Source organism: Dipteris shenzhenensis, chromosome 23, assembly GCF_047967505.1.
Source record: "Dipteris shenzhenensis isolate YYH24624 ecotype China chromosome 23, Dip_SZ_1.0, whole genome shotgun sequence".
Taxonomy (NCBI): Eukaryota; Viridiplantae; Streptophyta; class Polypodiopsida; order Gleicheniales; family Dipteridaceae; genus Dipteris; species Dipteris shenzhenensis.
In genome coordinates, this window is record NC_141618.1 from 18,055,854 (window position 1) to 18,344,211 (window position 288,358).

The window sequence follows — 288,358 nt, forward strand, 5'->3', positions numbered from 1 at the left end:
TGCCGGCCTATATGATGCATGTTTCAATGCAATACAATCATCTTTTCTTGATCAGATTTTTTTGGTCTCTCTTTCTTCTGCCTTCTTTTCGTCTAGTATCTTCCTTGTAGATTTCATAATAGAACATGGTATTAGAGCCTGACGTACATGACAATCGAGTGATGCTCCAACTTGACAATGGTGGATGAGCATTGCATTTGAGAGCGTGGTTCTAGGAATGCCATAATGATTCCTTCCACGTCAAAATTATTGAGGAAGTCAATCAATTGAATGGCCTCTCCATCCACTGCCTTAGAATCCTGAAGGAATATCAATTCGTTGATCGATTTGATGGAACCAATTACCAACTATGGAAGCTGCACAATACAACGCTCCAAGCAAAAGGCTTATGGAAGACCATGTCGAGAGACAATGATAAGCCACCAAACATTAAGAAAGATTTGGGGTCTCAAAAGGACCTCATAAGGAATGGATTAAGAAATGGATTAAGTTAATTGGAATTGAACCCACGATGGTAACCCATGGTCTAAGGGTCCCATAGCATTGACTCAACTGACATGGGTACCTTTACTTTGAATTTGGAAAACCTTGGCCTTTGGATGGAGGTGGATGGTGGATTGATCAAAGGCCTACGATGCTCAAAATGGTGAGAGACTGAAGGGAGGAGGCACCTTTGGTGGGCTCCAAACTGGCAAACTTTCACAAATAGGTGAAGTATTAAAGAGGGAGAAGGCGCCTTTAGTTGTCGACCATTGAATCTTGAGTAGATCTATGGTGGAGATGGGTGAGACAAATGAAGGGTGGAGATGGAGACGCATTTTGGAGGATGGAGATGCATTTATGCAATTGGATGGCTAGGATTGAAGTGCATAATCAATGGCTCAGATTGGAGCACATTTTTGATGCATCTCTCTCCTTGGATCTCCTTCAAATCAAATGGATGGCCCGGATTGAAGTGCCTTTTTGATCCATCTCCTCCCTTGGATCTCTTTCAAATCAATGGCCCGGATTGAAGCACCTTTTGCTTTCATGTCCTCCCTTGGATCTTCTACAAATCAATGGCTAAGATTGTGGATCTTCCTTCTTTCATCTCATCCCTTGGATCCATTACTTGATCAAGGGCTTATATTTTATCCCTCTAATCCTTTAATAGTATCCCTTAGATCTACCCCTTGATCTAATGGCCAAGAGTGCTCTAGCACAAATTTGAATATGACCCTTGGATTATAGCACAAATTTGAATATGACCCTTGGATTAGAGATCAAATCAATGGCTAGGAATGAAGACCATGGGTCTAAACCATGGGTGAGATGTCTCGCTATCCATCAATGCTCTCAACCTGGCCTATTATACACCTCAACACACCATTGCCCCACAAAAAGGAGCACTCTCATTGGTACACCTCAAATCTCTCTAATTCTTTGAAATTAGGAAACACTAATTGGAGGCCCTTTTGAGACCCCATTTCTCCCCTAATGAGAAGAGGCAGACGAACTTGCAGTGTGGAAACATCAAGATGCAAAGGCCAAGCAAGAAATATTCTATCAATGGACAAATACCCAACTCTTGCATGTCAACAGCGCTAAATCTTCCAAGGAAGCACGGGACTTGATCGCAACCCTTTATAAAACAAAATCATTGGCAAAAAAGACTTAGCTAAGGCGCCAACTACTCAATCTCAGGATGGACGAAGAGGACTCAATTGCTACACACATATTGCATGACCTTCACAAAACAATTGGCGTCAATTAGAATGAAAATTGAGGAGTACGAGGAGTACATTATGTTTTTTAATTCATTGCCTAAATCCTACGATCATCTCAACATCATGCTATGTGCTATTACTGAAGAAATGAAGTTTAAAGAGCTGACCAGTATAATATTGCAAGAAGAGATCTTATAGAAGCAAAATAAAGCCAAAGACAAAGGCATTCAAATGGCCTTATTTGCAGGTGGAAGACAATACAAGAAGAAAGAAAGCACTAAAGTTACAAGCTCATGGAATGGAGCTGGCCAGGTTGACATGAGCAAGTGTGAATGCTTCTACTGTGGGAAGCTTAGACCCTTTGCTGAAGCCAATCCAATGACCGTGGAGAAAGAATCAGCTTTGAAGTTTTTCTAAAGCTAATTATTGTGATGAATGATAGATAGAATGTTAGATGGATAGATTGTAAGATAGAGGGTGATGATGTTTGACTTATGGGAGGGTGTTAGAACATCGTGACTCGTTAGATGTTGTTAAGTCAAACATCTACATTAGTGTATTATGTAATCAATGTTAGTGATTCTAATAAGATCTAAAAAGGCATGTTTGAATCGATTGATTTAGTTGTAACACCTAAACGCTGGAAGTTATGCCCGCCTATATGATGCACTTTTCAATGCAATACAATCATCTTTTCTTGATTGACTCTCTCTGGTCTCTCTTTATTCTGCCTTCATTTCATCTAGTATCTTCCTTTCAGAGTTCATAATTGAACACTATGATCACTAAGGATGTTATTCATTTGATTACATGGTTGATACTATCAACTAGCAGCCACGTGGCTCGATCAGCCCAATAGGCAACATATTTTCTGACATAGATTCAACTTGCTAGCCAATCATTAAGAGTTTGAGCATTATCTACACTCTGGAAAGTGAGGTTAATGAGAGAAAGAGAGAGAGAACCTGCAAAGTTACACCCAAGCTGCACTAAGGTTGTCTCGGTGGCAGTTATGCTTGAAACAGGAGGTTGCGCCATTACGACCCCTGCCCTTGAGGATGACTTTATACTCGAGGATACCTGAGAATCTGAAAAGTTTGCTGCCAACGTAGTATTGCCTTGCATCCTATTCACCTGGATAAGCTTCCATATCAAGGTTAAGGAAAGTGATGTTCAGAAAAGCACACCACGCTTCATTAAATCCAATGCAATGACATGAGGTTGGCCTACCTTCATTCTAAGCATCTCATTTTGTTGACAAATCAGACCCTCCTGAGAAGACAAGTCAAACGTTGTAAAAACGTTGACAACGCAACCACACAATCATCACCTTTCAAACACTCTAGTAAGGAAGCGTGTGACAGTTGTAATCATCCAAAAACATAACTAATTACGGACCTGTCTAATAAGATCTTGTAGTTCTTCCATCAGCAATTGAGTCTGCCCAGCAATTTCATGGAGTTTGAACATGATGATGACCAAATTAAGACTAGCAACGTTCTATAGAAAGTAAAGGATGGTGAAAGAATAATTTGATTTTAGCGCAAATAGAGACAAAGTCTATTAAAAATAGACTGCCAACCTTTCTTGCCCTCACTCGATCTGTGCCATATTCTAATTGTCTTTCTAGCTTTTGCAAATCCTTCAGTGATAATCCTGCCAAATTTTCGCCCATCATGTACCTGCAGTATTATCAAAAGGTTAGAAGGGTTAAGGTGCAATCCCGTTGCAATCTTTATAACTTGCATGAAGCGATCACTGGAACAATAGGAATATATTAAAGCCACGACGAAACCTTCAATGCATAAAAGCGTTGTGGCAATCATTACAAAACATAGGCCTCACCTTAGTTCCTTTTGCATGAAAGCCAAATGCTCCTTCAATTTGAATGCCTCGTGCTGCAGTATCATCTGAGGTAAGATATGGAACATCAACATTAAAATCCCCATAATTGCTGAATAATTTGTTTTGACATTGAAGCACTAGAGAGAGAATCATCACTAGAGATTATCCTTTTCTTAAGATTCACAAAGCCACAATTTATAGTCACACCTTCAATAAATATAACCACAAAATGATAGATATATATCAATGCAACATGTCTTTTGTTGGTTGCTTGATAGATAAGCGTATTTGAACATGCATATAGCATTAGCTCTCAAAACATCCCCTTCTTCCTTTTAGCTAATATATCACACAAATACTTCGATTCTGTATACTTATACTTCAGTTATAATAATAACATAATAATGTGATTCTGACTTTAAAATTTCATAATATTGCCAAATAAAATTCAGATTTATTAGTACATTCTTTTAATGTATTAAAATTCTAACCCAAACAAATGCAATCATCCTTAATGCAATATGGATCGGTCCCTTGTTTTTAATGGAACTAGCTTTCTTCCCAATGGCTATAATTGAAAAACCTTTTTAATGAAAAGGAGATGGCTTAGTGCAAAGAGACAATGTAATAGCAAATAAGATACACAAACATTATAACAACTTGATGGCTATACAAGGAATGATAATGTATTTGAAATATATCCTAGACGAATGATTATAGAGATTAATTTAAACATCTTGGAAAATGAAAGGCATTTGAAAATTTTATTACATTATTTAAATTTAATGGTAAGGCTTGCCCACTACTTTTCCAAATGTATGAATTAGAAAGATGATAGATAGAACAATTCAAACTCTTCTCGTAGATTGTGAAGTTAATCACAAGTTTAAATAAAAATTAGACAAATCAAGGAAATACTAGCACATTTTATTGCATTGTTTTTGCTTTTATCTATTTCTGCAATCTCTTTTATTTCTTAAGGAGAGGTTTGGGGGAGGACCATTGGGGTAATATGGACCGTTCAATCCAAAAGAATTGGGAGATTAAATTTTGTGCATTGATTTGGTAGTTGAGATTTCTATTAAGGAGAGGTTTCACTTACATGGGAAAGACGATTGGAGCAACTTTATTGTGCGGGACAGAGTTTCAACTTACAATAACCTCCATAGCCTTCCCTTTCTCCAACTCACTTCTACATGTGCCTGCTTGCTACTGATCGATGAAGAGCCCAAGGTTTCAGGTATAATGACATTGTGATATGTGACGAATCAAACTAGGACCATTTTTCTTAACCTTCTCCAAGATGCCTTGCGTTACAAGCCAAGTTGCTTGCTCTGCAAGCAATCTCCACTGACATCATTGATTGCTCAAGATTGCCTTTATGTACAACTTATTGTGACATCATCTGCGACATCACAAACGAACAGATTGCTGACTATACTGCCACTAAGGCTTGGCACTTAGTATATGACTAACCTCCTACTCATCAAAAGTTAATTTGGTGTTGGTAAAACCATAGTCTAGATAGCTAGAGAAATTTATGATAGAGTTATGATATAGTTTGGCACAACCATAGCCTAGATAGCTAGAGAAAATAATGATAGGATCATGATAGGGCATCTTGATTTGGACTCGCTTTTCTTGTCCAGAATCAACAAGCTCTATATAGACTTGGAGCCACTCAACATCAACACACGCTCGTAATTGATAAGGCAATGTCCTCTTCCTGTGAGCAACGATGAGTTGCTTCAATGCGGACTGTTCTGTGTAGTCTTCATCTCTCCTCACATCTTCCTGCATACATGCTTGTTTGTTCTGGAGGTATTTATTCCGAACTTCCACAAAACAAAACATACAGTTTTTTGGCGTTGGATCATGATTGTGAGCTTCCAAAGACGTTTGTTCTTGTCGATTGTACCTACGCAATGACAGAGTTTTGGAATCTTTTTGGATCCCTCTTAAGCAACTTTCAAGTGTTTGCTTGATTGATTACAATCGAAGGAGAATCTAAATGGTGCAGATCGATGCTACTTGATAGATTGGAAGCGTGCACTCTAAGATTAGAAGCGTACGAAACAACTTCCACAAAATTTGGGGCGTCGTATACTCCAAACACAAATTTTCGGGCTTGGTCGTAGGGGCTAGGCTAGGCGGATCATGTAGGTCGGCCATTAAACAAGACGCAAACCAAGAGAACAGCATACCCAATCGAGTCAAGCCTTTGTGGTGTGGGATCGGTGCTAAATTTGCTTGAGCATATGGTGCAAGTGCCTCTCGGATATTGTTTCTCTTGGGACGTGCTTAATGGGGATAATATTGAAAACAGAGTAGGAGTAGTATATATAGTAATTCAATGTATGTTTCATTGAATGAATCGTGCGTACAAATAGAGTTTGGGAGATAGAAACGAAGAGGTGTATGTGACAGTTAGTGGTCTTACGTTCCAGTACTCCCCCTTAAGATCATCTGAGTCGGGATTTATTCTCGGGATTTATCTGGGTCTTCATCTGAGTCGTCCTCATCTTCTTCGTAGAATTTGCCTTGATCATCTTGGTCATCTTGATCATCACTAGCTTGGTCTTGATCTTCGTGATCATGCGCCTCTCGTCTGGGTCATTTGTGTCGTCACGCTCTTCTTGATTGCCATCATCTTCTGGTTCTGGTTCGTCTTGGGCTACAGCTGCAATTCGATCGTAGTCTTGTGCATCAACAGGCGGACCATTGTATCCTGTTCTGCATGCAACGTAGCCTACCATTACAGATTTGTGCTGTTTAGTTTTGTAGTCATCCGACGGATCCGAATTGCCAGAGCGGAATTTCTTGAATTGCGATTCAGCTTTTTCACCCGGATGAAAGGATACGTCTATCTCGATGCACAGAAAAAGTGAATTCTTTTTCTTGACTTTTGGATCGACCCTTCGTTTTGCATAATTGACGATAACAGGATCATTCGTAGGGTTGTGGAAGTTAGCCTTTAGAATAGAGGCGTTGAATGACCCAAATTTACCATCAAACAGGCGTACAGTTTGCTGCAGGTCGATGCTTGCATTTGTTTTGGTTTTTGCGCCATTTCGATGCTCTTTCTCTTTCGAATCTTTGATTTGCCCTTCAATTCGTGACTTTTGTGCGTCTGCGCGGGTCTGTGTTTCCGCGTTGGACAGATTTGTGTCCATTTCGTCTCCTACTTGTGGCTGGAGGTGACCTTTGGTCGGCAGATTTGTGTGCTCTACCTTTCGATATTGCCCATCGGTGGGGCTCTTGTGTCCTTCGTTGAGGGTCTTTTCTTGGATGCAATTTGCATTGTTTCTAGGCTTTTGCGCCGTGTGCAGGTCTAAGTTAACTGCACATTGATTTTGCCCATTGATTGTGGGCTTTCGCAGGACTTTCTTCAACGAGATAATGCTTACGTTGCAATAGATAATGCTTGCCATGGCAATCAGGGTCCAAAGTTCAAAAAGCAAAGACAATCTGCTCTCAGAGTAGGTGATTACAAGAATGGATCCAGGTGTAGATGCAGCGAGAATGGCTACACAGAGGAGAAAGGCGAGGAGGCTGAGTTGCAGACTTTCTTTTATTGTGGTACATTGGGAGTGCCAATGCCTTTTGCATTACGAGAAAGAAAGTTAAACATTCGCTCATGGTTTTTAGCTGTGTATATTGCCTCTTATGTCGTCCCTATTCTTCGCTCTCTGTGGCTTGCCACGGGCTCCCCACTAGTCTCTATTATTGAGAGGTTTCAGTTTTGCCAGTTAGGATAAAATCTCCTATCATCGGATTAGATCGACCAAATATGTATGCATTTTGTACGCACGCTATCTCGTTCCCCACATTCATATCCAAACTTCCCAATCTCCTCAGCCCCAATCGTGTAATTCGTACACCCTGCACCATTTCTTGACTCCTTGCAAACTAGCTAGCTCTAGGCATCTCCTTTCTATGTTTGAAGCACGAACGTCCATATTATTCAAGCATCTACACACATACAAAGCAAACAACCGGTTTGGCTCCACGTGGTAAATTCTCCCTCCTCGGCTTTCTATATGATTTCTTGGATTCCTCGAAAGCCTCCAATATAGAACCTCGGTCGTGTGGTCATCTTTTTCTGCCACAACAAAGAGACGAGCAGAGCGATCTCCATCCCCCGAACACCATCCAAAATGACGATGGAGAGTATCTCCCACCAAAAAGAGGAAGTGACAAGGTCGAATTCAAGCTAATGAATGATGAAATCAACCTGCGAGCGGGTCAATTTATGATGCCAGCAAGAGCGGAAGAAAGCAAGGGCTCGAACCTTGAAGACCTCGGTGAAGACAAAGATCTAGCCCTAGAAAAAATCTGAAGAAACCGTTGGCAACCCCAACCCTTCAGTCAATGTCGCTCACGCTGGCCACAACTCGAAGGTTTCGTTGAGAAAATTTGTTCGAGACACCTTCAAAACCTTACATTGTTGGCCTATCTTATTCCTCTATGCATGCAGACCCTCTCGTTGATCCGAAGGTAAAGAAAACGACGTCTCTTTTTATGTGCATTACGATCGATACCCCTTTCCATCCTGGGGAGAAAGATTCTGGCCAAGACAAAGAGCATGCAACAGATGATGTCCATCAATCAATAGTAACATGCAGCATTAGAAAAGATCACCAGCAAATGAAGATTCAAAAGATGCCGTGATGCAAATTATCAAGATGAAGATCAAGATAAGGGGTCTGAATTAGATAAAGAAGACTATGTTGAAAACGAATTTGACGAAGACGATGATCTTGAGAATGAAGACATAACTCCTTTCTCTCGCTTGAGGGGAAAAAAAGGAGAACAACCTCAAGAAATCCTAATTGTTAAAGTACCATATGCAAGTTGAACAAAGATGAAGACCAAAATGATAATGTTGCTGCTGATAATCCAAACTGTATTAGATCCTGGTTGAATCGAATTATATTCATACACAATCATAATTGGCGACTCACCTCCAAATGGAAAACTGGTGAATCACACACAGAGTCACTTTCATACTCTATTACTCATAAGACTTTCGTCTTAAGGGGTAGTATAGAAAGTAAGACGTAAATCTTAGAAACATTCACACACACACACGGTGAAGAGGTGATATGAATCGACACGCCTCTAGATGAAACGACACCATCTACTACTATATCTCGATATATGCACGAATGTCAACCAATCAATATACACAATTGTATACAAACTCTGATTTCTATAGACAAGTGAGACTCAACAATTGATGAGAAGAATGCCAACAATCCGCTAACAAAGACAGCTTTTGTGGTGCCGAGTTGTGCAAAAATGGCTCATCTAATCACATCGAGCGGTGCCGAGACACGAAAGAGGTCAATAAAAATAAAACTTTCATGCAAGGCTAGTTCATTTAGAGTCCATGCATTTCTCAATGCCACGTAACCTTTGATTTAGAAACACATGGAGTGGTTCTTAAACAAGTTTCAAAAAAAGTTGGATAAGTGGAGAAGCTTTCAGGCAAATTTGGCAGGGAGGAGATTGGTGCTTAGCCACTGCCTTTACCCTATCTCTATTTTTTATCTATCTTGCGGGTCTCCCTCTAAAACTAGAAGAATCATGTGTAGATCCTTTTTGTGGGGGGAAAACAACAAAATTTCCAAGGTAAGATGAAGCTACTATATTAAACCTAGGGAAGAAAGGGGGTCTAGGTGTTATAGATATTTCACCTGTTGCCAAAAAACTCTCTACCACATGGGTAGTCAAAGCTCTACTAAATACAGAAGATGACTGGGCTCAGCTTCTATTGAGAAACATGAGGCACATCTGAGCCTACAGGGCTCCTAAATGGAGAAATCATCCTCTTACCTCAGCTATCTTCAACCCTAAACCCTGCAAAACCAAAGGAAGCACACTCTGGAAATCTATTTGGGGTGATTTTGAAGAGATAAAAACCTTTCTTCAATTCTTTCATAAAGATGATTTCATGGCCATGGACTTAGTATGGGTGTCAAAAGTTTTCAGAAACTATACACTGACACAGAAATAATTTAGCTTGGCATCTTCTCTATTTAAGAAGGGACTACAATCTTGGGGGCAGTTATGGAACAGCGAACTTTTCAGATAGAAGACATGGCAAGAAAATAAAAGGGAGCTTTCTCTCACCAACCAAAGCCAGAGACTTATCATGGATAGGTTGGAATTATGGAAGGAAGAAATTAGCTGGAAAGGTGGCTCTCTCCAGTGTATACATAAAGAGTTCAATTGGGTACAATGTTCTTCCATACTTCCAATACCAACTCCAACTGATGATATGGATGACCTTTCTAGAACCCTTAATGATAGATGCCAGGTTTGACAGAGTTTGGGCTAAAAAAGTTCCAAAGAAGATGTCTTGCCTTGCTTGGCTTATTCTCCACAAAAAGAACTTTAGATTAATGCTAGAGAGCTCAGAATAGGAAAGGGAGATGACAAATGTCAAAGATGTCTTGATTGCATGGAGGATATATTTCATCTTTTTGTTGCATGTCCCCATGCCAGAAGAGTTTGGCAATTCATTCAGATTGAGTGTGGAGAACCTGTTAACTCGAAAGCTATTTTGCTAAGAGATGCTTGGAAAATAAGGCATGAGCCTTAGTTCCAAATAAGGGCACATGCTCTATGGTTCATATGGATCTCTAGAAATAACTTTCAGTTTAACCTTAAAGATCTATGTACTGATGCCTTGTTTGCTTCATGGTGGGATGGGAAAAAGGATGCCTTGATTTCCAGATAAGTGCCTACAATTTGGAATACTCAAGATTGAATTCTGATATTTCAAGACACAAACGCTACTACTTTATTTCTATGGCCACTACAAGGGTTACACCTAGGCACTCCTCTAAATCAATCAAAGCATTCTTCAAGTTGTGGAACAACCCCCTTTTACAGTTTTGAAAGAAAAATCATATTCTTGTAAAAGTGCCAACCATTTGGCCAACTGGCCCATGGGATTTGGTGATTGAAGAACCTGCTTTGCAAAACCATTGCTAGAGATTATAATGAAGAACTTTCAGCCACATAATGCTTAAATTTCTCAATGCAGAACACCAAAGACAAGGCATGCTTGTCAACCTCAGAGTAGTGTCGTTAACATTTATATAGTCCACACATACTTCCGTATTGGTTCCATAGTGGAGATTGCTTGCTCCCCATTTATATTGGCTCACTTTCTGCATCATATGGATCACAAGTCCTTCTGCACAAGATTCTTCCTCATGTAACTTTGAATGACTTATTTCTTGTAGAGGTTTATAAGACCCTTTCAGTTAAATCGTGGCCTTTGACTTTTGAGGGAAAAAAGAAATCTCTTTCTTGAGTATAGGTTGATGATGCTAGATGCTCGTTGTCTATATTCTTTCCTTGTGTCATTCTCAACTAAGCACTTAGCTAAATAAGACCAAGGATTCTTGCTTGTTAAGCATTGAATAGATCTCTATTATTAGCACACATCTAGGATTCATATTATGCTAGGATCACACTCAATGCTCTAGGCTTTACAAATATCTCTAAATGTGGATAAAGCATTAATCAAAGTTTGATTTGGACTCAAGTTGAACCATAGGTTGAATTGGAATTTTCTTAGCACAATGGGACCACTCCTTAGGTGTAGGTAGTTTCAATCTTGTAAATGGAGATTTTTTTTTCATTTTTTCATTTACATACATAAAATGCATTCCATATCATGTTTGATGTATGCAAAAAAGTGTCATGGAATTTAGATCCTATGTAACTAAACATTAGAGTGAGGAGCTTCTAATGGAAATAGCTAAACATTAAAATGAGTAAGTCATGAGGAACACCTAACAGAATTAAGAGGAAGTAGCTAGGTAGGCAATACATAATATCAAGGGAATGTATTGTATAAATTTGTTCAACTTTTGAAAAATGCTACAATAGCATCATTATCTTATGTTTACACTATCTAAAATAAGATTTCCTTACATGTCCTATTACATGGATTCATTTTAAAGTAAATATAACAAATTTTCTTGATTCTTACCTCAACCTCGCGTGTTGCAGCATCATGGTATTGCATTCCAAGTCCATGCTTTTGATATCGTTCCAATATTTTTCCCATGCTATGAAAACAAAGATTGGAGCTTAGCTCTCTCTCTCTCTCTCTCTCTCTCTCTCTCTCTCTCACACACACACACACACACACACACACACACACATACACATTCCCATCCTATGAAAACGTACAATAGATCTCTCTCTCTCTCTCTCTCTCTCACACACACACACACACACACACACACACACACACACACGCATTCCCATCCTATGAAAATGAATAATAGAGCTCTCTCTCTCTATCTCTCTCTCTCATATTTTTCTAATTTAAATCTTCTATTTGGTACATTATAGATTTTGTAAGAACAATAAGATGGCCAGGGGAAGAGGCTACCCATATAAAATACCCCAATTGCATTGAAGCAACAAATAGTATAAAGGAAGGCAATTGCATTGAAGGAACACACGGTAAAAAGGAAGAAATGCCTTATAAAATTCCTCATGAAACTTGACATCCAAGAGGAAAAATCATAAGACCATGCAAGAAAGATTCCATGCATGAGAAAATTAAAAAATTGAAATAGGTGGTACCTTGAAATTTAAAAGATAGGTATCAAGGAGAATAATTACATAGTTGGACCCAACATTAAAGCACTAACTTCAAGATATTAAATTCATTAAGGTAAGGCAAGACAAGAGTCAAATAAAATTTAATACTAATTCAATAAATATTTCAAACCTTGTTCCCAAATGATAACTAGGCACAAGGCTTACCCGGACATTTGAGAATGTTTAAGAAGGAGATCTAGGAATAGAACGAGTCCTTCAATCTCAAAGAAATGTGGATAAAAGAGGGGGAGCTACCCCTACGAGACCTAGACATAGCCAAGCACACATGAAAAATAATTTTAAGATGGAGAATGTGCAAATTGAGAATGCCTAGATACTAGAAAGTATTAGCAAAAGAGAAATATTGATAATTGGATTCAAGGATGCAAAAGAAATACAAGGCAAGTTAGCAGTGTGGTCGCATTTGAAGGTAAGGCATACGAACCTCAAAGAGGACTCATGCACATGCAATTAAACTAGAACAAAGGTCTCGAGGTCAAGGAAGCTAGGATCAAGTGTAAGAAGATAAGAGAACTGAAATAGCCATCTCTATGTGGGTGATATGTGTACCTCATCTCTCTAGATTGATGTATATGAATCTCTTACTTAAATGGCCAAAGCAAGGATGAGCATGGTAAAAACATGTGAAGAGACCTATAAGGATGTATGTGTCACAACATACTCGTCTCCTCCACAAAACATCTAAATATGCTAGTACTATAAAGACAAGTCTACCTATTTTGGTAGTTATGTGAGGACATCTATAAATATAGAGGTCAGCCTACTTCTAAAGTACTATCCCGAGATGGGATATACATGCAAAGAATTCTAGACTTCAAGATGAATCCCTCTTGCTTACATAAGCAAACACTATAGTGGGGGAGGTTGCATGCACCTTAGAGGAAGCACATGGCAAATCCACAACCACATAGCCTACCTAAGAACAATCACTCCTCTTAATCTTACACCACCCCATCTCTTTACAATGAATAAATGTACATGTATACATGTGTATAGCTAGGGTTTCGGTGTGTCTTGGTGCAAAATACAAGATCTTTCTTGCATAAACTCCCTACATGGTTACCTTTTGAGGACCATAAATTTTGTCTGCTGTTGCCTTGGAGCTGCCAACACATTTTGAGTAATCATGGTGTAGATCCATAAATTTCCAAATCATGAAGGCAAAGAGTATTTGATTTGTGGCGACATAGCATTGAACAATGCTCTTGGATACCATTGCAAATGCCATGGTGATGCCAGATAATGGATCACCTACTGCAAACTTGCAAAGGGCCACAGCTATAAGATGTATCTGGTAATTGAGGTAAGTGCATGTAGATCTTGGACCTGTTACACAATTGTAAGTCAATCGCAAGGTGAAATGAAAATACCAAGTGGTGGATCATGACCCAATAAATAGAGATAAAGCTATGAGGATGTTGCTTTAGTAACAAGTGGGAGCAATGTTGATCCTGCCAAAGGTGAAAAGAGGAAAATCAAGCATTTATCTTAGAGTCCAGATTATATGGAATGAATTGTAGTAAAGCGCCAACAATGATGGAGACAATGCACTGAGGAATGGATAGATAACTAATGGGATCCACACGAAAAACTCCAAGGGGAATAAGTGTTGAATTGATCAGTAGCTAGTTGTATGGGAGCTATTGGTTGTTGATGATGTGTTGCAAACATAAGATCATCATTATCTTGCATTGGAAGTTATGGTGTTGAGTTGTTGTTAGTACAAAGTAACATCGACTGTGTCGTGAGTTGAAAGTTGTGTTCATGAGTGAGTGGAGATAGCTTAGATAGGTGTGTGGAGAGAAGCCAAAGGCATGGGTGTATTGTATACAACAATGGCTCATATATTCCATCTTGCAAACGAGGAAACACGAATAAATTTTCTTTTTAAGTTCATTCTAAGCCATTTGGCAATGTGTGCTCCAGGTACTTATGTATGGGTTTGCATTTCTCCTTTGTTTCATCTTTTATATCAATGAGCAATCTATATGAGCAACTGGAAAGCAATTGTGGGCATGAAATCCATCCTATGATGGACCATCACTTCTATTCTCCAATCTACAGTTAAGGATATTACCTTGCAGAGCCATAGAGTTATTGGCTTGATAATCGTTGACTATGTTCCCATGGTAGCCATAGAGTGGGAGGCACCCTCCATCTCCGATCATGAGATCCGCAAGTTCCATTCTTCGTGAGAGAGTTTTCAGAGAGAGTCAAAGACCTTGTTCTGTCAGGGACAAGCCTTCCTTCATGAGGCATCTTAAGTTCTTCTAGAGTTCATTTTCCCTAAGACTTCTAACCAGGATATATATAGTGCGAAGGAGAGCAAGAAACAATGGAAAACCAAATCTAGAAATAAAGATTAATGTTTGATAGTGATGAGAAAGTTACGCTTGTCCTAGATTCTCAGAATAAGGTGCAGCACTCTCCTCAGACAAAGGATAAGGATACTTAGGTGGACCCCAACAGAATGCATTTGTTGTTCTGCAAGATGTAGAGGTTGAGGAGGTAGAGATGAATGTTGAATTGCAGAGGGGCGACTCCAAAGCTGTACTAGAGAAAGAGAAGATCGCAAAAGGGTGGAGCTTAGAGTTCCAAATAGAACTGAATAATCCAAATGCCGAAGGTATTGATAATATCAATGATTATTCCTCAAAGGAGGAGATGGTGGATGAAGCTCAAGCTTTGGAGCTAGCCATTAAGAAAAAACATAATCATGGCTAAACCCATAACCAACAACTTTGCAGCAGTGCAATAGAAGATCGTAGCACAGATTGACAAAGAAATCCGAGTATCGACAACTAAGAAGCAATATATGAATTGATTAAGAGTATCGATAGTTTCACAGATAACGCTTTTTTGCAACAAGCATTCCTTCTCGACAGTCTGCTGAAGGTCTTGATACTGTAGTCGGGCTCACGTATTGCGGTACACAATTCAAAGCAATCTACATGGCTTTTTCTCAAAGAGACGTCGTCATCTACTCGTTGATTTTTTCGCCTGCAATTATATGATCTAAAAGACACTAGTGTTTCTTGGACGTTCTGCGTCTGTTTCTCGCTCATTTTTCTTCCAATTTTCATCTGTGATGAAGCAGTTACGAGACAGCTGCAACTCACTAGATCTAAAGCTTCTGGAGCAGTGTTATTGTTGGTCGCAGTACACTTACAAGACTCTGGCAAGTTTCTTTGCTAAATGTTCTGGCTTCTCCAACGTGGCTGGTTTATCCTCTTCATATATTTCTTTTGGGCAAGTCAACATATAAGCTCACTAGTTAAATTGAGGCCCCTTTGGGCTTATTGATTGATCAAAAAAGTTATTTGGTGCCGTTGTTCTTCTCTATTTCTCTACATTTTTTTCATTGAATCATTCCAAATTGTGTTTTGTATTTAAAATGTCTTCAAAAGACTTTCCCTTTGGAAACATCAAGCCATTTGAGGATTTTACACATGGCAAACACAAATCAAATACTTGTTGATATACAAAGGCAAGCAATGGCGTTTATAATCCTAAACTTGCACCCGAAGCTTATACACTTGGTGCCAAGGTCTATGTCTTCAAAACTGGCTTGGATCAAGTTGAAGTGTCTATATGGAGCAAGATCCAAGCACTCTCATATAGCTCTTATTAAGGTTGAGTTATTTCGCCTATGTTTTTTTAAAAGGAAAGAAATTAAGTGAGTTGATTAATGAACTTCTTAGCATTACAAATCAGTTGGCCCCCATCGATGCAAAGGTTGAAGAGGAGGATGTAATTGTGATGCTTTCCAAGAGCATACCTAAAACACATGAAAGCCTTATCATGACCTTGAATCATTTACCCAGTCCCACTTTGGAGAGCGTCATTAATTATTTGCTTGATGATGCTAGAAGCATCAAAGCGAAGAAAGGACCATGTCTACTTAAGAGCAATCCCTAGCAATAGGTCATGTTAAGAAAAAGATGTTTAAAAAAAAATTCAAGTATAACTATTGTAAGAAGAAGGATTGTGATGAAACCCCTTGGTTCTTAAATGATCCTTCACACAAGAAATGGCACAAACTTGTAGTGGAACCGGTCATCTTGCAAGGAATTTCAAGAAACCTTAAGAGCCGAGGAAGTTTGTAATCTTAACCAAGATGGAATTCTCTAATTTTAAGAGGAGCATGTATGTTTATAACATTGAAGTTCGAACAAATATATGGTGCACATGCCTTGTAATCATGTATACATTGAAGATGAGTGCAATGCTCATCTTGTGGTGATGAGCATGTGATGCCACATGTTGGCATTGAGAGGGGATTCTCTATGTAATATAAGCAAAAGGAGTACATGGGTGTGAGAGTGGTTAAGCATGTGAAGGATAAGCCAATGAGGAGTGGGGAAGTGGATTTGAGGGAATCCTCTTATTTTAAGTGGAGCATGTATGTTTGTAACATTGAAGTTTAAACATATGTATTGTACAGATGCCTTGTAATCATGTATACCTTGAAGATGACTACAATGCTCATCATCTGATGCCACATGCTCACATTGAGAGGGGGATTCTCTATGTAATGTAAGCAAGAGGAGTATCCAAGTCTCAACTCCTTACTCTCTCCATTTTCTTAGCTATGCAATGCTCATTTCTCTACATGGTCAAGAATCCACCATTGCCTTAGAAATTTTGGTATAATCTTAAATAGTCTAAACCACTTTAGAAAGCATTAGCATTCCAAGACTAAAGGACATTTGAAGAATGAGAATTTTGAAAAAGAGTATAGAGTTTTGGTGTGATATGGGGTGTGATGTAAAATGCACTGTTTTAGATTATCACTATCTTTACTAGGCTAGATTGCATGAATACATTAATTAACAGTACATAGAGACATAAGATGGAGGTCTCCCTCATCATCCATGCATGTTGCAACCACCAAATTTGTAGGGATCCCTCATCATGCATACACTTCATGGAGGTATCTCTCATCATGCATGCACCCTCTTGCAATCAATGAGATGAGAAATCTTGTGTGCATGGAATCATTCACATGGAATGTTCATTTATTAGCTTCCTCCATACTGATACCACCCCATTCTTATACGTAACACAAGAAAAGATCCATTTAAGTGATCAAAGATGCCCTTTAATATGTCATAGGTGTAAATCTAGTGGACATGGGCATCTCCAGCAAAGCCACATACCACCAAAGAATTTTCTTGACCTAACTTCATCCCACAAATTCCAAACTAGGATAAATTATAATATTATAGCCATGTGACACAAAGAATACCTGATGTGACAATTCACACATTATTCATGAAGTGCAATGAAGAAGCATGAGCTCATGACATTAAATACATACCTAGAAACATTTGTGTGTGTTTGCATCTTGTGTGCATGCATGTATATGTGCATATGTGCTTCCTTAGCCATTTCTTGGTAACAGTGATACTTCACAATCTGTCACTATCTCGGTCATAACTAAGGATCATAGACCCAACTACACCAAGCCCGTCTAATCACACTTTGTTCTCAATCTATAACTTAAGCTTTCCTCCCATCTTGGGCTCGCCCTCATGTTCTAATTGCATGAGTCTTGTCTCCTTGAATGAGCTTCCTAGGCTACAACTGTGCACGCCCTCTGCACGCCCCTACTCACACTACCATTTGGTTCCATATTACTATGCATCCCAATCTTGACATCCATTCTAGTACCTTAGCTTCCATGTCCTTTCTTAGGCTACTACTTAGCATTCAAGGGTCCTCTTGAGTGCATCTCCTATCAAATGGCTTCTAGTTACCATGCAAATAGTGCTTAGGCACAACACCTCAAACTGCTCCCAACGTCCATAATTTTGGTATCAAGACACGCTTGCACACCCTATGTGTGGAACCTTTGGTTTTTCTTCCTTACATATGGCAGCTCCCCTTTAGATATCTCACTAGGCAGTACCCTTGCACAACATCCCTAATCATGGGCATGCTGTCTGAGGTCATGGTATCAGTGCAACTTGGTCTCACATGTTAGTGGCATTGGCACAAGCTCGGTACTCTTGACCCCTCTGGCTCACTCCTAGATCGATCAAATGACTCACAAGGTTCACACCAATTTCTAGGACAAGTCCTTCCCATCCTCACTCTTGCACATGGGCCAACTTCCCTCTTTTTTCCCATTGCCATCATAACGCATTCACACAACTCTCAAATGACACACCCAGCACCAGTCCTCTATGTGCTTAGTCCTAATCCACCATTTACCTTCTTATGAGTGCATGTGCTCAAGGATAGCAAGGGGTCAAGGAGGAGTTTTAAAAAAAAGACACCTCAAGGGGGTCACTATGCATGAACCCTATATATCGTGTGCGTTCAAGGTCTATTTATAAAACCCCTTATCTATTTTTCATTAATAAAATGCACCCCTTTCCTATTTCATCTGTAAGTGTTTTTACAAAATGCTTTTTTTGGCACCCTTTTGTCTGTGAAAATGTGAGAAAAAATGAAATTAAATATTCCCTTATGTTGAACTCACATGATAGTCGCATAAATTATTGAGTGAACCCTCAGAGAATGACACTTAGATTACATATGAAGTTTACAAGCCGACTAGCTTAACATTCCCTTTTCAACACTAGCTCAGTAGTTTGCAAGCACATTGTAGAGGATAAGTTGGATATCCCATATACTCACCCCCCCTTGAGAGAATTGAGCTCTGTCTCAAATGTATGAGGTTTAGCCCAAAAGCCTAACCCCAAACAATATAGACTTCAATGAGTGGCCATGCACCCACCCACCTTGAATGAGTGGCCACACACTCGCTATTCTACTATACTTGACTTTAAAATTACACCATCTCATGATAGGGGGATAGTAATGAGAAAATGAACACATCATGTGGACAACCTTGTTACAAAAACAAAGTGGAAAATATTTACATAAACACATACAAGATCTTTCTTTTGAAGAACACATTTTGATATGTGTTTGAGCATAGAACTTGTTTTGAAAAGAAGCAAAGTTCATGCCGTTCGCATATCTGTCTTGGAAACATGCACTACTTGGACTCGGCCCGAGGGATTTTGAAATCATTACATAACTAGGAGAGTGTTTGCTAGACAAAACTTCCACCCCGTGCAAAGTGTATGGCTGGATGAACTATAGTGCCAGGCCAATATTTCCACCCCCCCTACAACATCAAATTGTAAGGGAGCCCCAATAGAAATATTTTTATTATTAAATCCCAAATCATGAAGTACAGCCCACCATGGCCAAGCCAATCCTTCCAATAGGTGAACAGTGTAACATTTGGTAGCCTAGCCCACCAGATCTTCGTTGATGTTTCATGTGTACCTAGCATTATACCATGCCAGTGCTTCCATCCCACCATTAAAATTATGTTGCAAGGTAGCTCTAGACAACTTGGATGTTGTCTTTAAGCACACAAGGCCATATATTTAAGAGGTGATGCTGCTCAGATTGTCATTTCAAACATACCTATTGTAGACACTACCAAAATCCTGTGTGTTCTAGACTTGCATACATCATCTCTTTTGTCTTGGTTGGTGTTACATCTGGCCAATATATCCAGCTAGTGTACATCATCAAGTCTCTTGGTAGCCCATTAGGATCGATTTGGATCTTATAACATATGTTTCACTTGGTCTCCCACCTAGATTGCATGCTTTATAGAACAATAATCCATCTTTCTCAAGTGTAACGATCCACCCAACAGTGCAATCTAGACTTCCCATCCAATCCATAGCATGAGGTTTTTGTGCCCTCTGAGTAGGATCATAATTTTTAAGCCCAGTTGTCCCTCTAATGTTGGCATTGGTAGGAAGTAGTTTAGAGGTTGGTATCCACCCACAAACACCCCAATACATGTTGCTCAGTTTTCTAAATAGCTCTCTGCATTGACTCATACTTTGTGGCATCCTGCACTGATGTTTTTGAATTTAATCCTTTTGTTTCCTCTTGCACCACCAGTGGTCACTAGTCGCAACTTTTTCACTTTCTTGAACCATAGCCCTAGATCCAAGTCTTGGATTTTCAATCCATCTCACTTTTTATGTCACTTCTAGGTCTATCTCTTTGCAGTCTATTCCATATCATTTAGCTTCATGGTAGCTCATCCTTTGCGGGCTTCTTTCCCTATGACACCATTTCCTACGTTGCACCGTTACATGCTCATCTCAGCTCCCCCAAGTTCGTGTCCCAACTCGTAGCATGTGTCATTGTTCATGACCAAAATGAACACATCCTCCTCATTGCATTGACCTTACTAAATATTTTTGTAGCTAGATTCATGTTTGCATCTTCTTTGAGCCATATCCTTTCACTTTGAGGCATGCTCCATTATGTGTTCATCTTCCCCATCGTCATTCCATGGTGTTGCATGGCAACCCTTGGCTCATACTAATAAATGATATCTACACTTTAAAACATCTTCCCTTGGGCTTGTCTCACCTGCCTATTCATTAGTCTGAGCTTGAGCAATTGGTCACCACTTGCCCACATGTTCATATGTTTGCTTTAGTTCTGTGTGGATCGCTCGCCACTTCGCTTCAGTTCCACACAACCTTACTTTGTTTTTATAGTCTGAAGGGGTGGGGTGGGACCCGAAACATAGTCATTGAGGATGCAAAACATCATCATTGATATGCACAAGGACACTTCCTATTTTTCCTCAACCCTTGGGTTGTTGATGTTGCACCTACATTGCTTGCCTAAAGCCAATAGTGGCTGTACATGTCTCCAAAGGACATATATGGTATCAATGTTGAGACAAGTCTTCCCCATATGACTTACAAAATATGAAGTTATTCCCATATGACTTGCAAAATATTAATTTATTAAAAGTTCACACATTTTTTTAAGTCAATACTTTGCTTGTATTATTGTTAACTTTCATGTTGTTGCTTCTCACATACTTCTTATAAAATCATAAATGCTCCAATCTTATTTCTTTTGGAGAAGTGTAAGAAGAACATTGCTTCCATGAAAATGGATCTACATTAGTCAAGGATGCATAAGAAAATGTGCAAATGATCTTAAAATGATGTAAAGTATCACTCAATAATAAGATATACAACCCTTTTCTTTCCATAGACCCTATGGCATGGCCATTAACTTGATGCAACTATTGCGTTCTATGGTAGAAAACATAAAGGTCATATCCTTCAAGCTTGGAAATTTTAAACTTCTCTCTTTGCTATATTGTTAATGATTTGGAGAATTGTTGCATGTACGATGATTTGATCCCCACATTTGTCAAACGTATGCCCTTACTTTAGAAAAAGAAACTAGCTACTTTTTCACATCCATCACTCCATAGATTGTACTTGTATAAGGAAGTATTTTCCTTCAAGTATTAATAAAAAAAGAGCATATTATCCATTGCAACTAGTAGCACTTGGCCAATTTAGATGCTGAGATGCAAGAATCTAGTGTAATAACCAATGACTCGTGCAATTTTAAGTGGTGTGAAAATAATATAAGACCTAATTTTCAACCTTTAGGTACAATATGTTGCTTGATCTTATCAAGTCTAGCCATCCTAATCTATTAAAAAGCCTTTATTAGGGTAGCAACTTGTTTGGAGAAGTAACTAAAGAAAAAATTAGAATTCAATGTATATGCCAACGTATAGTAATGTCTCTAAAACTTGTATCCTCAACATTTCTTGCAAAGGAAATAATGTATGCTATTTGATTGCTTCGTCAATGATTTAGGCATGGGTCATGATAAACCATGTCCATCTTGGACTTGTGCACAAACATGTGAAACAAAGACACTTAATTGAATGGGAAATAAAGACCTTAGGACTTCTTATGGTTGTTTTCAAACATTTCAAGCTCTAGTTCACTTATCTTTTATCTATAATTGGTGAATGTTGGTGATATAAGTGTCAAAAAAGAGACAAATCCAATGGAAGATCATGAATCTCAAGTACTTACACATGGAGCTAGTTAAAGATCAAAATATTATAGCTTTTTTTAAAGTCTAATTTGATTTACAAAGTAAGGAGATCAAAAGAGAGGCTCAACAGAGGTAGATAAGGGCTTCAAATACATACACTAAGTTTTCTATCCTTCAACAACTTGAGTAAAAATCATGACTGATCTAATAGCAGTGCATGAGCTCTAGGTCTTGTCTGCCTTATAGATCTCAATGGTTGAATGCTATCAAACAAATAGAAGAGATGTACATTGGCAAAGGTGCTACATGTTCTTACTTCAATGCTAAGACCCATGCTAGGATGAGCATTCGAGAAATGGAATAACTTATTGTGAGTCTTGAAAAATGTTTCGAACAGCCCTTTGGGCCAGTCTCTAAGCAAGGGTGTGTGAGGTCAACCTTGTCTGCATACATGCTACTGATGCTTTTGCTACTTTAAAGCATAAAAAACTATATCCTCAAGCCTCTTTGTTCATGAAGCCACATATTTATTCTTTTCAAGGAGGCTTAAAACCTATGAAGAGGGCAATTGAAGGAGGCATTAGATGGGGGCACAAGATGTTCTAGTTTATGGTTCCTAAATAAGACTTGACTAAGCTAAGACAAGAATAAAGATGTAGTGGCATCTCCTAGTTTTCACAAGGAGTAAATCCTTTCCTTGCCTTGGCATCCATGATTTGTATTGATGAGGTGTTTCTCAAGAATTGTCTAGTATGAGTGTCATTTCTAGTTGGGTAATACACTTAAAAAGCTAGTGAAAACGTCAAGAAAGGGTGCAAGTTCCAACTTTAGCAAACGTAGTAAAAGGAACTAAGTAATAATAAGATATTAGAAAGAGCATTGGGAAAGGTCTTGTCAAAGACATTAATGGGGCTCAAATTCCAAAAGATGGGTCTAAAGTACAAATGAAGAACTTTGTTGTCATTGTATTGAGAAAATTCATCTAGGACCAAAACACTATAGTTAGAGTATAGCCTAACTCTTGCTACATTGCCCCTTTTGTTTAGAAGTGTAAATAGAGGAAAAAAATTTTTGGTACGATAAAAGGAGGTAACAATGTCCATAGAACTGATGGTTAGTAGGTGGCCAAGGAAAAATCTGATCAAGGAAAGAAGGATAGAGACCATCCACAACAACATTAGAAGTTGATGGTTAGGACACACAAAAAGAGAGCAAAAAAACTTCCAATCCAATTGATTTAGAATAGTGAGAGCTTTCTTGAAATGAAGCAACATAATTAACATATTGTAAGGATGTTTTATTGGATCACCTTCTGTCCAACATATTTTGCTAATAAGTTTTAATCTAGTGTTCCTTTAAGGATTTGGTTTCTGCTATGAAGGGAAATTCTCAAATTCTCTATTTTTTTTTTCAAGGCCAGATTTTTCCCAAGATTTACACATATATTCTCTTGATCACTCAAGTTTATGCAAGTCTAAACTAGTGCTTGGATGAACTAGATTACCCTATGGAGCCCATGCAGTTTCATCCAAGTGCTCAATATTAGTCCGAATAATGATGAGCACACATGTTTTTGTTCATCATATCGAACAATGTTTATGAGTTTATGTAGGCTTTACATTGGTGCTTAAAAGAATCAGGTTTTCCTAAGTACTCGATACATACCTTGCATTATTTATTCATGTTGCTTTTGGTATTTTTTATTCTAACAAGTTTGGTTCAAGCTTTTCTTCAAGCAACTGGTCTATTCTATGGAAGAAAGCTATTCTATCCTTCTCACAACAATGAATTTATACTATTATGGTGTGTCCATAACCTATTCAAATACATTGTTATAGCGTTGCTATAACCTATGAGAATACATTGTCATGGCATGGCCATAATCTATGAAAGTGCATTGTTATTACATGGCTATAACCCGTGAAAGTACATTATGATAGCATGGCTATATACATCATTATGGCGTGTCCATAACCTATGAAAGTACATTGTTATAGTGTAGTGGCCACAATCCATGAAAGAGATGATCTCATTTGACAGTTGCCCATGCCTTGTTATTGATTGTTGCTCAGACAGTGGTATTCATCCATTCCTTTTTGATTGTCAGATATTGATATTTATCCATGCTTACTACTTATTGATTACCGGGCAGTGGTATTCATCTATGTCTTACTACTTATTGATTACTGGGTCAATGATATTTATATGCAATCTATTACTTATTGATGGGCAAAAAATGGTTTTCATACATGTCTTATTACTTATTGATTGCAAGACAGTGTTCATCTGTGCCCTACTACTTATTTATTACCAGATAGTGGTATTCATCCGTGCCTTATTACTTGCCAAATAGTGCTTCGTGCTTTAAATTTTTTTGTTACTATATGGATACGGTGGGTGAGTATTCAGCTACCTCCTTAATGCTAGTCATACATGTCAGTGGTTGGAAATATTTATCTGTGGATTTGGAGTAGGACGCTCACCATTACGTTCATCATGTAGGCAAGGAATGGTTCAATGATTGTTGAGGGACTTCTACCATCTTTGTACATATTTTACACACGTATGAAACATATGGTTTATGAGACGCATTGCATATATTATACATCACATAGCACATTTATCATATGGCCTATGGCCACCTTTGTACATATTCCACATAAATATATATAGTGGCTCGGGTTTTCCCCTTGTACTCTCTAAGGGTTTTTTTGTATGCAACCAAAGACCCTAGTTTGAATGGGGCTATTAGAACTATATAGCTTGCCCTAACTCAACCTAGCTATCAACTATATATACCTATGAGCTATTAATACAACTAGAGCAATGTTATTCCTTTACCTTATGGTGGAGAACTCATCTCCCTTATAGATCATGGAGATTAAGGGTTTAGGGGGGAGCATAGGAGTAGGAGAGGAAGAAGGTGTAAGAGCATGGGGGAAAGAAGAGAGAGGAGGGAGGAGGAGGAGGAGGACGAAGGAGGAGAGAGGAGGAGGAGGGAGGAGAAGGAGGAAGAGGGAGGAGGGAGGAGGAAGAGGGAGGAGGAGAATGGAGATCGAGGAGGAGGGAGAAGGAGAGGGAGAGGATGGGTTGCAAGGTTGGAGGAGAGGGGAGGAGGAGTTGCAAGGTTAGGACATGCTTTTGGACGTGGAATACAGGTTTTTGACCCCTCTTTTGCCCATCTCCCAATATTAGAAAGCCTTACTATTAGCTAGATTTCTAAGCATTTTTTTGCTTAGATGCTGGTTTGTTTAGAGCTAAACTGAAATCATATAGTCTTTACACTCAGCTGTAGCTTGAATAAAGAGAATGTGAACTACTTTTTTATTAGCCTTCTCCTTTAGTGCTAGCCTTTGTCACGATTGAGTTTGCCCTTCACCTCCAGAGTGTTGACAAAAACTCAATACGAAGACCTTTGTATAGATAGATGCTCAAGTATGTGTGCGTGTGTGGATTTGTATGTGTGAGAGCATATGTTTATACTATAGCCTACACTCATTGTTGGGCGTTGATGACGTGAGTGGGGATGTCAGAGTAGCTAGTCCCTACTAATGTTGATGGAGTTTATGGTTTTCAACCTTATGATGACTACCATGAGATTAAAATTGCACTATGTTTTGTGTTTTTAGAGGATGAGTTTGGGCATGTTCGTGAACTAGATATATATTGTATTCTTACAAAGGTATATATAGATATATATACTTACTGTGACTTGTAGGTCTGCATATCTTACCTCGGCAAGATCGTTTTTTGATCTTTCACTTGAATTCACAAAATTACCATTGTCATAACAATCATGATCTATATAGCCATCAAAAAAATGTGGTTCTATCTCAATTACTTCTTTTGTGACATGATGAATTGACAAGCTCATTAAATAGGAATGCATCCTGGCTTCTAGTGATAAACATGTGCCTAGTCATGGCAAAACCTTGATATTAATCTAGCATGGTATTCAATATTATGGGCACCAATGAAGCATTTGCCACAAACTCATTCATACTAGCTAATGGATCCTTAGGGTATTTCAGCTCAGTCAAGAACTCATCCACACTATTTCCCTCTTGCATCTTAAGATTATCAAATTACCATCTAAAAATTGCAATGCATAATTCATTGCAAACTTGATACAATCCTGCAAGTGTATCCCAAACCTCATTGGCTACCTTGCATAAATGAATAATATGTGGAATGATGGTTCATCATCATATGCACAATATGATTAATCAAGGCATGTGCATTGGAATATTTTACCATTCCATATATCTTCATATGCAATGTAGGTGGTGCATGAGAAATAGCACTCCCAATGTCGGAGATCTAAAGTAGGAGCTCCACCTCTTGAATCTGTGGTAGTAGGTAAAGTTGGTCTAGGTTCTAGTTCACTAACTGCACTCTAGACACCTTTTGCAACCAACGCATTATGCATGATATAAGGCCACAGGGTAATTGGTTCCATGAAGTTTGTCCTTAGTGGCAAACATCTACAATAAATCACTTCCTACCATTTTCAATGAGGGAAAATGTGCAATCCTAAAATTCACTTAATCAACCTGAAGGGCAACTTCTTGCACACCAATGGATTTCCAACATGTGCTTATGAAAGTCAAAGATGATTCTTTGCTTCTAAAGTAGAATGTCCAAGGAAGGAGGGACAAGTGCAAACAATGGAGTAAGGAGCCCAAAATTTACAAGGCAAAATGTACCAAAATTGAGTGAATTGAGGGACTATGTCTTTATCAAAAAATCATCCAATGAATGTGCAACCAAATCAATCAAAATCCCCATAAATGTATTGATCATTGCCTTTAGAAAGCCATATATTTTGACCGCCAATATTTCTATGTAGCAAGAACAATCTAATGTAGTTGATATCCAATAAACCTAATCATTGTTTTCGGTCAATGTTGAAATACAACCACAAAATTCTTAGCCAAATTGGACAGCCCACTCAGTTCAAGCAGAAATCTATGTGCTCAAGAATGGCCACATAATAGCTACACTAGGCCTACACCAAGTGGTCAACCAATGAAAATAAAGGTAGCATGGTTTATTCCAGGACAACCAAGAAAACAAAGATGAGACAAAGATTTCTTATTTCACTTGAAAAAGGGAAAAATTTCTATTCTATATGTAGAGGGCAACATGACACAAATGTGGGTAGGAGATAGCCTTTTTCAAGTGACAACAAAATCAAGGAAAAATAGGTTTTTGCAAGTGACCTATTAAAATGGCTTTTACAAGTGACCTATGAAAATGGTGTTGACCTAAAATGTGACGAAAAATCAAAATATAAGTTGTTTTATGAATACATCAACCTACAACAAAGAATCTAACCATCAACCAGATCTTGGATTAACAACATGGACGAAAAAAAAGAAATGAATGCTCTAAATCAGAGACGTCAATGAACATAAAGGGTAACAAAATTGAGATGGCTGCTCCCAAATGTCAATGTGGTCAATAGCTAAGGTTGTTACCTCTAGCCCTAGTGGTGATAGCAATAGCTAAAGAGTTGATAGCCTTTACAAAAATCTATTTCCAAATATTGAAATGTCAAGAAGGTAATGAGGAAGAAATGGAAATGATGTTCCAATCACCCTCGACAAAAATTGGCGAGCAAGATCTCAAAAACTAAGATTTGAGTTTTGATTCCTTCTCTTAGTGTCAAGCTCTACCACAATAGAGATAATGACCTGATCTTCTAGATGGGTAGAGGTCATGACCAAGTAGAAGCAGGTTCCTAGTCGAACCTCCAAATCTTCAAGGCTGGAATGAAGCTAAAAGGGACCGATACGTTGTTCTAATACCATTTATAAATGTTTGTTACAAGGACCAGACAAATATTTGTGAAGCCAAAAAATCAAAGCGTAAAAAATTATATTGACTAAAGTGGTCAAAATGTGTCACATTCACAAGGTCATAGTACAATTGCAAAACTGCTTGGGGAAACAAACATCCACTAGTTGGGAGTAAAAACTTGACTATGTTCACACACGATCACTTGATACTCCCATTATATGGATATTTACATAATACATAGTTAGGTGTGACATTCAAGTCTATATGGATGCTTTGTAGTTTCAAAATATACATATCAATAAAACAATTGTTGCTTTGGGTCAACAATGGCTTTATAATCTTAGACAGAACTTGTGGTAGAGTTCTTTAAATAACTCCATATTATACGAAAATCATGCTAGCATCTCCTAGATTAAAGCGGAACATGATTTACCTACTTCTCCACTTATTTGTTTTATGGAATTGGAATTAGTTTTGCACCAACAAGAATGCAAGGTATATATTTGCGAACTTAATTTTCTTGAAAAATTTATTTCTTATACATTTAGAAAATTTAAGCTTTTTCTTGAAATTTTTGAAAAGATGATAAAGCTTCTTTTAAAGATTTAATGGTTAAATTTACAATCCACTCCAAGCTACTCATTGTGAGAGCAATGCAAAGCACGAGCCATCCGCAAGTGTCACTCAAGCAACTCCCGGATTGTTGCAATGTGTTTTCGCAAGAGAAAGAGGGAAAGGGGATATGGGAGAAGAGAGGGAGAGGAGGAGGAGAAGAGGAGACTCAATGGGGATGGAGTGGCAAACACAAAGGCACTACAAAGGAAACAACAGAACACCAAAAGAAGAGGGAGCTATCAAAGAGATTAACTTGGGTAGTCCTAACGGCCTATCTTCATGGGTTTGGGAGGAACCAGAGAACTTGGAGACAGTGAAGACATTTTCACTGCCATTAAGGTGCCCTGACTCCCACTCACGTCTTGTTCCCCACCCTACTAGCCTACAAGGCTACCCTCCTCATCGCTCCTTGTAATCCTTCTCCTCATATTTCTACGCAGCCTTCCTCTGGAGCCTCCTCACTCATTTTCCCCCACCTCAACTCATGGGCTTCTTTCTCTATTTGGTGTTTCAATTTCATAAATATTCCTTTATCTCGATCCACAAACAGAACGTTCATAATCTCTAAAAAGTTCTAGAGCTAGATGGGATTTATTGCTTTTGCTTTGCTGTTCATCTGCTTGAGCGATATCTTTCCCTACTAACTCAAATCGTCACCTCCTCAATCTTCACTATTCTTTTTACTTGCATGATACTTACCCTGTAGTAGGGAAATAGATCATAAAATAGATATATATTTTCAATCTACCAATGTTTTAAGCCCTCTTTTGACTTAGTCAAGCAAAAGAATTTTAGGTAGAAAGGTAGCTAGATAAATATCTTAGAAAATATCAGATTCAACAAGTAGCTCACCTTGGTCTTCACTCGGTCTTCACTAGCATCACCTGCATAGATTACCGAGATCTAAACATAAATATCATATGCCTTGCATTGATGAGATCTTTGATCGATTGGAAGGGGATAAATGTTTTACTAAAATTGATTTAAGATCTAGATATTACCAAGTGCAAATTAGGAAAGCACATATACCTAAGACATTTCTTCATGCTACGTATGAGCATAATCAACTTAGAGTAAGGAAATTTGCAGTTTAACTAATGCTCTAGCAACATGTATGATACTTGTGAATAGTGTCTTCAGCCCATATCTAGGACAATGCATTATATTCTTTCTAGATGATATCCTTATCTATAGTAAAGCCAAAACATAGCATATCGGACATTTGGAAAAAGTGTTCCAACATCTTAGAAACAACTAAAGAACACAAGTGTGAATTTTTTGCAAAAGAGCTAAGGTACTTGAGACATATTATATCCCAATAATGAAGCATATGGATCATGAAAAAGTAAGTCCTAGAAATTTAAGACTTTAAAGAAAAAGAGAGAGTCTATCTTAGGGTGGCAAAATCTTCAGAATTCCTAAAGATGGTTAAATGACCAATGTTATCTCCTAGCTATCGTGGACGGTAGACCACTCCTAGTACATAAGAGAATTGGCGAACTTGCTTACAAATTAGCTTTACTAAAAAGATGTCGCGTAAATCTAAAATTTTAATGTTAGTAGAGTCAAAAGGAAATTTGAAGATGATGAATCAATATTAGAAATCAAATCTGGGTTGAACTCATAAGACTTGCATCTTTACTACACAACCCAAGAAAAAATTTAAGATTGACAAGAGAGTCATTTTTCAATATATCAAGCACGTCTCACTAAGTAGAAGGATAGATCCAAATAGAGTTTAATATTTGAAAGGGTAAGAAATCTCTAGAGAAGGTTTTCCAAATTTGTTTTGAAGGACATAAGCCATCCTTAAGGGGAAGCAAATGTTACGTCAACCATAAGCACATATTTTTTAAGGGGAAGGGGATGTTACATTAACTATAACCATATAATTCTATGGAATGGTTTTGGTATGGTTAGGAACCATAAGCGCCTCACCAGTGCTTACTTTACTTAGGGCTAGAGGGCTTGGGTGTACAGTCATTCATAGGCCTATGATATAGTCGTGAGGTGATAAACCCATGAGGGGGATTTAAAGAAAGGGCCCCATGTGGGATGCATGGCACCAAAGCAAATCGGCAAGTGGCAAGTTCCAGGCAAGGGGAGGGTCCTAGAGAGATGCAGCTCAACTTAGAAGGGGCTCTCATAAATGAGACCCCATACAAGAAAGAAGAAGAGGGAGTTGAGCAAGAAGTAGTGGGCTAGGTGGCCATCCAAGTGGTTTGAGATTCATGATAATCCAAGCTAAATTATTTAGCTTGGTATGAGAGATTAGTTTAGAATGAAATCTCAGCCCTTAATAACTACATCTCACTGCTGCTATAGATTCTCACTTCACTCCTATATTCAACCACCATGAGAGAATAAGTTGTCCTATAACCAAAAATTTATCTCTGAATAAACTAGCATTTATTTTATCCAACAGCTTCATGAGGACTCATTAAGGATGCATAGTCAGATACGGAACATTTGGAACTATCCAAGAATGAATGCAATATTATGTGTGATGTTGTCAATGTTGCCAATATACTTGCCACAGCCAGAGAGATGTTGAACTACGAGAGATGAGACAACACATGCTCCCAAGGAATGACTATATTTTATGTAGTAGATGCATATATATAGTTGAGGACAAGGGTTGAGTGTGGGCGAGCTATATATAGCTCTAACACCCCCGCTCAAACCAAGCCCTCTGGCTACGGTTGAAAAACCCCTTAGGGAGTTCAAGGGAAAACCTTGAGCCACTATATAAATGTCTAGGGAAAATAAAGGCTAGGCTTGTGCCAAAGTATTTAAAGCACAGACTATGAGTGCTTATCGTGATATAATATCAGAAGGGAGAAAATATACAAGGATGGCCTCAGGCTATAATATTGCAATCTGTGAGTGCTCATCATTATGCCTTATCAAAAGAAAGAAGATGCAATCTTTGCAATGCCAAGTCCATTGTAGAGAGTTGAGAACCGAGCTTGTGGTGGAGACTTTGTGAAAATATCTACAATCATCTTATATGTTGGGAAATACTCTATCTGAAAGATGTCGAACAAAATAATAGTGAACTGCTATGTGTTTTGTTTTGTTGTGATGGATGTAGTCTGTGTCTATATACATATTGCACTCTGATTATCGCATTATAGCCAAGATCAAAGAGAAGCTCCTATAACCAAATCAACTCTCATGTTGCAAATGATGCTGCCACATACTCTGCTTATGTGCTGGACACAACAACACAGTGTTGTTTCTTGCTAGTCCATGAGACCAAAGATTGGTTGAGGAAGAGACAATTGCAGCTAGTTGATTGCATTTGTGAGAATGGGCTGGCCCATTTTGTGTCAGAATAGCCAAGAAGGGAAAGAGTAGGAGGAGAATCCTATCTTCGATATACTAGACCGTGTTTCTTAGTGTCTTATAGATATTTTAGTACACACTTTGCCACTATCTAGTGACTTTGGTAGGGATTTGCAAGATGTTGTCCAAGCAAGTTCGTAGAATAAAGAATGTCAAGTCAAGTGTTTAAACCGACAAAATGGAGGAATCCAACAAGATTTTAAAAGGAATATGATCTTTGAGGAATGGATCAATCTAGTCAGAATGATTCTGGTTGGACACAGCAAAATGAGGGAGTGGATACCGGGTTTGCCTTTGCCATGGAAAATTTGTCTAAGATTTCCATAATGAATTTTGTCTAGTGAAGGAAGAGGATACCCGAGTCACGAAAATGCTAGACTTCAAAACTGAGGTAGATCTGGGAGGAATAGATACCTCCCAAATCTACCATCTTGAAGGTAGAAGATAGTAGAACCTGGGCACTTTTGAGAAAAGAAAGATCATTGGAAATCAAAATGATGTCATCCACATACAAAGCAATGATGATAATGGACTGCCGGTCCCGTTTCAAATAGATGTTTACATCTGAGGAGCATGAATGGAACTTGTTTGTCTAAAGGAAAGAATAATTCTTGAGATACCAAGCCCGAGATGCCTGCTTCAAACCATAAAGTGCATGATGTAATTGAAAAACCAAATGCTCTTTTCCTTTCACAATGAAGCATGGAGGCTGCTCCATGTAGATTTTTTCCTGTAAGTTGCCATTCAAAAAATAAATTTTGACATCCATCTGATGACTTGCAAATCAAACTGGGTGACAAAAGCCAATAGGATACAAATGGTGGCGATGCAAACAACATGAGAGAAGCTGTCATGGTAATCAACTAGTACCACCTAAGAAAAACCTTTAGCAACCAACCGTGCTTTACATTTATCAAAGGTACCATCAGCTTTGAGCTTGGTCTTATAGACCCACTTGCATTGAATAGAATGTCGTCCCTATGGGAGTTCTGTGAAAATCGAGGTTATAAAGCTACCTGCCATATGGCAAATGGGATTGATAACACTTGGCCATTTTGTAAAAGCTGTGAAATGTTTCATTCTCTTGCTCTCTCTTGGTATCCTATTTATTTGAGAAAATTTCCCATTAAGGTCTTTTTTGAATTTCTATAAGTTATTCTATGGGTCCACAACAAATATATTTGGGTATATTGCAAAACTACAAAGTATCATTAATCTTAGATGAATTTATCTTTGCTAGTATTATATCAAAGATCTTACCTAGGCAGGATATGTGTTATTTACTGGATGGTACACGAATAGATAGGATACCAAGCCCCTAAGGAGTACCTTCGAGAATTAATGTAGGATAGATTTTTGAATGTGTGATTTGGTGGACGGGGGATGCACCACCTTTTAATGAAAAGATATGAACGAGAAGCTTCTAGGAACTGTAAGGAAAGCATAGAAACATCCATTCAAACCTCATCACCTCGGAAAGACTAAAAAAGATGGGCCTGCTCGGAGGAAGGGTTGTGATTTTTGTTCGAATGTGGAGTTGGTAGTGTTGTGTAGATTATCAAATGTTCGAATCTAGAATTCCATCGCGCCAAGACAATCTAGGGCTGAACCCGTCCCAACAAGAAGGCCGCAAAAAGGGCCAAAATTCTCTTTTCTAAAAGTCATATCGTACCTCTCGAGATGCATGCCAATTAATTGATTTCCTACAATTGGGAAAGCTCATACAATGAAATAAATCCATCAGGTTCATGATAAGATTCTGCATCTTGGTACTAGACTGTACCACCGATCAAAGTCAAAGCGTGAATCATTGATAAGGAAAATTTAGTGGAGTAGAAGCTAGTACCATAAACGAGTGGCCAGAAAAAGGAAAGTCGATACCAATCGGAGAGATCAGTTAACTTTGTTAAAATAGTCGGGGTTGATGTGTCGCGATAAAGGACTGTATATTGCAGTTGATAAGGGAATTCAGAAATGTGAGCGAATGCCTGATCTATGTTAGTTCATATGTTTACGTCCATGAACCTTTCGAATTTGATCAATCGGAACTAGTTGACAGTCTTCCCAGCATTGTGAAATGATTCCAATTTCCGAGGGTCAATATTCACTGATACGCGGGAAAGAATCTCATCGAACTTTATTATGTCTTTCGCAGTTACTTCAGGCAATCCTATCGGCACGTACGCATACTACGTATTGAGGAGGAGAAGAGAAGAAATTTAATAGGTGAGACAAAGCAATTCGACGTCATTGGGTTTGATTCTTGACATCAACTCTTTATCAACCACACTAGTTCTTCCCATACATAACTTTAACACCTGGCGATATTTATTCTTGGAGTTTCCCACGGATCTGCAACTAGCTATCATCAATCATCTCTAATTCCCACGGATCTAATAAAGGTTGATGACTTGCATTAGATTTTGGCATCAGCTCCCTTTTCCTCCCAATCAACCTTTCATTCCACATTATGAGCTGAACCCACCACATGTACTAAAACTAGTTTAACGTACTCGAAAGCAACTATCAGCCAAAGCTCAATCATCATGAATGTATTGTAAAGTCATTTGAAGCTAATGAACTTGAAAAAAAACTAGTATCTTTGCATTACTTGATCCTTTCCGTCCTTGACTACTGCATCCTAGTATTGGTATAATATCCACTTGGACCCTATTGTTTGATGGGGCTTACAATGAATCCTATAAGTGCCAAAGTCATTTCATTTTTTCCTCTGAAGGAATTGCATTTAGCTACAGTGATCCTATAGAAGCTAGCATTAGGATTCAAGCCAAGTGTTATAAATTAACTATTGGTCTCCAATGGGCCCATGACAGTCAAATACTCCAGGCTTGATGTGTTTAATAGCTCTCAAATTGTGTGCCAACGAGTACATATCCATAGTAAGAATTAGTATCACGGCATTGACAGTCATACCAATTATGCCAAGGATTTAAAAATGTAGCAATTCCACATATTTTCCAAAGTTTGAAATAGAAGTTTCTTTAACAAAAGATGCTAACAACCCATGAATAGAATTGTAGCAAAGGTATTGGCTTGCATGCATGTCATCATGTGTAGAAAATGTGGTTATTGTCATCATAGGAAAACCTAATGCTTTTGTTTTGTTGAGGAAATGAAACGTCTTTTCCTGATCATTGAAATAGTCCTCAAATGGTTTGCCCAATAAAATCAAGATGCTCTATTGAAGGTTATTACAAGAGATCAAACATAGACTTGAGGAGTTTGATGAAGTAAAGGGAGGTACTCAAGGGTTATATCAGCTTGCTTTGGTTATGGATTTATTTTCTCCTCTCGTAAATAGTAATGTGCAAATAATGGCAAGATCCAAGTCAATAGAAAGACACTTTCCCTTGTCTTTTGGCTAGAATATCAAAAGTTTTTATGGGAGGAAAGATTATTTTTAAGTAGCACGATGTGTTCTTGAATTTTTCAGAGTGAGTATTATTGCTCATTGAGTGCCAAGATTTGGTATGAAAAACAAAACAATGTCGTGAAGAACCCTTTTAAGATGTTTGTTATTAGAGGAAAACCTCAATTTATCAGGGATGTTCTGGTTGTCTACTCGGAGTTTTAATTTTAATTTGCACTTGTAGGTGGATAAAGTGAGGCAAGGAGATGTAGAAAGGCCATGTCACATTTATATGTGATCATGCAACTGCAATCTTTGATGATCTAATAGCCACTCAGCAAAGCAATGAGGGATTTCTTACCATGATGACCCACTATTTACTGAACCTCACGATAATAGGATTTATGATTCACTCAAGCTTAAGATCAAGTAGAAGAATTCAGCTCCACCTCCAGTAATGGTTGTGTTAGCTACTTCTTGTTTTTCTAATACTTGTTCACTTGCTCTATTGATTTGTTGGCCACTACTCTTTTGTGATCTTTGTTGTTGTACTATGTTTTTCTTTGTTATTGCCCCTACTTTGATTGTTACAAGCTGTCAAAGTTATTTGTTACTGTGTGTTGTAAGTCAAATGTGGTTGTTACTCACAATATACTACCTAGCGAGTGCCTATTATTGCTATGTTACTCTATTTTGGATCTTATTGTGTGTGAGGATAGTGACAAGAAGAATGCAGTGTAACTAGAATTTTTGCTTATGTTATGCCCTATAGCATTGAAATATTGTAAGCGATGGAAGAAGGCTCAATCGACAAGAAAGGTGGCACAGACAGATAGAGTCAATCAAGGGTAGGAAACTGGCTAAAATGGTGACTATTCATAGATTAGCAATGTGGAATGAAGAGAGAGGAGGCTACAATCTATGGTTCTAGCCTAAGTAGTCTTTGATACCCTATAGAAAATCTAGGAATAGAGTAGCACAATGGGAAGCATTGTGAAGAGAAGAGCTTTAGCAAAGATCAAACAATACTACATCAACTTGCATGGGGGGAGAGAGAGAGGAGACATAAGACTATATATGATAGGCTTTGCATATACAAAGATTAAGTGACCTTGCATTTAGTCCATACACTCTTAGGCTCCTTCAAGTAGAAGCCAAGAGCTCTACCCATTTCAATTTCCAGCCACACACTTGGTTGCATTTATGTCCACACATTTGTTTACATCCAGGACCACAAGTATGTTGGGCATGCTCCATGTGATAAAGTCAATGATACCCATGTGTACATGTGCTTCTTTATGTGAGAACCATGTGTATACATTCACCCTTCACAATCAAGAGAGTGTTCAAATAACCATGATTCTCAATAGAGGTTGCTACTCAAAAAAAAAGAGCAAAATCATTCAATGGATATTCCTTCTAGAGATGAGAAGAGGCTAACTGAAAGTATTAATAAATGGTATCCTAAATTCATTTCTAAGATGCACCTTGCCAGGGTTTAGAGGGGAATGAGTGGAGGGAATGGTTAGATAGAAGCGCTATTAATCTATTTTGACACTTTCCCAAAGAGATAAAAGTTTCTAACCTTGCATCTAGGTTTTTAGATGCTACGAAATACTAGTTGGCAAACTAGTTTTCCTTATGAAGGTCATAAATGACTAAAATATGAATAAAACATCTAGTGGGGAAAATTAATGGATAACAAAGGTCAACCCATTCCTCAATGATAGCCCTAAGCCTAAAGAATTAAGGTCAACTCATTTCTCCATGAAGAAAACATCTAGTGAGGCAAAGCAATCGATAAGAAAGCTTAGCCCATTGCTCAATGATAGACCTAAGCCTAAAGGATTAAGGTCCTTACTTCTTCTTGGATATTTGGACCCTTTATGGAGCCAATTGGTTGGATTCAAAGGTGTTCATTATAGGGTTTAGGCCTCATGATCAAGTAAGATATGACTTTAATCCAAGATTATTTACTTCAATAGGTGATAGTATGCCTACTTACATGGTTGCATGCTTCGGTAAACCTATTAGAAGTTGGGCCAACCCCTATTAACAAGGTAAGAGAAACCCGCATTTATGGGTCCCTATTGAGATGAGAATCAATACTAGGTACAATACTAGGTAGATGAAACGTGGGTCCCTATTAACAAGTGAGAGCAACCCACATTTATGGGTCCCTATTGAGATGCAAACCAACACTATGTACAATACTAGGTGTATGACTCATGAGACATGATACAGATGAGGCTTTAAAGCCATTTCGCAAATGGGAGTAGTTTGTGGTTCCCAAAAGAGATAATTTCATTGATGATAAGAAAACTATTATATTAAAGTCTTGTGGTGTAGTCATAGATGATAATGAGACTATTATATTAAAGTCTTGTTTGGCAGGTCACTAACAGATTTATGTCCTAGTTGTCTCACGATGATTGGAGTTCCATTAGTAGGCTTCTTTATATATGGATCTATGGTTTAAGGTAATGGCCTTTTAAATTCCTAAGGCTCATCAAGCAAGTGCTCAAAGATGGCCTCCCTAGAGTTTCACCTACTTGACCTCAAAATTGTTTGGTAAGTAGTAAGTCCATCTCATATTGATGTACTAATTTTCTCTTAGCTTGATAGACCAATTGTGGTAGATATGATTCAAACATACGCTTAGTTTAGTAATCAAGCTACTTATCCCTATAGACCTTGCTCATCAAAGAGTAGCTATTTGGTTCATATTTGGGGCACTTGTTAGGTTAGTGCCTATAGGACATCATTTCAATGAAAATCACCCCTCCAATTTTTAGAGGGAAGGGGCTCTTTGAGGAAATCAAGGTCTCACTCCAAGCCCTACCTAAAGTACGGGTCAATATGTTTTGCTTCAATACTAGTAAAGGATACATCATACATTGGATGTGTTTAAAATCTATTGGAAAGACTTGCACTTAGTTTCCTTCCTCACTTATTAAGCCAATGCGCATTCCTTTACTTGACCTTTGGATTCCTTTCAAAACCTCGGGGGGGTCACTCATCATATGTAACCCTATCACGTGAGTTCAACAGAAGGATATTTTTTATTTCTAAAATTTACAGAAATAAATATACATAAGGGACTATTTAAAATAGTTTTGAAAAAAATTTACAGATTTGTATAGAAAAGGGTAAATTTGTATAGAAAAGGGGTTCAAAACCAAGTCAAAACCTCACACTCAATTTTCATCCTTGCTTATTTCCTATATTCAAGCATGTCATCTTAGCTTGTTATACGCTTATCTACCACAATTGCATTGATTCCACTAGTTTGGGTGGCTTCCCATGGTAAATAGAACATATGCTAGTGGTATTTCTTCATCAAACACTTCATATGATGTATTCTTGCAATATCATTGTATCCACCTAATCTAGTTATGTAAAGGATTACGCAACACTATCTAGTTCTAATTATGGCATTTACTGTATCTTTTCGTTACTTCTCTCCTTTAAAATTTGGTTCTCTTCCTCCTTGGTCCATACTTCTTGCTCTTTCTCACACTACAGGTATCACTTCCCTAACAAAGGCATCTACAATGGCTTCTAAAGAGAGATGTGTATGGTCATATAGCAAAAAACATTTTTCCAAGGTTTCCTACATTAATAATGGATTCCCCAACCCCATCTTCTAAATATAAAACCATGTTTTTATGTATTGTACCCTCCCTTAGATAGCTAGTTAAAATGTTTTTATGGGACTATTTAAAATGTGTAAAGTAAATGTGTTATGAGAAAAAGTAATTTAATTTTTGAAGATGAAATGTTCATTTTAATTGGCTAAATGTAATTCCTTAAAAATAAAAATAAAAAAACCACCGACTTATATTATAGGATGATCATTCTTGAAAAGACCTTTATTTACGAAAGAGGGACATAATATCTTGATTTAGAAAGAGGGACATTACATCGCATGAAGGTGTGCAAGCTTAGCTCAAAACCTTCATAAATGATATTCTTTTTGGAGAGCATTAGATATTGTAAATGATTTAATTTAAATTGGTTTCACTATGTACTAATAGTAAAAGAGACAGCCCAAGGAGTCCCGTTTTAATAAAATAAAAATAAAAAATATACTTTGGGTGATTTCCATGCACGCCAAACAACACAGCTCCGCCTCCTGGCTGTGAAGATGTTTTGGCATTGGCTTTGGGCGAAATCAATATCGACGTTGGGCGAAAAATCGTACGCAGTTTAATCCAAAGAACAGGCTGCGAGATGCTTTGACATACCTGGAGTTGGCATACTCGTGAAGTCTTCCAGTGCTCGAGAAGATGATCACAGCTACTTCAGCGTCGCATAACACGGACAGTTCGTCAGCTTTTTTCAGCAAGCCGCTCCGGCGCTTGCAAAAGGTGACTTGTCTACTGGGAATGTTGTCGATCCTTCTGATCTGTACTCTGCCACGAGGAGCAGAACAGCGCTTGTTCGGGAAGTCTCCCTCATTTGGGAGGAGGCGGCGAGCTGGTTCGGGAGGCAGCACGGGGGTCTGATGGTTGTCAGCAGGAGCTTGGAAGACTCCACGTCTGTTGGGCATGATTGGAGGGGGAATGAGGGCCTGAAGTGAGAGAGGCGGAGAGAAGAACGGGTGGGCAGTTGAGCTTGAGAAGGGTGGCTATGGCGCTGCTGTGAACTTTTAGCTTCTTGTTCAAAACGGGGTGCCCCCAGGACAAGTTTGTCTTGATTGGACATGGTAAAAACGTGCACGTCCCTTCCGTCCTTGGAGGGAGGTTCGGAGGTAGGCTTGGAGGGAGGTTCGGAGGGAGGCTCGGACGCGGGGAGAGAGGGGATGAGCGCACCAGTTGCCATGTGGACGAGAGGTTCGGAGGGAATTGAGGGCCCACTTGCCACATGTCGCATGCGGGGCAGCAGTCAGACTTGTAGTGGGGACAGACCATTACGTGTCGCAGGCTGAGCGCCACATCTGACGCAACGGGCTAGAGCGCGACGTGGCGCGAAGCAACGATTGGAGCACTAGGCAGACTGTGGACGGAGATGATTTTCGCACTAGGCAGATCGGACGGTGCACGTGTCACGTGCGCTGTCGGAGCAGCAGTACATTGATCAACGGCGCGGACTGCCACAAGGCGACACGCGGTGCGGCAATCAAGATGGCCGTACCTGCAGATGACACGCCGCGCGACAGGAAAAAACACAGAAGAGCACGAGAGGACAGAGGAGAGACAAAGCGAGAGGAGAAATGAGAGAGAGAGAGAGAGAAGGGGGGGGAAGAGAGAGGGAGAGAGACATAAATATATAATATGATATCTAATATTGTATATTTATTATAACATAATATATTGTATAATAGATTCTATTCTTAAATTATGTGTGTTTGCGCATGCGCACTATAGAGAGAGAGAGAGAGAGAGAGACGAGCTCGAGCATGAGAGACAAAAGAGAGAGAGCACAAGAGGTCAGAGGAGAGAAAATAGAGAGAGAAGAGAGAGAGAGGTCCGAACAGGAGAGAGGAGACAGAGTGAGAGGAGAGCGAGCGGCATGGGGGGGCAAGAGAGAGAGAGGTATATACATACATTATAAATCAAAAAATAAAAACTATATATAAATATATAAATAGTAAATACAAATAAGTGAATATATAAATTTATATATAATGCTAACACGTGGAGAGAGAGAGAGAGAGAGTAAATATTTTTTTTTAAATTAATTTCTGACTTAATTTAGAAAATAAACATATATAGGGAGAGGGAGTGAGAGGAGAGAGGGCAGTAGGGAGGGGAGAGAGAGAGGTGGGAGAGGAGAGAGACACAGAGAGAGAAAAGAGAGACAACTAGAGGAGAGAGGGCGATAAGAGAGAGAGAACGAGAATATATATTTGAGATATATTTTTTATATTCACTTTTTAAATTAATTTAAAAAGTAAATATTTATAGGGAGAGAGAGTGAGAGGAGAGAGGGGGGTGTGTATAATAGATTCTATTCTTAAATTATGTATGTGCGCACGCAAGAGAGAGAGAGAGAGAGGTGTGTGCATGCCTGCGTGTGTGTGTATAGCATTTGGAGAGAGAGAGAGATAGAGAGAGAGCATGAGAGACAGAGAGGCGGAAGAGAGAGAGCACCAGAGGGCAGAGAGAGAGAGAGAGCAGGAGAGAGAGAGGCAGAAGAGAGAGAGCACGGGAGGACAAAGGAGAGAAAAGAGAGAAAAGGGGGGGAGAGAGAGAGAGAGAGAGAGAGAGAGAGAGAGCATGAGAGACAGAGAGGCAGAAGAGAGAGCACGAGAGGACAGAGGAGAGAAAAGAGAGAGAAAGGGGGGAGAGAGAGAGCGGTCACAAGAGGAGAGAGGAGACGAAGCGATAGGAGAGCGAGCGATATGGAGAGAGAGAGAGAGAGAGAGAGAGAGAGAGAGAGAGAGAGAGAGAGATGTATATATATACATTATAAATAAATAAATATAGATTATATATAAATATATAAATACAAATATATATAAATATAAACATATATAGGGAGAGGGAGTGAGAGGAGAGAGTGCAATAGGGAGGGGAGAGAGAGAGGGGGAGAGGAGAGAGACAGAGAGAGACGACTAGAGGAGAGAGGGCAATAAGAGAGAGAGAGAACGAGAATATATATTTTTTATATTAACTTATAAATTGTTTCTAAATTAATTTAAAAAGTAAATACATATAGGGAGAGAGAGTGAGAGGAGAGAGGGGGAACTGTATAATAGATTCTATTCTTAAATTATGTACGCGCGCACGCAAGAGAGAGAGAGATGTGTGTGCGTGCCTGCGTGTGTGTGTATAACATTTGGAGAGAGAGAGAGACAGAGAGAGAGCATGAGAGACAGAGAGGCAGAAGAGAGAGAGCACGAGAGGACAAAGAGAGAGAGAGAGAGAGCGAGAGAGAGAGAGAGCATGAGAGACAGAGAGGTAGAAGAGAGAGAGCATGAGAGGACAGAGGAGAGAAAAGAGAGAGAAAGGGGAGAGAGAGAGAGAGAGAGAGAGAGAGAGAGAGCAGTCACAAGAGGAGAGAGGAGACGGAGCGATAGGAGAGCGAGCGAGAGAGACATAAATATATAATATAACATAATATATTATAAAATATATTGTATAATAGATTCTATTCTTAAATTGTGTGTGCGTGCACGCTCGTGAGAGTGAGTGAGTGATAGAGAGAGAGAGAAAGAGAGAGACAGAGAGAGAGAGAGAGAGAACATATAGATTTTATAATTATTTATAAATAATTTCTAAAATAATAATAATAATAATATATATATATACATATATAGATAGATAGATATCTTACTACTACTTGAAGGGAGAGTTGCCATAGAGAAATTCATGCTATAGGTAAACGAGGGCTCCATGTGTTGCTGTTAGGAATGGAGACATGCTGATCCTTGGAAGTTGGCACACTCGCGGACCTGCTCAGCGAATCGACAGTGGCAGAGAAACCACTAGGCTGCAACACATGGCCAAATACGCAGAGTTGCAAACTGAAGGCATGGGATTCGAGGACGTCGAGGAAGTAGGTAGGCTACAGTACCATGAGTCTCAAACTCCAAAGAATAGTCTGAAAAAATGATGTGGCAACAGAAGGGGTGGAGAGTTTGGTGGCACCACATAGAGGGTGGATTTAAAATTAAGGTACGGGGATCTCGATGGCACCATGCAAAGAAAGGTCCCAACGTTGAGACCCAGCGGAGCGGGTCGCTAACCCGTCATAGACGAGTCATGTTACTCATCCTCCATAATAGGCCTACAATGGTGGTCAATTAAGTTTTGATAATTAAGTCCTTCAAACTTGAAAATATTAAATCATTACTAAACTTCTACATTGCAAAAATTCATTTGGATTTTTAAACAAATGATTAAAACATAAAATACATATTCTACAACTTAAAACAAAATCAACATTTTCTCCTATTTGATTCATGCAACTACTTTATGCATACAAATGAGCCCTTATTCATACAAGTTAAGTGGAGCTATATAAACTATAGTAGAGCCCTATTGTAGAACTTTGTTAACTTCATTTCTGGCCTCCTAGATCTCTTCTTGATGTCACATGACATCGACTATATCTTTGTTAGATCTTGGACATTGTAATTGCAGTACTTACCAATACCCTAGGCACTAATTTAAACTCTCCCAAACCTTTGGAGTAGGATTGGAGCTAGTATTGATGATGTGTAATAGCCATGTACTGAACAATTTTTTTTAGTGATGATGATTATCACATTAGATCTCCCTAATTTTCAACCTACCTTGATATTTTATCAACTGCGAGAGTCCTAAAGTGTCTTCACACACCCACTATAAAGACACCATATCATCAACTATATATCCACATGCATATATCTATGATATATCCATATGCATACATCTATGCATCTACAATCTCCCCCTCAAGATCAACATGAGATTGTACATCACACAGACCCAAAGCATCTCTAAAAAGACAAAACTTATCTTTACCCAAAGACTTGGTAAACATATCCACAACTTGGGCATCTGTCCTCACATATCTCAAGTCAATTTCACCACTTATCACTTTCTCCCTAATACACTCATAGTGGACGCCTATGTGTTTTGTTCTTGCATGGTAAATTGGGATTCTTAGCTAGCAACCAGCAGCATCCTCAAGTGACGGGTAGTGCAAGGAGAGCAGAATGCATGAGGCACAAAAAGCATGCCAGTTTTTTTTGGCTCAAATCGAAGAGCCTAGAGGAGACACAAGTCTCAGGAATATGACCAAGTCGGTTCTTCTACAAATGCTCATCCCTTCTTAGAATTTCACATTTAACGACATTTCTTTGACTTCTCTTACTTGCTAGAAAATAGAAGGCGTCAGACCTTTCTCCATAGGTTGGATCAAAGGTATTGTAGGCATATTTCTTGCGAGCTATTCAAACTAAATCCTACAGCTGTCGTGATTACTGCACCAGTAGACGGGACTTATGCTATCCATCATGTTAATAGTGATCACGTAGCTCCAATATATGAGCTTCAAGTGATGCTCGAAGAGAGAGAGAGAGGTGTGAGTTGCTCCCTGCCGACTCCAAATCTTTCAACTCTTATGGTTTTACTGGTTCTCCTCGCTTCACTAGTCCATCCTTGCTCCCTCCATTCGAAACGTTCGAATTACTCTGGGAGAAGGTACGAATCACTATTACTTGACACTTGATTTACCACCATTTGGCACCCTTCTATCAGCACTCATACTAAGTTTTTCTGCCCATTCATATTCTTGGCCAATCAATTCTAGACTCCCTGTCAGGTCAGGGGATTTTTAGAAGACTCTAGACTCTCGGAGCCTAATTAGACAAGCGCTAGAGCTTGGGTACTCAACATTGGTGTTGCCTTCTCTTTTGACGCCTAAGCATGTTTTCAAGATCATTCTCTTCTACCTAGTGTGCAAACACAATAGTAGAGGGAATTAATAGAGGCCCAACAGTGTAAACGTTTGAACTAGTGATATTGAGAGCATTGTGTGGATTGAACCACACTCAGGACCTCTGCATTTTGTTATATAGCTCAGAGCACTGTGTTAATGTAGCCATGAGTTTATAACTGAAGGGAGCCATTCTCTTGCTCTTCAATGCCTTGTTAGCAGTTGATATACTCTGCTATTTTTGACCTGCTAGGACCTGCTTCTCGCTTCTTTGATTACAATCTCCAGGTTATAACTTGAATGTCCATGCTATAGCTCTGAGAAATTCTTGTTCACAACAATTTTATGACAATCAGATGGCTTTACTAACCCTTAGAAATATGGAGTGCAGTCTCTATGCTATGACTGCTTAATGAGAATTTCAAGAAAATATTCTATGACTAAATATCATTATATCGCTGGTAATACGCTCTATAGCAATACGTATGCGACAGAGTGAGCTTTGGGAATTTCTCTGGCTTCTACTACCAAAGTTGTTTCATAAGCCTCCACAAATGGTGTTAGAAGAATGATCTAAGAGAACGATATCAATGTAATAAGCTCTAGGAAGAAGATATGGTGTGAACACTATTTTTCATCCTTCTTCATGTTGGCTCAGCATGGAAATAGTTTTGGGATCATCTCTAGTAGTCGATGGTACTTACATGCAAGAATTTTTCACTCTGGTGCTCTAATGACACACAAATCGCAGTGTACTAGTTGGAAGTTTTGTTAGGGATAGTTTATGTTCCATTTGTTGAATATTTTCATTGTGATGTCCACATGTCTCATGTTACCTAAATTTAATTGGGATGTCCTCTTTTTCATGGTATAGTAAAAGTATTTGTTAAATTCAAAACAAAGGGATGGGGATTGAAAACTAAGGGTATAATGATTACACACGACTTTACAAAATGAGGGTTATTGTACCCTTTGGATGAGGTTGGATTATTTACCTTTTAAGTTGTTTTACATGGTATAATATTTCACACTTATAAGGTTTATGGTGACACTCCTTTTACATGGATGGCCTTGGCCTAGTAACCTTATGACCATTGGCTCTTGGAAACTCACCCCCGTAGTAATTGAGGGCCAAGGCTTAGTGGGCCTTGTTGAAGAAACAAAATTTGAAAGGTTCACATATGAAACCCCCCTAGTCTTTTGGAAATCATACGACTATGCCGACCTTGTTGAATTTGTATTGTTGGGGAGTTCTTTTTACATAGCTCCCTTATTTCAAAGTATTAACATGTAAAGGTAAAGAGCCCTCAAGATGATATATGGTGACTGTTTATGGATTGGACATTTAGCTAAGGACATTATATGCTAGTACAAAAGTTTTGCTTTCATTCATATTATAATTTCTTGATATAAGAGGAGATATTTTTTATCTTGTCCAAGTTTATGATTTCTTTGGAAGATAGTACTTCATGACTAATGCCAACCTTTGTGCTACAAGAATGCCAGATCTAAATAGAGTGACTTGGATAGCAACTGTGTGTTGGCATTGAAGCTTGGATTCCACAACTAAAATGGATTGTTGTAACTTTCTTTTGGTTGTGATGGTGCCAGGTGAGTTGGCATACCTCTCCATCGGATTTGCAATTTTAAAATATGTGGCATGTCTTGATGGACCTAAGATATGGCATTGGAAATTACGACAAGTACTCTCCAACGGAGTTTCTCCAGCTACTATATAACAAGATTGAATGGATTGTTGGAGAATAATATTGAATATCTTTGTGTAAGGTAGACACTTTATTAATATGATTGGGTATTTTCATGATGATTAGCACTTTGATGCTTTGTTTGACGGGGTTGAATAATAATGGATTACTCGAAAAGGGCAATGACATATGATTGCATTTGATGTGCTTCAACATTTGCCAATAGTGTAGTAGTTTAGATTTTTTGATAAGGAAAAACACACACTTATACCCATTGTAAGATAACAAAAATCTTGCGTCTAATGGCTATACCTAATTTGAATTGCTTAAGTTTCAAGCATGTTTATGGCACGGGATCCATAGGACTAGCTCTTTCTCTTGGTTGCTAGGTCACGATGCTTGGACCGATGCTTGGACCAACATCAACTTTTAAGAGAAAAACATTGCCCATGGTATGTAATTGAGAGGATCCATACCCTTTTTAGGTGTTTGTTATTAGAGGAAAACCTCAATTTATCAGGGATGTTCTGGTTGTCTACTCGGAGTTTTAATTTTAATTTAGATATCAAGAATGTTCTTTGGATACTTTGTACCGATATCCTCGGCCAACTGGTCAACATACTTTCACTTGATACACTTTACCGCCGATACCCCCGACCAACTGGTCTAAGGGCTTTTCCATGACTATGGATACTCGGCTTCCATCCACTAACTAGTGGGAGAGGGTTTATACTTTCACTACTTTTCACTTACTGGTTTCACTTACTGGCTAGAATCCACGACCAAGGATAATGGGTATTAAGACGACCCATAAGAAATGGCTATTTTACTTGCTTTGTGATTATGATTGATAATTTATCATTCCATTTTTTTTAAATGAATATTACTTAAACTAGGGCAATAGTCTGATCTTATCCATTGTGATGGGCGGACTGGTGCCCTCGGACTGGTGCCCTCACTTGGATTGTGTGTCAGACCTACAAGAATGCGGTTGGTGGGACACACACACACACACACACACACACACACATATCCATCCCCTTGGGGACCATTGCAAACCTTTGGATGTGCCTACAACTGGTATACCTCCATACTTAGTTACAAAATTGGGACCAAGGACCCCCTTGGATAACTTGGACATCCCTTGGTCACGATGTGATTATATGCATTTGGGTCCCGTCTCTAATACGATGATAATTTGGACTCTTCTACGAGTTTGGTGATGATTATTAGAGACATTAATATTTTTCTATCTTTTGGGATGCTTTTTGCTTGGATGACTAAGAAGAAAACATAACTAGGGAAGATAGATATTAGTCTTGCCAATGGTTTAATCATTGTGAATAGAAACACTACTACACAGAGAGCCTATTGCGATGCTTAAGTACCGACGTTTAGCATCTACAGGGCGCTAATTGTTAGTATTGGAAGAAGGCTTTGTTAAGGGTCGCTATATAGCGACCCTTATCAGATTGGTAATGGTTGTTATATAGCGACACTGAGACAGTTTCCTATAGCGACGTTTTACAGAGAGTTTTTTTTCAGATACCGACCTTAAAAGATAGTTTTTCCCAATGATAATTTTTTCTTCATTTTCATACATGTTTGATCCTTTGAGAGAATAAAAGTACAAGAGCATGTACATATAGAGAAACGATAGGGTTTGCAGTGGAGTGATAAAAAATAGTATACTCAGACACAACTAAAGAACGGAACTCAGAAAACATAATGCCTATCGGTAATGCCTATCGGTAATACGAAAAACTGAATACAAGAACCTCAAGCCGTCGTGTCTCAAGGACCGTGGCTGAGGTGAATCAGAAAGATGATTCCATGTACAGAAACTGTAGAAAAGATAGCAGTAGAGGGAGCGAAACGCAATCCTCCATGTAGCTCGATGATGATGAAGATGATGAAGGGCTGGAGCTGCCCTAGGTGGTGAGGAGCAGATCTGGAGTAGTAGAGCTGGAGGTCCAGGGCTAGATCTGGAGAAGAGGAATAGACGGGTAGAGGATGGAGCGGGCAGAACTGGAGCAGAGGAGCAGATCTGGAGCAGGAGGGGCTGCAGCAAAGGATGGTAGAGGTGAAGAGTAGCTGCAGGTCCTGTCTCAGAGAATGAGAGGGAGAGGTAGTCTTTTATAAGCTTGACCCAGATAGTCAGCCAGTTGGTCGGTGGGCTGGTCGGCGTTTTGGGTTGGCCAGACCAGCTGCTCGGCCTGATTCTGGCCGACAGCATGGCCCTACTGGCTGCTGGTTTGTTTGCCCCTAAATTGGGGATTGTAGTTGCTTAACACCCCCTCTCAATTGCCAATTTGGAGGAGCAGACATTGTGTGCTTGGAGCGTCGTGTAGAGATGTTGACGGTGGTGGTGGCAATCCCTAAGAAATGCCCAAGAGATGCAATGCAAAAAAAATGCAGAGAAGGTCACAAGAGCAATGCCCTTGCAAGGGAATTGTTCACTTCCTCAAGTGCCTGAGTTACATGTATGATCAGAAGAAATAAGAACGCTGTGAAGCTCGAGAAAATATGGCACCCCCTCTCACTGCCGAAAGGTGGAGGAAAAACAAAGGTAAAGAACAAATATTTCCAGCATCTCGATTCTTCCAAAGGAAGAGGTCGTAGCTGAACAGTGAGCCAGTGTGTGCCTGATCTTGGAATTCGCGAGAGAGGAGTCTATCCCCGCCTCCAGAATGTAGAAGATTTGAAACAACAGTCATCAAGACACATCTGAACAGAAAGGGTCCCTCCTAGGGAGAACTTGTAGATCCTAGAAGTCGATGCCAATGGAGATCCGGTAGAGGTGAAGGATCATGACCTCCTTGTTCGAAGGAATGGGGAGTGTCAAGCCTGAAACCGAAAAGGGAGGGAGGGATGGGAGTAGAAGATGGAGGTTAGAAAGGGAGGGATGGGAGTAGAAGATGAAGTTTAGAAAGGGAGGGAGGGATGGGAGTAGAAGATGGAGTTCTCTCCCGTAGTGCGCAGCGAAATGAAGAGAAAACTGATATGTTCATAGGAGTGATGCTCCCTGTACCTATGGCCTCCATGAAGAAGCAAGATCTTTAGATCACCAGAGATCTGGGGTCTTTAGATCACCATGGCTCTAATACCATATAGAGAAACGATAGGGTTTGCAGTGGAGCAATCAAAAATAGACGATACTCAAACACAACTGAAGAATGGAACTCAGAAAACATAGTGCCTATCGGTAATATGAAAAACTGAATACAAGAACCTCAAGCCGTCGTGTCTCAAGGACCGTGGCTGAGGTGAATCAGAAAGATGATTCCATGTAGAGAAACTGTAGAAAAGATAGCAGCAGAGGGAGCGAAACACAGTCCTCTATGTAGCTCGATGATGATGAAGATGATGAAGGATTGGAGCTGCCCTAGGTGGTGAGGAGCAGATCTGGAGCAGCAGCTGGAGGTCTAGGGCTAGATCTGGAGAAGAGGAATAGAGGGGCAGAGGATGGAGCAGGCAGAACTGGAGCAGAGGAGGAGATCTGGAGTAGGAGGGGCTGTAGCAAAGGATGGTAGAGGTGAAGAGCAGCTACAGGTCCTATCTCAGAGAATGAGGGGGAGAGGTAGTCTTTTATAGGCCTTGACCCAGGCAGTCAGCCAGCTGGTCGGTGGGCTAGTTGGCCAGTTTTGGGTCGGCAGACCAGCTGGTCGGCCTGATTCTGGCCGACAGCATGGCCCTACTAGTTGCTAGTTTGTTTGCCCCTAAATTGGGGATTGTAGTTGCTTAACAATACATCAAGCCTTTGAAGCTCATATATTCATGTCCAAGTTTGAGATGAAAAAATCAATGAAGAGCATTTACATCAACGGTTCATCCTGAGCCAAGTCTGATGCGCCAAACAAGTCTATCTCTAACTCTATATTGAGTTGATCTCCTATATCATCATCGTACTCTAGCATCGTACGTTCACCTAAGAGTACTTGATTATCTTCTTCAATAAAGTGTGGTGATTCTTGATCATCATCATCTCCTTCCTCAATATCGTGATCTCCATCTTCCTCCCGTACGATGTCTTTGGGGCCCTCTAAGGACTTCCCTTGAGAATATTCTCTCAAAAAAGGGGGCATGAATAATTTTTTGCAAATTAGCTCAAAACTTGTCAGACTTGGCAATTTTAGAACCTACTCTTTGCGGGCTTTCTTAGACATGGGAATGGAAAGGAATCTTCCCTGTATCTTTCCATTCCCATGTCCAAACCCCATCATGGTATATATAATTGGAAAGCCCTCAAAGAGAAGGTTCTAAAACTACCAAATGCCACAAGTTTTGAGCTAATTTGCAAAAAATTATCCATGCCCCACTTTTTTGAGAGAATATTCTCAAGGGAAGTCCTTAGAGGGCCCCAAAATGAGCTCCAAATTTCCCTAATGCACCGCGCTGGTTTCCCATAACAAATCCACACATCCTACAAATCCATTCATCTTGTAATAATAGAAGCAAAACACAGCACTGGTGGCTGTCAATATCCTAGTGCAAAGCAACCACCACGCTAGCGATAACTTATCCTACACTACTACCGTGCTATCCCTACACTACTACTGTGCTATTCTAAAATTTGTTGCACAGTGCTATACTAAAATAATGCCCTTTAGACTGTTTATCATTTCGTTAACCGTCACATTTCATCCCATGCTTGCTTTTAGTATATCCCAACAATCGTCGCGCTAGTTTCCCATAACGAATCCACACATCCGAGAAATCCATTCATCTTGTAATAATAGAAGCAAACCACCGCATTGGTGGCTATTCATATCCTAGTGCAACCAACCATTGCGCTAGTGGTGATAACTTATCCTACACTAATCATGCACTACTACTGTGCTGTCCCTACACTACTACCGTGCTATCCTAAAATTTGTTACATAGTGCTAGTGCTCTTTAGACTGGTTATCGTTAACCGTTAGAGTTCAATCACTGGGCTACTTAAAACATTTAAGTACTAACATGGAAGTAGGTTGATACAAAATCAGGTATTACGAGCACTACGAGAATATCCACAAGCTCAAGAAATGTCTGCAAGATTTTTATTATTTCAAAAGACAATGACATTTTACTTTTTGAAGGAAATTCCAGACTCCCAGCTATCTTATCAGCCTGTCTATGGCAAGCATCTCCCAGCTCTTGAGGCCAATTTGCTGCACAATGGCAAACCTCTTCACACACTCGGATTACACACTGCTTGCTTGACTTTGTCGACTTATACGCCCATAGTAACTCCTCCTTTCGCTGGGGGTCCTCTTCATCCTAGTCTTTGCGCTCTATACATCTTCGCGCCTTTATCGTGTCCTACCGAAAGAAACCTACATCATGATCTTGACAAGTACTTTAAAAGATAAGAAAAAACAATAGCCAGGGAAATTAATATTCATCGTCTGTGCCGATTCCAAGTAATATACCACCACTGAAGCATGTCCTCCTTGCAGATCTTTTTCTCCTCTTTTTCTCCTTCTTCTCTGGGTTTATTTCTATGAGGATGCCATCCAACATCGTTTTCTTATAGAACAAAAGCATTCCAAAGTCAAGTTATAACCTGGAGATTGTAATCCTAGAAGGAAAGCAGGTCAAAAAGAATCTTTCAACATCTATGAACATATTTTAGCTTCATAGCAGAATATATCAACTACTAGCAAGGCATTGAACTGCAAGAGAGTCGGATCCCTTTAGTTACAAATCCATGGCTGCATTAACACGGTGGTCCTAATTGTGGTTCGATTGACACAATGCTCTCAATATCACTAGTTCAAATGTTGACATTGTCCGGCCTCTATCAATACCCTCTACCATTCTATTTGGACACCAGGTAAAAGAGAATGATCTTGAAAACATGCTTAGACATCAAAAGAGACAGCAACACCAATGTTGAGTACCCATGCTCTAGCGCTTGGTTGATTAAGCTCCGAGAGTCTAGAGTCTTCTAAAAATCCCCCGACCTGCCGACTGGGAGTCTAGAGTTGATTGACCAAGAACATGAATGGGTAGAAAAACTTAGTATGAGCGCTGATAGAAGGTTGCCAAATGGTAAATCAAGTGTCAAGTAATATCTATTCATACCGTCTCTATGAGTAATTCTGATGTTTCAAATGGAGGGAGCAAGCATGGACTAGTGAAGCCATAAAAACTAGTGAAACCATAACAGCTAAAAGATTTCGAGTCAACAGGGAGTAGCTCACCTCTCTCTCTCTCTCTCTCTCTCTCTCTCTCTCTCTCTCTTGCTCACTCTCTCTCTGAGCATCATGGGAAGCCCGTCTATTGGATCTACTTGATCACTATTGTCATGGACAGAGAGCATAAAGCCCATCTGTTGGTGCAGTAATAATGATGGTCATAGGATTTAGTTTGAATAGCTCACAAGAAATGTGCCTACAATACCTTTCATCCAATCTATGGAGAATGGTCTGGCCCCTTCTATTTTCTAGCTAGTAAGAGCAGTCAGAGAAATGCCGTGAAAAGTGAAATGCTACGAAGGCCTTGAGCATTTGTAGAAGAACCGACTTGGTCATTCCCGAGACTTGTTTCTCCTCTAGGCTCTTCGATTTGAACCAGGAAAACTGGCATGCTTTTTGTGCCTCATGCAAGCTGCTCTCCTTGCACTATTACATAGTAACAAATGGAGGTGCTGCTGATGCTCAAGCTATGAAGATTGAGCACTTTGACTACGGTGTTTTCGCTCTAGGTAGTTGCCTGTCTCAAAGTCTGAGCTCAACTAGTGTTGAGGGCCAGTGAGTGGTAAGGGAAGTACTCCCTCAAAAATGGCAATGAAGTGTAAGGAAATGCATCTTCACATGCAATCAATGGACCGTTCCCAATGGGCACTAGGCCACCTCCTTCTCCATCTCCAGGTACCAATATTTTACACTCTCCATACAATCCACCCAAGCTTTTTCACTACTCATCTGTAATCCAAAAGTAATGCGAGTAGATGTCCTTCAAGTACTTCCATAAGTGCTCCATACTAGCCCTTTATAATTCTTCTACTTGGTCCATTCTCTCACCAAGTGGTATCTTAGTCTTCCCACAAGGTCATTACTGCAATCCAAGGGGCCCTTTGTCCACATCCTTTTTATAATCAACACCATTACCTTTTCTACTCACAATGATTAAACCATTGGCAAGACTAATATCCATCTTCCCTGATTATGTTGTCTTCTGAATCATCCAAGAAAAAAGTATCCCAAAAGATAGAAAACTATTAATGTCTCCAATAATCTTCACCAAACTAGTAAAAGAGTCCAAATCATCATCGTATTAGAGACAGGATCCAAATACAGGTTTACAATGGTCCCCAAGGGGATGGATGTGTGTGTGTGTGTGTGTGTGTGTGTGTGTGTGTGTACGTGTATGTGTGTGTGTCCGACCGACTGCATTCCCATAGGTTTGACACACAATCCAAGTGAGGGCAGTAGTCTGCCCATCACAATGGATTGGCTTGGACTACTTCCCTAGTTTAAGTAATATTCATTATGACAAAATGGAATGATAAATTATCAGTCACAATCATAAAGAAAGTATAATAGCTATTTCTTATGGGTCATCTTAATACCCATTATCCTAGGTAGTGGATTCTAGCCAATAATTCAAAAGTAATGAAAGTATCAACCCTCTCCCACTAGTCGGTGGAGGGAAGCCGAGTATCCATAGTCATGGAAAAGCCCTTAGACCAGTTGGTCAGGAGTATCAGCGGTAAAGTGTATCAAGTGAGTCTGTCGACCAGTTGGCCGAGGATATTGGTACAAAGTATCCAAAGAACATCCTTGATATCTGAATTAAAATTAAAACCCTGAGTATACAACTAGATCATCCCTGATAAATTGAGGTTTTTCTCTAATAACAAACATCTAAGAAGGGTATGGATCCTACCAATTACATACCATGGGCAATGTTTTTCTCCAGAAAGTTAATTCCGGTCTAAGCATCATGACCTAGCAACCAAGAGAAAGAGTTGGTCCTATGGATCCCGTGCCATAAACATGCCTAAAACTTAAACAATTCAAATCAAGTATAGCCATTAGACGCATTATTTTTGTTATCTTACAGTGGGTATACCAGTGTGTGTTTTTCCTATCAAAAAATCCAAACTACTACACTATTGGACCAGTTTCAAATTTTCAAGTATATCAAATGCAATCATATGTCATTGCCCTTTTCAAACAACAAATGGGCATAAATTATTCTTATTCAACCCCTTCAGATAGAGCATCAAAGTGCTAATCATCATGAAAATACCCAATCATATTAAGAAAGTGTCTTAATCACACAAAGATATTCAAGATTATTCTCCAACAATACATTCAATCTTGTTATACAATAGCTATAGAAAATCCATTGTAGAGAACTTGTCGTAATTGCCAATGCCATATCTTAAGTCCATCAAGACATGCCAAAGATTTAAAAATTGCAAATCTAATGCAGAGGTATGCATACTCACCTGGCACCATCACAACCAAAAGAAAGTTACAACAATCCATTTTAGTTGTGGAAGACAAGCTTCAATGCTGGCACATAGTTGTTATCCATGTCACTTTATCTAGATCCACATTAATAAAATCATGGCATTAATGTAGCACAAAGGTTGGCATTAGTCATGAAGTAGTATCTTCCAAAGAAATCATAAACTTGGACAAGATAAAAAATCTCTCCTCTTATATCAGGAAATCATAATATGAATGAAAGCAAATTTTTTGTACTAGGATATAATGTCCGTAGCTAAATGTCCAATCCATAAACAGTCACCATATATCATCTTGAGGGATCTTTACCTTTACATGTTAATACTTTAAAATAAGGGAGCTATGCAAAAAGGACTCCCCAACAATACAAATTCAACAAGGTCGGCATAGTCATCCATTTCCAAAAGACTGGGGGGGTTTTCATATGTTAACCTTTCAACATTTTTTTCTTCAACAAGGCCCACTAAAGGCTTGGCCCTCAATTACTACACGGGTGAGTTTCCGAGATCCAAAGATCAGAAGCTTAGTAGGCCCAGGGCCATCCATGCAAAAGGAGTGTCACCATAAACCTTATAAGTGTGAAATATTATACCATGTAAAACAACTTAAAAGGTAATAATCCACGATCGGTACAATAACCCTCGTTTTGTAAAGTTGTGTGTAATCATGATACCCTTAGTTTTGAATCCCCATCCTTTTTTTTAAAATTAAAAAAAAACTTTTACTATATCATGGAAAAGCGGACATCCCAATTAAATGTAGATAACATGAAACATGTGGACATCCCAATGAAAATAATCAAAAAATGGAATATAAACTATCCCCAACAAAACTTCCAACTAGTAAACTGGCGATTCATGTATTAGCAAAGCAGGAGAGTGAAAAATCCTTGCATGTAAGTGCCATCGGCTACTACACATAATGCCAGAACTATTTCCAAGTTGAGCGCTCATGAAGAAGGATGCAAAATAGAACTCACACCATATCTTCTTCCTAGAGCTTATTATAGTGAGTATTGTCCTCTTAGATCATTCTTCTAACACCATTTGGGGAGGCTTATGAAACAATTTTGGTAGAAGGAGAAGCTCGAAAACTTTCCAAGGCTCACTCTATCGCATACGTAATGCTATAGAGCGTATTACTAGTGATATCATGATATTCAATCATAGGATGTTTCGTTGAACTTCTCGTTAAGCAGTCATAGCTTAGAGTCTGCACTCCATATTATGTGCATCTTCCTCTTGGCTCATATTGTGATCTTCATCTTCTTCGCTAGATCCATCTAGATCAATTGGATCTGGCATTGGTAGTGGCATCTCCATATCCACATCTCTATCTTCAAAAATTTGCTTACTTCATGGTGCAACTTGGATCATGTACCACCATCTTGGATCAAAACGATCCGGATGCAAAACCACCTATATTGAAGATGGGTGCCAAATGCCATCAATTATATATATGAAATTATGCTTAAGTACATGTATCAATGGATCTTTAAAAACAAAAGCTTCAATTAATTAAATCATTAGTATGCACCTGCTCACAATGCTCGGGAAGAACAAAAGTATCACTTTCATCGGTCCAAAGTTTGGTGGAGTTTATTGCAAAGAAACCGCTACTGTCTTTTCTCACTGTCACATGGGGACCGTTGTAGATAGTTCTAAACCATTTTACATCAAGAATGAAAATACTAAATTGTTTGAAATCAATTACATAAATTTTGTGTATGGTTTCACAATAATCCAACTGTGAGGAGAGAAGATTGGTATCTGAAGCACTTGCTCGGCTATCTTGTGTGAAGTTAGCCATGACTCCACAATCATAGGTGACTCTCTTTGAATCGATGCATTCCACGTGAAAATGTTGTCCATGTGACCATAATGCATTGTACTTTTTGTACTGTAAAAGAGCATCATTAAAACAATGAAGATACATCTATTTTATATCATATATTCTCACAAATAATTACTTAATTATGTCGAGGTAAGAAACTTACATGCATCATACATCCAGATGATAACTCTTGCTCATGCTTGTTTATTATCTCTCCATCACATTTGGCTTTACGTAGAGCCAGTTGTAGCCAATCAAGTGACATGTGAGTGGGGGGAAGGGCAAGATCCCGTGGATATGGTTGCGATCACCTGTACATTACTCTGAATCTTGTCCTTGCATTTATTCTTTCTGCTTTGGCTGCTTCATATCTCTCAATCCACTTCTGCATCTCCTTGCTATTGAGGATACAAAACTTATTGAATTTCTCCATTTGCTCTTTGCTCATCTTTCTTTCAATCCCTTTTTCTTGGGGAACCTCGCCAACGATTGGATCGTTATCCTTGTTATGCCAAGCTTTCAGCATATCGGGATCTGTGGATGCAAGAAACTCTATGATGTATACTAATGAATCTTGCACAAGCCATCCCTCTGCCATGCTTGCTTCTGGTCTTTCTCTTTGTCTTACAAATCCCTTCAAAGTTTTCATAAACCGCTCGAGAAAAAACATCCACTGACTATGAACGGTATCTGCAATGGCCATCTTATCAACTATGTGCACAAGCAAGTGCACTTGAGTTGTCATAATGCTCGAGGGGAAGTGCTTCTCAAGCAAGCATACGGCTTTGATGGATTCGACCCTAGCCTTGTCGATGCTCAATATGGAGATCTCTTTTTGAGATATCCACCTATTTCACATGCCCATGTAAGATATATTCATAATCAGTGGGGAAAATTTTATTGTGAGCCTTTTAATGCGAGCTTTTTTGGAAATTTATCAAAGTTTGTGAGCTTTTTTAGAGTCCCATAAAAAAAGACCTACTAATCAAAAAATAACAAAGTAATTAGTTATCCTGTATCTATGGATTTATCCTAGGAAATACCAAAGCAATTAGCAATTCTATGGACTAAAAAAGACAAAGCTATTAATCCAAGTAATTTATATTGCAAGTCAGTAATAAATGATATCATATATAAAAATGAGCCATCACAATACCAGCAAATATGTATTATGCATTCAAGTCTATGGATTGTTGCTAAGGCAACAAAGGTTTAATGAAACTTCAAGTAACCATATGCCAATTTTCATGTAGTTCTATTATTTGAAAAGGCCAAAGCAATTAGTAAAATGTTCCACATTAAGAACATTGTGTTGACTCAACACAACAAATTTTGAGCAAAAAAAAGTGTCACATCAAAAAGTGGGCTATCATAACACCAACCAAGTTTATATTTTGCATTCAGGTCTATGGATCGACTAAGCACTGATGAAACATCCATAGTGGAAAGGGTTGGTTGATGAATAAGCATGTGTTGATTTGGATCCAATCCCAATACACGGATGAAGATGTAATAGATATGTTTGCATGCCAGGTAAGCTTTTTGACCCAACTCTCTTTTTTGAAAATCTGGACATGTACACATGGGTTCAGTCTTGATGTGCACATCATAAGACATCCGAGCCTTGTCAGACCCTGTTGTTCTCAAATGGAAAATACTATGATGAAGAAGCTCCACTGTCATTTCTCCCATGACAACAGCGTGCATAGATTGAGCACTAGCTATTCTTTTTGCAGCCTCCTTAGATATGCCATGCCTCCATTTTGTGGTTCTTACCAATGTGTGTTGAGCTAAATTCCTTGGTATGGATGCCGACCCTCCATGTGCATCACAAAAATTAGTTGGCATCGGTGCTGATCCTTGAGATACATTTGGTGTCCTCCAATTTACATGGGGTTGATCCACTATTTGCAGTCTAAAACCAGCCTTGATGAGATTGCCTATCTCCTCACTTGTGATGTTTGTTTCCACATCCACCTTCCACACAGATGGACGTTCAGGAACATGCATGATATTATGATCTAGGTGCCATGTATGAGTTATATCATCATTACAAAACCACATCCATTGTGCTTTTGGTCCTCCTACCCCTGGATGTCGCCGTTCAGAGTAGAAACAGGGTGCCACCACTCCTTGTGAACTGCTTTCTATATATCGATTACACTTAACCTTTCCATCTATGAATCCAAGACACTTCACTTTAGAGTTTTTGGAGGTCCTTCGAATTGCCCAAAAGGTACGGTGGATAGGCACCTCAACAATAGAGAGGCCACTAGGAAGGCCTCCTTGTCTCATAGGTGGAGCCGTTGGGGCTTGTTCTCTTGTGGGCATGGTCTCATTCTGAGCTCCTTCAGCTTCCCCTACATTGCCATGTTTTTCCCATGATGTTTTTGTAGACTCCCCTTGAACTCCACCTTGCTCCATTGTGGAAGCCTCAACATCCACTGGTTGGGTATTACCTTGCGGTTCTATTGAATGCCAATCTCCACCTTCTGTCTTGAACCTAATTTTTCTCGGCCGCCCTCTTTGCTTACGATCTCTGGTCTCCATCACATACCCTGGCTTGTGTGAAGTGTTTTCTAAATGTATACTTGATGACTTGCTTCTCTTTCTTTGGACTGTTACCTTATCCCCATGTAATGGTCTTGGTTCTTCATACATTGGTGTCCCTGCAACTATTTCATGCACCATTTGTGCAACTTGTGCTGGTGAAGGTGTACTCCTTGAGGCCACTCTTTGCATCAAGGCTTCCAAGTTAGGACCATCCCCAACATGCCTTCCAATCATATATGCATATTGTTTGGCACTTTGTAATAGGGCATTTGCCATGTCCGAGATGCAACAATCATATAATTGTATCTCTGTCTTAAACCCTTCTCCTGCTAGCCAACTACCATGCATGCTTTCATCTAGATTTGACCTTAGAGTGTGTGCCTCCTCCAAGGAACTCTTTGTTACCTGTGGTAAAAAGGGAGGTAATTAGATTGGCTTATTACATTTATTTAGCTTACTACATTTATCTACAAAATACATACCGCGCTCATGAGATTCCCCCAATGGGCGATCCACACATCCCACCAACTAAACCATATGTCCATTGAAGGAATGTCGGCCACACGGACGTGTCCTGCATGCCACCACTTCCGAATGAGCTTTGCTTCGTTGGTAGCTTCTTGCTTTGTCTTACATAATCTCCAATTCTCACACATGGTGATATGCTCGTTCCTCATATCCTCTTTGATGAATTTCCTTGTGTGCTTATGCAAGCTTTGTTCCCAATGGAAGAGACATGAGCGCTCTCTCCCAACAATTATGTTGTTTGGACCCCCATTGAAAATAGTTCTCACAGCTATCCAATTTGCTCCAGCTTCATCAGACATGAAACCATGAAAATCTGCAGGGGGATACCCACATTCTTTCATTGTGGCATTCACGCTACACTGATGATGCTTTGGAGACATCCTTGCTTGCGATGGTATCAAGGGATGAGCCACCGTTTTGTTTCATCATTGATAGCTTCAAGCCACACAGAGAACAAAGAAACTAATTGCATTGTCGAATGGGTCTCTCACCTAGGATGATAGTAATTTCCATAGATCAACTCCGCCATTTGGTTCTTGCTTTGCACTGATCTTCCCCTCTAACTTAAATAAAATATCCTGTTGAATACGGCCCGATTAACCGAGTCTATGATGAGTAGAAAATGTAGGTGATTGCGAACCAAGGTACCCAAATCAATTTAACGATGAAGGGCAATTCAGTGATACGATGAGTATAATACGCAAGCACCACGGGATAAGGTCGACCTCTCTCCTCCCTCCTTCATCCCCTCTCTCGGCTCTTTCCCTCCTTCCACTCTCCTCCCTCCTTCCACTCTCGGCTCTCTCCTCCCTCTTTCCACTCTCGGCTCTCTCCTATCTCCTTCCACCTATCCTCCTATCTCCTCCCTCTTTCCACTCTCCTCCCTCCTTCGTCCCCTATCTTGGCTCCCTCCTCCCTCCTTCGTCCCCCTATCTTGGCTCCCTCCTCCCTCCTCCCTCTTTCCACTCTCCTCCCTCCTTCGTCCCCTATCGAAGGGTCTCTACGGCATGTAGGAAGTGTTCGTCGAGATGCTAGTTCGTAGACGTAGAGGGAAATTGGAAACCGTCAGATCGTCGTTGCGTGATAGAGCGTTTTGTTAAATGTCTATATGATGTTTTCTGATGACACAGTGAGTGTGATTGTTCAAAAGCGAAAGGGTAATAGTTATCTGGAGACGCATCAGTGGTTGTAGTGAAGATTCGGAACGAGGCATCTTGAGAAGGGTACAATATTTGGTATTTTAGTCTGTAACTGCAATTTTATGTCCGCTTTTGTGCTGCAAAGAAATCTTTCGTTTTTCGAACTGTGAAGGTTTTAGAAGGGTGATAGGGGTGTAGCTGTTAGAATGTAGACAAACTTCTCAAAGCTTCCACCGTCTTCTGATCCAAGCGATGGGATGAAGACGGGCCTGTTGTTGTTTGCATTACAAACCGAAAAAAGGGGGGGCTCAGCAGCCCCCTACAGTCTGCGCTAGCACAGACTCTGGGGGGCTGTTGAGCCCCCCCCTTTTTTTCGGTTTCATAGAGCTTTCAGCCCCCTTTTTTCGGTTTCATAGAGCTTCTGGGCTCAGCAGGCCCCTAGAGTCTGCGCTCTGGGGGGCTGCTGAGCCCCCCCCTTTTTTATGATCTCATAGAGTTTGAAAGCCCATGAAATCGAAAAAAGGGGGGGGCTCAGCAGCCCCCCAGAGTCTGCGCTAGCGCAGACTCTGCTATGTTGTTATCAACCTGTAAAGTTTTCTCTTTTGCTAAAGTGAGATGAGAAGAGCTTGGGTTTGCTTGCTGTGCAGTTTTGGGCTTTGGTGCCTACCTTTGCAACCAGGCAAAGGGATGTTCCTTACCATGCTTTCAATTGGAGGATTTGTTTGTTGTCTTTTTCTCCTCATTTTGCAGGCTTCAACTTTAAAGTAAGTTTAAAACACCAAGTCTCCCATGGCTATGTGTAATCTCTCTGGGAGAGATGTGAAGTTTTAGAGGAAGGTAAGGAATGACATCGATGATCCGCACAAAACCCAGATATTTCATTCACTTCATACTGTTGCTGGAGCCGTAAAGAGAGGAGACAATTCTTAAAAACTACCATTCGTTGGAGGTTCGGAGATCATGTTTCTCAGGATCGTACTCAACTACCAGAGCACTTCCGTTTGGCTTAGAGTGAAAAGGGCATTGATATGAACTACAAAGCGATGGTAGGTACCGTGACAACCTTGAGATTTTGAGCACATTGGCTGCAAAGTAAAGTTCATCATTTACAGCATCGTTCTACGCTCATGAAATGAACAAAGCTAGAAGGAAGCCACATCTAAGTGTGGAAGAATGAAGCTTAGATGATTGGAAAAATGATATAGAAGGTGCTTTGCTAATCTGCGAGGAGGCAGCCAAGTGTGGAGTCGTGGAAACGGAAATAGAATGATGCGAAAGTTTGAGGGGAGCATCTAACATAGTGCTAGCCGCATATCCATTCGAATGCCTTCCTGAGGTCTCATTCTCACGCATTAGCACTTGCACTTTGTATGAAGGGATGGGAGTTTGTGAGAACCATTAACTTTAAGGGATCGAAATGAGCATCAAGTGAACATTGTATTCTGCAACTTTGTGTACGCAACAAAAGGAAATAGCAACTTTGTGTACACAACAGAAAGCTCTTAGCTCTAGGATGGCCCAGCCCCTGAAATCATATGTTAGAAGCAAGGAGAAAAGGTGGACATTGGATCAGTGCTGACCAAGTAATGTGGACACGAGGTGAATCAAGAATTCCGGGGAGTTGGAAAAATGTTCGCAATTCCTGTGGAGTCCCCAAAATCCAAAAACTCTAGCCCTATTCTTGGGCGAGGAGGTTCTTTCCGAGTTGCATCTTTGAATTCAGACCACGATCAGGAACCGCAGGGATGCCCCACCTTTGATTCTGCTCTTGGATCACAAAACAAGTACAATTTACAAAACTAGCTTAGAACTGCAGGGTGAAATGTATATTCCTCATGGAAAAATGATGTCGCAATAAAATTTTATGGGTAGACTCTTAGATCGTCACACTCGGCGTGTTGTGCTTTAGAAGTCTAGCCTAGCGCAGACTCTGGGGGGCTGCTGAGCCCCCCCCCTTTTTTCGGTTTCATAGAGCTTTCAGAAGCTCTATGAAACCGAAAAAAGGGGGCTGAAAGCTCTATGAAACCGAAAAAAGGGGGGGCTCAGCAGCCCCCCAGAGTCTGCGCTAGCGAAAAAAGGGGGGGCTCAGCAGCCCCCCGGAGTCTGCGCTAGCACAGACTCTGGGGGGCTGCTGAGCCCCCCCTTTTTTCTGATCTCATAGAGTTCTGAAAGCCCATGAAACCGAAAAAAGGGGGGGGCTGCTGAGCCCCCCCCTTTTTTTCGGTCTCATGGGCGAGTTTGGGGCTGCTGAAAGCCCATGAGACCGAAAAAAAGGGGGGGGCTCAGTAGTCCCCCAGAGTCTGCGCTTGCACACGTATATTAGGCCTTGAGGGAACTCACTCGAGAGTTGAGGATCATCCTCTAGGGAAGCTCACGCGAGTAGCAACGGTACTGTACTTCTACATTTTAATGATGTTATTTACTCATATTCTTTGGATATTGCTTTCTTTAAACTTTTGGGGTTGCTTAACTTTAGAGTTTCTATCTACTTAGAATTCTCTGGAAAATTGAAATATGAGGGGTATGAGGTTTGTTGCACTAGATGGGCCATACTTTCTGCAGCAGTGGTGACGATGCATGGAATCTAAGTCTCAAGATGAGCTCCCATTTGATAGACATGCCTGCTCAACAGCTGCAAAAAAGGGGGATCTTTGGGAGGAGGTTTATGTGCAGAAGCCCCAAGATTTTGTTGTTTCTGGACAAGCACAAGGTTTCCAAGCTCTTTGTTGGCTGGAGCAAGCACCTTGTGCAGGGTATTAGAAGATAAACCAGTTTTTCTTGTCCAAGGGCTTTGTGATAACTCCCATTGAGCCTAATTTGTATATTATGAAAAGGGGAAAGATTTGATTGTGCTATTTTATTATGCGGATGATATCATACGTACTAGGAGTAAGGAAAGATAATTTCGGATGAGAGATCATACTTGCGAGCGATAATGTAAATGATATCGTACTTACAAGCAAGAATATGAGGACTTAAGATGAACCTTCAAAAACACTGGACATGATTGTTTTGGCTTGTCAAACTCTCTCTTGGCATTGAATTTTGGCAAACATCACATATTGTTGCATGTAACAAACAAAGTATGCACATGGTTTTTTGCAAAAATTCATGATGTAGTTTAGCAAGCTGATAGCAGCTACTTCATGTCTACTAGGTACTCCTGTGAGATGCTTTTGTGAACGCCACACTAGCTTTTTACTATATAACACACACTCTTTGTATTTCTCTAGCTGGTGGATACAAGCTCCTTCCAGGTAATGGTGTTGAGGCGGCCAGACATGATTAGAAAGGAGTAGAAGGCAGAGTACTGGCTGTCCAGGACCACACGAGACAAAAGTGTGATAGCCATATCTTTTGAGGAGAGCTCTTTCCCAACGTGAAGTATATCTTGATGGAGGCCCTGCATTTTATTAATGTGTTCCTGCATAGATGACAAGGTAGCGGGATTGGAAAAATGGAGCTGGATCTTTACAGAAACACGCTTCATGGGCGTCACTCGGGGACAATGAGTTTAGTTGGAGCTTTTCCGCTTCCTATTATTGAATTAGGATTAGCATTCATTTAAAGATATTGGTATCGAGAACTTCTTTCAAGGAATTGATATGTATCTCAATTGTCTTAAGGGTTTGCATTGCAATGTATCAAGGGTTACAAATTTCACTATCTTAAGGATTTGAATCATTTGTATATGCTTATGCATTTTATATTCTACTATTTTAAGGATTTGAAACATTTTGTATATACAGGTTTCGTAGTAGTGAGCATTTTTATCCTGACAAGATGGCACCAAGGCGAAAGAAATCAACTACAAGAGGTAATTCTAAAACTTTTTGGTACTGATAACCTTGGCATATCTATGATGTACGTGAGCAATATATAACTCATCCTTGTTGGTTGTGATATGTATTCAAAGGAACTAAAACTTATGCATTGAGATCAAGACCATCAAGAAGATCTGTGAGTGAGGAGTGTACGTCTTGTACTTCACAAAATGATATAAATAACCCACACATGGAGACACTTGCAGAAACTGAGGCTACTATCACTCGAGAAGAGTCATCATCTCATCCCGTGATTAGTCTTGAGCAACAGGAGGTGCAAGAAGAGCCTCGAGGCCAAGGAGAGCAAGAGAGTGCAGAAAAGACAAAAGAAAAAGCTCCAACACATGTAAGAGTACTTGGGAAGGAGATTCAAATTGGACTTTTGCAAGATGTCCTTGATCAGTTTCGGATGCAAAGAAGAATTGAACCCCCTCTGATTCCTCTCTGTAGATTGGTTGTTAATGAGGCTATTCGAACATCAACGTCTAAGATTACTGTTTTGAGAGATAGTTTTGATTCTAGAGGCTATGCTATAAATAGTGCACCTTTTCTAGTATCCTTGCAACGGCCAGGAAGTGATCAATTTTTCTATGTTACGGCACTTGATCATCAAGAATGGGGACCTATTTGGAATCAAATAAGTGAGGACTTCGACAACCAGCTAAGTAATGAGTGGCAAGACTTGAAGGGGAAGAAGTTCCTTGTTTGGGATGGAAATCATAGGTTGAAGGCATGGTTTTCTCGGATCAAAGACGGTACTCTTTTGATAAATCTATCATGCATAAGGAAATGTTCTATTATAGTTTGCATTGCACATGATTATGTCATGCTAACTTGTGGAATTGATATGTTGTAGCTTATTCAATAATGCCAACTCGCCATATCCAAGTGAGATGCTAATTCATAGAGGTGCAGAAATCTCAAGAGGGAGAGCTACTTCTTGCCTTAAAATCAACCAATGAGTAAGATAACTTTTTATAATACTTTTATGTATAGCTAGTTTAACTTCTTCTCTTTAGAAACTAAGTCTATTGGTATTTATGTCTTTAACTTCTCCTCTTTAGAAAGTAATCCCCATGTGAATATATGTTGGTATTGCAGAATTGTTCGAGCGCATGTAGAGCATTCATATGGGCATGAGGTCTTCCTCTTTCAAAAATTTGGCATGGCAGATAAATCCTCACTTCTTGAGTTATTGAGTGAAGAGGATAAGAGATGGGTGGAAGTGGAGATGGCAATAGAAAGGAAGAATAGTAACCCATGGTACACAGCACCAGCTATTGTCTTGGCACAACTTGTTTGGAAGGTATCTGCGCGAACTATAAATATCCCTTTGCTCTATGAAAGGTGTCCCAAAAAGGATAATGTTTTGATTTCTTGTTTTCATGGAAGGTTGATTTTTCACGTGCAATCAAGAAAGCTACTCAAAATCTTAATCAATCGAAGATGGAGTTTGGAGGAGTATACTAATAAATTTATTAAGGCTATTAAGAATGTGGAAGTCATCTTTCATGATCGAGCATACAATGTTTTGATTTCTTGTTTTCATGGAAGGATGATTTTTCACGTGCGATCAAGAAAGCTACTCAAAATCTTGATCAATCGAAGATGAGTCTGGAGGAGTATACTAATAAATTTAGTAAGGCTATTAAGAATGTGGAAGTCATCTTTCATGATTGAGCATACAAGATGGTACCTGTTGCCAATCCCGCAAATGGTGATGGCTTCTTCGAGCTTCTATTTAGTTATGATTGGAATCAAAAGGGTGCCACGACTAAGGACAAAGTGCATATATTAGCCTCATCACGTTTCAATCCTAACAGGTAATGTCAATTAATGTTTTTGCACAATTACTCCATAGTGATGCTAATATTTTTTTCCTTTGCCATGATATTAATAGGAAAAAAGAGCTTCTACAACAATTGATGATGGCACGTGGAAATGATCCAGTTGCATCTGCTAAGTATGGGGATGCTCAAAAGTTTCGACTACATGTGAAAAAGGAAACATATTGGCAATACTTGTTTGAGCGAGGGATTTCCATCATCAACAATTTGCGAAGCCATGATTTGGAATTGCCCGATGGGTTTGAGACATTTGCTCGAGAGCAAAGACGACTTCACCTCCAAGAAGCCTTCCCTATGCTTTGGAAGGATATGAAGTCTACTCTTGAAGCAGATAAGCAGCCAGAAATGCAGGATTCATCCTTACGTTTGGTGCATAGGTGGTACAATAGCAACCCTCTCCTTTCTCTTACGATTAATAAACTGTTTTACTCATATGTCTACATTCTTTCATACATTATAGGTGGATACGGTCTTTGCATGATACCAATTCATCTGCAAGGATGCCATATGAGGTCATGGCATGGACAAACATGGAAAAAGAGGGAAGCATGTATCCCTTATCTTGGAAAGATAAGGGCATAACGATTTGGGAGATTAATGTGTGTCCTTGGTGGTTGGATTACCCACTGGGAAAAGTACATCCCACTCAGAAAAATAGACGTGAAGGTAATACTCCAAAGTTCCTATTCCATAGGCATCTAGACCAATGTCTATATATGCGGGTATCTTCCATATACTTAAGTTTGCAACATTTGCTGCTCAGTCTTTGAGAAGAACATGGAAGACAATATGGATGAGGATGAATTGGATGCAGAGAACCATTATGTGGATATCACATTACGACCTAGATCAACGGATGGAGAGTCAACTATCAAGAAAAGACCTGTGAGACCTCTACTCCTCATACTTATGTAATAGTTAACAACTAACACTAACGAAAATATAGTATAACCTAGAGTCTTGTCCTTTGTAATTCTTACAAGCAGGTTCTATCGGAGAATATAGAGTCCTCTAAGACTCGAGAGCTGAGAACAAAGCAACGACTCGATTTTCATGCTTCAAGAACCAGTTCCATTAATCAACAACCGAGTTTATCTAGTGAGTATCACTCCTCTCTTTCTTGGTTATGATTTTTTGATTTTGCAGCCAAACTGAAGCTTTCAAACTAGGATTTGATGCAGATGTAAAGTTGTTTGCATATATGGATGTAATTACAGAGGATATCATTCAGTTGTCGAATGCACCAAAGCTGTAAATGTTTCTTTTTTTAAGAAATGCGTACATTTAAGAATCTATTTTGGAATATAAGTCATTGATCTAGGGAGATTGAATTGTACATTGTAGGGTTGATGAATTTTTAAGAAAAGTGAAAGCACCAGGTCTGTCACACAATGGTAATTCTTGTGTCGAGGTGGTTCGCTTGGTATGGGCAGATTTTCCCACAAGTTTGGCAGTGGAACTCATAAGTAGTACTACATGCCCAGAGTGGAATAGATTCTCCCTCAAGCTCTCTGCAAGGGTGGCAAAGTTTGCCAATGACTTTGTAGCAGACCAGGGGTGGTACGTGACTTGCTCTCTCCCAGAACATTGGGGCTATATATTTGCACATGCGAAGAAGGCCGAGTTCGAGCTCCATCGATCATATACAGTGCTTCTTGACTTTGGTTATTTACGTGATGATGGAGAGGAGGTACATTAAATCACCTAAATGTTTGTTTATATTGGTCTAATAAGCATGATTTGCTTGTATCTAACTTGAGGTGCCATCATCCATTAGGTTCGCAATCTACAAATGGGTATCTTCTGGCATGGAAAATCTGACCTCCCACACATGGATCGACAAGCAGGTGCAAATGTCTCTAATAAGCTTTTTAAAGCAAAGACATCAGTGCTACACGAGTGTGACCGTAAAAATGTCGCAAAAAGGACACAAGTTGCATCAACTTACTTACGAGGAGGGGCAGAAAGATCAAATTACTTGCACGAGTAAGATCCTATACAAGCACAGATTGAATTTATGGGGTATAATTGAAGTTCTTTCAAGGAAAACAAATATGGATTGTCAAACATCCTCTGATCCCTTTTAGTGCTTCTTGTAGGTGGATACTCAGAACATTCACAGACCCTGGTGATTGCATCATCGATGTCTTTGCAGGTTGCTTTGGGATGGCAAGGCTTTGTGAAGAGTTAGGTCGCCATTGTCTTTCCATAGAGAATGACAATGTTGTTGCTGACATGTGTTTGCGATCAATCAGTACAGAATAGCATTTCCATAAACTATGTAGTATTGACAGTAATACTTGTGATCATCACTTTTGATGTTCTTGTTGAGGTTATCATGTAACACATACTATGTCCTTGCTCATGGTGGTTGTATGGCACAAGAGTGTCTTTATTGCTTTATGCTTTTTTCTCTTTTTTGGATCCATAGTCAGAGGTTACTGTGTGGGGAATGCCGATCCATAGTCAGAGGTTACTATGTGGGGAATGCCCTTGTCAATATGTATGCCCATTCCGTGAACCTAGATGATGCAAGGGCAGTGTTTGCAGAGATGCCACAATGGGTTCTGGTCTCCTAAGTGCGATGATTGCTGGTTGTGCTCAGAATGGGCATGGCAAGACATCCCTGCAACTGTTCAGGTGCACAGAGAATTTTATGAACTGACCTATTGGGATGTAGTGTCATGGGGTGCTTTGATTGCAGGATGCACTGAACATGTGCATGCTGTTCTTGCTCGAGCTTTTTGGGAAAATGCAACATAGTGGCACGAAGCTAGATTCTATTGTAGAGATTGTTTTTCCAAGTTTCGCATCCTTGAAACTTTTGCAGCCTTCCTATATGTCAAAACCTACCCTAACTTCATTTCAGCTTGAGTAAAAAGTCCATAACTTGGGTATAGACTATAGCTTTTACTTTCTGGACATGTCCACCCCCGACTGTATGTCAAAACCTCTTTTAATTTCATTTTAGCTTGAGTAAACAATCCATAACTTGGGTATAGACTCAATATATTTTTGAATCATTGTCTGGCTACTGAAAGCACTAATCATTGCTAGGGAGTGTTTAATCTCATTTCATGAATGTCCTGCCTATGAGTCTGTATTTGTTCCTGCTTTCATATCACACATTTTTTGGAAGGAATGTTGATTTTCCATTGTGGCAATGTAACGATTTACAGGTGCCACAACCAATGTTTCATTGTCCTGGCTATTGAAAGCACTGCAGCCTCAATATTGTTGAGGACTATTTAATCTCATTTCATTAATGTCTTGCATTTTAGATAAGCTTGGTTGAGCCATAGAACAATATGAAGCCTATGTGTTTAAATTAGATTTTTTGGCTTTTTTGGTAGCGTTGGCAGCGAGCAGCCGTTGCTGGTGTACATGTTTGTACCCTTTTTTTTTACCTGAAGTAGTTGCTCAGCATAACAGATGTAATTAACCATCAGGTTTTTTATTGGCAATCTATTTGCCCTAGTACTACGAAACCACAAGGGCATTAGGTTTTTCAGAGATTATGAGTACACATGCACTTGTACGGTTAATACTTTCAAGCAATTAGATTGGATTAAGTGTTTGTGGATGCTTATGCTTGTATGACATCCCTAGAAGAGGGTCGTGTGACCCATGCTACTATTGCTGGCAATGATGGGAGTCAAATGTTATTGTGGGGAATGCCCTTGTCCATATGTATTGCAAGTGCGAGAACCTAAATGATGCAAGGGCAGTGTTCACAGAGATGTCACAGTGGAATGTGGTCTCCTGGAGTGACATAAGTGTTGGTTGTGCTCAGAATGGGCATGGCAAGGCAGCCTTGCAACTGTTCAGTGGAATGCAGGTGAAAAAAAGTCCCTTGACCTCTTTATTTGTTGATAGTGCACTGTGTGGATGGGACTTCTCTTCATGTTGGTTTTCGATTTCTCCTCATCTCCTCCCAATCTAAGCCGTGATACCTTCATTTTGATTTCAAAGAAAGGTTTTTCCAAATTCCATGCACACATTATTGTACACACATAGTATTGCATGAGGATCCTTCCATTACTTCATAAGCCTTACTTTATGAAGTTGTCATGTCAGGTTCATTCATATCCATAAGCAAGGCCCTCTCTCTCTAGGTGACATCAGTAGATGTCAGCCTCTAACACCCCCTCTCAACTCCTGGATGGAATAGAGATGCTAGCAAGATGAGTGAATGAAAAGCTCACAATATTCATGAAAATTGAAAAAAAGCTCGTCACAAAAAGCTCACAAAAAAATCACACCCATAATCAGTCTATAGATTATTCAGCTTAAATTGAAGAAAATGCAATCAATGCGATTTGATAGTAAGCATACCTCACAATGCCACTGATCTTGAATATAGCATTTCTAACATCTTCTTGTAAGCACCCTTTTATTGTAATTGGGAGTAAGAACTATCAAAGCAACAAAGAAGTCATGTCAACAATATAACATAATCATAATTACACTGACACATCAGGATTATTGGTACCCTTATCCTACAGCTTAGAGTACCTGTAAGACCTTGTGCCAATCATGGGGCTTGAGCCCACTAAGCTTATTGTACTTTGAAAATGCTCCTTTCAAGCAATGCATGTACCCTGTGGGTGTTTGAAAAGAGGCAATGTCCACCTTGACCGTTGCCTCCTCTCTTGTAGAGAGGATCCATGTTGCTTTTGGGAGGATAACGTTTCCTGAAGCATGCACTTGGTGCTACAAACGAGACATCCTATTCATAGCTCGCAAGTCTTCTTGCACTCATCTCGAGTCTTTGGAACCAACCAAGTGTGCCCAAATAGTAGCCCCCACATTCTTGAAGATATGCATGGGGTCTAAGAGATGATTGATTTGTAACTGACCCCATTCTCTTTTTTTCTCTCTTTTATCCCCACTTTTTCTCTTTTCACTTTCTCTCTTTTTCTCTCTTATCTCCTCTCTTTTCTCCTTTTTCTCCTCTCTTTTCCTCTCTTTTCTCCTCTCTTTCCTCCTCTCTTTTCTCCCACATGAAGCTTCAATAGCCTACTATTGAGCAAACAGATACAAACTTTTCTCACTCTAATTCAAAGAATGTAGGAGTTGTAAATGTTTGCTCAATGTTAGGTTGTAGGATTCTAAGCTTGCTCAATGTCTTACAGGTATTCTAAGCTATAGGATTAGTGTATTGAATCATCATTATTCAAAGCCTATGTATGTTTAAATTGTGATAGGTTGCTCTATAAGATATTGCCTGCACCAAATACCATGCCCGCATCAAGAGATGAAGCGATTAAGATTCTAACAACGGTGGGTATGGATTATGATACCATCCATGCTTGCCATAATGACTATATTCTCTTTCGTCATGAGCATGGAGTGAGATTTGGCTAGTTGTCCGAAGTGTGGGGAACAACGATATAAAGATGACTTGCAAGGTGAGCAGATACCAGTAAAGGTCTTGAGACACTTTCCCATTATTGCAAGAATACAGCACATGTTTTGATGCAAATCCATAGCGGAGTTGATGACATGGCATGCATCTCATCGGTCCACTGATGACACATTGAGGATTTCCGCAGATTGTGCAGCTTGGAAGCACATAGACAATTAGTGGTTGGACTTTACAAGGGAGCCATGCAATGTACATCTTGGGCTCGTCATGGATGGTGTGAATCCTTTCGGGTTATGCTCGACATCTTGGTCGACATGGCCCATAGTCTTGGTGAATTACAATATCCCACCATGGCTAACAATAAAGAAGGGACACCTCATGCTTGTACTACTTGTGCCAGGGAAGTACAAGGCCAAAAATATGGACGTGTACATGGCACCTTTGATAAAGGAGTTATAGATCTTATGGAGAGGAGTGCGGCTCTTTGATATTTCCAGAGGTTGAGGCTCCAAACCAGACAAGAGGAGGAGCTCCTTGACTCAGAGTTTGCAGATAATGTGGCCTTGTATGTTGAGAGACATACCAATGATATTTTGGTCAAGGGTGTCTTGATGTGGACCATGCATGACTACCCAGGATCTGGAGAGTGTGCAAGTACGTGGTTGTGTCTTTACATGTATACTATAGGATTATGCTTTTATGACTCTCTTTCACACGCATGTCTTATACGAACACATTCATGCATGCGTGCGGGACTTGTTACAAGTGGGTACCATGCTTGTACTCCTATTTGTGGCCCGGGTTTGAAATCTCTTGCACGATACTCCAAACATATGAGGAAAAATGTTTATGAAGGTCATGCTCAATATCTTCTGTTGGACCATCTCACGTGTGGGGGTCAGCTTGATCCACCACCACCGTATTTGAAGGCAAGTGACTGGATTCAGGCTTGGAGGGCAAATGGAGAGGAACCTCCTCGTGGTATGAAGAGGCTATCGATCTTTCATGAGCTAACACCCCCCTCAATGTCCACCTGTAAGTGAACTTACTTTTTCGGCCCAATCGATGAAGATGCCTCTCCAGCAAGTCTCTTCCAAGAGCCTTCGTGAAGATGTCCACAGCATTCTCTGTAGTCAGACAGTACACCAAGTTGACCTCTTCATCCATGATGAGCTTGCGTACAAAGTGATATTGAATCTCAATGTGTTTTGTGCGAGCGTGGAACATCGGGTTCTTTGCAATCGCCATGCAACTCTGATTTTCACATCATAATTGCGTAGGCTTGTTCTGCACTGCACCCATGTCCCCCAAAAGCCTCCTCAACCACACTACCTCGCAAGAAGCAAAGCATGCAGATTTGTACTCGGCCTCGGTAGAAAAAATGATGTGGCAACAGAAGGGGTGGAGAGTTTGGTGGCACCACATAGAGGGTGGATTTAAAATTAAGGTACGGGGATCTCGATGACACCATGCAAAGAAAGGTCCCAACCTTGAGACCCAGCGGAGCGGGTCGCTAACCCGTCATAGATGGGTCATGTTACTCATCCTCCATAATAGGCCTACAATGGTGGTCAATTAAGTTTTGATAATTAAATCCTTCAAACTTGAAAATATTAAATCATTACTAAACTTGTACATTGCCAAAATTCATTTGGATTTTTAAACAAATGATTAAAACATAAAATACATATTCTACAATTTAAAACAAAATCAACATTTTCTCCTATTTGATTCATGCAACTACTTTATGCATACAAATGAGCCCTTATTCATACAAATTAAGTGGAGCTATATAAACTATAGTAGAGCCCTATTGTAGAACTTTGTTAATTTCATTTTCGGCTTACTAGATCTCTTCTTGATGTCGCATGACATCGACTATATCTTTGTTAGATCTTGGACATTGTAATTGCAGTACTTACCAATACCCTAGGCATTAATTTAAACTCTCCCAAACCTTTGGAGTAGGATTGGAGCTAGTATGGATGATGTGTAATAGCCATGTAATAAACAATTCTTTTTAGTGATGATGATTATCATATTAGATCTCCCTAATTTTCAACCTACCTTGATATTTTATCAATTGCGAGAGTCCTAAAGTGTCTTCACATGCCCACTATAAAGACACCATATCATCAACTATATATCCACATGCATACATCTATGATATCTCCATATGCATACATGTATGCATCTACAATCTCCCCCTCAAGCTCAACATGAGATTGTACATCACACAGACCCAAAGCATCTCTAATTTAGAAGACTCTAGACTCTCGGAGCCTAATCAGACAAGCACTAGAGCCTGGGTACTCAACATTGGTGTTGCCTTCTCTTCTGACGCCTAAGCATGTTTTCAAGATCATTCTCTTTTACTTGGTGTGTAAACACAATAGTAGAGGGAATTAATAGAGGCCCGACAGTGTAAACGTTTGAACTAGTGATATTGAGAGCATTGTGTCAATCGAACCACGCTCAGGGCTTCTGCATTTTGTTATATAGCTTGGAGCACTGTGTTAATGTAGCCATGAGTTTATAATTGAAGGGATCCATTCTCTTGCTCTTCAATGCCTCGTTAGTAGTTGATATATTCTGTTATTTTTGACCTGCTTCACTTCTTTGATTACAATCTCCAGGTTATAACTTGGATGTCCATGCTATAGCTCTGAGAGATTCTTGTTCACAGCAATTTTATGACAATCAGATGGCTTTACTCACCCTTAGAAATATGAAGCTATGACCGCTTAACGATAATTTCAACAAAACATCCTATGACTGAATATCATTATATCACTGGTAAAATGCTCTATAGCAATACGTATGCGACATAGTGAGCTTTGGGAAGTTCTCTAGCTTCTACTACCAAAGTTGTTTCATCAGCCTCAACAAATGGTGATCTAAGAGAACGATATCAATGCAATAAACTCTAGGAAGAAGATATGGTGTGAACACTATTTTGCATCCTTCTTCATGTGGGCTCAGCATGGAAATAGTTTTGGGATCATCTCTAGTAGTCAATGGCACTTACATGTAAGAATTTTTCACTCTGGTGCTCTAATGATACACAAATCGACAGTGTACTAGTTGGAAGTTTTGTTGGGGATAGTTTATGTTCCATTTGTTGAATATTTTTATTGTGATATCCACATGTCTCATGTTACTAAATTTAATTGGGATGTCCTCTTTTTCATGGTATAGTAAAAGTATTTGTTAAATTCAAAACAAAGGGATGGGGATTGAAAACCCTCATTTTGTAAAGTTGTGTGTAATCATGATACCCTTAGTTTTGAATCCCCATCCTTTTTTTTTGAATTAAAAAAAAACTTTTACTATACCATGAAAAAGCGGACATCCCAATTAAATGTAGATAACATGAAACATGTGGACATCCCGATGAAAATAATCAAAAAATGGAGCATAAACTATCCCCAACAAAACTTCCAACTAGTAAATTGGTGATTCGTGTATTAGCAAAGCACGAGAGTGAAAAATCCTTGCATGTAAGTGCCATGAGATACTACAGATAATGCCAGAACTATTTCCAAGTTGAGCCCTCATGAAGAAGGATGCAAAATAGCACTCACACCATATCTTCTTCCTAGAGCTTATTATAATGGGTAGCATCCTCTTAGATCATTCTTCTAACACCATTTGTGGAGGCTTATGAAACAATTTTGGTAGAAGGAGAAGCTAGTGATATCATGATATTCAGTCATAGGATGTTTCGTTGAACTTCTCGTTAAGCAGTCATAGCTTAGAGTCTGCACTCCATATTATGTGCATCTTCCTCTTGGCTCATATTGTGATCTTCATCTTCTTTGCTAGATCCATATGGATTAATTGGATCTAGCATTGGTAGTGGCATCTCCATATCCACATCTCTATCTTCAAAATTTTGCTTACTTCATGGTGCAACTTGGATCATGTACCACCATCTTGGATCAGAACGATCCAGATGAAAAACCACCTATATTGAAGATGGGTCCCAAATGCCATCAATTATATATATGAAATTATGCTTAAGTACATGTATCAATGGATCTTTAAAAACGAAAGCTTCGATTAATTAAATCATTAGTATGCACCTGCTCACAGTGCTCGAGAAGAACAAAAGTATCACTTTCATCGGTCCAAAGTTTGGTGGAGTTTATTGCAAAGAAACCGCTACTATCTTTTCTCACTGTTGCATGGGGACCATTGTAAATAGTTCTAAACCATTTTACATCAAGAATGAAAATACTAAATCGTTTGAAATCAATTACATAAATTTTGTGTATGGTTCCACAATAATCCAACTATGAGGAGAGAAGATTGGTATCTGAAGCACTTGCTCGGCTATCTTGTGTGAAGTTAGCCATGACTCCACAATCATACGTAACTCTCTTTGAATCAATGCATTCCACGTGAAAATGTTGTCCATGTGACCGTAATGCATTGTAATTTTTGTACAGCATCATTAAAACAATGAAGATACATCTATTTTATAGAGTATATTGTCACAAATAATTACTTAATTATGTCAAGAGGTAAGAAACTTACATGCATCATACATCCAGATGATAACCCTCGCTCGTGCTTGTTTATTATCTCTCCATCGTGTTCGGCTTTACGTAGAGCCAGTTGTAGCCAATCAAGTGACATGTGAGTGGGGAGAAGGGCAACATCTCGTGGATATGGTTGTGATCACCTGTACATTACTCTGAATCTTGTCCTTGCATTTATTCTTTCTGCTTTGGCTGCTTCATATCTCTCAATCCACTTCTGCATCTCCTTGCTATTGAGGATACAAAACTTATTGAATTTCTCCATTTGCTCTTCGCTCATCTTTCTCTCGATCCCTTTTTCTTGGGGAACCTCGCCAACGATGCAATCATTATCCTTGTTATGCCAAGCTTTCAGCATATCGGGATCCGTGGATGCAAGAAACTCTATGATATATACTAATGACTCTTGCACAATCCATCCCTCTGTCATGCTTGCTTTTGGTCTTGCTCTTTGTCTTACAAATCCCTTCAAAGTTTTCATAAACCACTCGAGAAAAAACATCCACCGACTATGAACGGTATCTGCAATGGCCACCTTATCAACTATGTGCACAAGCAAGTGCACTTGAGTTGTCATAATGCTCGAGGGAAAGTGCTTCTCAAGCAAGCATACGACTTTGATGGATTCGACCCTAGCCTTCTTGATGCTCGATATGGAGATTTCTTTTTGAGATATCCACCTATTTGACATGCCCATGTAAGATATATTCATAATCAGTCTACAGATTATTCAGCTTAAATTGAAGAAAATGCAATCAATGCGATTTGATAGTAAGCATACCTCACAATACCACTGATCTTGAATATAGCATTTCTAACATCTTCTTGTAAGCACCCTTTTATTGTAATTGGGAGGATGAACTATCAAAGCAACAAAGAAGTCATGTCAACAATATAACATAATCATAATTACACTAACACATCACGATTATTGGTACCCTTATCCTATAGCTTAGAGTACCTGTAAGACCTTGTGCCAATCATGGGACTTGAGCCCACTAAGCTTATTGTCCTTTGAAAATGCTCCTATCAAGCAACGCATGTACCCTGTGCGTGTTTAAAAAGAGGCAATGTCCACCTTGACCATTGCCTCCTCTCTCGTAGAGAGGATCCATGTTGCTTTCAGGAGGATAACTTTTTCTGAAGCACACACTTGGGGCTACAAACGAGACATCCTATTCATAGCATGCAAGTCTTCTTGCACTCCTCTCGAGTCTTTGGAACCAACCAAGTGTGCCCAAATAGGAGCCCCCACATTCTTGAAGATATGCATGGGATCTAAGAGATGATTGATTTGTAACTGACCCCAATAAGGAAGGAGTAAGGAAGCTCATAAAAGATCGATAGCCTCTTCATACCACGAGGAAGTTCCTCTCCATTCACCCTCCAAGCCTGAATCCAGTCACTTGCCTTCAAATATGGTGGTGGTGGATCAAGCTGACCCCCACACGTGAGATGGTCTAGCGGAAGGTATCAAGCATGACCTTCATAAACATTTTTCCTCATATGTTTGGAGTATCGTGCAAGAGATTTCAAACCCGGGCCACAAATAGGACAAGCATGGTACCCACTTGTAACAAGTCCCGCACGTGTGCATGAATGTGTTAGTATAAGACACATGTGCATGTGAAAGAGAGTCATAAAAGCATGAGGTGTCCCTTCTTTATTGTTAGCCATGGTGGGATATTGTAATTCACCAAGACTATGGGCCATGTCGACCAAGATGTCGAGCGTAACCCGAAAGGATTCACGCCGTACATGGCGAGCCCAAGATGTACGTTGCATGGCTCCCTCGTAAAGTCCGGCCACTAATTGTCTATGTGCTTCCAAGCTGCACAATCTGCGAGAATCCTCAATGTGTCATCAGTGGATCGATGAGATGCATGCCATGCAATCAACTCTGCTATGGATTTGCATCGAAACATGTGCTATATTCTTGCAATAATGGAAAAGTGTCTCAAGACCTTTACCGGTATCTGCTCACCCTGCAAGTTGTCTCTATATCGTTGTTCCCCACACTTTGGACAACTAGCCAAATCTCGCTCCATGCTCACGACGAAAGAGAATATAGTCATTACGGCAAGCATGGATGGTATCATAATCCATACCCACCGTTGTTAGCATCTTCTTCGCTTCATCTCTTGATGCGGGCATGGTATTTGGTGCAGGCAACATCTTCTAGAGCAACCTATCACAATTTAAACATACATAGGCTTTGAATAATGATGATTCAGTACACTAATCCTATATCTTAGAATACCTGTAAGACATTGAGCAAGCTTAGAATCCTACAACCTAACATTGAGCAAACATTTACAGACTCCTACATTCTTTGAATTAGAGTGAGAAAAGTTTGTATCTGTTTGCTCAATAGTAGGCTATTGAAGCTTCATGTGGGAGAAAAGAGAGGAGGAAAGAGAGGAGAAAAGAGAGGAAAAGAGACGAGAAAAAGGAGAAAAGAGAGGAGATAAGAGAGAAAGTGAAAAGAGAAAAAGTGGGGATAAAAGAGATAAAAAAAGAGAAGGAAAGAGAGGAGAAAAGAGAGGAAAATAGAGGAAAAGAGAGGAAAAAAAAGAGAGAAAAAGAGAGGAGATAAGAGAGAAAAGAGAGGATAAAAGAGAGTCACAATTCAAACAGCTTTAAATAATGATGATTCTCAAAACAAACAATATCCAAATAATGAGTCAAATTAATGCAGGAGCTAACCTCATTAAGGCCGAGACACTTGTATCCGACCACCCATACTTTGCTTGCAGATTCAAGGTTGAGAGACAAGACCGTAGTTTAGACATCTTAGCACCCTCGTACAACTGTGTTGATTGCAACTCTTGCATTTTGACCTCAAACTCTGACATCACATGTACATGTGATGCAATGTCCCTAAAAATAGAATCCATCATGTATCCTCGTCGTTATTTGGGAGACTATAGTCTTGCTCAAAGTGTGAAGGTATATGCGCACCCTCGCCACCCTTCTCAACCTGTTTCAAGATTTCGTGTAAATATAAGATCTTGTCTCAAGGTTTCATGTCATAATGAACACCTATTTCATTAATTTTGGACTTTTTCTGTTGTTTTTGGACGAAGCCCAAAAATCCTTCCCAAATGAAAAGTTTACTTTGTGAAAATATCCTTCCCAAATCAAAATTTTACTTTCTGAAAATATTCTTCCCAAATCAAAAGTTCACTTTGTGGCACTTTCATATTCACATAAAAATATTGTTTTTTCAATCTATACTTTTGCACCAACATGCAAGAATTTGAAATAATCCTATATTAGAAATTCTAGCTATACCTAAGTTATTTGTCAATTTAATTATTTTTAATATTTTTCCTTGACGTGATAAATTTATAAATCCATGAAAGGAGACTTAAATATTTCATGAAAATAACATTATGCAGCCACCCTCATCACAGCAGCAGTGGCTTCTATAGTCAAGTGGTGTAATGCAAAAAGCTAGTCAAAAGATGAGGTGGAGAGATGTCTGAGAAGGCTTCAGCCACTAGCAACAAGCTTCCGTGAAGGATCGAGAACTCACAAAAGTTAAGCCATGAGCACAAGTAACATGCAAGGAGACTCGAGGGTAGAGAACTCAGAGCTAAAAGGAAATGCATGCAAGGAGAGTTAAAAGGAGAGAGGACCTCAAGAGAGAGTCGAGAGTAGAGAGAACTCACAAAAGTGAGAAGGAGGAGGAAGAAAAGTGAGAAGAGGGAGGAAGAGGGCCTCAGAAGTCAGGGCTAAGGAGGATCCAAGGCGAGGAGGAAGTCCTAAGAGATAATGTTATGAGAAATTAGGATAATAATACGATTTATTAGAAGGTCCATTGGACCCTCAACCTTGGATAATAATTTGGATAATAATATGATTTATTAGAAGGCCCATTGGACCCTTAGCCCTTCTTTTGATGATCTCATGATTTAGTCACTCTTCTTGCCATGAAGGGTTAAATTGAATATCCCTCTTCTTTTGATAGCTAAATTTTTTTACACTCCTTCTTTGAAGGGCAAAATGGGCTCCAGAGGGTCTCAAAGGCTTCAAATTTGAGGCCTGGTTCACACACATGAAAGACCAAACATCAACACTCCCTCATCACTCAATGGTGTACATCATACAAAGAAAGTTTCAATGTTCTCACAAGGCAAGGCTTTTACGATACGTCTATTGTGTTCTCCAAGAAATAGTTTACAATCCCAATTCCATAATGTTTTGATGTTGAATCCTTGGGTTCTTTCCAATGTAATTGAAATTTGATCATAAAAAAATATCATCATGGGATCATCCTCAGACTACTCTAAGATCTAGCATGAAATCTGTATACTCCAAGATTTGTCACAAACCATCTCATCCATGTAGCCTCACGTCCATTTTCAAAAATCTTGAATATTACACTATCACCTTCAACAATCTCCATTTGAAACTTTGTAGCATTAAATGCCATTGATTTGAGTATCTAGATCCTTGAGGATTTGATCAAGCAATTTGAACAATAAATCTCTTAACTCTTGGTAGTATAACCCTTTCTAAAAGTGTGAATTTCATTCAATAACATTATTCCATCCATTCTTTAAAGGATGATTAGTCATATGCTTGACAATAGTGCACTTTAAATGGAGTAAAACTAGCATGCTCATCAATATTTTGAACCTCATCATTCACCACAAAATCTTGTCTCCTATATCAAGAACATTGCTCAATGTATTATGGTGAACTTCATATGCTACATCTTTTCTTGAACTTTGAAGGATCACCAACATCACAATCGCTTGAAGGATCACAACAAAATCACAAATTTCAAGAGTATCGCTCAACACATCATGGTGAGCTTGATATGTTGCATCTTTGATTGAAGGATCATAAACATGACAATCACTTGATGGAACTAGTGTGATATGTTTCCAACATGAAAGGGGTGCTTTGTTAGAACACATCTTCCACATACCTTGAAAGCATACATTATAGTAGCATGATCTAAGCTCGATCTAAGTGGGGCTAAGTGTTGAAGAGTACCCATTAACAAAATGAAGGGAAAGAGTGTTAGGAATGGAATCATAGCTCCATAAGGCATCTCTATTCACATTTTGTTCTTTTACTTCCTAGAAAAAGCATTCAAAATCTCTGCCTTTTAGGAGATATAAAGTGTCAGCCTCCATTTTATGCTAGCCTGTAGGAATGTCGCAACATCACTAGCACGTTATAGCTTTGCACCACCTTGCTTTATATTTTTATGAGTCGACATTCTATTTACAATGGCCCTTGCACTATTGTGGTCTCCCTTGCCATGTCCAGGTCTAAGAAAGTTCCAAATCATGCACAAGCTAGTGAGACTAATAGACATGGACATAAATAGTGAACTACAAAGGTCTACATGCTTTGAATTGGGAGGCTATGCCATCAAACCAAACTCAATGTTCCTTTACAAGTAATTACAATCATTCATGGTGTAACACAAAGCAATGTTATATGAACAAATATTTGTGCTTCTTATCATTTGAAATGTAGAAGGTTATATATAGGGTAAGGTGGTACTCTTTTTCCACTTTAAAGTGGTCAAGTTTTGTTGTGTCGAAAAGGTACACAAGTGGGAGAACCTTTGGAGATTCAAAATGTACATGCTCGGGATCAATGTAGTAGAAGCTTGCAATAACATCATGTAGTAGAATTGTCCTTGAGCCCATTCAAATGTTCTTTCAAATACACTTTATCCGCTTTGCAGAGCTTGACATTAGGTTACTAAATTGCCACTATCTCAAAGCATAGCTTAAAAGATACAATTGGAGTCCTCTCTCTCTCTCTGTCTTTCTCTCTCTCTCTCTCTCTCTCTCTCTCTCTCTCTCTCTCTGTGTGTGTGTGTGTGTGTGTGTGTGTGTGCATGTGTCTCGCTGAATCCAACTACTTATCATGACTATGAGGGCTAGTGAGCACATTAAAAATTTGAGCTACCCATCAACAAATTGTGACTGCTCTTACACATCATCCTAGATGAGACAATATTTAAAAAATCAATTTTAATTTGGATCTGTGAATAAACACACCCTACGTGTTAATTTAAAAATGGTGTATAAAATTACCCCTGCTATAAATGTATTTTTGTAAGTCTTGAGAATTAAAATACCCCTCATTTTGAACTCTCATAGTATACTTACATTTTCCAAATGGGCCCCCTTAGAATCAATGATAGCATCTTGAGCGAATAACCAATAGCATCTGAGCATCAAGGGAAACATCTAATGCAGAAGAACAATAGTGTCAATCTGAAAGGAAGATCTTGCTAAGTGAATGTTGAGGGTGGCACCAACCGAAGCATGTACGTGAGTCAAATTGTCACCAAAGGTGATACATCGGGGTGCAAGCTCATAAGTAGGGACATGATGAGAAAGAAGTAAGAGTTGAAAACAAGAGGTTACCAAACTGCATAAGTAGGGATGTGATGAGAAAGAAGAAAGAGCTAAAAAGAAGAGGTTACCAAACTGCCAGAATCGACTAGGACCAAGAGAGGTTGAGTGTTGAAACTTTCCTCAATGACGAAAGCAACAGGAGGATTATGATTGTCTGGAGCTAGATCCTCCTTCACGGGTCGATTTGGTCTTTTCCCAAGATGAGAGAATCAAGGTCCGTGGTCTTTTGGGCATTTTATAGTGGCTGAGCAAGATGGCAATATTTGCAGACATGCCCAAATTAGTTTCAGTTGAAATAGAGGGGCCACCCTTGAACATCACGATCTGGAAGTCAAGGTCGAGCAATTGGCCATTGAAATGTTTGAGAATTCTGTAAATGATCGATCTCCATAAGCATAGAGGGGATGTCGGAATAGGGAGAATAGGTGGGGGAGGGGAAATCTTGATGCCCACTTTATTAGTGGTGAACTCAATGTGTTGTGCAATTAAAAGGGCCTCAATCAAGGTATTGGGACCTTGATCGTGATCTCTCTGAGAGATGTCAGAGCGAAGCTTGGGCCAGAAAAAAATAATTTGACTTCTTTGTTCATGTTAGGATCAATGTGCATTAGGAGATGCATAAACTTGATGCCAAATTGGGAGATGGACTCATTCAGCATCTGCTTGATATCATTGAGCTGGGTCAATGCATCTTTGATGATGTCAGTACTGCCGAAAGCATGGGCGAGCACATGGACAAGATGAGGCCAAGAGTGTTTAATGCTCGCGTTTATCTTATTGTACCAGGCGACATCAAGACCTTGAAATGTAGGCTTAATCTTATGGACCTTTTGAATGTTGTTCCAGTGGTGATAGTCTGCAAGATTGGCAAAATGGTCCAGCCACAGATATATGTCATCGTCAGTGGAACCAAAAAAAGACGGGTCGAACTTTGTAGTCCTGGCACCTTAAGGTGGAAGCATGACGAGAGATGAGTAGGGCGGTAAGGTTGGCGACATGCAGATTAGACTAAACTAGCTCTGTTAGCAAGGTAGCTAGCAACTTTGAGGTGACCGCAGGAGCAACATGGGTAGATTCTTGATCCTCCGTGGGGCCGACGTCTCCACCACTTACATGACCATCAAATACAAATGTATGGAGAATCCATAGAATGTAGAGCAGGAAGAATGAATATAGGGAGACGAACTATGCGACAGTGCCAACAAGATCTGTCCAAAACGTTCATTCACTCAAGCTTTAATCTATTGGGCTCTAACAACATGTTAGCCTTGAACAGCTAGATTACATCAATTGATTCCATTAGCTAAACTAATGGTGCATGCCATCCTGAATTTGTCAAAGAATTTGCTATGAATTTGGTCGAGGTTCCACCCTAGGAAGGTTAGCATCATCACGATACAAGGTAAGGGAGTAGGTTGGAGCTGGTGAAGAGGTAGGCATCCACCCTCAGCTCCTCCTCCTTTGAGTCATTATATACCTTCACCTTCCTAATATACTACCAAACTAATGAACCTAGAACTTCTAAACTCATTATGATGTTTATAGAAATATTGTCTTAGGATTCTCTTTGTCTTGTAGCTTAGGCGGATCACTGCAACTTGCTACAAAACCTCAATCCAAATCATATGACAAATTCACTACTAATAACGTCTAACTAAAGTTCTCCTCGGGTTCTTCAAATTGATAAAGCAGTGGGGCCTTGCTGTAAGAGGAAGGTTTGATTTGTCAAAGGTGTTGAGTCCTAAGATAACTCTCGCCCTCGAGCTATGCTAGAAGAGGGAATTTTTTTTAAAAAAAAAGTATATTCTTATAGGCACTTTGAAAGATGCGCGGGTTGCTGGTGAAGCATCGAGCAAGTAGTTGGTGCATCGTTGCCACCAAGTGGTACGTGGTTATTGCGAATGTTGCTAGTGGAGCATGGAGCGGGTGGTTGCTGTGAATGTATCGTGAGAGCCCCAAAGAATGGGTTGCTACGTATGAGCCCATGATTCGAGTGTTGAGAATCATTCATGACTTCATGATCCATTTACCTGCATTGGAGAGAGAGAGAGAGAGAGAGAGATGGAGGGAAGAGGAAGTGAGGCACGGATTGTTGAAATGTGAGATTGTGATCGAGAGAAAGGGACGAGAGGTTAAGATCGAGAGTGAGAGCAAGAGACATGTTTTGAGATCGTAATTGAGAGTTGCAAGAGAGAGCAGATTCAGAGATGCGAGGAAGTCTCAACAGACGGGATGTCCATGCCGCCTTCAAGTCCCTTATGGCTCAATCCAATGGACCCCCTTCCAAGACTTCCATGAGATTGAAGCGCACCAACAAGGAATGGATTTGGGAGTTTGTTCTCAGCCATTGCTCTAACTTGTCTTTGCTCAAGGCATTGGTGGAAGCTTATTTGATTCTAGATCTTTGGACTCCAGAGGACAGCATCACGGACACAATAGTCGAGACCATGGCTGTTCTCATGGAGTTGAGTAAGTCAAATGGTGGGCAGGTGGGTCCCGGGGTTAAGGAGCCGAGTTGCGAGACTGAGAATCATCGCAAGAGGGTGACGAGATGGTTACTTGGTTCATGAAGTCATGAGAAGGTCATCCTTAGGGATCATGAGGGTCATTCTCGATGTTCCACCTTGTGTAGTATAAAAACCTTTTGTAAACCATGTATACAATGTGCGTTTGAATGGTATTTTTAAAACCCCTTTCTCCCTCTTTTATCGACCCCTACGATGAATTTTGGAATCAATAATTATATCCCTTCTATAAACGTGAAATTTAAAGAGCATTAAATTTTTGCATGCCTCTTCTACACTTTAGTGTAAGTTGAAGCAACACCATTTATGAGAAGTTGTGTTGTCCAACCAAATAAAATACTTTATTTTTAATATCTTGAGAACGTGCATGTGCGCACGTGTCCACACACACACACATGTCCATTAGAACCTATTTCCAATTATGCAGCTAACATATTCTCAAACTCTCATGCATTTTCTCCTATATTTTCCTTCTAATCTCCCTTTTACACTTCCAAACTTGTACTTAGTAACAATTTTTCATGAAGTAACTTGAATTGGAGAATGGGCAAAATGAAACAAACATATAAGAAGATGCACACAAACAATTTTTTTAGCCTCATATGTTGATTGAGCGAGACTGTTTATATCCAATATGATGCATAGACTAGCATTACATTGCTGACACTCATTACTAGAGCGGCATCATACTTAAAATATAAAGAGCACACAAATCACTTGCTATCACTCAATTAATATCATTTTCTCAATTCGTCTCCCTTGATTTTTTTTGAGTTACCTGATGTATGTTTATGCAATCACTTCATTGTTAAATAAATTTTCAAAGATCTTAACTTCCAAAATATACTATACATGAAGATGAGATAAAAGGAAAAGTTGCAAAAAAAAGAAAAACTATAATTCTTTGTTGACCTTAGATTCTAGTTATTCATGCATATGAATATATTTTAGCCTAGAGACCACTCTTTACTCCATTTCTATTTCAAAGTTTTGAATAGCCCATGTTTCCCCTCTTGATTTGACACCACAAATAAATAAATAATGATTTGTGTTAGTACTAGAGTTGGGATGTTAGTCAAACCCTAGTAGACAACTAGGGTTATAAGCTTAAGTAATAGGTAGCAGAAACCTCATGAAAAGTACCACAAGAGAAGATGGAATTGGATCAAAAGTACAATTGTATCAACAATCCAAAATATTTCACAACTCAAAATTATAATTAAGAGTGAATACAAAACCTACTTGAGATGTGGCAATATTTCTGATTAATGTGGCTAGACTAAAGGCCACTGTAAAATTCTCGTCCTTCTTGATGGAACCCTACAAAATGTCATTAGTAGAATTAACATGTAGAGGGGTACAATGTCCTATTTATAGTGCAAAGAATATAGCCAAGTCTCGGGCCTTAAAATTAGTTGCTTCTCCCCAAATTTGCTCCAAATCTAGCCCTCCATACTCTGTGTTTTCATCAACAAGAATTTGAAATGCTTTATATAAGAAGGGAAAGCTAGGAAAATTTCAAGTCAATCTAAACATATTCAACTTACAAAAAATGTAGAAAATTGCCTCAAGATTCAACCCCTCTCTTGATGCGGTACATGTGAAGTATCATTATCTAAAACCACAATTAGCCAAGGATGATCTAACACATCATAAGACATTTCTTAAAATTTTCCACATACATGAGAATGAATGGTAAACATACTTAGCAGTTTGAAAGAAGTCATTATAAACTTTGTAGTCATTCTCATCTAGCTAGTACTTATCCATTCTTGCATTATATGTCAAGTTTACTAATGGAATAATCGTCTAGATATCCATGTTTAAGTCAGTCAAATCATATGTGAACATTTGTGCTCCTTTCACCCTTTGATACCAGCCAAGCTGAATTTCCCATCCTTGGGGCCTATCTATTAAATTAAAACCACGCTTATAATCCACATATCTCCCTTCTACTTTCTTCCTCATCTTTTGAACTCTTCCTAATTACCATGTACTATGGGTTGCACCCATCTTCTTTGAGCTTGTAGCTTTTCCATTTCTTTTGGTGTGTTGACTTGTTTCTCCTTTTACATCCTCATGAAAGTAAACAGCACAATCACAACATTTGCCAAACAAATTTCCATTTGATGATCATGCTTTTGTTTCATGGTTGAAGTAAACACCTTAAACTCTTGTGAGTCTATCCTTTGACAAGGTTGGGCATCCATTGAGTTGGCTCACCAATGTTCCATCCACCTCTAAAATGGGACTAATGCTCCTCTTAGGGGAGGCATTACTTTTTTCATTTAAAATATCATCAATTTCATGTCTAATCTCACTTAGTGCAATAACCTCTTACTTCCATTACTATTCTCTCTTGGATGTGCACAGTTTCCGAGCAAAAACATACGAGCAGAAAAGTCCGAGCAATAGTTTTTGACACCAACCATGCTTGTATATTTCTCAAAGGAATATACAACTCTTTCTTAATTTCTCATTTATGGAACCATATACTTACTTATTTTTCATTATAACCCTCATTTTTCTCTAATACCTTATCAAATATGGGAAGGCAAGGTAGGAATTTATAAAATATTCCCAATTCTCTAAACCTAAGTACTTTTAAGGAAATGTGGTCTCTATTGAACTCCTTCCTACCATAATATGAACTAGGGAGAAGTTGTAACTCTCATATACGTCTTGAAATTTTTAATTTTTCTCTTTTATAATTATAAAAATATAATTTTAAGCCTACCATTGCATAGATCATTAAATTGTGAAAATTTTTCCTTTTTACAGCTCCTCAATCTGAGCTAAGGAGCAAAAGTTATGACCCCTTCTGTGTAGGCTCTCCAAGGGTATTTCGCCGGCGGAATAGGGTTAGGGCAAGCTCTTCAAACCATATTCCTTTGGCAAAATACACTTAGAGGGTCTATTAAAAAGGTACTATTTATTTTTCTTAGGTCATCTTGAGGAATCATAAAGAGGATATTTGCTCAAAATCTCATGATCCAAGCAATGGTGAAAGGAAAAGAAAGGATTTTTGAAAGTCATAAAATAAGTCACCACTTGGATATTATATATGTATGTTATATAAATGTATATTTATATCTATATCTATTTATCAATGTTTCATATTTACTTACATATTCCTTAAAATAATTTGGAATTTTTTGCTCCCAAAAAATGACTTGAGCCTATATATTTTGACCCCTCCCGCCTTTTGTCCGCTTGTCACTGGGGGTTTTTTGCTTGGAAAATGAAAACCCCCTCTCTTCCATAGAGTCTTCCTTATTACATGGCTCCACAAAGTCATCATTCTCATCATCTTCCCCCATTTCAGCATCTACCTTAGACCACGTAGACCCTTTATCTAGCCAAGGTTGAAACCACTATTTCAAATCTTCAACCTTGCTAGGCTTCAAACCTAAAGACTCACATAGTACATGAGCATGTTATAAGACCTCCTTCAATCATCAATAATCTTTGCATCCAAAGAAATAGTCTCATAGTCACCTAGGTTTGCTTCTAGCATCCCTTCTTGTTTATTCAAATTCTTCCATATATGTTCTTGCTTTTTATGAGCCTCGGAGAAAGTTACACCATTTTCAGAAGACTCATGCATGGAAATTTTATTCAAGCTACTGATGCTATGTAGCAGATCTCCCAGATCAAATGCAGTTTCTTGCCCAATCATGCCTCCAATTTTACTAAAATAGATTTTAGTAGCATTAGAACCAGTAAGATGTAGTGGACACTTGAGATTAGGATATAAATCTCGAAACATTTTTATGAGCAACACCACAAAGTGACAAGAAAGTATGCAGTCCATATAAGCCTCTTTACTGATGAAAAATTTCTTCAAGATGTAGGTTGGATAGTGATGAATCCATAGCCTCCAAATTTTGAAGAAGAAAACTACCTTGCCTGCAAGCACTACATGCTCCTTTAAGTTTATATATGGTAACAAGAAAATATCAATATAATCAGTAACAATCCTCAAATAGCCCTCAGTCCCTTGCATACTTCTCTCTCTTTTTTACAATTTTCTCAAACATTTTTGTACTTGCCTACTTGCAATCCTTTGTGTTGTTCCCCAATTTTTTTGGTCATTCCTTTGAATATCTCCATCTCATAGCCTATGCTCCTCAATTGAAAAAGAATTATAAACTATAGAGATAGGGTTTAGTGTGATCCCAGGACCAAGGAGCTAGAGAAGACCACCCTTATGGAGGACAAGTTCATGGAGTTCCTAGTGCACAACACCAAAACCACCCTCAACATATACAAAAGGCACCAAGAGACTCAGCTAGGCACATCCACCAAGCTCAAAGAATGCAACTTGGTGCAAGAATTATATTGAGGTCCTATATCACAATTCCAAGCATTCTGATTCAATTTTTTCCAAGCCATTCTTCAACTGTGGGGACCTTCAATCTCAAAATGATGTTGAAATATGGTTCCTCCCACTCCACCCAATAATCCTTTACTGACTAGGTTGGTGTTGCATCATTTAGGAATCCTTAGTCTTTCTCTTAGAGATTGTGTATTGGATCTTGCAAAACTAGCTAACTTTGCATCGTGGCCCTATAGTCCACATGTCATGGCCCAAGGCCTCGGGTGTTTGTAGGAATATGGTTGCATAGAAGCTGAGCGGACGAGGAACTACCTCCCCAAAAAAGAAGTAACCTAGTACCACCTCTTTAGCATCCTCTTGTATAATAAATTTTTGGAGCCTATGTGACACATGCTCAAAGTAGATTTCAATCAATTCAAAACCAAGTATGTGATCTATTCTGTAAGAAAATAATACAACGTCTGTGCTCAACAGATAACAGGATCTTGTACGCAAGAGAGAAAACAAGATAGTATGGAGAATTAAAAATTTGATTACTGTAGAACTGATACAATAGATGGCACTGCCTCCCAGCCGTGCGCTCCTGTGAAAGAAGCTTCGATGGCATGCTGGAAATAGTAGAAGACGAAGGCTGGATGCTAAGGAATCAGGGTTGCTATAGCCAGTGATGAAATGGGCTTCACAGGCTTGCTCTTATATAGCCACCAGTCATAGTCAGTTAGGCTCAATTGGGTGGCCGACCCAGTCTGCCCAAAATGGTCGACTAGGGGTCGGTCCCGAAATAGCCCACCGACCATACGATAGAACTGGTCCGTTCGGCCCACAAGCATCCGGGATCATCTGAGGCTCCAAATGGGCCCTGCAACTGGAGAGTGGGTTGCCCCAAGAAATGCTCCGTCTACCTCAGTGCGGTTAGTCAAGGGATGCCTTCCCGCACTTGCATGTAGCCTAGTTGGCAGTGTGCCAAATCTATCTGAAGCCGTCCAACCATCAAGCCACACATGGCCCCCATCTGGTATCCAAACCAGGACCTACCGAATAACCGAGCTACTCAAATGCCTTCTCCTCATATAGGGGGCTTATAATGTATCCAATGTGCATTCAAATGGTATTTTTAAAACCCCTTTCTTCCTCTTTTATCAACCCCTACAATGAATTTTGGAATCAATCATTATATCCCTTTTATAAACATGAAATTTAAAGAGCATTAAATTTTTGCATGCCTCTTGTACACTTTAGTGTAAGTTAAAGCAACACCATCTATGAGAAGTTGTGTTGTCCAACCAAATAAAATACTTTATTTTTAATATCTTGAGCACGTGCATGTGCACACACGTACACACACACACATCCATTAGAACCTATTTCCAATTACGCAGCTAAATGATTCTCAAACTCTCATGCATTTTCTCCTATATTTTACTTTTAATCTCCCTTTTACACTCCCAAACTTGTACTTCGTAATGATTTTTCATGAAGTAACTTGAATTGAAGAATGGATACAATGAAACAAACATATAAGAAGATACACACAAACAATTTTTTTATCCTCATATGTTGATTGAGCGAGACTGTTTATATCCAATATGATGCATAGACTAGCATTACATTGCTGACACTCATTACTAGAGTGACATCATACTTAAAATATAAAGAGCACACAAATCACTTGCTTTCACTCAATTAATATCATTTTCTCAATTCGTCTCCCTTGATTTTTTTGGAGTTATCTGATGTATGTTTATGCAATCACTTCGTTGTTAAATAAATTTTCAAAGATCTTAACTTCCAAAATACACTATACATGAAGATGAGATAAAAGGAAAAGTTGCAAAAAAAAGAAAAACTATAATTCTTTGTTGACCTTAGATTCTAGTTAGTCATGCATATGAATATATTTTAGCCTAGAGACCACTCTTTACTCCATTTCTATTTCAAAGTTTTGAATAGCTCATGTTTCCCCTTTTGATTTGACACCATAAATAAATAAATGATAAGTTGTCTTAGTACTAGAGTTGGGATGTTAGTCAAACCCTAGTAGACAACTAGGGTTACAAGCTTAAGCAATGGGTAGCAAAAACCTCATGAAAAGTACCACAAGAGAAGATGGAATTGGATCAAAAGTACAATTATATCAACAATCCAAAATATTTCACAACTCAGAATTATAATCAAGAGTGAATACAAAACCTACTTGAGATGTGGCAATATTTCTGATTAATGTAGCTAGACTAAAGGCTACTGCAAAATTCTCGTCCTTCTTGATGGAACCCTACAAAATGTCATTAGTAGAATAAAGGCTACTGCAAAATTCTCGTCCTTCTTGATGGAACCCTACAAAATGTCATTAGTAGAATTAACATGTAGAGGGGTACAATGTCCTATTTATAGTGCAAAGAATATAGCCAAGACTCAGGCCTTAAAATTAGTTGCTTCTCCCCAAATTTGCTCCAAATCTAGCCCTCCATACTCTGTGTTTTCATCAACAAGAATTTGATATGCTTTATATAAAAGGGAAAGCTAGGAAATTTTCAAGTCAATCTAAACATATTCAACTTACAAAAGATGTAGAAAATTGCCTCAAGATTCAACCCATCTCCTTATGCGGTACATGTGAAGTATCATTATCTGAAACCACAATTAGCCAAGGATGATCTAACACATCATAAGACATTTCTTAAAATTTTCCACATGCATGAGAATGAATGGTAAACATACTTAGCAGTTTGAAAGAAGTCATTATAAACTTTGTAGTCATTCTCATTTAGCTAGTACTTATCCATTCTTGCATTATATGTCAAGTTTACTAATGGAATAATCGTCTAGATATCCATGTTTAAGTCAGTCAAATCATATGTGAACATTTGTGCTCCTTTCACCATTTGATACCAGGCAAGCTGAATTTCCAAACCTTGGGGCCTATCTGTTAAATTAAAACCACGCTTATAATCCACACATCTCCCTTCTACTTTCTTCCTCATCTTTTGAACTCTTCCCAATTACCATGTACTATGAGTTGCACCCATCTTCTTCGAGCTTGTAGCTTTTCCATTTCTTTTGGTGTGTTGACTTGTTTCTCCTTTTACATCCTCATGAAAGTAAACAGCACAATCACAACCTATGCCAAACAAATTTCCATTTGATGATCATGTTTTTATTTCATGGTTGAAGGAAACACCTTAAACTCTTGTGAGTCTATCCTTTAACAAGGCTGGGCATCCATTGAGTTGGCTCACCAATGTTCCATCCACCTCTAAAATGGGACTAATGATCCTCTTAGGAGAGGCGTTACTTCTTTCATCCAAAATATCATCAATTTCATGTCTAATCTCAATTAGTGCAATAACCTCCTCACTGCAATAACCTCATCACTTTCATTACTATTCTCTCTTGGATGTGCATAGTTTTCGAGAAAAAACCTACGAGCAGAAAAGTCCGAGCTATAGTATTTGACACCAACCATGCTTGTATATTTCTCAAAGGAATATACAATTCTTTCTTAATTTCTCATTTATGGAACCATATACTTACTTATTTTTCATTATAACCCTCATTTTAAAGAACATCATCTATATATGAACAAATAGTGAACACTTTAGAAACTCCTATAAATGCCTCCCTACCATATTGTCTTTTGAGTATTATGGTAATTCAATCAATTTAAAATACTTTCCCTAATCTTTAGCAATCCCATATTTGAAGCTCTCATATAACAATGTATACCATATTCCTTGGATGAGTAGGAAAAAGATATTAGAAACCTCATACTTGAAGCCATTATAATCGATCATAAATTAATATCTTATACATTATTAAATATGGGAAGGCAAGGTAGGGATTTTAAAAATATTCCCAATTCTCTAAACCTAAGTACTTTTAAGGAAATGTGGTCTCTACTGACCTCCTTCCTACCATAATATGAACTAGGGAGAAGTTGTAACTCTCATATACATCTTGAAATTTTTAATTTTTATCTTTTATAATTATAAAAAGTATAATTTTAACCTACCATTGCATAGATTATTAAATTTTGAACATTTTTCCTTTTTATAGCTCCGCAATCTCAGCTAAGGAGCAAAAGTTATGACTCCTTCTACGTAGGCTCTCCAAGGGTATTTTGCCATAGAATAGGGTTGAGGCAAGCTCTTCAAACCATATTCCTCTAGCAAAATACACTTAGAGGGTCTATTAAAAAGGTACTATTTATTTTTCTTAGATCATCCCGAGGAATCGTAAAGAGGATAGTTGCTCAAAATTTCATGATCCAAGCAATGGTGAAAGGAAAAAAAAGGATTTTTAAAAGTCATAAAATAAGTCACCACTTGAACATTATATATGTATATTTATATCTGTATCTATTTAACAATATTTCATATTTACTTACATATTCCTTGAAATAATTTGAAATTTTTTGCTCCCTAAAAATGACTTGAGCCTATATATTTTGACCCCTCCCACCTTTTGTCCGCTCATCGCTCGGAGATTTTTGCTTTGAAAATGAAAACCCCCTCTCTTCCATAGAGTCTTCCTTATTACATGGCTCCACAAAGTCATTGTTCTCATCATCTTCCCCCATTTTAGCATCTACCTTAGACCACGTAGACCCTTTATCTAGCCAAGGTTGAAACAACTCTTCAACCTTGCTAGGCTTCAAACCCAAAGACTCACATAGTACATGAGCATGTTATAAGCCCTCCTTCATTGCATCAATAATCTTTGCATCTAAAGAAACAATCTCACAGTCACCTAGGTTTGCTTCTAGCATCCCTTCTTGTTTATTCAAATTCTTCCATATATGCTGTTGCTTTTTATGAGACTTAGAGAAAGTTACACCATTTTCAGCAGACTCATGCATGGAAATTTTATTCAAGCTACCGATGCTATGTAGAAGATCTCCCAAATCAAATGCACTTTCTTGTCCAATCATGCCTCCAATTTTACTAAAATAGATTTCAGTAGCATTAGAACCAGTAAGATGTAGTGGACACTTGAGATTAGAATATAAATCTCGAAACATTTTTATGAGCAACACCACAAAGTGAAGAAAGTATGTAGTCCATATAAGCCTCTTTATTTATGAAAAATTTATTCAAGATATAGGTTGGATAGTGATGAATCCATAGCCTCCAAATTTTGAAGAAGAAAACTACCTTGCCTGCAAGCACTACATGCTGCTTTAAGTTTATATATGGTGACAAGAAAATATCAATATAATCAGCAACAATCCTCAAATAGCCCTCAGTCCCCTGCATTCTTCTCTCTCTTTTTTACAATTTTCTCAAACATTTTTGTACTTGCCTACTTGCAATCCTTTGTGTTGCTCTCCAATTTTTTCGGTCATTCCTTTGAATATCTCCATCTCATAGCCTATGCTGCTCAATTGAAAAAGAATTATAAACTATAGAGATAGGGTTTAGTGCGATCCCAGGACCAAGGAGCTAGAGAAGACCACCCTTATGGAGGACAAGTTCATGGAGTTCCTAGTGCACAACACCAAAACCACCCTCAACATATACAAAAGGCACCAAGAGACTCAGCTAGGGACATCCACCAAGCTCAAAGAATGCAACTTGGTGCAAGAATTATAAAACGAATGGAACATGATCAATTAGATAAAGGAGAGGGAACAGGATGATTGTGCCACTACCATTGCACTTAAGGAAACACTTACTCTCCTAGAGGTGAAGCTAGCTGCATAAAACACTCATGTAGATGGACTCAAATGGTATTGCATCAAAACCAATGAAAGATATTAGGCCTATAGGAACACTACTAAGCAAACTCATAAAACCCTATAGAATTAGATTGAAGATCTCCATGCTAAATTACTAGACCAACATGAGCAAACTCTCCAACTTCAACATTAGCTTGATGAGGCTCAGAGGAGGCTCACTACTTGCCTTCGAAGGATCCCAAGATGGAAAGCAAGTGGAAAATGCAATAGAATAGGGTTTTGCAGGCATCAGTAGACTCAGGCACCCACTCTCTCAAACCCCACACTGTAGAAGACACCCTTCACTTCCATGTAGATATTATTAGAGTATCTTTTGCACAATACCACCTTAACCTAGCTAATGCCCTCTGACCTAATTACATTATTGAGGTCCTACATCACAATTCCAAGCAGTTTGATTCAATTTTTTCCAAGCCATTCTTCAACTATGGGGACCTTCAATCTCAAAATGATGTTGAAATATGGTTCCTCCCACTCCACCCAATAATCCTTTACTGACTAGGTTGGTGTTGCATCATTTAGGAATCCTTAGTCTTTCTCCTAAAGATTGTGCATTGGATCTTGCAAAACTAGCTAACTTTGCATCGTGGCCCTATAGTCCACATTTCATGGCCCAAGGCCTCGGGTCTTTGTAGGAATATGGTTGCATAGAAGCTGAGTGGATGAGGAACTACCTCCCCAAAAATGAAGTAACCTAGTACCACCACTTTAGCATCCTCTTGTATAATAAAGTTTTGGAGCCTATGTGACACATGCTTAAAGTAGATTTCAATCAATTCAAAACCAAGTGTGTGATCTATTCTACTAATTAACTGAGCTAGACTCCGACACAACCATCGCCATTTTCTAGTCCATTGACCATCTCAATCCTTTAAATATCCCTCTACCGGGCCTACCCAACCCTAACCGACTAGTTTAAGTGAACTGGACTCCGACATCCATCCCCATTGTTTAGTCCATTGAGCATCTTGATCATGTAAATACCCCTCGACCTCCCTAACCATCTTGTAGCTTCCTCGCTAAACACCTATTTAAATTTTACCACCTAGTTTGTCTATTTTAAACCTCCATCCAATACTCCCGTTCCTTCAAACACCACACATCCATCCACTCACAACCCACCAACTCCACGCACACCCATGTAGGATCAAATGATGGTATTATAGTACCCTCTATAGATTTAATGCATGCACTTACCATCATGTCCAAAAAATTTTGTGACCTACTTTCTTCTCAGGCAAGCCCCTTCCAACACAACTGTTGATAGAGGAGCACAAGAGTTTTCCAATGCTTTCATTACTAGGGTCTAATGCATAATTGGATGTATCCACTTTTTGTGAAGTTGAGGTTCATGATGGAGAGCCAACATTCCTTTTCTAGTTTTAGCCACCATGCTAGTTGTAGCCATGCTATGCTAGTTGGGCACATTTTAGTAATATTCAACAGCTTCACTTTTTAACATATCCTATTACGTTTTCACATCATCTACCACTCTAGATGTCTATCATCAAAGCTAGGCCTTAAATTTGAAGTGTGATCTAGAATTTGATTTTGAAGGGTAATTTAAAAGTCATCATTTTAGTTGAGATGTTTTTGTCGTGAATGGCAAGTCACATCCTAGCCAAATAATAAGAATGCTAGCCTACAAGGCCTACCCAAATGAACATGAGAAAAAAAGGGAAAATTCAATGATAATCAATCATCATAGGTAAAATAAACATCAAGATGGTAATTGAAATGAAAGTCTTAAGTCACATGTGAAGGAAAGAGCTAGTGATAGTAGCTTTTCGAATAGTTTCATGAGATAGGCATAGTTGATCTATCCATGTGCTAGGCAATAGAGAGTCACATAATTTATGTCCCAATGTTTCCTTTCCATCACTATTTTGTAGAAACTTATGGCCTTGGTTAGATGACACCTAGCTTGGTCATTTTTTTAATTTAACATCTGCCTACCTCAATATCATCCATGCTTTTGATACACCCCATGATGTGCTTGTGAGTGTCTAAATCATTTTTTAAGAGCCTTTGACACTTCTTTTATGAGGGAACAACTTGTATTTAAAACTTAATAGCTCTAATTCCATGAGAGTAGACAAACATCTTTGGCTTCTTACCTAAGAGTTTGTATCTCTGACCTTCCTTGGATGTCTTTTCTTACCAAATAACTACCTATAACCACTACTTCCCACTTCTCATAGGTCAAGCCCCAATGATCTATAAATGTTTCGATTACCTTATGTTTGGCTTTGATACACTTCAACACAAAGCATGGATCATCTCCTCCTTTCTTCTTAGACGAATATGTTATCTGCCTCTTCTAGTGTCGATGATTTGTTTATTGTATGTCAATTGTGACCTTGTGGATAGGCTAGATGCAAGCCATTTTGCTACATCATGGGCATCCTACAACCTATCTTGAGGACATGTTAACCTCATGTTAATTGTCTTCAATAAGGAGTCAATAAGGTGCTTGCTTAATAGTAGCAGTGCCTCATCCATCGTTTTTTCCTTGCGTTGGCTAGATCAAAGGAAATTTCATAGCATGTTTAGGGATTTAAACCTTGCAAAAAAGTAAACCAATCTTAGTGCAATAGAAAATGATGGACAAACAATGTGTCACAAGTTCTTTGGCATCTAAAATGTAGAAATCGTATGTGCATTGCATTGTCTTGAACTCCATAGATTCTATCGGAAGGCTGGTATCAATCATAGATTCTAGCATATGGCTATATGTAATATGCTCCAAGATTATTATCTACTTGTTGTACCACTGTGCAATTTGTATCTCATATTGTTCTTGAAAAGAGCAATATTTGGCAAAATCAATCACAGAGATATTTGTGTTCCTGGGGAAATTTGCAAGGCACATCTTGAATTGCTTGTCTTGCCAATAAGCTACAAAATTGTGTGCCATCTCTTTCGATCTTAACCTAGTCAAATTTCCTTCATTCCACAGGGTTGTCTTTCTTCAATTCATTTAGGCAAACAAATTGCTTCTCCCTCACACCATTGTGTGGGAATTCACCACAAATGCACTCAATTTGGTGCTATTCACAAAGTCCCTCTAGACAAACCACTAGCTCCCACACAGAACAAAGTGTGTCAAGCTTATGTTCCCTTGCAACACATGATGAGGATCCAAGTGATTGATATACTAGACATTCACCTAGAAGACATGGACATATATCTCCATAAAGAAATGCAGTTTCAACCACACCTCAAGTCATTCAAAGCATGTTGAGCTAGGTCAAAGTCTACCTATGTTTTGTAACAACACCCATTCCTATCTTAAGTCTCTTGATATACCAAGAGCTTCAATGCTTGAATCTCCTTTGACCAATCCTTACATTAGGATTCTTAGCTTTAAATCTCAAGTTAAGCTCCATCTACACATCCAAAAAATTATAAAGAGTATTCATAAAACCTATGCGAACTAAAATTGCAAGTACCACAATGGCTTCAACCAACACAATGGCTTTGACCAACACAATATTTTGCATGAGAATGGTGGTGATTATTATTTAAAAATAGTGCTCTCTCTCTCTCTCTCTCAAGAAGTGCAATGATTGCATTGACAAATTACTACAGCTATGTTTTATCCTATTTGATTTGTTCATGAAACTCTAATTAGGGCCACTCTATCCTCCAATTGAGTAATATGGCTAGCTTGCCTCTCACTGTTGTTAATAGACTTACCAAGATCATGCAGAGCAGAATGATGTTTGCACTCCAACATGTAGCCATTTCATATTGCCTATAGCTGCTCTCTGCCAAAACTAATTCCTATGCATTTTTTCTAGTTTTCAAGGATTCCCATAGCTCCCCTAACACTGCATTAGTTTCCTTAATGTTCCTTTGCACCCACTCTATCATGCCACTATCTTTGTCAATCTCCAATGCATTTACTGTATTGGAAATATATTTCAAAAGGCCATCCTTTGCCACCTTCTAATTGTCACAAGCTTCTACCATGGGACATTAGCTCCCTCTCTTCATTATCTTCCTCCATTAGAGTGTGTCCTTTAGTTTTGTTACTTCAGGCACTTGATGTGCTTCTCTGCCTCTCCTCCATATCCAACTTTTCAGCTTGATTTGTCTTTCTATCAGATGCCTTAGTTTGCAGCTATGCTTACGATTCCCTTCTGTGTGCTACATCTACCTTAAATTGTGCCCTGAAGCTTATCTTGTCTTCAATTTCACAACACTAGTTTTACTTAGGAAAATTGGTTATCTATCACTTAACAATTCTATTATCTTTGCATAAATTCTAGGTATAGTGCATGTTCGATTACAACTTCCACGTTGTTTAATGGAGAGATTGAATTATAAAATCCCTAAAAACTATACAATTATTAAGATTTTTTGCCTCCAACTAGGAATTTCATATACTCAACTAATTATCATGCTAGAAAATTGGCTACCATGCTGGCATTCAATTAGCTTAATTAGGACATGGGCAATTATAATAATGATCATTGAAATCAACCACCATGTTGGCACTTCAAGTTACTACTAGTTATTGGATCACATGCATGATCTCTAATTATCCATACTACCAGAACCAATTAGTGAGCACCAGTTTTAGTCAAGGCCCTTGTAACCCTTCTAAGCTATGTTATGTTCAACTTCATAGATTTGGTTATGTAATGTAATATAGCGGTAGTTGGAAAGAATTATGGATCAAAGAGCATTGAATCTAGGAGGATTAAGTGGCAGTCCTCAAATTTCATTTAATATTGAGCAAGATGACTTAACCTCATTGCTTTTTGCCACCTGGCATGCAACCGCTTAAATAAAAACTGGACTCATACAACCACCTAGCTTGCATGATGGAATGACCATATGATTAGCCACTAAAGTTTGCAATGTGATTCAAAGGGGATTTGGGAGTTTCCCCTTTTCCCCCTTCAAAATGAAGGGCTATGTTGGAAAAAACTTCTTATAGTGTTCCATACTAGGTAGCTGATTGCTCTCGTGACGATTACAATTTGACCAGAGAGGCCAATTTCTCATTGTAGTAGCTCACTAGACCCGGCTATTTAAGTGCCATGTAGCATCATCAACTTCTCAATGCTTCACCCTTATCATCTCCACAACCCTCGTTGACTTCACATTCCTCCACCCTCATCTCCTACTCAACCCTCCAGCCATACTTCCCACTCCATCCTCATCTTTACCCTTGAGATCCACCAAATCCTATGTCCCCCCTCCAACTTATGTTCTTATTCCTAGTTGTCTCCAAAGTAATGGCAGTTCTCTCCCATTGATCATAGAGTGGGTGATATTCTATAAGAATGTAGTTAGTCAAGAAATTTACCTGATTCAATCTACATGAGATCTAAGTTTAAGTCCCACATCACTAAAGTTTTTAGGCAATGAATCAACTTGAAGGTCATACTCGAGTAGCTCACCAGTTAAGCAAAGCATTTCTTACTGACCTGACCTTTCTTAGATCGACATAACACCAAATTTTCATAATCTAATCTTGTTAATATATACAAACGTGTTATGAATTTTGGTTGGGCTTTAGGATTGAATTTTGGATTGGCCTTAATTTAACGTCCTTAAAAAATGGTTTGTACAGATTTGATTGGTGGGCTCGACCATTGCAAGTGGTGGACATGGGCCACAACATCTACAATATAATTTTAGCCATCACAATGTTCACGTACTAGCTAGCATGGTGGTTGCAGTAGGTCTTATGATTATGAGCTTATTAATATATATCCAAAATCAATATGAATTTTTATCTTATGAATACTAGTTTTGTTTGAAAAAACTCGATGTTTATTTTGGGATTGTTCTTAATTTTAAGGGCTTCAGAAAATGTTTTGCATACATAGTTGGCTAGTTATAGCCATTGCAATGGACTTGACCATCATGGTGGTTGACATGACCATTGCACCTACTACATAATTTTAGCCATCGTGGTGGTCATGTGCAATGCCATGTGTTGTGCATCACCAACCATCATGGTTGTTGTAGTACGTCTTATGAATATTGTTAATGTATACAAACTTTTTATGAATTTTCGTTATACCAATACTAGTGTTATGAATTTTGGTCCTATAATATGGATACAATCCTACGTTGGCCATCAATAGATTACCATACTAGTCCTATAGTTGTCTACCATGATCATACCCTTGCTTTGTGATGGTTTTCTTTGTACAAAAAGTAGGAAGGTCTATGCAAAAAGACTCATTAGATACTTGACTATGATCAGAACAAGTATTTTCCATTCATGGTTTAGGAGAAATATTTTTTTATTATTTGAAACTCACCCTCTCTCTCCTCCATTATTACCTACCCTATGTCCTTATACTAATCAAGTTCTCCTCTCCTTAATCCCCTTCTTTTCACCTTTACATAGATCAAAGTCATCCTAAGATTTTTTCGTGTTGCAAAATGAAATGAAAGTGATGCATAAGCATAGATAATACATACAAAGAGATTAAGTTATGATTGGAGAAAGTAAGCTCTAGGATTATATGCTAGCATTCTTGTGTTCATGATGTATACATCCAAACCTCCATTAGCATAATGTACACTCCCATTAGCTATACTTTTTGTGGAAAAAAAAGTGCAAAAAGCATGCAATAATACAAAGGCCCTATATCCGATGTTTCACAAGGTGAAATATAAGACTCCACCCTCTGGAAATATTTTCTGAAGACATTCTTGGGGGATAAATTTCTCATATCATCCTTCTAGATCTTGTTAAGTCAAATATCTACATTAGTGGATTACGTAATCAACGTTAGTAATTCCAATAGGATCTGAAAAGGCATGTTTGAATCGATTGATTCAATTGGAACGCCTGAATGCTAGAAGTTATGCCGGCCTATATGATGCACGTTTCAATGCAATACAATCATCTTTTCTTGATTAGCTCTCTCTGGTCTCTCTTTCTTCTGCCTTCATTTCATCTAGTATCTTCCTTGTAGAGTTCATAATCAAACATGGTATCAGAGCCTAACTTGCTGTGCTGAGCCTGACGTACGTGACAATCAAGTGATGCTCCATTTTGACGATGGTGTGTGAGTGTTGAGTTTAAGAGCATGGTGCTAGGAATGCCATGACAATTCCTTCCACATCAAAATTATTGAGGAAGTCAACCGATTGAACGGCCTCTCCATCTACTGCCTTAGAGTCCCTGAAGGAATATCGATGCGTTGATCGATTTGATGGGAACCAATTACCACCTGTGGAAGCTGTGCATCACTACAACACTCCAAGCGAAAGGCTTATGAAAGACCATGTTGGGAGACAATTATTAGCCACCAAAAGGAGAGGCAGACAAACTTGCTTTGTGGGATACTCAAGATGCAAAGGCCAAGCAAGAAATCTTCTATCAATTGACAAATACGCAACTCTTACATGTCAATAGTGCTAAATCTTCCAAAGAAGTGTGGGACCTGCTCGCAACCCTTTATGAAACAAAATCATTGGTAACCAAGAATTACCTGAGGCGCCAATTACTCAATCTCAAGATGGATGAAGAGGACTCAATTATTACACACATATCGCAAGACCTTCACGAAACAATTGGCATCAATTGGAATGACAATTGAGGAGGATGAGGAGTGCATTATGTTTTTGAATTCATTGCCTCAATCCTACGATCATCTGAACATCATGCTAAGTGCCTCCTAAGCGCTACTAAAGAAATGAAGTTTAAAGAGCTGACCAATATAATATTGCATGAAGAGATCCGATAGAAGCAGAATAAAGCCAAAGACAGGTATTCAAATGGCCTTATTTGTAGGTGGAAGACAATACAAGAAGAAAGAAAGCACTAAAGCTACAAGCTCATGGAATGGAGCTAGCCAAGTTGACATGAGCAAGCATGAATGCTTCTACTATGGGAACCTCAGATGCTTTGCTCGAAACTGCAGAAAGAAGATGGAAAAACGAAAGACCGAGAGGGCTGAAGCCAATGCAATAATTGTGGAGAAAGAATCAACTTTGAGGTCTTTCTAAAGCTAATTATTCTTATGAATGATAGATAGAATGTTAGATGGATTGTAAGATGGAGGGTGATGATGTTTGACTTACGGGAGGGTGTTAGAACATCGTGCTTTGTTAGATGTTAAATCAAACATCTACATTAGTGGATTATGTAATCAATGTTAGTGATTCTAATAAGATCTGAAAAGGCATGTTTGAATTGATTGATTCAATTGTAACTCCTGAACGCTGGAAGTTATCCCGGCCTATATAATGCAGGTTTCAATGCAATACAATCATCTTTTCTGGATCAGATCTTTTTGGTTTCTCTTTCTTCTGCCTTCATTTCGTCTAGTATCTTCCTTGTAGAGTTCATAATAGAACATGGTATTAGAGCCTGACGTACATGACAATCGAGTGATGCTCCAAGTTGACAATGGTGGAAGAGCATTGTGCTTGAGAGCGTGGTTCTAGGAATGCCATAATGATTCCTTCCACATCAAAATTATTGAGGAAGTCAATCAATTAAATGGCCTCTCCATCGATTGCCTTAGAATCCTTGAAGGAATATCAATTCATTGATCGATTTGATGGAACCAATTACTACCTGTGGAAGCTGCACAATACAATGCTCCAAGCAAAAGGCTTATGGAAGACCGTGTCGAGAGACAATGCTAAGCCACCAAACATTAGGAAAGATTTGAGGTCTCAAAAGAACCTCATAAGGAATGGATTAAGTTAATTGGAATTGAACCCACGATGGTAACCCATCGTCTAAGGGTCCCGTAGCATTGACTCAACCAACAGGGGTACCTTTATTTTGAATTTGGAAAACCTTGGCCTTTGGATGGAGGTGGATGGTGGATTGATCAAAGGCCTAGGATGATCAAAATGGTGAGAGAGGCACCTTTGATGGGCTCCAAACTGGCAAACTTTCACAAATAGGAGGGGTATTAAAGAGGGAGAAGATGCCTTTAGTTGTCAACCATTGAATCTTGAGTAGATCCATGGTAGAGATGGGTTAGACAAATGAAGGGTGGAGATGGAGGCGCATTTTGGAGAGTGGAGATGCATTTATGCAATTGGATGGCTAGGATTGAAGTGCATAATCAATGGCTCACATTGGAGCACATTTTTGGTGCATCTCTCCCCTTGGATCTCCTTCAAATCAAATGGATGGCCCGGATTGAAGCGCCTTTTTGATCCATCTCCTCCCTTGGATCTCTTTCAAATCAATGGCCCGGATTGAAGCACCTTTTGCTTTCATGTCCTCCCTTGGATCTTCTACAAATCAATGGCTAAGATTGTGGATCTTCCTTCTTTCATCTCATCCCTTGGATCCATTACTTGATCAAGGGCTTATATTTGATCCCTCTAATCCTTTGATAGTATCCCTTAGATCTACCTCTTGATCTAATGGCCAAGAGTCCTCTAACACAAATTTGAATGTGACCCTTGGATTATAGCACAAATTTGAATGTGACCCTTGGATTAGAGATCAAATCAATGGCTAGAAATGAGGACCATGGGTCTAAACCATGGGTGAGAGGTCTCGCTATCCATAAATGCTCAACTTGGCCTATTATACACCTCAATATACCATTGCCCCACAAAAAGGAGCACTCTCATTGGTACACCTCAAATCTCTCTAATTCTTTGAAATTAGAAAACACTAATTGAAGGCCATTTTGAGACCCCATTTCTCCCCTAATGAGAAGAGGCCCACGAACTTGCTGTGTGGGAGCATCAAGATGCAAAGGCCAAGTAAGAAATATTCTATCAATGGACAAATACCCAACTCTTGCATGTCAACAGTGCTAAATCTTCCAAGCAAGCACGGGACCTGCTCGCAATCCTTTATAAAACAAAATCATTGGCAAAAAAGACTTACCTAATGCTCAACTTGGCCTATTATACACCTCAATATACCATTGCCCCACAAAAAGGAGCACTCTCATTGGTACACCTCAAATCTCTCTAATTCTTTGAAATTAGAAAACACTAATTGGAGGCCATTTTGAGACCCCATTTCACGGGCTTGCTCTTATATAGCCACCAGTCATAGTCAGTTAGGCTCAATTGGGTGGCCGACCCTGGTCGATTGAGGATCGGTCCTGAAATAGGCCACCGACCATACGATAAAACTGGTGCGCAAAATAGAGTAACTAACCTACGGTTACCGTTCAGCCCACAGGCATCCGGGATCATCTGAGGCTCCAAACGGGCCTTGCAACTCGAGAGTGGGTTGCCCCAAGAAATGCTCCGTCTACCTCAATGCGGTTAGTCAAGGAATGCCTTCCCGCACTTGCATGTAGCCTAGTTGGCAGTGTGCCAAATCTATCTGAAGCCGTCCAGCCATCAAGCCACACATGCCCCCATCTGGTGTCTAAACCAGGACCTATCAAATAACCGAGCTACTCAAATGCCTTCTCCTCGGTATTTTTAAAAACCCTTTCTCCCTCTTTTATCGACCCCTAAAATGAATTTTGAAATCAATCATTATATCCCTTTTATAAACATGAAATTTAAAGAGCATTAAATTTTTGCATGCCTCTTGTACACTTTAGTGTAAGTTAAAGCAACACCATCTATGAGAAGTTGTATTGTCCAACCAAATAAAATACTTTATTTTTAATATCTTGAGCACGTGCATGCACACACGTACATACACACACATCCATTAGAACCTATTTCCAATTACGCAACTAAATGATTCTCAAACTCTTATGCATTTTCTCCTATATTTTCCTTTTAATCTCCCTTTTACACTCCCAAACTTGTACTTTGTAATGATTTTTCATGAAGTAGCTTGAATTGAAGAATGGATAGAATGAAACAAACATATAAGAAGATGCACACAAACAATTCTTTTAGCCTCATATGTTGATTGAGCGAGACTGTTTATATCCAATATGATGCATAGACTAGCATTACATTGCTGACACTCATTACTACAGTGACATCATACTTAAAATATAAAGAGCACACAAATCACTTGCTTTCACTCAATTAATATCATTTTCTCAATTCGTCTCCCTTGATTTTTTTGGAGTTATCTGATGTATGTTTATGCAATCACTTCATTGTTAAATAAATTTTCAAAGATCTTAACTTCCAAAATATACTATACATGAAGATGAGATAAAAGAAAAAGTTGCAAAAAAAAGAAAAACTATAATTCTTTGTTGACCTTAGATTCTAGTTAGTCATGCATATGAATATATTTTACCCTAGAGACCACTCTTCACTCCATTTCTATTTCAAAGTTTTAAATAGCTCATGTTTCCCCTTTTGATTTGACACCATAAATAAATAAATGATAAGTTGTCTTAGTACTAGAGTTGGGATGTTAGTCAAACCCTAGTAGACAACCAGGGCTACAAGCTTAAGCAATGGGTAGCAAAAACCTCATGAAAAGTACCACAAGAGAAGATGGAATTGGATCAAAAGTACAATTGTATCAACAATCCAAAATATTTCACAACTCAGAATTATAATCAAGAGTGAATACAAAACCTACTTGAGAACCTACTTGAGATGTGGCAATATTTCTGATTAATGTAGCTAGACTAAAGGCTACTGCAAAATTCTCGTCCTTCTTGATAGAACCCTGCAAAATGTCATTAGTAGAATTAACATGTAGAGGGGTACAATGTCCTATTTATAGTGCAAAGAATATAGCCAAGACTCGGGCCTTAAAATTAGTTGCTTCTCCCCAAATTTGCTCCCAATCTAGCCCTCCATACTCTGTGTTTTCATCAACAAGAATTTGATATGCTTTGTATAAGAAGGGAAAGCTAGGAAATTTTCAAGTCAATCTAAACATATTCAACTTACAAAAGATGTAGAAAATTGCCTCAAGATTCAACCCATCTCCTTATGCGGTACATGTGAAGTATCATTATCTGAAACCACAATTAGCCAAGGATGATCTAACACATCATAAGACATTTCTTAAAATTTTCCACATGCATGAGAATGAATGGTAAACATACTTAGCAGTTTGAAAGAAGTCATTATAAACTTTGTAGTCATTCTCATCTAGCTAGTACTTATCCATTCTTGCATTATATGTCGAGTTTTCTAATGGAATAATCATCTAGATATCCATGTTTAAGTCAGTCAAATCATATGTGAACATTTGTGCTCCTTTCACCATTTGATACCAGGCAAGCTGAATTTCCAAACCTTGGGGCCTATCTGTTAAATTAAAACCACGCTTATAATCCACATATCTCCCTTCTACTTTCTTCCTCATCTTTTGAACTCTTCCCAATTACCATGTACTATGAGTTGCACACATCTTCTTCGAGCTTGTAGCTTTTCCATTTCTTTTGGTGTGTTGACTTGTTTCTCCTTTTACATCCTCATGAAAGTAAACAGCACAATCACAACCTATGTCAAACAAATTTGCATTTGATGATCATGTTTTTACTTCATGGTTGAAGGAAACACCTTAAACTCTTGTGAGTCTATCCTTTAACAAGGCTGGGCATCCATTGAGTTGGCTCACCAATGTTCCATCCACCTCTAAAATGGGACTAATGCTCCTCTTAGGAGATGCGTTACTTCTTTCATCCAAAATATCATCAATTTCATGTCTAATCTCACTTAGTGCAATAACCTCCTAACTGCAATAACCTCATCACTTTCATTACTATTCTCTCTTGGATGTGCATAGTTTTCGAGAAAAAACCTACGAGCAGAAAAGTCCGAGCTATAGTATTTGACACCAACCATGCTTGTATATTTCTCAAAGGAATATACAATTCTTTCTTAATTTCTCATTTATGGAACCATATACTTACTTATTTTTCATTATAACCCTCATTTTAAAGAACATCATCTATATATGAACAAATAGTGAACACTTTAGAAACTCCTATAAATGCCTCCCTACCATATTGTCTTTTGAGTATTATGGTAATTCAATCAATTTAAAATACTTTCCCTGATCTTTAGCAATCCCATATTTGAAGCTCTCATATAACAATGTATACCATATTCCTTGGATGAGTAGGAAAAAGATATTAGAAACCTCATACTTGAAGCCATTATAATCGATCATAAATTAATATCTTATACATTATTAAATATGGAAAGGCAAGGTAGGGATTTTAAAAATATTCCCAATTCTCTAAACCTAAGTACTTTTAAGGAAATGTGGTCTCTACTCACCTCCTTCCTACCATAATATGAACTAGGGAGAGGTTGTAACTCTCATATACATCTTGAAATTTTTAATTTTTCTCTTTTATAATTATAAAAAGTATAATTTTAAGCCTACCATTGCATAGATTATTAAATTTTGAACATTTTTCCTCTTTATAGCTCCGCAATCTGAGCTAAGGAGCAAAAGTTATGACTCCTTCTGCGTAGGCTCTCCAAGGGTATTTTGCCATAGAATAGGGTTGGGGCAAGCTCTTCAAACCATATTCCTCTAGCAAAATACACTTAGAGGGTCTATTAAAAAGGTACTATTTATTTTTCTTAGATCATCCTGAGGAATCGTAAAGAGGATAGTTGCTCAAAATTTCATGATCCAAGCAATGGTGAAAGGAAAAAAAAGGATTTTTAAAAGTCATAAAATAAGTCACCACTTGAACATTATATATGTATATTATATAAATGTATATTTATATCTGTATCTATTTATCAATATTTCATATTTACTTACATATTCCTTGAAATAATTTGAAATTTTTTGCTCCCTAAAAATGACTTGAGCCTATATATTTTGACCCCTCCCACCTTTTGTCCGCTCATCGCTCGGAGATTTTTGCTTTGAAAATGAAAACCCCCTCTCTTCCATAGAGTCTTCCTTATTACATGGCTCCACAAAGTCATTGTTCTCATCATCTTTCCCCATTTTAGCATCTACCTTAGACCACGTAGACCCTTTATCTAGCCAAGGTTGAAACGACTCTTCAACCTTGCTAGGCTTCAAACCCAAAGACTCACATAGTACATGAGCATGTTATAAGCCCTCCTTCATTGCATCAATAATCTTTGCATCTAAAGAAACAATCTCACAGCACCTAGGTTTGCTTCTAGCATCCCTTCTTGTTTATTCAAATTCTTCCATATATGCTGTTGCTTTTTATGAGACTTAGAGAAAGTTACACCATTTTTAGCAGACTCATGCATGGAAATTTTATTCAAGCTACCGATGCTATGTAGAAGATCTCTAATTTTACTAAAATAGATTTCAGCAGCATTAGAACAAGTAAGATGTAGTGGACACTTGAGATTAGGATATAAATCTCGAAACATTTTTATGAGCAACACCACAAAGTGAAGAAAGTATGTAGTCCATATAAGCCTCTTTATTTATGAAAAATTTATTCAAGATATAGGTTGGATAGTGATAAATCCATAGCCTCCAAATTTTGAAGAAGAAAACTACCTTGCCTGCAAGCACTACATGCTCCTTTAAGTTTATATATGGTGACAAGAAAATATCAATATAATCAGCAACAATCCTCAAATAGCCCTCAGTCCCCTGCATTCTTCTCTCTCTTTTTTACAATTTTCTCAAACATTTTTGTACTTGCCTACTTGCAATCCTTTGTGTTGCTCTCCAATTTTTTCGGTCATTCCTTTGAATATCTCCATCTCATAGCCTATGCTCCTCAATTGAAAAAGAATTATAAACTATAGAGATAGGGTTTAGTGCGATCCCAGGACCAAGGAGCTAGAGAAGACCACCCTTATGGAGGACAAGTTCATGGAGTTCCTAGTGCACAACACCAAAACCACCCTCAACATATACAAAAGGCACCAAGAGACTCAGCTAGGGACATCCACCAAGCTCAAAGAACGCAACTTGGTGCAAGAATTATAAAACGAATGGAACATGATCAATTAGCTAAAGGAGAGGGAACAGGATGATTGTGCCACTACCATTGCACTTAAGGAAACACTTACTCTCCTAGAGGTGAAGCTAGCTGCATAAAACACTCATGTAGATGGACTCAAATGGTATTGCATCAAAACCAATGAAAGATATTAGGCCTATAGGAACACTACTAAGCAAACTCATAAAACCCAGCAGAATTAGATTGAAGATCTCCATGCTAAATTACTAGACCAACATGAGAGAACTCTCCAACTTCAACATTAGCTTGATGAGGCTCAGAGGAGGCTCACTACTTGCCTTCGAAGGATCCCAAGATGGAAAGCAAGTGGAAAATGCAATAGAATAGGGTTTTGCAAGCATCAGTAGACTCAGGCACCCACTCTCTCAAACCCCACACTGTAGAAGACACCCTTCACTTCCATGTAGATATTATTAGAGTATCTTTTGCACAATACCACCTTAACCTAGCTAATGCCCTCTGACCTAATTACATTATTGAGGTCCTACATCACAATTCCAAGTAGTTTGATTCAATTTTTTCCAAGCCATTCTTCAACTGTGGGGACCTTCAATCTCAAAATGATGTTGAAATATGGTTCCTCCCACACCACCCAATAATCCTTTACTGACTAGGTTGGTGTTGCATCATTTAGGAATCCTTAGTCTTTCTCCTAAGGATTGTGCATTGGATCTTGCAAAACTAGCTAACTTTGCATCGCGGCCCTATAGTCCACATTTCATGGCCCAAGGCCTCGGGTCTTTGTAGGAATATGGTTGCATAGAAGCTGAGCGGATGAGGAACTACCTCCCTAAAAATGAAGTAACCTAGTACCACCACTTTAGCATCCTCTTGTATAATAAAGTTTTGGAGCCTATGTGACACATGCTCAAAGTAGATTTCAATCAATTCAAAACCAAGTGTGTACTAATTAACTGAGCTAGACTCCGACACAACCATCGCCATTTTTTAGTCCATTGACCATCTCAATCCTTTAAATATCCCTCTACCGGGCCTACCCAACCCTAACCGACTAGTTTCAGAAAATGTTTTGCATACATAGTTGGCTAGTTATAGCCATTGCAATGGACTTGACCATCATGGTGGTTGACATGGCCATTGCACCTACTACATAATTTTAGCCATCTCGGTGGTCATGTGCAATGCCATGTGTTCTGCATCACCAACCATCATGGTTGTTGTAGTACGTCTTATGAATATTGTTAATGTATACAAACTTTTTATGAATTTTCGTTATACCAATACTAGTGTTTAAATGAATTTTGGTTCTATAATATGGATACAATCCTACGTTGGCCATCAATAGATTACCATACTAGTCCTATAGTTGTCTACCATGATCATACCCTTGCTTTGTGATGGCTTTTTTTGTACAAAAAGTAGGAAGGTCTACGCAAAAAGACTCATTAGATACTTGACTATGATCAGAACAAGTATTTTCCATTCATGGTTTAGGAGAAATATTTTTTTATTATTTGAAACTCACCCTCTCTCTCCTCCATTATTACCTACCCTATGTCCTTATACTAATCAAGTTCTCCTCTCCTTAATCCCCTTCTTTTCACCTTTATATAGATCAAAGTCATCCTAAGATTTTTTCGTGTTGCAAGATGAAATGAAAGTGATGCATAAGCATAGATAATACATACAAAGAGATTAAGTTATGATTGGAGAAAGTAAGCTCTAGGATTATATGCTAGCATTCTTGTGTTCATGATGTATACATCCAAACCTCTATTAGCATAATGTACACTCCCATTCGCTATACTTTTTGTGGAAAAAAAAAGTGCAAAAAGCATGCAATAATACAAAGGCCCTATATCCGATGTTTCACAAGGTGAAATATAAGACTCCACCCTCTGGAAATATTTTCTGAAGACATTCTTGGGGGATAAATTTCTCATATCATCCTTCTAGATCTTGTTAAGTCAAATATCTACATTAGTGGATTACGTAATCAATGTTAGTAATTCCAATAGGATCTGAAAAGGCATGTTTGAATCGATTGATTCAATTGGAACGCCTGAATGCTAGAAGTTATGCCGGCCTATATGATGCACGTTTCAATGCAATACAATCATCTTTTCTTGATTAGCTCTCTCTGGTCTCTCTTTCTTCTGCCTTCATTTCATCTAGTATCTTCCTTGTAGAGTTCATAATCAAACATGGTATCAGAGCCTAACTTGCTGTGCTGAGCCTGACGTACGTGACAATCAAGTGATGCTCCATTTTGACGATGGTGTGTGAGTGTTGAGTTTAAGAGCATGGTGCTAGGAATGCCATGACAATTCCTTCCACATCAAAATTATTGAGGAAGTCAACCGATTGAACGGCCTCTCCATCTACTGCCTTAGAGTCCTTGAAGGAATATCGATGCGTTGATCGATTTGATGGGAACCAATTACCACCTGTGGAAGCTGTGCATCACTACAACACTCCAAGCGAAAGGCTTATGAAAGACCATGTTGGGAGACAATTATTAGCCACCAAAAGGAGAGGCAGACAAACTTGCTTTGTGGGATACTCAAGATGCAAAGGCCAAGCAAGAAATCTTCTATCAATTGACAAATACGCAACTCTTACATGTCAATAGTGCTAAATCTTCCAAAGAAGTGTGGGACCTGCTCGCAACCCTTTATGAAACAAAATCATTGGCAACCAAGAATTACCTGAGGCGCCAATTACTCAATCTCAAGATGGATGAAGAGGACTCAATTATTACACACATCGCAAGACCTTCACGAAACAATTGGCATCAATTGGAATGACAATTGAGGAGGATGAGGAGTGCATTATGTTTTTGAATTCATTGCCTCAATCCTACGATCATCTGAACATCATGCTAAGTGCCTCCTAAGCGCTACTAAAGAAATGAAGTTTAAAGAGCTGACCAATATAATATTGCATGAAGAGATCCGATAGAAGCAGAATAAACCCAAAGACAGGTATTCAAATGGCCTTATTTGTAGGTGGAAGACAATACAAGAAGAAAGAAAGCACTAAAGCTACAAGCTCATGGAATGGAGCTAGCCAAGTTGACATGAGCAAGCATGAATGCTTCTACTATGGGAACCTCAGATGCTTTGCTCGAAACTGCAGAAAGAAGATGGAAGACCGAAAGACCGAGAGGGCTGAAGCCAATGCAATGATTGTGGAGAAAGAATCAACTTTGAGGTTTTTCTAAAGCTAATTATTCTTATGAATGATAGATAGAATGTTAGATGGATTGTAAGATGGAGGGTGATGATGTTTGACTTCCGGGAGGGTGTTAGAACATCTTGATTTGTTAGATGTTAAATCAAACATCTACATTAGTGGATTATGTAATCAACGTTAGTAATTCTAATAAGATCTGAAAAGGCATGTTTGAATTGATTGATTCAATTGTAACTCCTAAACGCTGGAAGTTATGCCCGCCTATATAATGCAGGTTTCAATGCAATACAATCATCTTTTCTTGATCAGATCTTTTTGGTTTCTCTTTCTTCTGCCTTCATTTCGTCTAGTATCTTCCTTGTAGAGTTCATAATAGAACATGGTATTAGAGCCTGACGTACATGACAATCGAGTGATGCTCCAAGTTGACAATGGTGGAAGAGCATTGTGCTTGAGAGCGTGGTTCTAGGAATGCCATAATGATTCCTTCCACATCAGAATTATTGAGGAAGTCAATCAATTAAATGGCCTCTCCATCGATTGCCTTAGAATCCTTGAAGGAATATCAATTCATTGATCGATTTGATGAAACCAATTACTACCTGTGGAAGCTGCACAATACAATGCTCCAAGCAAAAGGCTTATGGAAGACCGTGTCGAGAGAAAATGATAAGCCACCAAACATTAGGAAAGATTTGAGGTCTCAAAAGAACCTCATAAGGAATGGATTAAGTTAATTGGAATTGAACCCACGGTGGTAACCCATCATCTAAGGGTCCCGTAGCATTGACTCAACCAACAGGGGTACCTTTATTTTGAATTTGGAAAACCTTGGCCTTTGGATGGAGGTGGATGGTGGATTGATCAAAGGCCTAGGATGATCAAAATGGTGAGAGAGGCACCTTTGATGGGCTCCAAACTGGCAAACTTTCACAAATAGGAGGGGTATTAAAGAGGGAGAAGATGCCTTTAGTTGTCAACCATTGAATCTTGAGTAGATCCATGGTAGAGATGGGTTAGACAAATGAAGGGTGGAGATGGAGGCGCATTTTGGAGAGTGGAGATGCATTTATGCAATTGGATGGCTAGGATTGAAGTGCATAATCAATGGCTCACATTGGAGCACATTTTTGGTGCATCTCTCCCCTTGGATCTCCTTCAAATCAAATGGATGGCCCGGATTGAAGCGCCTTTTTGATCCATCTCCTCCCTTGGATCTCTTTCAAATCAATGGCCCGGATTGAAGCACCTTTTGCTTTCATGTCCTCCCTTGGATCTTCTACAAATCAATGGCTAAGATTGTGGATCTTCCTTCTTTCATCTCATCCCTTGGATCCATTACTTGATCAAGGGCTTATATTTGATCCCTCTAATCCTTTGATAGTATCCCTTAGATCTACCTCTTGATCTAATGGCCAAGAGTCCTCTAACACAAATTTGAATGTGACCCTTGGATTATAGCACAAATTTGAATGTGACCCTTGGATTAGAGATCAAATCAATGGCTAGAAATGAGGACCATGGGTCTAAACCATGGGTGAGAGGTCTCGCTATCCATAAATGCTCAACTTGGCCTATTATACACCTCAATATACCATTGCCCCACAAAAAGGAGCACTCTCATTGGTACACCTCAAATCTCTCTAATTCTTTGAAATTAGAAAACACTAATTGGAGGCCATTTTGAGACCCCATTTCTCCCCTAATGAGAAGAGGCCCACGAACTTGCTGTGTGGGAGCATCAAGATGCAAAGGCCAAGTAAGAAATATTCTATCAATGGACAAATACCCAACTCTTGCATGTCAACAGTGCTAAATCTTCCAAGCAAGCACGGGACCTGCTCGCAATCCTTTATAAAACAAAATCATTGGCAAAAAAGACTTACCTGAGGCGCCAACCACTCAATCTCAGGATGGACGAAGAGGACTCAATTGCTACACACATATTGCACGACCTTCACAGAACAATTAACATCAATTAGAATGAAAATTGAGGAGTGCATTATGTTTTTTAATTCATTGCCTGAATCCTACGATCATCTCAACGTCATGCTAAGCGCTATTACTGAAGAAATGAAGTTTAAAGAGCTGACCAGTATAATTTTGCAAGAAGAGATCTTATAGAAGCAAAATAAAGCCAAAGACAAAGGTATTCAAATGGCCTTATTTGTAGGTGGAAGACAATACAAGAAGAAAAAAAGCACTAAAGTTACAAGCTCATGGAATGGAGCTGGCCAGGTTGACATGAGCAAGTGTGAATGCTTCTACTGTGGGAAGCTCAGACCCTTTGCTTGAAAGTACAGAAAGAAGATGGAAGACTGAGAGGACTGAAGCCAATGCAATGATCGTGGAGAAAGAATCAGCTTTGAAGTTTTTCTAAAGCTAATAATTGTGATGAATGATAGATAGAATGTTAGATGGATAGATTGTAAGATAGAGGGTGATGATGTTTGACTTACGGGAGGGTGTTAAAACATCAGACTCGTTAGATGTTGTTAAGTCAAACATCTACATTAGTGTATTATGTAATCAATGTTAGTGATTCTAATAAGATCTGAAAAGGCATGTTTGAATCGATTGATTCAATTGTAACGCTTGAATGATCGAAGTTATGCTGGCCTATATGATGCACTTTTCAATGCAATACAATCATCTTTTCTTGATTGACTCTCTTTGGTCTCTCTTTATTGTGCCTTCATTTCATCTATTATCTTCCCTTTAGAGTTCATAATCGAACACTATGATCACTAAGGATGTTATTCATTTGATTACATGGTTGATACTATCAACTAGCGGCCATGTGGCTCGATCAGCCCAACAGGCAACATATTTGCTGACATAGATTCAACCTACTAGCCAATCATTAAGAGTTTGAGCATTATCTACACTCTAGAAAGTGAGGTTAATGAGAGAGAGAGAGAGAGAGAGAGAGAACCTGCAAAGTTACACCCAAGTTGCAGTAAGGTTGTCTCGGCGGCAGTTAAGCTTAAAATAGGAGATTGCGCCATTACGACCCCTGCCCTTGAGGATGACTTTATACTCGAGGATACCTGAGAATCTGGAAAGTTTGCTGCCAACGTAGTATTGCCTTGCATCCTATCCATGATCTGGATAAGCTTCCAGATCAAGGTTAAGGAAAGTGATGTTCAGAAAAGCACACCACACTTCATCAAATCCAATGCAATGACATGAGGTTGGCCTACCTTCGTTCTAAGCATCTCATTTTGTTGACAAATCAGACCCTCCTGAGAAGACAAGTCAAACGTTGTAAAATCACTCTAGTAAGGAAGCATGTGACGGTTGTAATCATCCAGAAACATAACTAATTATGGACCTGTCTAATATGCTCTTGTAGTTCTTCCACTAGGAATTGAGTCTGCCCAGCAATTTAACGGAGTTTGAACATGATGACGCCAAATTAAGGCTAGCAACGTTCTATAGAAAGTAAAGAATGGTGAAAGAATAATTTGATTTTAGTGCAAATAGAGACAAAGTATGTTAAAAATAGACTGCCAACCTTTCTTGCCCTCACTCGGTCTGTGCTATATTCTAATTGTCTTTCTAGCTTTTGCAAATCCTTTAGTGATAATCCTGCCAGATTTTCGCCCATCAAGTACCTACAGTATTATCAAAAGGTTAGAAGGGTTAAGGTGCAATCCCATTGCAATCTTTATAACTTGCACGAAGCGATCACTAGAACAATCCCGTTGCAATCTTTATAACTTGTACGAAGCGATCACTAGAACAACATTAATATATTAAAGCCACGACGAAACCTTCAATGCATAAAAGTGTTGCGGCAATCATTGCAAAAAATAGGTCTCACCTTAGTTCCTTTTGCATGAAAGCCAAATGCTCCTTCAACTTGAATGCCTCGTGCTGCAGTATCATCTGAGGTAAGATATGCAACATGAACATTAAAATCCCCATAATTGCTGAATAATTTGTTTTGACATTGAAGCACTAGAGAGAGAATCATCACTAGAGATTATCCTTTCCTTAAGATGCACAAAGCCACAATTTATATTCACATCTTCTTCAATAAATATAACCACAAAATGATAGATATATATCAACACAACATGTCTTCTGTTGGTTGCTTGATAGATAAGTGTATTTGAACATGCATATAGCATTAGCTCTCAAAACACCCCCTTCTTCCTTTTTGCTAATATCACACAAATATTTCGATTCGGTATACTTATACTATAGTTATAATAATAACATAATAATGGAATTCTGATTTTCAAATTTCATAATATTGCCGAATAAAATTCAGATTTATTAGTACATTCTTTTTAAGTATTAAAGTTCTAACCCAAACAAATGCAATCATGCTTAATGCAATATGGATCGGTCCCTTGTTTTTTATGGAACTACCTTTCTTCCCAATGGCTATGATTGAAAAACATTTTTAATGAAAAGGAGATGGCTTAGTGCAAAGAGACAACGTAATACCAAATAAGATACACAAAACATTATAACAACCTGATGGCTATACAAGGAATGATAATGTATTTGAAATATATCCTAGACAAATGATTGCAGAGATTAATTCAAACATCATAGAAAATGAGAGGCATTTGAAAATTTTATTACATCATTTAAATTTAATGGTAAGGCTTGCCCACTACTTTTCCAAATGTATAAATTAGAAAGATGATAGATAGAACAATTCAAATTCTTCTCATAGGTTGTAAAGTTAATCACAAGTTTAAATAAAAATTAGACAAATCAAGAAAATACTACCACATTTTATTGCATTGTTTTTGCTTTTATCTATTTCTACAATCTCTTTTATTTCTTAAGGAGAGGTTTGGTGGAGGACCATTGGGGCAATATGGACCAGTTAATCCAAAAGAATCGAGAGATTAAATTTTGTGCATTGATTTGGTAGTTGAGATTTCTATTAAGGAGAGGTTTCACTTACATGGGAAAGCCATTTGGGGTAACTTTATTGTGCGGGACAGAGTTTCAACTTACAATCACCTCCATAGCCTTCCCTTTCTCTAACGCACTTCTACATGTGCCTACTTGCTACTGATCAGTGAAGAGCCCAAGGTTCAGGGGCATCTTGATTTGGACTCGCTTTTCTTGTCCAGAATCAACAAGCTCTATATAGACTTGGAGCCACTCAACATCAACACACACTCGTAATTGATAAGGCAATGTCCTGTTCCTGTGAGCAACGATGAGTTGCTTCAATGCGGACTGTTCTGTGTAGTCTTCATCTCTCCTCACATCTTCCTGCATACATGCTTGTTTGTTCTGGAGGTATTTATTCCGAACTTCCACAAAACAAAACATATAGTTTTTTGGCATTGGATCATGATTGTGAGCTTCCAAAGACGTTTGTTCTTGTCGATTGTACCTACGCAATGACAGAGTTTTGGAACCTTTTTGGATCCCTCTCAAGCAACTTTCAAGTGTTTGCTTGATTGATTACAATCGAAGGAGAATCTAAATGGTGCGGATCGATGCTACTTGATAGATTGGAAGCGTACGAAACAACTTCCAGAAAATTTGTGGCTTCGCATACTCCAAACACAAATTTTCAGGCTTGGTCGTAGGGGCTAGGCTGGGCGGATCATGTAGGTCGGCCATTAAACAAGACGCAAACCAAGAGAACAGCATGCCCCATCGAGTCAAGCCTTTGTGGTGTGGGATCGGTGCTAAACAGCATGCGCCATTTCGATGCTCTTTCTCTTTCGAATCTTTGATTTGCCCTTCAATTCGTGACTTTTGTGCGTCTGTGCGGGTCTGCGTTGGACAGATTTGTGTCCATTTCGTCTCCTACTTGTGGCTGGAGGTGACCTTTGGTCGGCAGATTTGTGTGCTCTACCTTTCGATATTGCCCATCGGTGGGGCTCTTGTGCCCTTCGTTGAGGGTCTTTTCTTGGATGCAATTTGCATTGTTTCTAGGCTTTTGCGCCGTGTGCAGGTCTAAGTTAACTGCACATTGATTTTGCCCATTGATTGTGGGCTTTCGCAGGACTTTGTTCAACGAGATAATGCTTACGTTGCAATAGATAATGGTTGCCATGGCAATCAGGGTCCAGAGTTCAAAAAGCAAAGACAATCTGCTCTCAGAGTAGGTGATTACAAGAATGGATGCAGGTGTAGATGCATCGAGAATGGCTCCACAGAGGAGAAAGGCGAGGAGGCTGAGTTGCAGACTTTCTTTTATTGTGGTACATTGGGAGTGCCAATGCCTTTTGCATTACGAGAAAGAAAGTTAAACATTCGCTCATGGTTTTTAGCTGTGTATATTGCCTCTTATGTCGTCGCTATTGTTCGCTCTCTGTGGCTTGCCACGGGCTCCCCACTAGTCTCTATTATTGAGAGGTTTCAGTTTTGCCAGTTAGGATAAAATCTCCTATCATCGGATTAGATCGACCAAATATATATGCATTTTGTACGCACGCTATCTCGTTCCCCACATTCATATCCAAACTTCCCAATCTCCTCAGCCCCAATCGTGTAATTCGTACACCCTGCACCATTTCTTGACTCCTTGCAAACTAGCTCTATGCATCTCCTTTCTATGTTTGAAGCACGAACGTCCATATTATTCAAGCATCTACACACATACCAAGCAAACAACCGGTTTGGCTCCACGTGGTAAATTCTCCCTCCTTGGCTTTCTATATGATTTCTTGGATTCCTCGAAAGCCTCCAATATAGAACCTCGGTCGTGTGGTCATCTTTTTCTGCCACAACAAAGAGACGAGCAGAGCGATCTCCATCCCCCGAACACCATCCAAAATGACGATGGAGAGTATCTCCCACCAAAAAGAGGAAGTGACAAGGTCGAATTCAAGCTAATGAATGATGAAATCAACCTGCGAGCGGGTCAATTTATGATGCCAGCAAGAGCAGAAGAAACCAAGGGCTCGAACCTTGAAGACCTTGGTGAAGACAAAGATCTAGCCCAAGGCAAATCAAAAGACTAGAAAAAATCTGAAGAAACCGTTGGCAACCCCAACCCTTCAGTCAATGTCGCTCACGCTGGCCACAACTCGAAGGTTTCGTTGAGAAAATTTGTTCATGAGGCACCTTCAAAACCTTACATTGTTGGCCTATCTTATTCCTCTATGCATGCAGACCCTCGCATTGATCCGAAGGTAAAGAAAACGACGCGCGTCTCTTTTTATGTGCATTACGATCGATACCCCTTTCCATCCTGGGGAGAAAGATTCTGGCCAAGACAAAGAGCATGCAACAGATGATGTCCATCAATCAATAGTAACATGCAGCATTAAAAAAGATCAACCAGCAAATGAAGATTCAAAAGATGCCGTGATGCAGATTATCAAGATGAAGATAACATAAGGGGTCTGAATTAGATAAAGAAGACTATGTTGAAAACTAATTTGAAGAAGACGATGATCTTGAGAATGAAGACATAACTCCTTTCTCTCGCTTGAGGGGAAAAAAAGGAGAACAAGCTCAAGAAATCCTAATTGTTAAAGTACCAGATGCAAGTTGAACAAAGATGAAGACCAAAATGATAATGTTGCTGCTGATAATCCAAACTGTATTAGATCTTGGTTGAATCGAATTATATTCATACACAATCATAATTGGCGACTCACCTCCAAATGGAAAACTGGTGAATCACACACAGAGTCACTATGATACTCTATTACTCATAAGACTTTCGTCTTAAGGGGTAGTATAGGAAGTAAGACGTAAATCTTAGAAACATTCACACACACACGGTGAAGAGGTGATATGAATCGACACGCCTCTAGATGAAACGACACCATCTACTACTATATCTCGATATATGCACGAATGTCAACCAATCAATATACACAATTGTATACAAACTCTAATTTCTATAGACAAGTGAGACTCAACAATTGATGAGAAGAATGCCAATAATCCGCTAACAAAGACAGCTTTTGTGGTGCCGAGTTGTGCAAAAATGGCTCATCTAATCACATCGAGCGGTGCTGAGGTCAAGAAAAATAAAACTTTCATGCAAGGCTAGTTCATTTAGAGTCCATGCATTTCTCAATGCCACGTAACCTTTGATTTAGAAACACAGGGAGTGGTTCTTAAACAGGTTTCAAAAAAAGTTGGATAAGTGGAGAAGCTTTCAGGCAAATTTGGCAGGGAGGAGATTGGTGCTTAGCCACTGCCTTTACCCTATCTCTATTTTTTATCTATCTTGCTGGTCTCCCTCTAAAACTAGACTAGATAGATTTATCAGAATCATGTGTAGATCCTTTTTGTGGGGGGAAAACAACAAAATTTCCAAGGTAAGATGAAGCTACTTATATATTAAACCTAGGGAAGAAAGGGGGTCTAGGTGTTATAGATATTTCACCTGTTGCCAAAAAACTCTCTACCACATGGGTAGTCAAAGCTCTACTAAATACAGAAGATGACTGGGCTCAGCTTCTATTGAGAAACATGAGGCACATCTGAGCCTACAGGGCTCCTAAATGGAGAAATTATCCTCTTACCTCAGCTATCTTCAACCCTAAACCCTGCAAAACCAAAGGAAGCACACTCTGGAAATCTATTTGGGGTGATTTTGAAGAGATAAAAACCTTTCTTCAATTCTTTCATAAAGATGATTTCATGGCCATGGACTTAGTATGGGTGTCAAAAGTTTTCAGAAACTGTACACTGACACAGAAATAATTTAGCTTGGCATCTTCTCTATTTAAGAAGGGACTACAATCTTGGGGGCAGTTATGGAACAGCGAACTTTTCAGATACAAGACATGGCAAGAAATTAAAAGGGAGTTTTCTCTCACCAACCAAAGCTAGAGACTTATCATGGATAGGTTGGAATTATGGAAGGAAGAAATTAGCTGGAAAGGTGGCTCTGTCCAGTGTATACATAAAGAGTTCAATTGGGTACAATGTTCTTCCATACTTCCAATACCAACTCCAACTGATGATATGGATGACCTTTCTAGAACCCTTAATGACAGATGCCAAGTTTGACAGAGTTTGGGCTAAAAAAGTTCCAAAGAAGATGTCTTGCCTTGCTTGGCTTATTCTCCACAAAGAACTTTAGATTAATGCTAGAGAGCTCAGAATAGGAAAGGGAGATGACAAATGTCAAAGATGTCTTGATTGCATGGAGGATATATTTCATCTTTTTGTTACGTGTCCCCATGCTAGAAGAGTTTGGCAATTCATTCAGATTGAGTATGGAGAACCTGTTAATTCGAAAGCTATTTTGCTAAGAGATGCTTGGAAAATAAGGCATGAGCCTTGGTTCCAAATAAGGACACATGCTCTATGGTTCATATGGATCTCTAGAAATAACTTTCAGTTTAACCTTAAAGATCTACGTACTGATGCCTTGTTTGCTTCATGGTGGGATGGAAAAAAGGATGCCTTGATTTCCAGATAAGTGCCTACAATTTGGAATACTCAAGATTGAATTCTGATATTTCAAGACACAAACACTACTGCTTTATTTCTATGGCCACTACAAGGGTTACATCTAGGCACTCCTCTAAACCAATCAAAGCATTCTTCAAGTTGTGGAACAACCCCCTTTTACAATTTTGAAAGAAAAATCATATTCTTGTAAAAGTGCCAACCATTTGGCCAACTGGCCCATGGGATTTGGTGATTGAAGAACCTGCTTTGCAAAACCATTGCTAGAGATTATAATGAAGGACTTTCAGCCACATAATGCTTAAATTTCTCAATGCAGAACACCAAAGACAAGGCATGCTTGTCAACCTCAGAGTAGTGTCATTAACATTTATATAGTCCACACATACTTTTGTATTGGTTCCATAGTGGAGATTGCTTGCTCCCCATTTATATTGGCTCACTTTCTGCACCATATGGATCACAAGTCCTTCCGCACAAGATTCTTCCTCATGTAACTTTGAATAACTTATTTCTTGTAGAGGTTTATAAGACCCTTTCAGTTAAATCGTGGCCTTTGACTTTTGAGGGAAAAAAGAAATCTCTTTCTTGAGTATAGGTTGATGATGCTAGATGCTCGTTGTCTATATTCTTTCCTTGTGCCATTCTCAACTAAGCACTTAGCTAAATAAGACCAAGGATTCTTGCTTGTTAAGCATTCAATAGATCTCTATTATTAGCACACATCTAGGATTCATATTATGCTAGGATCACACTCAATGCTCTAGGCTTTACAAATATCTCTAGATGTGGATAAAGCATTAATCAAAGTTTGATTTGGACTCAAGTTGAACCATAGGTTAAATTGGAATTTTCTTAGCACAATGGGACCACTCCTTAGGTGTAGGTAGTTTCAATCTTGTAAATGGAGATTTTTTTTTCATTTTTTCATTTACATACATAAAATGCATTCCATATCATGTTTGATGTATGCAAAAAAGTGTCATGGAATTTAGATCCTATGTAACTAAACATTAGAGTGAGGAGCTTCTAATGGAAATAGCTAAACATTAAAATGAGTAAGTCATGAGGAACACCTAACAGAACTAAGAGGAAGTAGCTAGGTAGGCAGTACATAATATCAAGGGAATGTATTGTATAAATTTGTTCAACTTTTGAAAAATGCTATAATAGCATCATTATCTTATGTTTACACTGTCTAAAATAAGATTTCCTTACATGTCCTATTACATGGATTCATTTTAAAGTAAATATAACAAATTTTCTTGATTCTTACCTCAACCTCGCGTGTTGCAACATCATGGTATTGCATTCCAAGTCCATGCTTTTGATATCGTTCCAATATTTTTCCCATGCTATGAAAACAAAGATTGGAGCTTAGCTCTCTCTCTCTCTCTCTCTCTCTCTCTCTCTCTCTCTCACACACACACACACACACACACACACACACACATACACATTCCCATCCTATGAAAACGAACAATAGATCTCTCTCTCTCTCTCTCTCACACACACACACACACACGCATTCCCATCCTATGAAAATGAATAATAGAGCTCTCTCTCTCTATCTCTCTCTCTCATATTTTTCTAATTTAAATCTTCTATTTGGTACATTACAGATTTTGTAAGAACAATAAGATGGCCAGGGGAAGAGGCTACCCATATAAAATACCCCAATTGCATTGAAGGAACACACGGTATAAAGGAAGGCAATTGCATTGAAGGAACACACGGTAAAAAGGAAGAAATGCCTTATAAAATTCCTCATGAAACTTGACATCCAAGAGGGAAAATCATAAGACCATGCAAGAAAGATTCCATGCATGAGAAAATTAAAAAATTGAAATAGGTGGTACCTTGAAATTTAAAAGATAGGTATCAAGGAGAATAATTACATAGTTGGACCCAACATTAAAGCACTAGCTTCAAGATATTAAATTCATTAAGGTAAGGTAGGACAAGAGTCAAATAAAATTTAATACTAATTCAATAAATATTTCAAACCTTGTTCCCAAATGATAACTAGGCACAAGGCTTACCCGGACATTTGAGAATGTTTAAGAAGAGATCTAGGAATAGAACGAGTCGTTCAATCTCAAAGAAATGTGGATAAAAGAGGGGGAGCTACCCCTAGGAGACCTAGACATAGCCAAGAACACATGAAAAATTATTTTAAGATGGAGCATGTGCAAATTGAGAATGCCTAGATACTGGAAAGTATTAGCAAAAGAGAAATATTGATAATTGGATTCAAGGATGCAAAAGAAATACAAGGCAAGTTAGCAACGTGGTCGCTTTTTGAAGGTAAGGCATACGAACCTCAAAGAGGACTCATGCACATGCAATTAAACTAGAACAAAGGTCTCGAGGTCAAGGAAGCTAGGATCAAGTGTAAGAAGATAAGAGAACTGAAATAGCCATCTCTATGTGGGTGATATGTGTACCTCTCATCTCTCTAGATTGATGTATATGAATCTCTTACTTAAATGGCCAAAGCAAGGATGAGCATGGTAAATGGATGTATGTGTCACAACATACTCGTCTCCTCCACAAAACATCTAAATATGCTAGCACTATAAAGACAAGACAAGTATACCTATTTTGGTAGTTATGTGAGGACATCTATAAATATAGAGGTCAGCCTACTTCTAAAGTACTATCCCAAGATGGGATATACATGCAAAGAATTCTAGACTTCAAGACGAATCCCTCTTGCTTACATAAGCAAACACTATAGTGGGGGAGGTTGCATGCACCTTAGAGGAAGCACATGGCAAATCCACAACCACATAGCCTACCTAAGAACAATCACTCCTCTTAATCTTACACCACCGCATCTCTTTACAATGAATAAATGTACATGTATACATGTGTATAGCTAGGGTTTTGGTGTGTCTTGGTGTAAAATACAAGGTCTTTCCTGCATAAACTCCCTACATGGTTACCTTTTGAGGACCATAAATTTTGTCTGCTGTTGCCTTGGAGCTGCCAACACATTTTGAGTAATCATGGTGTAGATCCATAAATTTCCAAATCATGAAGGCAAAGAGTATTTGATTTGTGGCGACATAGCATTGAACAATGCTCTTGGACACCATTGTAAATGCCATGGTGATGCCAGATAATGGATCACCTACTGCAAACTTGCAAAGGGCCACAGCTATAAGATGTATCTGGTAATTGAGGTAAGTGCATGTAGATCTTGGACCTGTTACAAAATTGTAAGTCAATCACAAGGTGAAATGAAAATACCAAGTGGTGGATCATGACCCAATAAATAGAGATAAAGCTATGAGGATGTTGCTTTAGTAACAAGTGGGAGCAATGTTGATCCCGCCAAAGGTGAAAAGAGGAAAATCAAGCATTTACCTTAGAGTCCAGATTATATGGAATGAATTGTAGTAAAGCGCCAACAATGATGGAGACAATGCACTGAGGAATGGATAGATAACTAATGGGATCCACACGAAAAACTCCAAGGGGAATAAGTGTTGAATTGATTAGTAGCTAGTTGTATGGGAGCTATTGGTTGTTGATGATGTGTTGCAAACATAAGATCATCATTATCTTGCATCGGAAGTTATGGTGTTGAGTTGTTGTTAGTACAAAGTAACATCGACTGTGTCGTGAGTTGAAAGTTGTGTTCATGAGTGAGTGGAGATAGCTTAGATAGGTGTGTGGAGAGAAGCCAAAGGCATGGGTGTATTGTATACAACAATGGCTCATATATTCCATCTTGCAAACGAGGAAACACAAATAAATTTTCTTCTTAAGTTCATTCTAAGCCATTTGGCAATGTGTGCTCCATGTACTTGTGTATGGGTTTGCATTTGTCCTTTGTTTCATCTTTTATATCAATGAGCAATCTGTATGAGCAACTGGAAAGCCATTGTGAGCATGAAATCCATCCTATGATGGACCATCACTTCTATTCTCCAATCTACAGTTAAGGATATTACCTTGCAGAGCCATAGAGTTATTGGCTTGATAATCGTTGACTATGTTCCCATGGTAGCCATAGAGTGGGAGGCACCCTCCATCTCCGATCATGAGATCCGCAAGTTCCATTCTTTGTGAGAGAGTTTTCAGAGAGAGTCAAAGACCTTGTTCTGTCAGGGACAAGCCTTCCTTCATGAGGCATCTTAAGTTCTTCTAGAGTTCATTTTCCCTAAGACTTCTAACCAGGATATATATAGTGCGAAGGAGAGCAAGAAACAATGAAAAACCAAATCTAGAAATAAAGATTAATGTTTGATAGTGATGAGAAAGTTACGCTTGTCCTAGATTCTCAGAATAAGGTGCAGCACTCTCCTCAGACAAAGGATAAGGATACTTAGGTAGACCCCAACAGAATGCATTTGTTGTTCTGCAAGATGTAGAGGTTGAGGAGGTAGAGATGAATGTTGAATTGCAGAGGGGCGACTCCAAAGCTGTACTAAAGAAAGAGAAGATGGCAAAAGGGTAGAGCTTAGAGTTCCAAATAGAACTGAATAATCCAAATGCCGAAGGTATTGATAATATCAATGATTATTCCTCAAAGGAGGAGATGTTAGATGAAGCTCAAGCTTTGGAGCTAGCCATTAAGAAAAAACATAATCATGGCTAAACCCATAACCAACAACTTTGCAGCAGTGCAATAGAAGATCGTAGCACAGATTGACAAAGAAATCAGAGTATCGACAACTAAGAAGCAATATATGAATTGATTAAGAGTATCGATAGTTTCACAGATAACACTTTTTTGCATCAAGCATTCCTTCTCGACAGTCTGCTGAAGGTCTTGATACTGTAGTCGGGCTCACGTATTGCGGTACACAATTCAAAGCAATCTACATGGCTTTTTCTCAAAGAGACGTCGTCATCTACTCGTTGATTTTTTCGCCTGCAGTTATATGATCTAAAAGACACTAGTGTTTCTTGGACGTTCTGCGTCTGTTTCTCGCTCATTTTTTTTCAAATTTTCATCTGTGATGAAGCAGTTACCAGACAGCTGCGACTCTCATCACAGTTACGAGACAGCTGCGACTCACTAGATCTAAAGCTTCTGGAGCAGTGTTATTGTTGGTCGCAGTACACTTAAAAGACTCTGGCAAGTTTCTTTGCTAAGTGTTCTGGCTTCTCCAACGTGGCTGGTTTATCCTCTTCATATATTTCTTTTGGGCAAGTCAACACAAGTTCAGTAGTTAAATTGAGGCCCCTTTGGGCTTATTGATTGATCAAAAAAGGAGTTCTTTGGTGCCGTTGTTCTTCTCTATTCTCTACATTTTTTTCATTGAATCATTCCAAATTGTGTTTTGTATTTAAAATGTCTTCAAAAGAGTTTCCCTTCGAAAACATCAAGCCATTTGAGGATTTCACACATGGCAAACACAAATCAAATACTTGTTGGTATACAAAGGCAAGCAATGGCGTTTATAATCTTGAACTTGCACCCGAAGCTTATACACTTGGTGCCAAGGTCTATGTCTTCAAAGTTGGCTTGGATCGAGTTGAAGTGCCTATACGGAGCAAGATCCAAGCACTCTTATATAGCTCTGATTAAGGTTGAGTTATTTCACCTATGTTTTTTTAAAAGGAAAAAAATTAAGTGAGTTGATTAATGAACTTCTTAGCATTACAAATTAGTTGGCCCCCACCGATGCAAAGGTTGAAGAGGAGGATGTAATTGTGATTCTTTCGAAGAGCATACCTAAAACACATGAAAGCCTTATCATGACCTTGAATCATTTACCTAGTCCCACTTTAGAGAGCCTCATTAATTACTTACTTGATGACGGTAGAAGCATCAAAGCGAAGAAAGGACCATGTCTACTCAAGAACAATCCCTAGCAATAGCTTATGTTAAGAAAAATATGTTTTAAAAAAAATTCAAGTATAACTATTATAAGAAGAAGGATTGCGATGAAACCCCTTGGTTCTTAAATGATCCTTCACACAAGAAATGGCACACACTTGTAGTGGAACCGGTCATCTTACAGGGGATTTCAAGAAACCTTAAGAGCCGAGTAACTTTGTAATCTCAACCAAGATGGAATTTTCTAATTTTAAGAGGAGCATGTATGTTTGTAACATTGAAGTTCAAACAAATATATGGTGCACATGCCTTGTAATCATGTATACATTGAAGATGAGTGCAATGGTCATCTTGTGGTGATGAGCATGTGATGCCACATGTTGGCATTGAGAGGGGATTCTCTATGTAATATAAGCAAAAGGAGTACATGGGTGTGAGAGTGGTTAAGCATGTGAAGGATAAGCCAATGAGGAGTGGGGGATCGAGTCGATTTGAGGGAATCCTCTTATTTTAAGTGGAGCATGTATGTTTGTAACATTGAAGTTTAAACATATGTATTGTACACATGCCTTGTAATCGTGTATACCTTGAAGATGACTACAATGCTCATCATCTAATGCCACATGCTCACATTGAGAGGGGGATTCTCTATGTAATGTAAGCAAGAGGAGTATCCAAGTCTCAACTCCTTACTCTCTCCATTTTCTTAGCTATGCAATGCTCATTTCTCTACATGGTCAAGAATCCACCATTGCCTTAGAAATTTTGGTATAATCTTAAATAGTCTAAACCACTTTAGAAAGCATTAGCATTCCAAGACTAAAAGACATTTGAAGAATGAGAATTTTGACAAAGGGTATAGAGTTTTGATGTGATGTAAAATGCATTGTTTTAGATTATCACTATCTTTACTAGGCTAGATTGCATGAATACTTTAATTAACGGTACATAGACACATAAGATGGAGGTCTCCCTCATCATCCATGCATGTTGCAACCACCAGATTTGTAGGGATCCCTCATCATGCATACACTTCATGGAGGTATCTCTCATCATGCATGCACCCTCTTGCAATCAATGAGATGAGAAATCTTGTGTGCATGGTTTAACTTCCTACCATTTGCAATGAGGGAAAATAAACAATCCTGAAATTCACTTAATCAACCTGAAGGGCAACTTCTTACACACCAATGGATTTCCAACGTGTGCTTATGAAAGTCAAAGATGATTCTTTGCACCTAAAGTAGAATGTCCAAGGAAGAAGGGACAAGTGCAAACAATGAAGGAGTAAGAAGCCCAAAATTTACAAGGCAAAATGTACCAAAATTGAGTGAATTGAGGGACCATGTCTTTATCAAAATGTCATCCAATGAATGTGCAACCAAATCAATCAAAATCCCCATAAATTTATTGATCATTGCCTTTAGAAAGCCATAGATTTTGACCGCCAATATTTCTATGTAGCAAGAACAATCTAATGTAGTTGATATCCAATAAACCTAATCAATTTTTTCGGTTAATGTTGAAATACAACCACAAAATTCTTAGCCAAATTGGACAGCCCACTCAGTTCAAGCAAAAATCTATGTGCCCAAGAATGGCCATGTAACAGCTGCACTAGGCCTACACCAAGTGGTCAACCAATGAAAATAAAGGTAGCATGGCTTATTTTAGGACAACCAAGAAAACAAAGATTTCTTATTTCATTTGAAAAAGGGAGAAATTTCTATTCTATTTGTAGAGGGCAACATGACACAAATGTGGGTAGGAGATAGTCTTTTTCAAGTGACAAGAAAATCAAGGAAAAATAGGTTTTTACAAGTGACCTATTAAAATGGTTTTTGCAAGTGACCTATTAAAATGGTGTTGACCTAACATGAAAAATAAGTTGTTTTATGAATACATCAACCTATAACAAAGAATCTAACCATCAACCAGGTCTTGGATTAACAACATGGATGAAAAAAAAGAAATGAATGCTCTAAATCAGAGACGTCAATGCTAACATAAAGGGTAATAAAACTGAGATGGCTGCTCCCAAATGTCAATGTGGTCAATAGCTAAGGTTGTTACCTCTAGCCTTGGTGGTGATAGCAATAGCTAAAGAGTTTATAGCCTTTACAAAAATCTATTTCCAAATATTGAAATGTCGAGAAGGTAATGAGGAAGAAATGGAAATGATGTTCCAGTCACCGTCGACAAAAATTGACGAGCAAGATCTCAAAAACTAAGATTTGAGTTTTGATTCCTCCTCTTAGTGTCAAGTTCTACCACAATAGAGATAATGACCTGATGTTCTAGATGGGCAAAGGTCATGACCAAGTAGAAGTAGGTTCCAAGTCGAACCTCCAAATCTTCAAGGCTGGAATGAAGCTAAAATGGAATGATAAGTTGTTCTAATACCATTTATAAATGTTTGTTACAAGGACCAGACAAATATTTGTGAAGCCAAAAAATCAAAGCGTAAATAGTTATATTGACTAAAGTGGTCAAAATGTGTCACATTCAGAGCACATTCACAAGGTCATAGTACAATTGCAAAATTGCTTGGAGAGACAAACATCCACTAGTTGGGAGTAAAAACTTGACTTGTTCACACACGATCACTTGATACTCCCATTACATGGATATTTACATAACACGTAGTTAGGAGTGACATTCAAGTCTATATGGATGCTTTATACTTTCAAAATATACATATCAATAGAACAATTGTTGCTTTGGGTCAATAATGGCTTTATAATCTTAGACAGAACTTGTGATAGAGTTCTTTAAATAACTCCATATTATATGAAAATCATGCTAGCATCTCCTAGATGAAAGGGGAACATGATTTACCTACTTCTCCACTTATTTGTTTTATGGAATTGGAATGATTTTTGCACCAACAAGAATGCAAGGTATATATTTGTGAACTTAATTTTCTTGAAAAATTTATTTCTTATACATTTAGAAAATTTAAGCTTTTTCTTAAAACTTTTGAAAAGATGATAAAGCTTCTTTTAAAGATTTAATGGCTAAATTTACAATCCACTCCTAGCTACTCATTATGAGAGCAATGAAAAGCATAAGCCATCCGCAAGTGTCACTCAAGCAACTCCCGGATTGTTGCAATGTGTTTTCACAAGAGAAAGAGGGAAAGGGGAGATGGGAGAAGAGAGGGAGAGGAGGAGGAGAAGAGGATACTCAATGGGGATGGAGTGGCAAACACAAAGGCACTACAAAGGAAACAACAAAACACCAAAAAAACTCTTGGAAGAGAAGAGGGAGCTATCAAAGAAATTAACTTGGGTAGTCCTAACGGCCTATCTTCATGGGTTTGGGAGGAACCAGAGAACTTGGAGACACTGAAGACATTTTCACTGCCATTAAAGTGCCCTGACTCCCACTCAAGTCTTGTTCCCCACCCTACTAGCCTACAAGGCAACCCTCCTCATCACTCCTTGTAATCCTTCTTCTCATATTTCTACGCAGCCTTCGTCTGGAGCCTCCTCACTCATTTTCCCCCACCTCAACTCATGGGCTTCTTTCTCTATTTGGTGTTTCAATTTGATAAATATTTCTTTATCTCAATCCACAAACAGAACGTTCATAATCTCTAAAAAGTTCTAGAGCTAGAGGGAATTTATTACTTTTGCTTTGCTATTCATCTGCTTGAGCAATATCTTTCCCTACTAACTCAAATCGTCACCTCCTCAATCTTCACTATTCTTTTTACTTGCATGATACTTACCCTGTAGTAGGGAAATAGATCATAAAATAGATATATATTTTGAATCTACCAATGTTTTAAGCCCTCTTTTGACTTAGTCAAGTGAAAGAATGTCAGGTAGAAAGGTAGCTAGATAAATATCTTAGAAAATATCAGATTCAACAAGTAGCTCACCTTGGTCTTCACTAGCATCACCGCTAAAGAAAAAGGATAGGACAATGAATGTATGCATAGATTACCGAGGCCCAAACATAAATCTCATATGCCTTGCATTGATGAGATCTTTGATCGATTGGAAGGGGATAAATGTTTTACTAAAATTGATTTAAGATCTAGATATTACCAAGTCCAAATTAGGGAAGCACATATACCTAAGACATTTCTGGTTTTGGTATGGTGAGGAACCATAAGCGCCTCACCAGTGCTTACTTTACTTAGGGCTAGAGGGCTTGGGTGTACAGTCATTCATAGGCCTATGATATAGTCATGAGGTGCATTGATAAACCCATGAGAGGGATTTAAAGAAAGGGCCCCATGTGGGATGCATGGCACCAAAGCAAATCGGCAAGTGGCAAGTTCCAGGCATGGGGAGGGTTCTAGAGAGATGCAGCTCAACTTAGAAGGGGCTCTCATAAATGAGACCCCATATAAGAAAGAAGAAGAGGGAGTTGAGCAAGAAGTAGTGGGCTAGGTGGCCATCCAGGTGGTTTGAGATTCATGATAATCCAAGCCAAATTATTTAGCTTGGTATGAGAGATTGGTTTAGAATGAAATCTCAGCCCTCAATAACTACATCTCACTGCTGCTATAGATTCTCACTTCACTCCTATATTCAACCACCATGAGAGAATAAGTTGTCCTATAACCAAAAATTTATCTCTGAACAAACTAGCATTTGTTTGATCCAACAGCTTTATGAGGACTCATTAAGGATGCATAGTCAGATACTGAACATTTGGAGCTATCCAAGAATGAATGGAATATTATGTGTGATGTTGTCAATGTTGCCAATATACTTGCCACAGCCAGAGAGATGTTGAACTACGAGAGATGAGACAACACATGCTCCCAAGGAATGACTATATTTATGTAGTAGATGCATATATATAGTTGAGGACAAGGGTTGAGTGTGGGCGAGCTATATATAGCTCTAACACCCCCACTCAAACCAAGCCCTCTGGCTACGGTTGAAAAACCCCTTGGGGAGTTCAAGGGAAAACCCGGAGCCACTATATAGATGTCTAGGGAAAATAAAGGCTAGGCTTGTGCCAAAGTATTTAAAGCACAGACTATGAGTGCACATCGTGATATAATATCAGAAGGGAGAAAATATACAAGGATGGCCTCAGGCTATAATATTGCAATTTGTGAGTGCTCATCATTATGCCTTATCAAAAGAAAGAAGACTTAATCTTTGCAATGCCAAGTCCATTGTAGAGAGTTGAGAACCGAGCTTGTGGTGGAGGCTTTGTGAGAATATCTACAATCAACTTATATGTTGGGAAATACTCTATCTGAAAGATGTCGAACAAAATAATAGTGAACTGCTATGTGTTTTGTTTTGTTATGATGGACGTAGTCTTTGTCTATATACATATTGCACTCTGATTATCGCATTATAGCCAAGATCAAAGAGAAGCTCCTGCAACTAAATTAACTCTCATGTTGCAAATGATGTTGACACATACTCTGCTTATGTGCTGGACACAACAACACAGTGTTGTTTCTTGCTAGTCCATGAGACCAAAGATTGGTTGAGGAAGAGACAACTGCCACTACCTGATTGCATTTGTGAGAATGGGCTGGCCCATTTTGTGTCAGAATAGCCAAGAAGGGAAAGAGTAGGAGAAGAATCCTATCTTCAATATACCAGACCATGTTTCTTAATGTCCTATAGATATTTTAGTACACACTTTGCCGCTATCTAGTGACTTTGGTAGGGATTTGCAAGATGTTGTCCAAGCGAGTTCGTAGAATAAAGAATGTCAAGTCAAGTGTTTAAACCGACAAAATGGAGGAATCCAACAAGATTTTAAAAGGAATATGATCTTTGAGCAATGGATCAATCTAGTCAGAACGATTCTTGTTGGACACAACAAAATGAGGGAGTGGATACCAGGTTTGCCTTTGCCATGGAAAATTTGTCTAAGATTTTCCATAGTGAATTTTGTCTAGTGAAGGAAGAGGATACCCGAGTCACGAAAATGCTGGACTTTAAAACTGAGGCAGATCTGGGAGGAATAGATACCTCCTAAATCTACCATCTTGAAGGTACAAGATAGTAGAACCTGGGCACTTTTAGAAAAGAAAGATCATCGGAAATCAAAATGATGTCATCCACATACAAAGCAATGATGATAATGGACTGCGGGTCCCGTTTCAAATAGATGTTTGCATCTGAGGAGCATGGATGGAACTTGTTTGTCTAAAGGAAAGAATAATTCTTGAGATACCAAGCCCGAGATGCCTGCTTCAAACCATGAAGTGCATGATGTAATTGAAAAACCAAATGCTCTTTGCCTTTCATAATGATGCCTTGAAGCTGCTCCATGTAGATTTCTTCCTGTAAGTTGCCATTCAAAAAATAAATTTTGACATCCATCTGATGACTTGCAAATCAAACTGGGTGGCAAATGCTAATAGGATACAAATGCTGGTGATGCAAACAACATGAGAAGGTGTCATGGTAATCACAAGAAAAACCTTTAGCAACCAACCATGCTTTACATTTATCAAAGGTACCATCAGCTTTGAGCTTGGTCTTATAGACCCACTTGCATTGAATAGAATGTCCTCCCTATAGGAGTTCCGTAAAAATCGAGGTTATAAAGCTACCTGCCATATGGCAAATGGGATTGATAACACTTGGCCATTTTGTAAAAGCTGTGAAATGTTTCATTTTCTTGCCCTCTCTTGGTATCCTATTTATTTGAGAAAATTTCCCATTAAGGTCTTTTTTGGAATTTCTATAAGTTATTCTATGGGTCCACAACAAATATATTTGGGTATATTGCAAAACTACAAAGTATCATTAGTCTTAGATGAATTTATCTTCGCTAGTATTATATCAAAGATCTTACCTAGGCAGGATATGTGTTATTTACTGGATGGTACACGAATAGACAGGATACGAAGCCCCTAAGGAGTACCTTCGAGAATTAATGTAGGATAGATTTTTGAATGTGTGATTTGGTGGACGGGGGATGCACCACCTTTTAATGAAAAGATATGAACCAGAAGCTTCTAGGAACTGTAAGGCAAGCATAGAAACATCCATTCAAACCTCATCACCTCGGACAGAGTAAAAAAGATGGGCCTGCTCGGATGGAGGGTTGTGATTTTTGTTCGAATGTGGAGTTGGTAGTGTTGTGTAGATTATCAAATGTTCGAATCTAGAATTCCATCGCGCCAAGACAATCTAGGGCTGAACCCGTCCCAACAAGAAGGCCGCAAAAAGGGCCAAAATTCTCTTTTCTAAAAGTCATATCGTACCTCTCGAGATGCATGCCAATTAATTGATTTCCTACAATTGGGAAAGCTCATACAATGAAATAAATCCATCAGGTTCATGATAAGATTCTGCATCTTGGTACTAGACTGTACCACCGATCAAAGTCAAAGCGTGAATCATTGATCAGGAAAATTTAGTGGAGTAGAAGCTAGTACCATAAACGAGTGGCCACAAAAAGGAAAGTCGAGACCAATCGGAGAGATCAGTTAACTTTGTTAAAATAGTCGAGGTTGATGTGTCGCGATAAAGGACTGTATATTGGAGTTGATAAGGGAATTCAGAAATGTGAGCGAATGCCTGATCTATGTCAGTTCATATGTTTACGTCCATGAACCTTTCAAATTTGATCAATCGGAACTAGTTGACAGTTCCCAGCATTGTGAAATGATTCCAATTTCCGAGGGTCAGTATTCACTGATACGCGGGAAAGAATCTCATCGAACTTTACTATGTCTTTCGCAGTTACTTCAGGCAATACTATCGGCACGTAAGCATACTACGTATTGAGGAGGAGAAGAGAAGAAATTTAATAGGTGAGACAAAGCAATTCGACGTCATTGGGTTTGATTCTTGACATCAACTCTTTATCAACCACACTAGTTCTTCCCATACATAACTTTAACACCTGGCGATATCTATTCTTGGAGTTTCCCACGGATCTGCAACTAGCTATCATCAATCATCTCTAATTACTGTTATGTTGCTGCAAGTATGTTTCTCTTATGGGTGGGAATTTCGGATGATTAGACAATTTTCGCTCAATCTCATCTCAAAAGCCATTACTCTCCGAGACCTATAAATGGTGTTGAATGCAATTAGGTCTAATAAAGGTTGATGACTTGCATTAGATTTTGGCAGCTCCCTTTTCCTCCCAATCAACCTTTCATTCCACATTATGAACTGAACCCACCACATGTACTAAAACTAGTTTAACGTACTCGAAAGCAACTATCATCCAAAGCTCAATCACCATGAATGTATTGTAAATTCATTTGAAGATTTGTTTACATCCAGGATCATCACAAGTATGTTGGGCATGCTCCATGTGATAAATTCAATGATACCCATGTGTACATTCTTTATGTGAGAACCATGTGTATACATTCACCCTTAACAATCAAGAGAGAGTTCAAATAACCATGATTCTCAATAGACGTTGCTACTCCAAAAAAAAGAGCAAAATCATTCAATGGATATTCGTTCTAGAGATGAGTGGAGTTAACTGAAAGTATTAATAAATGGTATCCTAAATTCATTTCTAAGATGCACCTTGCTGGGGTTTAGAGGGGAATGAGTGGAGGGAATGGTTAGATAGAAGCACTATTAATCTATTTTGACACTTTCCCAAAGAGATAAAAGTTTCTAACCTTGCATCTGGGTTTTTAGATGCTACAAAATACTAGTTGGCAAACTAGTTTTCCTTATGAAGGTCATAAATGACTAAAATATGAACTAAACATCTAGTGGGGAAAATTAATGGATAACAAAGGTCAACCCATTCCTCAATGATAGCCCTAAGCCTAAAGAATTAAGGTCAACTCATTTCTCCATGAAGAAAACATCTAGTGAGGCAAAGCAATCAATAAGAAAGGTTAGCCCATTGCTCAATGATAGACCTAAGCCTAAAGGATTAAGGTCCTTACTTCTTCATGGATATTTGGACCCTTTATGGAGCCAATTGGTTGGATTCAAAGGTGTTCATTACAGGGTTTAGGCCTCATGATCAAGTAAGATATTACTTTAATTCAAGATCATTTACTTCAATAGGTGATAGTATGCCTACTTACATGGTTGCATGCTTCGGTAAACCTATTAGAAGTTGGGCCAACCCCTATTAACAAGGTAAGAGAAACCTGCATTTATGGGTCCCTATTGAGATGAGAATCAATACTAGGGACAATACTAGGTAGATGAAACATGGGTCCCTATTAACAAGTGAGAGCAACCCACATTTATGGGTCCCTATTGAGATGCAAACCAACACTATGTACAATACTAGGTGTATGACTCATGAGACATGATACAAATGAGGCTTCAAAGACATTTCCCAAATGGGAGTAGTTTGTGTTTCCCAAAAGAGATAATGTCATTGATGACAAGAAAACTATTATATTAAAGTCTTGTGGTGTAGTCATAGATGATAATGAGACTATTATATTAAAGTCTTGTTTGACAGGTCACTAATAGATTTATGTCCTAGTTGTCTCACGATGATTGGAGTTCCATTAGCAGGCTTCTTTATATATGGGTCTATGGTTTAAGATAATGGCCTTTTAAATTCCTAAGGCTCATCAAGCAAGTGCTCAAAGATGGCCTCCCTAGAGTTTCACCTACTTGACCTCAAAATTGTGTGGTAAGTAGTAAGTCCATCTCATATTGATGTACTCTCATGCACCCTTTTGTTTATGTACTAATTTTCTCTTCGCTTGATAGACCAGTTGTGGTAGATATGATTCAAACATACGCTTAGTTTAGTAATCAAGCTACTTATCCCTATAGACCTTGCTCATCAAAGAGTAGCTATTTGCTTTATATTTGGGGCACTTATTAGGTTAGTGCCTATAGGACATCATTTCAATGAAAATCACCCGTTCAATTTTTAGAGGAAAGGGGCCCTTTGAGGAAATCAAGGCCTCACTCCAGGCCCTACCTAAAGTATGGGACAATATGTTTTGCTTCAATACTAGTAAAGGATACATCATACATTGGATGTGTTTAAAATCTATTGCAAAGACTTGCACTTAGTTTCCTTCCTCACTTATTAAGCCAATGCGCATTCCTTTACTTGACCTTTGGATTCCTTTTAAAACCAAGTCAAAACCTCACACTCAATTTCCATCCTTGCTTATTTCCTATATTCAAGCATGTCATCTTAGCTTGTTATATGCTTATCTACCACAATTACATTGATTCCACTAGTCTGGGTGGCTTCCCATGGTAAATAGAACATATATTGCTAGTGGTATTTCTTCATCAAACACTTCATATGATATCTTCTTTCAATATCATTGTATCCACGTAAAGGATTACGCAACACTATCTAGTTCTAATTATGGCATTTATTGTATCTTTTCGTTACTTCTCTCCTTTAAATTTTGGTTCTCTTCCTCCTTGGTCCATACTTCTTTCTCTTTCTCACACTACGGGTATCACTTCCCTAACAAAGGCATCTACAATGGCTTCTAAAGAGAGATGTGTATGGTCATATAACAAAAAACATTTTTCCAAGGTTTCCTACATTAATAATCGATTCCCCAAATTCCTCTTCTATATATAAAACCATGTTTTTATGTATTGTACCCTCCCTTAGATAGCTAGTTATTGAATTATCTCTACTCTTACATGTATAATTTTCAATACACACTTTCTTAACTATGCTACCCTCTAGGTCATTCTTTAATAGCTTTAAAGAATTTGTCTTTCGTTTTTTGAAGGCTCCCTATGAGACCTACCTTTGAAAATATTGTCATTCAAAAAAATAGTATTATAGAGTATTTATTTGGGCAATATATTACCAAGTATTACTTTTGCTATTACTAATGTTTAGGTAAATAGCCATGACTTTCAAAATATTTGGATGTGTGCAACGTGATGGAGAAGAATGCACAAAAGTGTTTTTGCTACTACTGGTAAGTAGACTACTACTAAATTGATAAGTTTCACTATTACTTAAAACTTTTTGAAATTCCGGGATTCCGATATAAGTTGATCTACTTAAAACTGTCATGAACCTAGAAATCTTATAATTTGGTTAGTTATGGTCATAGATAGCTTAGCATGGCCATAGGGCCACATGCTATGGGAGTTAGTTGCGTAGTTGAACTATTATCCATGGGTTGCATTCATGTCAACCATAGCTTATACATGATTATCAAAAAATACTAGATACAAACTATTTTTTAGTATTTAATTAGATTGGTGTCAATGCTTATTGGAGCCTATGATATTAATATTTTTACCTCAATGGTAGAACTAAATATGGGAGTACGGTTAATGTTTTACATAGTACCACCTTTATCAACATTTTATGGAAATATCTTCACTCTAATAGGAAGTTGAGTAATATAATTCTCAAGTGAGTACAATCCTTTAAAGCTATAGTGGCTCATGTACTAAGCATTATGTACTATGAATGGCTATAGCTAATTTACTAATATGTTAAAACTAAGTCTAGTTCTTTACTAGATAGCAATAACATATAAACTTCCACTGTGAGATGCAATTACTTATGAACTACCTATGGCTATATACAATTTTTTGCACTAAGGAAATTCGGGCTTCTGGTTTGAAAGCATATTTGTATTTCCATATGAAATTATACTTTGCAATGCAACTTCATATGAACTACCTATGTTTGTATACAATTTATTATACCAAGGATATTGGGGCTTCCACGCTAAGAAAATAATTTGTAGTTCTAACTTTATTAAGGCTACTATCCAAATAATAAGTCTAGGGTGTGCTAGTAAGATAACTAACTAAATGACTTGCTGATGCAATGTTACTACTTTTAAACACCATATTGTAGATTTATGTGTCTGCTGCTTGATATCCTTGGAATCTTTGAATTGGTTTGTGGATTTGAGAAGCATTGTTGTTAATAATAATATATATGTCCCAATTGTGTTCTTTCAAGAGGTGAAGGTGGATTCTTTGAATCATTTTTCATTTCAATCTACACTAATGTGTAGGCCCATTCCAAGCCACAAGAGAAAATTGTCTTTTTATTCCAGCCTATAAATTACTCCAATAGAGAGGCCAAGAAAAAGGCATGCTTCTCACAATCCTTCACAATAGAATAACATAAATCCAACTTTCATGGCACTTGCATGGTGGTTGAGATAATGTAGAAAAGAGAAATATTTAACTCACCATTATAGACAAGCATTAACTATTTTCAAAAGCTCAGAAACTACATTATTCCAATCAAATATTACCTAAAGTTTGAAATATGATATGTTGCATAAATTGACAAAAGACATGACCTCCTTAGTTTTAGCACAATGACAATCCAAGTTCCATTTTCAGAAATAACACCATATTATATGTCACAAATTGGGGCAAAAGGAAAATAGTAATGGCAAAGGACATGAGTTTTGTGTTCAAGACTTATTGCGTAAATGGTGAAAGAGCACTCCAAAAATGACCTCCTTGCACGATACTTTGGTTGTTGTTTGATGAAAAGAGATAAAATAACATCTCACTATACTAAAGAAGAGACAAACTTAGAAATTAGATCCTTACAATAGGAGCAAGCTAGTTTTGTCAAGCAATTGGTTAATCAAGAATGCTTATTGCCCTTCATTTAGGGAGGGACTTTCTTGGAAAGTGACCCTAACTAAGCCATGACTCTTTTCCTAGAGGAACTAAAGTCATAGAAAATAAGTCTGCCCACACAAAAGCCTTCCCACCCATGATATTTGTGTTGAATCAATGCTCAAGAAAATAGTAAGTTTCTTCATTTACACTAATACATGCAATCTTAGATGTTAACAATGTCTCGGGTATCAAACCCACTTGCTTGCACTACAAGATTATTGGTACCTGTTTCGTTTCCTTGAGCACCTAAGGCTAGACTGGTAGGTGTCCTTGAGAAAAGACTGGTCATTAGCATCTGATAGCTCATTCTCCTTGTGTTACTCCATCTCTACATTCCCCTGATCCCCGCTCCTAGTGCCTTCTTTAGAATAGGCTTGGCCAACAAAATTTCCACTTCCTTGTTCTAGCCCTTAGGCTGATTAGTAGAAGGTGGGTCTACCAACACCTAATTATTCAACTGTTCATTGAAACCAGCATTATTTCCCTTCTCTTATACCCTTGTGCTACCCATTACGCACATTGGAGAGAATTGTTTCTCATGGGAAGGAGAGGGAACTGACTATTGGGGCTCTGGTGGTGGCAATAGAAATAGATTGGGAACAAGAGTTGAATAAGGAGGCTATTCATAGGGAGACAAGAAAGTGGCTCATTGGCAAGAAGAGAGGGTTGGTGAGGCTCCTTGCCTAGAGGGGGTTGTCTTTTGGGTGAACCACAGAAGACCTTGTCCTTGTAGAAATTTTGCTAGACTTGGTGGAGGGGAGTTTGGTCATAGAAGAGTAAGATCCCATACTCACCTCATCATTTTTCTTCTATTCGTCAAGTCCTAAGCCCAAGTTGCCAAGGCTTCCTATTCTTTGATCCCATCAAGAGGAGTCTTGAGGCTGGCCATTCCAAATTTGCAATACTAGCCACTTCACTTACTTCAACAAGAAGTATGTGCCTGATCGTGCACAGATGTGATCCAAGCTTACAATGTGCCTATCCACTCTTCCAAACCACCTAGAGTTGTGCATCAAATGTTTTCGGAAGAGCTTACATCAGCCAATTGTGACTTGGTCTTCATATACAGAAAGGGCCTTTGCAACATGGGTGGATGCCCTGCCCGAAATCGCTTCACCCTCATTCTCATTGCCAACCTTACATGAACAAATTTCTTTCATGGTTGGTGCATCATAATGACAACGTCACTAGAGACTAACAATTTACCACATGCTCAACACTCAAGCAACTACATGTGTAGTAGTAGATTTCCCTCAAATTGCCACTCTAAAAGCTCTCATGTGAGTCTTGCATCTACAATTCGACCTACATTCCCAACTTGTAAATGTCACTCTCTTGAAAAGCCATGTGTCCTCTCTCCACAAAATGATTCCACTTTATATCTAAGATTTTGTTATATAAGTGTACCTTGCACAATCCTAAGCAAAGATTGGGAGGGCCAGAAGTTCTAGACCAAAAGCAATGGTGTATAGATGAAAAGCTTAAATGTAAAGTTCATAGGATCATATTAGTTAAATTTTACAAGGATTATTTTGTGTTGCCGATGTATGGCTGTAATGATTCTCATGGGCATGCTACAGAGTGGTGATTATTGGCATAAGAGATGTTCAAGTTAATGGGTCATGGTTAAACATTGAAACTTTACCTATGTAATGCAAATTGATACTACCTTCGAGGGCGTCACTCATAAATATGTAAGCATAGCACATGGGTTCAAGAGAAGGGGTTTTTAAAAATCTTCTTTTTGCACATTTTCTACCTTGCCCTGCAAGGGTATGGTCTAAGGGATGGACATATTAGTTTTTTCCTAATCAAGCCCATCCCACTTCTTTTAATTCATTTGGTCAGCTTGACCAGTTTAAGTTTTGCTTTAGTGGTTGTTTAAGGCTTTCTAATATCCTCCTAATGTGTTGTTAGAGTCAAGTTTTTGTCCTCTTGTGGAGATTTTTAATGCTTTTGTCTCTGTTGGGTATTTCTCTCTAGAGATAGAGGCTCTCTTTCTCTCTTTTATGGCACTACTCTTGCCAAAAGAGCCACTTCACCACTTTTATTTAATGGTCCATCCCCACTTTCATTTAATAGTCTATCCACCACACACACACACACACACACACAAATCCTAGGGAGGCTCAAAAGGAAACAACATGATAAGATAGAAGGAGAAAAACAAGCGATACAATTCCATTAGAGAGTGTTTTCTTAAATAGGAAAGTACAAGATCAACATCATCTTTTTCTAGTACGCATGTCATCGTCATCCATTATTAGTTAACAAAAATATGCAAGCCAAGGTCCAAGTTATATTTTTGCCAAACTATGATATAGTGATAGATGGTATACTATACTAGACAATGGTAGAAAAATATTATATAATTAGACAATTGTTTAAGGACCCTTTAACTATGATAGTAATAGATGGTAGACTATTCTAGACTATGCTAGGAAAAGATTATACAATTAGACAATTGTTTAAGGACCCTTTAAGGGCTTGCTAAGAGCGTTCTGTCTTGGCTGTCAATTAACCATTGATGGTTGGTTGTATTAGGATGTGTGTGTATCAGAGTGTTATACTTTTTTGGTTAGGTTTAATACGATTCTAAGAAACAAATAAAAAAGGAGGAAAAGACCTTACTTTAACAAATAAAAAAGGAGGAAAAGACCTTACCAAAATAGACAAACTTGATTGAAAGCAAAATGCATCAACAAACACTCTACAAGGGGACTATTTAAAATGTGTAAAGTAAATGTGTTATGAGAAAAAGTAATTTAATTTTTGAAGATGAAATGTTCATTTTAATTGGCTAAATGTAATTCCTTAAAAAATAAAAATAAAAAAACCAGCAAGACTTATATTATAGGATGATCATTCTTGAAAAGACCTTGATTTACGAAAGAGGGACATAATACCTTGATTTAGAAAGAGGGACATTACATCGCATGAAGGTGTGCAAGCTTAGCTCAAAACCTTCATAAATGATATTCTTTTTGGAGAGCATTAGATATTGTAAATGATTTAATTTAAATTGGTTTCACTATGTACTAATAGTAAAAGAGAGCCCAAGGAGTCGATGCAAAAACGTAGCCCGTTTTAATAAAATAAAAATGATGGATTTCCATGCACGCCAAACAACACAGCTCCGCCTCCTGGCTGTGAAGATGTTTTGGCATTGGCTTTGGGCGAAATCAATATCGACGTTGGGCGAAAAATCGTGACTTCCCTGCACGCAGTTTAATCCAAAGAACAGGCTGCGAGATGCTTTGACATACCTGGAGTTGGCATACTCGTGAAGTCTTCCAGTGCTCGAGAAGACGATCACAGCTACTTCAGCGTCGCATAACACGGACAGTTCGTCAGCTTTTTTCAACAAGCCGCTCCTGCGCTTGCAAAAGGTGACTTGTCTACTGGGAATGTTGTCGATCCTTCTGATCTGTACTCTGCCACGAGGAGCAGAACAGCGCTTGTTCGGGAAGTCTCCCTCATTTGGGAGGAGGCGGCGAGCTGGTTCGGGAGGCAGCAGGGAGGTCTGATGGGTGTCAGTAGGAGCTTGGAAGACTCCACGTCTGTTGGGCATGATTGGAGGGGGAATGAGGGCCTGATGTGAGAGAGGCGGAGAGAAGAACAGGTGGGCAGTTGAGCTTGAGAAGGGTGGCTATGGCGCTGCTGTGAACTTCTAGCTTCTTGTTCAAAACGGGGTGCCCCCAGGACAGTTTGTCTTGATTGGACATGGTAAAAACGTGGACGTCCCTTCCGTCCTTGGAGAGGGAGGTTCGGAGATAGGCTTGGAGGGAGGTTCGGAGGGAGGCTCGGACGCGGGGAGAGAACCAGCTGCCATGTGGACGAGAGGTTCGGAGGGAATTGAGGGCTCGCTTGCCACATGTCGCATGCGGGGCAGCAGTCAGACTGGTCGTGGGGACACACCATTACGTGTCGCAGGCTGAGCACCACATCTGACGCAACGGGCTAGAGCGCGACGTGGCGCGAAGCAACGATTGGAGCAGTCAGCAGTTTCCACTAGGCAGACTGTGGACGGAGATGATTTTCGCACTAGGCAGATCGGACGGTGCACGTGTCACGTGCGCTGCCGGAGCAGCAGTTACATTGATCAACGGCGCGACACGCGGTGCGGCAATTTGTCGCCGCGCGACAGGGAAAAACACAGAAGAGCACGAGAGGACAGAGGAGAGACATGAGAGAGAGAGAGAGAGAGAGAGAGAGAGAGATAAAGCGAGAGGAGAGCGAGAGAGAGAGAGAAGGGGGGGGAAGAGAGAGGGAGAGAGACATAAATATATAATATAATATCTAATATTGTATATTTATTATAACATAATATATTGTATAATAGATTCTATTCTTAAATTATGTGTGTTTGCACACGCGCACGAGAGAGAGAGAGAGAGAGAGAGAGAGACGAGCTCGAGCATGAGAGATAAAAGAGAGAGAGCACAAGAGGACAGAGGAGAGAAAATAGAGAGAAAGAAGAGAGAGAGAGGAGACAGAGCGAGAGGTGTGTATAATAGATTCTATTCTTAAATTATGTACACGCGCACGCAAGAGAGAGAGAGAGAGATGTGTGTGCATACCTGCGTGTGTGTATAACATTTGGAGAGAGAGAGAGGCAGAAGAGAGAGAGCACAAGAGGATAGAGAGAGAGAGAGAGCATGAGAGAGAGAGGCAGAAGAGAGAGAGAGCACGAGAGGACAGAGGAGAGAAAAGAGAGAGAAAAGGGGGGGGGAGAGAGAGAGAGAGAGCATGAGAGACAGAGAGGCAGAAGAGAGAGAGCACGAGAGGACAGAGGAGAGAAAAGAGAGAGAAAGGGGGGAGAGAGAGAGAGAGAGAGCGGTCACAAGAGGAGAGAGGAGACGGAGAGAGAGAGAGAGAGAGAGAGAGAGAGATGTATATACATACATTATAAATAAATAAAGATAGATTATATATAAATATATAAATACAAATAAATGAATATATAAATATATATATATATAATGATAACATGTGGAGAGAGACATAAATATATAATATAACATAATATATTATAAAATATATTATATAATAGATTCTATTCTTAAATTGTGTGTGTGTGTGCACGCGCGTGAGAGTGAGTGAGAGAGAGAGAGAGAGAGAGAGAGAGAGAGGGAGAGAGAGAGAGAGAGAGAGAGAGAGAGAGAGTTTATTATTTTAGAAATTATTTAAGAGAGAGAGAGAGAGAGAACATATAGATTTTATAATTATTTATAAATAATTTCTAAAATAATAAACTCTCTCTCTCTCTCTCTCTCTCTCTCTCTCTCTATAGATAGATAGATAGATATCTTACTACTACTTGAAGGGAGAGTTGCCATAGAGAAATTCATGCTATAGGTAAACGAGGGCTCCATGTGTTGATGTTAGGAATGGAGACATGCTGATCCTTGGAAGTTGGCACACTCTCGGACCTGCTCAACGAATCGACAGTGGCAGAGAAACAACTAGGCTGCAACACATGGCCAAATACGCAGAGTTGCAAACTGAAGGCATGGGATTCGGGGATGTCGAGGAAGTAAGCAGGCTACAGTACCATGAGTCCCAAACTCCAAAGAATAGTCCGAAAAAATGATGTGGCAACAGAAGGGGTGGAGAGTTTGGTGGCACCACATAGAGGGTGGATTTAAAATTAAGGTACGGGGATCTCGATGGCACCACGCAAAGAAAGGTCCGAACCTTGAGACCCAGCGGAGCGGGTCGCTAACTTGTCATAGACGGGTCATGTTACTCATCCTCCATAATAGGCCTACATGTCAATTAAGTTTTGATAATTAAGTCCTTCAAACTTGAAAATATTAAATCATTACTAAACTTCTACATTGCAAAAATTCATTTGGATTTTTAAACAAATTATTAAAACATAAAATACATATTCTACAATTTAAAACAAAATCAACATTTTCTCCTATTTGATTCATGCAACTACTTTATGCATACAAATGAGCCCTTATTCATACATTAAACTCTCCCAAACCTTTGGAATAGGATTGGAGCTAGTATTGATGATGTGTAATAGCCATGTGTACATAATAAACAATTCTTTTTAGTGATGATGATTATCACATTAGATCTCCCTAATTTTCAACCTACCTTGATATTTTATCAACTGCGAGAGTCCTTAAGTGTCTTCACACACCCACTATAAAGACACCATATCATCAACTATATATCCACATGCATACATCTATGATATCTCCATATGCATACATCTATGCATCTACAATCTCCCCCTCAAGCTCAACATGAGATTGTACATCACACAAACCCAAAGCATCTCTAAAAAGACAAAAGTTATCTTTACCCAAAGACTTGGTAAACATATCCGCAACTTGGGCATCTGTCCTCACATATCTCAAGTCAATTTCGCCACTTATCACTTTCTCCCTGGTACACTCATAGTGGATGTCTATGTGTTTTGTTCTTGCATGGTAAATTGGGATTCTTGGCTAGCAACTAGTAGCATCCTCAAGTCACAGGTAGTGCAAGGAGAGTAGCATGCATGAGGCACAAAAAGCATGCCAATTTTTTTTGGCTCAAATCGAAGAGCCTAGAGGAGACACAAGTCTCGCAAATGACCAAGTCGGTTCTTCTACAAATGCTCATCCCTTCTTAGAATTTCACATTTAACGACATTTCTTTGACTTCTCTTATTTGCTAGAAAATAGAAGGCGTCAGACCTTTCTCCATAGGTTGGATCAAAGGTATTGTGGGCATATTTCTTCTGAGCTATTCAAACTAAATCCTACAGCTGTCATGATTACTACACTAGCAGACGAGACTTATGCTCTCCATCATGTCAGTAGTGATCACATGATGGAGACTTATGCTCTCCATCATGTCAGTAGTGATCACGAGCTTCAAGTGATGCTCGAAGAGAGAGGGGGAGAGAGAGAGAGAGAGAGAGAGAGAGAGAGAGAGAGAGAGAGAGAGAGAGAGCTGCCCCCTACTGACTCCAAATCTTTCAACTGTTATGGTTTTACTGGTTTTCCTAGCTTTACTAGTCCATCCTTGCTCCCTCCATTCGAAACGTTGGAATTACTCCCCGAGAAGGTATGAATCACTATTACTCAACACTTGATTTACCACCATCTGGCACCCTTCTATCGGCACTCATACTAAGTTTTTTTGCCCATTCATATTCTTGGCCAATCAATTCTAGACTCCTTGTCACGTCGAGGGATTTTTAGAAGACTCTAGACTCTTGGAGCCTAATCAGACAAGCGCTAGAGCTTGGGTACTCAACATTGGTGTTGCCTTCTCTTTTGATGCCTAAGCGTGTTTTCAAGATCATTCTCTTTTATCTGGTGTGCAAACACAATAGTAGAGGGAATTAATAGAGGCCCGATAGTGTAAACGTTTGAACTAGTGATATTGAGAGCACTGTGTCGATCAAACCACACTCAGGACTTCTGCATTTTGTAATATAGCTCCGAGCACATAGCCATGAGTTTATAACTGAAGGGAGCCATTCTCTTGCTCTTCAATGCCTTGTTAGAAATTGATATATTCTGCTATTTTTGACCTGCTTCGCTTCTTTGATTACAATCTCCAGGTTATAACTTGAATGCCCATGCTATAGCTCTGAGAAATTCTTGTTCATAGCAATTTTATGACAATTAGATGGCTTTACTCACCCTTAGAAATATGGAGTGCAGTCTCTAAGCTATGACTGCTTAACGAGAATTTCAACGAAACATCCTATGACTGAATATCATTATATCACTGGTAATATGCTCTATAGCAATACGTATGCAACAGAGTGAGCTTTGGGAAGTTCTCTAGCTTCTACTACCAAAGTTGTTTCAAAGACCTCCACAAATGGTGTTAGAAGAATGATCTAAGAGAACGATATAAATGTAATAAGCTCTAGGAAGAAGATATGGTGTGAACACTATTTTGCATCCTTCTTCATGTGGGCTCAGCATGGAAATAGTTCTAGGATCGTCTCTAGTAGTTGGTGGCACTTACGTGCAAGAAATTTTCACTTTGGTGCTCTAATGATACATGAATCAATAGTGTACTAGCTGGAAGTTTTGTTGGGGATAGTTTATGTTCCATTTGTTGAATATTTTCATTTTGATGTCCACATGTCTCATGTTACCTAAATTTAATTGGGATGTCCTCTTTTTCATGATATAGTAAAAGTATTTGTCAAATTTAAAACAAAGGGATGGGGATTGAAAACTAAGAGTATAATGATTACACACGACTTTACAAAATGAGGGTTATTGTACCCTTTGGATGAGCTTGGAGTATTTACCTTTTAAGTTGTTTTACATGGTATAATATTTCACACTTATGAAGTTTATGGTGACACTCCTTTTACATGGATGGCCTTGGCCTAGTAACCTTCTGACCATTGGCCCTTGGAAACTGACCCCCATAGTAATTGAGGGCCAAGTCTTAGTGGGCCTTGTTGAAGAAACAAAATTTGAAAGGTTCACATATGAATGCACACAAAAACATACACATCCAGGTGCACATATGAACATATAGATGCCCATACACACCTGCAACATTTCAAGAAGTAGAAAAGGGACCATCCTGAAATGTTCGAGGGTCAGAGGAGGGCTATCAGGAGATGGCTGGATGCCGTAGGTACTTCGCACTTTGGTGCAGGTAGACGGTTGGCGTTTGAGGCAACCGTGGTAAGTCTACTTCTTCTCATTTAATGTATTGTTCTATTTGTTTTACTACATATTGCATGCACTTTATCTAACTCTCGTAAATTGGGCCCATAATAACCTGCAATGGGTCGCCTTCCTACAGACACAGAGACGAGACACGCGTTTCGCATAAGAACAAAGCTGTGGTTTATTGAGTAGGAGGCAATGGGAGCGACGGTCGATTGGGTTGAGGTGGCTGCTCGCACGGTATAAGTTTACTCCTACTTGTAGTCTCACTTTTTAAACTGTTTTATTCTTTAAGTTCCAATCTAATTTCCAATTAATATGGTTTCACTCTTAGAATCAAAGCTCAAGTGTCCCATCAGCAGAGGTGAGCGGTGACAAGGGCCAGGGATCAAGCACAACTCATGAGGTCCAGGATCAGGCGCAGTTCACGAGGGCCAAGGATCACAAGCCAGCAAGATGAGGACGAGGAGGACGACGACGATTCGGATGAGTAGTAGTAGTTTGCTTATACTTCGCTATGTATATCCTTTCGTATATCGGTTCGTTTGAGTGATTTTGTATCACGCTTTTCGAAAGAGTAATTTTGTAACAAACAATGTTGTATATCTTCGACATGTGTATGCTTCTGTTGCTCTATTGGTTCATTTGAACGAATTTGTATCACCCTTTTCACAAGGGAAATTTTGTAATAAATTTTTTTTTTTTGTAATTACTAAATAAAAAACATTAGTGGGGCAAAACAGGGCTTGCTGTGGCCCTGACCTGTCAAAAAAAAATTTTAGTGTAAAAAACGTTGGTATTTTCATCGAAAAAGGGCCTATGCCTTATAGTGAAGGGTAATGGTGGTGATTATAAAAAGGATGTGGACATAGGCCCCCTTGGATTACACTACTTACCATGTGGGAAGACTAAGATACCACTTGGTGAGAGAATGGATCAAGTACAAGAATTATAAAGGGCCACTATGGAGCACTTATGGAAGTATTTGAAGGACATCTACTTGCATTACTTTTGGATTATAGTTGAGTAGTGAAAAATCCTGGGTGGATTGTAAGGAGAGTGTAAAAGATTGGTACTTGGGGGATGGAGAAGTAAGTGGGCTAGTGCCATTGGGAATTGCCCATTGATTACATGGGAAAAAGCATCTCCGTACACTTTAGTGCCATTTTGGAGGGAGTACTTCCCTTACCCCTCACTGGCCCTCAACACTAGTTGATATATTCTTCTATGAAACTGAAATATGTTCTACTATGAAGCTGAAGTATCTTCTGCTATGAAGCTGAAATATATTCTACTATGAAGCTGAAATATGTTCGTAGATGTTGAAATATTATTTTTGACGTGCTTCGCTTCTTCGATTACCATCTCGAGGTTATAACGTTTATGGATACATTAGTCCCTATAAGGACATGCCAACCATTAAGAAGTAAAATAATAGAGACTGAAATAGTAAAGAATGAGCCATGTGAAAACCATCGAGACTTGTTTTCTAGTATTTTAATTCTTAGTGGTTGGCATGTACATTCAATGCATACTAGCCTAATCACTATTAAATTTAACCATAGCAAGGTTTATAGCCGTTGACCACCTTCTTGTTTATATTAATATTTATTAGTTAAATCTACAAATGGATATTTGCTCTTCGAAAAGGCTTAAATCATTCACTTTGATGCTAATTATTTGATTGTGCATGCATGCATGCATTGTGTATGTGTGTGTGTTTAAGAGAGAGAGAGAGAGAGAGAGAGAGAGAGAGAGAGGTACATGTGGTCATGCATGCAAAACAACGGTAGAGGTCTAAACCAAATAGGGATGAAGTATGCAACTTTATGTGCATGTTAATGTATAATTATTTGCTACTTGCAAAAAGGTTCTAGACAAGGGATATGTCTTCAATAATGCATGTGATTGTACTAGCAAGAACTCTTTATTCATGCATGATATATGATGAAAGGCATGAAAGAAGGGAGGTGATAGAGAGGCCCAATGGGATGGGATTCGAAGAAGGGGGATGATTTTTGTGACCTTCACATGCATGTGAAAGACCCAATTCTTTGATTCACAAAAAGAAGAGATAGAGAGCATAGAGTATTTACTCATACGTGGGGGGAAAAGAAAAATGATAAAGGAAAGGGGGATGAGATGTACGTTCAAGCATATGAATAGGTAGGATCCCAAATTTTTACTCAACAGTTAGGGCTTGAGGGGTTGTGCTATTGTGTGTGTGTGTGTGTGTGTGTGTGTGTGAGAGAGAGAGAGAGAGAGAGAGAGAGTTTTTGTGTCTTTAATCATGTCAAGAAATAAGAACGTAAAAATACAGACAAAATATGAACATTTAGAGCTAAAATGATTACATTGTGTGTCACCAATGAGAATGCAAGTAGAGAGAGAGAGAGAGAGAGAGAGAGAGAGAGAACTAATGTCTTTGATCATGTTTAGGATGCAAGAAAATAAGGATGGAATTTGTGTTTCATATTGCATTGGAGAAAATAGGATGACACATCAATAAATTACTATATAGTGAAATTTAGGATTACGTAGAATAATCAATGAACAAATGTACATTCGATAAACTAGTTATGTTCATAGGTCATCAAATTGCTAAAGTAAGTGCTACTTTTCTTTGGATTAGTTGTACGAGTACATAATGTGTCACCACCAAAGAAGACCTTATATGAGCCTTATACCATGCAGCCAAATAGAAAGAACTTTTAAGGCTTTGAAAGAAAGAAAAGGGAAGAGACACTCAAGAGAGAGAGAACCTGAAGTGACCTTAATTACAAATAGAGTGAGAATCCACCTCAACACTACAAACACAAGGGAGAAGAAGAGGTTTCATACATATAAGAGGGAGCGAAAGCTCCAAGACTACTCATAGAGAGAGAATAAACTAGAGAGAGAAGGACTCAAGAGTCTACATAAGAGAATATCTACAAGAGGAAGAGAAGGCTCATGGAAGAGGCTTGGGGAGACTAAAACTACAGCAACATAAGGCCCAATGGTGGAAGAGATTGATGAACAAGGGAGAGGAGGCCTCCTTTTATAGAGATTTTGTTACCCTCCTTCACCCATTTACAATTGCTGCCTGTAGATTCCTTTCCCCATCAATCACATAAGCACGTATGTCACCATCCATGTCCTTTTTGGCTACTCTTACCATGTATCCCATGAAAAGATGCTCAAGACTCTTAAAATATTGAGAAAGTCAAGAGTCTTCTCACATGGAGCCCATAGGGACCCTCTCTTTTCCACATGTCCACATCCTTCTTATTCCACATAGGAGTTCTAGAAGGATTCCTCTTGACTTCACACTCCTCCACATGCTGACCTTCTCAATGAAATTAGGCTTTGAATAGGGATTCGCAAGGGATTTAAAACGGAGATTTGTGAAATCTTAAAACCTTTTTTATTCGGCTGAGGAGCATTTTAAAATAGTACAAGAGCAATTTTTTAGCAGGACTCCTGCAAAAGGTTACCATCCAATAAATTATTATATAGCATGGTAGCTTGAAAAATATCGTATAATTGTATTTAACGTAATACCATGTGGTGTAATTGTCTATATAAATTCTACATCCTGATCGTACATTTTAAATTCTCAAGTTTCTAGGATTGCTTGGAGTCTCGATGATTAAAAAAAGGATAAACAAAGCTCCCATAAAGTTTAATTAATCTTTTCTAAAAATGTCTAGTGTCGGTGGTGGGCTCGCTTATGCTAGCTGTTATCTACACACATTAAGAGGAAAAGTACATAAGTGCAAGGATCTTGGTTTACATTTTAACATTTGAAGTTTGAAAAAAGATTATTCTACCAAAAGGGGCAATTTTTAGTACTGGCTCTATAGGAGGGAGTGCTTTAGTGAACATAGATTGTCTGCTTCGCGATTATTCATGTGGACTTTTATTAAATAAAAGTCCAAAATTCAAACCCTCATGAACAAAATTAGATACAACACAACAATTAGACCTTATACTCTAAATATTACGAGAAACCTTGTTTATTTATGTGACTTTGTTGAGGAGCTCTAAAAGGAAAAAGAAGGTGGAAAGCCTAAGCTCGCAACAGCTGTCAATCCTCACTATGGCATTCCCTTCTTCTTCAAATCTCTTCCAAGATGTCTTGGCATCCCATAGACCTCTTTGTCTTCCTTGCCACTTCACTTGCCTTCGTCCTCTAGAAGGCTTTTGTGTCCATGTGGTTGAAGTCTCATAGGATCAATAGAGTTTTGGAATGTGAGGGTATCAACTCCTTGCTCTATCACCTCATCTATGGCAACCTTACTTTGCTCTTGGTATGGATGCTTACTGTCCCATGCCACAAATATCTCATGATATCTCACCCCAGATTTACCACACTTCTATCAATGATCCAAGAAGTATGGTAAGCTTGGTGCACCAGAGTGCTAGTTATTTCTAAATTCAAGACGTGCTACAGTACTATGAGTTACTTTGAATGCCATTCTATCCTATCTAGGTGAGATGTTTGTATATTGGTTTGGGTCATAGCCTCAAAGGATCCTAACAAAGCCAAAGCATGCTATGGAAATTATGTCCAACAAGTGTGTGTTACAAGATTAAATCCGATGGAAGGCGCTAAGCTAGCATCCTTAGAAGGCGAGAAGTGGGCTCACCATAGACGGATCATGAAGCCAGTGCTTTTTGTTGAGAAACTAAAGGGAGGAGAGACACATTGTAGCATGACATGTACTTTTTAGATTTTATGGAATATGAGTGAATGGTGTGTGTAGGCCATGAATCCAGCGATTGCATCTTATACGGATGCCATGCTCGAGAAGTGGGAAGGTCGAGTGGGAAAAGAGGATATCAATATACATGAGGAGTTTCGGACTCTGATGGCCAATATTATTACCCACACTCCATTTGACATCAGTTATGCAAAAGGCAAGCAAGTGCTTGAGATGCGACACGAGCAGCAAATTCTCTTCAACAAGATTATGTGACTCTTCTTTTTTTTATTGCAACCAATCTCTCAGTGGAACGTTGTTCCGAATCCGAGTAGCTCCGCTGTGAATTCCTCCAACATGAATGAATCACTAACATTGGAGGTTGAGGACAAGGATTGAGACAATATTACACTAGCTTATCACAAGAAGCGACTGGAGTCGAGCAAGTTGGGTCGGGGAGATGCGCATAGATATGATCTATTGAGGCAAATGATGGTAGCCAACAAGGGCAAGCTGGAGGGAGCTACCAGAAGAATTTGAGCATGGGCATAAGCAAGATCATAGATGAGTGCAAGACCTTATTCTTTGCTAGGCATAAGACAACCTTGACGCTCTTCACATGCATGGGTTTATTGCTGGTAAGAAGCCCATAGTGGGAAGAGCACATCAAGGAAGAGCACCCGCATGCCATTTGCGGGATGAGGAAATTTCCTCTGTAGAGATATCAACAACCTGAAGATCATAAGACTAATTTTTAATCAATATCTCTAGTTTCGACACCCATCTCTCATAATTCCATCAACATGACCTCAAATTTCATCAAAATCCATCGGCTACTCATTATCCACCTAAGTTCTATCAATGGATCTCTGACTTGCTCTTTCCATCGGCTAATCATTATCAAATTCCATTAAAATCCAAGGCTTTCCCCTCTTTCCATTGACTAATCATCATCAAATCCCATCAAAATCCAGCTCTTTCCTTTAGCTAATCATCATAAATTTCCATCAACGTTGAAATCCTTCCATCAACTATTTTGTGAGCCCTAGCTAAGTTACGTCAATTGACCTAAGAACCCCATCTAATTTTCTAACCCTCCTAAACTTTCACTGATAAAAAATGACGTGGTTACTGTTTGTCACAGGATGAACAAAAAGATGTGATAGGTCTTAGTGCCAATCCGACATGGTACAAGCCAGACCTTTGATTATCGATTATAGATTTATTTTCTCCTTTATTTCCTTTTACTTTTGACACAAAATACAAAACCACAGATACTATTGTAGATTTTAATTTTGTCTTTGCCTATTATCATATTATATGCTTGAAAATAGACAAATAATGTTTTGTTTAGAAATTTGTTACAAATGATGAAGTATTGAAAGATATTGTTATAGATATAGATACTTTTATAAATATTGACACTGTCTTTACCTTTTGGCATGAGGGAGATGAGAGGAAGATTGAAGGGAAAGAGGGAGAAGGGGGGCTAAGTGGAGGCCGAGGGGGAGGGAAAGGGGCAAGAGGGGGCGGAGAGGGACAAGGGCAAAGATAGAGTGGAGGGTGAGGGAGAGGCAAAAATAATAGTAGTTGAGCTAAGCGGAGGGGGCAAGGGGCAGTAGAACATCCAGATAATAGGAACTAAGTAGAGAGAGCAGAGGAAAAAGATAGGAGCAGAGCAAAGGAGTGATGAGGGGAGATGCAAGCCAATAAGCGAGGCGGCGAGCACACAGGGAGGTGGCAAGGGCAGAGGGTTAGTTAGATGAAAGCTTAATAGGTTAATTGAAAAATGAGGGTAGGGATATACAACTAGTTAATTGAATCAATTGTAGGAGAAATTAGGAGATACAATTTGATTACATTGACTCTAGTAGCAATAGATACAAATATATTTTGTATACTTCCTAATGAACTAGGAGGCACTACACTTGAGCATTCATGCTCTCTTGTTTTAAAAAAATAGCAGTAGGATTTTTGACATTCTTTTGATTGAAATATCAATAAAAATATAGTTTTAGCTTTCATAAGTTGTATAGTTTTTAAAAATGATAAAATATGTAAATATTTATTAAAGAAAACATATGTATGCTAGTGGAGGGTCGACTTGTAACTACTTTCATATGGTTAAAATATACATATTAGTCCTTGTGCGAGTTGGAGTTCCTTGATGTCAACCTATAACAATCCACACATGGTTGTAAATTACTATACTATATATTGTTGTCTATAATCTATTATTGAGAAATACTTGACTTCGATTTTGGCTTGCTTATGCTAGTCACAATAACAACTCATTTAAAATCTAGTCAGTTGTGTAGCTCGCAATTACTAACATGTATGAACCCACAAATTTCACACTAAAGATCCCATGAACCATAGGGGAACAATACTTGTTTAGTAAGACACAATTGTTGTTACATTATAATGTACGTTGCAATATAGTATATAAATTTCATGAGTCGTATCTTCTATAAACATGAAATAATAACAAATTAATCTTATGTTAGGTGTCTAAAAAAAATTGTTAGCATGTGTAACCTACACTAGGCATTCTTTTTACTCTATAGATACAAATAAAAGTTTCCCAAATACTTCAAAGAAAAGGTAAGAAAGAGATGATCAAAAGTGTAGATGTAAGTCTCTCTATCCATTGCACTAGTGTGAGTGAAATACTAACATTTGTTTACAGAGCATGACGTTGTGAATGATAATAGTGTAGATAAATGTTTACTTGAGAAATGGAGGGATGTGGGAAGATGAAACGTGCCATTCCACACCTATTTTAATGGGCACACTACTACTCTGTTCTTCTCATCTGCAATCTTCTTCTAGTACTCATTTTGCTTGTGCCCTGCCTTGTTGCAATAGAAGCACTTGATCTTCTTCTTTCTCTTTTTATCATCAGAAGAATATGGGTTACCAGAGTCCTTACCCTTACCTTTCTTTGATCCAGCATAGAAAGCCGAAGCTTCTCTGGTCCTCGTCTTTTGATGCATCTCCTCCTCCAGAACATTGCACTGAAATCCTCAAAGTTGAGGGGCGGATTTTGGTTCTGTGTATTCAACGCCTAACAAGACTATCATTTTTTGGTGGGAGAATCCGTATGTACCTTCATGCTAGATTCTCACTGGTGATGATGATGCCAATCGCAGTCATCTGATCACGCAGATTCTTCACCTTGGTGATGAACTTCTCTGCCGCTTCAAACTCCAAACAATTTTTCATTCACGAGTTGAGTCTCCAGATTCTGAATTAGTGTTTGATTCGTGGTCTCATACTGATTTTTCAAGACTTTCCATGCCTCCTCCATTGTGGTGACATGTTGAATTAACGCTATGACGGAATCACTTACACTATAGACAATAGAACACAGTGCATCTACATTTCTTCTTGTCCACGTGAGAATCTCATCCGCAGTTGGTACTATCTATTGTCGTGCATTGGCTGGATTCGATCTCGCAACCGGCCTCACATCCACCCGAGTAGCAGTGTCCCAAAGCTCGTATACACTGAGGATGGTCTTCATCTTGAACTTCCAGAGTGGATAGTTAGAGCTGTCTAACTTTTCACTTTCGCCGAACGGTGGGATTCGCAGTCTTGTGGGCTGGGCCATCTCTCACAATCTGCTCGCAAACAGAAACACACTACCAAATCTTCTTGCTAGAGTCCAGGCTTTGATACCATGTAAGAAAATAATACAATGTCTGTGCTCAACAGATAACAGGATCTCGTACGCAAGAGACAAAACAGATAGTATGGAGAATCAAAATTTTGATTACTGTAGAACTGATACAATAGATGGTGCTACATCCCAGCCGTGCACTCCTGTGAGAGAAGCTTCGATGGCATGCCAGAAACAGTAGAGGATGAAGGCTAGATGCTAAGGAATCAAGGTTGCTGTAGCCAGTGATGAAATGGGCTTCACGGGCTTGCTCTTATATAGCCATTAGTCATAGTTAGTTAGACCCAATGTGGTGACCGACCCAATCCACCCAAAACGGTCGACTGGGGGTCGGTACCGAAATAGGCCACCGACCAAACGATAGAACCGTGGCATAAAATAGAGCAACTAACCTACGAAGTCCATTCGGCCCACAACCATCTGGGATCATTTGGGACTCCAAACAGGTCTCGCAACCCGAGAGTGGTGGGCTGCCTCTACATATAATATAATCTATTTATGTCAAAAAGGGGCAACATGATTGGATGGTTGCTCTCTGTCAACTAGGTCAAGCTCACTTACATGGATTGTATTAAGGAAAATGTCACATGTTAGATGTAAATACTAATAAGGAAAGCAAAGAGATTTTAGAATTTTTGAATTGCTAACACATATTAATGACATGAGATTGCCTATCTCTCTTATGTGGACATCAATCATGGAAAAGAGAGAGGAATAAAACTCTACACGTGAAGAATCTCTCGCCCTTATGGAGAGTAGGGTAGTTTGTTATGGAGAATGAGGGGAAGATCCTATGAATTCATGGGATTTTGATACAATGTTAGACCTTCATAAGTGGAGATACAACATTCGTGACTAAATGTTCACGGAATCTTCCTTAAGGATGAGCAAACATTTGATGAGTGATCCGTATAAATAAATAAAAAGGTGAGAGGGACTAAAGGTAAGAGGAACTAACTGCCATGGCTATTACTTCCATCCTACGAGATGTTACCCATATAGATGTGGATCCCATAATAGAAAGTAGTACATCACATGAAGAGCCTAAAGTTGTAGATGAATGATATAGTAGAACATGCTTCCAAATCCAACTATTCCAAAGTATTGTGGCAACGAATTGGATCATGGAAATTCCAAATCAAGTGTTGATTTTCTGAAGGAAAATGTTGGTTGTCTTATCTCCTACACACCTTGTCTTGTAATATGTAGAAATTATTGCAATGTATTAAGACTTGGTTATGTTGAATCAAAGGCCATTTTGTAGATAAATTCATACTACTTATAATGTGTCTTTTTGTAGATATTTCATACTACTTATAATGTGCCAAAATAATTTCAAATCTTTAAAATAGTTTTTGTGCTTTTAAGGTTAGATGATACTAATCATAACCAAACTCAGCTAACCTAGGTAGCATACTAACTGAGCCACTAACTAGAGTACATAAAGATAGCTATCATCTAGCTATTATTCATGGGCAGTGTACCAATTGCATCTGCAGCTAACAAGTCAATGACATAAATGCATAACGGTCACCCTGGCATATCACGTGGAGCTCGATATCTCAACACTCCCCCTCGAGCTCAATCCCAATTCCTACACACCAAGCAGGTCTCTGAACTTGCACAGCTTCTCTATGCCCAATGCCTTCATGAATATGTCAGCTACCTGATCCTCTGTGCTGACATAACCTAGATTAATAAAACCTACTAGAACCTTCTCCCGCACATAGTGATAATGCACCTCAATGTGCTTTGTTCTAGCATGATAGAATGGGTTATTTGCCAAGTGTATACTACTCAAGTTGTCACAATAAATGATAACTGGCCCATCTATAGACTGAGGCATATCATAAAGTAGCTTATACAACCAAGCTGCCTCACATGCAGCCATTGCTGCACCCCTGGCACTTAGCCTCTGTACTCGACAAGAAGAAGGCAACTGTAGGCTGTTTCTTGCTGCTCCAAGTGACTGCAGCACTCCCAAAAGAAGACACATATCCACTGGTAGATCGTCTATCAGAAATACTACCAACCCATTTAGCATCAGTGTATCCATGCAATTGTATCTGAACCCCAGTCTCATAAAATAGTCCATACTATAATGTGCACTTTACATACCTTAGTATGCATCTAGCCACATCCAAATACAGTTTCCTTGGAGCCTGCATAAACTGACTTACCAACCCAACATCATAGCTCAAATCTGATCTGGTAATAGTCATATAAATCAAACTTCCTACTACGCATCTATACATAGTAGGGTCTTCGAGAAGCTCACCTACATCTGCGCTCAACTTCACATTCTGCTACAAAGGAACTGAAATAGGATTACAGCCTATCATCCCATATTTGGACAGCATGTCCAATCCAAACTACCTCTATAAGAGCCATATCCCACTTGTGGATCTAATCACCTCAATGCCCAAGAAATAACGCAGCTCTCCTAAATCCTTCATCTCAAACTTCTGCTTCAATAGCATTTTCAAGTTTTTATGAATCTGTTAATTCTGGCTTTGGAGGGGGACCAAGCTATGAGGTAGAAGATAACAATAGGATAAATGCAATGGTTAAGAACAGTTCTTCTTCCTGCCAAACTAGCCTAAAATCCTCTCCATTTCTCCATCTTGTTTTGGAATCTGTTCATGAACCAGTCCCACCTTTGCTTGAGGGAAATATCAAAGCCCATGGGGATACCCCAGTAGCCTAAAGGCTGAGCCATGCTTGATTGGCATCCCATCCCTTCCAACACTTGTTGTTCATCACCTTTGAGAGTTGCATATCCAGTTTTAGAGTGGTTGATTTTGGACCCGGAAGCTTTGAAAAATATCACTAAAGACTCCATGGCCACCTTGATATATTGTGACTCATTCTTGAGGGTTAAGTTTATATCATTAGCAAACTAGTAATAGATAAGGTGCTTGCCTAGGGTAGCTCAATACCTTTCAACTTATTTTCTTGGCTTTGTTGATGGAGAAGCCATCCCAAGGAGTCTGCAGCAATTGCAAAGAGTAAAGGGGCAATAGGGCACCCCTACCTTATACATCTTTTAAGCTTGAATGGTTGGCTCATGATCCCATTAACACAAATCTTTATTGTAGCATTTGTTAGGAGGAGTTTGATAAAAGAAATGTAAAGGGGGCCAAGAGCCATATCAGCCAGAGCTTGGATGATGAACTCCCATTCAAGTCTATCATATGCCTTGTCAAAGTCAAAACCTTCAAGAAGCACCTGTCCTGTTTTGTTTCTCTGGCATACTCACATCCCTCCCAAATGTTGATGATAGCTTCAAGTAAAAGTTTTCCCTTTATGAAGCCTTTCTACTCGGGTAGGATCCACTTGGCCATTCTGTTTTTAATCCTTAGAGCCAGAGCTTTAGCAAAGATTTTATAGCTACAGTTGAGCATAGTAAGAGGTATCCACTTCCTTAGTTCAGTCTTATCTCCTTTCTTAGGAATAAGTTTTATAACACTACCATTGATATGAGTAGGCAGGCACCCACTTTCAACACTTTCCTGCCATAAGAGAAGGAGGTATGGGCCAACAATGGACCGTAATTTTTTATAGAATTCAATTGGTAGTCCATCCTCTCCTGGTGTTTTACCATCAGCCATCACCTTGATAGCTTCAAAAAGCTCCTCTATAGTCAGAGGTTTCTCCAGGTACTTGTTATCAAAGCTGAGAACAATGTTTTTTCTAGCTTCCTTGCAAAGTTCTCTCGCTTTAATCACTTCACTGTCTACTTGAATGGTGGAGGAAAGTAAACTCGGAAAATGAAGCTGAATGAGGTCAATGTTCTCCTCATTAGAAAGGGCCAACAATGGACCGTAATTTTTTGTAGAATTCAATTGGTAGTCCATCCTTTCCTGGTGTTTTACCATCAGCCATCACCTTGACAGCTTCAAAAAGCTCCTCTATAGTCAGAGGTTTCTCTAGGTACTTGTTATCAAAGCTGAGAACAGTGTTTTTTCTAGCTTCCTTGCAAAGTTCTCTCGCTTTAATCACTTTATTGTCTACTTGAATGCTGGAGGACAGTAAACTCGGAAAATGAAGCTGAATGAGGTCAATGTTCTCCTCATTAGAAAGGGCCAAAGAGTTGTTAGCTTTTCTAAGATGGGGTACCTTTTCAGACCTTTTCCTTCTAATACTTTTGAAGTACTCCTTGGTTGGTCTGTCAGCTTTGCCAGCCCACCAATCTCTAAAGTATACTTTAGAGTCATTTAGAAGAATTTGCTCTTGAATCCTAAACTCATTTCTTTTGAGCACCATGTCAGCCTATGCTTGAGGGTCCCCCTATCTAGCTAGGGTCTCCAAGGTAGTAATCATTCTCTAAATGCTGTCCATCCTCTTGGCCCTAATTTTAGCTCTATCCTTTCTAGCTTTTCTGAGGAACTTTTGGGTCTGGTTAATTGCAATATACCAAGATTCACTGGCAGAAGGAGAATCAGTGAAAGCCTTGAGCCAAATAACTTTAACACCTTCTTGCACACTCAAGTCAAAAATTTTGGAATCAGGCTTAAACCATGATGTGGTTTTTTGGCCCAGGCCAAAGTCAAACTTGAGCAAGTTGGCTTGTGGTTTGAAAGAAAGAAAGAGGAAAAGACCTAAGTTTGACAAGAGCTGATTTGGCTAACTAGATCTTGTGAGACATATATCCTATCTAGTCTAGCCTCTCTTTTGTTGTCCCCCACTTGACTGTTTGACCATGTGAAGGTGTCCTTCATCCCCATGTCCACTAGACTTAGCTCTTCTTTCAAGTCCTCCCAAAAAGTTAGTTCTCTGCCTCTGATGACTATTCCTTTACCCATCCATCTATCTTTGGAGCTTTCCACCATGTTAAAGTCACTAGCAATAAAAAATTTATTTCTTGCCAACAGGAGTGATTCCAAGCTAACCATTCTTTCCTGTGGACTATTAGAAGCATAAAGTTACACCACTATGAATGTCTGCCCATGTATCATGCCTTTAGCTCCAAAATCCATCTATTCTGTGTATCCACTTCCACATCCAAAATACCTAAGCATAGTTAGATAGTACAATTTCTACCCCACCCTTGCCCTTCGCATGGTCAGTGAAGTACCATTTCCTTCTCTTGTCAATAATAGTCAGTTTCTTCTCCAAAAAAGGTCCAAAAACTTTAACTTCCTACAGAGTAAGGAAAGTAGGAGAAAGAGCATTGATTCTCAGCCAATAAGCTAACTCTTCTCCTTTGCAAGGGTTAGTAAGCCCTCTGACATTGAGTGAGAGGATGGCTATTAGTTTACTTAACATTCTTCTTAGTTCCCTTTCTAGCCCTGGGATTGCAGCTGTTTATCTGAGGGGAGGCATTTTTTCCTTAAGAGATTTTTCGCTTGGTTTGTACTTGAGTAAAAGCCTTACCTTGGTCAGTAGTATCCTTTTCAACCCCCATAACTTGATCACCTCCTAAGTCTTCCTCACTGATTTTTGAAGAGGCCATCTCATCCTCTCTGTTTATATCCTCCTCAAAATCTTTTGACCAGCCTGTTTCAATCTGAGAGTCAATGTCCACGTTTTGTGTTGGGGTAAAGGGCAGTGTGCCCAGCATCCTCTCTGAAATAGACATTATGGCTGCGTATCAACTCTCTAGTTGAAGAATTCTATAACCTGTAGTCCCTACTGGACTCACTGTATCCAAGGAAGATACACCTCCTCGATCGGGAACCATGAGCATAAGCCTCGCATCCAAACACACGTAAATGCTCATAACATGGTGCTGTGCCTGTCAAGAAGTCAAATGGCACTCTACCATTCAGAGATCTCCTGGGTGAACTGTTAAGCAAGTATGCAGCTGTCTTACATGCCTCAGCCCAATAGCATTCGGTAAGACCTGCATATTGTAGCATGCTACCAATCCTATCCAATAGAATCCGATTTATGCCTTCTGCCAAGGCATCATGAGCAGAAAGAGGAGAAGTGGTCAACACCATCCTGATACCAAGTGTATCACATAGATGCTGAAATCTAGAAGAGGTAAACTCTGCATCACCATCAGCCATCAAGCTCAATAGCTTCTTTCCTGACTGATTTTCAGCATTACCCAAGAAGCACTGAAATGTATCATATACATCATGCTTCTGCCGAATCGGATATACCCATATGTACTTTGTAGCAGCATCAATAAATGTCACAAAGTAAGAGGCACCACCCAGTGAAACGGTAGGCATAGGCCCACAAACTACACTATGAACCAACTGTAATGGCTCAACATACCTCTCACTGACTGTCTTCCTCACAAAAGAGGATCTTGACTGCTGATCATCATCACAATCATGACATAAAATTTGAGAGACATCCATAACAGGAATGTATCTCAATGTTGTAATGGCTTCCATACCCGTGGTAGACATATGTCCAAGTCTGACATACCATAAACTAGCTGATGGCTGCTTACTAATCATAAGCATCTTATCCTGGACACCTGATACATGCAATGCATAAGAGAATCCAACCCGTGATCCCCTAGCCATAACCAGATTGCCTCTAGTAATCTTCCATGCATGATCACCCAAAGAGACATGATAACCTGCCTCAACCAACTGTCCAGTACTGATCTTACTCGTAGCAAGTCCAACCTTCCCCCATGTAGTCAAGAGTCCGTGTTAGATCATAGAGGCACCAGCCTACTCCTGTGAAATGGGGAGCCCCTTCTCCAAAGATGAGTGTCCATTGCAGTAGCTCATCATGACATAGCAGTAGGCGTAGTAGTAGGGAGAGTCATGGCACAAGATGCATGGCATAGTGCTTTGGGAGTGGGGATGATTCAGATGAAAACATGCAAGAGGGTGATGGTACGATCTACTATGATATCATTGAGACGCACGGCATCTTCCAAGATGCACGGGGGAAGGACGTCATGTCCTTCGTGTGCTCTATAGTTATAAGAACTATAGAGATTGCTTTATTTCATTCAAAGAGCAGAAAGAAAGTTTGGTTGAGGATACCATCAATACTTTACGTAGGAGGTATCCCAATCTAAAAAGTCATGAGTTCACTGACAAATGGGCAAAGATAAAGATTACCAGTATCCTTGCCAATAAGGGGTCTTTGCTTTAGAGGCGAGCAGTAGCTGAGATTGCCAGGAGAGAGGGAGCATAACCACCAAGGGGCCAGCCACACACCGCTCATAAGCACGAGTGGAAGAAAGCCATGAAGGTAGCAAAAGAGGACCCTAGTCTATAGCATGTGGAGGCACGACGGGGAGCGATATGGATCCTCACATTTTGGAGCAGTGGGTATCGCATCATGGGAGGTCCAATTTTTAAGTATCAATCTCAAGTTAAATTGTGTTTAGGTGGTTTATTAGGCGGTTGTTCCTTTGTTCTAACCCCTCTGTAAATTGTGTCATCTTGCAGCTTGATATCGTGGGTAGATACCCTATTCTTGCCGAGACAACCTACCATCGTGGACATGACAGGCAATCTACATGGAGGCACTTCTATGATGAGGGGTTGATTACTGAGGAGCAATATAGCCAGGTTACTAGAGCACCCTTGCAGGTATTTAAAAGTACTTTAAAAATATCAATGTTGTGAATAAAGATTTGATTTTTCATACATTGATACATGTTGTCCCTTGTTTACAGGCTCCTAAGGGTATTGAGGAGGAAGAAGGCGAGGATATTGAGGAGGAAGAAGGTGACGAAGAAGGCGAGGATATTGAGGAGGAATAAGGTGACAAAGAAGGCTCAAGGGTGGTGGGAGTGAGGTTCTGATTAGTCATAGAAGTAGTGCTAGCTAGCTAGTTAGTATTCTTTGGACAGTCATCCGCTCGCAAAATTTCACATCCCCCAATAACGTCCCAACCACCAACCATTTGCAAGTCCATTTCATTGATCCAGATCTCACCCTCACCTTTGTCTTCCAATGGTCACTTCCATGTCTATAGATTTTTCACCCTCCTTAATTACATATTCATTGATTTCTAAATTGGAAGGTCCTTCAAAGGAAGCCTCATTTGCCACATCACTTCTTTGACCTTTATACCCCCCTTGAGGGAGGAACGGTTTTCACCCTCACTCTTAACTTCTATATACCATGATGGGGTTTAGACATGGGACTGGAAATTTATAGGGAAGATTCCTTGAAGAAATTTTCCCTATAAATTTCCATTCCAATGTCCAAACCCCATCATGTTACGTGAATATTGTCCTATAAGAAAGGAATCTTCGATGTACCTTAAACCCCATCATGGTATATATCATTGGAAAGCCCTCAAAGAGTAGGTTCTAGAAATGCCAAGTCCGACAAGTTTTGAGCTAATCTACAAAAAATTATCCATGCCCCCCTTTCTTCAAGGAATCTTCCCTATAATTTTCCATTCCCATGTCCAAACCCCATCATGTTACGTGAATATTGTCCTATAAGAAAGGAATCTTCGATGTACCTTTCCATTCCCATGTCCAAACCCCATCATGGTATATATCATTGGAAAGCCCTCAAAGACTAGGTTCTAGAAATGCCAAGTTCGACAAGTTTTGAGCTAATCTACAAAAAATTATCCATTCCCCCCTTTTTTGAGAGAATATTCTCAAGGGAAGTCCTTAGAGGGCCCCAAAATGAGCTCCAAATTTCCCTAATGGTTGACACATGTCTAAAACGGTCCAAAATGTCTTTTCTTAAATGTTCCTTGGGCTCCTAAAAGGCATGGATTTCTATGTGATATACCATTTATTAAAAGCCTTTTGGACCAAAAATGGTCCAAAAGGCACATTTTTTCATGTTCCATGGCCTCTAGGATAGCATGAAATCCATACCTTTTGGAAGCCCAAGGAACATGAAAAAAAGGCCTTTTAGACCATTTTAAACACATTGCCGAAAATGATCCAAATGGCCTTGGTGGTTAGATTACTGGAGCTTATCTAGGGTTCTATTAGGAGAACATTGGTGGGCATGATAATTCTTTTCTATTAGTTTTGTTAAGAAGTGAAACTTTTATATTGGTGTACATCCTGAAGAGAGCAGGGCTCTATCACTTGCCGGCAGATCGAGAGTGCCCAAGAAGAAGGCTCACCCTCATAAATCAATGCTCCACTCTCATGTAACTATGCGGGAACCAGCTAACTCTACTTGTAAGCCCCCCATATGAGGAGAAGGAATTTGAGTAGCTCGGTTATCCGATAGGTCCTGGTTTGGACACCAGATCCTGGTGAAGCATCGAGCAAGTAGTTGGTGCATCGTTGCCACCAAGTGGTACGTGGTTATTGCGAATGTTGCTAGTGGAGCATGGAGCGAGTGGTTGCTGTGAATGTATCGTGAGAGCCCCTAAGAATGGGTTGCTACGTATGAACCCATGATTCGAGTGTTGAGAATCATTCATGACTTCATGATCCATTTACCTGCATTGGAGAGAGAGAGAGAGAGAGAGAGAGAGAGAGAGAGAGAGAGAGAGAGAGAGAGAGAGAGAGGGAGGGAAGAGGAAGTGAGGCACGGATTGTTGAAAATATGTGTGTGTGTATGTGAGATTGTGATCGAGAACAAGGGACGAGAGGTTGAGATCGAGAGTGAGAGCAAGAGACATGTTCTGAGATCGTAATTGAGAGTTGCAAGAGAGAGCAGATTCAGAGATGCGAGGAAGTCTCAACAGACGGTATGTCCATGCCGCCTTCAAGTCCCTTATGGCTCAATCCAATGGACCCCCTTCCAAGACTTCCATGAGATTGAAGTGCACCAACAAGGAATGGATTTGGGAGTTTATTCTCAGCCATTGCTCTAACTTGTCTTTGCTCAAGGCATTGGTGGAAGCTTATTTTATTCCAGATTTGATTCGAGATGGCAGCTTGCACTTGAAAAGGATAGTGCTTTTGAAATCCCTTTCTTTTGGACTCTAGAGGACAGCATCACAGACACAATAGTCAAGACCATGGCTGTTCTCATGGAGTTGATAAATCAAATGGTAGGGCAGGTGAGTCCCAGGGTTGAGGAGCCGAGTTGCGAGACTGAGAATCATCGCAAGAGGGTGACGAGATGGTTGCTTGGTTCATGAAGTCATGAGAAGGTCATCCTTAGGGATCATGAGGGTCATTCTCGAGGTTCCACCTTGTGTAGTATAAAAACCTTTTGTAAACCATGTATACAATGTGCGTTTAAACGGTATTTTTAAAACCCCTTTCTCCCTCTTTTATCGACCCCTATAATGAATTTTGGAATCAATAATTATATCCCTTCTATAATCGTGAAATTTAAAGAGCATTAAATTTTTGCATGCCTCTTCTACACTTTAGTGTAAGTTGAAGCAACACCGTCTATGAGAAGTTGTGTTGTCCAACCAAATAAAATACTTTATTTTTAATATCTTGATCAGCACGTGCATGTGCACACGTGTCCACACACACACACACACACGTCCATTAGAACCTATTTCCAATTATGCAGCTAACCAATTCTCTAACTCTCATGCATTTTCTCCTATATTTTCCTTTTAATCTCCCTTTTACACTTCCAAACTTGTACTTAGTAAAAATTTTTCATGAAGTAACTTGAATTGCAGAATGGACAGAATGAAACAAACATATAAGAAGATGCACACAAACAATTTTTTTAGCCCCATATGTTGATTGAGCGAGACTGTTTATATCCAATATGATGCATAAACTAGCATTACATTGCTGACACTCATTACTAGAGCGACATCATACTTAAAATATAAAGAGCACACAAATCACTTGCTATCACTCAATTAATATCATTTTCTCAATTTGTCTCCCTTGATTTTTTTTGAGTTATCTGATGTATGTTTATGCGCCAATCACTTCATTCTTAAATAAATTTTCAAAGATCTTAACTTCCAAAATATACTATACATGAAGGTGAGATAAAAGGAAAAGTTGCAAAAAAAAGAAAAACTATAATTCTTTGTTGACCTTAGATTCTAGTTATTCATGCACATGAATATATTTTAGCCTAGAGACCACTCTTTACTCCATTTCTATTTCAAAGTTTTGAATAGCCCATGTTTCCCCTCTTGATTTGACACCACAAATAAATAAATAATGAGTTGTCTTAGTACTAGAGTTGGGATGTTAGTTAAACCCTAGTAGACAACCAGGGTTACAAGCTTAAGCAATAGGTAGCAGAAACCTCATGAAAAGTACCACAAGAGAAGATAGAATTGGATCAAAAGTACAATTGTATCAACAATCCAAAATATTTCACAACTCGGAATTATAATCAAGAGTGAATACAAAACCTATTTGAGATGTGGCAATATTTCTGATTAATGTAGCTAGACTAAAGGCTACTGCAAAATTCTCGTCCTTCTTGATGGAACCCTGCAAAATGTCATTAGTAGAATTAACATGTAGAGGGGTACAATGTCCTATTTATAGTGCAAAGAATATAGCCAAGTCTCAAGCCTTAAAATTAGTTGCTTCTCCCCAAATTTGCTCCAAATCTAGCCCTCCATACTCTGTGTTTTCATCAACAAGAATTTGAAATGCTTTATATAAGAAGGGAAAGCTAGGAAAATTTCAAGTCAATCTAAACATATTCAACTTACAAAAAATGTAGAAAATTGCCTCAAGATTCAACCCATCTCCTGATACGGTACATGTGAAGTATCATTATCTGAAACCACAATTAGCTAAGGATGATCTAACACATCATAAGACATTTCTTAAAATTTTCCACATACATAAGAATGAATGGTAAACATACCTAGCAGTTTGAAAGAAGTCATTATAAACTTTGTAGTCATTCTCATCTAGCGAGCATCTAGCTAGTACGTATCCATTCTTGCGTTATATGTCAAGTTTATTAATGGAATAATCGTCTAGATATCCATGTTTAAGTCAGTCAAATCATATGTGAACATTTGTGCTCCTTTCACCCTTTGATACCAGCCAAGCTGAATTTCCAAACCTTGGGGCCTATCTGTTAAATTAAAACCACGCTTATAATCCACATATCTCCCTTCTACTTTCTTCCTCATCTTTTGAACTCTTCCCAATTACCATGTACTATGGGTTTTACCCATCTTCTTCGAGCTTGTAGCTTTTTCATTTCTTTTGGTGTGTTGACTTGTTTCTCCTTTTACATCCTCATGAAAGTAAACAGCACAATCACAACCTATGCCAAACAAATTTCCATTTGATGATCATGCTTTTGTTTCATGGTTGAAGTAAACACCTTAAACTCTTGTGAGTCTATCCTTTGACAAGGTTGGGCATCCATTGAGTTGGCTCACCAATGTTCCATCCACCTCTAAAATGGGACTAATGCTCCTCTTAGGGGAGGTATTACTTTTTTCATGTCTAATCTCACTTAGTGCAATAACCTCTTTACTTCCATTACTATTCTCTCTTGGATGTGCACAGTTTTCGAGCAAAAACCTACGAGCAGAAAAGTCCAAGCGATAGTTTTTGACACCAACCATGCTTGTATATTTCTCAAAGGAATATACAATTCTTTCTTAATTTCTCATTTATGGAACCATATACTTACTTATTTTTCATTATAACCCTCATTTTAGAGAACATCATCTATATATGAACAAATAGTGAAAACTTTAGAAACTCCTATAAATGCCTCCCTACCATATTGTCTTTTGAGTATTATTGTAATTCAATCAATTTAAAATACTTTCCCTAATCTTTAGCAATCCCATATTTGAAGCTCTCATATAACAATGTACACCATATTCCTTGGATGAGTAGGAAAAAGATATTAGAAACCTCATACTTTTAGCCATTATAATCGATCATAAATTAATCTCTAATACAGTATCAAATATGGGAAGGCAAGGTAGGAATTTATAAAATATTCCCAATTCTCTAAACCTAAGTACTTTTAAGGAAATGTGGTCTCTATTGAACTCCTTCCTACCATAATATGAACTAGGGAGAAGTTGTAACTCTCATATACATCTTGAAATTTTTAATTTTTCTCTTTTATAATTATAAAAAGTATAATTTTAAGCCTACCATTGCATAGATCATTAAATTTTGAAAATTTTTCCTTTTTACAGCTCCTCACTCTGAGCTAAGGAGCAAAAGTTATGACCCCTTCTGTGTAGGCTCTTCAAGGGTATTTCGCCGGCAGAATAGGATTGGGGCAAGCTCTTCAAACCATATTCCTTTGGCAAAATATACTTAGAGGGTATATTGAAAAGGTACTATTTATTTTTCTTAGGTCATCCTGAGGAATCATAAAGAGGATATTTGCTCAAAATTTCATGATCCAAGCAAATGGTGAAAGGAAAAGAAAGGATTTTTAAAAGTCATAAAATAAGTCACCACTTGGACATTATATATGTATATTATATAAATGTATATTTATATCTTTATCTATTTATCAATGTTTCGTATTTACTTACATATTCCTTAAAATAATTTGGAATTTTTTACTTCCCAAAAATGACTTGAGCCTATATATTTTGACGCCTCCCGCCTTTTGTCCGCTCATTGCTCGGGGGTTTTTGCTTGGAAAATGAAAACCCCCTCTCTTCCATAGAGTCTTCCTTATTACATGGCTCCACAAAGTCATCATTCTCATCATCTTCCCCCATTTCATCATCTACCTTAGACCACGTAGACCCTTTATCTAGCCAAGGTTGAAACCACCATTCCAAGTCTTCAACCTTGCTAGGCTTCAAACCTAAAGACTCACATAGTACATGAGACTGTTATAAGACCTCCTTCAATGCATCAATAATATTTGCATCCAAAGAAACAGTCTCATAGTCACCTACATTTGCTTCTAGCATCCCTTCTTGTTTATTCAAATTCTTCCATATATGTTCTTGCTTTTTATGAGCCTGAGAGAAAGTTACACCATTTTCAGCAGACTCATGCATGGAAATTTTATTCAAGCTATCGATGCTATGTAGCAGATCCCCAGATCAAATGCACTTTCTTGTCCAATCATGCCTCCAATTTTACTAAAATAGATTTCAGCAGCATTAGAACCAGTAAGATGTAGTGGACACTTGAGATTAGGATATAAATCTCGAAACTTTTTTATGAGCAACACCACAAAGTGACAAGAAAGTATGCAGTCCATATAAGCCTCTTTACTGATGAAAAATTTCTTCAAGATGTAGGTTGGATAGTGATGAATCCATAGCCTCCAAATTTTGAAGAAGAAAACTACCTTGCCTGCAAGCACTACATGCTCCTTTAAGTTTATATATTATGGCAAGAAAATATCAATATAATCAGTAACAATCCTCAAATAGCCCTCAGTCCCATGAATACTTCTCTCTCTTTTTTACAATTTTCTCAAACATTTTTGTACTTGCCTACTTGCAATCCTTTGTGTTGCTCCCCAATTTTTTCGGTCATTCCTTTGAATATCTCCATCTCATAGCCTATGCTCCTCAATTGGAAAATAATTATAAACTATAGAGATAGGGTTTAGTGTGATCCCAGGACCAAGGAGCTAGAGAAGACCACCCTTATGGAGGACAAGTTCATGGAGTTCCTAGTGCACAACACCAAAACCACCCTCAACATATACAAAAGGCACCAAGAGACTCAGCTAGGCACATCCACCAAGCTCAAAGAACGCAACTTGGTGCAAGAATTATAAAACGAATGGAACATGATCAATTAGCTAAAGGAGAGGGAATGGGATGATTGTGCCACTACCATTGCACTTAAGGAAACACTTACTCTGCTAGAGGTGAAGCTAGCTGCGTAAAACACTCATGTAGATGGACTCAAATGGTATTGCATCAAAACCAATGAAAGAAATTAGGCCTATAGGAACACTACTAAGCAAACTCGTAAAACCCAGCAGAATCAGATTGAAGATCTCCATGCTAAATTACTAGACCAACATGAGCGAACTCTCCAAATTCAACATTACTTGATGAGGTTAAAAGGAGGCTCACTACTTGCCTTCGAAGGAGCCCAAGATGGAAAGCAAGTGGGAAATGCAATAGAATAGGGTTTTGCAGGCATCAGTAGACTTAGGCACCCACTCTCTCAAACCCCACACTGTAGAAGACACACTGCACTTCCATGTAGATATTCTTAGAGTATCTTTTGCACAATACCACCTTAACCTAGCTAATGCCCTCTAACCTAATTACATTATTGAGGTCCTATATCACAATTCCAAGCATTCTGATTCAATTTTTTCCAAGCCATTCTTCAACTGTGGAGACCTTCAATCTCAAAATGATGTTGAAATATGGTTCCTCCCACTCCACCCAATAATCCTTTACTGACTAGGTTGGTGTTGCATCATTTAGGAATCCTTAGTCTTTCTCCTAGATATTGTGTATTGGATCTTGCAAAACTAGCTAGCTTTGCATCGTGGCCCTATAGTCGCCGAAGGCCTCGGGTGTTTGCAAGAATATGGTTGCATAGAAGCTGAGCGGACGAGGAACTACCTCCCCAAAAAAGAAGTAACCTAGTACCACCTCTTTAGCATCCTCTTGTATAATAAAGTTTTGGAGCCTATGTGACACATGCTCAAAGTAGATTTCAATCAATTCAAAACCAAGTGTGTGATCTATTCTATAAGAAAATAATACAACGTCTATGCTCAACAGATAACAAGATCTCGTACGCAAGAGAGAAAACAAGATAGTATGGAGAATTAAAATTTTGATTACTGTAGAACTGATACAATAGATGGCACTACCTCCTAGCCGTGCGCTCCTGTGAAAGAAGCTTCGATGGCATGCTGAAAATAGAAGACGGAGGCTGGATGCTAAGGAATCAGGGTTGCTATAGCCAGTGATGAAATGGGCTTCACGGGCTTGCTCTTATATAGCCACCAGTCATAGTCAGTTAGGCTCAATTGGGTGGCCGACCCAGTCTACCCAAAATGGTTGACTGGGGGTCGGTCCCGAAATAGGCCACCAACCATACGATAGAACCGGTGCGCAAAATAGAGTAACTAGCCTACGGTCTCCGTTCGGCCCACAGCCATCCGGGATCATCTGAGGCTCCAAATGGGCCCTGCAACTCGAGTGGGCTGCCCCGGGAAATGCTCCATCTACCCTCAGTGCGGTTAGTCAAGGGATGCCTTCCCGCACTTGCATGTAGCCTAGTTGGCAGTGTGCCAACTCTATCTGAAGCCATCCAGCCATCAAGCCACACATGGCCCCCATCTGGTGTCCAAACCAGGACCTACCGGATAACCGAGCTACTCAAATGCCTTCTCCTCATATAGGGGGCTTATAAGTAGAGTTAGCTGGTTCCCGTGTAGTTACACAAGAGTGGAGCATTGATATCTAACACCCCCCCTCAATGTCCACCCGCAAGTGAACTTACTTTTTCGGCCCAATGCTAAGTCGATGAAGATGCCTCTCCAGCAAGTCTCTTCCAAGAGCCTTCATGAAGATGTCTGCAGCATTCTCTATAGTCGGACAGTACACCAAGTCGACCTCTCCATCCATGATGAGCTCGCGTACAAAGTGATATTGAATCTCAATGTGTTTTGAGTGAGCATGAAACACCGGGTTCTTTGCAATCGCCATGCAACTCTAATTGTCACATGATAACTACGTAGGCTTGTTCTACACTACATCCATGTCCCCCAAAATCCTCCTCAACCACACTGCCTCGCAAGAAGCAAAGCATGCAGATTTGTACTCGGCCTCAGTAGAAGAAAGAGCAACTATGGGTTGCTTCTTGCTTACCCATGACACAACTCTAGATCCAAGTGAGAAACAATACCCTGTCACTGATCTCTTGCTGTCCACATCTCTTGCCCAATCCGAGTCACAGAATCTGGTCAAGATTTGCCCTTGGTATAGGTGATGCCATAATCAAGTGTGCCTTTGATGTATTTCAGCATCTGCATCCCTGCCCTCCAATGGTTCTCCCGGGGCTTATTGAAAAACTTGCTAAGTACACCAATCGCAAAGCTGATGTCCGACTGTATGTTGCACAGGTAAATCAAGCTACCCACAAGCCTTCTGTACTTTGCTTCGTCCACCAGTGGTGATGAATCCTCGTTTGAGAGCTTCACGTCAACCTCCATAGGGGTACCAACTGTCTTGCACTCAGCCATGCCGAATGCCTTCAGTATCTCTCTAGCATACTTCAGTTGTGAAATGATCTGTTTCGGCTCCTGCCAAACTTCAATCCCTAAATAGAAATGCATCAGTCCGAGGTCTGTCATTTCAAACTCTCTTCCTAGCAAATGCTTCGTTTGTGAGATCTTCTCTTCATGGTTCCCCGTTATGACAAAGTCGTCCACATAAAGGACCATGATCATACACTTGCCTCCTCTGAAGATATACAAATTTGCATCAGATGGGCTCCTCCTGAATCCGTTTTGTAGAAATTAGGCATCAATTTGCTGATACCATGCTCGTGGGGCCTGTTTCAACCCATAAAGTACCTTCTTCAGTTTGCAGACTTTACCTTCTGAACCGGGGATCTCAAATCCTAGTGGTTGTTCCACGTATACCTCCTCCTTGAGATCTCCATTCAGGAAGGAAGATTTCACATCCATCTGAAACACGAGCCAACTTCCCTGGGTAGCTAAAGCCAAAACACTGCGAATTATGGTTAGTCGAGCTGTGGGAGTAAAAGTATCTTGATAATCAAAACCATGTACCTGTGCAAATCCTTTTGCCATGAGCTGGGCCTTGTACTTATCCAACATGCCGTCGAACTTGTACTTGATCTTATACACCCACTTGATTCCAATTACCTTGCGTTTTGGTGGTCAATCCATAAGGTCCCAAGTGTTGTTCTTCATTATGGAACCATACTCTAACTGCATAGCCTCCATCCACCTATCATCGCCCTATGCCTCTTCAAGACACTTGGGTTCATCAGCACGGATCACTTCTATCATCAAAGCATAGTTGACCAAGTGTTCTTGCGCCCTCCTTTGCTCCTCTAATCTCTTGGACCGGCAGTGTTCGGATGGTTTTTCCTCAATTGCTGGAGATTCTCTGCCGTCCAAAAGCTGCTTTACCCACTTCAGGAATGGCCGTTGCCGTTGTGGTTCTGTAGGCTCTTCTTCATCTTCTTTGTCTTGAATCCTCCCAAGCACCGTTGGGGGAGTTCAGTCTGCTGTTGGTGGCGGTACTAGATGGATATCGTGGTCCTGGTTGTCTGGGAAGGAAGCATCCTCCTCCAATTGATGCGGCTGTTCTAAAAAGACCACATCGCGACTTACAATTACCTTCTTGGTAACAAGGTTATAGAGATGGTAACCCTTCGCCTCTTCACTATAGCCCAAGAAAATAGACTTCCGACTCTTCGGTTCCCATTTGGTCCTAGTAGCATCAGGGACATGCACAAAATAGTCACATCCAAAAAATCTAAAATGTGCAGCTAAAGGTTTCTTACCAGAAAAGGCTTGCAGTGGAGTTGTCCCATTCACAGCCTTCGTGTAGCTACGATTGAGGATGTAAACTGCAGTGTTACATGCTTCAGCCCAGAAAGTCTTTGGCAAATCTTTCCCTTTCATCATACTTCGGTCCATTTCATAGATGACGCGCATCTTGCATTCTGCTACTCCATTTTACTGTGATGTATGTATCGGGGGTTTTTGCCTCTTGATTCTGTGACTTTTGTAGTAACTTTCGAATTCAGTCGATGTGAACTCTCCACCTCTGTCTGATCTCAGATTCTTTACCTTCCTCCCTGATTCTTTCTCAACCATTACAAGCCATTGCTTGAACCATATCCATATCCTTCTAATGTACTCGTTGATCAGCGTCATGAAGTAGAAGGAACCACCCAAAGCTTCCGTCTCCATCTTTCCGCAGAGGTCCATGTAAATGAGCTCTAGAGGAGCCTTTGCTCTGCTGGCCTCTTTAGGAAAGGGCTGCCGATGCTACTTGCCCAATCATGCAAGCTTCACATACATCGGGCAGATCTGAAATTTCTGGTAGGTCTGCAATCATTCCACTTTTATGCATCTCCTTCAAAGAACTAAGGTTGATGACCAAACCTCTCATGCCACAGCTTAGTGTTCTTCACATCCACTCGAGCACTGAAAGCTGAGTTCGTAAATGTTGTTGCACCGTGTACCTTTACCAATGACCTTTCCTTGAAGATCCAGGATCTGTGCACCATTCTTATCAAATTGAACTTTGAGGTCCCGATCCGTGATCGCAGAAATGGACAACAAGTTCCTCTTGATATCTGACACATAAAGAACATCGGACAACTGTTTTACAACTCCATCTGACTTGAGAGCAATCGTACCTTTTCCTTTTGTAGGACATTTTGCATCATTCCCTATCGGTTGTAGGGAGGTATATCAATCCTTCCAACTGGTCATGTGGCACGATGCACCACTGTCAATGATCCAAGGTTCATCCACAGGTACATGAACTCCGACACAACCATCGCCATTTTTTAGTCCATTGACCATCTCAATCCTTTAAATATCCCTCCACTGGGCCTGCCAACCCTAACCGACTAGTTTAAGTGAATTGGACTCCGACATCCATCGCCATTGTTTAGTCCATTGAGCATCTTAATCGTGTAAATACCCCACGACCTCCCTAACCATCTTGTAGCTTCCTCGCTAAACACCTATTTAAATTTTTTCACCTAGTTTGTCTATTTGAAACCTCTATCCAATACTCCCGTTCCTTCAAACACCACACATCCATCCACTCATAACCCATCAACTCCACGCACACCCACGTAGGATCAAATGATGGTATTATAGGACCCTCTATAGATTTAATGCATGCACTTACCATCATGTCCAAAATATATTGTGGCCTATTTTCTTCTCAGGCAAGCCCCTTCTAACACAACTGTTGATAGAGGAGCACAAGAGTTTTCCAATGCTTTCATTACTAGGGTCCAATGCATAATTGGATGTATCCACTTTTTGTGAAGTTGAGGTTCATGATGGACAACCAACATTCCTTTTCTAGTTTCAGCCACCATGCTAGTTGTAGCCATGCTATGCTAGGTGAGCACATTTTAGTAATGTTCAATAGCTTCACTTTTTAACATATCCTATTACGTTTTCACATCATCTACCACTCTAGATGTCTATCATCAAAGCTAGGCCTTAAATTTGAAGTGTGGTCTAGAATTTGATTTTGAAGGGTAATTTAAAAGTCATCATTTTAGTTGAGATGTTTTTTGTCATGAATGGCAAGTCACATCCTAGCCAAATAATAAGAATACTAGCCTACAAGGCCTACCCAAATGAACATGAGAAACAAAGGAAAAATTCAATGATAATCTCGGGGGGATCACTATGTATAAACCCTCTATATCACGTGCGTTCAAGGCCTATATTTAAAGTCCCTTATCTGTAAAAAATTTCATGAATAAAATGTACCCCTTTTCTATACAAATCTGTAATTTTTTTCCAAAACTATTTTAAATAGTCCCTTATGTATATTTATTTCTGTAAATTTTAGAAATAGAAAAAATCCTTCTGTTGAACTCACGTGATAGGGTTACATATGATGAGTGACCCCCCCGAGATGATAATCAATCATCATAGGTAAAATCAACATCAAGATGGTAATTGAAATGAAAGTCTCAAGTCACATGTGAAGGAAAGAGCTAGTGATAGTGAACAACTTGTATTTGAAACTTAATAGCTCTAATTCCATGAGAGTAGACAAACATCTTTGGCTTCTTACCTAAGAGTTTGTATCTCTGACCTTCCTTGGATGTCTTCTCTCACTAAATAACTACCTATAACCACTACTTCCCACTTCTCATAGGTCAAGCCCCAATGATCTGTAAATGTTTCGATCACCTTATGTTTGGGTTTGATACACTTCAACACATAGCATGGGTCATCTCCCCCTTTCTCCTTAGACGAATATGTTATCCACCTCTTCTAGTGCATCAATGAGGTTATTGAACTCTTCCCCAAAGTATGGTCCAATGTCCATCTATTTGACATAGTGAATATGTAAAGGATAAATTTGGCATAGCTTCCATTGTTTCATAGTTGCAATGTCGTCACACTTGTCATAATCTACCATGATGCACACAATACAAAAGTAGGAAAGAAATTGTGTTTTGGGACAAAGGTGGGTGTCTAAAAAGACCCATGCAGCTATGTGAATTTTGTGCCGCTTTAATGGTGGTACAATATCACTTGTTTCTCCTCCCTACCTCATCCACCTTCACCTTGTGGATAGGCTAGATGCAAGCCATTTTGCTACATCATGGGCATCCTACAACCTATCTTGAGGACATGTTAACCTCATGTTAATTGTCGTCAATAAGGTGCTTGGTTAATAGTAGCAGTGCCACATCCATCGTGTTTTTCCTTGCGTTGGCTAGATCAAAAGAAATTTCATAGCATGTTTAGGGATTTAAACCTTGCAAAAAAGTAGAATCCATGGGCTAATTTAAATTAAGGGTGCATCTTTCAACCACACCCAATGTTTTTTTATTATTTCCTTCACATATGAATAGTCTTTGGTAAACCAATCCTAGTGCAATAGAAAATGATGGACAAACAATGTGTCACAAGTTCTTTGGCATCTAAAATGTAGAAATCGTATGTGCATTGCATTGTCTTGAACTCCATAGATTCTATCGGAAGGCTGGTATCAATCATAGATTCTAGCATATGGCTATAGGTAATATGCTCCAAGATTATTATCTACTTGTTGTACCATTGTGCAATTTGTATCTCATCTTGTTATTGAAAAGAGCAATATTTGGCAAAATCAATCACAAAGATATTTGTGTTCTTGGGGAAATTTGCAAGGCACGTCCTGAATTGCTTGCCTTGCCAATAAGCTACAAAATTGTGCGCCATCTCTTTCGATCTTAACCTAGTCAAATTTCCTTCATTCCACAGGGTTGTTTTTCTTCAATTCATTTAGGCAAACAAATTGCTTCTCCCTCACACCATAATTCACACCATTGTGTGGGAATTTGCCACAAATGCACTCAATTTGGTGCAGCTATTCACAAACTCCCTCTAGACAAACCACTAGCTCCCACACAGAACAAATTGTGTCAAGCTTATGTTCCCTTGCAACACATGATGAGGATCCAAGTGCCTGATATACTGGACATTCACCTAGAAGACATGGACATATATCTCCATAAATAAATGCACTTTCAACCACACCTCAAGTCATTCAAACCGTGTTGATCTAGGTCAAAGTCTATATATGTTTGTAGCAACATCCATTCCTATCTTAAGTCTCTTGATATACCAAGGGCTTCAATGCTTGAATCTCCTTTGACCAATCCTTACATTAGGATTCTTAGCTTTAAATCTCAAGCTAAGCTCCATCTACACATCCAAAAAATTATAAAGAGTATTCATAAAACCTATGCAAACTAAAATTGCAAGTACCACAATGGCTTCAACCAATACAATGGCTTTGACCAGCACAATATCTTGCACGAGAATGGTGGTGGTTATTATTTAAAAATAGTGCTCTCTCTCTCTCTCAAGAAGTGTAATGATTGCATTGACAAATTACTACAACTGTGTTTTATCCTATTTGATTTGTTCATGAAACTCTAATTAGGGCCACTCTATCCTCCAATTGAGTAATATGCCCAGCTTGCCTCTCACTGTTGTTAATAGACTTACCAAGATCATGCAGAGTAGAATGATGTTTGCACTCCAACATGTAGCCATTTCATATTGCCTATAGCTGCTCTCTGCCAAAAATAATTCCTATGCATTTTTTCTACTTTTCAAGGATTCCCATAGCTCCCCTAACACTGCATTAGTTTGCTCAATGTTCCTTTGCACCCACTCTATCATGCCACTATCTTTGTCAATCTTTAATGCATTTACTGTATTGGAAATATATTTCAAAAGGCCATCCTTTTCCACCTTCTAATTGTCACAAGCTTCTACCACGGGACATTAGCTCCCTCTCTACATTATCTTCCTCCATTAGAGTGTGTCCTTTAGTTTTGTTACTTCAGGCACTTGATGTGCTTCTCTGCCTCTCCTCCATATCCAACTTTTTAGCTTAATTTGTCTTTCTCCCAAAGGCCTTAGTTTGTAGCTCATCTGCCTTAAATTGTGCCTTGAAGCTTATCTTGTCTTTAATTTCACAACAACAGTTTTACTTAGGAGAATTGGTTATCTATAACTTAACAATTCTATTATCTTTGCATAAACTCTAGGTATAGTGCATGTTCAATTACAACTTCCACGTTGTTTGATGGAGAGATTGAATTATAAAATCCCTAAAAACTATACAATTATTAATATTTTTTGACTCCAACTAGGAATTTTATATACTGAACTAGTTATCATGCTAGAAAATTGGCAACCATGCTGGCATTCAATTAGCTTAATTAGGACATGGGCAATTATAACAATGATGGTTGAAATCAACCACCATGCTGGCACTTTAAGTTACTACTAGTTATTGGATCACATGCATGATCTCTAATTATCCATACTACCAAAACCAATTAGTGAGCACCAGTTTTAGTCAAGGCCCTTGTAACCCTTCTAAGTTATGTTATGTTCAACTTCATAGATTTGGTTATGTAACGTAACATAGTAGTAGTTGGGAAAATTTATGGATCAAAGAGCATCGAATCTAGGAGGATTAAATGGCGGTCCTCAAATTTCATTTAATATTGAGCAAGATGACTTAACCTCATTGCTTTTTAGACACCTGGCTTGCAACTGCTTAAATAAAAAATGGGCTCATACAACCACCTAGCTTGCATGATGGCATGACCATATGATTAGCCACTAAAGTTTGCAATGTGATTCAAAGGGGATTTGGAAGTTTCCCCTTTCCCCCCTTCAAAATGAAGGGCTATGTTGGAAAAAACTTCTTGTAGTGTTCCTTACTAGGTAGTTAATTGCTCTTGTGACGATTACAATTTGATCAGAGTAGCCAATTTCTCATTGTAGTAGCTCACTGGACCCGGCTATTTAAGTGCCATGTAGCATCATCAACTTCTCAATGCTTCACCCTTGTCATCTCCACAACCCTCGTTGACTTCACATTCCTCCACCCTCATCTCCTAATCAACCCTCTAGCCATACTTCCCACTCCATCCTCATCTTCACCCGTGAGATCCACCAAATCCTATGTCCCCCCTCCAACTTATGTTCTTATTCCTAGTTGTCTCCAAAGCAATGGCAGTTCTCTCCCATTGACCATAGAGTGGGTGATATTCTATAAGACCGTAGTGAGTCAAGAAATTTACCTGATTCAATCTACATGAGATCTACGTTTAAGTCCCACATCACTAAAGTTTTTAGGCAATGAATCAACTTGAAGGTCATACTCGAGTAGCTTACCAGTTAAGCAAAGTATTTCTTATTGAACTAACCTTTCTTATATCGACATAACACCAACTTTTCATAATCTAATCTTGTTGATATATACAAACATGTTATGAATTTTGGTTGGGCTTTAGGATTGTGACTTTAGGATTGGCCTTAATTTAACGTCTTTAAAAATGGTGGGCTCGACATGGGCCAAAACATCTATAGTATAATTTTAGCCATCGCAATGTTCATGTACCAGCTAGCATGGTGGTTGCAGTAGGTCTTATGATTATGAGCTTATTAATATATATCCAAAATCAATATGAATTTTTATCTTATGAATACTAGTCTTGTTTGAAAAAACTCGATGTTTATTTTGGGATTGTCCTTAATTTTAAGGGCTTCAGAAAATGTTTTGCATACATAGTTGGCTGGTTATAGCCATTGCAATGGACTTGACCATCATGGTGGTTGACATGGCCATTGCACCTACTACATAATTTTAGCCATCGTGGTGGTCATGTGCAATGCCATGTGTTCCGCATCACCAACCATCATGGTTGTTGCAGTAAGTCTTATGAATATTGTTAACGTATACAAACTTTTTATGAATTTTCATTGTACCAATACTAGTGTTATGAATTTTGGTCCTACTAGTATTATTTACAAAATCCCAATATTTATATGGATACAATCCTAGTTAAAATTTATGATTGCCCTTTATGACCTCAAGATTGACCTTAATTGAAAGTCTTTACTTAGATGGTTACAATCATCGTATTGGTGGGATTGTTGATCGAGGATTGACCATCCTAGTGGTTGACATCAGCCATACTGCCTATAGTATAATTTTAGTCAGCAAAGTGGTCACATTAGTGCCATGTGTTTCACATCACCAGGTAGCATGTTGATTGATTCAGAGCTGACATGCCCATGGCGATGGTCTATCGAGCATAGTGGTTGACATGGACCACCAAGAATCCTATCCATGGCTTCAAAGATGCTTGAATAGTGCCATGTGCAAGCACAAACATGGTGGTCAGAGACTACAATGGCATGTCACCACACAATACATGTGAAGGCACCAACATCATGGAATGTCTAATAGTCATAATAGACCTTATGATGCTGTAGGGGTTGGTACAATAGAGGGGGCTACAATGATGGTGGGCTGGACCTAAAATTTTTGAAATGGAGCTCTCCCCTTCATGTCCCAAAAAAAAGAAGACTGCATGTGTGCTATCCCATGTCATGTGACCTTCCCATCATTTGTAATCCCGCCTACCAGAACACATTGTGAGATGACCCAAAAGTGGTTCTACAATTGGATACACCCAATCATGCATCGACTCATCACCCTGGGCTATGCAACACTAGATAGCATTGACTTGAGGTAGTGGAAGACTAGGTCACAATCCATTTGACCAAACATTAATCAGAACCTTGTTAAGTTATTCATTTAAAGATGATGCCACATTAGTAAGGTATTAGGGATATCATTGTGCCACTGATATTGGCACAAAAATTATGCTAATTTTCTATTATCGTTAGCTTATGGTTTAGCTTTGTAGATCAACTCTACTTTTCTTGAATCCATGGCATCTTGTTCATATAGCTTAGGAGCTTTTTAGTTTGCACATAGCCTCATTTTGCTTCCAAATCTCACTTAGATGCTTGATGTTCGAGAAAAGGTCGGTAATTATAGATGATTTGCTTGGGTTAGAGTCTTGGAAAATCACTATTGGCAAGACATTGGATAGGTCAGAATGGCTTGATGAGATTGGGCTACTAGAGCACCTATATCATCCTTAAAAATGTGAGATCTAGCAACAAACTCCTTGAGATTCAACTTCTCTTCTTTCCTTCTTGATCGTCTCCATTCATAGTGTTTGTTAATCTTCATCTTCCAAACCACTATTGTGCAAATCAAAGAAAAGCGAGTCTTCATTGGACTCAATTTGGTTTTACTTCAACTTGCATTAATGCATGGCTTTATGGTGCACCAGTACTTGAGTAGCCCAAATCATGGATTAGACCATTTGTTTGAAAGCCACATTTGCATTCTGTAGGTGCAACAAAAAAATTTAGATTTGAGCATAAACAATGAATAAAGAAAGGATTTAGGACTCTAGATTTGGCCCATTGTCTTGTGTCAAAACTAGGCTATGTATTTATTGATCGTAAAATCCTTTCGGTAGAATATCTTTGACAAAATTTAGAGTGTGAGGTCCGCATCCCAACATCTCACTAGAAATGTGTTGCGCAAGGCATCAAAGTGATGAAATTCATGTTTCCATAATGTTCTACTCAAAACATTGTTGTTTTCTACAAAAAAAGACATCCTTTTTTTAGGCTTGATCTTCTTGCACTATAGCTGAAGCATTGGCCTTCCGTGCATTTTCAAACAAAATGATGTTAGCATTAGAATCCTTTGATAAAAACCCAAAATAATCTGGGTACTTTATCGTCTTTGATTGGTTGCTAAGGCTACCCGCATGGGTGATGACAGGGACTGTAACAATCTCATAGCAATAGAACTATATTGCGAAAGAATACATCAATGGGTCCAATAGCAACATAGATGCAATAACAACAAAATGGGAACATAAGAGTACTGAATCCTTGGTGAAATCCCCTTTGAATGAAAAACTACTACTTCTTTCACAGCTTAATTAGAGTGCAATGGAATGTTGTTGATCCTTATAATGGTAATAATTCTCATCATTAGAAATCCGTTCACATTCTTTTTGCTATTGTGCGGTCACCGAAGTGCTAATGAGATTTTACTTGGATAACAAAAATTACATTTTCATCCAAACATCAGTTCATTCTACCATCTTGCAAGAAAGGACAACAATATACAAACTCACAAACAAGACAAGTAAGAAGAATAAATAGAAGGAGTATTCAGTATGTACAAAAGAGAATCCCTCTGTTGATTCTATTCTACTTTAAAATACAACTAGTACAAATAGAGTTTAGTAATAACTTGATGTGATGGAAAATTGACTAATACAATAGAGCAATAGATTTGCAAAGAAAGAATCAAAACTCAACATTGGAGAATGATGCTCTTAAAAACATATCCTCCACACTCAACCAACCATTGACCTTTGAATTAGGATGTCGTGCATACAGAAACTAAAGCCCTAAATAGCTATTTACATTGATGATCCTAAATGAGATTTGAATGGCAAATAAAAAATTAATGACCCATGGGGTGAGTCCTTCCTAAGATGACCTCTCTTGCTTAACATTCTAGGACTCTATTTCTCAAAATACTATAGAATCATGGGGTCAAGATGCTAGCACCATGCTTAGGAGGAGTGAACTTGTTTTTAATGGGATGAAATTGAAATTAGGGAGGAGTTGATGGAGCCAGATGCCCTCTCATTTCCCACTAATGCATGAAAAAAGGAAAACATGTGACATCACTTGCATCGTGAAACATTTCCTATCCTTGGGTGAGATTTACCATGTATATCAACTTCCAAACAAGCATAGATAGCTCCTCAAGAGTATGGAGAAACAATGGAAATGTAGCCACCTTTCAATAGAGAGATGGCCTCCATGCATGTCATGGCTTATCAATAACATAGAGAAAGGTATCCAGATGTGGAGCAAGGTAGTAGGTCATTGTTCAAAGGACCCAATGGTTATAATGACAAAGCAGATGATGCTCTCTTATTGGGAGCTAGTCATTGGTTCAACTGAACCATTCCTAAGGAGAAGATCTTAAAGGAAGGCGCGCAAGGGAAACAAAAATATATATGGAGTATATATATATGAGATGATTGGTTATTGTGTAGATACATGGAATAAATATTGATGAGTAAATACATGAGAGGATTGGTTATTATGTAGATGCAAAGTTGAAAATATGTTCTACTGGACACTCATGTATGTAAAGGATGCATGCCTATGACATAAAACTTACATTGATTTATTCAAGGTTACACAACATATCTTCTCATCCGTCTCAACTCACACTAAAATGGATCAGAACAAGTATTAATTTCCATTCATGGTTTAGGAGAAATACTTTTTTATTATTTGAAACTCACCCTCTCTCTCCTGCATTATTACCTACCCTATGTCCTTACACTAATCAACTTCTCCTCTCCTTAATCCCCTTCTTTTCACCTTTACATAGATGAAAGTCATCCTAAGATTTTTCCGTGTTGCAAAATGAAATGAAAGTGATGCATAAGCCTAGATAATACATGGAAAGAGATTAAGTTATGATTGGATAAAGTAAGTTCTAGGATTATATGCTAGCATTCTTTTGTTCATGATGTATACATCCAAACCTCCATTAGCATAATGCACACTCCCATTAGCTATACTTTTCGTGGAACAACACGCAAAAAAAAAAGTGTAAAACGCATGCAATAATACAAAGGCCCTATATCCGATGTTTCACAAGGTGTGAAATATAAGACTCCACCCTCTGGAAATATTTTCTGAAGACATTCTTGGGGGATAAATTTCTCATATCATCCTTCTAGATCTTGTTAAGTCAAATATCTACATTAGTGGATTACGTAATCAATGTTAGTAATTCTAATAGGATCTGAAAAGGCATGTTTAAATCGATTGATTCAATTGGAATGCCTGAATGCTGGAAGTTATGCCGGCCTATATGATGCACGTTTCAATGCAATACAATCATCTTTTTGGTCTCTCTTTCTTCTGCCTTCATTTTGTCTAGTATCTTCCTTGTAGAGTTCGTAATCAAACATGGTATCAGAGCCTAACTTGCTGTGCTGAGCCTAACGTATGTGACAATCAAGTGATGCTCCATTTTGACGATGGTGGATGAGTGTTGAGTTTAAGAGCGTGGTGCTAGGAATGCCATAATGATTCCTTCCATGCCAAAATTATTGAGGAAGTCAACCGATTGAATGGCCTCTCCATCGACTACCTTAGAGTCCCTAAAGGAGTATCGATGCGTTGATCGATTTGATGGGAACTAATTACCACCTGTGGAAGCTGCGCATCACTACAACACTCCAAGCAAAAGGCTTATGAAAGACCGTGTTGGGAGACAATTATAAGCCACCAAAAGAAGAGGCAGACAAACTTGCTTTGTGGGATACTCAAGATGCAAAGGCCGAGCAAGAAATCTTTTATCAATTGACAAATACCCAACTCTTACATGTCAACAGTGCTAAATCTTCCAAGGAAGTGTGGGACCTGCTCGCAACCCTTTATGAAACAAAATCATTAGTGAACAAGACTTACCTGAGGTGCCAACTACTCAATCTGAAGATGGACGAAGAGGACTCAATTATTACACACATATCACAAGACCTTCATGGAACAATTGGCATCAATTGGAATGACAATTGAGGAGGATGAGGAGTGCATTATGTTTTTGAATTCATTGTCTCAATCCTACGATCATCTCAACATCATGCTAAGTGCCTGCTAAGCGCTACTAAAGAAATGAAGTTTAAAGAGCTGACCAATATAATATTGCATGAAGAGATCTGATAGAAGCAAAATAAAGCCAAAGACAGGTATTCAAATGGCCTTATTTGTAGGTAGAAGACAATACAAGAAGAAAGAAAGCACTAAAGCTACAAGCTCATGGAATGGAGCTAGCCAAGTGACATGAGCAAGCATGAATGCTTCTACTATGGGAACCTCAGATGCTTTGCTCGAAACTGTAGAAAGAAGATGGAAGACCGAAAGAGCGAGAGGGCTGAATCCAATGCAATGATTGTGGAGAAAGAATCAATTTTGAGGTTTTTCTAAAGCTAATTATTCTTATGAATGATAGATAGAATGTTAGATGGAGGGTGATGATGTTTGACTTACGGGAGGGTGTTAGAACATCGTGATTTGTTAGATGTTAAGACAAACACCTACATTAGTGGATTATGTAATCAATGTTAGTGATTCTAATAAGATGTGAAAAGGCATGTTTGAATCAATTGATTCAGTTGTAACTCCTGAACGCTGGAAGTTATGCCGGCCTATATGATGCATGTTTCAATGCAATACAATCATCTTTTCTTGATCAGATTTTTTTGGTCTCTCTTTCTTCTGCCTTCTTTTCGTCTAGTATCTTCCTTGTAGATTTCATAATAGAACATGGTATTAGAGCCTGACGTACATGACAATCGAGTGATGCTCCAACTTGACAATGGTGGATGAGCATTGCATTTGAGAGCGTGGTTCTAGGAATGCCATAATGATTCCTTCCACGTCAAAATTATTGAGGAAGTCAATCAATTGAATGGCCTCTCCATCCACTGCCTTAGAATCCTGAAGGAATATCAATTCGTTGATCGATTTGATGGAACCAATTACCAACTATGGAAGCTGCACAATACAACGCTCCAAGCAAAAGGCTTATGGAAGACCATGTCGAGAGACAATGATAAGCCACCAAACATTAAGAAAGATTTGGGGTCTCAAAAGGACCTCATAAGGAATGGATTAAGAAATGGATTAAGTTAATTGGAATTGAACCCACGATGGTAACCCATGGTCTAAGGGTCCCATAGCATTGACTCAACTGACATGGGTACCTTTACTTTGAATTTGGAAAACCTTGGCCTTTGGATGGAGGTGGATGGTGGATTGATCAAAGGCCTACGATGCTCAAAATGGTGAGAGACTGAAGGGAGGAGGCACCTTTGGTGGGCTCCAAACTGGCAAACTTTCACAAATAGGTGAAGTATTAAAGAGGGAGAAGGCGCCTTTAGTTGTCGACCATTGAATCTTGAGTAGATCTATGGTGGAGATGGGTGAGACAAATGAAGGGTGGAGATGGAGACGCATTTTGGAGGATGGAGATGCATTTATGCAATTGGATGGCTAGGATTGAAGTGCATAATCAATGGCTCAGATTGGAGCACATTTTTGATGCATCTCTCTCCTTGGATCTCCTTCAAATCAAATGGATGGCCCGGATTGAAGTGCCTTTTTGATCCATCTCCTCCCTTGGATCTCTTTCAAATCAATGGCCCGGATTGAAGCACCTTTTGCTTTCATGTCCTCCCTTGGATCTTCTACAAATCAATGGCTAAGATTGTGGATCTTCCTTCTTTCATCTCATCCCTTGGATCCATTACTTGATCAAGGGCTTATATTTTATCCCTCTAATCCTTTAATAGTATCCCTTAGATCTACCCCTTGATCTAATGGCCAAGAGTGCTCTAGCACAAATTTGAATATGACCCTTGGATTATAGCACAAATTTGAATATGACCCTTGGATTAGAGATCAAATCAATGGCTAGGAATGAAGACCATGGGTCTAAACCATGGGTGAGATGTCTCGCTATCCATCAATGCTCTCAACCTGGCCTATTATACACCTCAACACACCATTGCCCCACAAAAAGGAGCACTCTCATTGGTACACCTCAAATCTCTCTAATTCTTTGAAATTAGGAAACACTAATTGGAGGCCCTTTTGAGACCCCATTTCTCCCCTAATGAGAAGAGGCAGACGAACTTGCAGTGTGGAAACATCAAGATGCAAAGGCCAAGCAAGAAATATTCTATCAATGGACAAATACCCAACTCTTGCATGTCAACAGCGCTAAATCTTCCAAGGAAGCACGGGACTTGATCGCAACCCTTTATAAAACAAAATCATTGGCAAAAAAGACTTAGCTAAGGCGCCAACTACTCAATCTCAGGATGGACGAAGAGGACTCAATTGCTACACACATATTGCATGACCTTCACAAAACAATTGGCGTCAATTAGAATGAAAATTGAGGAGTACGAGGAGTACATTATGTTTTTTAATTCATTGCCTAAATCCTACGATCATCTCAACATCATGCTATGTGCTATTACTGAAGAAATGAAGTTTAAAGAGCTGACCAGTATAATATTGCAAGAAGAGATCTTATAGAAGCAAAATAAAGCCAAAGACAAAGGCATTCAAATGGCCTTATTTGCAGGTGGAAGACAATACAAGAAGAAAGAAAGCACTAAAGTTACAAGCTCATGGAATGGAGCTGGCCAGGTTGACATGAGCAAGTGTGAATGCTTCTACTGTGGGAAGCTTAGACCCTTTGCTGAAGCCAATCCAATGACCGTGGAGAAAGAATCAGCTTTGAAGTTTTTCTAAAGCTAATTATTGTGATGAATGATAGATAGAATGTTAGATGGATAGATTGTAAGATAGAGGGTGATGATGTTTGACTTATGGGAGGGTGTTAGAACATCGTGACTCGTTAGATGTTGTTAAGTCAAACATCTACATTAGTGTATTATGTAATCAATGTTAGTGATTCTAATAAGATCTAAAAAGGCATGTTTGAATCGATTGATTTAGTTGTAACACCTAAACGCTGGAAGTTATGCCCGCCTATATGATGCACTTTTCAATGCAATACAATCATCTTTTCTTGATTGACTCTCTCTGGTCTCTCTTTATTCTGCCTTCATTTCATCTAGTATCTTCCTTTCAGAGTTCATAATTGAACACTATGATCACTAAGGATGTTATTCATTTGATTACATGGTTGATACTATCAACTAGCAGCCACGTGGCTCGATCAGCCCAATAGGCAACATATTTTCTGACATAGATTCAACTTGCTAGCCAATCATTAAGAGTTTGAGCATTATCTACACTCTGGAAAGTGAGGTTAATGAGAGAAAGAGAGAGAGAACCTGCAAAGTTACACCCAAGCTGCACTAAGGTTGTCTCGGTGGCAGTTATGCTTGAAACAGGAGGTTGCGCCATTACGACCCCTGCCCTTGAGGATGACTTTATACTCGAGGATACCTGAGAATCTGAAAAGTTTGCTGCCAACGTAGTATTGCCTTGCATCCTATTCACCTGGATAAGCTTCCATATCAAGGTTAAGGAAAGTGATGTTCAGAAAAGCACACCACGCTTCATTAAATCCAATGCAATGACATGAGGTTGGCCTACCTTCATTCTAAGCATCTCATTTTGTTGACAAATCAGACCCTCCTGAGAAGACAAGTCAAACGTTGTAAAAACGTTGACAACGCAACCACACAATCATCACCTTTCAAACACTCTAGTAAGGAAGCGTGTGACAGTTGTAATCATCCAAAAACATAACTAATTACGGACCTGTCTAATAAGATCTTGTAGTTCTTCCATCAGCAATTGAGTCTGCCCAGCAATTTCATGGAGTTTGAACATGATGATGACCAAATTAAGACTAGCAACGTTCTATAGAAAGTAAAGGATGGTGAAAGAATAATTTGATTTTAGCGCAAATAGAGACAAAGTCTATTAAAAATAGACTGCCAACCTTTCTTGCCCTCACTTGATCTGTGCCATATTCTAATTGTCTTTCTAGCTTTTGCAAATCCTTCAGTGATAATCCTGCCAAATTTTCGCCCATCATGTACCTGCAGTATTATCAAAAGGTTAGAAGGGTTAAGGTGCAATCCCGTTGCAATCTTTATAACTTGCATGAAGCGATCACTGGAACAATAGGAATATATTAAAGCCACGACGAAACCTTCAATGCATAAAAGCGTTGTGGCAATCATTACAAAACATAGGCCTCACCTTAGTTCCTTTTGCATGAAAGCCAAATGCTCCTTCAATTTGAATGCCTCGTGCTGCAGTATCATCTGAGGTAAGATATGGAACATCAACATTAAAATCCCCATAATTGCTGAATAATTTGTTTTGACATTGAAGCACTAGAGAGAGAATCATCACTAGAGATTATCCTTTTCTTAAGATTCACAAAGCCACAATTTATAGTCACACCTTCAATAAATATAACCACAAAATGATAGATATATATCAATGCAACATGTCTTTTGTTGGTTGCTTGATAGATAAGCGTATTTGAACATGCATATAGCATTAGCTCTCAAAACATCCCCTTCTTCCTTTTAGCTAATATATCACACAAATACTTCGATTCTGTATACTTATACTACAGTTATAATAATAACATAATAATGTGATTCTGACTTTAAAATTTCATAATATTGCCAAATAAAATTCAGATTTATTAGTACATTCTTTTAATGTATTAAAATTCTAACCCAAACAAATGCAATCATCCTTAATGCAATATGGATCGGTCCCTTGTTTTTAATGGAACTAGCTTTCTTCCCAATGGCTATAATTGAAAAACCTTTTTAATGAAAAGGAGATGGCTTAGTGCAAAGAGACAATGCAATAGCAAATAAGATACACAAACATTATAACAACTTGATGGCTATACAAGGAATGATAATGTATTTGAAATATATCCTAGACGAATGATTATAGAGATTAATTTAAACATCTTGGAAAATGAAAGGCATTTGAAAATTTTATTACATTATTTAAATTTAATGGTAAGGCTTGCCCACTACTTTTCCAAATGTATGAATTAGAAAGATGATAGATAGAACAATTCAAACTCTTCTCGTAGATTGTGAAGTTAATCACAAGTTTAAATAAAAATTAGACAAATCAAGGAAATACTAGCACATTTTATTGCATTGTTTTTGCTTTTATCTATTTCTGCAATCTCTTTTATTTCTTAAGGAGAGGTTTGGGGGAGGACCATTGGGGTAATATGGACCGTTCAATCCAAAAGAATTGGGAGATTAAATTTTGTGCATTGATTTGGTAGTTGAGATTTCTATTAAGGAGAGGTTTCACTTACATGGGAAAGACGATTGGAGCAACTTTATTGTGCGGGACAGAGTTTCAACTTACAATAACCTCCATAGCCTTCCCTTTCTCCAACTCACTTCTACATGTGCCTGCTTGCTACTGATCGATGAAGAGCCCAAGGTTTCAGGTATAATGACATTGTGATATGTGACGAATCAAACTAGGACCATTTTTCTTAACCTTCTCCAAGATGCCTTGCGTTACAAGCCAAGTTGCTTGCTCTGCAAGCAATCTCCACTGACATCATTGATTGCTCAAGATTGCCTTTATGTACAACTTATTGTGACATCATCTGCGACATCACAAACGAACAGATTGCTGACTATACTGCCACTAAGGCTTGGCACTTAGTATATGACTAACCTCCTACTCATCAAAAGTTAATTTGGTGTTGGTAAAACCATAGTCTAGATAGCTAGAGAAATTTATGATAGAGTTATGATATAGTTTGGCACAACCATAGCCTAGATAGCTAGAGAAAATAATGATAGGATCATGATAGGGCATCTTGATTTGGACTCGCTTTTCTTGTCCAGAATCAACAAGCTCTATATAGACTTGGAGCCACTCAACATCAACACACGCTCGTAATTGATAAGGCAATGTCCTCTTCCTGTGAGCAACGATGAGTTGCTTCAATGCGGACTGTTCTGTGTAGTCTTCATCTCTCCTCACATCTTCCTGCATACATGCTTGTTTGTTCTGGAGGTATTTATTCCGAACTTCCACAAAACAAAACATACAGTTTTTTGGCGTTGGATCATGATTGTGAGCTTCCAAAGACGTTTGTTCTTGTCGATTGTACCTACGCAATGACAGAGTTTTGGAATCTTTTTGGATCCCTCTTAAGCAACTTTCAAGTGTTTGCTTGATTGATTACAATCGAAGGAGAATCTAAATGGTGCAGATCGATGCTACTTGATAGATTGGAAGCGTGCACTCTAAGATTAGAAGCGTACGAAACAACTTCCACAAAATTTGGGGCGTCGTATACTCCAAACACAAATTTTCGGGCTTGGTCGTAGGGGCTAGGCTAGGCGGATCATGTAGGTCGGCCATTAAACAAGACGCAAACCAAGAGAACAGCATACCCAATCGAGTCAAGCCTTTGTGGTGTGGGATCGGTGCTAAATTTGCTTGAGCATATGGTGCAAGTGCCTCTCGGATATTGTTTCTCTTGGGACGTGCTTAATGGGGATAATATTGAAAACAGAGTAGGAGTAGTATATATAGTAATTCAATGTATGTTTCATTGAATGAATCGTGCGTACAAATAGAGTTTGGGAGATAGAAACGAAGAGGTGTATGTGACAGTTAGTGGTCTTACGTTCCAGTACTCCCCCTTAAGATCATCTGAGTCGGGATTTATTCTCGGGATTTATCTGGGTCTTCATCTGAGTCGTCCTCATCTTCTTCGTAGAATTTGCCTTGATCATCTTGGTCATCTTGATCATCACTAGCTTGGTCTTGATCTTCGTGATCATGCGCCTCTCGTCTGGGTCATTTGTGTCGTCACGCTCTTCTTGATTGCCATCATCTTCTGGTTCTGGTTCGTCTTGGGCTACAGCTGCAATTCGATCGTAGTCTTGTGCATCAACAGGCGGACCATTGTATCCTGTTCTGCATGCAACGTAGCCTACCATTACAGATTTGTGCTGTTTAGTTTTGTAGTCATCCGACGGATCCGAATTGCCAGAGCGGAATTTCTTGAATTGCGATTCAGCTTTTTCACCCGGATGAAAGGATACGTCTATCTCGATGCACAGAAAAAGTGAATTCTTTTTCTTGACTTTTGGATCGACCCTTCGTTTTGCATAATTGACGATAACAGGATCATTCGTAGGGTTGTGGAAGTTAGCCTTTAGAATAGAGGCGTTGAATGACCCAAATTTACCATCAAACAGGCGTACAGTTTGCTGCAGGTCGATGCTTGCATTTGTTTTGGTTTTTGCGCCATTTCGATGCTCTTTCTCTTTCGAATCTTTGATTTGCCCTTCAATTCGTGACTTTTGTGCGTCTGCGCGGGTCTGTGTTTCCGCGTTGGACAGATTTGTGTCCATTTCGTCTCCTACTTGTGGCTGGAGGTGACCTTTGGTCGGCAGATTTGTGTGCTCTACCTTTCGATATTGCCCATCGGTGGGGCTCTTGTGTCCTTCGTTGAGGGTCTTTTCTTGGATGCAATTTGCATTGTTTCTAGGCTTTTGCGCCGTGTGCAGGTCTAAGTTAACTGCACATTGATTTTGCCCATTGATTGTGGGCTTTCGCAGGACTTTCTTCAACGAGATAATGCTTACGTTGCAATAGATAATGCTTGCCATGGCAATCAGGGTCCAAAGTTCAAAAAGCAAAGACAATCTGCTCTCAGAGTAGGTGATTACAAGAATGGATCCAGGTGTAGATGCAGCGAGAATGGCTACACAGAGGAGAAAGGCGAGGAGGCTGAGTTGCAGACTTTCTTTTATTGTGGTACATTGGGAGTGCCAATGCCTTTTGCATTACGAGAAAGAAAGTTAAACATTCGCTCATGGTTTTTAGCTGTGTATATTGCCTCTTATGTCGTCCCTATTCTTCGCTCTCTGTGGCTTGCCACGGGCTCCCCACTAGTCTCTATTATTGAGAGGTTTCAGTTTTGCCAGTTAGGATAAAATCTCCTATCATCGGATTAGATCGACCAAATATGTATGCATTTTGTACGCACGCTATCTCGTTCCCCACATTCATATCCAAACTTCCCAATCTCCTCAGCCCCAATCGTGTAATTCGTACACCCTGCACCATTTCTTGACTCCTTGCAAACTAGCTCTATGCATCTCCTTTCTATGTTTGAAGCACGAACGTCCATATTATTCAAGCATCTACACACATACCAAGCAAACAACCGGTTTGGCTCCACGTGGTAAATTCTCCCTCCTTGGCTTTCTATATGATTTCTTGGATTCCTCGAAAGCCTCCAATATAGAACCTCGGTCGTGTGGTCATCTTTTTCTGCCACAACAAAGAGACGAGCAGAGCGATCTCCATCCCCCGAACACCATCCAAAATGACGATGGAGAGTATCTCCCACCAAAAAGAGGAAGTGACAAGGTCGAATTCAAGCTAATGAATGATGAAATCAACCTGCGAGCGGGTCAATTTATGATGCCAGCAAGAGCAGAAGAAACCAAGGGCTCGAACCTTGAAGACCTTGGTGAAGACAAAGATCTAGCCCAAGGCAAATCAAAAGACTAGAAAAAATCTGAAGAAACCGTTGGCAACCCCAACCCTTCAGTCAATGTCGCTCACGCTGGCCACAACTCGAAGGTTTCGTTGAGAAAATTTGTTCATGAGGCACCTTCAAAACCTTACATTGTTGGCCTATCTTATTCCTCTATGCATGCAGACCCTCGCATTGATCCGAAGGTAAAGAAAACGACGCGCGTCTCTTTTTATGTGCATTACGATCGATACCCCTTTCCATCCTGGGGAGAAAGATTCTGGCCAAGACAAAGAGCATGCAACAGATGATGTCCATCAATCAATAGTAACATGCAGCATTAAAAAAGATCAACCAGCAAATGAAGATTCAAAAGATGCCGTGATGCAGATTATCAAGATGAAGATAACATAAGGGGTCTGAATTAGATAAAGAAGACTATGTTGAAAACTAATTTGAAGAAGACGATGATCTTGAGAATGAAGACATAACTCCTTTCTCTCGCTTGAGGGGAAAAAAAGGAGAACAAGCTCAAGAAATCCTAATTGTTAAAGTACCAGATGCAAGTTGAACAAAGATGAAGACCAAAATGATAATGTTGCTGCTGATAATCCAAACTGTATTAGATCTTGGTTGAATCGAATTATATTCATACACAATCATAATTGGCGACTCACCTCCAAATGGAAAACTGGTGAATCACACACAGAGTCACTATGATACTCTATTACTCATAAGACTTTCGTCTTAAGGGGTAGTATAGGAAGTAAGACGTAAATCTTAGAAACATTCACACACACACGGTGAAGAGGTGATATGAATCGACACGCCTCTAGATGAAACGACACCATCTACTACTATATCTCGATATATGCACGAATGTCAACCAATCAATATACACAATTGTATACAAACTCTGATTTCTATAGACAAGTGAGACTCAACAATTGATGAGAAGAATGCCAATAATCCGCTAACAAAGACAGCTTTTGTGGTGCCGAGTTGTGCAAAAATGGCTCATCTAATCACATCGAGCGGTGCTGAGGTCAAGAAAAATAAAACTTTCATGCAAGGCTAGTTCATTTAGAGTCCATGCATTTCTCAATGCCACGTAACCTTTGATTTAGAAACACAGGGAGTGGTTCTTAAACAGGTTTCAAAAAAAGTTGGATAACTGGAGAAGCTTTCAGGCAAATTTGGCAAGGAGGAGATTGGTGCTTAGCCACTGCCTTTACCCTATCTCTATTTTTTATCTATCTTGCTGGTCTCCCTCTAAAACTAGACTAGATAGATTTATCAGAATCATGTGTAGATCCTTTTTGTGGGGGGAAAACAACAAAATTTCCAAGGTAAGATGAAGCTACTTATATATTAAACCTAGGGAAGAAAGGGGGTCTAGGTGTTATAGATATTTCACCTGTTGCCAAAAAACTCTCTACCACATGGGTAGTCAAAGCTCTACTAAATACAAAAGATGATTGGGCTCAGCTTCTATTGAGAAACATGAGGCACATCTGAGCCTACAGGGCTCCTAAATGGAGAAATTATCCTCTTACCTCAGCTATCTTCAACCCTAAACCCTGCAAAACCAAAGGAAGCACACTCTAGAAATCTATTTGGGGTGATTTTGAAGAGATAAAAACCTTTCTTCAATTCTTTCATAAAGATGATTTCATGGCCATGGACTTAGTATGGGTGTCAAAAGTTTTCAGAAACTGTACACTGACACAAAAATAATATAGCTTGGCATCTTCTCTATTTAAGAAGGGACTACAATCTTGGGGGCAATTATGGAACAGCGAACTTTTCAGATAGAAGACATGGCAAGAAATTAAAAGGGAGTTTTCTCTCACCAACCAAAGCCAGAGACTTATCATGGATAGGTTGGAATTATGGAAGGAAGAAATTAGCTGGAAAGGTGGCTCTGTCCAGTGTATACATAAAGAGTTCAATTGGGTACAATGTTCTTCCATACTTCCAATACCAACTCCAACTGATGATATGGATGACCTTTACCCTTAATGACAGATGCCAAGTTTGACAGAGTTTGGGCTAAAAAAGTTCCAAAGAAGATGTCTTGCCTTGCTTGGCTTATTCTCCACAAAGAACTTTAGATTAATGCTAGAGAGCTCAGAATAGGAAAGGGAGATGACAAATGTCTAAGATGTCTTGATTGCATGGAGGATATATTTCATCTTTTTGTTGCGTGTCCCCATGCCAGAAGAGTTTGGCAATTCATTCAGATTGAGTGTGGAGAACCTGTTAACTCGAAAGCTATTTTGCTAAGAGATGCTTGGAAAATAAGACATGAGCCTTGGTTCCAAATAAGGACACATGCTCTATAGTTCATATGGATCTCTAGAAATAACTTTCAGTTTAACCTTAAAGATCTATGTACTGACGCCTTGTTTGCTTCATGGTGGGATGGGAAAAAGGATGCCTTGATTTCCAGATAAGTGCCTACAATTTGGAATACTCAAGATTGAATTCTGATATTTCAAGACACAGACACTACTGCTTTATTTCTATGGCCACTACAAGGGTTACATCTAGGCACTCCTCTAAACCAATCAAAGCATTCTTCAAGTTGTGGAACAACCCCCTTTTACAGTTTTGAAAGAAAAATCATATTCTTGTAAAAGTGCCAACCATTTGGCCAACCGGCCCATGGGATTTGGTGATTGAAGAACCTGCTTTGCAAAACCATTGCTAGAGATTATAATGAAGGACTTTCAGCCACATAATGCTTAAATTTCTCAATGCAGAACACCAAAGACAAGGCATGCTTGTCAACCTCAGAGTAGTGTCGTTAACATTTATATAGTCCACACATACTTTTGTATTGGTTCCATAGTGGAGATTGCTTGCTCCCCATTTATATTGGCTCACTTTCTACACCATATGGATCACAAGTCCTTCCGCACAAGATTCTTCCTCATGTAACTTTGAATAACTTATTTCTTGTAGAGGTTTATAAGACCCTTTCAGTTATCGTGGCCTTTGACTTTTGAGGGAAAAAAGAAATCTCTTTCTTGAGTATAGGTTGATGATGCTAGATGCTCGTTGTCTATATTCTTTCCTTGTGCCATTCTCAACTAAGCACTTAGCTAAATAAGACCAAGGATTCTTGCTTGTTAAGCATTCAATAGATCTCTATTATTAGCACACATCTAGGATTCATATTATGCTAGGATCACACTCAATGCTCTAGGCTTTACAAATATCTCTAGATGTGGATAAAGCATTAATCAAAGTTTGATTTGGACTTAAGTTGAACCATAGGTTAAATTGGAATTTTCTTAGCACAATGGGACCACTCCTTAGGTGTAGGTAGTTTCAATCTTGTAAATGGAGATTTTTTTTTCATTTTTTCATTTACATACATAAAATGCATTCCATATCATGTTTGATGTATGCAAAAAAGTGTCATGGAATTTAGATCCTATGTAACTAAACATTAGAGAGAGGAGCTTCTAATGGAAATAGCTAAACATTAAAATGAGTAAGTCATGAGGAACACCTAACAGAACTAAGAGGAAGTAGCTAGGTAGGCAGTACATAATATCAAGGGAATGTATTGTATAAATTTGTTCAACTTTTGAAAAATGCTATAATAGCATCATTATCTTATGTTTACACTATCTAAAATAAGATTTCCTTACATGTCCTATTACATGGATTCATTTTAAAGTAAATATAACAAATTTTCTTGATTCTTACCTCAACCTCGCGTGTTGCAGCATCATGGTATTGCATTCCAAGTCCATGCTTTTGATATCGTTCCAATATTTTTCCCATGCTATGAAAACAAAGATTGGAGCTTAGCTCTCTCTCTCTCTCTCTCTCTCTCTCTCTCTCACACACACACACACACACACACACACACACACACATACACATTCCCATCCTATGAAAACGAACAATAGATCTCTCTCTCTCTCTCTCTCTCTCTCTCTCTCTCACACACACACACACACACACACACACACGCATTCCCATCCTATGAAAATGAATAATAGAGCTCTCTCTCTCTATCTCTCTCTCTCATATTTTTCTAATTTAAATCTTCTATTTGGTACATTATAGATTTTGTAAGAACAATAAGATGGCCAGGGGAAGAGGCTACCCATATAAAATACCCCAATTGCATTGAAGGAACACACGGTATAAAGGAAGGCAATTGCATTGAAGGAACACACGGTAAAAAGGAAGAAATGCCTTATAAAATTCCTCATGAAACTTGACATCCAAGAGGGAAAATCATAAGACCATGCAAGAAAGATTCCATGCATGAGAAAATTAAAAAATTGAAATAGGTGGTACCTTGAAATTTAAAAGATAGGTATCAAGGAGAATAATTACATAGTTGGACCCAACATTAAAGCACTAGCTTCAAGATATTAAATTCATTAAGGTAAGGCAAGACAAGAGTCAAATAAAATTTAATACTAATTCAATAAATATTTCAAACCTTGTTCCCAAATGATAACTAGGCACAAGGCTTACCCGGACATTTGAGAATGTTTAAGAAGGAGATCTAGGAATAGAACGAGTCCTTCAATCTCAAAGAAATGTGGATAAAAGAGGGGGAGCTACCCCTAGGAGACCTAGACATAGCCAAGAACACATGAAAAATAATTTTAAGATGGAGAATGTGCAAATTGAGAATGCCTAGATACTAGAAAGTATTAGCAAAAGAGAAATATTGATAATTGGATTCAAGGATGCAAAAGAAATACAAGGCAAGTTAGCAACGTGGTCGCTTTTTGAAGGTAAGGCATACGAACCTCAAAGAGGACTCATGCACATGCAATTAAACTAGAACAAAGGTCTCGAGGTCAAGGAAGCTAGGATCAAGTGTAAGAAGATAAGAGAACTGAAATAGCCATCTCTATGTGGGTGATATGTGTACCTCTCATCTCTCTAGATTGATGTATATGAATCTCTTACTTAAATGGCCAAAGCAAGGATGAGCATGGTAAATGGATGTATGTGTCACAACATACTCGTCTCCTCCACAAAACATCTAAATATGCTAGTAGTATAAAGACAAGACAAGTATACCTATTTTGGTAGTTATGTGAGGACATCTATAAATATAGAGGTCAGCCTACTTCTAAAGTACTATCCCAAGATGGGATATACATGCAAAGAATTCTAGACTTCAAGACGAATCCCTCTTGCTTACATAAGCAAACACTATAGTGGGGGAGGTTGCATGCACCTTAGAGGAAGCACATGGCAAATCCACAACCACATAGCCTACCTAAGAACAATCACTCCTCTTAATCTTACACCACCCCATCTCTTTACAATGAATAAATGTACATGTATACATGTGTATAGCTAGGGTTTTGGTGTGTCTTGGTGCAAAATACAAGATCTTTCTTGCATAAACTCCCTACATGGTTACCTTTTGAGGACCATAAATTTTGTCTGCTGTTGCCTTGGAGCTGCCAACACATTTTGAGTAATCATGGTGTAGATCCATAAATTTCCAAATCATGAAGGCAAAGAGTATTTGATTTGTGGCGACATAGCATTGAACAATGCTCTTGGACACCATTGTAAATGCCATGGTGATGCCAGATAATGGATCACCTACTGCAAACTTGCAAAGGGCCACAGCTATAAGATGTATCTGGTAATTGAGGTAAGTGCATGTAGATCTTGGACCTATTACAAAATTGTAAGTCAATCGCAAGGTGAAATGAAAATACCAAGTGGTGGATCATGACCCAATAAATAGAGATAAAGCTATGAGGATGTTGCTTTAGTAACAAGTGGGAGCAATGTTGATCCCGCCAAAGGTGAAAAGAGGAAAATCAAGCATTTACCTTAGAGTCCAGATTATATGGAATGAATTGTAGTAAAGCGCCAACAATGATGGAGACAATGCACTGAGGAATGGATAGATAACTAATGGGATCCACACGAAAAACTCCAAGGGGAATAAGTGTTGAATTGATTAGTAGCTAGTTGTATGGGAGCTATTGGTTGTTGATGATGTGTTGCAAACATAAGATCATCATTATCTTGCATTGGAAGTTATGGTGTTGAGTTGTTGTTAGTACAAAGTAACATCGACTGTGTCGTGAGTTGAAAGTTGTGTTCATGAGTGAGTGGAGATAGCTTAGATAGATGTGTGGAGAGAAGCCAAAGGCATGGGTGTATTGTATACAACAATGGCTCATATATTCCATCTTGCAAACGAGGAAACACAAATAAATTTTCTTTTTAAGTTCATTCTAAGCCATTTGGCAATGTGTGCTCCATGTACTTGTGTATGGGTTTGCATTTGTCCTTTGTTTCATCTTTTATATCAATGAGCAATCTGTATGAGCAACTGGAAAGCCATTGTGAGCATGAAATCCATCCTATGATGGACCATCACTTCTATTCTCCAATCTACAGTTAAGGATATTACCTTGCAGAGCCATAGAGTTATTGGCTTGATAATCATTGACTATGTTCCCATGGTAGCCATAGAGTGGGAGGCACCCTCCATCTCCGATCATGAGATCCGCAAGTTCCATTCTTCGTGAGAGAGTTTTCAGAGAGAGTCAAAGACCTTGTTCTGTCAGGGACAAGCCTTCCTTCATGAGGCATCTTAAGTTCTTCTAGAGTTCATTTTCCCTAAGACTTCTAACCAGGATATATATAGTGCGAAGGAGAGCAAGAAACAATGAAAAACCAAATCTAGAAATAAAGATTAATGTTTGATAGTGATGAGAAAGTTACGCTTGTCCTAGATTCTCAGAATAAGGTGCAGCACTCTCCTCAGACAAAGGATAAGGATACTTAGGTAGACCCCAACAGAATGCATTTGTTGTTCTGCAAGATGTAGAGGTTGAGGAGGTAGAGATGAATGTTGAATTGAAGAGGGGCGACTCCAAAGCTGTACTGGAGAAAGAGAAGATGGCAAAAGGGTGGAGCTTAGAGTTCCAAATAGAACTGAATAATCCAAATGCCGAAGGTATTGATAATATCAATGATTATTCCTCAAAGGAGGAGATGGTGGATGAAGCTCAAGCTTTGGAGCTAGCCATTAAGAAAAAACATAATCATGGCTAAACCCATAACCAACAACTTTGCAGCAGTGCAATAGAAGATCGTAGCACAGATTGACAAATAAATCAGAGTATCGACAACTAAGAAGCAATATATGAATTGATTAAGAGTATCGATAGTTTCACAGATAACGCTTTTTTGCAACAAGCATTCCTTCTCGACAGTCTGCTGAAGGTCTTGATACTGTAGTCGGGCTCACGTATTGCAGTACACAATTCAAAGCAATCTACATGGCTTTTTCTTAAAGAGACGTCGTCATCTACTCGTTGATTTTTTCGCCCTGCAGCTATATGATCTAAAAGACACTAGTGTTTCTTGGACGTTTTGCGTCTGTTTCTCGCTCATTTTCTTCCAATTTTCATCTGTGATGAAGCAGTTACGAGACAGCTGCGACTCACTAGATCTAAAGCTTCTGGAGCAGTGTTATTGTTGGTCGCAGTACACTTACAAGACTCTGGCAAGTTTCTTTGCTAAGTGTTCTGGCTTCTCCAACGTGGCTGGTTTATCCTCTTCATATATTTCTTTTGGGCAAGTCAACATATAAGTTCGCTAGTTAAATTGAGGCCCCTTTGGGCTTATTGATTGATCAAAAAAGTTCTTTGGTGCCGTTGTTCTTCTCTATTTCTCTACATTTTTTTCATTGAATCATTCCAAATTGTGTTTTGTATTTAAAATGTCTTCAAAAGACTTTCCCTTTGGAAACATCAAGCCATTTGAGGATTTCACACATGGCAAACACAAATCAAATACTTGTTGATATACAAAGGCAAGCAATGGCGTTTATAATCCTGAACTTGCACCCGAAGCTTATACACTTGGTGCCAAGGTCTATGTCTTCAAAGCTGGCTTGGATCAAGTTGAAGTGTCTATATGGAGCAAGATCCAAGCACTCTCATATAGCTCTTATTAAGGTTGAGTTATTTCGCCTATGTTTTTTTAAAAGGAAAGAAATTAAGTGAGTTGATTAATGAACTTCTTAGCATTACAAATCAGTTGGCCCCCACCAATGCAAAGGTTGAAGAGGAGGATGTAATTGTGATGCTTTCCAAGAGCATACCTAAAACACATGAAAGCCTTATCATGACCTTGAATCATTTACCCAGTCCCACTTTGGAGAGCATCATTAATTACTTGCTTGATGACGCTAGAAGCATCAAAGCGAAGAAAGGACCATGTCTACTCAAGAGCAATCCCTAGCAATAGGTCATGTTAAGAAAAAGATGTTTTAAAAAAAATTCAAGTATAACTATTGTAAGAAGAAGGATTGTGATGAAACCCCTTGGTTCTTAAATGATCCTTCACACAAGAAATGGCACACACTTGTAGTGGAACCGGTCATCTTGCAAGGGATTTCAAGAAACCTTAAGAGCTGAGGAAGTTTGTAATCTTAACCAAGATGGAATTCTCTAATTTTAAGAGGAGCATGTATGTTTGTAACATTGAAGTTCGAACAAATATATGGTGCACATGCCTTATAATCATGTATACATTGAAGATGAGTGCAATGCTCATCTTGTGGTAATGAGCATGTGATGCCACATGTTGGCATTGAGAGGGGATTCTCTATGTAATATAAGCAAAAGGAGTACATGGGTGTGAGAGTGGTTAAGCATGTGAAGGATAAGCCAATGAGGAGTGGGGGAGTGGATTTGAGGGAATCCTCTTATTTTAAGTGGAGCATGTATGTTTGTAACATTGAAGTTTAAACATATGTATTGTACACATGCCTTGTAATCATGTATACCTTGAAGATGACTACAATGCTCATCATCTGATGCCCCATGCTCACATTGAGAGGGGGATTCTCTATGTAATGTAAGCAAGAGGAGTATCCAAGTCTCAACTCCATACTCTCTCCATTTTCTTAGCTATGCAATGCTCATTTCTCTACATGGTCAAGAATCCACCATTGCCTTAGAAATTTTGGTATAATCTTAAATAGTCTAAACCACTTTAGAAAGCATTAGCATTCCAAGACTAAAGGACATTTGAAGAATGAGAATTTTGAAAAAGAGTATAGAGTTTTGGTGTGATATGGGGTGTGATGTAAAATGCATTGTTTTAGATTATCACAATCTTTACTAGGCTAGATTGCATGAATACATTAATTAACGATACATAGAGACATAAGATGGAGGTCTCCCTCATCATCCATGCATGTTGCAACCACCAAATTTGTAGGGATCCCTCATCATGCATACACTTCATGGAGGTATCTCTCATCATGCATGCACCATCTTGCAATCAATGAGATGAGAAATCTTGTGTGCATGGTTTCATTCACATGGAATGTTCATTTATTAGCTTCCTCCATACTGATACCACCCCATTCTTATACGTAACACAAGAAAAGATCCATTTAAGTGATCAAAGATGCCCTTTAATATGTCATAGGTGTAAATCTAGTGGACATGGGCATCTCCAGCAAAGCCACATACCACCAAAGAATTTTCTTGACCTAACTTCATCCCACAAATTCCAAACTAGGATAAATTATGATATTATAGCCATGTGACACAAAGAATACCTGATGTGAAATTCACACATTATTCATGAGGTGCAATGAAGAAGCATGAGCTCATGACATTAAATACATACCTAGAAACATTTGTGCATGTTTGCATCTTGTGTGCATGCATGTGTATGTGCATATGTGCTTCCTTAGCCATTTCTTGGTAACAGTGATACTTCACGATCTGTCACTATCTCAGCCATAACTAAGGATCATAGGCCCAACTACACCAAGCCCGTCTAATCATAGTTTGTTCTCAATCTAGAACTTAATCTTTCCTCCCATCTTGGGCTCGCCCTCATGTTCCAATTGCATGGGTCTTGTCTCCTTGAATGAGCTTCATAGCCTACAACTGTGCACGCTCTCTGCACGCCCCTACTCACACTACCATTTGGTTCCATATTACTATGCATCCCAATCTTGACATCCATTCTAGTACCTTGGCTTCCATGTCCTTTCTTAGGCTACTCCTTAGCATTCAAGGGTCCTCTTGAGTGCATCTCCTATCAAACGGCTTTTAGTTACCATGCAAATAGTGCTTAGGCACAACACCTCAAACTGCTCCCAACATCCATAATTTTGGTATCAAGACACGCTTGCACACCCTATGTGTGGAACCTTTGGTTTTTCTTCCTTACATATGGCATCTCCCCTTTAGATATCTCACTAGGCAGTACCCTTGCACAACATCCCTAATCATGGGCATGCTGTCTGAGGTCATGGTATCAGTGCAACTTGGTCTCACATGTTAGTGGCATTGGCACAAGCTCGGTACTCTTGACCCCTCTGGCTCACTCCTGGATCGGTCAAATGATTCACAAGGTTCACACCAATTTCTAGGACAAGGTCCTTCCCATCCTCACTCTTGCACATGGGCCAACTTCCCTCTTTTTTTCTTGAACCATAGCCCTAGATCCAAGTCTTGGATTTTCAATCCATCTCACTTTTTATGTCACTTCTAGGTCTATCTCTTCGCAGTCTATTCCATATCATTTAGCTTCATGGTAGCTCATCCTTTGCGCTCTTCTTTCCCTATGGCACCATTTCCTACCTTGCACCATTACATGCTCATCTCAGCTCCTCCAAGTACATGCTCATCTCAGCTCCCCCAAGTCCGTGTCCCAACTCGTAGCATGTGTCATTGTTCATGACCAAAATGAACACATCCTCCTCATTGCATTGACCTTACTAAATATTTTTGTAGCTAGATTCATGTTTGCATCTTCTTTGAGCCATATCCTTTCACTTTGAGGCATGCTCCATTATGTGTTCATCTTCCCCATTGTCATTCCATGGTGTTGCATGGCAACCCTTGGCTCATACTAATAAATGATATCTACACTTTAAAACATCTTCTCTTGGGCTTGTCTCACCTGCCTATTCATTGGTCTGTGCTTGAGCAATTGGTCACCACTTGCCCACATGTTCATATGTTTGCTTTAGTTCTGTGTGGATCGCTCGCCACTTCGCTTCAATTCCACACAACCTTACTTTTTGTTTTTATAGTCTAAAGGGGTGGGGGGGACCCGAAACATAGTCATTGAGGATGCAAAACATCATCATTGCTATGCACAAGGACACTTCCTATTTTTCCTCAACCCTTGGGTTGTTGATGTTGCACCTACATTGCTTGCCTAAAGCCAATAGTGGCTGCACATGTCTCCAAAGGACATATATGGTATCAATTTTGAGACAAGTCTTCCCCATATGACTTACAAAATATGAAGTTATTCCCATATGACTTGCAAAATATTAATTTATTAAAAGTTCGCACATTTTTTTAAGTCAATACTTTGCTTGTACTATTGTTAACTTTCATGTTGTTGCTTCTCACATACTTCTTATAAAATCATAAATGCTCCAATCTTATTTCTTTTGGAGAAGTGCAAGAAGAACATTGCTACCATGAAAATGGATCTACATTAGTCAAGGATGCATAAGAAAATGTGCAAATGATCTTAAAATGATGTAAAGTATCACTCAATAATAAGATATACAACCCTTTTCTTTCCATCCAAGACCTAGGATGGCATGGCCATTAACTTGATGCAACTATTGCGTTCTATGGTAGAAAACATAAAGGTCATATCCTTCAAGCTTGGAAATTTTAAACTTCTCTCTTTGCTATATTGTTAATGATTTGGAGAATTGTTGCATGTACGATGATTTGATCCCCACATTTGTCAAACGTATGCCCTTACTTTAGAAAAAGAAACTAGCTACTTTTTCACATCCATCACTCCATTGATTGTACTTGTATAAGGAAGTATTTTCCTTCAAGTATTAATTAAAAAAGAGCATATTATGCATTGCAACTAGTAGCACTTGGCCAATTTAGATGCTGAGATGCAAGAATCTAGTGTAATAACCAATGACTCGTGCAATTTTAAGTGGTGTGAAAATAATATAAGACCTAATTTTCAACCTTTAGGTACAATATGTTGCTTGATCTTATCAAGTCTAGCCATCCTAATCTATTAAAAAGCCTTTATTAGGGTAGCAACTTGTTTGGAGAAGTAACTAAAGAAAAAATTAGAATTCAATGTATATGCCAATGTATAGTAATGTCTCTAAAACTTGTATCCTCAACATTTCTTGCAAAGGAAATAATGTATGCTATTTGATTGCTTCGCCAATGATTTAGGCATGGGTCATGATAAACCATGTCCATCTTGGACTTGTGCACAAACATGTGAAACAAAGACACTTAATTGAATGGGAAATAAAGACCTTAGGACTTCTTATGGTTGTTTTCAAACATTTCAAGCTCTAGTTCACTTATCTTTTATCTATAATTGGTGAATGTTGGTGATATAAGTGTCAAAAAAGAGACAAATCCAATGGAAGATCATAAATCTGCAAATACTTACACATGGAGCTAGTTAAAGATCAAAATATTATAGCTTTTTTTAAAGTCTAATTTGATTTACAAAGTAAGGGGATCAAAAGAGAGGCTCAACAGAGGTAGATAAGGGCTTCAAATACATACACTAAGTTTTCTATCCTTCAACAACTTCAGTAAAAATCATGACTGATCTAATAGTAGTGCATGAGCTCTAGGTCTCGTCTGCCTTATAGATCTCAATGGTTGAATGCTATCAAACAAATAGAAGAGATGTACATTGGCAAAGGTGCTACATGTTCTTACTTCAATGCTAAGACCCGTGCTAGGATGAGCATTCGAGAAATGGAATAACTTATTGTGAGTCTTGAAAAATGTTTCGAATAGCCCTTTGGGCCAATCTCTAAAGGGTCAACCTTGTCTGCATACATGCTACTGATGCTTTTGCTACTTTAAAGCATAAAAAAGTATATCCTCAAGCCTCTTTGTGCATGAAGCCACATATTTATTCTTTTCAAGGAGGCTTAAAACCTATGAAGAGGGCAATTGAAGGAGGCATTAGATGGGGGCACAAGATGTTCTAGTTTATGGTTCCTAAATAAGATTTGACTAAGCTGAGACAAGAATAAAGATGTAGTGGCATCTCCTAGTTTTCACAAGGAGTAAATCCTTTCCTTGCCTTGGCATCCATGATTTGTATTGATGAGGTGTTTCTCAATAATTGTATAGTATGACTGTCATTTCTAGTTGGGTAATACACTTAAAAAGCTAGTGAAAACGTCAAGAAAGGGTGCAAGTTCCAACTTTAGCAAAGGTAGTAAAAGGAACTAAGTAATAATAAGATATTAGAAAGAGCATTGGGAAAGGTCTTGTCAAAGACATTAATGGGGCTCAAATTCCAAGGGATGGGTCTAAAGTACAAATGAAGAACTTTGTTGTCATTGTATTGAGAAAATTCATCTAGGACCAAAATGCTATATTTAGAGTATAGCCTAACTCTTGCTACATTGCCCCTTTTGTTTAGAAGTGTAAATAGAGGGAAAAAAATTTTTGGTACGATAAAAGGAGGTAACAATGTCCATAGAACTGATGGTTAGTAGGTGGCCAAGGAAAAATCTGATCAAGGAAAGAAGGATAGAAACCATCCACAACAACATTAGAAGTTGATGGTTAGGACACACAAAAAGAGAGCAAAAAAACTTCCAATCCAATTGATTTAGAATAGTGAGAGCTTTCTTGAAATGATTAACATATTGTAAGGATGTTTTATTGGATCACCTTCTGTCCAACATATTTTGCTAAGAAGTTTTAATCTAGTGTTCCTTTAAGGATTTGGTTTCTGCTATGAAGGGAAATTCTCAAATTCTCTTTTTTTTTTTTTCAAGGCCAGATTTTTCCCAAGATTTACACATATATTCTCTTGATCACTCAAGTTTATGCAAGTCTAAACTAGTGCTTGGATGAACTAGATTACCCTATGGAGCCCATGCGGTTTCATCCAAGTGCTCAATATTAGTCTGAATAATGATGAGCACACATGTTTTTGTTCATCATATCGAACAATGTTTATGAGTTTATGTACGCTTTACATTGGTGCTTGAAAGAATCAGGTTTTCCTAAGTACTCAATACATACCTTGCATTGTTTATTCATGTTGTTTTTGGTATTTTTTATTCTAACAAGTTTGGTTCAAGCTTTTCTTCAAGCAACTGGTCTATTCTATGGAAGAAAGCTATTCTATCCTTCTCACAACAATGAATTTATACTATTATGTTGTGTCCATAACCTATTCAAATACATTGTTATAGCGTTGCTATAACCTATGAGAATACATTGTCATGGCATGGCCATAATCTATGAAAGTGCATTGTTATTGCATGGCTATAACCCGTGAAAGTACATTATGATAGCATGGCTATATACATCATTATGGCGTGTCCATAACCTATGAAAGTACATTGTTATAGTGTAGTGGCCACAATCCATGAAAGAGATGATCTCATTTGACAGTTGCCCATGCCTTGTTATTGATTGTTGCTCAGACAGTGGTATTCATCCATTCCTTTTTGATTGTCAGATATTGATATTTATCCATGCTTACTACTTATTGATTACCGAGCAGTGGTATTCATCTATGTCTTACTACTTATTGATTACTGGGTCAATGATATTTATATGCAATCTATTACTTATTGATGGGCAAAAAATGGTTTTCATACATGTCTTATTACTTATTGATTGCAAGACAGTGTTCATCTGTGCCCTACTACTTATTTATTACCAGATAGTGGTATTCATCCATGCCTTATTACTTGCCAAATAGTGCTTCGTGCTATAAATTTTTTTGTTACTATATGGATACAGTGGGTGAGTATTCAGCTACCTCCTTAATGCTAGTCATACATGTCAGTGGTTGGAAATATTTATCTGTGGATTTGGAGTAGGACGCTCACCATTACGTTCATCATGTAGGCAAGGAATGGTTCAATGATTGTTGAGGGACTTCTACCATCTTTGTACATATTTTACACACATATGAAACATATGGTTTATGAGACGCATTGCATATATTATACATCACATAGCACATTTATCATATGGCCTATGGCCACCTTTGTACATATTCCACATAAATATATATAGTGGCTCGGGTTTTCCCCTTGTACTCCCTAAGGGTTTTTTTATATGCAACCAAAGACCCTAGTTTGAATGGGGCTATTAGAACTATATAGCTTGCCCTAACTCAACCTAGCTATCGACTATATATACCTATGAGCTATTAATACAACTAGAGCAATATTATTCCTTTACCTTATGGTGGAGAACTCATCTCCCTTGTAGATCATGGAGATTAAGGGTTTAGGGGGAGCATAGGAGTAGGAGAGGAAGAAGGTGTAAGAGCATGGGGGATAGAAGAGAGAGGAGGGAGGAGGAGGAGGAGGAGGAGGGAGGAGGAGGAGGGAGGAGAAGGAGGAAGAGGGAGGAGGGAGGAGGAAGAGGGAGGAGGAGAAGGGAGATAGAGGAGGAGGGAGAAGGAGAGGGAGAGGATGGGTTGCAAGGTTAGAGGAGATGGGAGGAGGAGTTACAAGGTCAGGACATGCTTTTAGACGTGAAATACAGGTTTTTGACCCCTCTTTTGCCCATCTCCCAATATTAGAAAGCCTTACTATTAGCTAGATTTCTAAGCATTTTTTTCTTAGATGCTGGTCTGTTTAGAGCTAAACTGAAATCATAGAGTTTTTACACTCAGTTGTAGCTTGAATAAAGAGAATGTGGACTACTTTTTGATTAGCCTTCTCCTTTAGTGCTAGCCTTTGTCACGGTTGAGTTTGCCCTTCACCTCCAGAGTGTTGACAGAAACTCAATACGAAGACCTTTGTATAGATAGATGCTCAAGTATGTGTGCGTGTGTGGATTTGTATGTGTGAGAGCATATGTTTATACTATAGTCTACACTCATTGTTGGGCATTGATGACGTGAGTGGGGATGTCAGAGTAGCTAGTCCCTACTAATGTTGATGGAGTTTATGGTTTTCAACCTTATGATGACTACCATGAGATTAAAATTGCACTATGTTTTGTGTTTTGAGGATGAGTTTGGGCATGTTCCTGAACTAGATATATATTGTATTCTTACAAAGGTATATATAAATATATATACTTACTGTGACTTGTAGGTCTACATATCTTACCTCGGCAAGATCCTTTTTTGATCTTTCACTTGAATTCACAAAATTACCATTGTCATAACAATCATGATCTGTATAGCCATCAAAAAAATGTGGTTCTATCTCAATTACTTCTTTTGTGACATGATGAATTGACAAGCTCATTAAATAGGAATGCATCCTGGCTTCTAGTGATAAACATGTGCCTAGTCATTGCAAAACCTTGATATTAATCTAGCATGGCATTCAATATTATGGGCACCAATGAAGCATTTGCAACAAACTCATTCATACTAGCTAATGGATCCTTAGGGTATTTCAGCTCAGTCAAGAACTCATCCACACTATTTCCCTCTTGCATCTTAAGATTATCAAATTACTATCTAAAAATTGTAATGCATAATTCATTGCAAACTTGATACAATCCTGCAAGTGTATCGCAAGCCTCATTGGCTACCTTGCATGAATGGATAATATGTGGAATGATGGTTCATCATCATATGCACAATACGATTAATCAAGGCATGTGCATTGGAATATTTTACCATTCCATATATCTTCATATGCAATGTAGGCGGTGCATGAGAAATAGCAATAGCTATAGCTATTATTGATTCTCCCAATGTCGGAGATCTAAAGTAGGAGCTCCACCTCTTGAATCTGTGGTAGTAGGTGAAGTTGGTCTAGGTTCTAGTTCACTAACTGCACTCTAGACACCTTTTGCAACCAACGCATTATGCATGATATAAGGCCACAGGGTAATTGGTTCCATGAAGTTTGTCCTTAGTGGCATGATACTTACCCTGTAGTAGGGAAATAGATCATAAAATAGATATATATTTTGAATCTACCAATGTTTTAAGCCCTCTTTTGACTTAGTCAAGCAAAAGAATGTTAGGTAGAAAGGTAGCTAGATAAATATCTTAGAAAATATCAGATTCAACAAGTAGCTCACCTTGGTCTTCACTCGGTCTTCACTAGCATCACCTGCATAGATTACCGAGATCCAAACATAAATATCATATGCCTTGCATTGATGAGATCTTTGATCGATTGGAAGGGGATAAATGTTTTACTAAAATTGATTTAAGATCTAGATATTACCAAGTCCAAATTAGGAAAGCACATATACCTAAGACATTTCTTCATGCTACGTATGAGCATAATCAACTTAGAGTAAGGCAATTCGCAGTTTAACTAATGCTCTAGCAACATGTATGATACTTGTGAATAGTGTCTTCAGCCCATATCTAGGACAATGCAGTATATTCTTTCTAGATGATATCCTTATCTATAGTAAAGCCAAAACATAGCATATCGGACATTTGGAAAAAGTGTTCCAACATCTTAGAAACAACTCTCATTACTAAAGAACACAAGTGTAAATTTTTTGCAAAAGAGCTAAGGTACTTGAGACATATTATATCCCAATAATGAAGCAGGATCATGAAAAAGTAAGTCCTAGAAATTTAAGAGTTCAAAGAAAAAGAGAAAGTCTATCTTAGGGTGGCAAAATCTTCAGAATTCCTAAAGATGGCTAAATGACCAACGTTATCTCCTAGCTATTGTGGACAGTAGACCACTCCTAGTACATAAGAGAATTGGCGAACTTGCTTACAAATTAGCTTTACTAAAAAGATGTCGCGTAAATCTAAAATTTTAATGTTAGTAGAGTCAAAAGGAAATTTGAAGATGATGAATCAATATTAGAAATCAAATCTGGGTTGAACTCATAAGACTTGCATCTTTACTACACAACCCAATAAAAAATTTAAGATTGACAAGAACAAAGAGTCATTTTTCAATATATCAAGCACGTCTCGCTAAGCAGAAGGATAGATCCAAATAGAGTTTAATATTTGAAAGGGTAAGAAATCTCTAGAGAAGGTTTTCCAAATTTGTTTTGAAGGACATAAGCCATCCTTAAGGGGAAGCAAATGTTACGTCAACCATAAGCACATATTTTTTAAGGGGAAGGGGATGTTACATTAACTAGAACCATATAATTCTATGGAATGGTTTTACGGCTAGAGGGCTTGGGTGTACAGTCATTCATAGGCCTATGATATAGTCGTGAGGTGCATTGATAAACCCATGAGGGGGATTTAAAGAAAGGGCCCCATGTGGGATGCATGGCACCAAAGCAAATCAGCAAGTGGCAAGTTCCAGGCATGGGGAGGGTTCTAGAGAGATGCAGCTCAATTTAGAAGGGGCTCTCATAAATGAGACCCCATACAAGAAAGAAGAAGAGGGAGTTGAGCGAGAAGTAGTGGGCTAGGTGGCCATCCAAGTGGTTTGAGATTCATGATAATCCAAGCCAAATTATTTAGCTTGGTATGAAAGATTGGTTTAGAATGAAATCTCAGCCCTCAATAACTACATCTCACTGCTGCTATAGATTCTCACTTCACTCCTATATTCAACCACCATGAGAGAATAAGTTGTCCTATAACCAAAAATTTATCTCTGAATAAACTAGCACTTGTTTTATCCAACAGCTTCATGAGGACTCATTAAGGATGCATAGTCAGATACTGAACATTTGGAACTATCCAAGAATGAATGCAATATTATGTGTGATGTTGTCAATGTTGCCAATATACTTGCCACAGCCAGAGAGATGTTGAACTACGAGAGATGAGACAACACATGCTCCCAAGGAATGACTATATTTTATGTAGTAGATGCATATATATGAGGACAAGAGTTGAGTGTGGGCGAGCTATATATAGCTCTAACACCCCCGCTCAAACCAAGCCCTCTGGCTACGGTTGAAAAACCCCTTGGGGAGTTCAAGGGAAAACCTCGAGCCACTATATAGATGTCTAGGGAAAGTAAAGGCTAGGCTTCTGCCAAAGTATTTAAAGCACAGACTATGAGTGCACATCGTGATATAATATCAGAAGGGAGAAAATATACAAGGATGGCTTCAGGCTATAATATTGCAATCTGTGAGTGCTCATCATTATGCCTTATCAAAAGAAAGAAGACCCAATCTTTGCAATGCCAAGTCCATTGTAGAGAGTTGAGAACCGAAGTTGTGGTGGAGACTTTGTGAGAATATCTACAATCATCTTATATGTTGGGAAATACTCTATCTGAAAGATGTCGAACAAAATAATAGTGAACTGCTATGTGTTTTGTTTTGTTGTGATGGACGTAGTCTTTGTCTATATACATATTGCACTCTGATTATTGCATTATAGCCAAGATCAAAGAGAAGCTCCTACAACCAAATCATTTCTCATGTTGCAAATGATGATGCCACATACTCTGCTTATGTGCTGGACACAACAACACAGTGTTGTTTCTTGCTAGTCCATGAGACCAAAGATTGGTTGAGGAAGAGACAATTGCAGCTAGTTGATTGCATTTGTGAGAATGGGCTGGCCCATTTTATGTCAGAATAGCCAAGAAGGGAAAGAGTAGGAGGAGAATCCTATCTTCGATATACTAGACCATGTTTCTTAGTGTCTTATAGATATTTTAGTACACACTTTGCCACTATCTAGTGACTTTGGTAGGGATTTGCAAGATGTTGTCCAAGCAAGTTCGTAGAATAAAGAATGTCAAGTCAAGTGTTTAAACCGACAAAATGGAGGAATCCAACAAGATTTTAAAAGGAATATGATCTTTGAGGAATGGATCAATCTAGTCAGAACGATTCTCATTGGACACAGCAAAATGAGGGAGTGAATACCGGGTTTGCCTTTGCCATGGAAAATTTGTCTAAGATTTCCATAATGAATTTTGTCTAGTGAAGGAAGAGGATACCCGAGTCACGAAAATGCTCGACTTCAAAACTGAGGCAGATCTGGGAGGAATAGATACCTCCCAAATCTACCATCTTGAAGGTAGAAGATAGTAGAACCTGGGCACTTTTGAGAAAAGAAAGATCATTGGAAATCAAAATGATGTCATCCACATACAAAGCAATGATGATAATAGATTGCCGGTCCCGTTTCAAATAGATGTTTGCATCTGAGGAGCATGAATGGAACTTGTTTGTCTAAATGAAAGAATAATTCTTGAGATACCAAGCCCGAGATGCCTGCTTCAAACCATAAAGTGCATGATGTAATTGAAAAACCAAATGCTCTTTTCCTTTCACAATGAAGCATGGAGGCTGCTCCATGTAGATTTTTTCCTGTAAGTTGCCATTTAAAAAATAAATTTTGACATCCATCTGATGACTTGCAAATCAAACTGGGTGACAAAAGCCAATAGGATACAAATGGTGGCGATGCAAACAACATGAGAGAAGGTGTCATGGTAATCAACTAGTACCACCTAAGAAAAACCTTTAGCAACCAACCGTGCTTTACATTTATCAAAGGTACCATCAGCTTTGAGCTTGGTCTTATAGACCCACTTGCATTGAATAGAATGTCATCCCTATGGGAGTTCCGTGAAAATCGAGGTTATAAAGCTACCTACCATATGGCAAATGGGATTGATAACACTTGGCCATTTTGTAAAAGCTGTGAAATGTTTCATTCTCTTGCTCTCTCTTGGTATCCTATTTATTTGAGAAAATTTCCCATTAAGGTCTTTTTTGAATTTCTATAAGTTATTCTATCGGTCCACAACAAATATATTTGGGTATATTGCAAAACTACGAAGTATCATTAATCTTAGATGAATTTATCTTTGCTAGTATTATATCAAAGATCTTACCTAGGCAGGATATGTGTTATTTACTGGATGGTACACGGATAGACAGGATACCAAGCCCCTAAGGAGTACCTTCGAGAATTAATGTAGGATAGATTTTTGAATGTGTGATTTGGTGGACGGGGGATGCACCACCTTATAATGAAAAGATATGAACCAGAAGCTTCTAGGAACTGTAAGGCAAGCATAGAAACATCCATTCAAACCTCATCACCTCGGAAAGACTAAAAAAGATGGGCCTGCTCGGATGAAGGGTTGTGATTTTTGTTCGAATGTGGAGTTGGTAGTGTTGTGTAGATTATCAAATGTTCGAATCTAGAATTCCATCGCGCCAAGACAATCTAGGGCTGAACCCGTCCCAACAAGAAGGCCGCAAAAAGGGCCAAAATTCTCTTTTCTAAAAGTCATATCGTACCTCTCGAGATGCATGCCAATTAATTGATTTCCTACAATTGGGAAAGCTCATACAATGAAATAAATCCATCAGGTTCATGATAAGATTCTGCATCTTGGTACTAGACTGTACCACCGATCAAAGTCAAAGCGTGAATCATTGATCAGGAAAATTTAGTGGAGTAGAAGCTAGTACCATAAACAAGTGGCCAAAAAAAGGAAAGTCCATACCAATAGGAGAGATCAGTTAACTTTGTTAAAATAGTCGGGGTTGATGTGTCGCGATAAAGGACTGTATATTGGAGTTGATAAGGGAATTCAGAAATGTGAGCGAATGCCTGATCTATGTTAGTTCATATGTTTACGTCCATGAACCTTTCGAATTTGATCAATCGGAACTAGTTGACAGTCTTCCCAGCATTGTGAAATGATTCCAATTTCCGAGGGTCAATATTCACTGATACGCGGGAAAGAATCTCATCGAACTTTACTATGTCTTTCGCAGTTACTTCAGGCAATACTATCGGCACGTAAGCATACTACGTATTGAGGAGGAGAAGAGAAGAAATTTAATAGGTGAGACAAAGCAATTCGACGTCATTGGGTTTGATTCTTGACATCAACTCTTTATCAACCACACTAGTTCTTCCCATACATAACTTTAACACCTGGCGATATCTATTGTTGGAGTTTCCCACGGATCTGCAACTAGCTATCATCAATCATCTCTAATTCCCACGGATCTAATAAAGGTTGATGACTTGCATTAGATTTTGGCATCAGCTCCCTTTTCCTCCCAATCAACCTTTCATTCCACATTATGAGCTGAACCCACCACATGTACTAAAACTAGTTTAACGTACTCGAAAGCAACTATCAGCCAAAGCTCAATCACCATGAATATATTGTAAAGTCATTTGAAGCTAATGAACTTGAAAAAAAACTAGTATCTTTGCATTACTTGATCCTTTCCATCCTTGACTACTGCATCCTAGTATTGGTATAATATCCACTTAGACCTATTATTTGATGGGGCTTACAATGAATCCTATAAGTGCCAAAGTCATTTCATTTTTTCCTTTGAAGGAATTGCATTTAGCTATAGTGATCCTATAGAATCTAGCATTAGGATACAAGCCAAGTATTATAAATTAACTATTGGTCTCCAATGGGCCCATGACAGTCAAATACTCCAGGGCCCATGACAGTCAAATACTCTAGGCTTGATGTGTTTAATAGCTCTCAAATTGTGTGCCAACGAGTACATATCCATAGTAAGAATTAGTATCACGACATTGACAGTCATACCAATTATGCCAAGGATTTAAAAATGTAGCAATTCCACATATTTTCCAAACTTTGAAATAGAAGTTTCTTTGACAAAAGATGCTAACAACCCATGAATAGAATTGTAGCAAAGGTATTGGCTTGCATGCATGTCATCATGTGTAGAAAATGTGGTTATTGTCATCATAGGAAAACCTAATGCTTTTGTTTTGTTGAGGAAATGAATCGTCTTTTCCTGATCATTGAAATAGTCCTCAAATGGTTTGCCCAATAAAATCAAGATGCTCTATTGAAGGTTATTACAAGAGATCGAACATAGACTTGAGGAGTTTGATGAAGTAAAGGGAGGTACTCAAGGGTTATATCAGCTTGCTTTGGTTATGGATTTGTTTTCTCCTCTCGTAAATAGTAATGTGCAAACAATGGCAAGATCCAAGTCAATAGAAAGACACTTTCCCTTGTCTTTTGGCTAGAATATCAAAAGTTTTTATGGGAGGAAAGATTATTTTTAAGTAGCACGATGTGTTCTTGAATTTTTCGGAGTGAGTATTATTGCTCATTGAGTATACCCACTTTTCTCTTGAAGGGATTGCCAAGGTTTGGTATGAAAAACAAAACAATGTTGTGAAGAACCCTTTTAAGATGTTTGTTATTAGAGGAAAACCTCAATTTATCAGGGATGTTCTGGTTGTCTACTCGGAGTTTTAATTTTAATTTGCACTTGTAGGTGGATAAAGTGAGGCAAGGAGATGTAGAAAGGCCATGTCACATTTATATGTGATCATGCAACTGCAATCTTTGATGGTCTAATAGCCACTCAGCCAAGCAATGAGGGATTTCTTACCATGATGACCCACTATTTACTGAACCTCACGATAATAGGATTTATGATTCACTCAAGCTTAAGATCAAGTAGAAGAATTCAACTACACTGAAATAAACACAATGAATATCCCAAAAGTTCGACAATGTGCAAAGTGGATCCTCTAGCATGTATGCTAACTCCTCTCCTAATAGCAATTTTCATTTTTCATGCATGGATTATGCAACCTCCTCAATATGCCTATGTAGCCTCATCCTTAAACTTTCCCATAGCCTCTTCAACAAGCACCTCTCTTTTCGACCCTCCCAAATCTTTATCCCCATCTTGTTGAAGATGTTTCAAGTAATGAAATTACAACGATTCTTAACAATCTTTGCCTTCAAATGGTGGGAATTTGGGTATATAACAATTGTTCCATTTTAATAATTTCTCGAGACTCAAGTTTCCCGTCAATGATCTCATTGATGAGATGAGAACTAGGGGGAGGAGAATATTTTTGGCTCTATTTTGAGTAATGGCTTTAAATGGGTAATAATGTACTTGAGAAGGTGATAGGGAGTATTTAGTTTTAAGGGCTTGTGCAATCATGCATGCCCATTTAATATGCTAACATGGGCAATCAAGGATCCTCTCTAGATCAATTATGGACAAAACATACCTCGGCTTTTCTACTATGCATCTAGCATATGGATTTTGAGGGTATTTACCCCTCTATTATATCAAGACCTTTTGCTACATTGTCACTCTTATTCACCCACTACTAAGATGCAACAATATTCTCCTTCATCCATCTACTATGATGCAAAAATCTTCATACTACAAAATATGAGTCCTTCTTATGGTTGTGCTTATTAGTGGATCCACTTGTCTAGTGCCCACTTTGGCAACCCTTAAAGGGCCTTGGAAAACTTCGATGCCTTTGTCACTTAGAGCAGCAATTCCTTCTCCTTTGTGCTTTGGAGCTTATGCATTAAGGATTTAAGGGAATTGTACTTGGATCTTAGACCATGATACTTTAAAGGATCTTTGAAGGCCTCGGACTTGAAGCTTGGGGCTACTATCTAAGGATGGCCTCTTAAGCTAACTAACACCAACATGGAGCTTCATGCCCAACAAGAAGGAGGCTTCAGCTATAATTAGCTTACCTCACATGAATGCTTGTAGGAGGTTCAACTAGGGGATCACCTCCAACCAAGGAAACATAGAGGAGGATGTATTTTCTTTCTCATGAAAGGAAAGAATAACATAAAGGGGAATAAAGGGGGAATTTCATTATATAGATTTATTTGACACTAGGTTCAATGGAATGATAAATCAGCCCAACTTACATGTCCTTGTTCAAATATTTTTATATTGAAAATTTTACATTTTCCCTTAAAGTGAACAATTAAACCCCTTATGTTTGTCATTTTTTTTGTCAAAAGTCGCATTTATTAAAGTAGAGTTTTTTGAGTTCTTTCCTTTAGCACTATACAACTTTTCCATATCATCCCATTTAAGCGTACTTGCTACAAGCTCGTCAATGTGATGGACAATAATTTTGTCAAAGGGAAGCATGATGATTTCTTGTGATCTTTCATTATCCTAAACCTCACTCTGCTTTAGTTGGACCAAGAGTTTTCTCGCCATTGACATATGTCCATAAAATCTTAAACATTAACAAGTGTTGCAATGTAGGGTAATCCTCTCCATTAACTTTTCTATTTAAGAGATCTCTTTGGGCATTGCACCAACCCCCAATTAATGAAGGGACTTGTTTCAAGGCTTAAATTTTTAACCAAGTTGAAATTTCGTGATTATCTACACCAAAATTTAGGGCTAACTTTGTGACTATTCAAAAAGATAAGTTGTAGCTTCAAACACAATGGTTAATTAAACAAAAATGATGATTTTCCTTCACTATATCCTATGTCACAAATGGCTGTCTGCAGACCCTCTTTCCTTGTTGGTCTTTGTATTTTACTACTACTCCCCATTTTATTTTATTTTGCTACTAGTCTTTACCTTCTTTTGAATTGCTTGTATTCTTGGTGCGTGGCTACTACAGCTATAATACAATTTTGCTTGCACTACTGCACTTGGAAGATTGGATTGCTAGTTTGTCCACTATTTCTAAGCTCCACCTCTAGTAATGGTTGTGTTAGCTACTTCTTGTTTTTCTAATACTTGTTCACTTGCTCTATTGATTTGCTGGCCACTACTCTTTTGTGATCTTTGTTGCTGTACTATGTTTTTCTTTGTTACTGCCCCTACTTTGATTGTTACAAGCTGTCAAAGTTATTTGTTACTATGTGTTGTAAGTCAAATGTGGTTGTTACTCACAATATACTACCTAGCGAGTGCCTATTATTGCTATGTTACTCTATTTTGGATCTTACTGTGTGTGAGGATAGTGACAAGAAGAATGCAGTGTAGCTAAAATTTTTGCTTATGTTATGCCCTATAGCATTGAAATATTGTAAGCGATGGAAGAAGGCTCAATCGACATGAAAGGTGGCACAGATAGATAGAGTCAATCAAGGGTAGGAAACTATCTAAAATGGTGACTATTCATAGATTAGCAATGTGGAATGAAGAGAGAGGAGGCTACAATCTATGGTTCTAGCCTAAGTAGTCTCTGATACCCTATAGAAAATCTAGGAATAGAGTAGCACAATGGGAACCATTGTGAAGAGAAGAGCTTTAGCAAAGATCAAACAATACTACATCAACTTGCATGGGGGGAGAGAGAGAGGAGACATAAGACTATATGTGATAGGCTTTGCATATACAAAGATTAAGTGACCTTGCATTTAGTCCATACACTCTTAGGCTCCTTCAAGTAGAAGCCAAGAGCTCTACCCATTTCAATTTCCAGCCACACACTTGGTTGCATTTATGTCCACACATTTGTTTACATCCAAGACCACAAGTATGTTGGGCATGCTCCATGTGATAAATTCAATGATACCCATGTGTACGCGTGCTTCTTTATGTGAGAACCATGTGTATACATTCACCCTTAACAATCAAGAGAGTGTTCAAATAACCATGATTCTCAATAGAGGTTGCTACTCCAAAAAAAAGAGCAAAATCATTCAATGGATATTCCTTCTAGAGATGAGAAGGGGTTAACTGAAAGTATTAATAAATGGTATCCTAAATTCATTTCTAAGATGCACCTTGCCAGGGTTTAGAGGGGAATGAGTGGAGGGAATGGTTAGATAAAAGCGCTATTAATCTATTTTGACACTTTCCCAAAGAGATAAAAGTTTCTAACCTTGCATCTAGGTTTTTAGATGCTATGAAATACTAGTTGGCAAACTAGTTTTCCTTATGAAGGTCATAAATGACTAAAATATGAATAAAACATCTAGTGGGGAAAATTAATGGATAACAAAGGTCAACCCATTCCTCAATGATAGCTCTAAGCCTAAAGAATTAAGGTCAACTCATTTCTCCATGAAGAAAACATCTAGTGAGGCAAAGCAATCGATAAGAAAGGTTAGCCCATTGCTCAATGATAGACCTAAGCCTAAAGGATTAAGGTCCTTACTTCTTCTTGGATATTTGGACCCTTTATGGAGCCAATTGGTTGGATTCAAAGGTGTTCATTATAGGGTTTAGGCCTCATGATCAAGTAAGATATGACTTTAATTCAAGATTATTTACTTCAATAGGTGATAGTATGCCTACTTACATGGTTGCATGCTTCGGTAAACCTATTAGAAGTTGGGCCAACCCCTATTAACAAGGTAAGAGAAACCTGCATTTATGGGTCCCTATTGAGATGAGAATCAATACTAGCTACAATACTAAGTAGATGAAACGTGGGTCCCTATTAACAAGTGAGAGCAACCCACATTTATGGGTCCCTATTGAGATGCAAACCAACACTATGTACAATACTAGGTGTATGACTCATGAGACATGATACAGATGAGGCTTCAAAGCCATTTCCCAAATGGGAGTAGTTTGTGGTTCCCAAAAGAGATAATTTCATTGATGACAAGAAAACTATTATATTAAAGTCTTGTGGTGTAGTCATAGATGATAATGAGACTATTATATTAAAGTCTTGTTTGGCAGGTCACTAATAGATTTATGTCCTAGTTGTCTCACGATGATTGGAGTTCCATTAGCAGGCTTCTTTATATATGGGTCTATGGTTTAAGGTAATTTCCTAAGGCTCATCAAGCAAGTGCTCAAAGATGGCCTCCCTAGAGTTGCATCTACTTGACCTCAAAATTGTTTGGTAAGTAGTAAGTCCATCTCATATTGATGTACTCTCATGCACCCTTTTGTTTATGTACTAATTTTCTCTTAGCTTGATAGACCAATTGTGGTAGATATGATTCAAACATACGCTTAGTTTAGTTATCAAGCTACTTATCCCTATAGACCTTGCTCATCAAAGAGTAGCTATTTGGTTCATATTTGGGGCACTTGTTAGGTTAGTGCCTATAGGACATCATTTCAATGAAAATCACCCCTCCAATTTTTAGAGGGAAGGGGCCCTTTGAGGAAATCAAGGTCTCACTCCAGGCCCTACCTAAAGTACGGGTCAATATGTTTTGCTTCAATACTAGTAAAGGATACATCATACATTGGATGTGTTTAAAATCTATTGCAAAGACTTGCACTTAGTTTCCTTCCTCACTTATTAAGCCAATGCGCATTCCTTTACTTGACCTTTGGATTCCTTTCAAAACCAAGTCAAAACCTCACACTCAATTTCATCCTTGCTTATTTCCTATATTCAAGCATGTCATCTTAGCTTGTTATACGCTTATCTACCACAATTGCATTGATTCCACTAGTTTGGGTGGCTTCCCATGGTAAATAGAACATATGCTAGTGGTATTTCTTCATCAAACACTTCATATGATGTATTCTTTCAATATCATTGTATCCACCTAATCTAGTTATGTAAAGGATTACGCAACACTATCTAGTTCTAATTATGGCATTTACTGTATCTTTTCGTTACTTCTCTCCTTTAAATTTTAGTTCTCTTCCTCCTTGGTCCATACTTCTTGCTCTTTCTCACACTACGGGTATCACTTCCCTAACAAAGGCATCTACAATGGCTTCTAAAGAGAGATGTGTATGGTCATATAACAAAAAACATTTTTCCAAGGTTTCCTACATTAATAATCGATTCCCCAAACCCCTCTTCTAAATATAAAACCATGTTTTTATGTATTGTACCCTCCCTTAGATAGCTAGTTATTGAATTATCTCTACACTTACATGTATAATTTTCAATACACACTTTCTTAACTATGCTACCCTCTAGGTCATTCTTTAATAGCTTTAAAGAATTTGTCTTTCATTTTTTGAAGGCTCCCTATGAGACCTACCTTTGAAAATATTGTCATTCAAAAAAATAGTATTTATAGAGTATTTATTTGGACAACATATTACCAAGTATTACTTTTGCTATTACTAATGTTTAGGTAAATAGCCATGACTTTCAAAATATTTGGATGTGTGCAGTGATGGAGAAGAATGTACAAAAGTGTTTTTGCTACTACTGGTAAGTAGACTACTAATTGATAAGTTTCACTATTACTTAAAACTTTTTCAAATTCCGGGATTCCGATATGGTTTGATCTACTTAAAACTGTCATGAACCTAGAAATCTTATAATTTGGTTAGTTATGGTCATAGATAGCTTAGCATGGCCATATGGCAGCATGCTATGGGAGTTAGTTGCGTAGTTGAACTATTATCCATGGGCTCATTAGCATCTGATAGCTCATTCTCCTTGTGTTACTCCATCTCTACATTCCCCTGATGCCCGTTCCTAGTGCCTTCTTTAGAATAGGCTTGGTCAACAAAATTTCCACTTCCTTGTTCTAGACCTCAGGCTGATTATAAGTAGAAGATGGGTCTACCAACACCTAATTATTCAACTGTTCATTGAAACCAGCATTATTTCCCTTCTCTTATACCCTGGTGCTACCCATTAAGCACATTGGAGAGGGTTGTTTCTCATGGGAAGGAGAGGGAACTGACTATTGGGGCTCTAGTGGTGGCAATAGAAATAGATTGGGAACAAGAGTTGAATAAGGAGGCTATTCATAGGGAGACAAGAAAGTGTCTCATTGGCAAGAAGAGAGGGTTGGTGAGGCTCCTTGCCTAGAGGGGGTTGTCTTTTGGGTGAACCACAGAAGACCTTGTCCTTGTAGAAATTTTGCTAGACTTGGTGGAGGGAAGTTTGTTCATAGAAGAGTAAGATCCCATACTCACCTCATCATTTTTCTTCTATTCATCAAGTCCTAAGCCCAAGTTGCCAAGGCTTCCTATTCTTTGATCCCATCAAGAGGAGTCTTGGGGCTAGCCATTCCAAATTTGCAATACTAGCCACTTCACTTACTTCAACAAGAAGTATGTGCCTGATCGTGCATAGATGTGATCCAAGCTTACAATGTGCCTATCCACTCTTCCAAACCACCTAGAGTTTTGCATCAAATGTTTTTGGAAGAGCTTACGTCAGTCAATAGTGACTTGGTCTTCATATGCAAAAAGGGCCTTTGCAACATGGGTGGATGCCCTGCCCAAAATCGCTTCACACTCATTCTCATTGCCAACCTTACATGAACAAATTTCTTTCATGGTTGGTGCATCTACATAACAACGTCACTAGAGACTAACAATTTACCACATGCTCAACACTCAAGCAACTACATGTGTAGTAGTAGATTTCCCTCAAATTGCCACTCTAAAAGCTCTCATGTGAGTCTTGCATCTACAATTCGACCTACATTCCCACCTTGTAAATGTCACTCTCTTGAAAAGCCATGTGTCCTCTCCCCACAAAATGAATCCTCTTTATATCCAAGATTTTGTTATATAAGTGTACCTTGCACAATCCTAAGCAAAGATTGGGAGGCCCAAAAGTTCTAGACCAAAAGCGATGGTGTATAAATGAAAAGCTTAAATGTAAAGTTTATAGGATCATATTAGTTAAATTTTACAAGGATTATTTTGTGTTGCCGATGTATGGCTACAATGATTCTCATGGGCATGCTACAGAGTGGTGATTATTGGCATAAGAGATGTTCAAGTTAATGGGTCATGGTCAAACATTGAAACTTTACCTATGTAATGCAAATTGATACTACCTTCGAGGGCGTCACTCATAAATATGTAAGTATAGCACATGGGTTCAAGAGAAGGGGTTTTAAAAATCTTCTTTTTGCACATTTTCTACCTTGCCCTACAAGGGTATGGTCTAAGGGATGGACATATTAGTTTTTTCTTAATCAGGCCCATCCCACTTCTTTTAATTCATTTGGTCAGCTTGACCAGTTTAAGTTTTGGTTTAGTGGTTGTTTAAGGCTTTCTAATATCCTCCTAATGTGTTGTTAGAGTCAAGTTTTTGTCCTCTTGTGGAGATTTTTAATGCTTTTGTCTTTGTTGGGTATTTCTCTCTAGAGATAGAGGCTCTCTTTCTCTCTTTTATGGCACTACTCTTGCCAAAAGAGCCACTTCACCACTTTTATTTAATGGTCCATCCCCACTTTTATTTAATAGTCCATCCACCACACACACACACACACACACACACCTCTTTCACTTCTTTTGTCTAGTCTCTTTTACTCATCTACCTAGATAAAAATCCTGGGGAGGCTGAAAAGGAAACAACATGATAAGATAGAAGGAGAAAAACAAGCGATACAATTCCATTAGAGAGTGTTTTCTTAAATAGGAAAGTACAAGATCAACATCATCTTTTTCCAGTATGCATGTCATCGTCATCCATTATTAGTTTAAAAAAATATGCAAGCCTGCAAGGTCCATGTTAAATTTTTGCCAAACTATGATATAGTAATAGATGGTAGACTATACTAGACTATGGTAGAAAAATATCATATAATTAGACAATTGTTTAAGGACCCTTTAACTATGATAGTAATAGATGGTAGACTATTCTAGACTATGTTAGGAAAAGATCATACAATTGGACAATTGTTTAAGGACCCTTTAAGGGCTTGCTAAGAGCGTTCTGTCTTAGCTGTCAATTAACCATTGATGGTTGGTTGTATTAGGATGTGTGTGTATCAGAGTGTCATACTTTTTTGGTTAGGTTTAATACGATTCTAAGAAACAAATAAAAAAGGAGGAAAAGACCTTACTTTGACAAATAAAAAAGGAGGAAAAGACCTTACCAAAATAGACAAACTTGATTGAAAGCAAAATGCATCAACAAACACTCCACAAGGGGACTATTTAAAATGTGTAAAGTAAATGTGTTATGAGAAAAAGTAATTTAATTTTTGAAGATGAAATGTTCATTTTAATTGGCTAAATGTAATTCCTTAAAAATAAAAATAAAAAAACCACGGACTTATATTATAGGATGATCATTTTTTAAAAGACCTTGATTTACGAAAGAGGGACATAATACCTTGATTTAGAAAGAGGGACATTACATCGCATGAAGGTGTGCAAGCTTAGCTCAAAACCTTCATAAATGATATTCTTGTTGGAGAGCATTAGATATTGTAAATGATTTAATTTAAATTGGTTTCACTATGTACTAATAGTAAAAGAGAGCCCAAGGAGTCGATGCAAAAACGTAGCCCGTTTTAATAAAATAAAAATGATGGATTTCCATGCACGCCAAACAACACAGCTCCGCCTCCTGGCTGTGAAGATGTTTTGGCATTGGCTTTGGGCGAAATCAATATCGACGTTGGGCGAAAAATCGTGACTTCCCTGCACGCAGTTTAATCCAAAGAACAGGCTGCGAGATGCTTTGACATACCTGGAGTTGGCATACTCGTGAAGTCTTCCAGTGCTCGAGAAGACGATCACAGCTACTTCAGCGTCGCATAACACGGACAGTTCGTCAGCTTTTTTCAACAAGCCGCTCCTGCGCTTGCAAAAGGTGACTTGTCTACTGGGAATGTTGTCGATCCTTCTGATCTGTACTCTGCCGCGAGGAGCAGAACAGCGCTTGTTCGGGAAGTCTCCCTCATTTGGGAGGAGGCGGCGAGCTGGTTCGGGAGGCAGCAGGGAGGTCTGATGGGTGTCAGTAGGAGCTTGGAAGACTCCACGTCTGTTGGGCATGATTGGAGGGGGAATGAGGGCCTGATGTGAGAGAGGCGGAGAGAAGAACAGGTGGGCAGTTGAGCTTGAGAAGGGTGGCTATGGCGCTGCTGTGAACTTTTAGCTTCTTGTTCAAAACGGGGTGCCCCCAGGACAGTTTGTCTTGATTGGACATGGTAAAAACGTGGACGTCCCTTCCGTCCTTGGAGAGGGAGGTTCGGAGATAGGCCTGGAGGGAGGTTCGGAGGGAGGCTCGGACGCGGGGAGAGAACCAGCTGCCATGTGGACGAGAGGTTCGGAGGGAATTGAGGGCTCGCTTGCCACATGTCGCATGCGGGGCAGCAGTCAGACTGGTAGTGTAGACATACCATTACGTGTCGCAGGCTGAGCACCACATCTGACGCAACGGGCTAGAGCGCGACGTGGCGCGAAGCAACGATTGGAGCAGTCAGCAGTTTCCACTAGGCAGACTGTGGACGGAGATGATTTTCGCACTAGGCAGATCGGACGGTGCACGTGTCACGTGCGCTGCCGGAGCAGCAGTTACATTGATCAACGGCGCGACACGCGGTGCGGCAATCCGTCGCCGCGCGACAGGGAAAAACACAGAAGAGCACGAGAGGACAGAGGAGAGACATGAGCGAGAGAGAGGGAGAGAGACATAAATATATAATATAATATCTAATATTGTATATTTATTATAACATAATATATTGTATAATAGATTCTATTCTTAAATTATGTGTGTTTGCACACGCGCACGAGAGAGAGAGAGAGAGAGAGAGAGACGAGCTCGAGCATGAGAGATAAAAGAGAGAGAGCACAAGAGGACAGAGGAGAGAAAATAGAGAGAAAGAAGAGAGAGAGAGGTCCGAACAGGAGAGAGGAGACAGAGCGAGAGGTGTGTATAATAGATTCTATTCTTAAATTATGTACACGCGCACGCAAGAGAGAGAGAGAGATGTGTGTGCATACTTGCGTGTGTGTATAACATTTGGAGAGAGAGAGAGAGCCCTTATTCATACATTAAACTCTCCCAAACCTTTGGAATAGGATTGGAGCTAGTATTGATGATGTGTAATAGCCATGTGTACATAATAAACAATTCTTTTTAGTGATGATGATTATCACATTAGATCTCCCTAATTTTCAACCTACCTTGATATTTTATCAACTGCGAGAGTCCTTAAGTGTCTTCACACACCCACTATAAAGACACCATATCATCAACTATATATCCACATGTATACATCTATGATATCTCCATATGCATACATCTATGCATCTACAATCTCCCCCTCAAGCTCAACATGAGATTGTACATCACACAAACCCAAAGCATCTCTAAAAAGACAAAAGTTATCTTTACCCAAAGACTTGGTAAACATATCCGCAACTTGGGCATCTGTCCTCACATATCTCAAGTCAATTTCGCCACTTATCACTTTCTCCCTGGTACACTCATAGTGGATGTCTATGTGTTTTGTTCTTGCATGGTAAATTGGGATTCTTGGCTAGCAACTAGTAGCATCCTCAAGTCACAGGTAGTGCAAGGAGAGTAGCATGCATGAGGCACAAAAAGCATGCCAATTTTTTTTGGCTCAAATCGAAGAGCCTAGAGGAGACACAAGTCTCGCAAATGACCAAGTCGGTTCTTCTACAAATGCTCATCCCTTCTTAGAATTTCACATTTAACGACATTTCTTTGACTTCTCTTATTTGCTAGAAAATAGAAGGCGTCAGACCTTTCTCCATAGGTTGGATCAAAGGTATTGTGGGCATATTTCTTCTGAGCTATTCAAACTAAATCCTACAGCTGTCATGATTACTACACTAGCAGACGAGACTTATGCTCTCCATCATGTCAGTAGTGATCACATGATGGAGACTTATGCTCTCCATCATGTCAGTAGTGATCACGAGCTTCAAGTGATGCTCGAAGAGAGAGGGGGAGAGAGAGAGAGAGAGAGAGAGAGAGAGAGAGAGAGAGAGAGAGCTGCCCCCTACTGACTCCAAATCTTTCAACTGTTATGGTTTTACTGGTTTTCCTGGCTTCACTAGTCCATCCTTGCTCCCTCTATTCGAAATGTTGGAATTACTCCCCGAGAAGGTATGAATCACTATTACTCGACACTTGATTTACCACCATCTGGCACCCTTCTATCGGCACTCATACTAAGTTTTTTTGCCCATTCATATTCTTGGCCAATCAATTCTAGACTCCCTATCAGGTGGAGCTGGGATTTTTAGAAGACTCTAGACTCTTGGAGCCTAATCAGACAAGCGCTAGAGCTTGGGTACTCAACATTGGTGTTGTCTTCTCTTTTGATGCCTAAGCGTGTTTTCAAGATCATTCTCTTTTATCTGGTGTGCAAACACAATAGTAGAGGGAATTAATAGAGGCCCGATAGTGTAAACGTTTGAACTAGTGATATTGAGAGCACTGTGTCGATCAAACCACACTCAGGACTTCTGCATTTTGTTATATAGCTCAGAGCACGCAGCCATGAGTTTATAACTGAAGGGAGCCATTCTCTCGCTCTTCAATGCCTTGTTAGCAATTGATATATTCTGCTATTTTTGACCTGCTTCGCTTCTTTGATTACAACCTCCAGGTTATAACTTGAATGCCCATGCTATAGCTCTGGGAAATTCTTGTTCATAGCAATTTTATGACAATCAGATGGCTTTACTCACCCTTAGAAATATGGAGTGCACTCTCTAAGCTATGACTGCTTAACGAGAATTTCAACGAAACATCCTATGACTGAATATCATTATATCACTGGTAATATGCTCTATAGCAATACGTATGCAACAGAGTGAGCTTTGGGAAGTTCTCTGGCTTCTACTACCAAAGTTGTTTCAAAAGCCTCCACAAATGGTGTTAGAAGAATTATCTAAGAGAACGATATAAATGTAATAAGCTCTAGGAAGAAGATATGGTGTGAACACTATTTTGCATCCTTCTTCATGTGGGCTCAGCATGGAAATAGTTCTAGGATCGTCTCTAGTAGTTGATGGCACTTACGTGCAAGAAATTTTCACTTTGGTGCTCTAATGATACATGAATCGATAGTGTACTAGCTGGAAGTTTTGTTGGGGATAGTTTATGTTCCATTTGTTGAATATTTTCATTGTGATGTCCACATGTCTCATGTTACCTAAATTTAATTGGGATGTCCTCTTTTTCATGATATAGTAAAATTATTTGTTAAATTCAAAACAAAGGGACGGGGATTGAAAACTATGAGTATAATGATTACACACGACTTTACAAAATGAGGGTTATTGTACCCTTTGGATGATCTTGGAGTATTTACCTTTTAAGTTGTTTTACATGGTATAATATTTCACACTTATGAAGTTTATGGTGACACTCCTTTTACATGGATGGCCTTGGCCTAGTAACCTTCTGACCATTGGCTCTTGGAAACTGACCCCTGTAGTAATTGAGGGCCAAGGCTTAGTGGGCCTTGTTAAAGAAACAAAATTTGAAAGGTTCACATATGAATGCACACAAAAACATACACATCCAGGTGCACATATGAACATATAGATGCCCGTACACACCTGCAACATTTCAAGAAGTAGAAAAGGGACCATCCTGAAATGTTCGAGGGTCAGAGGAGGGCTATAATGAGATGGCTGGATGCCGTAGGTACTTCGCACTTTGGTGCAGGTAGACGGTTGGCGTTTGAGGCGACCTTGGTAAGTCTACTTCTTCTCATTTAATGTATTGTTCTATTTGTTTTATCACATATTGCATGCACTTTATCTAACTCTCGTAAATTGGGCCCACAGTAAGCTGCAATGGGTCGCCTTCCTATAGACACAGAGACAAGACACGCATTTCGCATAAGAACAAAGCTGTGGTTTATTGAGTAGGAGGCAATGGGAGCGACGGTCGATTGGGTTGAGGTGGTTGCTCGCATGGTATAAGTTTACTCCTACTTGTAATCTCACTTTTTAAACTATTTTATTCTTTAAGTTTCAATTTAATTTCCAATTAATATGGTTTCACTCTTAGAATCAAAGCTCAAGTGTCCCATCAGCAGAGGTGAGCGGTGATAAGGGCCAGGGATCAAGCACAACTCATGAGGTCCAAGGATCAGGTGCAGCTCACGAGGGCCAAGGATCACAAGCCAGCAAGATGAGGACGAGGAGGACGACGACGATTCGGATGAGTAGTAGTAGTAGTAGTAGTTTGCTTATACTTCGCTATGTATATCCTTTTGTATATCGGTTCGTTTGAGTGATTTTGTATCACGCTTTTCGAAAGAGTAATTTTGTAACAAACAATGTTGTATATCTTCGACATGTATATGCTTCTGTTGCTCTATTGGTTCATTTGAACGAATTTGTATCACCCTTTTCACAAGGGAAATTTTGTAATAAAAAACTTTTTTTGTAATTACTAAATAAAAAACATTAGTGGGGCAAAACAGGGCTTGCTGTGGCCCTGTTTAGCCCCACTAATGTTTTTTTAAAGCTTTTTTTAATCGTCGCTATATAGCGACGTTTACCACTGTCGCTATATAGCAACGTTTATCAGTGTTGCTATATAGCGATGCTTATATAGCAACCGTTCTTTTTCGACGCCTATAGCGACATGAGTAACGACCTTTGCACCTGTCAAAAAAAAATTTTAGTGTAGAAAACGTTGGTATTTTCATCGAAAAAGGGCCTATGCCTTATAGTGAAGGGACGTAATGGTGGTGATTATAAAAAGGATGTGGACATAGGCCCCCGTGGATTACACTACTTACCATGTGGGAAGACTAAGATACCACTTGGTGAGAGAATGGACCAAGTACAAGAATTATAAAGGGCCACTATGGAGCACTTATGGAAGTATTTGAAGGACATCTACTTGCATTACTTTTGGATTATAGTTGAGTAGTGAAAAATCCTGGGTGGATTGTAAGGAGAGTGTAAAAGATTGGTACTTGGGGATGGAGAAGTAAGTGGCCTAGTGCCATTGGGAATTGCCCATTGATTACATGGGAAAAAGCATCTCCTTACACTTTAGTGCCATTTTGGAGGGAGTACTTCCCTTACCCTTCACTGGCCCTCAACACTAGTTGATATATTCTTCTATGAAGCTGAAATATGTTCTACTATGAAGCTGAAGTATCTTCTGCTATGAAGCTGAAATATATTCTACTATGAAGCTGAAATATGTTCGTAGATGTTGAAATATTATTTTTGACGTGCTTCGCTTCTTCGATTACCATCTCGAGGTTATAACGTTTATGGATACATTAGTCCCTATAAGGACATGCCAACCATTAAGAAGTAAAATAATAGAGGCTGAAATAGTAAAGAATGAGCCATATGAAAACCATCGAGACTTGTTTTCTAGTATTTTAATTCTTAGTGGTTGGCATGTACATTCAATGCATACTAGCCTAATCACTATTAAATTTAACCATAGCAAGGTTTATAGCCGTTGACCACCTTCTTGTTTATATTAATATTTATTAGTTAAATCTACAAATGGATATTCGCTCTTCAAAAAGCCTTAAATCATTCACTTTGATGCTAATTATTTGATTGTGCATGCATGCATGCATTGTGTATGTGTGTGTGTTTAAGAGAGAGAGAGAGAGAGAGAGAGGTACATGTGGTCATGCATGCAAAACAAGGGTAGAGGTCTAAACCAAATAGGGATGAAGTATGCAACTTTATGTGCATGTTAATGTATAATCTATTTATGTCAAAAAGGGGCAACATGATTGGATGGTTGCTCTCTCTCAACTAGGTCAAGCTCACTTACATGGATTGTATTAAGGAAAATGTCACATGTTAGATGTAAATACTAATAAGGAAAGCAAAGAGATTTTAGAATTTTTGAATTGCTAACACATATTAATGACATGAGATTGTCTATCTCTCTTATGTGGACATCAATCATGGAAAAGAGAGAGGAATAAAACTCTACACGTGAAGAATCTCTCGCCCTTATGGAGAGTAGGGTAGTTTGTTATGGAGAATGAGGGGAAGATCCTATGAATTCATAGGATTTTGATACAATATTAGACCTTCATAAGTGGAGATACAACATTCGTGACTAAATGTTCACGGAATCTTCCTTAAGGATGAGCAAACATTTGATGAGTGATCAGTATAAATAAATAAAAAGGTGAGAGGGACTAAAGGTAAGAGGAACTAACTGCCATGGCTATTACTTCCATCCTATGAGATGTTACCCATATAGATGTGGATCCCATGATAGAAAGTAGTACATCACGTGAAGAGCCTAAAGTTGTAGATGAATGATATAGTAGAACATGCTTCCAAATCCAACTATTCCAAAGTATTGTGGCAACGATTTGGATCATGGAAATTCCAAATCAAGTGTTGATTTTCTGAAGGAAAATGTTGGTTGTCTTATCTCCTACACACCTTGTCTTGTAATATGTAGAAATTATTGCGATGTATTAAGACTTGGTTATGTTGAATCAAAGGCCATTTTGTAGATAAATTCATACTACTTATAATGTGTCTTTTTGTAGATATTTCATACTACTTATAATGTGCCAAAATAATTTCAAATCTTTAAAATAGTTTTTGTGTTTTTAAGGTTAGATGATACTAATCATAACCAAACTCAACTAACCTAGGTGGCATACTAACTGAGCCACTAACTAGAGTACATAAAGATAGCTATCATCTAGCTATTATTCATGGGCAGTGTACCAACTGCATCTGCAGCTAACAAGTCAGTGACATAAATGCACAACGGTCACCCTAGCATATCACGTGGAGCTCGATATCTCAACACTCCCCCTCGAGCTCAATCCCAATTCCTGCACACCAAGCAGGTCTCTAAACTTGCGCAGCTTCTCTATGCCCAATGCCTTCATGAATATGTCAGCTACCTGATCCTCTGTGCTGACATAACCTAGATCAATAAAACCTACTAGAACCTTCTCCCACACATAGTGATAATGCACCTCAATGTGCTTTGTTCTAGCATGATAGACTGGGTTATTTGCCAAGTGTATACTGCTCATGTTGTCACAATAAATGATAACTGGCCCATCTATAGACTGAGTCATATAATAAAGTAGCTTATACAACCAAGCTGCCTCACATGCAGCCATTGCTGCACCCCTGGTACTTAGCCTCTGTACTCGACAAGGCAACTGTAGGCTGTTTCTTGCTGCTCCAAGTGACTGCAGCACTCCCAAAAGAAAACACATATCCACTGGTAGATCGTCTATCAGAAATACTACCAACCCATTCAGCATCAGTGTATCCATGCAATTGTATCTGAACCCCAGCATAAAATAGTCCATACTGTAATGTGCACTTTACATACCTTAGTATGCATCTAGCCACATCCAAATACAGTTTCCTTGGAGCCTGCATAAACTGACTTACTAACCCAACATCATAGCTCAAATCTGGTCTGGTAATAGTCATATAAATCAAACTTCCTACTACGCATCTATACATAGTAGGGTCTTCGAGAAGCTCACCTACATCTGCGCTCAACTTCACATTCTGCTGCAAAGGAACTGAAATAGGATTACAGCCTATCATCCCATATTTGGACAGCATGTCCAATCCAAACTACCTCTGTAAGAGCCATATCCCACTTGTGGATCTAATCACCTCAATGCCCAAGAAATAACGCAGCTCTCCCAAATCCTTCATCTCAAACTTCTGCTTCAATAGCATTTTCAAGTTTTTATGAATCTGTTAATTCCGGCTTTGGAGGGGGACCAAGCTATGAGGTAGAAGATAACAATAGGATAAATGCAATGGTTAAGAACAATTCTTCTTCCTGCCAAACTAGCCTAAAATCCTCTCCATTTCTCCATCTTGTTTTGGAATCTGTTCATGAACCAGTCCCACCTTTGCTTGAGGGAAATATCAAAGCCCATGGGGATACCCCAGTAGCCTAAAGGCTGAGCCATGCTTGATTGGCATCCCATCCCTTCCAACACTTGTAAACGAACTACTATCTACAATGCGCATCTTTGCATACAAACCAAAAGCGACCCTACAACGTCTGTACACAATAGCTCCAATCGAGGCATCGTCTATGACAACAACACACTTGAGCAACCATTTCTTTGCAATGCAATAGCAACCAACCTCAATAGTGCAAGCTGCTCTTTCATAGACTGAACGAAAACACACAGCTTCACAGAGTCCATCGGACTGTAGCAATGGTCCATAGGCACTTCATATGCACAGATAGTTTCCCACACGCCATAACACACCGCTCCAACAATGAAATCTCACCACCTGCAGTGCCTCTAGCAATCAAACTCTTAACCAAAGCTACATGCAACATGAACTCCTGCTCCTCCAACATATACGCAGCAGCTCTTGGCTCCTCCATCGACATAATAAGGCAAAGAGGCTCCGCAATGACCTACAATCCCTACGACTCAACTTCCACTTTGGCAAAGTTTCAATCAACTGATGCCATACACAGCAAGCTGCACATGCCAGAGCACCACTCCATTAACACAGTAATGTCCAGCTCAACGATGACCAGCTCCAAGGCGTGTCCAAACGCCTTCAATAACTTCAACACCATGAACGTCATTCACAAGCATAGCAATGAGCAAATAGTGACTCGGCAAGCCAAACTCCTGTGGATTCTCTTAGTTCTTCCTGAAGCTCCCACCGGGCTGGTCCTCTATGACCTTGTTGGCCACACTCACCAAGCTCTCCTTGGCTCTAATACCAGTTGTGGGAGAGGAGAGCACACACAAAGGGATAGGAGGAGACACCAAAAGTGGTAGAGAAAAAGCTACTCCAGCTTATTCCTCTATCATATATATATATGAGTATACATGGGCACTGTATAAGTGGGTGGGCACACTGCCCTTTACCCCAACACAAAACCTAGACATTGACTCTCAGATTGAAACAGGCTGGTCAAAAGATTTTGAGGAGGATATAAACAGAGGATGAGATCGCCTCTTCAAAAATCAGTGAGGAAGACTTAGGAGGTGATCAAGTTATGGGGGTTGAAAAGGATACTACTGACCAAGGTAAGGCTTTTACTCAGGTACAAAGCAAGCGAAAAATCTCTCAAGGAAAAAATGCCTCCCCTCAGATAAACAGCTGCAATCCCAGGGCTAGAAAGGGAACTAAGAAGAATGTTAAGTAAACCAATAGCCATCCTCTCACTCAATGTCAGAGGGCTTACTGACCCTTGCAAAGGAGAATAGTTAGCTTATTGGCTGAGAATCAATGCTCTTTCTCCTACTTTCCTTACTCTGTAGGAAGTTAAAGTTTTTGGACCTTTTTTGGAGAAGAGACTGACTGTTATTGACAAGAGAAGGAAATGGTACTTCACTAACCATGCGAAGGGCAAGGGTGGGGTAGAAATTGTACTATCTAACTATGCTTAGGTATTTTGGATGTGGAAGTGGATACACAGAATAGATGGATTTTGGAGCTAAAGGCATGATACATGGGCAGACATTCATAGTGGTGTAACTTTATGCTTCTAATAGTCCACAGGAAAGAATGGTTAGCTTGGAATCACTCCTGTTGGCAAGAAATAAATGTTTTATTGCTAGTGACTTTAACATGGTGGAAAGCTCCAAAGATAGATGGATGGGTAAAGGAATAGTCATTAGAGGCAGAGAACTAACTTTTTGGGAGGACTTGAAAGAAGAGCTAAGTCTAGTGGACATGGGGGTGAAGGGTCAAACAGTCAAGTGGGGGACAACAAAAGAGAGGCTAGACTAGATAGGATATATGCTCGGGGGGGTCACTCATCATATGTAACCCTATCATGTGAGTTCCACAGAAGGATATTTTTTATTTCTAAAATTTACAGAAATAAATATACATAAGGGGCTATTTAAATTAGATTTGGAAAAAATTTATAGATTTGTATAGAAAAGGGGTACATTTTATTAATGAAAATTTTACGGATAAGGGATTTTAGAAAGAGGCCTTGAACGCACGTGATATAGAGGGTTTATACATAGTGACCCCCCCGAGGATATATGTCTCACAAGATCTAGTTAGCCAAATCAGCTCTTGTCAGACTTAGGTCTTTTCCTCTTTCTTTCTTTCAAACCACAAGCCAATCCTGCTCAAGTTTGACTTTGGCCTGGGCCAAAAAACCACATCATGGTTTAAGGCTGATTCCAAAATTTTTGACTTGAGTGTGCAAGAAGGTGTTAAAGTTATTTGGCTCAAGGCTTTCACTAATTCTCCTTCTGCCAGTGAATCTTGGTATATTGCAATTAACCAGACCCAAAAGTTCCTCAGAAAAGCTAGAAAGGATAGAGCTAAAATTAGGGCCAAGAGGATGGACAGCATTTAGAGAATGATTACTACCTTGGAGACCCTAGCTAGACAGGGGGACCCTCAGGCATAGACTGACATGGTGCTCAAAAGAAATGAGTTTAGGATTCAAGAGCAGATTCTTCTAAATGACTCTAAAGTATACTTTAGAGATTGGTGGGCTGGCAAAGCTGACAGACCAACCAAGGAGTACTTCAAAAGTATTAGAAGGAAAAGGTCTGAAGAGGTACCCCTTCTTAGAAAAGCTAACAACTCTTTGGCCCTTTCTAATGAGGAGAACATTGACCTCATTCAGCTTCATTTTCCGAGTTTACTGTCCTCCACCATTCAAGGCGAGAGAACTTTGCAAGGAAGCTAGAAAAAACACTGTTCTCAGCTTTGATAACAAGTACCTGGAGAAATCTCTGACTATAGAGGAGCTTTATGAAGCTGTCAAGGTGATGGCTGATGGTAAAACACTAGGAGAGGATGGACTACCAATTGAATTCTACAAAAAATTATGGTCCATTATTGGCCCATACCTCCTTCTCTTATGGCAGGAAAGTGTTGAAAGTGGGTGCCTGCCTACTCATATCAATGGTGGTGTTATAAAACTTATTCCTAAGGAGATAAGACTGCACTAAGGAAGTGGATACCTCTTACTATGCTCAACTGTAGCTATAAAATCTTTGCTAAAGCTCTGGCTCTAAGGATTAAAAACAAAATGGCCAAGTGGATCCTACCCGAGTAGAAAGGCTTCATAAAGGGCAAACATTTACTTGAAGCTATCATCAACATTTGGGAGGGATGTGAGTATGCCAGAGAAACAAAACAGGACATATGCTTCTTGAAGGTTTTGACTTTGACAAGGCATATGATAGACTTGAATGGGAGTTCATCATCCAAGCTCTGGCTGATATGGGTCTTGGCCCCCTTTACATTTCTTTTATCAAACTCCTCCTCACAAATGCTACAATAAAGATTTGTGTTAATGGGATCATGAGCCAACCATTCAAGCTTAAAAGATGTATAAGGTAGGGGTGCCCTATTGCCCCTTTACTCTTTGCAATTGCTGCAGACTCCTTGGGATGGCTTCTCCATCAACAAAGCCAAGAAAATAAGTTGAAAGGTATTGAGCTACCCTAGGCAAGCACCTTATCTGTCAGTAGTTTGCTAATGATATAAACTTAACCCTCAAGAATGAGTCACAATATATCAAGGTGGCCATGGAGTCTTTAGTGATATTTTTCAAAGCTTCTGGGTCCAAAATCAACCACTCTAAAACTGGATATGCAACTCTCAAAGGCTGCCTTAGAAGTCATGGCTTAGATGCCTTAGGTGCATGCTCATTGGAGGCTCTGAAATAATTGCAATTCACTAGTCGACATCGCTGTTGTCGAAGGAAGGAGGCCTTAGATGGTTGTAGATTCCTGAAGGGCTATCTGGGTGAGAATAGTTCTCAAAGTTTATTCCTTTCAAGAGATGTCTCCCTCTCAAGAGCAAGTGACTGCATTTTTGACAGCAAGTATTTGCAAATCCATAAGGATTTAGGCTCGGTGCCCAACAGAGGAGTCGGAGAACTTTTCTCTATTGACAGCTCGGTCATCTGATTTTATAGTATAGAGTTATTTACTATCCAAAATAAGGATAGTTCGATGATCAGTGTGCAAACAGCCATTTTGCAGACTGTATATCTTTGACAGTGGTACATGCCTGGTTGAAATGCATTGACAGTTCGTTGGATGCATGGTTATTTGCTTATGTTGGATACATATAGTAGTACGGTGATGTATTGAGGTCCTGTCAGATTAGCATTGTTTGGAGCACATTTTGGGGCTGTTTTGCCAGTGCTTTTGGGCTATTTTATTGCTGATTTGTGAGCATTCTCGGGGCTGATTTGGTTGGGCATTGTACTTGCCATTTTGCCGGTGTTGCAGTTGACATATGGGGTGATCTGCTGGATGTATTTTGACCATTTTTTGGGGCAGTTTTTTGCCGGAGCAAATGAGTGCTGTAAAGGGCAGCAAACATTCTCAAGGAAGCTGCTGTTGCTGTTTTTATGACAAAACAGTCATTTTTAGGACTGAATATCTCTTCCTTGGTGTGGAATTGCACTTTGTACCAAACAGGAGAGTTGTAGTTCACAGAACATACTACAACTTTGCTTTTGGAAGCAAGTTGATCCGGTATAAGCTGCAGGAGTTACAGCCTCTGCAAAACCACAAAAAGTTGCAGTCTACTGTCTATCTGTGACCAATGTGCAGGAAGCTGTTTTTCAGGTGAGAATATCTGAGAATCCACAAGGATTTGGCTCTTGAGGTCAACGGACAAGTTGTAGATCTTTTACTAGCTACAACTTTGCTATTCACAGCTTTGGCATCCGATCTTTCAGTGAAAAGATATCGCTGTTCAAAAACAGGGATAGTGTGTTATTTTGCCTAAAGTGGCTGTGAGGTATTGTTGTAGGAATTTCTCTTGCACAACAGTGAATTGGGAACTCACAGTAAATTACAGAAAGTGATTGGGATCTCACTTTAGTCCAAGGGCATTATTGGCATTTTCGCAAGTCACTTTGGCACATTTGGCAAGTGGTGAATGCTTGATTTTGTTGCCAAACGGTTGCACACTTGACGTGATGCATTTGTGATGTAGTAAATGCCATTTCGATGCATTATGGATTTTCATTGGTGGATGCCGCATTGATGTTTATGGATAGTTGAGCTGGGCTCCTATTGCCATTGGTTAAGTAGGCATTGCTCATTTGGTTCAGTGCATCTCTTACTTGGATTGCTAGGCATTGGCAGGTTACTGGGCTGCATATATTCTTGTTTATGCCTCTTTATGGCTGAGTGCTTTTGAGCATTGGATCAGCCAATTTATTTGGAGACCTGATTGGTCTAGAAAACAATATATTTTTTGGTCATTTGGGTTGCCTATTACACTATACTGCTCTTTGGTTGTGACCTATTGTGCCACAGATATGGCATCGACAGCTGGTAGTGCCCTCTTTGATATTGAGAGGTTGGATGGATCAAACTTTCAGTATTGGAAAGAGAAGATTTATGATGTGTTAGTGCAAAAGAGGCAGCATAGGCCCATTCAATGCAAAGGTGTCAAGCCTAACAGCATTAAACATAGTGATTGGGATGACATGGATGATCAAGCATGCTCTATCATTCAGGCATCACTCTCGAAGTCAGTCTACTTGCAGGTATAGGATGGTGTACAAGGTGTAGACTACCATGCATATGAGTTTTATACTCATATATTCCAGATGTATGACCATGATAGTGTTATGTTACAGCATGATGGGCTGAAATGTACTGATGGGCTGAATTACAGCCTTGATATGCACTCCAAAGGTCGATCAATTGGTAGAAACAGGTCATGTTCAAGGGGGAATTCCAAGAGCAAGTCTAGCTCTCAAACTTGTGTTAGATGTTTCTATTGTGGAAAGTATGGCCACATGAAAAAGTATTGCTGGAAATGGCTGAGAAAATACAAGAAGAAGAGCAAGGTTAAGAATGACAGGAAGAAGGAGAAGAAGCATGTTGAGCTTCAAGGCGTGGATGCTAGGGTTTCCATTGACAGTAGCAGTGATGAACGCATTCTTTTGTCTATGTCTGACACCTCCTTCTTGGCCACTGATGTACCCATTCTCGGTGATTGGATGTTAGATCCATGTGCTTCATGTCATATGACCCCTCATAGGTCATGGTTCAATGCATATTAGGAATGCATTGTGGAGAGTGGTTTGATGGGCATTGATCATTCTATGGATGTCTATGGTTATGGGGATATCCACCTTGTTATGCCTAGTGGCTCTATTCTTGTTCTATAGAGGGTTAGACATATACCAGGACTTGCTACGAGCAAGATCAGTACTGGACAGTTGGTTGAGGCAGGTTATCATGTCTCTTTGGGTGATCATGCATGGAAGATTACTAGAGGCAATCTGGTTATGGATGTATCAGGTGTCCAGGATAAGATGCTTATGATTAGTAAGCAGCCATCAGCTAGTTTATGGTATGCCAGACTTGGACATATGTCTACCACAGGTATGGAAGCCATTACAACATTGAGATACATTCCTGTTATAGATGTCTCTCAAATTTTATGTCATGATTGTGATGATGATCAGCAGTCAGGATCCTCTTTTGTGAGGAAGACAGTCAGTGAGAGGTATGTTGAGCCATTACAGTTGGTTCATAGTGCAGTTTGTGGGCCTATGCCTACCGTTTCACTTGGTGGCGCCTCTTACTTTGTGACATTTATTGATGCTGCTACAAAGTACATATGGGTATATCCGATTCGGCAGAAGCATGATGTATATGATACATTCCAGTGCTTCTTGGGTAATGCTGAAAATCAGTCAAGAAAGAAGCTATTGAGCTTAATGGCTGATGGTGATGCAGAGTTTACCTCTTCTAGATTTCAGCATCTATGTGATACAATTGGTATCAGGAGGGTGTTGACCACTCCTCCTCTTTCTGCTCATGATGCCTTGGTAGAAGGCATAAATCGGATTCTATTGGACAGGATTGGTAGCATGCTACGATATGCAGGTCTTACCGAATGCTATTGGGCTGAGGCATGTAAGACAACTGCATACTTGCTTAACAGTTCACCCAGGAGATCTTTGAATGGTAGAGTGCCATTTGACTTCTTGACAGGCACGGCACCATGTTATGAGCATTTACGTGTGTTTGGCTGCGAGGCTTATGCTCATGGTTCCCGATCGAGGAGGTGTATCTTCCTTGGATACAGTGAGTCCAGTAGGGACTACAGGTTATAGGATTCTTCAACTAGAGAGTTGATACGCAACCATAATGTCTATTTAAGAGAGGATGCTATGTTTAGACAGCCCAGGACTATGGATAGCAAGAAAGTGGTGTTCCAGGAGGGTATAAGTACACTGATACCTCCGAATTCTTTGCAGGGGCAGCCCATATCCCTTGGAGTGGGAGGTTTTTCCCACGGTGAGTAGGTTATAAAGTTGGGACAGCCACGATTACTTCCTGATTTTGGTCAGAGACGATCAGATGTCTCGAGTATTCCATAGGTTTATACTCCTATGGAGATTGTTGATGCATCTTCTATGGACAGTTACAGTTTACTCCCAGGATGTGGAGTGCCTCTTGTAGATGAGGATGAGGCTATGCATGGTAAGGAGGATACCTTGGCTAATGATGCCCGGTATGATCCATTGGCTGGTTATGCCAGAACAGATGTGGTTTCTGCAGTTATTGACTCAGGTCATATTGCACATGGCCAGAAATCATTGATGTGTTTGCTTCGTAAGTGCAAGAAGATCCTAAGCAGTGAGTGCTTCTTTGGAAAGAAGAGCAAGCATAGCAACTTGGATGAAGTGGTCACCCAAATGATTCAAAGTGAGGCTGCCCTCTTGGCACTATTGTTTTTATTAAAATCTGATGATGAGTTAGCTGGCAAGTCAATTGACATGGATAAGAAGAAAGCACTTTACCTAGGTCAACTCCTTGATAAGACATCGACTAGAAAGTGGTTGGCTTCAATGGATGCAGATGCCACACCAACAAAGGATCTAAGAGCTAAAATACCAAAGGTCGTTGAGACAGAATATATGGACATCAAGAAAAAGGCCTTGCAGTCCACTGCCCAAGGTAGAGCGATTGGTGGTTTACATGATGGTTCTTCATTCAGCTTCTCCTATGATATCTTCCTATCAGAGAATGATACAAATGTTGCACACATCAATGGCATTGATGCAGAGCATTTCATAACAATGAGCGGTCATGCTTGGGAGAAGCCATGTGTATCTTTCATAGATGAATTGCAAGACCTTGCAGTGTCACAGATAGTTGAACTTGTGCGGTTTATCATTGAAGGTCCTATGGCAGATAAGAAAAGATCAACGTTGGTCCTGTTCATGACAGAATCACAAAGGGATGCCTTGTATGCAAGTTTGACATCTGCATTTGGGTATTTACTTTCAAAAGTATACCATGGTATAGTCCTACACAATCATATGATTGTCTTGGAAGGCACTGCCATTCAAGTCTTGTAGCCTTTCTTGATGTGCTTCTTATCCAGGGGTGGTGGCAATCTAATCAAAATTCCTTTAGGGACTCTCGAGCTTCATTACTTTGAGGAAAATAAGGTTAAGCTTGATGCAGCAATGGTGGATTACAGAAAGCTGATGCATCCTGATGTGATACTAGAGATGACAAAGAATTTACTATATGATGGGTGGGAAGTAGCATTGTATTGAATGGGTTTTGCTGCTGAGAAATTGCTACTCCAAGGTAGAAATGTAAATGTCATTGATACCCCCCATCAGATTGAGTTTTTTGACACATATTACAGATGCACTAACTTCTTTGAAGAGGAAAATATCAAAGAAGAGGGTAGTGAGGAAAATGTCGAAGACAAGGGTAGTGAGTCTGAGGGTGATGATTCTAGCTCAGGTGATGATGAGGATGAAAGCTCTAAATTGAATGACTTATGCCAAGAAGAATTCCGCACAAAGAATAAGGGTGATCAATTGTTAATTAGAGTCAAGGAGGTTCCATTCATCGTACGAGAAGGCCCGCGGCAGTAAGAAGTAGAAATATAGCACGTTGTAGGAAAAGGTAAGGCTAAAGAGGTGGAAGCACTTCCCTTGAAATTAAAAGTGAGGAAGGCACCCTTGATCTTCGATGAAGGACATGCAAGTGGATTAAGTAAGGAAGTCTTACCCAAAGAAGGTATGGACGAGGCAAAGCATGACCAGGAGGCATAGATGGTTCTTCAACCATGACCTTACAGACTCTAGAGCAGCCTACTAGTTAGGTGCTTGGAACTGAAGAGCAAACTACTGAGGACCTTGCTATTGAGACTCCAGTCTTAGAGGAGTCTATTAGTCAGGATCTTGGTAGTCAAGGCATTGAGGACATTGGTACTATCTTAGAGTAGCCTATTAGTCAGGACCCTAGTAGTCAAGGGCCTGGCATTGAGGAATATGATGGCTAACAGCTTTGTAATCACAAGTTTTGAACTTCTCAAGTTTTGGACTTCTATGTAAAGCGAATATCTAATAAAAAGTTAACTACTTTTTTTATTTCTTTACTCTCATTATTGTGTATAAATATTGTTTATGAGGTCCATTTTATACTTAATGGTGTAATGTCAATGTATTTTTATAGTTAAGGGTGTTTTTAATATTAAGTGAGGTGTATATGTACACCACTTACACATAAAAGGATTTAATATGTACACTACCTTTCTAAGGGGTTTATGTACACCTCGGGGGGGTCACTATGTATAAACCCTCTATATCAATTGCGTTCAAGGCCTATTTCTAAAATCCCTTATCTGTAAATTTTTCATTAATAAAATGTACCCCTTTTCTATACAAATCTGTAAATTTTTTTCAAAACTATTTTAAATAGTCCCTTATGTATATTTATTTTTGTAAATTTTGGAAATTAAAAAAATCCTTCTGTTGAACTCACGTGATAGGGTTACATATAATGAGTGACCCCCCCGAGATGTACACTACCTTTCCAAGGGGTTTATGTACACCACCTTTCTAAAAGAAATGGTCATAAAGTTGTGCACACCACTTATACATAAAGCTGTTTATTTACACCACCTTTTTAAGAGAATTGGTCATCTATTGATGTTCTTAGGTAATAGTAGCTCAACTCATAAGAAGTTATGAAGATGTTTATGTAGACCACCTTTGTAAGAGATTTGGTTATGCATTGATGTTCTTAGTAGGTAATCACCAAATCTTTTGTTTTGAGTTGTCAAATCTAGTTCAAAAAACAACATTACTAGTATATTCAAAAATTTTGGACTATTTTTTAGTCCATTTCTCAAATTGGACTTTACACAAGTCCAAAAAATTTCAATAGTGTGTTGTAAGGTGTGTGCTTAGGAATCTTGTACATTTGGGGTGGCCATAGAATAGGTTTGGGAAAGCTAGCTCCTCACAATGTTTGTCCTTGCTAGCTCCTCACAATGTTTATCCTTGAAAATTCTTAGAGGCCTAGAGACTTCAGACAGTGCGATGCCCGTATTTCTTTGTTCTCAAAATCTATGTCCTATTGGCTTGTGTAAATACCATGGATTAGCATGTCTATCTCATCTTCCTCTTTGGCATTCATTGTTTTTGTGATTGTATTGTTGTCATGTATATGTGTAATTGTTGAAATCAAGATATGTGGTCCATCCATGCCAAATTTAGCTAGACTTTGTTCTATATGGACAATGGGGTCTAGAGGCATTGATGTGAGGCACCCATAGTGAGGTTGGGTCATCCTTGACCACCCATATAAATATGTGAACAAATATGGAGAGGGAGAAGAGAAAAATGGAGATGATGAGAGAGGAAATATCTAGAGAGCACACCACAAATGACTAACTGTACAATAGTATTAGTTGGAAAAATAAACATATGCAAGCCTCTTTATGTTAGGGCTTGTTCCTTTTAGCACTCTATGTGTTAGTGCTATGCACATATGATAACACATCAGGAGAGAGGGAATATCCAGAGAGCACACCACAAATGACTAATTGTATACTAGTATTAGTTGGAAGAATAAGCATATGCAAGCCCCTTTACGTTAAAGTTTATAATCCTTGTTCCTTTTAGCACTCTATGTGTTAGTGCTATGCACATATGATAACACCTGATGTGTTATCATATATATGATAACACATAACACCTGATGTGTTATATAAAAATAAACATATATTTTTAGCATTGGCAAGGATAAACATATAAAAACCCCTTTAGGTTAGGGTTTCTAACCCTTCTTCCTTTAGCACCCTATGTGTTAGTGCTATGCACATATGATAACACCTAATGCTTCCCTCAAGATCAACATAATGAAGTAGGCCTTTACTCAAGATGATGATTATGGTGGGGAATGGAAGAAATACTGAACCTTACATTCCATCACACCACTTTAATGGGAATGTCCTTCTGAGTCAAACTAAGAGCTTGTCGATGTTTCTCAAAAATCTCCCTCCCAAGTGGTTTGGCAAAGATACCAGCAATATTCTCTTTGCTATCAAAATGTTGCAATGTGATGTCACCAAGTAACACTCCTTCCCTGATGAAGTGCTCTCTTACATGAATGTAATTTGACTTGGAGTGATATAAATTTGGATCCTTGTCTAATGCTTGAGCTGATTTATTATCATAGTATATTGTTGTTGGCTTCTTATTTAACAACCGTGATATAGCACCTCAAACAAGAAAAAATGCATATCTTTGTGTGAATCTCTTGGTCTCATGATCTGTTGCATAGTCACTATCATAGTATCCATTCAACCTTAGATGACTTTCTCTATATTCTAGTCCAAATTGTCTTGTATGTCTTATGTATCTCCAAACTATTGGTTGCATTCTAATGAGACTATTTTGGATTTTTCATAAATTGTGCAAGTAAAATTACTAATAACAAATATATGACCTTGTGATAGTCATATATATAAGAGATCCCCATTAGTACTTGTCATTGACTGTAGGCTTGTTTGCATTCCAATGAGCATATCTTGGTTGTGAAATTCCAACGAGACTATTTTGGATTTTCCATAAATTGTGCAAGTGAACTTACTGCATAACAAATATCTGACCTTGTGATAGTCAAATATATAAGAGATCCCCTTGAACAGTACTTGCCATTGATTGTAGGCTTTTCTAGATCTTTGGTAAGTTCAAAGCTCTACTCCCATTAGAGTGGTTGCAATCTTGCAATCTACCATACAAAACTTCTTCAAGAGTCTATGCACATATTTATGTTGGATCATGAAGGTGTTGTTTGAGTCTCTTCAAAACTAAATTCCAAGATAACAATGTGTAAGTCCAGCATCGTTCATGTCAAACTCTACAAACAAGCCCTTATTTTAGCTTGTTGATGAAGCTTTCATTGCTTCCTATCACAATTAGGTAATCTACATACAAAATTGCAATAGTAATGTCTTCTCATTGAGTTTTGTAGTAGGGATTAGGGTCTGCATTGGACTTTATATATCCTAGATTAGCAATACCAGGTGAAAGCACGCTATGGTGTATATAAAAAGTGATCTTTTTGGCAAAAAATGATGGAGTTTTAAGAAGCCATTTAGCACTCAATAGTATAGTAGTATTCCATAAAATGATGGATCCTTCCCTGCACATCAAGGATTGTATAATCTCCAATCAAACGTTCCCCTTGCAAAACAAGGATTTTTAATTTCTCAATTTCCCTCTAGTAGTGTTGTATGTGTGTGTGTGTGTGCAGTCTCTCTCAATGTCTCTAGTCTCTCTTGTTATCTCACAGGCTTCATCTCTCTCTCTCTCTGTGTGTGTGCCACACACACAAACACACACACACCACACACACACAGACACACACAGACGCTTCCAATGAAAGGCTTGGATGATTTATTAAACATCTTCAAAGTATGACACAAAGTATCCTGAGTAGGCAATAAGAATGGGGAGATAATCAAGTCCATTGAGGGACTTGTCGAATCTTTAAAAAAACATGAAAATTTAATGAGCATTGAATACTCTGAATCTTTTTGGGTAGAAAAGCTATGTCACCACCGAGATATTGACATTGGATACAAATACAACAATAGATGAGGAAGAAGCTAAGCAATGCCATTCACCTCTGAAATATTGTGGTAGGAAGGGGGATAAACCCATACCAGAGTTTGTACCATCTGATGAGATTGAAGAGGGTATGTTTGTTACAATTTGGGCATCTGATACAGATTCAGAGTTGGATGACCAAGGTGGCCCAATTTGTGTGGCAAAGGTTGCTCATATAGTAAGGGATGAGAAGGAAATGCCTATAACATTCACAGCTTTATGGTATGAACCAAAGCCTTTGAAAAGTCTCCCCAAAAAATATACAATGAAACAACTATATGAGGGTTGCTTGCAAAAGAAATGTGAGTGGATTCCAAATAAAGAGGTCTTGACAGAGGTGGAATTGAGTAGCATTATTCATTGTTGGAGATCAAGGACTCAAAGTTACAAAAAGAAGTCAAAGTTACACCGAAGAAGCATTGCTATGATGTTGAAAAATGTATCACAATACTTGATCCTAGCCTTGCACATATTAAACATAATTTGGCTAGGCTTAACCCATCAAGTGAAAATGCAATGCCAGGACCTGATGACTCTGAATGACTCACTGAAAAGTGCATGGAGCATTATTGAGCCCAAAGGGCATCACATTAAATTGATAGAGCTCGAAAGGGGTATGAAAAGTTGTTTTGTGATGATCCTTAGGATTTATAGGGATTTGCTAGTAGCCCACTCCGGCCTTTAGTTCCAAAGTGATAAAATACTGGGAACCTACCAAAGAATCTAGTATATCATCAAGGTAAGGTAGAGGATACTCGACGTCTCACACTGTGACCCAAGTGAGAGGGCGATAATCAACATAAAATCGGTAGGGCGATAATCAACACAAAATCGGTAGGTATCATCTTATTTGGGTAGCAAGTGAGGCTCACAAACCCAAGGACTTTTGGAATGTTGGATTACTTTGTTGCACAACATATCGATGACATGGCTTCTAAATATGGTGATCTCCTTGGGGGATCTATGTCATTGTGCTATCGAGACTGGTTGTGAAAAACTTATGGAAATGTCATGGAATATCTGGGTCGTAGTGGTTGAAGGGATTGAGCCAGAATAGAGCCAAGGGACTATAATGCCATTGAGCAGACGAAGACATTTATGATTGTAATCAATGCTCGGGAGGTCCACCTTACATAAACCAGCTATACAACATGCATTCAAAAGGTATTTAAAAAACCCCTCTATAACCACATTTTATCTATTTATATACCCCTACTATGAATTATTGGATCAATAATTATATCCCTTCAATAAATTTAAAATTTGAGAAGCCTATATTTTTTGCCCTCCTCTTGTACATTTCAGTGTAAGTTGAAACAAATGCTACTTTTGAGAAATTGTATTGTATAATTGAATAAAACCATTTAAATTGTATGTTGCCGAGATGCATGCTTTACATGTATACTAGTACCTAATAGAACGTATTTTCAACTTTTGATCTTTTCAATTCTCAAATTCTCATGTATTTACTCCACTTATCCAATTTTGTTTCCCTTGCATGCTCCCAAACTATCACTACCTACTAGAGATTTGCATGAAGTAACTTGAATTGAACTATGAATAAAATGGCACAAAATTATAAGAAGATGGCTTGAACTTTAACCTTGTGTTAATCTAATGGGAGTTTTTATATTAAATATGATGCATGTAGTAGCAATATCTTGATGTAGTGCAAGTGTTTATATTAAGTATGATGCATGCACTAGCATCATGTTGCCTATATGCCACTCTCTATATTAGGAAAAGATAGTGTTTATCATCTCATCATAAAGGCATGCAACTTAATCATGTTAAGTGCACAAAGTTATTAAGCTTATTATCACTCAATCCATATCTTTTTCTCAATTTATGTCACTTTACTTTTCTTTAAGTTACATGCTTTCATATTTATGTATTTGCATCACTTTTTTCTAAATCTTTGAATATCCTAACTTCCAAAGCATATGCTAGATGCATATGATATAAAAGAAAAATTTGTAGAATGATGAAATATTATAGCTTCTTTATTGAATTTAGATCTTAATTATTAATGCATCTGACAATTTTTCAGTTTGGAAAGCACCCTTTATTCCATTTCTACTATATTTCAATTCAAACTTTTGAAGGATCCATGCTCCCCTCACAATTTTGAGACCATATGTAAATAAAATAATGAGCTATTTTGGCATATAGAATTGGAATGCATGGATCTTTAAGGGAAGCCATAGACCACCTGTACATTGGATGCATAGTTTTTTGGATATAGTCTATTCTTCGTTTAGTAGTCCTTTAGAGTTTTATAATCCATCTTTTTCTGCACAATATGGAATTTCACACGAAGATTTAGTTAGAGATTTGGGATGTTTCAAGCTTCGATGAGATCCATATCACACTTGCATTGATTGCACAATTTGGTAGATAAATTCTATTTTGTAGATGCTCAATTTGATATTTAGACTCTAGCACACAACCAAGGGTCACAAGCTATAGCCAAATTTCATCAAAAGTACCAAATGAAAAGGTAGAGTTGAATCCAAAGTACAAGCATATTGATATCTAAAAATAGATACAAGTTACAACCAAGACTTATCATCAAGAGTTTAATCAAAACCTTAGACTTAGACATGGTAAAAAATCAGCTAGAGATAGCTAGACTAAAGGTTGCTACACAGACTTGTCCTCCTCATTGATGGATCCTTGAATGACCTCAGCTCGATAACATGGAGGATGTGGAATTGTCTTGTTTATAGTGTAAAGATTATAGCCAAGGGAGGGCCCTAAAATAGGCCACTTGGCTTCCAAATTTGACCCTCCATCCAATATTTCCCTGTTTATTCACCAAATTTAAGAATCAAGAATTTTGCATGATTAAATAAAGCTAGAAAATGTTTGCACTCAAGTTTATCTAAATTACTTGACTTACAAAAAATATAGAATTATATCTCAAGAAAAGTTTGTATTCCAGTTTATCTTAAGGTATTTGACTTACAAAAAATGTAGAATTTTGCCTCAAGAACTAGCCCAACTCCTTATGCGATACATGTGATGTATCATAATTTGAAACCAAAATTAGCCAAGGATGATCCTTAGATGATCTAGCTCAGTATAAGACATTTTGGAAAGTTTCACCTTGCATGAAAAATGCAAAGTAAACTTACCTAGCACTTTTCAAGAAGTCATTAAAAACTTTGTAGTCATTCTCATCTAGTTGGTACTTGTCTGTTCTTACAATATATGTCAAATTTACTAATGCAATAATTGTTTCAATGTCCACCATGTTTAAGTCTGTCGAATCATAAGTAAACATTTGTGCTCCTTTTGCCCTTTGACACCTTCCAAGCTAAACTTCCAAACCTTGGGGCCTATCTGCTAAATGAAAGCCATGCTTATAATCCACGTACCTCCCTCCGATTTTCTTCCTCATCTTTTGAACCCTTCCTAAGTACCATGTACCATGAGTTACATCCATCTTCCTCATGATTGTAGCTTTGCCATTTCTTTTCATGTGTTGATTTCCTTGTCCTTTTGTGTCATCATGAAAGTATACAGCATAATCACAACCTTACATACTATACATTGCATAACTTGATTGCTTAATACATACTAAGACTATAGAAATATTAAAGCATAAAGCATAAATAGCATAGAAGCATAGACTAAAGAAGCATAGGCATATAGAAACATGAAATTATTTGTTGCATGCTATATGCTCCAACAATCATCCTCATCTTCCAAAAGATGAGGTGGTAGCTTAAGTCATCATTGCATTTGAAAAGAGGGAGGGGCTTGGAGGAGGCCCTCCAAGCTTCTGGAGGACCTTCCTACTCTCTTGCATATCAAATTTATAGAAGCTTAGTGACTCTAACATGTTTAGTTAGTTCTCATAAGAGAAGAAGGACCCTTAGTGTTTCGGTTGTGGCTAGCCTTCTTAGAGCCCACGGACGATGCCAAAGTTTCTTTGGCCGTACCATAATCCCCAGCTTTCTCAAAAGCGGGGGGATACAACAGAAATCTGAGAACAAATGAACTAAGGAACAAAGGAGGAATTCCTGATATGTTCAGAGGGTAGACCAAGGGGGGGAATCCACTCAATAATTTACAGCTTTCCAAGCAAGCTGGCTAAACAGTAGGTAAAGAAAATTTATACTTGGTTTGCACATAAGAAGTATAGCTCGGTACGATAGGCTCTTTCCCATCTGCTATATCAGAAACTTGAGCTCAAAGGAGCCTTAAACAGAGATGAACGACTGTGGAAGTCTTAGATCGGCACTTCAAGCATGGAAGCATGCCTTAATCCACCTCTTTTGTATTTGACCATGGCCTATCATCCTTCCTAATTTGACTAATCCAATTTCTGATGTAGGAATACAATTTTTGACGTGCTACACAAACCCGAGCTTAGGGGTTGCTAGCTCTCCAAATCCAAATGTGGAGATACAAAGGAAAAAGAAAAATCTGAACAAATTGGGTAGGACAGGAGGTAAAGGAATAAAGATGGCAAGGTAGAGTAGCTCTCAAGGGAAAAATCTCACGGTTTACAAAGCCAACATAGAGGAAACATATTTCATTGTCCCAAAAGGCCGCATATATTTGAGCTTCTCAATATCGTTGCTGTTGCAAATACCTATGCAAACATCTACACTGGCCTATCACGTATGGAGAGTAAGATGAAAGCAAATTGAAGGAGATAAGAAAATTATGCACGGTTTTGCATGCCAAATATTCATCATTGTGCAAGAAGGCCATGGAAATGTGGCTAGGAGGAAATGGAAAGTGCCAAATCTCCATAGTTGTGAGGGAAGAGAGAGGCTGCTAGATGTTTTCATTACTGCAATGTCAAAATAATGACCAAGTACCTCCAATCTCAAGTCTTGGACTTCTGAAGCAAGCCTGCTACCTCATGAGTCACCGCCAGTCTCCATTCCTCCAGTCACCAGAGTTCACTGGGCACTGTTCCACCATTCAACTTTAGTCTTTCAGCTTGCACGCCACCCGCTTCTCTGCAAGCAGCAAGAAATGATTGAATCATTGTAATATATGATTCAAGCCTCAAGGCTCAAGCTTTCCAATAAAAGACTGTAGTGTAAGAAAGACTTGCCACCAACAAATAGCCAAACGACTATTCAAGCATGAATTATAAATGACCTACAGCAGCAGCAGCTCAACTCAAGCAGTTTATAAGGCCCAAACTACACGACTGTCAACCTGAAACTCAATATCACACAAGACAAGCCTGCAATAGAGCCCCAAGAGGAAATGACTCTAGAAACAAATAACAAGACTACATCTAGCAGACTGCAGTCGACCCTAACACAAGTGAAGAAATGCAGCAACGATGCTCTCGATAGCCATCCAACCCAGGTAACTGACATAGATCTCATAGGCAACCGCTTAGTTGAAACGATTGAACAAACATAGCCTCCAATGACTCTGCCAAAAACAAAGAAATCTAAACAAATACAACGGCTCACTCGTGTAGTCGAGAGGATGGTAGGCATAAGCCAGCCACAAACACACGATGGACTACAACGATAGGAGTAGGGACAGAGGAGCGGCCCTCACGTAATTCAGATAGGTAGACATTAGGCTGGATGGTAGAGATTCAAAGTTGTTTTCACCTTCATGCGGCGTTGTCCTGCACCGGTCTCAACTCTCGACTTCCTCCATCTACCAGTAGCTACAGCCGCAAGTGCCAAGGAGCACTTCAAAGTTCAAGCCTCCATGGACCACAAGTCTCGAGATCTCGATTCTCGAGACTTCACGTTGATGGGTGGAAAGGAAAGAGCAAGGAATTAAGGGAGGAGTTGGAGAGGACGATGGAGGCGGAGGAGCTAGGAAGGGAGTTAGAATTTGCGAGCTCACGGCAATCTAGCTATGGACAACAACAATTGGAGATCGGCTGTACCTCACCAGTTGCACCAAAAAAACTCTATCTCCATTTTGCCTGCATTGCAAGCACACTCCACGCTCTCTCAACTCGACCTGAATCAATGTTGGAAGATTGCTGCCTGCTTTGAGGACGATGTATTCCGTGTTGCTACAAACCAGGATGACTATTTGCAAAACATCAACTTCAAGATCCTCAGCTTGCAGTAGCCCCAGCAGCAGCAGATGGCTCTTGTACGACCGTGTCGGCAGTTGGGTATGTGGCAACAATAAACGTTGCAACAAACCCAGCCACCCTCATCACAGCAGTAGCATCAGTAGCAGCAACAGCGGCTTCTACAGTCAAGTAGTGTATTGCAGCAAGCCAGTTCAATAGAAGCAAAAAAGCAACCCTCCAGGTTGAGCAACAGTCAAGTGGTGTAATGCAGCCACCCTCATCACAGCAGCAGTGGCTTCTATAGTCAAGTGGTGTAATGCAACAAGCTAGTCAAAAGATGAGGTGGAGAGATGTCTGAGAAGGCTTCAGCCACTAGCAACAAGCTCCATGAAGGATCGAGAACTCACAAAAGTTAAGCCACGAGCACAAGTGACATGCAAGGAGACTCGAGAGTAGAGAACTCAGAGCTAAAAGGAAATGCATGCAAGGAGAGTTGAAAGGAGAGAGGACCTCAGGAGAGAGTCGAGAGTAGAGAGAACTCACAAAAGTGAGAAGGAGGAGGAAGAAAAGTGAGAAGAGGGAGGAAGAGGGCCTCAGAAGTCAGGGCTGAGGAGGATCCAAGGCGAGGAGGAAGTCCTAAGAGATAATGTTATGAGAAATTAGGATAATAATACGATTTATTAGAAGGTCCATTGGACCCTCAACCTTGGATAATAATTTGGATAATAATATGATTTATTAGAAGGCCCATTGGACCCTTAGCCCTTCTTTTGATAATCTCATGATTTAGTCACTCTTCTTGCCATGAAGGGTTAAATTGAAGATCCCTCTTCTTTTGATAGCTAAATTTTTTTACACTCCTTCTCTGAAGGGCAAAATGGGCTCCAGAGGGTCTCAAAGGCTTCAAATTTGAGGTCTGGTTCACACACATGAAAGACCAAACATCAACACTCCCTCATCACTCAATGGTGTACATCATACAAAGAAAGTTTCAATGTTCTCACAAGGCCAGGCTTTTAGGATACGTCTACTGTGTTCTCCAAGAAATAGTTTACAATCCCAATTCCATAATGTTTTGATGTTGAATCCTTGGGTACTTTCCAATGTAATTGAAATTCGATCATAAAAAATTATCATCATGGGATCATCCTCAAACTACTCTAAGATCTAGCATGAAATCTGTATACTCCAAGATTTGTCACAAACCATCTCATCCATGTAGCCTCATGTCCATTTTCAAAAATCTTGAATATTACACTATCACCTTCAAAAACCTCCATCTAAAACTTTGTAGCATTAAATGCCATTGATTTGAGTATCTAGATCCTTGAGGATTTGATCAAGCAATTTGAACATTAAATCTCTTAGCTCTTGGTAGTATAACCCTTTCTCAAAGTGTGAATTTCATTCAATAACATTATTCCATCCATTCTTTAAAGGATGATTAGTCATATGCTTGACAATAGTGCACTTTAAATGGAGTAAAACTAGCATGCTCATCAATATTTTGAACCTCATCATTCACCACAAAATCTTGTCTCCTAGAGCATTGCTCAATGTATTATGGTGAACTTCATATGCTACATCTTTGCTTGAACTTTGAAGGATCACCAAAATCACAATCGCTTGAAGGATCACAACAAAATCACAAATTTCAAGAGCATCGCTCAACACATCATGGTGAGCTTGATATGTTGCATCTTTGATTGAAGGATCATAAACATGACAATCACTTGATGGAACTAGTGTGATATGTTTCCAACATGAAAGGGGTGCTTTGTTAGAACACATCTTCCACATACCTTGAAAGCATACATTATAGTAGCATGATCTAAGCTCGATCTAACTGGTGCTAAGTGTTGAAGAGTACCCATTAACAAAATGAAGGGAAAGAGTGTTAGGAATGTAATCATAGCTCCATAAGACATCTCTATTCACATTTTGTTATTTTACTTCCTAGAAAAAGCATTCAAAATCTCTGCCTTTTAGGAGATATAAAGTGTCAGCCTCCATTTTATGCTAGCCTGTAGGAATGTCACAACATCACTAACACGTTATAGCTTTGCACCACCTTGCTTTATATTTTTATGAGTCGACATTCTATTTACAATGGCCCTTGCACTATTGTGGTCTCCCTTGCCATGTCCAGGTCTAAGAAAGTTCCAAATCATGCACAAGCTAGTGAGACTAATAGACATGGACATGAATAGTGAACTACAAAGGTCTACATGCTTTGAATTGGGAGGCTATGCCATCAAACCAAACTCAATGTTCCTTTACAAGTAATTACAATCATTCATGGTGTAACATAAAGCAATGTTATATGAACAAATTTTTGTGCTTCTTATCATTTAAAATGTAGAAGGTTATAAATATAGGGAAATGTTATGTAGAAGGTTATATATAGGATAAGGTGGTACTCTTTTTCCACTTTAAAGTGGTCAAGTTTTGTTGTATCTAAAAGGTACACAAGTGGGAGAACCTTTGGAGATTCAAAATGTACATGCTCAAGATCAATGTAGTAAAAGCTTGCAATAACATCATGTAGTAGAATTGTCCTTGAGCCCATTCAAATGTTCTTTCAAATACACTTTATCCGCTTTGCAGAGCTTGACATTAGGTTACTAAATTGCCACTATCTCAAAGCATAGCTTAAAAGATACAATTGGAGCCTCTCTCTCTCTCTCTCTCTCTCTCTCTCTCTCTCTCTCTATGTGTGTGTGTGTGTGTGTGTGTGTGTGTGTGTGCATGTGTCTCGCTGAATCCAACTACTTATCATGACTATGAGGGCTAGTGAGCACATTTAAAATTTGAGCTACCCATCAACAAATTGTGACTTCTCTTACACATCATCCTAGATGAGACGATATTTAAAAAATCAATTTTAATTTGGATCTGTGAATAAACACACCCTACGTGTTAATTTAAAAATGGTGTATAAAATTACCCCTGCTAGAAATGTATTTCTGTAAGTCTTGAGAATTAAAATACCCCTCATTTTGAACTCTCATAGTATACTTACATTTTCCAAATGGGCCCCCCCAGAATCAATGATAGCATCTTAAGCGAATAACCAATAGCATCTGAGCATCAAGGGAAACATCTAATGCGGAAGAACAATAGTGTCAATCTGAAAGGAAGATCTTGCTAAGTGAATGTTGAGGGTGGCACCAACCGAAGCATGTACGTGAGTCAAATTGTCACCAAAGGTGATACGTCGGGGTGCGAGCTCATAAGTAGGGACATGATGAGAAAGAAGTAAGAGTTGAAAACAAGAGGTTACCAAACTGCATAAGTAGGGATGTGATGAGAAAGAAGAAAGAGCTGAAAAGAAGAGGTTACCAAACTGCCAGAATCGACTAGGACCAAGAGAGGTTGAGTGTTGAAACTTTCCTCAATGACGAAAGCAACAGGAGGAGTATGATTTTCTGGAGCTAGATCCTCCTTCACGGGTCGATTTGGTCTTTTCCCAAGATGAGAGAATCAAGGGCCATGGCCTTTTGGGCATTTTAAGATGAAAATATTTGCGGACATGCCCAAATCAGTTTCAGTTGAAATAGAGGGGCCATCCTTGAACATCACGATCTAGAAGTCGAGGTCGAGCAATTGGCCATTGAAATGTTTGAGAATTCTGTAAATGATCGATCTCCATAAGCATAGAGGGGATGGCGGAATAGGGAGAATAGGTGGGGGAGGGGAAATCTTGATGCCCACTTTATTAGTGGTGAACTCAATGTGTTGTGCAATCAAAAGGGCCTCAATCAAGGTATTGGGACCTTGATCCTGAGCTCTCTGAGAGATGTCTGAGCGAAGCTTGGGCCAGAAAAAAATAATTTGACTTCTTTGTTCATGTTAGGATCAATGTGCATTAGGAGATGCATAAACTTGATGCCAAATTGGGAGATGGACTCATTCAGCATCTGCTTGATATCATTGAGCTGGGTCAATGCATCTTTGATAGTGTCAGTACTGTCGAAAGCATGGGTGAGCACATGGACAAGATGAGGCCAAGAGTGTTTAACGCTCGCATTTATCTTATTGTACCAGGCGACATCGAGACCTTGAAATGTAGGCTTAATCTTATGGACCTTTTGAATGTTGTTCCAGTGGTGATAGTCTGCAAGATTGGCAAAATGGTCCAGCCACAGATATATGTCATCGTCAGTGGAACCAAAAAAAGACGGGTCGAACTTTGCAGTTGTGGCACCTTAAGGTGGAAGCATGATGAGAGCTGAGTAGGGCAGTAAGGTTGGCGACATGCAGATTAGACTAAACTAGCTCTATTAGCAAGGTAGCTAGCATCTTTGAGGTGACCGCAGCAGCAACATGGGTAGATTCTTGATCCTCCGTGGGGCCGATGTCTCCACCACTTACATGACCATCAAGTACGAATGTATGGAGAATCCATAGAATGTAGAGTAGGAAGAATGATTATAGGGAGACGAACTATGCGACAGTGCCAACAAGATCTGTCCAAAACGTTCATTCACTCAAGCTTTAATCTATTGGGCTCTAACAACATGTTAGCCTTGAATAGCTAGATTACATCAATTGATTCCATTAGCTAAACTAATGGTGCATGCCATCCTGAATTTGTCAAAGAATCTGCTATGAATTTGGTCGAGGTTCCACCCTAGGAAGGTTAGCATCGTCACGATACAAGGTAAGGGAGTAGGTTGGAGCTAGTGAAGAGGTAGGCATCCACCCTTAGCTCCTCCTCCTTTGAGTCATTATATACCTTCGCCTTCCTAATATACTACCAAACTAATGAACCTAGAACTTCTAAACTCATTATGATGTTTATAGAAATATTGTCTTAGGATTGTCTTTGTCTTGTAGCTCAGGTGGATCACTGCAACTTGCTACAAAACCTCAATCCAAATCATATGACAACATTGACTACTAATAACGTCTAACTAAAGTTCTCCTCGGGTTCTTCAAATTGATAAAGTAGTGGGGCCTTGCTGTAAGAGGAAGGTTTGATTTGTCAAAGGTGTTGAGTCCTAAGATAACTCTCTCCCTCGAGCTATGCTAGAAGAGGGAATTTTAAAAAAAAAAGTATATTCTTATAGGCACTTTGAAAGATGCGTGGGTTGCTGGTGAAGCATTGAGCAAGTAGTTAGTGCATCGTTGCCACCAAGTGGTACGTGGTTATTACGAATGTTGCTAGTGGAGCATGGAGCAGGTGGTTGCTGTGAATGTATCATGAGAGCCCCAAAGAATGGGTTGCTACGTATGAGCCCATGATTCGAGTGTTGAGAATCATTCATGACTTCATGATCCATTTACCTGCATTAGAGAGAGAGAGAGAGAGAGAGAGAGGGAGGGAAGAGGAAGTGAGGCATGGATTGTTGAAAATATGTGTGTGTGTATGTGAGATTGTGATCGAGAACAAGGGACGAGAGGTTGAGATCGAGAGTGAGAGCAAGAGACATGTTCTGAGATCGTAATTGAGAGTTGCAAGAGAGAGTAGATTCAGAGATGCGAGGAAGTCTCAACAGACAGTATGTCCATGCCGCCTTCAAGTCCCTTATGGCTCAATCCAATGGACCCCCTTCCAAGACTTCCATGAGATTGAAGCGCACCAACAAGGAATGGATTTGGGAGTTTGTTCTCAGCCATTGCTCTAACTTGTCTTTGCTCAAGGCATTGGTGGAAGCTTATTTGATTCTAGATCTGATTCGAGATGGTAGCTTGCACTTGAAAAAGATAGTGCTTTTGAAATCCCTTTCTTTTGGACTCTAGAGGACAGCATCCTGGACACAATAGTCGAGACCATGGCTGTTCTCATGGAGTTGAGTAAATCAAATGGTAGGGCAGGTGGGTCCTGGGGTTGAGGAGCCGAGTTGTGAGACTGAGAATCGTCGCAAGAGGGTGACGAGATGGTTGCTTGGTTCATGAAGTCATGAGAAGGTCATCCTTAGGGATCATGAGGGTCATTGTCAAGGTTTCACCTTGTGTAGTATAAAAACCTTTTATAAACCATGTATACAATGTGCGTTTAAACGGTATTTTTAAAACCCCTTTCTCCCTCTTTTATCGACCCCTACAATGAATTTTGGAATCAATAATTATATCCCTTCTATAAACGTGAAATTTAAAGAGCATTAAATTTTTGCATGCCTCTTCTACACTTAAGTGTAAGTTGAAGCAACACCATCTATGAGAAGTTGTGTTGTCCAACCAAATCAAATACTTTATTTTTAATATCTTGAGCACGTGCATGTGCACACATGTCCACACACACACACACACACACACGTCCATTAGAACCTATTTCCAATTATGCAGCTAACCAATTCTCTAACTCTCATGCATTTTCTCCTATATTTTCCTTTTAATCTCCCTTTTACACTTCCAAACTTGTACTTAGTAACAATTTTTCATGAAGTAACTTGAATTAGAGAATGGACAGAATGAAACAAACATATAAGAAGATGCACACAAACAATTTTTTTAGCCTCATATGTTGATTGAGCGAGACTGTTTATATCCAATATGATGCATAGACTAGCATTACATTGCTGACATTCATTACTAGAGCGGCATCATACTTAAAATATAAAGAGCACACAAATCACTTGCTATCACTCAATTAATATCATTTTCTCGATTCGTCTCCCTTGATTTTTTTTGAGTTATCTGATGTATGTTTATGCAATCACTTCATTGTTAAATAAATTTTCAAACATCTTAACTTCCAAAATATACTATACATGAAGGTGAGATAAAAGGAAAAGTTGCAAAAAAAAGAAAAACTATAATTCTTTGTTGACCTTAGATTCTAGTTATTCATGCATATGAATATATTTTAGCCTAGAGACCACTCTTTACTCCATTTCTATTTCAAAGTTTTGAATAGCCCATGTTTCCCCTCTTGATTTGACACCACAAATAATTAAATAATGAGTTGTCTTAGTACTAGAGTTGGGATGTTAGTTAAACCCTAGTAGACAACCAGGGTTACAAGCTTAAGCAATAGGTAGCAGAAACCTCATGAAAAGTACCACAAGAGAAGATGGAATTGGATCAAAAGTACAATTGTATCAACAATCCAAAATGCTACTGCAAAATTCTCGTCCTTCTTGATGGAACCCTGCAAAATGTCATTAGTAGAATTAACATGTAGAGGGGTACAATGTCCTATTTATAGTGCAAAGAATATAGCCAAGTCTCGGGCCTTAAAATTAGTTGCTTCTCCCCAAATTTGCTCCAAATCTAGCCCTCCATACTCTGTGTTTTCATCAACAAGGATTTGAAATGCTTTATATAAGAAGGGAAAGCTAGGACAATTTCAAGTCAATCTAAACATATTCAACTTACAAAAAATGTAGAAATTTGCCTCAAGATTCAACCCATCTCCTGATGCAGTACATGTGAAGTATCATTATCTGAAACCACAATTAGCCAAGGATGATCTAACACATCATAAGACATTTCTTAAAATTTTCCACATACATGAGAATGAATGGTAAACATACTTAGCAGTTTGAAAGAAGTCATTATAAACTTTGTAGTCATTCTCATCTAGCTAGTACTTAACCATTCTTGCGTTATATGTCAAGTTTACTAATGGAATAATCGTCTAGATATCCATGTTTAAGTCAGTCAAATCATATGTGAACATTTGTGCTCCTTTCACCCTTTGATACCAACCAAGCTGAATTTCCAAACCTTGGGGCCTATCTATTAAATTAAAACCACGCTTATAATCCACATATCTCCCTTCTACTTTCTTCCTCATCTTTTGAACTCTTCCCAATTACCATGTACTATGGGTTTTACCCATCTTCTTCGAGCTTGTAGCTTTTTCATTTCTTTTGGTGTGTTGACTTGTTTCTCCTTTTACATCCTCATGAAAGTAAACAGCACAATTACAACCTATGCCAAACAAATTTCCATTTGATGATCATGCTTTTGTTTCATGGTTGAAGTAAACACCTTAAACTCTTGTGAGTCTATCCTTTGACAAGGTTGGGCATCCATTGAGTTGGCTCACCAATGTTCCATCCACCTCTAAAATGGGACTAATGCTCCTCTTAGGGGAGGCATTACTTTTTTCATCCAAAATATCATCAATTTCATGTCTAATCTCACTTAGTGCAATAACCTCCTTACTTCCATTACTATTCTCTCTTAGATGTGCACAGTTTTCGAGCAAAAACCTATGAGCAGAAAAGTCTGAGCGATAGTTTTTGACACCAACCATGCTTGTATATTTCTCAAAGGAATATACAATTCTTTCTTAATTTCTCATTTATGGAACCATATACTTACTTATTTTTCATTATAACCCTCATTTTAGAGAACATCATCTATATATGAACAAATAGTGAAAACTTTAGAAACTCCTATAAATGCCTCCCTACCATATTGTCTTTTGAGTATTATGGTAATTCAATCAATTTAAAATACTTTCCCTAATCTTTAGCAATCCCACATTTGAAGCTCTCATATAACAATGTACACCATATTCCTTGGATGAGTAGGAAAAAGATATTAGAAACCTCATACTTTCAGCCATTATAATCGATCATAAATTAATCTCTAATACATTATCAAATATGGGAAGGCAAGGTAGGAATTTATAAAATATTCCCAATTCTCTAAACCTAAGTACTTTTAAGGAAATGTGGTCTCTATTGAACTCCTTCCTACCATAAAGGGAGAATTTGTAACTCTCATATACATCTTGAAATTTTTAATTTTTCTCTTTTATAATTATAAAAAGTATAATTTTAAGCCTACCATTGCATAGATCATTAAATTTTGAAAATTTTTCCTTTTTACAGCTCCTCAATCTGAGCTAAGGAGCAAAAGTTATGACCCCTTCTGTGTAGGCTCTCCAAGGGTATTTCATCGGCGGAATAGGGTTGGGGCAAGCTCTTCAAACCATATTCCTTTGGCAAAATACACTTAGAGGGTCTATTAAAAATGTACTATTTATTTTTCTTAGGTCATCCTGAGGAATCATAAAGAGGATATTTGCTCAAAATTTCATGATCCAAGCAATGGTGAAAGGAAAAGAAAGGATTTTTAAAAGTCATAAAATAAGTCACCACTTGGACATTATATATGTATATTATATAAATGTATATTTATATCTATATCTATTTATCAATGTTTCATATTTACTTACATATTCCTTAAAATAATTTGGAATTTTTTGCTCCCCAAAAATTCCTATATATTTTGACCCCTCCCGCCTTTTGTCCGCTCGTCGCTTGGGGGTTTTTGCTTGGAAAATGAAAACCCCCTCTCTTCCATAGAGTCTTCCTTATTACATGGCTCCACAAAGTCATCATTCTCATCATCTTCCCCCATTTCAGCATCTACCTTAGACCACGTAGACCCTTTATCTAGCCAAGGTTGAAACCACCATTCCAAGTCTTCAACCTTGCTAGGCTTCAAACCTAAAGACTCACATAGTACATGAGCATGTTATAAGCCCTCCTTCAATGCATCAATTATCTTTGCATCCAAAGAAACAGTCTCATAGTCACCTAGGTTTGCTTCTAGCATCCCTTCTTGTTTATTCAAATTCTTCCATATATGTTCTTGCTTTTTATGAGCCTCGGAGAAAGTTACACCATTTTCAGCAGACTCATGCATGGAAATTTTATTCAAGCTACCGATGCTATGTAGCAGATCTCCCAGATCAAATGCACTTTCTTGTCCAATCATGCCTCCAATTTTACTAAAATAGATTTCAGCAGCATTAGAACCAGTAAGATGTAGTGGACACTTGAGATTAGGATATAAATCTCGAAACATTTTTATGAGCAACACCACAAAGTGACAAGAAAGTATGCAGTCCATATAAGCCTCTTTACTGATGAAAAATTTCTTCAAGATGTAGGTTGGATAGTGATGAATCCATAGCCTCCAAATTTTGAAGAAGAAAACTACCTTGCCTGCAAGCACTACATGCTCCTTTAAGTTTATATATGGTGACAAGAAAATATCAATATAATCAGTAACAATCCTCAAATAGCCCTCAGTCCCCTGCATACTTCTCTCTCTTTTTTACAATTTTCTCAAACATTTTTGTACTTGCCTACTTGCAATCCTTTGTGTTGCTCCCCAATTTTTTCAGTCATTCCTTTGAATATCTCCATCTCATAGCCTATGCTCCTCAATTGAAAAAGAATTACAAACTATAGAGATAGGGTTTAGTGTGATCCCAGGACCAAGGAGCTAGAGAAGACCACCCTTATGGAGGACAAGTTCATGGAGTTCCTAGTGCACAACACCAAAACCACCCTCAACATATACAAAAGGCACCAAGAGACTCGGCTAGGCACATCCACCAAGCTCAAAGAATGCAACTTGGTGCAAGAATTATAAAACGAATGGAACATGATCAATTAGCTAAAGGAGAGGGAATGGGATGATTGTGCCACTACCATTGCACTTAAGGAAACACTTACTCTCCTAGAGGTGAAGCTAGCTGCGTAAAACACTCATGTAGATGGACTCAAATGGTATTGCATCAAAACCAATGAAAGAAATTAGGCCTATAGGAACACTACTAAGCAAACTCATAAAACCCAGCAGAATTAGATTGAAGATCTCCATGCTAAATTACTAGACCAACATGAGCGAACTCTCCAACTTCAACATTACTTGATGAGGCTCAAAGGAGGCTCACTACTTGCCTTCGAAGGAGCTCAAGATGGAAAGCAAGTGGGAAATGCAATAGAATAGGGTTTTGCAGGCATCAGTAGACTTAGGCACCCACTCTCTCAAACCCCACACTATAGAAGACACACTGCACTTCCATGTAGATATTCTTAGAGTATCTTTTGCACAATACCACCTTAACGTAGCTAATGCCCTCTGACCTAATTACATTATTGAGGTCCTATATCACAATTCCAAGCATTCTGATTCAATATTTTCCAAGCCATTCTTCAACTGTGGGGACCTTCAATCTCAAAATGATGTTGAAATACGATTCCTCCCACTCCACCCAATAATCCTTTACTGACTAGGTTGGTGTTGCATCATTTAGGAATCCTTAGTCTTTCTCCTAGAGATTGTGTATTGGATCTTGCAAAACTAGCTAACTTTGCATCGTGGCCCTATAGTCCACATTTCATGGCCCAAGGCCTCGGGTGTTTGCAGGAATATGGTTGCATAGAAGCTGAGCGGACGAGGAACTACTTCCCCAAAAAAGAAGTAACCTAGCCACCTCTTTAGCATCCTCTTGTATAATAAAGTTTTGGAGCCTATGTGACACATGCTCAAAGTAGATTTCAATCAATTCAAAACCAAGTGTGTGATCTATTCTATAAGAAAATAATACGTCTGTGCTCAACAGATAACAGGATCTCGTACGCAAGAGAGAAAATAAGATAGTATGGAGAATTAAAATTTTGATTACTGTAGAACTGATACAATAGATGGCACTGCCTCCCAGCCATGCGCTCTTGTGAAAGAAGCTTCGATGGCATGCTGGAAATAGAAGACGGAGGCTGGATGCTAAGGAATCAGGGTTGCTATAGTCAGTGATGAAATGGGCTTCACGGGCTTGCTCTTATATAGCCACCAATCGTAGTCGGTTAGGCTCAATTGGGTGGCCGACCCAGTCTGCCCAAAATGGTCGACTGGGGGTCAGTCTCGAAATAGGCCACCGACCATACGATAGAACTGGTGCGCAAAATAAAGCAACTAACCTACGGTTATCGTTCGGCCCACAGCCATCCGGGATCATCTGAGGCTCCAAACGGGCCCTGCAACTCGAGAGTGGGCTGCCCCAGGAAATTCTCCATCTACCCTCAGTGTGGTTAGTCAAGGATGCCTTCCCGCACTTGCATGTAGCCTAGTTGGCAGTGTGCCAACTCTATCTGAAGCCGTCCAGCCATCAAGCCACACATGGCCCCCATCTGGTGTCCAAACCAGGACCTACTGGATAACCGAGCTACTCAAATGCCTTCTCCTCATATAGGGGGCTTATAAGTAGAGTTAGCTGGTTCCCACGTAGTTACACAAGAGTGGAGCATTGATATCTAACACCCCCCCTCAATGTCCACCTGCAAGTGAACTTACTTTTTTGGCCCAATGCTAAGTCGATGAAGATGCCTCTCTAGCAAGTCTCTTCCAAGAGCCTTCGTGAAGATGTCTGCAGCATTCTCTATAGTCGGACAGTATACCAAGTCGACCTCTCCATCCATGATGAGCTCGCGTACAAAGTGATATTGAATCTCAATGTGTTTTATGTGAGCGTGGAACACCGGGTTCTTTGCAATCGCCATGCAACTCTAATTGTCACATGATAACTACGTAGGCTTGTTCTGCACTACATCCATGTCCCCCAAAATCCTCCTCAACCACACTGCCTCGCAAGAAGCAAAGCATGCAGATTTGTACTCGGCCTCAGTAGAAGAAAGAGCAACTATGGGTTGCTTCTTGCTTACCCATGACACAACTCCAGATCCAAGTGAGAAACAATACCCTGTCACTGATCTCCTGCTGTCCACATCTCTTGCCCAATCCGAGTCACAGAATCTGGTCAAGATGTTGCCCTTGGTATAGGTGATGCCATAATCAAGTGTGCCTTTGATGTATTTCAGCATCTGCATCCCTGCCCTCCAATGGTTCTCCCGGGGCTTATTGAAAAACCTGCTAAGTACACCAATCGCAAAGCTGATGTCCGACCGTATGTTGCACAGGTAAATCAAGCTACCCACAAGCCTTCTGTACTTTACTTCATCCACCAGTGGTGATGAATCCTCGTTTGAGAGCTTCACGTCAACCTCCATAGGGGTACCAATTGTCTTGCACTCAACCATGCCAAATGCCTTCAGTATCTCTCTAGCATACTTCAGCTGTGAAATGATCTATTTCGGCTCCTGCCAAACTTCAATCCCCAAACAGAAATGCATCAGTCTACGGTCTATCATTTCAAACTCTCCTCCTAGCAAATGCTTCGTTTGCGAGATCTTCTCTTCATGGTTCCCTGTTATGACAAAGTCGTCCACATAAAGGACCATGATCATACACTTGCCTCCTTCTCTGAAGATATACAAATTTGCATCAGATGGGCTCCTCCTGAACCCGTTTTGCAGAAATTAGGCATCAATTTGTTGATACCATGCTCGTGGGGCCTGTTTCAACCTGTAAAGTACCTTCTTCAGTTTGTAAACTTTACCTTCTGAACCGGGGATCTCAAAACCTAGTGGTTGTTCCATGTATACCTCCTCCTTGAGATCTCCATTCAGAAAGGCAGATTTCACATCCATTTGAAACACGAGCTGTGGGAGCAAAAGTATCTTGATAATCAAAACCATGTACCTGTGCAAATCCTTTTACCACGAGCTGGGCCTTGTACTTATCCAACATGCCATCGAACTTGTACTTGATCTTGTACACCCACTTGATTCCAATTACCTTGCATTTTGGTGGTCAATCCATAAGGTCCCAAGTGTTGTTCTTCATTATGGAACCATACTCCGACTGCATAGCCTCCATCCACCTATCATCGCCCTGTGCCTCTTCAAGACACTTGGGTTCATCAGCACGGATCACTTCTATCATCAAAGCATAGTTGACCAAGTGTTCTTGCGCCCTCCTTTGCTCCTCTAATCTCTTGGACCGGCGGTGTTCGGATGGTTTTTCCTCAACTGCTGGAGGTTCTCTGCCGTCCAAAAGCTGCTTTACCCACTTCGGGAATGGCCATTGCCATTGTAGTTCTGTAGGCTCTTCTTCATCTTCTTTGTCTTGAATCCTCCCAAGCACCGTTGGGGGAGTTCGGTCTGCTGTTCGTGGCGGTACTAGATGGATATCCTGGTCCTGGTTTTCTGGGAAGGAAGCATCCTCCTCCAATTGATGCGGCTGTTCTAAAAAGACCACATCGCGACTTACAATTACCTTCTTGGTAACAGGGTTATAGAGATGGTAACCCTTTGCCTCTTCACTGTAGCCCAAGAAAATAGACTTCCGACTCTTCGGTTCCCATTTGGTCCTAGTAGCATCAGGGACATGCACAAAACAGTCACATCCAAAAAATTTGAAATGTGCAGCTGAAGGTTTCTTACCAGAAAAGGCTTGCAGTGGAGTCGTCCCATTCACAGCCTTCGTGTAGCTACGATTGAGGATGTAAACTGCAATGTTACATGCTTTAGCCCAGAAAGTCTTTGGCAAATCTTTCCCTTTCATCATACTTCGGTCCATTTTGTAGATGACGTGCATCTTGCGTTTTGCTGCTCCATTTTGCTGTGATGTATGTAGCGGGGGTTTCTGCTTCTTGATTCTGTGACTTTTGCAGTAACTTTCGAATTCAGTCAATGTGAACTCTCCACCTCTGTCTGATCTCAGCTTCTTTACCTTCCTCCCCGATTCTTTCTCGACCATTACAAGCCATTCCTTGAACCTATTGAAAGCCTCATCTTTCGTCTTCAGGAAGTATATCCATATCCTTCTACTGTACTCATCGATCAGCGTCATGAAGTAGAAGGAACCACCCAAAGATTCCGTCTCCATCTTTCCGCAGAGGTCCGTGTGAACGAGCTCTAGAGGAGCCTTTGCTCTGCTGGCCTCTTTAGGAAAGGGCTGCCGATGCTGCTTGCCCATCATGCAAGCTTCACATACATCGGGCAGATCTGAAATTTCTGGTAGGTCTGCAATCATTCCACTTTTATGCATCTCCTTCAAAGAACTAAGATTGATGACCAAACCTCTCATGCCACAGCTTAGTGTTCTTCACATCCGCTCGAGCAATGAAAGCTGAGTTCGTAAATGTTGTTGCACCGTGTACCTTTACCAATGACCTTTCCTTGAAGATCAAGGATCTGTGCACCATTCTTATCAAATTGAACTTTGAGGTCCCTATCCGTGATTGCAGAAATGGACAACAAGTTCCTCTTGATATCTGACACATAAAGAACATTGGACAATTGTTTTACAACTCCATCTGACTTGAGAGCAATCGTACCTTTTCCTTTTGATGGACATTTTGCATCATTGCCGACTGCTACCATGATGTCATTCCCTACCGGTTGTAGAGAGGTATACCAATCCTTCCGACTGGTCATGTGGCACGATGCACCATTGTCAATGATCCAAGGTTCATCCACAGGTACATGAACTCCGACACAACCATCGCCATTTTTTAGTCCATTGACCATCTCAATCCTTTAAATATCCCTCCACCGGGCCTGCCCAACCCTAACCGACTAGTTTAAGTGAATTGGACTCCGACATCCATCGCCATTGTTTAGTCCATTGAGCATCTTAATCGTGTAAATACCCCTCGACCTCCCTAACCATCTTGTAGCTTCCTCGCTAAACACCTATTTAAATTTTTCCACCTAGTTTGTCTATTTGAAACCTCTATCCAATACTCCCGTTCCTTCAAACACCACACATCCATCCACTCACAACCCACCAACTCCACGCACACCCACGTAGGATCAAATGATGGTATTATAGGACCCTCTATAGATTTAATGCATGCACTTACCATCATGTCCAAAAAATATTGTGGCCTATTTTCTTCTCAGGCAAGCCCCTTCTAACACAACTATTGATAGAGGAGCACAAGAGTTTTCCAATGGTTTCATTACTAGGGTCCAATGCATAATTGGATGTATCCACTTTTTGTGAAGTTGAGGTTCATGATGGACAGCCAACATTCCTTTTCTAGTTTCAGCCACCATGCTAGTTGTAGCCATGCTATGCTAGTTGAGCACATTTTAGTAATGTTCAACAGCTTCACTTTTTAACATATCCTATTACGTTTTCACATCATCTACCACTCTAGATGTCTATCATCAAAGCTAGGCCTTAAATTTGAAGTGTGGTCTAGAATTTGATTTTGAAGGGTAATTTAAAAGTCATCATTTTAGTTGAGATGTTTTTTGTCATGAATGGCAAGTCACATCCTAGCCAAATAATAAGAATGCTAGCCTACAAGGCCTACCCAAATGAACATGAGAAAACACTTATTTCATTAATTTTGGAATCATATGTCTACTTTTGGACTATTCCTTAAAATCCTTCCCAACTGAAAAGTTTACTTTATGAAACTGTCATTCGAGAATCAAAAGTTTACTTTCTGGCACTATCATTTTCACATAAGACATTTCAAAATATCTCTCTACAATGTTGTACAAATAATGCAAAAACTACTATTAAATCCTAAATTTGTATTTCTTGTTTATAAGAATCATATTCTTAAAATAAAAAATCCGAGTTATTAGTTTAAATCCATGAAAAACCATGCTATTGAGGATTCACAACATTTTAAAAATGTATACATAAGAGACCTGTAAGACTCTTTTTACTTTCAATGCAGAAAACTATAACACTCTTGAATATTCAAGAAATTAAAAGGTTTATATACACATGAGACATGATGGAAGCCTCTTTTGTACTCCAAAAAATAGCAATAGCTATGCTTGCAATTTTACATTATCATGTCATAAGTTTTACAACAAATATTGCTCTGGATGAGTCTTTGTACAAAGGATCTCCTGTGGCCTTTTCAATAATTTAATTTTTCCTTTACAATGAGTTTAGTACAAATGGGTGATCCAAACATTTGCTTGTTTGAATGTCCTTTTCTATCATGATCATAGAAATGAGCGATCCAAACATTTGCTTGTTCAGAATGTCCTTTCTGTCGTCACTTGTCACTTGGGTGCCATCTTCATTCACTCTCATCTGACAACCACCACCACCTTCACTCTTTCTCGATATTTGAATGGTGTTATCATGGGCATTCTTCATTTGCGCTATCTCCTTCTACTTCCTCCCGGGCGAGCACCTTTGTGAACTCTGTAATGTGCGTAATAATTGGTTGCGGTAATTTTATTTTGTCTTCTACATCATACCCCATGTGCTTCTTTGTTTTCTTTGACCTTGATTTCCAGGATACTATGACTGTCTCTGTGGAAAGTCTTGAAATTGCTTCATGGTTTGGGACCCATTCCTTTTTCAAGCAACTACTATACAATGTACTGTTATCTTGGTTCTCCTTCCTGCCCCTTGGCTCATACCATACCGCTGTAAATGTTGTAGCTCTCCTCCGGTCATCCATGCTCACGTCAACTACTTTCGCAACCCAAAACTTCACGTTCTCATGTTCATCATCCGATGGTCGACGAACTGTAACAAAACAATGGACATCTATGTCTATTTGTGGCATAAACTCTCTCTTCTTGGGTCCACAATATGGACGTGGAGCAACGATTCAAACTCATTTTCAAAGAGACCACATGCTGGACGTAAGTCATTACCAACATTTGGCCAAAATAAAGGCCGTTCTGCCTTAATATCATCTTCTCGCATTTTTGCAAGGTCCTTTATCAATTGGTAGGTCTTGCTAATTACAACAATAGTGTGTTCCTTCCAAGAGGGCTTCCAATCAGGAAATCTCCGGAGCATTTCCTCTTTGTATGCAATAAAAGCTTTTAAGCCTTCTATTTCACCTTTGGATTTCTCGCTGAATTCTTTTATAGGAGCCCATGTTAGATGCATTTCTTTGCTCGGGATTGAAGTTAAGAGAGAGTAAGGTTCTTCAGGTTTCCATTTTGTATCAAGAGAATAGTGTTGCCATTGCATCACTGGTTTTTCATCCTTTAAGAAAAATTGAAAATAGTGTGGAGCGCTATGACCAATCAGGGCATCACCACCTTTTTGTATGAAAGGTAGAATAAAGCTCTTCCAATCATACATCCTCTCAACCATTGAGCATATTGTTCCTTCCTTACGGCCACCAACTTGCCTCCCACATTTTCTTATCAAGTCATCCATTGTCTCCATGTCCTTGTGTTTTAGTTCTCTTGAAACTGTGCTAAATACCTGATCGATATCCTCATGTGTGTGCCCAACCAACAAAAACCCAACTTCAATCTCATTGAAGATTCTATGAGCGATTAGCATTGAGCAAAATGCAAAGAAGAGTACATTCTTATTCTCTCATCCGCAATTGTCTGCTTGTATTCTCAAAGTTGCTAGTAGGCGACCTTTTTCTGCATGTACATTGTGAATTGCCTTCATAATGGATGTTACAACTTGATTGCTATCGTGTAGATGCAAGGAATCAATCCATATGTCTGCAAAAAACTTAAATCCGTGCACTAACACTCCACATAGATGTGTCTTTAAAAAGTATTTGCCTTGTAGCTTAGGTGGAGTGTTAACGAATCGAGGTAATGTTGTTGTATTTTGATCCATACCATCTACAATAATGCACATGTACTCATTTGGGTGAGAAATAGCTTGCTCCTTCCAAAATGCATATTTTATTCTAGAATGTCGAACAAGTCCATGATGAAATTCTCTCTTTCTTTTGTAAGCTTCTTTTTGTTCTGGAGATGTTGCACTCTCAAGTGCTCGCTTTAGATCATCACAGTCGTTGCACTTTGACATTTTTTGCCTCTTTGGGATATTAACATGTCCAAAGCTTTTTTTCCAAAGAGTATACAAAGTATGAAAAGATGCCGGTGCATGCCCTCTTTGCCTCTGTGTTTCTCCAATAGAGTTAAACACTTCTTTTTTGGTCAAACCTATCGGAAGATGCATTTCTGATAGGTGGGGTTGCGGTAAAGCATTTTCATAAATGTAATCTTTCAAAATTGCTATTGCCGCAACCGTTGAGGCTCTTGTTTTGGGCCTTCCTATGTTTCCATGAATGTTAAATTTAACTCCATACTTTGCTTTATTAGCCAAATTCCAACATGTGCCATGTGATAATCCTGTAATAATGCGATATGCATTATTGCATATACTTTTTCCATTTATAAGAGGCCTTATTTGATGTCCTGAACTTTGCCTTCTCTTATCATTTACAAGAAAGCAAGACAATCTTGTGAGTAGGTATTCATTTCTTCTACTTCCTTTCCTTTGCCAGACATGTTCTCTACAACCCTTGATGTCATGTAAGTTAATGGATCGCATACATGTATGCTTACAGCATGTAGATCGCATTGCTTTTAGCATAACATCTTCATTCATTACTCTTATTCTCTTTGGTTGCTTTTCTGGATCTGCCTGCACTCGTTGTCTTTTCATGCATCTGTATGTCCGTTTTGGGACCTTCTGTACATTCTTATTTGGATTTGTGTAGTTCTCCTTGTAAGATTTATTTGTCACATTGTTTTCATGAGATGTTGCATCCTTGATCTTATCACTCTGACAGTCAAATACTGAATATTCCTTTGTTGATGTCATCCTTGCTTTTGATTCATTCGTCAAACCAATTATAACATTTACAAGTTCACAATCAAAGTGAAACACCGAATAGTCCTTTGTTGATCTCATCCCTACTTTTAATACAATCGTAGAACCACTTGTCACAATGGCATTAGAGTGTCCCGAATGATCTTCAAACTCATCTATTCCTGAGAGAACATCACTCATTGATGCACTTTCTATGGATTTCATAACTCCATAGTCAGTGGTGATAGAGTGTCCAGAATGATCTTCAAACTCATCTATTCCTGAGAGAACATCGCTCATTGATGCACTTTCTATGGATTTCATAACTCGATAGTCTTGAAACTCCTCTACTCCAGAGAGAACATCACTCATTATACTATCGTGCATGATTTCCATAATTCCATAGTTACCTGCTTTGACTCCAAGAACTTTATCAGTATCCATGAAGCCATCCATGCTTGAAGATATAAAACTTTTGACATCTTTGCCCATGTTCTCAATGTGCATGAACTCATCCACCCTCGATAAGGCATCACTTGTGAAATATCGTACCAATGAACTCATCGACTTCTGATAAGACGTCAAGGCTATAGTTGAGTGCATTGGAATCATCCATCTCTGAAGGAATAGAGCTTGGTACATTGGCATATTCTTTCAATTCTTTGATGTTGTAGTATACATTATGTTTATCATTAAAAACCACATGCCGAGTCTTTCCAATCTTTAAAAATTGCATGCTCCATCTCAAATCCTTACCTACCTCATAGTAGGGACCATCCAATGACATTGAGTTATCATCCATACCATCATCAGTAACTTTTTGAATTCTCATCTGCGCAATTGTCCAGTGTTCAACTTGTTCAAATCCCAAGACTTGACCTTCTGCTACATACTTATTTGTAAATGATAACATTTGTAAAATATCTCCCACTCTAAAATCCAAAGATATGCACTTTGTATTCCTGATGACATGTGTTGGATATGTCTCATCTCTGTCCCATGCAATAAATGCTTTGTTGAAAGTATTATAGGGCATAACATCTCCAAGGATTTCCATATTCCCACACTTATGCTTTAGCTCAACATGTGCACTAAGAATCCTTGATACGATAACCGCCACCTTATCTTCGCCAAGTCTTCTAAAGTGACAAATAGAATTTGGATCACTTTCATGGATTGTAGCAAATGCAACTACTTCTCTTTTGCAACATAAAATCACCTCCATCCCCGGAATAAATTTTGTAGCCATCTCCTTTGTGAGTTTCCTTTGTAAACAAACTGTAACAACCATTATAAAGAACATTAGTCTCTTTTTAATAATCTACTTTATTAATGATTTAAAAATCCAGAACTTGTTTGAAAATTTAATTAGACACTAACCAATAACAACCGTAAACCAATAACAACCCTAAACCCTAAACCCTAAACCGTCAACCAAAACAACCCTAAACTCTAACGAATAACAACCCTAAACCCTAAACCCTAACTCCCAAACCCTAAACCCTAAATCCTAACCCCCAAACCCTAAACCCTAAACCCTAACCCCCAAACCCCAAACCCTAACTCCCAAACCCCAAACCCTAACTCCCAAACCCTAAACCCTAACTCCTAAACCCTAAACCCTAACTCCCAAACCCTAAACCCTAAACCCTAACCGCCAAACCCTAAACCCTAGAACCCCAAACCTTAAACCCTAGCTCCCAAACCCTAAACCCTAAACCCTAACTCCTAAACCCGAAACCCTAAACCCTTAACCCTAACCCCCAAACCCTAAACTCTAAACCCTAACTCCTAAACCCTAAACCCTAAACCCTAAACCCTTAACCCTAACCCCTAAACCCTAAACTCTAAACCCTAACCCCCAAACCCTAAACCCTAACTCCTAAACCCTAAATCCTAAACCCTAAACCCTAACTCCCAAACCCTAAACCCTAGACCCTAAACCCCAAACCCTAAACCCTAAACCTTAAACTCTAACTCCCAAACCCTAAACCCTAACCCCCAAACCCTAAACCCTAAACCCTAAACCCTAAACCCTAACTCCCAAACCCTAAACCCTAAACCCTAACTCCTAAACCCTAAACCCTAAACCCTAAACCCTAACTCCCAAACCCTAAACCCTAAACCCCAAACCCTAAACCCCAGACCCTAAACCCTAAACCTTAAACTCTAACTCCCAAACCCTAAACCCTAACCCCCAAACCCTAAACCCTAAACCCTAACCCCCAAACCCTAAACCTTCAACCCTAAATCCTAAACCCTAAACCCTAAATCCTAAACCCTAAACCCTAAACCCTAAACCACCAACCCTAACCCCCAAACCCTAACCCTCAAACCTTGAACCCTAAACCCTAGACCCTAAACCCTAAACCCTAACTCACCAAACCCCAAATCCTAAACCCAAACCATGAAATCCTAAACCTTAAATCCTATGAGCATTTTCAAGTAATATCATTTATTTAAGTAATAGTTTTAATTAGAATTCATAAGTAATAGTGGAACTGATAGTTGGGAGGGTGGTAGTGGGAGAAAGGGAGAGTGGGAAAGTGGAGAAAGGGAGTGTGGGAGGGTGGTAGTGGGAGAAAGGGAGAGTGGGAGAGGGAGTGGGAATGGGGGCAGTGGGGGTGGGGGTGGGGGTGGGGGTGGGAGGATGGGAGTGGGAGTGGGAGAGGGAGTGGGAATGGGGGAGGTGGGGGTGGGGGTGGGGGTGGGAGAATGGGAGTGGGAGTGGGAGAGGGAGTGGGAATGGGGGAGGTGGGGTTGGGGGTGGGAGAATGGGAGTGGGAGTGGGAGAGGGAGTGGGAATGGGGGAGGTGGGGGTGGGGTGAGGGTGGGAGGATGGGAGTGGGAGTGGGAGGGGTGGGGAGTGGGAGTGGGAGGATGGGAGTGGGAGAGGGAGTGGGAATGGGGGAGGTGGGGGTGGAAGTGGGAGGGGTGAGGTGGGAGGATGGGAGTGGGAATGGGTGAGGTGGGGGTGGAAGTGGGAGGGGTGGGGTGGGAGGATGGGGGAGGGAGTGGGAATGGGGGAGGTGGGGGGGGTGGGAAAATGGGAGTGGGAGTGGGAATGGGGGAGGTGGGGGGGTGGGAAAATGGGAGTGGGAGTGGGAGTGGGAGAGGGAGTGGGAGGATGGGAGTGGGAGGGGTGAGGTGGGAGGATAAGGGTGGGAGAATGGGAGTGGGAGTGGGAATGGGGGGGGAGGGGTGGGGGTGGGAGGATGGGAGTGGGAGTGAGATGTGTAGGTGGGAGGATGGGAGTGGGTGGGAGAATGGGAGTGGGAGTGGGAGTGGGAATGGGGGAGGTGGGGGTGGGGTGAGGGTGGGAGTGGGAGGGGTGGGGTGGGAGGATGGGAGTGGGAGAGGGAGTGGGAATGGGGAAGGTGAAAGAATGGGCGTGGGCGTGGGAGTGAGAATGGGGGAGGTGGGGTGGGAGGATGGGGGTGGGAGTGGGAGTGGGAATGGGATGGGAGGATGGGAGTGGGTGGGAGAGAGAGAGAAGATAATCTAATAGAGAGGCCAATGGGAGAGGAGATAATGTTATAGAAGGACCAATGAGAGAGAAGCACTTAAGACCCTAGTTTTTCTTATATATACTCTCCTTCTCTCATTGTTTCTCTCATTCCAACAAGGAAGAGCAAGAGGAGAAGCAAAAAGAGGAGGAAGAGCAAAAAGCAAGCACAAGCATGCACAAGCATCGATTTCAACTTTTTTCCAGGTACTTTTTTTAAAATTTGTATTCTTTGAAATTTTATTATAGAGAGAGAAAAGTGAAGGAAAGATTTTTAGAGAGAGAATATAAGAGAGAGAGTCTTGCTGCCTCGGCAGCAAAAGAGAGAGAGAAAGAGAGAGGGAGAGAGAGGAGAGAAGGGGGGGGCAAGAGAGGGGAGAGAAAGGGAGGGGGGAGAGAAGGGGGAGGGGGGGAAGAGAGGGGAGAGAGGGGGGAAGCCACGAGGGGGGGGAGAGAGAGAGGGGAGGGGGAGGCCGCTGCCGCGGCAGCGGAGAGAGGGGGGGAGGGAGGGGAGGGGAGGGGAGAGAGAGGGGAGGGGAGAGGGAGGGGAGGGCTGTCGCGGCAGCGGAGAGAGGGAGGGAGAGGGAGGAGGGGGAGGGGGGAGAGAGAGGAGGGGGGGGCTGCCGCGGCAGTGAGAGAGGAACAGGGGGGGGAGAGAGAGAGGGGGGGGCGCGAGAGAGAGGGGAGGGAGAGACAGAGAGGGGGGGCCGCTGGCGCGGCAGCGAGAGAGGAGGGAGGGGGGAGAGAGAGAAGGGGGTGCAGCGAGAGAGAGGGGAGGGAGAGAGAGAGAGGGGGGGCCGCTGCCGCTGCCACGGTAGCGAGAGAGGGAGGGGGGGGAGAGAGAGAAGGGGGGGCAGCGAGAGAGAGGGGGGAGAGGGAGGGGAGGGGAGGGGAGAGAGAGAGGGGGGAGCCACGGCAGCGAGAGAGGGGGAGGGGGGGGAGAGGGAAGGGGGGGGAGCGGGGGCAGCGAGAGAGAGGGGAGGAGAGAGAGAGAGGGGGGGCCACTGCTGCTACCGCGACAGCGAGAGAGGGAGGGGGGGGAGAGAGAGAAGGGGGGGGAGCGAGAGAGAGGGGAGGGAGAGAGAGAGAGAGAGGGGGGAGAGGGAGGGGAGGGGAGGGGAGAGAGAGAGGGGGGAGCCACTACCGCAGCAGCGAGAGAGGGGGAGGGGGGGAGAGGGAAGGGGGGGGGAGAGGGAAGAGAGAGGGGGGGCCGCTACCGCAGCAGCAAGAGAGGAGGGGGGGGAGAGAGATAAGGGGGGGCAGCGAGAGAGAGGGGGGGGAGAGTGAGGGGAGGGGAGGGGAGAGAGAGAGGGGGGGGACGCTGCCGCGGCAGCGAGAGAGGGGGGGGAGAGAGAGAAGGGGGGGGATGCGAGAGCGAGAGAGAGGGGGAGGGAGAGAGAGAGAGGAGGGCCCCCCCTAGGGGGGGAGAGGGAAGAGAGAGGGGGGGGCCGCTGCCGCGGCAGCGAGAGAGGAGGGGGGGGGAGAGAGATAAGGGGGGGCAGCAAGAGAGAGGGGGGGGAGAGAGAGAGAGGGGGGAGAGGGAGGGGAGGGGAGGGGGGAGAGAGAGGGGGGGGACGCTGCCGCGGCAGCGAGAGAGGAGCGGGGGGGAGAGAGAGAAGGGGGGGATGCGAGAGCGAGAGAGAGGGGGAGGGAGAGAGAGAGAGGAGGGGGGGCCACTGCCGCGGCAGCGAGAGAGGAGGGGGGGAGAGAGAGACAGGGGGGGAGGCTGCTGCCGTGGTAGCGGAGAGAGGGAGGGAGGAGAGGGAGGGGTGGGAGAGGAAGGGAGGGGAGGGGAGAGGAGAGAGAGAGGGGGGGGCCACTGCGGCGGTAGCGAGAGAGGAGGGGGGGAGAGAGAGGGGGGGCGCGGCAGCGAGAGAGAGGGGGAGGGAGAGAGAGAGAAGGGGGGGGACCACTGCCACGTCGAGAGAGAAGGGGGGGAGAGAGAGAGAACGGGGTGGGAGAGGAGGGGGGCGGCAGAGAGAGAAGGGGGGGCCGCTGCCACGGCAGCGAGAGACAAGGGGGGGGAGAGAGAGAGAAGAGAGGGAGGCACAGCGAGAGAGAGGGGGGAGAGAGAGAGAGAGGGGGGGCCGCTGCCGTGGTAGCGAAAGAGAGGGAGGGGGGAGAGAGAGAGAGAGAGAGGGGGGAGAGAGAGAGAGAGGGGGGGAGGTCACTGCCGCGGCAACGAGAGGGAGAGAGGGGGGGAGAGAGAGAGAGGGGAGGGGAGAGTGAGAGAGGGGGGAGGCCGCGGCAAGTGAGAGAGAGAGTGGGGAGCGCAAGTGAGAGAGAGGGAAAAGGTGAGGAGAAAGGGAGAGAGAGAGAGAGAGGGGAAATGAAGAGAAAGGGAGAGAGTAGACTAAGATGAGAGGAAACATAGACTAGAGTGGAGAGGAAAGAGAGAGAGAGAAGAGTGAGAGAGATGGACGAGAGATGAAAATTTAGAGAGGGAGGACACGAGAAAGTACGATCGAGATAGAAAATCTTACCAATGAAGAGGAGAAATGAGTGGGCGACGATCGAGAAAAGATAAAGGAGCTACGATCAATGAGGCATATGACAGGAGATTGGTGTGTGATTTAGTCGAAACTTAAACAAACAAAACTATAAACCTTGGTGTTTGATGAAAATTTAGAGAGGAAGGGCACAAGAGAAAGTACGATCGAGATAGAAAATCTTACCAATGAGGAGAAAAAATGAGTGGGCGACGATCAAGAAGAGATAAAGGAGAGATGTTTTGATGGAAGAATTTGGGAGCTACGATCAATGAGGCATATTAGAGGAGATTGGTGTGTGATTTAGTCGAAACTTAAACAAACAAAACTATAAACCTTGGTGTTTGAAAAGAGAAACGTGTGGAAACTAGAATTTCAAATTTCCTGCCTTTTTTTAAACTATGAATCCTTGTGTTTGAAAAGATAAACGTGTGAAAACTTGAAAATTGTGATAAAAGATAACCTTGTGTTTCAAAAGACAAACGTGTGGATGTGAAAATTGTGATAAAAGACAACCTTATGTTTCAAAAGACAAACGCGTGGATGTGAAAAGACAAATGTATGCTAAAAGCAAAACTTGTAGAAACTTGAATTTTAAATTTTTCTTTGTTTTTGAATTTAAAATGGGTTTCACTTTCATTTTCAATTTACTAGTTTAATTTAGACTATAATGCATTTTGTTTTGGAATATAAAAAGTATAATTTTAATTTTATTACATTTTAAATTAAAATTTTAAAAGTAGTTTAACTTACATTCGTTATTATTAGTTTAATTTATTTCTTTTTAGGGAGAATTAATATATTCTTCTAGGTAAATATTAAATTTTTAATTTTAAGTCTTGTTTTCTTTATTTTACGTTATTTTTTCATAAACTTTAAGTTAAACTACTTTATAGTTTTTATTATTTAAATTCAAATTTATTAAGATTTTAACTTCTTATTAATGTGAATGTAGGTAAATATTAAATTTTTAATTTTAAGTCTTGTTTTCTTTATTTTACGTTATTTTTTCATAAACTTTAAGTTAAACTACTTTATAGTTTTTATTATTTAAACTCAAATTTATTAAGATTTTAACTTCTTATTAATGTGAATGTTCAATTCTTATGAGTTGTAAGTAAATTAGTTTTTGAAAATATAAATTTTATCTTTTTTAAAATGAGAAGGGAAAGGGAGAGAGAGAGAAGAGGGGGCCGCTGCCGCGGCAGCGAGAGAGAATGGGGGGGGAGAGAGAGAGAAAGGGGTGGGAGGATGGGAGTGGGAGAGGGAGTGGGAATGGGGAAGGTGAAAGAATGGACGTGGGCGTGGGAGTGAGAATGGGGGAGGTGGGGTGGGAGGATGGGGGCGGCAGCCAGAGAGAAAGGGGGGGAGAGAAGGGGGGGAGAGAGAGAGAAAGGGGTGTGAGTTTAAAAAAGATAAAATATAAATTTTATCTTTTTTAAACGCACAACCTTAGTGTATTAAAAAGAATAATGGAAAATAGATTATTTTTTGCTTTTAATTCGCAACCTAAGGATATTAAAAAGAACAATGGAAAAGAAATTATTTCTTGCTTTTCTTCGCTTCGACGGTTGGTGTAGTCTAGATTAGCATAGATTAGTTTGTCCTTAGAGGAGAGAACTCCAAAAAAACCAATCAAAGCCATGCTCAAAATTTCCCGACTAGTTCCTAACAGTCCATTCGTTCACATTCGGTTTCACAGTCACAACAACCCTACCATTTAAGCAACGATTAAGGTTTTTAAACTTTCAAGATGATTGAAAGTTGTATCAATGGACATGACAGATTACAGTTGTGGAAGTTGACAGAGCATTTTACACTTATATCAGTTGCGGGAGTTGACAGAGCATTTTGCACTTATATATGATAGACTTCAAATTTGTATTCAGAGATCATTGTAAATCCTTATTTTTTTTCACATTTATGCTCTAAGCCTTGTAAAGCCTTTTAGGCTATTCCCAAAGCATTTATGCTCTAAGCCTTGTAAAGCCTTTTAGGCTATTCCCAAAGCATGAAATTGATACTTATATGATTGGGAAGAATAAAAACTTGAGGTGTATTAATGGGACTCATTGTACTTTTGATTTTTCAAAGTAATTGTAGTTTGTCAAAGTACTTAAAATTTGTGTTGTGCTTGAATACAGGATGGATCTTGAGGCTACAACATTTGTCAATGGTATGACATTGAAATACAATGGAAGAATTTATGCCCCAAAGGACTTCACAAATTGGACAGTTGTTGACACAACAAAGAAAGCATGGTTCTTGGTCTTAAGTAAAGGAAATTTCATTCTAGTGATGACAAAGAGAGAGTTGGAGAAAGATGAGTGGGCATCAAATGTATCTTTCTCAAAGAGCAATTTGATTCAAGGGGGCACCTTAGTAGGAATAAAAATTGAAAAAGACAGCAGTACAATGATGATTTACACAAAGTCAAGAATGAGCAACAGATCGTTTCTTCTTTCTAAGAAAGATGCAATGCACTTTGTGATGCCGCCGCCAAAAGCACCTAGATTTCCTGAATTGGTTCCTGCATTGGAGATCCTTCAACATGTGTGGAAGGAATTTCCCATTGAGGAAGCAAGAAAAATGCAGTCAAAGATTATCCTTGAATACTTTCAGGGTGTCATCCAACAAGGTTCAACTTCATTGGAGGGACCTAAGGTGCAAGAATCCACACATGAGAAAGGAAGTGATGAGACACGCCATGTAGACCTGGTTCATGGTAATACAAATGAGAGAGGAAGTGGAGTGGATGAGACAGAACACATTGTAGCAATGGATGAGGGTCTTGTACACGTGGATGCTTACAAGGGATCTACATCTGAGACAGGAATTGAATTGGTGGAGACCGGACATGCACATGCATCTCAGACAGAAATTGAATTGAGTGAGACACGACATGCATCAGATAAGACAGGACATGCACACACATCTCTTGTTCATGGTATTACTCACTTAGATGGTGTAACTCATGAAGTTGATGGAATAATAGAACAAGTGAAGCCCTTAATTATACCTGAAGTTGAGGCAATAGAAGAAGAAGTAGGGCGATCTAAAGCAATTCACATTGAGCCCCTAAAAAATAAACCTCGACGTCAAATGCAAAAGGCAAGTACTTCACGAGCTACAGTTCCAAGTCCTATAACTGGAAAAAGAGGTCGTTCATATACAAAGAAAGGGCAAAGAAGAGAAGAGGAAGAACATGAAGAGGATGCGGAGGGTCTTGAAATGGAGTCCAGATCTAGAAGCAGAAATGTTATCAATGAAGAACCTAAATCTTCGCTTGAATGAGGCTGTGATAGATGAGGATCCAGGATATATATGGGGCCAGAAGACTCAAGTTATACATGCTTCAACAGTGGTCAAAGCAAGTGTCTTCACCAACAGCAGGACCTTAGATATAGCCTATGCTGAAAAGATTTTTCAGGCTTTGATTGATGGAAAAAAACCAGTTGTTTCTAATTTGGTACTCTGTCCAAGAACATTTTGGCCAGTCATGGGAGATTATAGTCAATCCATCAATTTCTCTCAGCCTATAGATTTTGAGATGCAATTCACTAAGTTCCTCGGAAAACAAGTTCCCTCACTTCAAGAAGGACAGAGTTCAGTGAATGATCCAGAACGACATATAAGGGATGCCAAGAGAAATTTCTTAGCTCATTGTACATTTGAGGCAATAGATGGTCAGCACTATGCCTATGCTTGTAATGAGCGCTCTAGATATGCATACAAGAAAGGAGAAATTACTTATCAAACCTTCGCGAGTGTGCCTCAATTTCACTACTATTCTGCATGCATCTGTATCCTCAAGAACGAGAAAAAATATTTGATTGAGGCGGAAAGACTTAATCATGACATTTATGCACTATGAAAAATCACCTCCACTTCAGAGATGTTGCTCAAAGCTAGGACCATATGGAAAACTTTTAATTCTTCTTTGACCACTCTCAAAAGAATTGCAACTAAAGTGGAAGCGGATAATCTTGTTGATTTCTACACATGCTTGAGTGCCATTGTACCAAGGGGAAAGCAGGAAAGAGCAAAGGTGATTACAAGCTTCAAGACAATAAGGGATAGGTATCAAGACTACATAAGCAAACTTTTCCGTAGTGATGAAGTTTTTCATCAGATCAAAGACGTGTGTCTTGCATGTGAGAAAGGAGATGTTACATATGAGGCTCCATCATTGATTAAAGAGAAGGCAAAGAAGATTGAGAAAAAAGAGATGACAACTCGGATGTGGAGGTCTTTAAGAAACCTACCAGACAAATACGCAAGTCTTGCTGCAGAGAAATTAATGTCCAAAGAATGGTTTTTTGGCAAAAAGGATAAAGATCATTGCATGGAAGATTGCATCATCCAACAGGTCAAGCGTGATGCAATAAGAGTGCAATTGAATATTTATTGGGAGAAAAAAATATTCCAATTAGCCAATGTAAAATTGATCATAACATTGTGAGGCAGATGGCATCAGCTTTACCGTCAGCTAAACAGAAGGCTTGGGCGCATAAATGGGTGAAGGTAGAAGATGATGGATCTGAAATTACTCCCTCTATGAGAAGTGACATTCCGGAAAATGTGTATGCATATGCACAAAAAGTCATCAATAACCACACTCTCAGAAAAGAAAAAACTTTGAACAAGGGCTTTTATTTCATACATGAAATCATTTCAGAGTCTGGAAAGAGTGTTGAGTGCAAGGGAGTTTCATTGAGTGATTTTTTGTCCGACGACACTGCTTGGGAGAGACCTCAGCTTTTCTTTGTCTATGAAATATCACCGGATGACATCCATCAACTCCTTGACAGAATATTACATACCACCATTGGTAGAGTGGGACAATGTAATATAGTCATATTTGCTGATAAAGATGACAAGGAACAAATGTCTGCTACCCTAGAAAAACAATATGGCAATGAGCTCAAGATTTACAATGGGATATACTCAAGAAAAAGGGACAAGAGAGAATGCGGTCTCAAGATACAGAGTCTAGAAACCTTTTTCTTGTGCATGAAGAGCCCTTACAATGATCACTCCTTACAAAACAATATAAGAGGGAATGCAAAGAGATTGCAACTACTGCTGGAAGAGCATGAAGCTCCAAGTCCCCTCCATCGCAACGCAAATCACTATGAAAGGCCAGCAAAAAGTGCTGATCTTTTAATTAGTATGATGGAATTTTTGCTACCGTCCGGATGGGAAGTCACATTGTGCCGAATGGGACATCTGTTTGAAGCTCTTATCAGAAAAGGACACAATGTAAATATTATTGAGAGCCCTGCTTGCTTGGAATACCTTGATACCATGGCTTCTCTCACAATAAAGTTTGATAAGAAAGGTCCGATCTCACATGAAGAGGATGACATAGAGATGATCATGTATGATGAGAGCAAGAAAGATGATGAAAATGATCAAAGCTCTGGATATAATAGTGAGGACACCAGCGATAGCAAGGAAGCAGAAGAAGATGGATATGACACTGACCTTGCCTCTGAAGGTTACATAAAAAGACCACGAAGATATGTAGAGGTATGAAGACTTATGTTTAATTTTCTTTATTCATTTAAAGGTCTTTTTAAATTTATAATTAATTTAAAATTTTGAATCTCATAATTATTTTATCCTTTTATAGGAGAAGGGAGAGGAGGAGGATGAGGAGGACATAGTTGGAGCAGAGAATATAGAAAGCTCATCTCAAGAAAGCAAAGCTACTCTGGCTATCCGTCAGATGACTCTAGAAAATAATCATACATTGCAGCAAATGGAGAAGTCATTTCAAGTTAGGTTTCAAGTTCGAGAACAACCTCTTACTTTTATATTCGATGAAGAGGACATTTCAATCCTCATAAACTTCAAGAAAGAGGTCAATGACAAGGTTATATTAGCCATCCTCAGGCTTGACACAAACATTTTACTAACTTTGTGCTTTTGTATTTCCATTGGATCAAATGAACTAATATTCTTTTCTTTTTATTGCAGTATGGTTTTACAACAGCTTCCGCTATATATACAAAGATGTGCATATATGGTCGATCCTCTTGTTTCTAGTGTACTTAGCAATAAGCAGAAGACCATAGATGATGTTTTTAAGTGGTTGCAACCTATTGATTTGACTGCGGTGCGAGTTATCTTTACCGCATATCACGAGGAGTGAGTATCAATCCCTACCTAACTTATCTCTTACATTGTGGAGGATTATATCAAATAATAATTATTCTTAATTGATAATGCAGCTTGCATTGGAGCTTGGTAATTGTGGACATCTTACCTTCGCCAAGCAATGCTTCTTTGTCAATTCAATATCATCTATCCATGGCAGTGTGTCAGAGTAAGTATAACCTACTTGTGTCATAATTATGTCAATGAGATGCATCCTATGCAATGTGCACATTCATTTATGTTTTCTATTTTGATGTGTAGATCTACTCGAAAGTTGGTAAGTGCTATAGATGCACTTATGCAAATGGAGGGTGACTTGAAAGATCAAATAGAGTATGTAACATGCCCTACAGCGAAGCAGAATGATGACCACAGTTGTGGGTGGAGAGTTGGATATAACCGCTTTTTGCTCCTTGCTCAAATTTTTAATTTGAGAGGCGGTGAAACCTCATTGTCCACATATACAGACTTGCATCTATATGCATTTATGTCATCTATCATTAAGGCATTTATTGATAACGTGGTGGAGCATCCAGAGGAAACATTGGTTGCTACGCCCATAAGTTGTCCTGAAGTAACCGCTGTATTGGACGAAATGGGGAGCTCTTCTGAGGTTAAGGTCATCATTTGCAAGCAACCTCGTGTTTTGACTTTTGGTAGCGAGGAAGTTACAATCCTCTCCGACCCTTTGAAAGAGGCTAATGACAAAGTCATGATGGCCATCCTCAGGTTTGATATGAACATCTCTTGGCTTAATACTTCAATCATTTGATTCAATCTGCTTCTAACATTTGTTTATTTTATTGCTGCAGAGTACGGTTATATCTCATTTTCCTAGATCAGTACAGAATGGCATCTGTATGCTCGATTCTCTTCTTTCAGCTGTACTTAGTGATACCAAGAAGACAGTAGATGATGTTTGTTCAATTCTACAACCTTTAGACTTGGATGGCATACTACTTGTCTTTATGCCATACTATGAGAAGTAAGTATGGTCTCAATCTTTCTTTTACTCTCTTATTTATAATATTGTGTCAATTAATATTTAATATTGTGATAAATCTTATTGCTCTTTATTGGTGATGTAGTTCACATTGGAGCCTAATAGTATGGGACCTTGATGACAACCATTGTTGGTTTGTCAACTCAATTACAGGCTTTCACGGGGTGTTCAGGTAAGTGTTCTTTTATCATATCACTATGAACATGCATCTTACTATTTACTACACAAATTCACTTTGTCATATGTCATGATGGACAGGTCTGCAAACAAGTTAGTTTCTGTGATTATGAAAATCAGGGAGCATCAAGACCAACCAAATTTCTAGACACGCCTCGCAGTGGAGCAAAAAGACATGTTTAGTAGTGGGTGGAGAATTGCCTACAACTTCATGTTGTATCTCAATGAAAATTTTGAACATGTCTCCATAGAAGCATATACCAAGCTCGAGCTACAAGATTTTGTGGCTAAGACTGTTCACTATCTAACTGCTATCATTGGGAAACAACATGATGGACTCAATGAAGAACCTGAGGGAGCCAAAGAAAAAGAAGAGACAATTCAGTCTCCTTCTGTATCACAGCCTCAAGTAGAAGCATTACAGTCTACACTTGAATTAGAGACTCAATGCATTCTTCCTACACAAGAAGTGGAGACTCAATGTGCATCTACAACATCACATCTTGTAAAGGAGGAAGAGATTAAGTCTATCCCGATTGCACCAAAAGTAGAATCTCAATGTACACCATCCACACA

At 39.2% G+C, this 288,358-nt stretch overlaps 2 protein-coding genes across 3 annotated transcripts; both read right to left on the bottom strand.

Annotated features, from left to right (window-relative positions):
• Positions 1-291: 291 nt before the first annotated feature.
• Positions 292-39,862, bottom strand: LOC147887077 (agamous-like MADS-box protein AGL11). Its single transcript, XM_087394218.1, has 8 exons — positions 39,462-39,862; positions 11,563-11,641; positions 3,552-3,616; positions 3,289-3,388; positions 3,105-3,146; positions 2,937-2,978; positions 2,672-2,840; positions 292-356 (listed from the first exon to the last, which is right to left on the bottom strand). Exons 1-8 carry the CDS (start codon positions 39,764-39,766, stop codon positions 292-294), a joined length of 867 nt encoding a protein of 288 aa, XP_087250344.1. The 5' UTR covers positions 39,767-39,862.
• A 67,299-nt stretch (positions 39,863-107,161) lies between these two features.
• On the bottom strand, positions 107,162-228,504 carry LOC147887078 (agamous-like MADS-box protein AGL11). 2 transcript variants are annotated; one of them, XM_087394697.1, is made up of 8 exons: positions 228,096-228,504; positions 199,791-199,869; positions 191,765-191,829; positions 191,502-191,601; positions 191,318-191,359; positions 116,574-116,615; positions 116,306-116,466; positions 107,162-107,241 (listed from the first exon to the last, which is right to left on the bottom strand). In XM_087394697.1, exons 1-7 carry the CDS (start codon positions 228,398-228,400, stop codon positions 116,314-116,316), a joined length of 786 nt encoding a protein of 261 aa, XP_087250823.1. In that variant the 5' UTR covers positions 228,401-228,504; the 3' UTR covers positions 107,162-107,241; positions 116,306-116,313. The 2 variants fall into 2 exon arrangements, with proteins under 2 accessions (XP_087250823.1, XP_087250824.1); XM_087394698.1 differs by lacking the exons at positions 191,318-191,359; positions 191,502-191,601; positions 191,765-191,829; positions 199,791-199,869; positions 228,096-228,504 and adding exons at positions 116,705-116,746; positions 116,888-116,987; positions 117,197-117,261; positions 124,016-124,094; positions 144,345-144,728.
• Between the last annotated feature and the right edge of the window lie 59,854 nt (positions 228,505-288,358).

What these genes read in the sequence shown, in the direction of transcription:
- LOC147887077 (XM_087394218.1), bottom strand. Translation starts at nt 39,766, where the DNA reads ATGCCCAACAGACGTGGAGTCTTCCAAGCTCCTGCTGACAACCATCAG. An exon ending in CTGCAACACGCGAGGTTGAG is followed by an intron (nt 3,617 to 11,562) that starts GTAAGAATCAAG and finishes ATCTTACCTCAG; the next exon opens with ATGATACTGCAGCACGAGGC. An exon ending in TACAAGATCTTATTAGACAG is followed by an intron (nt 2,979 to 3,104) that starts GTCCGTAATTAG and finishes TTGTCTTCTCAG; the next exon opens with GAGGGTCTGATTTGTCAACA.
- LOC147887078 (XM_087394697.1), bottom strand. Translation starts at nt 228,400, where the DNA reads ATGCCCAACAGACGTGGAGTCTTCCAAGCTCCTACTGACACCCATCAG. An exon ending in CACGAGTATGCCAACTCCAG is followed by an intron (nt 199,870 to 228,095) that starts GTATGTCAAAGC and finishes TTGTTTTCATAG; the next exon opens with CATGGGAAAAATATTGGAAC. An exon ending in ATCAAGTGAGGGCAAGAAAG is followed by an intron (nt 191,360 to 191,501) that starts GTTGGCAGTCTA and finishes ATTGCTGGGCAG; the next exon opens with ACTCAATTGCTGATGGAAGA.